Source organism: Schistocerca nitens, chromosome 2, assembly GCF_023898315.1.
Source record: "Schistocerca nitens isolate TAMUIC-IGC-003100 chromosome 2, iqSchNite1.1, whole genome shotgun sequence".
NCBI classification, from domain to species: Eukaryota; Metazoa; Arthropoda; class Insecta; order Orthoptera; family Acrididae; genus Schistocerca; species Schistocerca nitens.
The window spans coordinates 242,367,873-242,656,230 of NC_064615.1; the positions used below are offsets into that span (position 1 = coordinate 242,367,873).

Here is a 288,358-nt window from a genome sequence, read left to right on the forward strand (position 1 = left end):
CGGCACGCAAACACTATGGTACGCCTGTGAGACCTCTCAAGGCTAATAATTACGAAACAAAGAGCAGCAACAATGCAAGAATGCTGGCACGTGTAGCTTGATAGCCAATAGGAAGGTACATGGAAGAGTCCATTTGACTTTGCAGGGGTGTGAGAAATATCTCGACACAAAAATTAGTAGCAGTCTGAGAGACGGTCGATAGTAGTTAAGGGTTAATAGGGAACAAACAATGTATTTACCTTAATGGTCATAATATATATAGCAGTTCATGACATCCATTCTTACAAATGTACTGTTTCTTATGGACACACCTCCAGATTATCCATTCTCAAAAATCCGCCATCTCACTTCCCCACATCCACCACTGCTGGCGGCTCACCTCCAACTGCGCTACGCAACTCGCTGTTAACAGCCAACAGCCCAACACTACAATAGCGAATATTACAACAATGCCACCCAGCCACAGACTGCACACAGCACAGCCAGTGATTTTCATACAGATCGCTACGTGGCGTTACCAATATAAAAACCTAAACAGCCTACTTACAAACGATATAACTTAACCACTGAGTCAATGAACTGCGATGCAAGTCAGCGAATATGTACGCCTAGGATAATGAGAGCGGCGTAGCATTATCATCTGTATTTTGTTCTGTATAAGAATGAGCGATCGTTTTTCCTTTCTCTTCTTTAGTCGCGCGCCTTTCCGACAGCATCTTACGCTATCAGACTCTTATTTCCTTCCATTTTGTTCAAATGAATTGAAATTGTATTCCTGTTAGGAATTTGTTTAATTGTGCCATTATTATCGCCAATGGCGATTATTGATGTGACTTTATTATGAATACTTTTTTCTTTCGTTCCAGAGTTGGGCTAAGGTTATGGTAATTTCTACGTATTTCGCCTGAATACGGCAAAAATTCTTTGTTATGTTCAAAACTGTGAGATGAATGCACGAGATGTCAGATGTCTGTATAAAAAGCTTCTTTCGTTAAATAATTATTGTTTGATTTGGCATTTCTGCTCTCATTTCATAATAACGATCATCAATCCCCAATTTATAAATGTTACAGATTTTGCTTTACTACATTTCTTCTTACGTTGCCAACGCGATACCCACGAAATTAAATTAAACTTTTCTGAATTTTCTCGCGAGGTGAGAAGACTGTAATTTCCCTGGGATTATAGAAACCCAAATTAAACGTTTTTCAGCACGCCAAGAATCTATCGACCTTCACTGTAAACAATAAAAAAAGTTAAAAAAGAGTAGAATTAACTAAGGAGTGAAGTGATATTTTTTACGTAGTTGATAATATTGTGTGCATTTTCTGACAAAAAATAATTTTCTTCCTTTTAATTAATTATTAATTATCACCATTTATTATTATTATAGTTGCAAAGCGACTTGAAACGAGTATGCAAGGATTGTGGTAGGGCCGGCCGAAGTGGCCGTGCGGTTAAAGGCGCTGCAGTCTGGAACCGCAAGACCGCTACGGTCGCAGGTTCGAATCCTGCCTCGGGCATGGATGTTTGTGATGTCCTTAGGTTAGTTAGGTTTAACTAGTTCTAAGTTCTAGGGGACTAATGACCTCAGCAGTTGAGTCCCATAGTGCTCAGAGCCATTTGAACCATTTGATTGTGGTAGGGAAGGCGAATGGTCGACTTCGGTTTATTGAGAGAGATATATATGAGAGTGTGCTTCATCTTTAAAGGACCGGTATAGAACACTAGTGAGACCCGTTTTTGGATAGTGATCGAATGTTTGGGATCCGCACCAGGTCGGATTAAAGGAAGACATCGAAGCAATTCAGAGGCGTGCTGCTAGATATGTTACCAGTAGGTTCGAACAATATGCAGGTAGGTATTACGGAAATGTTCCTGGAACTCAAATGGGACGCCCCGGATTGGGGGGGGGGGGAGGGGGGGGAAGGCAACGTTCTTTTCGAGAAACACTACCTAGAAAAGTGGGATGACCGGCATTTAAAGGTGACTGCAAAACTATTCTACTGTCGCCAAATTACATATAGCGTAAGGACCACGAAGGTAAGAGAAATTGGTACTCATACGGAGGCATGCAGACCGTTTTTCCTTCGTTGTACTTGCGAGTGGAACAGGAAAGGAAATGTAGTGCTACTACTTTACTTTACAATCGACACACTTCCAGCAGAAAATATCCACGCGTAACTTTCGGGCATCTCTTAGTCGTCTCTCGATGCCCACGAAGGTGGAACGATATGGAGCGGTACATCTTTTTGGAAAACGGTCAGCGTACGAAAGGGGGGGGGGGACCCAAAAGTAACGGGAATTGGGCTGCGGTGGGGAGAGAGAGTGGGGAACCCATTGTTCGATCAGGTGTCCCTTACGGTCACGCTGAGTAAGTGTGCAAAGTTGTGTCGCTGTAAGTGCATCGGTTCACCCGTGAGAATCTTTTTAGTGAAACAACGTTTTCCATTTCGATGAAAACGTGATGGCAGATTGTCGAGAGCAACGCGTAGCTGTGAAATTTTGTTCCCAGCTGCGAAAATCGGCAGGGAAAACTAATGTAATGCTTAAGACTGCTTATGGGGGTGCTGCGCTAAGTAAAACCAGAGTCTAAGAGTGGTTTTCACGTTTTAAAAATGGAGAAATGTCAATTGAAGACCAACCCCGTTCAGGACGGCCGTCAATATCAAGAAGTGACGAAAACGTCGACAAAATCAATGCCCTTGACCATCGTCGAACCATTGATCAACTCTGTGAGATGTCTGGAGTATCATGGAGTTCAATTCAAAGGATTTTATCCGAAGATTTTCACATGAGAATGGTTGCAGCCAAATTTGTCCCTCGCTTTCTCACAGACGAGCGAAGGCAGCGTCGAACTCAAGCGTGTTTTGAGCTTCAAAATGTGCTCAAAGAGGACCCCGAATTCTTTTCCAAGGTGATTACTAGTGATGAATCGTTGTGCTACGGATACGACCCAGAAACAAAGCAGCAATCAAGCCAGTGGAAGGCAAGTGGCTCTCCTCGTCCTAAAAAAGCTCGCCACGTGACGTCAAACATCAAAACTATGCTCGATGTGACTACGTAGGCTTTCCCGGAGTAATAAGTCTTGAAAGTGTCTTTGGGTTTTGCTGCCGGATTCTAAAATCAACTTGACTCGATATTTCGGCAATCCAACTGGTCGCCATCTTCAGGAGAATGCTGCTTCTGCTGATTCCGTGTCAATGTGGGAAGGCTTACATTGGCCGTTCGATTCGCACAGTTCATGACAGGCGTGTGGAACATCACCGTCATACGAGGCTACAACAGCCGGAAAATTCGGCAGTAGCAGAACACTGCTTAAGTGAGGGACACAGCATGAAATTTGATGAAACTGTGGTAGTTGCCAACATTTCCGGTTTTTGGAACAGTGTCTGTCAAGAGGCGATTGAAATTAGGTTGCAGCGCGGGATTAGCCTAGCGGTCTAGGTCGCTGTGGCTGGTCCCGGCGGAGGTTCGAGTCCTCCCTCGGGCGTGTGTGTGTGTTTTTGTCCTTAGGATAATTTAGGTTAAGTAGTGTGTAAGCTTAGGGACTGATGACCTTAGCAGTTAAGTCCCATAAGATTTCACACACGTTTGAACATTTTTGAAATTAGGTTGGCAGATAATTTAATCAACAGCCGCAATGGGTTTCCTCTTAGCAAGATGTGGAATGCTGTATTATCTCGCATCAAAACTGAACGTTCTTCGGTGCGACCCTGAGTGCGATATATCGTTGCCAGCAGTGTTCTACTAAGGGCGGCGCCACCTCCTTGTCTCGGAAGGCAGCAATCGTGATGGGCGGCGCATGCGCCGTGTACTGAACAGTGGCCTATATAGGGTTTCGATCTGAAGCCTGGCGTCAGTTCTCAGCGGGACTCATCAGCAGAAGCAGCATTCTCCTGAAGATGGCGAGCAGTTGGATCGCCGAAATATCGAGTCAAGTTGATTTTAGGATCAGGCAGCAAACCGGAAGAGACTTTCAAGACTATGCTCATTTGTTTCTTCGATTGCAGAGGTGTTGTGCACACGGAGTTCGTTTTCCCGGGTTGAACTGTCAGTCAGGAGTTCTACTTGGAGGTTTTGAAAAGATTCAGGGAGAGTATCCGGAAGAAAATGGCAGATCTTTGGCGCACAGGCGACTGGTTACTCCATCATGACAACGCGCTGGTCCACATCGCCCTCTCTGTAAGGCAGTTTTAGACCAAAAGCAGCATGAGACGATTTTCCACCTCCCCTACTCACCGGGTCTACTCCCCTGTGGTTTCCTTTTGTTCCTCAGACTCAAAAGGGACACGAAAGGAAAGCGTTTTGCCACTGTGGAGGAGGTAAAACAAAAATTACTGCAAGGCATAAAGAATATCCCGATAAGTGAATTTAAAAACTATTTTGAACAATGGAAGGATCGTTTAAAGAAATTCGTTGTGGTCAATGAAGATCACTTTGAAGGTGATCAGAATTTGGTGAAAAAATATTACGAAATAAAGACATTATGACGACTTTCCCGTTTTTTCTTTGGGTCGCCCTCTGTACAACCTTACAGCAGCTCTCCCACTGTGGTACACTTTACCGTGTACAAGCACCATGTCGCCCATTACACAAGCTGTGTGTGGTACATGTCGTACTGCTGTCAACAACGTTATTGCGCTGGCAGACTACACGAGGTCCGCAGTAAGACGCGCACAGGTCCGTGCAGAGGAACGTGGCCCATGCAGCGAAATGTATTGCATGCGCAGGAACATTATTGGGCTCAGTTCGTCCATACACAGTAGTCAGATGACTAAAGGGTTGCATACCTTCCGTTTTCAGACACCAAAACGAATCTGAACAAACCGTCACAACCGTTCGTTCTCAGACATTGACGATGTGTTGCGCGAAGGCTTTGCTCTTCCGGATATGGGTTCCTTCTCGAAAACCGATCAATTTTTCCTCCTGCACATACTAAGCGTTGTCGGCGGGGAAGCCTCAGGTCGTTGTAACGTTCATCAGATGTTCGTCGGTCTGTGGCCACATGATGTCGGTTGTGTCAAAGCAAAAAATTAGGCTGACAAGTCTGTAACTCCGTGTCTCAAACTGGTTAGTACTTCTGGCCCTGTGCTACCCGTAGAGAGCCAGAAGGCCTGTATCTCGCAGGAGGGGGGAGGTGCCGTGTGGTGCGCCAGACACTGTAGGTCCATTAGAGGCTGCCACGTCGCGTTGTGACGCTTGCTTGGTTCACGCCACATGGTACCAACGGAACCGCGCTGCCCCGTTCGTCCCTGCTGTGTGTAAGTGCGTTCATAGCTGTCGACTCGACGGTACGCGGCAAGCCGTGAACGGGGCGTACAGGCAGGGCGAGGGCGTGTCCGCGAGGGAAAAGCAATCTGTCAAGTGTCGGCAGGGCAAAGTGTGGGGCCCGCGCGCTGAACGCGAACCAGTTTACTTGCTAGGAATGCCGACATCTCTCTGCTGTACGGGCAAATTATATAACCCAGTACTGCAAGGGAGTAATTCGGTATTGATTACTGGTCTAGAGTATCGGTTCAGATTCTTAGAAGAGATTGCCGACTTAAATGAAATCGAAGGAGAAATTACTCCCGTAATTTATGGAGGACATTTTGATAGCAGAGCGTTTTCTTTTATTGGCAATGACTGCAATACTAAATTGGCTATAAAGCTTTCGTCTCGTGGGCTACACGGGGGCAGGTGTGGCAGAAAAATGGACGTTTTCTATTGGAGTGTAACGAATGTTCCCTTTAATTAAAGAAACGCAAAAGGCAGATCAATTGTAATTTGTAACGTACAAATCGATATTATTTCCACTCGCTGACAGTCATGTTACTGTGGAATAAAGCTACTGTGCTTCTCTTTCGGTCACATTGTGTAACGCCACAGTTCTAAAAAAAAGCTGAGGAATTGTGTGTCTATTTTTCGACGAATGTTAACCGTAATCAAGTGCTTGTATTAAGTCCTCGTGACGTGAGAAATATACCAGGTTATATCCTAAATGCCGAACATCTTATTGCCAGAATGTGCAAATGAGTAATCACTAAAGATCACCGACATTTCGTGACGACAGTTTCACTAAGAATTTATCTACCATATTAACGTAACAAATTCGACGAGTATCTAAAAAGGCAGAATGAACGGCCTTGAGATATATACCGAAGAGGCTAAGAAACTGGTTCACCTGCCAAATATCGTGTAGAGCTCGCGCGAGCGCAGAAGTGCCGCAACACAACGTGGCATGGACTCGACTAATGTCTGGAGTAGTGCAGGAGGGAACTGACACGGAGAATCCAGCAGGGCTGTCCATAAATCCGTAAGAGTACGATGGGGTGGGGATCTCTTCTGAACAGCACGTTGCAAGGTATCCCAGATATGCTCAATAATGTTCATGTCTGGGGAGTATTGTGGCCAGCGGAAGTGTTTAAACTCAGAAGAGTGTTCCTGGAGCCACTCTGTAGCAATTTTGGACGTGGGTGATGTCTCACTGTCCTGCTAGAATTTACCAAGTCCGTCGGAATGGACAGAAGACATGAATGGATGCAAGTGATCGGACAGGATGCTTGTACATATCACCTGTCAGAGTCGTATCTAGAAATATCAGGGATCCCATTCACTCCAAGTGCACACGCCCCACACCATCACAGAGCCTCCACCAGCCTGAAAATTCCTTGCCGACATGCAGGGTCCATGGGTTCATGAGATTGTCTCCATACCTGTTCTAGTCCATCCGCTCGATACAATTTGAAATGGGACTCCTTCGATCAGGCAGCATGCTTCCAGTCTTCAACAGCAAAATATCGGTGTTGAAGGGCCCAGGCGAGGCATAAAGCTTTGCGTCGTGCAGTCATCAAGGGTACACGAGTGGGCCTTCGGCTCCAAAAGACCATATCGATGATGTTTCACTGAATGGTTCGCACGCTGACACTTACTGATGGCCCAGCATTGAAACCGCAGCACTTTGCGGAAGGGTTGCACATATGTCACGTTGAACGATTCTCTTGAGTCGTCGTTGGTCCCGTTCTTGCAGGATCTTTTCTCGGCCGCAACGATGTCGGAGATTTGAAGTTTTACCGGAATCCTGGTATTCACGCTACACTCTTGAAATGGTCGTATTGGAAAATCCCCACTTCATTGCTACCTCGTGTCCCATCGCTCGTGTGCCGACTGTAACAATACTTTCCAATTCACTTAAATTGTAGCAGCAGTAACCGATCTAACAACCGCGCCAGACACTTGTCTTATATAGGCGTTGCCGACCGCAGCGCCATATTCTACTCGTTTACGTATCTCTGTATTTGAATGCGCATGCCTATACCAGTGTCTTTGGGCTTCAGTGTAATTCGATTGAATTTTCCACTCTTTTCGTAAATCGAAAATCGATTACTAGCAGTCGATATCTCCTGATTGAGTGCATCACATGGAAGACTCTTAGTTTGTCGTAACATAATTTTGGGCCTAATAAAAGTTGTCTCTGACTAACACAACAGACGCTTTCAGCAACTACCGTTCACACTTTCTCCGTTATTGTAAGGCGCCTGACATAGAGAGATTGTGTGGGTCAATACGAGCTAGGTGGCTTTGAGTGAATGAGTGAGTGAGTGATTCATCTGTGGGTTTACCCCTCACTGTGTGACTACTTTCATAGCCATTTCATACACATTCCTTTCTTTTAACCTTTGTAAGGGCGCTGATAACCTCGCCACTGAGCGCCCCGTCAAGTCCTAACAAACAAACAAACACACACACACACACACACACACACACACACACACACACACACACACACACACACACAAACAAACACGAAACTGCATGAAATTATCCGCCACATTCCAAAACGATCTACTTACTTGTACATACTTTATGTTTTTCGTGTGCATGGCCTAAAAACAAAGCATTTCTGGACAGTTATTTATGACAAATTACTTCTGTTTCTTGTTATCAGGAACCCAATCGACATTTGAACCAAAACCTTTTCGTATGGAGAATACGATAGTTAATAGGGTAACTTAGGAGCGAGTTTAGTAATGAATAAGAAAAGAGGAATGCGAGTAAGCTACCATGAGAAACATAGTGAGCGTATTATTGTAGCCAAGATAGACACTAAGGTCACAACCCCCACAGTAATAGAAGTTTATGTGCCAACTTGCTCCGCAGATGATGAAGAGACTGAAGAAATATATGACGAGATAAAAAACCAAAACTATTCAGCTGTTTAAGGGAAATGAAAATTTAATAGTGATGGGGGATTAGTATTCAATAATAGGAAAAGGAAGAGAAGAAAAAGTAATAGATGAATGTGGACTGGAGGAAAGGAATGAAAGAGGAAGCCGCCTGGTAGACCATATTTAATCATCGCTGATATTTGGTTTAAGCATCATAAAAGTAGGTTTATGTGGAAGAGACCTGGAGGCACCGGAAGGTTCCAGATTGATTATTTAATAGCAAGACAGATTAGAACCAGGTTTTAAATTGTAAAACATTTCCTTGGGGAGATGTGGACTCTGACCACAATATGTTGCTCATGAAGAAATTGGAAAAGGTAGGAAATTAAGGAGACGTGACCTGGAGGAACAGTAAGAACCAGAGGTTGTTGGGAGTTTCCGAGGAAGCATTAGGGAATGATCGACAAGAACAGGAGAAAGGAATACGGCAGATGAAGAATCGGTAGCTTTGAGAGATGAAATAGTGAAGGCAGCAGGGGATCACGTAGGTATGAAGACTAGTGCTAGTATAAAATCTTGGGTAACACAAGAGATATTGAACTTAACTGATGAAAGGGCACAATATAAAAATGCAGTAAATTCAGCAGGCGAAATGGAACACAAACGTCTAAGAAACGAGATCGACAGGAAGTGCAAAACGTCTCAGCAGGAATGCCTAGAGGACAAATTTAAGGGTGCAGAAGCATATATCACTAGGGGTAAGATAGATTCCGCGTACAGGAAAATTAATGAGACCTTTGAAGAAAGGAGAACCACCTGTATGAATATTAAAAGCTCAGACGGAAATCCAGTCCTAAGAAAAGGGAAAGCAGTAAGTATGTAAAAGGTCTTTACAAGGGAGGTGTATTTTGAGGGCAATATTATGGAAAAGGAAGATGACGGTGATGAAGATGAGATAGGAGATGTGATACTTCGTGAAGAAAGACCTAAGTCGAAACAAGGTCCCGGGAGTAGACGACATTCCGTCAGAACTACAGATAGCCTTGGGAGAGCCAGCTATGACAAAGCTCTAATTCGATGTGGAAAGTATATGGGGCAGTCGAAATACCCTCAGACTTCGAGAAGAATGCAATTATTCGGATTCTAAAGAAACCAGTTGCTGACATATGTGAAAAGTATCAAACTATCAGTTTAATAAGTCATGGTTGAAAAATACTAGCACGAATTCTTTACAGAAGATTGGAAAAACTGGAAGAGCCGACCTCGGGGAAAAATGTAGAAACACACGCGGAAATACTGACTCTATTACTTATCATAGAAGAGCGGTTAAGGAAAGGCCAACCTACGCTTACAGCATTTGTAGACTTAGAGAAAGCTTTTGATAATGTTGACTGGAATACTCTCTTTGAAATGCTGAACGTAGCAGGGTTAAAATATAGGGAGTGAAAGGCTGTTTACAACTTGCACAGAAAGCAAACGGAAGTAATAAGAGTCGAGGGGCATGAAAGAGAAATTGTTCAAATGGCTCTGAGCACTATGGGACTGAACATCTATGGTCATCAGTCCCCTAGAACTTAGAACTACTTAAACCTAACTAACCTAAGGACATCACACAACACCCAGTCATCACGAGGCAGAGAAAATCCCTGACCGGACCGGGAATCGAACCCGGGAACCCGGGCGCGGGAAGCGAGAACGCTACCACACGACCACGAGCTGCGGACGTGAAAGAGAAGCAGTGGCTCAGAAAGGACAGAGAGAGGGTTTTAGCCTATCCCAAATGTTATTCAATCCGTACATTAACAAGCAGTAAAGGAAATCAAAGAAAAAATTGTAGTAGGAATTGAAGCTGAGGGGAAAAGAAGCTTTGAGGTTAGCCTGTGATACTGTAATCCTGTTAGGAACAGCAAAGGACTTGGGAGGTCAGTTGAACGGAATGCAAGATATAAGATGAACATCAGCAAAAGCTTAGTGGAAGTGCAACATGAACGATAAACAGTTCAGTCAAGATGAGAAGCTTTTGAAATGCGGTGTTACAGAAGAATGTTGAAGATTAGATGGGTAGACCACGAAAATAACGAGGAGTACTGATTAGAAGTGGGGAGAGGAGAGATTTGTTTCACAGGCTGACCAGAAGAAGGGATCGGTTGACAAGACTCATTCTGAGATATCAAGTTGGATCACCAATTTAGTATTGGAGCGAGTGTGGGGGTTAAAAAACCGAGAGGGAGATCAGGAGCTGAATACAATAAGCAGATTAAGGTTGCATTAGTTTCTCAGAGATGAAGAGGCTCGCACAGAATAGAGTTGCATCAAACCACTCTTCAGATAGAAGACCATGACAACAACATATCGTTGTTCCGTATTTATTGTTTATTCAGTGAAGGACTAAGCAAAATGCACAGTCACATGCAGCTCAATAAATGTAGTAATATTCTTAGTGTGATAGCAGCCTTCTTAGTTTCTGCTGTACGGCTTGCGAGCAAATTAAAACTGCATATCTGTGTCGGAACTTGCAACAGCCAGCAACGCAAACAACTAAGCTACAGAGTCGCTCATCACAGGCTCATTCTTTCTCAAATATTAAAACAAAGGTTGCTTGGTGTGGGGGGTAAAGGGACCAATCTACGCGGCCATCAGTCCCTTAAAACTAAGCACTGTGTGGCGAAACAAGCGCTGAATCACTGGAGAAATACAGAGGCGAGCGAGTGTGCCGGGACTTAAACCAGTTCACTGCTAGTAGCGCCACGTCACCACAAAGCGCCTGTGCGTAGCACACAATTATTGCACCAAAATTTAAGAATGGAATTAAAAGTTAAAGTTGCTTTTCCAGACTTTGTTAGCATGTACTTTGATATGTTAATGTGTAAACTGTCAAATCTCAGAATTATCAGGTCAATACTTTACCTTAAATATATCATTTAAGACAAAAAATCGGCGGTAAATAATAAAGCTAGAAACCCAAAAATTGGTTATAATGTGCAGATGTATGTCAACATTAACTGGTACAAGTCTCAACTTGATTAAATTAATATTTTGATCAGAATCCGCATTTTTAAGAAAAATGGAAGGCGCTAAATTTTAGGCTCAAAACCATGAAAATTTGTTTGAAGCATCAGTTCAACATAAAAACAACTTTGTAACCCCCAACGAGCTACCTATAATAGTCTTCGAGTAATTTGCAGAAAACTCAATTTGGAACTAAAATGTCCCTACTTTTAGTAGATTAAGTACCTGTTATATTAATGCTAGAAAGTTTTGGTTACATCACGTGATGAAACCTATTCAATAATAGAACTATAACAAGTTTCAAGGCTTGGGTATAAGTAATAACAAATACAAGGTTTCTTAAAGTTGTGGTTCAGATGTAAGGTTCTACTGTCAGTTCCGTTCTGAAAATTCTAGACAGCAGGGTTTAAATGGAGGCGAGCTATAACGTTTTCTGTGATTTTAACAACTTAACTACATGCATACAAACATTATGAAGATTCCAAATTAATACACAACCGAGTTATAAAATATTAGGTGTCCGAGAAAGCGGCCGTGTAGAGACTGCTACCGTGGGCATAGAGAGGATGACAGCAAGTGTTCCCTCGAACGTCGGCTACGCCACATATATAAATATAGCCAGAAGGGCGAGACTAGGCTTCACTTCGCACCCAGCCACTGTAAGATTTGCGTCAGTCAAACGCTAGAGTGCGCGCTGCCTCGGATGACGTCAGAGACAGGCTGTTACTAAATGTATATTTTCAGTAATAACAAAAAGTGAACTCGCGAGGACTGTACATCGTCCTGGATCGCTTAGATTTCACAGAAGTAACTGTTAGTGTTCTGCCTATAATGTTAACTAATCTGCGTGGCAAGTGGTGACCATTTCCTGCTTTTGTGCCGAGCATGTATTTTGGTTATTAGCAGTCAGGGTGAAAGGCAATTTCATAGGAACTTACCGTAAAAGTCGCCTCTGAACTGCTAATAGCGCTGTTTAGGACAGAGAGATTTACTGTCAGTAGTAACGTAATGGAGCTAACAATGTTGTGTGTGCGAAACTTTACCAAATATATCTATCAATTAGAACTCAAAATCTTCATTTATAATCATAGTCCTGATCCTGCTGACGAATTAGAGAGTAGAAACATTTCTTTCAGTCGACCAGAACGTGGACTTGGAGACTGGGAACTATGGTCAGTATGTTCTCCATCGCTTTCCGGCTGACCACAGAAATCGTTTGCAGGCTCTCGTAAAAGACGGCGAACAATATTCCAATATTTCCAACTTATGATTCCTACTGCCTATGACTGAATGCATTATATTATTATTATTATTATTATTATTATTTCTTTCCTTTCTCAGACGTTATGTCTGGTTAAAAATGGAAGTGACGCGAACCTTGATCAAGCGTGACTTCCTTCTAAATGTACGGTATATGTTACATTGCATTTAGGAACTTTCGGGTAATTGCACATGTATCAATAATTACAGATTTCTGTAGTTGTATATATACACGTAGATGTAGCTGTATCGCGTTGGTGTACTGGTGGATATTGTGTGGTATGACTCCTGTAGTTGATAGTATAATTGGTATGATGTCAACTTTATCCTGATGCCACATCTCCTTGACTTCCTCAGCCAGTTGGATGTATTTTTCAATTTCTTCTCCTGTTTTCTTCTGTATATTCGTTGTATTGGGTATGGATATTTCGATTAGTTGTGTTAATTTCTTCTTTTTACTGGTGAGTATGATGTCAGGTTTGTTATGTGGTGTTGATTTATCTGTTATAATGATTGTGTTCCAGTATAATTTGTATTCATCAATCTCCAGTACTTTTTGTGGTGCATACTTGTATGTGGGAACGTGTTTTATTAATTTATGTTGTATGGCAAGTTGGTGATGTATTATTTTTGGTACACTGTCATGTCTTCTGCTGTATTCTGTATTTGCTAGTATTGTACATCCGCTTGTGATGTGATCTACTGTTTCTATTTGTTGTTTGCAAAGTCTGCATTTATCTGTTGTGGTATTGGGATCTTTAATAATATGCTTGCAGTAATATCTGGTGTTTATTATTTCATCCTGTATTGCAATCATGAACCCTTCCGTCTCACTGTATATATTGACTTTTCTTAGCCATGTGTTGGATGCGTCTTGATCGATGTGTGGCTGTGTTAGATGATACAGGTGCTTGTCATCTAGTGTTTTCTTTTTCCACTTTGCTTTCTTCGTATCTGTTGATGTTATGTGATCTAAAGAGTTGTAGAAGTGGTTATGAAATTGCAATGGTGTAGCCGATGTATTTACATGACTAATTGCTTTGTGTATTTTCCTAGTTTCTGCTCGTTCTATAAAGAATTTTCTTAAATTGTCTACCTGTCCATAATGTAGGCTTTTGATGTCGATAAATCCCCTTCCTTTCTGCTTAATGTGAATCTTTCTGTTGCTGAATGTATGTGATGTATTCTATATTGGTGGCATTGTGATCGTGTAAGTGTATTGAGTGCTTCTAGGTCTGTGTTACTCCATTTCACTGCTCCAAATGAGTAGGTCAATATTGGTATAGCAGAAGTATTTATAACTTTTGTCTTGTTTCTTGCTGTCAGTTCTGTTTTCAGTATTTTTGTTATTCTTTGTCTATATTTTTCTTTTAGTTCTTCTTTAACATTTGTATTATCTATTCCCATTATTTGTCTGTATCCTAGATATTTAAAGACATCTGTTTTTTCCATCGCTTCTATGCAGTCGCTGTGGTTATCCAATATGTAATTTTCTTGTTTAGTGTGTTTTCCCTTGACTGTGCTATTTTTCTTACATTTGTTTGTTCCAGAAGCCATATTTATATCATTGCTGAATACTTCTGTTATCTTTAGTAATTTGTTGAGTTGCTGATTTGTTGCTGCCAATAGTTTTAGATCATCCATACATAGCAAATGTGTAATTTTGTGTTGGTATGTTCCAGCAATATTATATCCATAATTTGTATTATTTAGCATGTGGGTTAGTGGGTTCAGAGCAAGGCAGAACCAGAGAGGACTTAATGAGTCTCCGCGGTATATTCCACGCTTAATCTGTATTGGCTATGATGTGATGATATTTGAATTTGTTTGGATATTAAGTGTGGTTTTCCAATTTTTCATTGCTATGTTCAGGAACTGTATCAATTTAGGATCTACCTTGTATGTTTCCAATATTTGTAGTAATCATGGGTGGGGTACACTATCAAAAGCTTTTTGGTAATCAATGTATGCGTAGTGTTGCGACCTTTGTTTAATTTTAGCTTGATGTGTCAACTCTGCATCTATTATCAGTTGCTCTTTACATCCTCGTGCTCCTTTGCAGCAGCTTTTTGTTCTTCAAATTTTGTTCTGTGTTGTATGTGTCATTAATTTCTGTGTAATGACTGAAGTTAATATTTTGTATGTTGTTGGTAGGCATGTTATGGGGCGATATTTTGCTGGGTTTGCTGTGTCTGCTTGATCCTAAGGCTTCAGATAAGTTATTCCTTGTGTAAGTGTATCAGGGACTGTGTATGGATCTGCAATGTAACTGTTAAATAATTTAGTTAGATGTAAATGTGTTGAGGTGAACTTCTTTAGCCAGAAATTTGCTATTTTGTCTTTTCCAGGGGCTTTCCAATTGTGTGTAGAATTAATTGTTCAGGTGACTTCATGTTGCAAAATTATCACTTCAGGCATTTGTGATATCGTCTTGTATGTGTGTTTCTGCTTATATCCACCGTGCATGTCTGTTATGTTGTACCAGGTTTGACCATATGTTGCTCCAGAAGTGTTCCATGTCTGGTATGTTTGGTGGATTGTCTATTTTAATGTGTGTGTTATAAAAGGGAGAGAAGGAAACATAGTAGGTGAATATGGATTGGGGGGAAGAAATGAAAGAGGAAGCCGCCTTGTAGAATTTTGCACAGAGCATAACTTAATCATAGCTAACACTTGGTTCAAGAATCATAAAAGAAGGTTGTATACATGGAAGAATCCTGGAGATACTAACAGGTATCAGATAGATTATATAATGGTAAGACAGAGATTTAGGAACCAGGTTTTAAATTGTAAGACATTTCCAGGGGCAGATGTGGATTCTGACCACAGTCTATTGGTTATGAACTGCAGATTGAAGCTGAAGAAACTGCAAAAAGGTGGGAATTTAAGGAGATGGGACCTGGATAAACTGACTAAACCAGAGGTTGTACAGAGTTTCAGGCAGAGCATAAGGGAACAATTGACAGGAATGGGGGAAAGAAATACAGTAGAACAAGAATGGGTAGCTTTGAGGGATGAAGTAGTGAAGGCAGCAGAGGATCAAGTAGGTAAAAAGACGAGGGATAATAGAAATCCTTGGGTAACAGAAGAAATATTGAATTTAATTGATGAAAGGAGAAAATATAAAAATGCAGTAAATGAAGCAGGCAAAAGGGAATACAAACGTCTCAAAAATGAGATCGACAGGAAGTGCAAAATGGCTAAGCAGGGATGGCTAGAGGACAAATGTAAGGATGTAGAGGCTTGTCTCATTAGGGGTAAGATAGATACTGCCTACAGGAAAATTAAAGAGACCTTTGGAGAGAAGAGAACCACTTGTATGAATATCAAGAGCTCAGATGGAAACCCAGTTCTAAGCAAAGAAGGGAAGGCAGAAAGGTGGAAGGAGTATATAGAGGGTTTATACAAGGGCGATGTACTTGAGGACAGTATTATGGAAATGGAAGAGGATGTAGATGAAGATGAAATGGGAGATAAGATACTGCGTGAAGAGTTTGACAGAGCACTGAAAGACCTGAGTCGAAACAAGGCCCCGGGAGTAGACAACATTCCATTACAACTACTGATGGCCTTGGGAGAGCCAGTCATGACAAAACTCTACCATCTGGTGAGCAAGATGTATGAGACAGGCGAAATACCCACAGACTTCAAGAAGAATATAATAATTCCAATACCAAAGAAAGCAGGTGTTGACAGATGTGAAAATTACCGAACTATCAGTTTAATAAGTCACAGCTGCAAACTACTAACGCGAATTCTTTACAGACGAATGGAAAAACTGGTAGAAGCGGACCTCGGGGAAGATCAGTTTGGATTCCGTAGAAATGTTGGAACACGTGAGGCAATACTAACCTTACGACTTATCTTAGAAGAAAGATTAAGAAAAGGCAAACCTACGTTTCTAGCATTTGTAGACTTAGAGAAAGCTTTTGACAACGTTAACTGGAATACTCTCTTTCAAATTCTGAAGGTGGCAGGGGTAAAATACAGGGAGCGAAAGGCTATTTACAATTTGTACAGAAACCAGATGGCAGTTATAAGAATCGAGGGGCATGAAAGGGAAGCAGTAGTTGGGAAAGGAGTGAGACAAGGTTGTAGCCTCTCCCCGATGTTATTCAATCTGTATATTGAGCAAGCAGTAAAGGAAACAAAAGAAAAATTCGGAGTAGGTATTAAAATTCATGGAGAAGAAGTAAAAACTTTGAGGTTCGCCGATGACATTGTAATTCTGTCAGAGACAGCAAAGGACTTGGAAGAGCAGTTGAACGGAATGGACAGTGTCTTGAAAGGAGGATATAAGATGAACATCAACAAAAGCAAAACGAGGATAATGGAATGTAGTCAAATTAAATCGGGTGATGCTGAGGGGATTAGATTAGGAAGTGAGACACTTAAAGTAGTAAAGGAGTTTTGCTATTTAGGGAGTAAAATAACTGATGTTGGTCGAAGTAGAGAGGATATAAAATGTAGACTGGCAATGGCAAGGAAATCGTTTCTCAAGAAGAGAAATTTGTTAACATCAAGTATAGATTTAAGTGTCAGAAAGACGTTTCTGAAAGTATTTGTATGGAGTGTAGCCATGTATGGAAGTGAAACATGGACGATAACCAGTTTGGACAAGAAGAGAATAGAAGCTTTCGAAATGTGGTGCTACAGAAGAATGCTGAAGATAAGGTGGGTAGATCACGTAACTAATGAGGAGGTATTGAATAGGATTGGGGAGAAGAGAAGTTTGTGGCACAACTTGACTAGAAGAAGGGATCGGTTGGTAGGACATGTTTTGAGGCATCAAGGGATCACAAATTTAGCATTGGAGGGCAGCGTGGAGGGTAAAAATCGTAGAGGGAGACCAAGAGATCAATACACTAAGCAGATTCAGAAGGATGTAGGTTGCAGTAGGTACTGGGAGATGAAGAAGCTTGCACAGGATAGAGTAGCATGGAGAGCTGCATCTAACCAGTCTCAGGACTGAAGACCACAACAACAACAACAACATCTATTGTCTGGTAAAATTTCTTTTGGTTTGTGTTGAATGTTTGGTTTTTTCCTTCTACTTTCACTTTTTTGTATCTTCTAAGTCGTTTGGCCGATGCTTGTAATTTCTGCTTCTTTTCAGCTAATTTCTCTATCGCTTCTTGTTATGAGAATTTACCTAAACTTTTTCATTTTTTGTCTGATATTTCTTTTCTTATAAATTGTGTTAGCTGTCCGATGTCTTTTCTCAGTTTTTCTATTCTGATCTGTAGCCTGTTCAAAATGGCTCAAATGGCTCTGAGCACTATGGGACTCAACTGCTGAGGTCATTAGTCCCCTAGAACTTAGAACTAGTTAAACCTAACTAACCTAAGGACATCACAAACATCCATGCCCGAGGCAGGATTCGAACCTGCGACCGTAGCGGTCTTGCGGTTCCAGACTGCAGCGCCTTTAACCGCACGGCCACTTCGGCCGGCATCTGTAGCCTGTGTTGCCGTGCTGGTTTTGTGGGTTTCTTCTGTGTGTTGGTTGGTTCTCATCTCTGTCTGGTGTGTATATTTAGTGTAGTGAGTGATCCTATATAAACTGGTCGTTGTAACTCTTCCATAGTTGCATTTTCATTTATTTTGTTGTGTGTGATTGTGTTGATAGTTGTTATTGTTGTTTCGACTTTTGGGGTATTTGGTGGTCTATGCAAGAGTGGCCTAATGTCTGTATTTGTGTCTTTGTATTCTATATATGTTAGCTGAAATTTTTCTTCTATGTCTAACATGTGTGTCACTTCGTGTTCTATTTGTGCTTGTTCTGGTGGCTGTCTTAAGATTTCGTTTTCCTCTGATTGTTTAATTGATGCGTGTTGTTCTTTGTTTGTTTGCTCTGGGATGTTTGAGTCCATTACTGTATTTTCTTCTTCTTCTGATTGCACATTATTTTGTTCCAGTATTTGTAATACTTGTTGTTTGATGTTTTCCAATTCTGACTTGGGTATCCTGTTATTTTTGATTATTACACGGATCTGATCAGCTAGTCGTTGTTCTGTTAAAAATTTTAATTCTGGGTGTCTGGTAATAAATGTTGTGTATACTTGCGATCTGTATCCAGTTGTGTTGGTAATAACAGAACATGAGGTGTCATTTAACTTCATCTGACCATCTCATCCTCTGTCTTTGTTTTCCTTCTGGAGTGGTTGCAGGAAGCATATCCTGCAAAACACCTCTATTTGGATTTAAATCATTTTCCGTGTGGCTAGCAGTGTCGTTACCATTGTGGACGGGCATAGGGTTCAAGCGTCGTCCCCGACCATGACAGCGCTTGTCCGAGGCCTCATTAGTTCTGTCCTGAACCAACTAATCACACTAAAAAGGGGGGGGGGGTAGCCCTATTAGTGGTTTGTTCTGGCAGAAAATACCGGAGGCCTATTCTTTTCCCAGGCCTCCACGGGGTTATTATTATTATTATTGTTATTATTACTATCAACCCGCCGCCCTACAACTGCTAGTGTGTTGCTGCTTGTCAGTACTGAAGAATAATGAAAAAAGTATTCTAGACATCGAAGCATATGCATTACAAAAGAAGAATAGCCACATCAGACAAAAAAAAATAAAGAAAACATGAAATATGGAGGAAGAATGGACTGATCGACTGAGAGGTAAGGTGGATTAGACTACTGTAACATTACAGGTCTCGTTGGAAACGGGAAGGTGAAGAATTCTTTAACAAGCAGTGTAACTAAGTGTCGCTATCAGGTTCGTTAAATGAAGCCTTGCAGTATATGTCAGTTTCTTAACAAATAACTTCAATAACAAAACTATGAACCTAAATACATCAGAAGATCTAAGTTCTATCAAAAAATCTCCAAAAATTGAATATTTCTGCTGTGATGAAGTATCAACAAAGTTAATGAAATGTTGTTCTTAGTTTTGCAACAATAAAGTCATTCTGTGAACTATCAAAGGGTGTAAATTCAACTAAATACTTAGAGACTACAATTACGATAAACATCAATTGGGGCAATGACTTACATGAAGCTGAGGGTAAAGGAAACCAAAGACTGCGATTTATTGGCAAAACACTTAGAAAATGCAACAGGTCAACCAAAGAGAATGTTTACGCTACGCTTGACGATCCTCTTCTGGAGTATTGCTGTAAGGTGTAGGTTCCGCTTAAGACAGGATCGAAGGAGGCCATCGGGAAAGTTCAGAGAAGGGTAGCTTGTTTTGTTCTATCGCCAAAATAGGGAGAGAGTGGCACGGATATGATACGTGAATTGGAGTTACAAACGTTACAACAGAAGCGATTTTTTTTGCGACAGGATCTTCTCATGAAATTTCAATCACCGAGTTTCTCCTCAAGTGTGAAAATGTTTTGCTGGAGTCCACCTACACAACTTGGAATTATCATCGTAACAAAATAAATCAGAGCTCGCACGGAAAGACTTTTTTATGGCATGCTGTTCGAGACAGACGGTAGAACAGTATCTTGAAGGAGGCTTGATGTGCCGTCTTCCAGCCACAACTGAATTGTAGAGTAATCACGTAGATGTAGACGTAGATAAGCAGTTCACAACTGCAGGAGGTATTCGGCCAGCAAACATGTAATGAGGAGACTAATGAAGTACAATTCTTGAGATTACGAGTTGGTAATAAATTAAGTGCAGAGGGCACACCACAGTACTTTTGGGATAGCTAAATCTTTCTGCGACGCACATGCTGTAAAATATGGCTGATGGAGCAAAAGTGTAATGAGGAGATTGATGAAGTATAATTTTTGAGGTTACAAGCTGGCAATAATTTCAGTTTTGAAGGACACACCACAATACGTTTGAGATAAGTAAATCCTCTTCTTCGACCCAAATGTTGTAAAATATGGCTGATACAGAAATGATATGTTGGAATACTTTCATTCAATAATGTTACGGAGCAATATTTTGGGGTAACGCATCCAGCAAAGATTATGTTTTCCGACTATAAAAGTGTGTGATATGAATTATTTATGGGTTGAATGCGAGAACCTGCTATAGAGCCACCTTCAAGGAACTGGACATACTGCTTTTCAGTGTATTTATTAATACTTTTTTGTCGTAAATAATGTGTCTCTCTTTCAAGCCAAATACTCAGTTCATAGAATCAGTATTAGGAATAAGAACAATCTACGTAAAAACTTCGTAATGTACTTTGGTATAGGAAAGTATTCATTTTCTGAGAACACACTTCTGGAATAGCTTGTCAGATACAAGAAACGTTTTGCTGCGAGCAAAAAACCATTTAAAAGGACGAATTTCTTTAAAGATATATCATGTACCATCAGTGGCATGTAATATTTTTCTTCCAGACAACCTCAATACATTAACATGATCTTTGGAAGTAAACATTTCTTTTTACAGGGCATAGCAGTATAAACGTTGGGATTATCGCTTGTATTTTATTATGTGTCACTAAATATTCTTTTGGAAGGTGTACCTTTTGATCTACTCATAGCAGTAGCCGCGAATTGCTTCTAAATAAAGAAACATTAAGCGATGTAGCAAGTTTTATTCACAAAAATTCCCATTTCTCGCTGACTCATTCAGGATATTTATTTCTTTTATTAGTAACTGTACTGAGACTGTAAAAAAGCCCTTGAATTATACCCAAGGCTTATTTGTGCTTGCCAGATGTTTGATTTTATGTCTGCTGAGCATTAATAAGAGAAATCAAATATTTTTTAATGACTTACATCTTATAGCTGCACATTTTGCATAGAACAGAACGACAGAATTAAGGCATTGCTACAGGAGCTTGTGTTTGGATATAACTTACAGTTTCTTCACTGATGCTAGATTGTGGTGTTATTTAAGAGGCGTTTGTTAATCTCTAGATAAAAAGTAATCAAATCAATGTGCCATTTTTATTTCACTATTGTCACAGGCAGTAGCAACAAGATCTGTATACATAAAACATCACGTTAATATTAGTACTATATAGCTTCATGTGGTCCTGCATCAAGCATTGAAGTTCTCATATTCCTGTGCCGGTAGTGCGTTTCCTTTGCGTCAACAGATACGTTCAGATTATACGACTGTGGAACAACTGAGCATTTCTTACAGCTAAGTCCACAACTGTCACAATGCAGCGCTATTTGTTGTCTTTTCAGACACTACAACTGCACACGTCACTTCATATCAACCACTGAACAAAAAAAGACAGAAGGGATAGAGGGACAGTCGAAGTAAGCGCGAAGAGACATGGTCTCTGCTTAAGAAAATCACGTTTCCACAGGAGGAAGAAGTCTGCAACTGTTTGATTAAAATGGAACATTGTTCAACAGTTGAAAATATCGTATGCTGGTACCTGTAGTTATTTTCACTGCGAAACAGTTCATTGTATTCACGTTAATAACAAGGCAGCAATGAGACGCACGACACCATCTGGAAACTCTGCTTTCTCCTCACTCCTAGTTATTATTATCTGCACTATAAACACATAGTTTGTTATTTTATGTTCTCTTTCAAACGATGAACTTCTTTTTCCACAGGAGAATGATCAGCAGAGCTTAGGCCCCAAAAGTGAGTTTGGGAGTGAAAGGTGGGGGTCGGGAAGTTACTTTGGTATGAGTTAAGGAACACCAGTTCTACCACTCGTCTCGACGCACCATCACGGAAGCAACGCCGAGGTCGGACCAGGCAGGCGACAGTCAATAGCTGTGTCGTGACACTTTGGATGCAGCCAGCAGCCTCCCTTCGCGATGCTCGCCTTCAGACAATCCGCAGGGACGAAAGCGCCATCAGTCCCAGGACTTCTCGCAGTTTACTGCAGCCAACCGGGACCGGCGACGTTCTCGCAGCTGCTGAGCGAATCCGTCCACCACCAGGTGGCAGTACGTGATGGAGCCTATGGCCAGAGGAAGACGGAGTTAGTGAATGAGTGAGTGAGTGAGTAAGTGAGTTACATGTTCCGTAGAGCATTTGAACGATTCTTTTATCAAAACGATGTGGAATGAGTCAGTTTACAGGAGATGTACAGATCATTAGTGTTAATATTAATGAACACATAATTTATCATCTACATCTACTTGGATACTCTGAAAATCACATTTAAATGCCTGGCAGAAGGTTCATCGAACCACTTTCATAGTAATTCTCTGTTATTCCAACCTCGTAGTACTGCTCACGGAAAAAACGAACACTGATGTACTTCTGTGCGAGTTCTGATTTCCCTTATTTTACTATGATGATCGTTTCTTCCTATGTAGGTCAAAGTCAACAAAATATTTTCGCATTCGGGGCAGAAATTTGGCGTTTGAAATTTGGTGAGAAGAAAAACGTCTGTTTTAATGATGTCCACTCCAGCTCCTGTATCATTTCAGTGATAACCTTTCCCCTATTTCGAGATGATACAAAACGTGCTGCCTTCTTTGAACTTTCTCGATGTACTTCGTTAATCCTATCTGCTAAGGATCCCAAACCACGTAGCAGTATTCTACAGGAGGACGGACAAGTGTAGTCTACGCAGTCTCTTTAGTAGCTCTGTTACATTTTCTAAGTCTCCTGGTAATAAAACGCGGTCTTTGGTTAGCCCTTTCCACAACATTTCCCATGTGGTCCTTCCGATTTAAGTTGTTCGTAATTGTAATTCGTATTTGTTTTTAGTCCTACTCGAGCAGCTACACTTTATTTTGTTTACTGGCTACCTGTTTTCAAGGTATAAATTCGTCAATGGAGTAGGAGGAGTCGTCCAGGAGAAATTATTTTCAATTAGATTTAAAACTTGCTATTCTACCTGTCAGACATTTTACACTATTGGACAAATAATCAAAAATTTTTAACATTACCTATTGAACTCCTTTCTGAGCCACTGACAGCTTTAACAGTGGGTAACAAAGGTCATGTTTCCCTCTACTTTTGTAGGTATAGAAATCACTGTTCTCAAATTCTGATGGATTGTCTATGACTAATTTGATTATCGGGTACATGTATTGCCACGGCGCAGTTAAAATGACTAGCTCCTTGAAGATGTACCTACACGAAGTCCGTGAGGGAACATCACATATTATTCTCACTGCTCGCAATCAGTACTTTCTTTCTAAGTGATGTGTTATCCCAGAAAACTATTTCTGTATGACAATACAGATTGGAAATATGCGAAATATGTCAGGAAGATGATTCATTTGTTTCCAAGTTTAGCAACTGTACGAAGAGCAAAAGCAGCTGAACTTAACTGTTTTTTAAAGCTCAGTAATATCCTCCTTTAAGTTCAAGTTTTTATCAATAAGTACACCCAAACATATGGAGTATTCTGTCCTATTTATTGACTCTTGCTCATGTGCTACATCATTTGTTGGTATGACTATTTTTTGTACAGAACTGAACTTGGTGCTTTTTTTTAGGAACAGTCCACTTTTCAGAGAAACATTCAATACATTCAATAATTCTTTGGAAAATGTCATCTATTAACTCTTCTATTGCTTTCTCTCTAATAGGATTTATTATAAGACTAGTATTGTTTACTAAAATTACCAGTTTTTCTCGTTGAATTTTAACCGTAAGGTCATTCACATATATAAGGAATATGAGTGGACCCGTAGTTAAACCCATTGCGACTCCCTATCTGATTTCCTCCCAAACACTATAATTTTCTACCTTTCCGACACTGTCTCAATTATTAAGCACAACTTTCTGCATTCTGTTTGTTAAGTATGTTCAAACCAGCTCTGCGTAAAGTATCAGTTCCATGAAACTTGAGTTTTTCTAGGAGAGTATCATGATCTACGTAATCAAACGTCTTGGAGAGATCGCAAAAAATACTAGCTGGCGATGTATTATTTAAAGCTTGAGTATATTTATAAATAGCATTCTCAGTTGAGCAACTCTTCTGGAATCCAAACTGTGATATGCTAAGTAATCTGTTTCCTCTTACGTGTGTAACTACTTTCAGTACATAATTTTTCGAATATTTTGGGGAAGCTGTAGGTAAGGAAACGGGATGGCACTTGTTTAAGTCTGTCTTGTCTTGCCACCACTGCCCCCGACTACATATAACTTTTATTCAAATTTTAGTACTTGCCGTAACTGGTTATTCTCGGCAAAACCGAGAAAGTGAATCTAACGGAAACGCAAATATACGGGTCGTTTAGTCTCTTTTCAGTAACATTTTAACTTTATCGATTAGGCTGCTGCTCATTAATACCTGAACGCCATGAAGAAGGCATGCATCAAACTTCACATTGGAACGCTTCGGTATGCAAATGGCTAGCGTTTCAGCGCAACCGGAAAAAGCAGGCAGGAGTAGCGTCACATACAGTTTGTGCGTTAGGGACGATTGCACAGAAGGTTTCTCATTCAGAAATCGCATTTCGATGCTGTACGTTATCTGATACAAAGTATTCATATACCTACTGGAGGACATCAGCGTGACGTGTGAGGTGTGAGATTTATGGCGGCTAGACGTGTGCTGGGAACACTTTGAGGTTTAAAAGTATACACATTATGAGAAATGAAAAGGTATATCGTGATAAATCAGTTCTTCAGCATTTTTGCCACTACATACATCTTTGCATGTCTGAATACAGGAGTGACATATTCCTTGGTACCAGAAGTTTTATTACTTGAGAGAGAGAGAGAGAGAGAGAGAGAGAGAGAGAGAGAGAGAGAGAGAGAGACTATTGTGTCAGTGCTGTGTGAGTTGCTTGGATGGCGAATCTGCTCCACGGAGATTTGTATCTTAGATGATCAGTGATGTTTAATTCGAGTATAAAAATGGTTTGTGGTGATTTAGTAAAGAGATAGCTCATTTTGAAAAAGGTAATCTGCATAAAGCTTTATATGCCGCAAGCGCTAGTTATTAATTATTGTAGTATAAAAATTTTATTGTGTATAACAGTATCTATGTGCTCGTATCCAGAGCGCATTATCACCTCATGTGTTCAGCATTCTAATTATCCTACTAACGCTACTGCCTGTCAAAAATACTTCATTATCAAAGCAAATAGCCAACTGTAATGTCAGGTTTTAATTGCGTTTAATAATGTCTACGTGTTCCACTCGGAGGATTGTCAGTCTTGAGTTCAGCATTTTAATTAATTTCCTCCCTCAATTGGTAATTAACGAATTTCATCAAAAAGGCGAAGTGTGAACGTGATGTAATTCAAAGATCGTGTACAAAGGTAAAATTTATGATATGTGGGAATGTTAAGGAGAAGTCGTAATTTACGTTAGTACGAATTATTTCTGTGTCATGAAAAGGATTCCATATAATTTCAAAATACTTCCTAGTCATTCTATAAATATTTCATGAAACTTCTCGCCATTATTAAATGAAAGGAAGATACGATAAAACCTGCTCTATCACGCCTTGCGCTACTGCGTATACAACGAATAATATTTTCAGAAAGGGAAGAGGAGTTTAATTAATGAAAACAGCGTAAAATAAAATAAATTAAGAAGTCAAACTGCCGCGCAGTGGTTATTTTCAGGTCATCAGCTGAGCAGCTGAGCATGTCAAGGCAAGAATATATTGTAGGGCCTAAATGAACATGTTACGAGGATAATAGAAAGTTTTGATCAACAAAATTTTATTTCAATCCAACAAATGCGTTTTCCATAACAGAGCACATTTACGTTACGTAACAGTCATTGCGTCTAAGTAGTTCATGACAAAGTCGTTCTGAGTATATTCTTTTATGCCGTTATTCATATATAGGCTCATTTACTGATAAATGCGTTTTAGATTAATCACACGTTTTAGATTAATTTGCACTGACCTGTCAGTGTTCAAAAGAAGGGTCGCAAAGGCGATTCTAGGTCAGATATTATAGTCTTAATTTTAAAGTAATTGTCTTCGCTAATATGTAACGAAGGCGGTTCAAAGGTTCAAAGTGATCATAGAAGTGCTAAATATAGTGGACAGAGAGGGAAAAAAATCCATTCTTCCTTAGGATCCCAAACCAGATAAGATAGTGAAGTGGGATGTGAACGTTCTGACTCGTACCAAAGGTGTTCCTCTGGATTCAGGTCGGGCCTCTGGAATGGCGAATCAATTTCAGGAATTGATTGTCTACAAACCATTGCCTCACGGAGACTGCTTTATGACAGGATGCATTGTCATACTGGTGAAAAATCCAAAATCATGTTAAAACTGTTCTATACTGCACACAATACATGATGCGGTAAAATACACTGAAGAGCTAAAGATGATAATGATTGTGATGATGATAATGATTGTGATGATGATAATGATTGTGATGATGATAATGATTGTGATGATGATAATGATTGTGATGATGATAATGATTGTGATGATTTGGGTTGAGAAGGCGCTCATCAGGGTCATTAGCGCGCTGACGAAAAGTCAACATTCAAATCTCATGGGTGGGGATGTAGGCTGTCCCCACATGCGGAGCAGTTTATAACGTATTAAAGTCTGCCGCCCTTCCCTACCAGAAGAGCTAAAGAAACTGGTACACCTGCCTAATACTGTGTAGTGCCGCAATACGATGAGGCATGGACTCAACTGATGTCTGAAGTAGTTCTGGAGGGAACTGAAACCATGAATCCTGCACGGCTATCCATATATCCGTAAGAGTACGAGGGGTTGAGATTTCTTCTGAATATCACGTTGCAAGGCGTCCCAGACATGCTCAATAAAGTTCATGTCCGGAGAGTTTGGTGGCCAGCAGATGTTTAAACTCAGAAGCGTATTCCTGGAGCCACTCTGTAGCAATTCTGGATGAGTGGGATATCGCATTGCCCTGCTGGAATTACCCAAACCAGTCGGAATGCACAATGTACATAATGGATGCAGGTGATCAGACTGGATCCTTATGTACATATCACCTGTCAGAATCGTATCTAGACGTATCAGGGGTCCCGTATCACTCCATCTGCACAAGCTCCACACCATTATAGAGCCTCCACCAACTTTAACAGTCCCCTGCTGACATGCAGGATCCATGGATTCATGAGGTTGTCTCCATACCCGTACACGTCTACGTCCATCCGCTTGATAAAACTTGAAACGAGACTCGTCCGACCAGGAAACATGTTTCGCGTCATCAACAACCCAATATCGGTGTCGATGGGCCTAGGCGAGGCGTAAAGCTTTGTGCTGTGCAATCAAAGGTAAACGAGTGGGCCTTCGGCTCCGAAAGCCCATGTCGATGATGTTTCGTTGAATGGTTCGCACGCTGACACTTGTTGATGATCCAGAATTGAAATCTGCAGCAATTTGCGGAAGGGTTGCACTTCTGTCACGCTGAACGACCCACTTCAGTCGTCGTTAGTTCCGTTTTCGCAGGATCCTTTTCTGGCCGCAGCTATGTCGGAGATTTGATGTTTTTCCAGATTCCTGGTACTCACGCTACACCCGTGAAATGGTCGTATGGAAAAATCCCCACAACATCGCTATCTCTGAGATGTTGTGTCCCACCGCTCGTGCACCGACTGTAACAAACTCACTTAAATCTTGATAACCTGCCATTGTAGCAGCACTAACAGATCTAATAACTACGCCAAACACTTGTTGTCTTACGTAGGCGTTACCGACCTCAGCCCAGTGTTCTGACTACTCACTGTCGGCATGGCGACCACAGTTGCGACTTCCGTTGATGGGGATGCAGAGGCGGCTAACAGCGACGCGGCCATCGACGAAACGGTTCTGTGCACAGCTTCACGTTGGACGTATCCTTTGGTGAAGGCAAACGAGGAGAACGAACGTTTCCATATTTCATTCGTCGTCGCCATACAGATCAAGCCCCTGGCTTTATGTTGAAGGATACCGTTTTGTACACAAGAAGGACACCTCTGTTTCGCAAATCCGGTAAACTGGACAGCGGCCATTACATTTCTGATCTGTTAATGCCTGTGATGCTGTCTTTCAACATGACAAGGCAAGGCCGTATGAAATTGCTTGTGCTGACCTCCATACACAGGTAAATGAGATGTACTGGCAGTTGCGTATATGGACAACCATCAGCTTTATTGAAAATTTGTGCTGGACTGAGTCCTGATCCCTATTTCCCGCTTCACGCGAGAGGTCGCCTTACCGTTACGCTGTCTGAGTACACATCACGGCCAGGTCCAAATTTCCGTACGTCGGCAACCAAGTGTCTACAACCTACCCTCGTACATTCATTACGTACTGTATATTCCTGTAAATCGGATACATTTTAATTGAAATCCGCTTACCCGTCATTGGCGAACAAATACGATACGGCAGTGTCTCTGTCGCTCACAAATACGATGCAATGTTCCTTCGGACAAGCAGGCATGTTCGAAGAACTTGGGCAATGCACTTCTGAATAACACAGGCACTGCGGTATCGTACTTTACCCACAGGGATGTTCGCCTGCTGCCTCGGGCAGCACATTTTCTCGATCCATCAGAATTAGGTACGCCACCACTCGCGAACCATTACGACTCTGACTTGTAGTAGTAGTAGTAGTAGTAGTAGTAGCAGCAGCGCGTGCGCGACATTGATGCTCAGTTCGTCTTGATGCCCAACTGGGTTAGATCTGCTACAGACGTGGTTCAAATATCGTGGGAAAGTGATTTCATCCACCCTTTTCCGCACTTGGAACTTTGACAGCAAACACCTGAAACGTCTGTATAGAACCATTTTATACTCTATGTGACCAGTTTTCTTTGGTTCCCACCTCATTTTCTGAACCGCTAGTCCGCGGTGTACTACTTCAGACACACCCAGAAGAACTGAACAGTGGCACTGATATAAATTCAGTAATAATCTGTCTTTTAGATACAAACAACTTATGCTTTACATTAGATTTTTCATGAACTATACAATTCAGTTGCGTATCCTATGTAATCCACATCCGTATTTATGTAATGGCAGCCTATATTACCATGTTTCCTCCTTTGCCTTGCCACTTGTGTGAAAGAATGATATAGTATGTGTGTCTTTTCGGGTTTACTAAGCGTGTGGCAGACTAGTTGCTTTTCGTCTTGTGGGGAACAGATTAACCAATGTGGTATTTCTTCAGCCGGGCAAAGAGGTTTGTCCTCACTGTTCGTCTCTTGTCTGCTCTTTATGTTCGTGGCGCAAACGACACCTCTGTTCTTTCCGTTTTACCCAAGTGGTTCTCGCTTGGGAGGCACTTTGCCGCTGGTTGTTGGTGCAAACTGTTCCTTGTTCTTAAATGTGGTCTTGCTACAGTAAAGTAGCTATGTATGCGTAAGTTCTTCAGCCTAACTGAAGCATTTTCTCTCTTTTTTCAAGATGTATTCACTTAAAATCATAATGCTTTATTAATATTAGGGGCTGTTCGAGGTTTCGATTTAGTGAGTATTCTGGGTTTGCTCCGTTCCTTTGGAACATTGCCATGGCGTTGTTCTGCACAGCATAGTGATTAGGCCAAGTTACAGCGATCTTTACCCTGTGCGAATGTGAGATAAAGTGTGTCTTCGTGTACGTGTGCGTCTTTCTAATATGATTTATGGGTCTTTAAATGCCTCTCATTAATATGAGCTTATATGTACCGATTTTCATGTACGCTTAGTTACACATATTTCCACGTCTTCCTCGTTCAGTGAGCCTTCAGCTCTAGTTTCTGTATTTGAACTCTGATCCTTGTTACACTCAATCATCTTACGTGATTTTCGTGGTTTTTAGGGGATTTTAGGTAACCTGTTTTGTTTGTGGGGACCTTCAGCTTTCCTAGTCTCTTTAATCTGCTGCCCATTCTCGATGTGTTAATCTAACCGTTGTAGTCGTGTACACTATTCGGTAATTTCGTGATTTTTCTCTCTATCAACAAGGTGCTGCACGATCAGTGATTCCTTCGCCCACATGTTCTTCCCCTTTCCTCACATGCAACAGTTACCCAGGAAGTAATGCACCGCATTCTTTTCTCCAACAATTCTTTATTGCACATAAGGAGAATTACACGCACGAAAGAATGGTGTTTTATCTACACACCCTATTTTACCACGTAATTTCCATCCGTTCTATCGCCTTCCTCCAGCGTGTATGCCCTGTCAGTACTAATCCTGTTCTGGTGGTGGAGCCAGTGTTTCACTGTGTCAATCATCCGCTCATCGTCCTCAAAATGCCTTCCATGAATGGCATCCTTTAATGGCGAATAACATCACAACCTCGCTGCGACATGATAGGTGTGACAGCCGTGGATGGTCTCCCGGATCGCTGCAAGTCGTGGAGCTCCGCCGAACCGGCTCCTGATGGCCTCACCCTCCGTGCCCAGTGACTACCTGTACCTTTGTCGACAACAGAAGCTCCATACACTTTGCGCAAGCATTTGTCAATATTCCCCACTGTTGCTTTCTCTGCAGTGAGCAATTCAATGACGGCACGGTTCAAATGGCTCTGAGCACTATGGGACTTAACATCTGTGGTCATCAGTCCCCTAGAACTTAGAACTACTTAAACCTAACCTGAGGACATCACACACATCCATGCCCGAAGCAGGATTCAAACCTGCGACCGTAGCGGTCACGCTGTTCCAGACTGAAGCGGCTAGAACCGCACGGCCACACCGGCCGGCCCAATGACGGCACGTTTACATCACTTACAGACGCCATTTTGAAACTGTCCTCCAGCTACACTATCTGTCGGAAGTGACGGTAACTTGACGCGCTCACTAGGGAGACTTTAAATAATACATAAGTAAAGTTTCGCATTCGTAGCATTGTTTTCGGCCGAGAAAAATAAATGCGGCGCATTACTTTCTGGGCAACCCTCGTAAACTGTGAGCGCGGATTCCCGCGTCTTGTATTAGAAAATTTGTTTCAATCGGTATAAATCTCTTTGCCGTTATTTCATGCTTTGATGATGGTTTATGTCTCTCCGAATTTCTGTGAATGCAGTTTGATTGTATTAAGCTGAGAGTTGCTTTTCCTCTGCTTTCATCTCCAGTACGATCAATTTAAATGCAAAAGTTGCGTTTCTTAACGTGACCTGGTAATGTGTGTCATTTTCTGACACCAGCCAGCTACTGTGTCACCATGTTTCACCGTATTTATCGTACGTGAATTTAAGAAAAAATGTGCTAGTAGGAAACCAATACCGTATGTCACGTATGTAGTTTATAGTCTGATTACGTAATTTTATTTTGCTTAACATGAGTGAATTAATGTAGGTCCTTTTAATTCTGATTATGCAGTCACAGAAAATTTTCCATTTCGGTCTGATCTTTTGTATGTAAAGAACTGATTCGGCTGGTAGCGACCTTTTAATTTATAGCCGTTCATACCTTACGTAAGTTGCTTCAACACCGATAACGCATGTGCACTTTGTAAGGGGTCAACCGCCCCTTACGTATTGAGTACGATATATCTTTGCCTCACGCAGGTCGCAGTAGGTACTATAGATAGTCAACCGCCAGTGCGGCCAAGAAGTCAGTGTTGAGACTCCGAGTAAGTAAGTTGTTGGCTGCTAAGCGAGCAGGCCGGATTTCGGCGGGACGGCTGACCGCATTTACAAGTGTTTAACGGCTGTGTGCGTCACCCAACGCCGTGGGCCTGACCTCCAGCAAATACGTAAATGGCATTAACTGAGTGATTTGTTGACGTGCGTAAGTGTTCATTTTGCACCGTGATTACGCGACAACCGAGTCGGGCACCGACGATTTGTATTGCAGTGAGGATTGTGCATTCAGTGCTACATGAAGAATATTGGCGTGTGACGATATTAATAGGCGACCTGTGATGATTAACCATTATTATTTTGTCACACGAAGGGAGTAACTGCGTCATTCATGCTGTTTAGACTATATATATAGAATCTTAACAACAAAGTATGTACCGATTATTGCTACCTGACATCCTAATTAGGTTTGCTAGATCTGATACGAAACAACTCCAGCGGAAATATTAACCGATCAGCCTGTATCAGTTGCACACGGTCAAACTATTCTAAACTGTTAGGCTATTATTCACTAGTCAATAATGGTGGTTCAATAAGGTAGTGTTTCAACTTCCATCCATGGCAATGGGTATATTACACACCCTCTCTTCTTCCTATAGACATAGGTAATTTATATCCGCCTCTATTCCACTTCTGCAATCACGTATACATTTACCCTGTGTTCATTCAATCCCTTCCAACCCTCCCACCTACCCTGCCGTTAGCGTGTACCCTTTCCCCATGGCCGCGCTGGGTAGCCGCGCGGCCTAGGGGGGCCTTGCCAAGGTTCGCGGCCACCCCCTGCCCCCCTCCCCCCCCGGTCTCCCCGACGGAGGTTCGAGTCCTCCCTCGGGCATGTGTGCGTGTGTGTTGTCCTTGGCGTTAAGTGAGACTGAGTAGTGTGTAAGCCTAGGGACCGAAGCCCTCAGCAGTTTGGTCCCATAGGAACTTACCACCACCATGCCCCCATCCTCCCCAACCATCAAAGCCTCTAGACTTCCCCTTTGCAGCTACTGTAACACCAGTTTACATCACACGTCTACCAGCACTGCTGACGCTACATGAGCTTCACCGTGACGTCAGCATAAGCTGCATTCACACGGGATACATCGGTACCAGCCTGATCAGCGCCAGCCACAAGTTTAACAACTTCATGTCTTTGGACTAAAAAATTTGATCCCAACATGTCCCATTCCACTGACCAATCATCTTAAATAACTTAATCTGGAAAACATTCTCACAAATTTATTAGCAGCGACCTTCCCTTCCACAAAATCTCAATACAATCACGAATCCAAATGGTTAAAATGGCTCTGAGCGCTATGGGACTTACCATCTGAGATCATCAGTCCCCCTAGAACTTAGAACCATTTCAACCTAACTAACCTAAGAAAATCACACACATCCATGCCCGAGATTGGATTCGAACCTGTGACCGTATCGGTCGCGCAGTTCCAGACTGAAGCGCCTAGAACCGCTCGACCATAGCGGCCCGCTCACGAATCCACCCCAGTGATGTATTCTACCTCGTTAACTCGCCGAACTTCTTTCGTGACACCTCATTTGTGTAACCCCGACCTGATCCAAAGTTTCTCACGCAACAGGCGCTTTTATTTGAAGAAAACTATACCGTTTACCTAATTATATTCCTGTCAGAGTAAGGATTTCAAAATAACCTAATCCTGAAATTCTGACTGACACTCCCTTCCACTGTCCCAACTCTTATTTTTATCACCTTATTCCAGTTCCTCGCTCCTCGGTTGAGAACCCTCGACCCCGTAAGTTCCCCCTACAATCGCAACACCTCCACTCCCACTATCCCACCCTGTGACCACGGTGGAAAACACTGAATCATTCATTCCTTGCCCTCCTCCTACCCGTAAATGTAACTGCAAGAAATCTTAGTACACCGGGTGAACCATTATTGGCACATTCGCACGCCACAGCATGATCCTTGGCATACTAATAGTTCATAAATGTCCGTACGAAAGTTTTGGTAGAGAATGGTCGTCGAGGAAACGCAATTTGGTAACCGTCCACTCATGTCCTACAAGTATCTTTATCAATAGTTTGCACCTGTGCTGTTAACGTGGCGCTGTGGGTAGAGTTTTGCGTCATAACACCGGAGTATATGATTAAGATATCAGGTCAAGGTCTAATTTTATTTTCTAATGTTACACTGACTGATATGGAATCTGGCTACATAATCGTTTTACAGCATTTACAGCAGATCTCATACAAAACAGGTGAATTATTTAACACCAATACGTATATGAGAGCACAATTGTTTTTATTATTTCACTTCTAAAGACGACATTTCCCTTTGCTTTTATGTGTTTACTCTGTTTTCTGCCACGCACTGCGCCCTTTCCGGTTAATTAACAATTTTGGTTCCCTTTTCTTCAGTTACACCCCTTAACCCAAAGTACAATGAAAACAGACTCTCCCCTCTCCTCCTTGACCTATCACTGCTGCTTTTATCCTAGGTAGCACCGCTGCAACTATGAAAATTACTTTTCCTGCAACTATGAAAATTACTTTTCCACATCGTCAGAGTTCACTGTTCATCACTACTTCATCAGCTGCATTCGAACCCAGTTTCCAGCGTACCTCCCTGCTATTTGTTCCATCGATTACGTCTTGGCCCATAAATGAATGCGCAGACTCTGATACTCAAAACAAAAATTCTGCCCAGTACGCTAACTTGGTCTTGCCGTGCACGTAATTACATCGATGCCAAATTACCGTCCTTTGACGTCCGTTTTATACCAAAAATATGCACAGAACGAGTTTTAATTGAGACTTTCTGTATTGTTAGCATGAAAAGAATCGCGCTATGACGTCATAGTGCGAGAATTTTGATTGGCCTTGTACAGTACAATAAAAAACCCTTTGCCACGCACTACACAGCAGGAAAACTAATGTTACCGGAATCACTGAAGACAAATAATTTAAATGACTGATTTTTTGGCTTATTCGTTTTGAAGGCAATATTTAATCTCACTGTTGGTCGCCTTTTCAATAGTCCTAGCTTTTTTCGCGTATTTGTGAGCACTTTTAAGCGAATGTGACACTGAATTTTCTGACAGTTTTTAGATACCTGGAAAAAGTTAACTCCGAGAACTAAAGGGCCGAGTTTTGGGGAAGTATTTTGTCTGTACTGTCCTCGGCGACAAGATCTCATTATGCAATAGTTTACGATACGCCCTGTGAGAGGTATTTTACGAAGGTGGTTTGAGAAGTTTGGTAAAGAGGCAAGAAAACTTTTTGTTTCGTAAACGACTCAACTTGTTTCTCGACACAATCTCCTTTAAGGAATGTACACTTGACCTACCCATCCTATAACTTTTTCATCCCAAGGGAGAAATAGGTTCTGTGAACCTCTGCAGAATAATCTTTGACTGCACCTATCACTTTCTCATTTGACGAAAATTCGTTCCCAGCAAGTCAAGACTTCAAGTTAGGAAACAGGAAGAAGTCACTTGGAGCTAATTCTGGTGAATAAGGTGGATCAGGAACCATTTCGAAGACAAGTTCATGCACTTTCGCCATTGTTATCGCTGATGTGCGGTATGATGCGTTATCCTCGTTGACGAGTAGATTTTCGCCTGCAAGTCTCTGCCATCTTTCAGACAACCCAAGTTTCAAACGATCCAGCATCCAAGCATAATAGGGCCCAATTATGGTTCTACCTTTCTCCGAGTAATCTATGAGGATTACTCCTTGGGAATCCCAAAAAACAATGTCCATTTCCCTGCCAGCTGACGAAATGCTCTTTGCCTCCTTCAGTGCACTTTCACCAGCCTTTGTCCATTGTTTTGACTCCCGTTTTGACCCTGGTGTGTAATGATTGTTACGGCGTAAAGCCAAGCGCCGGCACGCTAGTCGACAACGAGAGCAGAGAAGGCTATGAGATGAAGTCAGCCAATCGCACGCTGATCATACCTACCTCCAGGACGACAACGCGACAGCAGTGGCCCCTATGTGAAGAGGACATAAGCGCCGCGACCGAATGGTGACGGCACATCCAATAGCAGCTTCAAGATTAGCAACTTCTATGGCAGCTTCAACGCTCGTACTCTTTACGTAACAGACTTGGGATTGTCTATGGTGAAGAAGACTGGTTATTTTGTATGTCGCCCTCTAAATGGCTCTAAGCACTATGGGACTTAACATCTGAGGTCATCAGTCCCCTAGACATAGAACTACTTAAACCTAACTAACCTAAGGACATCACACACATTCATGCTCGAGGCAGGATTCGAACCTGCGACTGCGGCAGCCACGTGGTTCCGGACTGAAGCGCCTAGAACCGCTCGGCCACAGCGGCCGGCTGTCACCCTCTCCTTGCGACACATCTGTGTAATTGCCAGCGTTAAGTATATGAATTTTCTTATTCTAATAAAACTCATTAGTTGATTTATTTCATTGTTGTCTAGTGGAACAAGTATGCAGGCTTCCTAGACACTACAATGATGGGTCAACGTTTCAACAACAGTCACAAATCGGAGCAAGAAGTCTTGTGGAGTATGATTAAACAACGCCAGACATTGTGTTGAAATGTAGTGCCGGAAGCGCTTTTGGGAGACTGAGCAATCTGGATGCCCACGCCGCACGTATCTTCTTCGTAGCCAGTTCTCCATGCAGGATATTAAGCAGTCGTTCAGTTGAGATGCCTACAGTCTCAGCAATCTCTCAAATTTTTAATCGGCGGTCTTGCATTGCCATATCACGGACTTTGTGAATGTTTCCTTTGTGGTGACCTCAATTGGACGGCTAGAGCGAATTTCGTCTCCGATGCTTGTCCAACCACATTTAAAATCATTAAACGAACAGTAAATGGTGTTCAATGACGGTGCACAGACCGCTTGAACTTCATGCAAGTCTGTTTTGTAACAGCTCGAAACTGAATTTTCTCCATCATTACTCGCAGTCGACACACACCAATTCAGATGGCTGTTATCAATGGACTGTAGGCTGTACATTGTTGAATTCCTTATACGATCCTTGGAATAATCAAGCGCACCAACCATGAAAGCACAACAAAAGTGTTACAGACTAATCAAACTATCCTCGTAGCGTGTGTGTGTGTGTGTGTGTGTGTGTGTGTGTGTGTGTGTGTGTGTAGAGCAGAGTTGTCAGCAACCAACACGGGTTAAGTGCCCTGATGGGTGGTCAGGACTGCGTGACGAAACAGCAGCGCCCTCTACGGCTGGCCACAGGTGGGAGTTGTGCAACGTGTGACGTGAAGTGTCGTGTTGTAGCGCTACGTGACTGGACTCCGCCCATCCGCGGCCCCGCGCCGTGTGAATGGTCCGCGTCCCCAGCGCTCGCCCGAGCGCGCTCAGCCGGAACGCGGCGGCTGACGGCTGGAATACGAGGCGGCCACAGCCGCGCACAACCCGTCCACCAGTAGCGCTGGTCGTGGAACCATTCTCACGAAGGCGGGCATTTAGCGGAACTTCAGTCAGTCTCCCGCTTCCTCCGGGATGGGCTCAAATTCCCGACCAGCCATCCAGATACACGTTTTTGCGTCATTTTCCAAAGGCTCTTAACATTAATTCCGTAACTGATCGTTTGAATCGGTACCGCCGACTTCCTTACCCAGCGCTTCGTCAATTCAGTCCTGTGCTCCGTTCCTAATGATCAACGGGTCGTAAGCCCTTTCCTGATCCTGTACGATATGAAGGGCAGGAAGATCAATAGGTCGATTGAACTGGCCGCTTTCTGTGACATCCCAGATTTCTTCTTTTCTTTTTTTTCTTGAGTCATCAGTCTTATCAATAGTTTGATGCGGCCCACCACGATTTCCTCTCCTGTGCCAACCTCTTCATCACACAGTAGCACTTGCAACCTACGTCCTCAACTATTTGCTGGATGTATTCCAGCCTCTGTCTTCCTCTACAGTTTCTGCCCTCTACAGCTCACTCTCGTACCATGGAAGTCAGTCCCTGATTTATTAAGAGATATCCTGTCATTCTTTCCCTTCTTCTTGCCGGTGTTTTCCACATATTCTTTTCCTCTCCGAATCTGCGCAGAACTTCCTCATTCTTTACCTTATCAGTCCACCTAATTTTCAACATTCGCTGTAGCACCACATCTAAAAAAATGGTTCAAATGACTAAGCACTATGGGACTAAACATCTGAGGTCATCAGTCCCATAGACTTAGAACTACTTAAACCTAACTAACCTATGGACATCACACACATCCATGCCCGAGGCACGATTCGAAACTGCGACCGTAGCAGCAGTGTGGTTCCGGACTGAAGCGCCTAGAACCGCTCGGCCACTGAGGCCGGCGCACCACATCTCAAATACTTCCATTTTCTTCTGTTTCGGTTTTTCCACAGTCCATGTTTCACTACCATACAATACTGTACTCCACACTTACGTTCTCAGAAATTCCTTCCTCAAATAAAGGCCGATATTTGATAGTAGTTGATTTCTCTTGGCCAGGAATGCCCTTTTTGCCGGTGCTAGTCTGCTTTTGATGTGTTCCTTGCTCCGTCCGTCATTGGTTATTTTACTGCCTAGGTAGCAGTATTCCTTAACTTCATCTACTTCGTGACCATCAATCCTGACGTTAAGTTTCTCGCTGTTCTCATTTGTAATACTTCTTATCACCTTCGTCTTTCTTCGATTTACTCTCAACTCATACTCTGTACTCATTTAGATTGTTTGTTCCGTTCAGCAGATCATGTAATTCTTATTCACTTTTACTCAGGATAGCAGTGTCATTAGCCAATCGTATCATTGATATCCTTTCACCTTGAATTTTAATTCCACTCCTGAACCTTCCTTTTATTTCTATCATTCCTTCCTCCATGTACAGATTGAACAGTAGGGGCGAAAGGCTACATCCTTGTCTTACACGCTTTTTACTCTTAATACGAGGACTTCGTTCTATGTCGTCCACTCTTATGAATCCCTCTTCCTATAGCTTACCCCTATTTTTCTCAGCATTTCGAACATATTGCACCATTTTATATTGTCGAACGCTTTTTCCTGATCGACAAATCCAATGCACAATTCTTGATTTTTCTTTACTCTTGCTTCCATTACCAACCGCAACGTCGCGCGGGATTAACCGAGCGGTCTGAGGCGCTGCAGTCATGGACTGTGCGGCTGATCCCGGTGGAGGTTCGAGTCCTCCCTCGGGCATGGGTGTATGTGTTTGTCCTTAGGATAATTTAGGGTAAGAGGGTAAGCTTAGGGACTGATGACCTTAGCGGTTAAGTCCCATAAGATTTCACACACATTTGAACATTTTTGAACCAACCGCAACGTGAGAAATGCCCTTCTGGTGCCTTTACCTTACTAAAGCCAAACTTATCTTCATGTAACATACTCTCAGTTTTCTATCCCATTCTTCTGCTTATTATTCTTGTCAGCAACTTGGATCCATGATCTGTTAAGCTTGTTCTGCGATAATTCCCGCATTTGTCAGCTCTTGCAGTATTCGGAATTGTGAGGATGATGTTTCTCCGAAAGTCAGATGGTATGTCGCCACACTCACACATTCTGCACACCAAAGTGAACAGCATTTTGTTGCCACTTAATCCTATGGTTTTAGAAATTCTGATGGAAAGTTGTCTATTCCTTCTGCCTTGTTTGATCTTAGATCCTCCAAAGCTCTCAAATTCTGGTTCTAATACTGGATTACCTACCTCCTCTAAATCGATTCCTGTTTCTTTCTTCCATCACAGACAAATCTTCCTCCCCTTAGATGCCTTCAATGGACTCTCTTCACCTGTCCCAGATTTTATCAGCGTGATTAATTAATGCTTTGTAGAACTGCTGTTTCCATTTTACACACAGTATTTCTGCGTCCAACCCAGCCGCCTTCTTTAGTGCTCTGAGTTTTGCTGTTATGTGTATTCGCCGCTTGGACTTCAACCAGACTGAACTACTACTGTTCTCAGACCACTAGTTATTGCCGAGTTAAATTTCTGAGCCTGGCTACGCCCTTTGATGGTTTTCTATTTTTCAGATCCCGCACCGATATGCCGTGAAATGCATAGCAAATGGCTTACGTGGGAGAAGAGATATAAGGAGCATCAACGATACACCCGACTAAAACAACCAACCAAATTAAATGTCGCCGAGCACTGCCTCGAATATAATCAGAACATGAAATACGATGAGGCCAGTATCGCAATGCAAATGCTAAATTTCTGCGACAGTATAATTAAGGAGTCTGTCGTAACAAAGGTGTCAAAAATCGCAAACAGGGCCGGAGGTTTCAAATCTATTAAGATCTCGTCGGCCATAACGTCCACCAGTACTGTGAACGCAGGGAGAAGTTGCGTTTTACGGAATACCAGTGCTGGTTCCGAATGACAAAGGAGCATCGAAGTGCATTGTCAGGAATCGAACTCAGCTGTAAGTGGCGGCGCGGGAGCAACAGTAGTCTGCCGTCTAGTTGGAGTCTAGGCAGCGACAACGCTTAACACCAAAGCTTACAGAGTAGAAGTGTAGAGAAGCAGAGAAGAAATTGAAATTCACTCGTACCTTTTGGACTCATGGGAATGATAAGTGCGGATAAATAACAGTAAATTCTGCGTAAACTACATTTGTGTTTGGAGAGATAAAAGGATTTTCTCATGTAAGACAATGACAATTTGTTTAACTGTAATTAATTTTGGTCTCGAGAACAGATAAAAAACGCTACAGGAGCAGGCAGGAACGGTATAAGAGTAAGAAATTAGTGTCTTTCTTCGTAACAGGGGAAAAGTTATTGCTTCCGAGCAATTACAGAAAAAAGTGTTACTGTCATAAAAATCGAAATGTCATAAATAACTGTATAGAAAAACATAAGCGTCGAGGCCACTTAATTCGTAATCGTTTCGACAGTTTTCCCGATCTTCATCAAATTCATTAATTACTGAGAAAAAAGGCTTTGTTTAACGTCTAGAAATGTAGCTCCGGTGACTCATGGACATGGGCCAGTTCGCATGGTAGAGAACACAGCCTCTCAGTCATGCACTTCAACCAAAAATAAATAAATAAATAAATAAATAATACTGTCACAAAAGTCATCTCCTTTTTGACATAATTACAATTACTGATGCAGTAGTGTTCTCAGAGAACATACTCCTCTACACTACCTGATGAAAACTATCCTGCACCTATTAGTTGACACTGATATGGGGTGTGTACACAGATCTCCATCGTCAAGGCTTTAACTCCGCTGAAGACCCTTTAAATGTCTGTGGAAGAATGGCAGCCAATCTTCTTCAAGAGCCAAAACAAGAGAAGGCAGTGATCGTGGACGCTGCGCTCTGCAGCAAAGACGACGTTCTAACTCATCGCAAAGGTCATCCGCAGGGCTGAGAGAGGGATTCCGGGCAGATCAGTCAATTTGATGAATATTATCGCCCACTATCCATTACCTCATGCATGCTGCTTTATGACAGGGTGCACTGCCATGCTGATACGGTCATCGCCTTCGAATTGTTCCTATCTTGTAAGAAGCACAAAATGCTGTAAAACAATAGCCCTTCGCATGCAGCGGTTTCTTAAGCCCGATTAAGGGATCACACCCTAACAATGAAAACACTCCCACACCGTAACACAAGCTCATACTTACTTCATTGCTGGTACTACGCATGATGGCAGGTAAGTTCTCCAAGAAAATCTTTCCACTGATTTGGCACAGGGTATTGCGTGATTGCTGCGCGCGGTAGCCGCGCGATCAGAGGCATCTCGTCGTGGTCCGTACGGCTCCCCCCGTCGGAGGTTCGAGTCCTCCCTCGGGCATGTGTGTGTGTGTGTCGTCCTTAGCGTAAGTTAATTTAAGATAGATTAAGTAGCGTGTAAGCTTAGGAACCGATGACCTCAGCAGTTTGGTCCCATAAGACCTTACCACAAATTTCCAAAATTGCGTGTTCTCAATCCGAATCTGTTTTTCCAGTCATACACGCTAAAATTGCGTCACTCTCTACATCATCTCAAACCTCGCTTAGCAAGGACGACAGAAATGTGTGCGTTATCAGGAGCTGTTGGACCACTTTACCCCATTCTTTCTAGGTTCGCAGCCGCGCGGGATTAGCCGAGCGGTCTCAGGCGCTGCAGTCAAGGACTGTGCGGCTGGTCCCTGCGGAGGTTCGAGTACTCCCTCGGGCATGGGTGTGTGTGTCCTTAGGATAATTTAGGGTAAGTAGTGTGTAAACTTAGGGACTGATGACCTTAGCAGTTAAGTCCCATAAGATTTGATACACATTTGAACTTTTTTTTCTACGTTCGCACGCACAGTCACTGTGCTAACTGGACTGCCAATAAAACTTTGGAACTCACGACTGATTCATCCCGCCGATTTTATGCGACTTCTTACAGCCACACTCCGCAAGGCTCGAAGACTCCTGTCCGTCAGTTCTGCCTGGTCTTCGCTTAAGTGAGGTTGCCTCTTCGCTTTTTCACTTCACCAACAGTGGACGTGGGCAGATTTGAAATGTCCCTGATGGATCGTTTACTCAAGTGACGTACGTTGACAAGTCTTCGTTCGATATCAGGGAGCTCTCCTGACCGACCTGCTCTGCTGTTACTGTTTCTCTACTGACAGCACAGTACTTCCCGCATCCGTTTATACCGGCCTTCCGCCTGTCGTGTATCTACTGGCAAATTTCTTATTACGTAGGCGTGTCAGGATACAATTCCAGTGTTGGTGATGTCCACCTTTGTAATCAACGCAACGTACGCTGCTACAGTAGCACTTCATTTGGAAGTAGCAGGTTTGAATCTTCGCGGCGGCAGTAACTTTCACAGCCAGTATCTGGCTGACATGGTGAGGAGAGGTGGCGGCGCGCTGGTCGCGGTCACCAGACCGAGACAAAGCCATGGGCCAAATTCGTAACCTAAACACAGTGTACCACGAAGCATATGATAATGTTCTTGATTGTGGTCGGTAAGTCGAACGAGAACGTAAAGTTCATTGGCCCCCTTGGTGCTATTCGTGAGGAGCATGCTGTATGAGGGGTGTTGAATTTCACTTTCTTCCTTCGTTCTCTGGTCATCAATAACCAAAAATATCTCTGCACGCGCCCATGATCGCCTACAGTCGAATGACACTTTCAAGTTACAATACTCACAGTTTTCAAAAGGAAGTGCCAGCTTACTCGAGAAAGGAAAGCCTCCTTATAAAGGTGGGCGACTGAATAAAACCTCGCGGGCCTCTGAACGAAATATACTCTTGAACTTTTCCTTCTTACTCGCCTAATTTTTGCGCAGCATCAGAATTACAGCAGAAACCCCCTCCAACTACCGCCTCCCCAATCTCCTCCCTACCCGACCGGGGGTAATTCTGGAGGTTGATTAAACTTTTGGTACCCGTATTTCGCCAGCAAGCAGAGGAGAGGTAGTGTTGGCGTAAAGCAGGGCTTAACAACTGGCCGGTTTTGAGCGCGAGTACTCGCGTGTGCTCAGGGACGTGCTCGCGAGCAGCTGCAAGGAAGCGGTGTACGGAGGGAGGGGAGGGAGGGGAAATGCGCGCGCACGTTTGAATAGGGCCGCAGCGTGCCTATTGAATTCGCGCCGACTGTGTAACGTTTAAAGTACTGCGATCGGCTCTTAACAGTCACTTCGCTGGTTAAGAATCATGTGAAGTCGCCGTTGTGTAACCCCAACCATGCTTTCGCAGTTCAACCCCCATTGGGAGGAATTGTATCTGTTTACTGAAAAAGATGGTGTTGCAAAATGTTTAGTATGTCACAAAACGCTGAATTCTTTTACGAAGTTTAATTTGCAGCGACATTATATATCGTACCACGCGAAAGACTACGGACGTGGAAAATGTGATTGAGCAGATCGTGCACAGGAAGTTATTAAACTTAAAAGGAAGCTATCCGAAGAAGATCTGGACGACGAAGAAAAATCAACTGAGGCAGCTCTCAGAGTGTGTTACAAAATTGCTTTGCTTTTAGCAAAATCCCTGCGCCCCTTAACTGATGGCGATTTAATAAAAGAATGTTTGGTAGTTGCAGCGGAACATTTGTGTCCATCTCAAGTTGAACAGTTTCGGATTGTGCCATTATCTAACATGACCATTATGCGTCGCATACAGGACATGGCAGACGACGTCCAGAGCCAGCTTGCAAATATATGTTAAGATTTTATGGCGTATTCTCTAGCTCTGGACGAAAGTGTTGGAATCACTGGAACAGCGCAGCTTGCCATATTTATTAGAGGTGTTAACAGAGATCTTCAGGTGAGGGAGGAGCTCCTCGATGTAGTAGCCATGAAGAACAGTACAACCGGAGGTGATATTTTAAGTAGTGTTGAAGAAAGTGTTAAAAATATAGGATTGTCGTGGAATTCTTAAGTTTCAGTGTCTACAGATGGTAGAGGCATACACTAAGCTAATAAAATTATGTGGCACGTGTACATTCTCCTTTATTTGTTTCATTTGTCGCAGTAACAATTCGTGAGTGATATCCCTGCAGGTGGCCGCGGATTTACATTGACTGGCGGCAGCTTTTGTGTACCCCACGTGACTCTCCCCACTCTCCGCTCTGGTCTGGTAGTGGGGGTAGCGTGCTCGCGCTGCTTCGTGCTCGCGCCTTGCTGCTCACAGCTTGCTCCGCGAGCACGTATGTTGTGAAGCCCTGGCGTAAAGCTCCTGATCAACAGTCTTTGCGCCAGTGTTCCAGACTAAATTCCAGGCCTCTGTGCAGTGTTCCATGGAGTGAGGGCATCTAACACTGTTGATGGTGTAGATTATGTGTTGCCACTGGATTCCACCCTTTCGTTTCTCTCATCACTCCCCGTACGACAGGAATAACAACACACTATACGTGCATCCATTACATGCACCTCCATTCTAAAACTACACATACGACAGCTCACACGTATCAGAGTGAAAGAGGCAACCGTGCGCGCGGAAAAAAACCCTCTCTGACTTGGCGGCCGAACTCTCCCTCTCGGGGTGTCCCGCACATTCATGCCACATTACTTTACATTTTCTTAGTAAATAATTAATAAATTATTACATCACGCCTGATGTTGAAGATTTACTTCATGAACAGCGAAAATGTGTTAAGCGATGAACTTTATCCTATCGTTTACTTGTTGTTTTGTGCAGAGGTGTCAGCGAGAAACGTTTCTAAACGGTTTGGAATTACTTGTAAAGTGTTTTGGAAGTCACTAAGTTGTCTCATTATCAAATACTTGATGAATGTAGTCTGGCTAATTTCCGCGCCGGATGTTACTCTGCCTCAACAAACACGCTGTTACTCAAGAACAGTGTTCAGTAGCAGTGGGGTACAATACGTGCATACTGAGAGGCTGAAGTGTTAGTGATTAATTTGTCACGGTCATCGGCGATAATATGGCGCTCTAAAAAAATCAAATGGCTCTGAGGACTATGGGACTTAACATGTGAGGTCATCAGTCCCCCTAGAACGTAGAACTACTTAAACCTTCCAGAATGAGATTTTCACTCTGCAGCGGAGAGGCGTCACACACATCCATGCCCGAGGCAGGATTCGAATCTGCGACTGTAGCAGCAGCGCGGTTACAGACTGAAGCGCCTAGAAGCGCTCTGTCACAGTAGCCGGCCTATGGCGCTCTGGAAGCCTGTATATGCACTCTGTTTTGACTGTATAAGCAGTAACTAAGCTGAAATCAGAGGCGAGCAGTGTTTGCAGTATTCATTCTAGGGTTTACCCATGCCCCATAGAAGTGTACGTAAGCCTGTTGATTACCTTCAGCTATGAATTACCTTGAACAACATTATGAATTACCTCGAAGTAAACGATTTATTGACACATAGCAAGGATTCAGGGAATATCCTTCTTGTGAAAGGCAAACAGCTCTTTATACTCATGAAGTAATGAGTGTTATCGACAGGGGATGTCAAATTGATGCCGTATTCTTAGATTTCCAGAAGGCTTTCGAGACCGTTCCTCACAAGCATCTTCTAACCAAACTGCTTGCCTGTCGCCTCAGTTGTGCGACTGGATTCTTGATTTCCTGTCAGAAAGGTCACAGTTCGTAGTAATAGACGGGAAGTCATCGAGTAAAACAAAAGTAATATGCAGCATCACCCAAGGAATTGTTATTGGCCCTCTACATTTCATTATCTGTATTAACGACACACGAGACAATCTGAGTAGCCCTCTTAGATTGTTTGCAGATGATGCTTTCATTTACCATCTTGTAAAGGCATCAGATAACAAAAACGAATTGAAAAATGATTTAGATAAGACATCTGTTTGGTGCGAAAAGTGGAAATTGACCCTGAATAAAGAGAAATGTGAAGTTATTCACTTCACTGCTAAAAGAAATGCGCTAAATTTCGATAACGCGGTAAGTCACACAAAACTGGAAGCTGTAAATTCAACTAAATAATTAGGGATTACCATTACAAATAACCTAAATTGGATCATCACTTAGATAATGTTGTGGGTACAGCAAACCAAAGACTGCGATTCATTGGCAGAACACTTAGAAGGTGTAACAGGTTTACCAAAGAGACTGCTTACAGCACGCTTGTCGGCCCTATTCTGGAGTACTGCTGTGCGGTGTGGTGGGATCCGCATCAGGTGAGACTGACGGATGACGTCCAAAAAGTTAAAAAAAGGACCGCTCGTTTTGTACTATCGCGAAATAGGGGAGACAGTGGCACAGACATTGGAGTGGCAATCATTAAAACAAATGAATTTTTCGTTACGACAGGATTTTCTCATGAATTTTCGATCACCAGTTTTCTCCTCCGATTGAGGAAACATTCTGTTCGCACCCACCTACATTGGGAGAAATGATCATCAAGATAAGATAAGAGATATGAGGACTCGCACAGAAAACTTTGCCGGCCGAAGTGGCCGTGCGGTTAAAGGCGCTGCAGTCTGGAACCGCAAGACCGCTACGGTCGCAGGTTCGAATCCTGCCTCGGGCATGGATGTTTGTGATGTCCTTAGGTTAGTTAGGTTTAACTAGTTCTAAGTTCTAGGGGACTAATGACCTCAGCAGTTGAGTCCCATAGTGCTCAGAGCCATTTGAACCATTTGAACCAGAAAACTTTGAGTGCTCGTTTTTCCCGCGTTACAGAGATAGATTGAAGGTGGTCCATTGAACCCTATTCCAGACACTTTATTGTGAATAGCAGAGCAATGACGTAGATGTAGATGTGTAGATGTATTTAAGAGGCGTCGCATTGTGGGTGTCGGGTTGCCAGATCGATGCTAGACATGTGTCGGTGGCGTGTTGGTGCTTTCAGTTGTGATCTGTCGAGCAGTCCCACACCTGTAGACTAGGTTGTGTAAGGGCGTATTACACACTCACGTCAAGATCGATTCATTGTGCCAACAGCGGTGGCCGACCAACATTATCCAGGGATGAAATACAGGGTGTTTCAAAAAGGACTTTCCAAAAGTTTGAAAATTCATATAAATTAATTCATGGTACCTACAGAGGTGACTGTAGTGTCAATTGCACGGGATTACATCAAGTTTTGTCTCGCATAGTTCGCTAGTGCCGAACCGCACGGTAAGGAGCGCGAGCGGCAGTTGCTTAAAGATGGCTGCCTTCACTGTGCTAGAGCGTGCTAGCTGTGTGTTTTGGTTTGAAGAATCGAAGTCGGCGACAACAGTTCAGCGTAATTTCCCTATCAAGTACGGTAAAGATCCTCCTAGAAGGCCTACAGTTTATGAGTGGTATAAATGTTTTGTAGAAAGAGGGTGCTTGGTACGACATAGGAATCATGTGATCGTCCAAGCTCATCTGACGACGTCGTTGAGTGAGAGAGTGACGAGTGAAACAACGTTTTGTAGACAGCCCTACGAAATCGACACGGTGTGCATCTTGCGATCTGCAAATCCCACATAAATCTGTTTGGCGTACGTTGAGAAGCCGTTTGCATTTGAAACTGTACAGATTGACGACAGTACAAGCAATAAAAGACACTGATAAGATTGTTCGCAAGAACTTCTGTATGGATATGTTTAATCGATTTCATGAGGATGAACATTTCTTGGACAAATTCATCTTTTCTGACGAGTCGACTTTTCACTAAGTAGCAAGGTTAACATATGTACCTTTAGAATTTGGGGCAGTGAAAATCCACATCAAATGTTACAAGTTCGTGATAGCCCTAGACTGAACGTTTTTTGTGGATTGAGCAAGAGTACGCCCCATTTTCCTCCGTGAGAGAGCCATCAACGGGATAGTGTGCCTGGTTATGTTACAACAATTTTGATAACATCGATGAGGATGACCAAAGACGAAATGTTTACTTCATGGAAGATGATGCACCGTCCCAGTAAATGGCCGACGTCCGGGATATCCTTAGTGACCACTTTCCAGGTCGATTGGTTGGCCGTCTTGCGCCAATTGCATTGCCCCCACGTTCCTCAGAGCTGACATCAGTATTTCTTTTTTAACGGGGATTCCTCAAAGATATCGTGTTTGTACTTCCTGTGCCGGCTTCTCTACCTGAACTTAGAGCAAGAATTTACGCCACCACTGAGCAAGCTACACCTGCAATGCTACAGCGAGTTTTGGAAGAAACTGACTTCCGATGGAATGTGTGCAGGATAACCAGCGGAAGACATACAACATCTTTAGTTTAAGGTAAAAACAGTTCGTGTGTTTCCCTACAAAATAACACTAAATCCAGCTCTATATCTTCTTTCTATAAATTTATATGAATTTTAAAGTTGTAAGCCCCTTTTTGAAACACCCTGTAAGGCTACATGTTGTACCTGCTGCGTGATCAGGGAGCACTGGGAACTGTGCTTGCAGCAGGGTAAGAACACGCGTGAGTTTGACCAGGGTACCGCTGATACCTTGGCATCTTCAATCATGGCTACTCTGGTGTTGTAAAAGAGTTGACTGGAGAGTGCAATGTCATACTGTTCTCTTCAGTGACGGGGGTAGGTTGTTTCTATATGCAAGTGATGGACTTACACTTGTATGGTGAAGACTGGTGAGCTTGGTGAGCTGCCTATTCCAGAGCACACTCGCCTACGGGAGACGGGTCCTTGCCTGGGCTTCATAGCTGTGGAAGGGGGGGGGGGAGCATCAGTTACACAGTTACGACACGCGGTCACATTTGGTGTTTCTGCCAGATGAACTGCCCGCTACATTGCACAGGACTGTCATTTCTGTGCTGCTGCCATTTCTTCGACATGGACATTAAGTGCTTTTTCAGCAGGACAGTGCACGAGTGCATGTCTGCATACGGCTACTATGACGCTACGCACTCTTTGTGGTGCAGAATTACTACCCTGGCCAACAAGATCACCAGATATGTTGATAATTGAACGCATTTCGGTGATTTATTCGTTCTCCAGGGGCGTCCAGAACCATTTATGAATTGCAACAAAAGGCGTAAGATGCTTGGTACGGTATCACAGGATGCCATTCAGCACCTTTCTGATCGTCTGTTTGCAAGAGTACTCGCCTGGGTTGCCCCTAGAGAGGGACACTGTGTAATAATACGACTGTGCGGACACCCTTTTCTCAGACATTTGTGATCTATTTGATCTAAATTTGTTATCATGTACTCCTATAATGATGAGACACCTGTCACCTCACTCTTCAATAAAATGGCCTTGTCCCTGAGGCTACTGCATTTTTTTCCAGCTGTGTGGGTACAGCGGTGCAAGTTAGCTTTGTCCAGTGGTGGAGTAATTTTACTTACTGAGGGCTGGAATGGCGACGACGGCGATGACGAAGCCGGTGCCCGAGCAGCTGGAGAGGAAGGCTAGTGTGGCGGCGCCACTGTGGGCCACCAGCACCACGGCCAGCCAGCAGTAGTCCACCACCAGCCAGCACAGCAGCGCCGCTCGACGCTCCTGTAACAACACGACGTGATGGCCATATGAGAGTCCACCAGTACGTCTCAACAATAGCGCCCATTTGTGACACGATAATGTAATTTAAGGAGTTTGTTCAAATCTAAAATTATAGTGTCAAGGTAGAACAGTAAAAAGTAGGATACTTCGAAAATCAGATAACTTAAACTACCAGGTGTAGAAGTATGAAACCTGAATTTGGTTGCAATAGTTACATGTCTGTTTGAAACTGATAAACAATACTTTAATCAAAATAATCTCTATTGCTATTTAACATTAGTCTTAACTCTCCGGCAGGCTATGAATGCCACGCCAAGAAAGCAGTAGTTCTTTTGAAGTGAACCAGTCGGCAAGCCATTTTCGTAAAATTTCATACGAATTGAAGCGTTGTTCAGCGAGAGCGTCTCCCCCTCTTGCAAATAGATGATAATCGGACCTAGCCAAATCTGGAGAGTAAGCCACATGTCTTAGTATTGCCCAACTGAGAGCCTCGATCGTTTCTCTGAACCGTTTTGCTGTGTGTGAGGGGGCGTTATAATGCAGCAATATGACTACGTTGCCTTTTTCCACATTGCGGTCGTTTTTCACGTAATGCTCGATTTATATCATTTACTGTAACACGACCGGTTTCGGACTGTTATAAGCCCATCCTCAGGTGTCGTAGCTGTGCTGTGGTCCTCGAGCACCGCTTGTACCAGCTGCAGTGTGCTGCCTATGAGCGCAGAACAGGGAGTACACCGCACCTGGTAGCACAGCTACGACACCTGAGGATGGGCTTATAACCGTCCGAAACCGGTCGTATGAAAATAAAGTAATTTACAACTGAAGCGGTATTTCAAACCTCTGCTATAATGCTGAGTTGCAGATGTTCTTCCAACAAGACTGTTTGCTATCATTTGCTGTTGGTAGCGATCAGTGTTAACGGTTTCACCACGTTTTAGCAACTCATGTTAGATGACATTCCTGATCCCCATCAAGCACAGAACACTGTCTTCCTTCCAAAGCGATTTGGTCTCGCAGTGGATTTCGATGGTTTGCCTGGATTCATCGATGAATTACGACGCTTAGGATTCTCAAAACGTATTAGTTTTTCGTCATCTTTCACTATTCGACGGAGAAACGACTTTCTTTTGTGTCTGGGGAGCAGCATTTCACAAGTGGTGTTTTGATTTGCTTGCTGTCTTTCATTCAGTTCATGCGGAACCCATTTTTCCAACTTTCTGCATCTTTCCTATAGCATTCAACCGAAGAGAAAAGGCTTTCTGCGACACATTCAATTGTTGCGCCTGCGCCTGTTCCTGTTGATTTTCAGAATTATCTTCATCCAATAAAGCTTGCATCTCGTTGTCTTAGAACTTTCTCGGTGGTTTCCCGCGCTAGTCGTTTCTCACGTCAAATTAACCAATTAAGTTTTTTGAACCACTCGAAATACACTGTTGTCTCCAGAGCATGTTTGCCGAAAGCTTCGACAAGCATTCGATGCGATGCTGTAGCAGTTTTCTTCAAATTATAACAGAAAACCAATGCTATCCATAAATCGTTGTTCGTAGGCACAAAACTCTAGATGTTTAAGTGTTTGAAACAGATACCGATGTATGGAACTCAGGTTATTGTGTGTTGATATTCGTAGTCAACCGTTACAGGAAGCAGATGTCGCTGCAGACACGGTCTCACGGGCCATACACTGACGGCTAGAGAAATTCCGGTTTCCTACTTCTACATCTGGTAGGTAATGCTCTCTTAAAGAAACAGTAAATTAATGTCCCCTTCTGAGGTGAACAATTCTAGTCTTAATGCCTCAAATGTCCAACTTAATGATTTTCTTTGGTACAAACCGTTATTATCAAGAATTCCGAAACAGACACACGAGGAATTTCAAGAAAAATCACCACAGTTCTGGTATTAATTCTCCTCTTATCTTTGTCAATTTACGAGTTCTGTACCAAAAAAATCATTTGATTCTCCTTCCTCGGTCGTCACAACCGTAAGACCAGGTGCCATAATTCTAAAATTAATATCAGTGCTGAACGTTTCAAAACTATTTATTAGATTAAGAAGTGGTCATCGATATAGAAGGAACTTCCAAAAGAACTTTCCAGGGCGGCATGAAAACGTGGAAACACCAGCCGACCATGTTGTTGTTAGAAAAGGGCGTTGCTTCGAACGAGACAAGGAGTTAATACGTGTAAACTGAATGAAAATATAATCATTGTAACAGACTTTATTTACAGCGGGATGAACACTGTTGAACAACTGAGCCCACCATATCACTATAAACTCAGGTTACCTGTCCAGTATGGTACAGCAATTTCGGCTGCGAAATGATGAGCATATCTTTGGAACATAGAGGGTTGACTGAAAAGTAATGCCTCCACCTTCGTAACTCTTCAGCAGTTGGCAGCATTGATATGCGGCAGGTACTGGCTTGTTCCGTACTCTCTTCTCTACAGCTCCAATTGGAGGGAAGCTTTAGCATTGAACGGTTGTGTTGTTACAGTGTTAAATATAGAACCCTGCTCAGACGGTCGGTCAATGCGATTTAAGAAACGTGCAGTCATTTAATTCTAATGACAGCACAAGGTGTCACTCCAAGGATATTGATCAGAGAATGAAAGCAGTTTATGGTGACTGTGTTGATGTGAGTACTGTGCGTCGTTAGGCGAGTAAGTTTAAAGATGTTGAGGCGGGAACATCTGACCTGCGTGATAAACAAAGCGTTGGACGTCCTGTGACAGCAACCAGCGAATTACACAAGAAAAATATTGACAGATTGAGTCAGGACGATCGTCGTATTACTCAGAGAGAAATTGCAAGCACAATCGGCATTTCACAGGAACATGTGGGTCACATTATTGCTTTGCTTGGCTATCGGAAAATCTGTGCATGATGGGTACCCCGGATGCTGACTCCTGAAATGAAAGCACACAGACTTGACATTTGCCAGCAATTCCTCTCGCGTTACGAGAATGAAGATGACGCCTTCCTCCAATTGTGACAGGAGACGAAACGTGAGCACACCATTACGACCCGGAGTCGAAACGTCAGTCTGTGGAATATCGACACAAAGACTCGCCCCAGAGAAATAAATTTAAGACGCAGCCCTCAGCTGGAAAAATCATGGCCACAGTGTTTTGGGACGCAGGTGGTGTTATCCATGTTGATTTCCTTGATCGTGGAACAACAATAAATTCAGAGCGTTACATCACAACGCTGCGAACTCAGACGACGGATAAGAAGACATCTAAAGGAAAAGAGAAATGTTTGCCTGCGGCATGACAATGCCAAACCACGCACTTCACGTGCCCCCACAGCAGAACTTCAGAGAATCTCACCATGCTACGGCATCCTCCATACAGCCCAGATTTAGCAACTTACATCTGTTCCCGATAAAAGACGATCTGCGGGGACATCATTACGCTTCTGATGAAGACGTTGACAGGACTGTGAGACTATGGTTGCAGAAACGGAGTGTCGACTTCTATGGTGACGTCTTCAGGAAACTTGTTCATCGTTGGCAGAAATGTATACAACTGTGGGTGATTATGTGGAAAAGTGAATATTGGTAATTAAAGACCACATTCTAAGGTTTATTTCTGCGTTTGATTTATTAAAATATTCCCATCCAAACCCAAGTAACTAAGGTGGAGGCATTACTTTTCATTCAACCCTCGTAGAAGACCATCAGATTACCAAAGACATATCATGAACTTAGAAAATAATAGCGTACCTCTTTACAAAGATTTATGTGTCATGGTATCACGTTGATTTTACTAGGAAGACGATCGTACTTCATTTTCATAAGGTTTTACAATATTAAGTTCGTCTGATGAAGTGATAAAAAAAAAAAGAAGATCCATTGTATCTTTACACGTAGAGCATTGACAAGAGAGAGCAGTTGAACATAGGGGTAACAATTCTACATTTACTTCTGTACTTCGGCGGCTACCTTGCCATGTGTGGTAGATAGTACTTCATGTAGCCGTAGCCTAGCAACTCCCCCCATCCCCGGACACCGCCCTACTCCCCCCCCCCCCCTTCCGATCCACTATCCTCTTTCCTTGCCATTCACGAATGAGCCGCTGGAGGAACGACTGTTGGTAAGCTTGTTCGAATCTTTCTGATTTTACCCTCATGGTCTTTGCCAAGATATATGTCGGAGAACGCAAAATGTTGTTTGATTCACCTATGGGAGCATGGTCTCGGAATTCTGAAAGTAAACTTCACAGTGATTGAAACGAGTCTCATTGTGTCCGCTACTGGACTTGTTCGGGTCTTTTCGTGGCACTTTCTTGCTTAATGAACGAACCCGTAACGAAACGCGCTGCTCTTCTTTGTACGTTCTGCGTTTCCTCTACAAATCCTACGTGATACGATACTAACACCACCACACAAACATGCAATTCTCATTGGCTCGGGGTGACAGGATGGCTTGAAATGCAGCTTCTGGTACGGCGAGATGTCTATTCTCGCTTAATGGTATAAGCATGTGTACCAGTTCTGTTCTGCAGCACAACTGAAACATTAGTGAACCACTTGTGTACTTACGTTGCAGGATCCCAGGATGAGCACTATGTTGAAGATGACCAGCAGCGCTCCAACCGTGGTCAGGATGATGCTGGATAGCATGATCACTGCAACAAAAGTCACTCATCACTGATCATTGAACTACAAAGAAATGCTTTTCGTAGCAATGTTCCCGCAACAGCGAGAGCAACAATGGCCTATCAATGAAATTTTAAAAAAGAAACCGTTCCAGCTCTTAAGACTGCAGTTTGTCAACATTCAAGACACGAGGCACGCGAAATATCCTCCGACTTCAGAAAAAAGTAATAATCCCATTTCCAAGGAAGGCACGTGCTGACATATGTGAATACAGTTTAACAGGCCTTGGTTACCTAATATTGGCACGAATTACTTACAGAAGAAAAAAACTGGTGGAAACTGACCTCAGCGAAGATCAGTTTAGGTTTGGGAGAAATGTAGGAACGCGTTAGGCAATGTTAAATCTACAACTTATTCTGGAAGATAGTTTGAACAAAGGGGAATCTCCGTTCATAGCATTTGTAGATTAAGCAAAGCTGGTCTACACTCTCTAATTCTGAAGGTGGTAGTGATGAACGACAGGGATTGAAAGGATATTCACAACTTGTATAAAAATCAGAAAGTAATTTTAAGTGTCTATGGACATGAAACGGAATCAGTGGTTCAGAAGTGAGTGAGACAAGGTTGTAGCCTGTCCCTGATGTTATTCAATCTCTACAGTGGTTAAGCAGTGTAGGAAACCAAGGAGAAATTTGGAGAAGGAATTAAAGTTCCTGCAGGACATATCAAAACTTTGAGTTTCCCGACGATGTATTTTGTCAGAAACGGCTAAATATTTGAAAGTACGGTTGAATGGAACGGATAGTGTCTATAAAATACGAAAATGCGTATAAGGTGAGCATCAGCAAGACTAAAAGAAGGGCAACTGAGTGTAATCGAATTAAATGAAATGCTGATCGAGTTAGATTAGGCAATGAAACAGTAATAGATGAGTTAGTATTTGACCAGCAAAATAAATGATGATAGCCGGAGAACAAAAGGGGGTACAAAATGCAGACGGGCAATAGCAAGAAAATAATTTCTGAAAGAGGAATACATTAACACCTAATACAGGGTGACAATCATTGAACTCTGAAAAAAACCTGTAGTAGTTACAAACTACAGCGTGCACCCACTTTATTCAACATGTGAACGTCACTACAGTTATTCGGGTTTAGGTTATGACATATGCGATATGCGTGCCATCATTGGGTGTGATGTGGCGCAGACGAATAGCGAAATTCTGCATGAACCGCTGAAGCATCGCTAACATCGATGCTGTCGACGACCTACTGAATAGCTGTTTTCAGTTTAGAAATGGTTTTGGTGTTATTTCTGTACAACTTGTCTTTAATGCAACTCCACAAAAAGGAGTCGCATGTGTTCAGATCCAGAGAACATGGCCGCCAATCAACGCCCATACCAGTGGCCTCTGAGTACACTAGAGCCTCAATGCGGTCCCCGAAGTGCTCCTCCAGGCTATCAAACATGCTCCTGCCTCGATGGTGCTGAGCTCCGTCTTGCAACAATCAGGGTCACTTTGGATCACGGGAATGAAATCATCTTCCAAAACGTTCACGAACCGTTCGGTAGTTAACGTGCCATGAAGGAAATTCGCACCAATTATTCAGTGACTGGACATTGCACACCAGAGTCACCCGCTGAGGGTATTCACCATAAATACCGAGAAAGACACAGTTACATTTGCATTTAAATTACATCAGGTAATTCACAAAATAAGGTGCAGTAGTAATTAAAGTTCTTCTACGGTGTAGCGAATCTACCGCATCCAGACAGAAAGTACAAGTTATTTTACAGCGAACTGCTGACACTATTTCAACTAAAGTGATTTTTATAATTTTATGTTATTTACTTTGCAAATATCTCTTGTGTTGTTGATTTTCGTAAGACTATCGTCACCGAAGTGCTAGCTGTTAGTTAGCAAAGACACTACGAACTTTCCTGAGACATATTTATTATGGAACAGTGATTTGTGATGAGCATTTGTTTCACTGAACCTGACAACAGATAGCATCACAGTGAGTAACGTAATTCAGTGCATCTCACGTGACGTGTTAACAGTAACAATTACAGGTTTTTATCGTTGCAAGTAATTTCAGAGCATTACCAGTGAGTTTAATACTGCTCACGTTGTACGTGGCTTTACAATTAAACTCGTGCTTGTGCAATTTTTTCCCACTACTGACTTCTTTTACACGTACCATTACGTAATTTCATTGTCAGTTCACTCATTAACCAATTATATCTTGTGCTTATTTTTCGACTGGCGACTGTAATTAATTATCTGCAATCTAATTTCATACTGTTTCGCCAATCAATTCAAAACCGTTGCTGGTTACAGTTATTTATTTAACCAGTTACAGAATTACCTTTTCGATCGTTGTTGCGCTCGACAAATATCTGTCACATAGCAATCAGGTTATAATTATCTGCATTGTTTCGGTTATCAGAAATCTTCGGAATCGATGTCTTTCCCTGAGAAACATTAGGTACACGGGTCATTTACGTCTGTCATATACCAGATAATGTAGGTACGTTATGAACACATCAACTATAACAACAACAACAAGTCAACGCAGCTCATCGTCGATATTTTTGATTGCTGTAGCCCTGTGCTGTTCGATTGGTGACATTTTGTCTATTCAGGAGACCTAACAGAAGTCCCATCGTGCGAAATTCGACAGCAACAGAAGGAGAGCTACAGTTTCCAGTCACTAAACTGCCTCCCACGAACATAAGCTGAATTTCGGGCTTCTGAAGGGGAAAATTTTTTTGAGTTTTTCGATCATAATAACTTTAACCTTACTTTCGTGACGCTGGAAAGAAAACGATCTGCTACATGGCGCTACAATCTCTCTCTCTCTCTCTCTCTCTCTCTCTCTCCACCGTTATATATATATATATATATATATATATATATATATATATATATATATATATATATTCCTTCCACTTCAATCTGCATGAACATAAGCACGGGTTGGCCACATGGCAAGGTAGTTAATGGCAAATCATTTCCACTGAAACGTTACTAAGACAACAGTCTGTGGTGCCTGTGTTTTCCCAAAGCAGCTAACTGTTACCAATAGTTGCACATTTTTTTAGAAAAGGAAATAGATTTCGTGAGTGAGTCTGCAGTCATTGTGATTTTTTCGTGAATGAAGCGGTCTATATCATTTGGTATTATTTATAATGAAGTTTAAGGTACTGCCATCGCCAGATCGAAACGTATAACTTACAAAACGAAGTTGCAATAAAATCTGTGCCTAAGCGGGGCGTAAACTGATTTACAGCTATACAAGCTCCAAGGTTTGATCTGATCACGGAAATAACCAAAACATCTCTAAATAGCAGACTATGACAAGTTTTCCCCCTGCTTTGAGCCCAACCCACCCGTAACAAAAATTAAATTGTTCGTCACAGTTTTGTGGTTCCACTTGAAAAATAATTATCCAAAAGGGAGAAAGTCAGCTTATGTGCCAGAAAAAATATTAGGAGCAATCGAGAAAGCTATCTGAAACTTATTTCTATTAAAATACAGGTCACAAAGTAAATAGTACTTTTCTAAGTTTACCCTAGACCTCCTGGAAAGCATCGTTTGTCTCTGTGTCTCACTGTGGACATTGTCATCTCCAGAGACTGAGTCACTGTGAACTTTATCATCTCTGGAAACTATGTGCCATTTCAGTACCCAGTTTCTTCCGTGCAGCCCTTGCCAAGAATTTGGACACCAGCTGACGTTGGAGCTAAATCCCTAAGTAGCAACAACGCCTACCGTCTTCTCTTTGTTAATGCACATTACTTTAAGTAAATTTCATTGAGGTTTTCTGTGTTCATTGTGCCGTTTTGACATCTTCTGTGTGTTGAACGAGAGCCAGAAGCGAGTTTTTTTTTATAATAAAATGTAGTAAAATTAAAAGTGTTTATCCTGTAGGCCTACGAAAATTCAAAAAGTTCTTTGTGGGCTAAATCCGTAAACCGGACACTTTTGGCCTGACTGCAGGTGGAGTGCAGGCTTTCGTTCGCTGAGGGACTAGGAGGAAGAGGGTGGTGCCCTGGCCGCCTTTTACCCCAGAAAAGGATCCCCAGTACTCACTTGACAGCAGGCTGATAGGAGCTGTGGCCATCCTGGAGAGAATGGAACGACGAAAAATGCTTCATTCCAAGTTCGGACTGAACCTGGGACCTCCAAGGTAGGAGTCTTGTAGTCTGCCCCTTAGATCACAACGCTCAGTATCTTACGCATAATTTAAATTATTTTTTACATATTTGCAACCCAACTATTATCCTCGTAACGTTATTAGTTTGTCCCGTGATGGCAGAGTCAGACGGCTCTTAAAGAAAGTCGCCTGTACTACAGGGCTGCCAACACAAAAGGCGTCCAAGTCACTGTCTCTGCCACAGTATACTGTCTGAATACATTTGTAGCCTATATTTACGATAGTGAGAATACTGTCTTTAAAAACATGCTAAAATAATAAAACGTTTAGTGTTAGGGTAAATCAATTATATTTCTCTAATAAATATCTATTACAATATTTTGCTTCGAATTAAAAAAAATACACTTATACAAAATGTGAAATAAGGTGATAGTTGCATAACGTTCTTAAGATAGTGAAAGTAACAAAAATCGCATATCAAAAAATATCAAATTATTGGAGTGTTTTCTATTAGTTTTTCCGAATCAGCACTGAAAAAACAAAGCCTCTTTGAATAACACAATAGAAATAAAATCCATACAATTATGAAGAGATTAACATACATTTCTTCTTTCAATGTGGCCTTAATGTCAATATGTATTTGAGGGTTTCTGTGTGCGTTTCCATGGTAAACAGAACTGTAAAACTATGTTTTGCTGTTGATAAAACTTCATTCCGAATAAATTACAGTACCAGCACTTGCTTATGCACCTATATACATTTACGATGATTATCATGTTAAATATTAACTGTTACTGAAAACATGGGGTTGTCGGGTTCAGTTGGTGCTAACATGGAATATATCAGACCAAGTAACTACAATGATATGAGCATGGCCCTCACAACACCAGTAGAAATAAAGTCCACCACAAAATCCTTAAAATCAAAAAAATTCTTGTGCCTATGATAATATATCAACAAAGTTTATTAAACAGTGTTCCTCTGTTTTTAATGAAATTTTAAATTATTTGTTTAACCAGTTTTTTATCAATGAAAACTTTCCTAAACTGTTGAAATATACTGCACTTAAGCCTTTGTATAAGGAAGAAGATGAAGAAATACCATCAAACTTCAATCAAATTTCACTTTTGCTCACATTCTCAAAAATTTTAGGGAAGGTAGTATTCAGTCGTCGTCTTAACTATCTCAACGCAACTGAAATATTACCTAAGTCACAATTAGGATTTCTGAAGTTTACAATATTGAGAAGGCTATCTACACATACAGTGAGAATGTACTTGCATTAGTAAATTACAGGCTACTGGTATATTTTGAGCTCTGTCAAAGGCATTTCATTGTGTAAATCACAGTATTCTTTTGTGCAGATCTGAAAACTACTGTGTAACAGAAATGCTGCAAAATGGTTCAAATCCTCCATATCTAATACAAAACAAAGGGTGTCAATAGGAAAGAGACATGTGCAGCTATGAGGTATCATGCAACTGGCAATTAATAACATGTCGTGTCCCCCAAGTTCCCGTCTTAGGGCCCTCAGGTTTTCTTGTGAATATTAATGACCTTTCGTCAGTAACACTACCAGATGCCAAATTTGTTTTACTTGCAAATGATACAAACATTGCAGTAAATAGTAAATCAAGCACAGCCTTAGAAAGGTCGGCTAATGAAATTTTCATGGACATTAATAAAAGGTTCTTAGCCAATTCTCTGTCACTAAACCTTCAAAACCATACTATATGCAGTTCAGAACTTGTAAAAGTCTCCTGCGAATATACACTCAAAATATGACAAGCAGAGAGAAGAACTTGACAGTGTTACACTCCTGGGATTATAGCGTGATAATAAACTTAACTGGGAGGAGCATACCACAAAACCACAGAAGCGCCTAAACAAATTTCTGTTTGCTATATGAACGTTGTCAGACATAGGTGACATAGAAATTAAAAAAAGCTTCTGTAATATGCTTGCTTTCGTTCCATTATGTCATACGGGATTATTTTCTGAGATAATTCAGCAAGGCAAGCTTGTATTCAGAGAACAAAAACGTACAAGAAGAATTATTTGTGGTGTTAACTGAATAACTTCCTGAACAGAGCTGTTTAAGGAACTGGGAACACAAAATATTGATTCCCAATATATTTAGTCCTTAATGAAGCTGGTCACTAAAATATGTATTTTTCTGTCAGATCAATAGCTCAGTTCTTGTAATCAATATTAGAAATAATAATATTCACCAACATTTAAAGTCACTTAGTTTGGTTCAGAAAGGTGTCCACTATTCATCAGTATACATTTTCAGTAACACGCCAGCAGCCATAAAGAGTTTAACTAATAATGAAGTTCCGTTTGATAATAGTCTAAAGGATTTATTGGTGATCAACTCCTTCTACTCCATTTATGAATTTCTTACAGAACCACTCGATGTCTATATTTCATTAATAATGTCGCATTACGTGAATAATGAGTACAGTCTGACATATGTAAAAATCTTTTGTGGCAATGAGATCGTCGTATATAAGTGCTGTAAAATGTTTATTTTGTATTTTCTGCAATAGCTTAAGAATTATCATACGCTTATAAGTGTGCTAAACACCTAATATTCGGTGATAATTTTTATATCCTTTGAAACGTAAGTATGCTTACTCTGGAAGGTACATTGGCGTATCTTATTTTGTAAATATTTATTGCACATTCTTCTTATGTGACATGTTCCACATCCCAGAGGATCTCCTCACTATGGATCAATTAGAAGGGAAAGTATATCTTATCTAATTTAATCTAATCCATATCAGTATACTATTTCACTGAAAATGTTAGTCTTCTGAAGGTTCCCTTCAAATAGAGTCTAACACGTCAGTTAGTATGAAGATTTACACTCTCTCAGGCCGAGAACTATTGTGATATAGTTTTATTGAGAAGTCTGGGAGATTATTTCACCTGAATTCATTTTACATGAAATGTTTCTGTTTAAGTCATATGTAAGCAGAGCAACACCAAGCTGGATGCCAATATGGCTGTTCTAAAGACTTTCCACCACAAAGATATAATGTATTAATCTTGTTATGGCAGTGTAGGCATACCAGGTATTTGCCCAGCAATATGTTTTCCGAAATCTGTAATTACATTATAAGTTATTGTTGCAGAAGATACATACAGTCATTCTTACTGATGTTCCCGCTCATGCATGGGACCCAGTCGTAAACTGATGATTCGCGTGCTGAAACAAAACAGAATTTTTTCTTTTAATTGTCACAAATTGTAAATAGTAATAATACACTAGGTTCATCAATGAAACACACTGCAATATTTATGTAATCATAGAAACTCCTGATCGCTATGGCTAACAGTATACAATCATCACACAATGTCGAAACTTCTGGTACAAAAGTAAATGAATTTCTATTTTATTTTTAGTCTACTGATTCATAAACCGAGGACTGAATAACTGGTGTTAATTAGGTTAGTAATATAAAACTTGAAGTTTGTTGACTTAAGCTTTGCTCTGAGTATTATGTATTGCCCAAACGATAATGACAGTAGATTATATCTTTGCTGCAGACACATTCTTAGTTGTTAAAGAACCCCAACATTTAGGTATATAACATACTCCAACGCTGATATTCGAGAAATAATACGATTCGTTTTTGAACTAAAATTAGATATCCCAAATACACTGTGCAAAAGAACTAAACAGTCACTTTTGGAATCCCGTTGTTTTCCCCAATTGCGACGCTGAAGTGTGAAGGTACATACGACCTTCCTTTATAACGGTGCAAAAGTTTGACCTCCGTCGACGCTTCAAACAGAAAAGTGTCAACACACGTGAAAAGAGGGGCCAGAGCTCAGAATCTCATGTGACGTGAGTTAACGATGTCACATTGGTACCAAATTTCCCCAAAAATTTGTCCAACGCCTCCACGGATGTGATGGTGAGGTCGTCATCCCCCCTTTTCCCTTCTCTTGACGCTCTGTGATGGAGGTAAGAACCGCTATGCCCAACGTTGAAATCATGCAGGTTTCTTATGAATGGCTGTGGAATACAGTATTACTAGTGTCATGATTGACAGTAAAGTTGTTTAAATATCTGGGCGTAACGTTGCAAAACGATATGAAATGGTACGAGCATGTCAGAACTGTGGTAGGGAAGGGGAATGGTCGACTTCTTATTGGGAGAATTTTATGAAAGAGTGGTTCACTTGTAACTGAGACCGCATATAGGACGCTGGTGCTACCTATTCTTAAGTACTGCTCGAATGTTTGGGATCCGTACCAGCACGGATTGAAGGAAGACATCGAAGCAATTCAGAGGTGGGCTGCTACTTTTGTTACTGGAAGGTTCGAACAACATGTAGCTGTTAACGGAGATGCTTCGGGAACTCAAATGGGAATCTCTGGAGGGAAGGCGACGTTCATTTAGAGAAACAGTACGCAGAATATTTAAAGAACCGGTAAATGAAGCTGACTCCCTAACGATTCTACTGCCGCCAAAATACATTTCGTGTAAGGACCACATTAAGGCTCACACGGAGGCAAGGAGGCAGTCGTCTTTCCTTCGATTTGCGATTGGAACAGGAAAGGAAATGACTGGTAATTGTACAGGGTATACCGTACGCCGGCTTGCCGAGTATCTATGTAGATGTAGATAACATTTAAGACACACCGCAGCTCGGAATCGACACGGAGAGGACTGAGGACATTTCGTGAAGAGCGCCCACGAAACCATCCCTTTCTTTGGGGCGTTTATTTACTCACATTCCCCAGTCGAAAAGACAATTTGAACTGATGCCAGTCGTGAAGGAAGTGTCTGGTCAGCAGCACTATTTCGACAAAATAGTCAGTTCGTAGTAAGAACAAGGACGCAGAAGCAGCCGAGTGGCACAGTCACTGAAGTGTAGTGGTTAAGATAATAAACTGTGGCATGGACCGTTGTGAGTTCAAAATGTGGTGTCACCGCCAGACACCACACTTGCTAGGTGGTAGCCTTTAAATCGGCCGCGGTCCGTTAGTATACGTCGGACCCGCGTGTCGCCACTGTCAGTGATTGTAGACCGAGCGCCGCCACACGGCAGGTCTAGGGAGACTTCCTAGCACTCGCCCCAGTTGTACAGCCGACTTTGCTAGCGATGGTTCACTGACAAATTATGCTCTCATTAGCCGAGACGATAGTTAGCATAGCCTTCAGCTACGTCATTTGCTACGACCTAGCAAGGCGCCATTATCATTTGCTTGTACCGTCAGACCGATGTTCACCAATTATGGATTAAAGTTAAGTATTCCAGAAGCTACGTACTATTTTTGCTACTATAACAACCGTGTCCTGTTCCAGACCTCACGCCAGCCTGCGTGAGCTAAACGCGTGCCTTTTCGACTACCGTCCATTGTGGATTGGCTGTCTTGCCAGTCCACAACACAAAACTCACCTGAAAGGTAAAGTTTTAATTTCTATATTCGGTTCGAGTACGTTCTAGAAGTATCCACAAATGTCAAGAATCATTGTACTGGATTTTTTATATATATACTGTATGTGTTCTGGCCGGAGGCAGTTCGCTCCGCGCTCTTGTATGTGCAAGTGCTGAATAAATTTTCGTCAAGTGAATTTAGTGTTGGTCATTCATCTAATTACACCTTCTTCTACGTGACATTTCTGTTACGGATGTGTCAGATACATGTACAGTATTTAATAATCACTTTCTGTACATTGCTGGTGAATTAAATAAAAATAGTTTCTACAGGGAATCAAATAGCTCTCATGGAAAATGCCTTTCCGAGATTGAAGTCTGAAATATTCTTCTGTGGTAGTGACATGGGTGAGATTCAGTCAATAATTAAATCACTTAAGAGTGGATTCTCATGGATATGATGGCGTGCCCACCTGATTATTAAAGTACTATGCTGCAAATTTACACCATAGTTAGCCACATTTGTAATTCTTCCTTAAAGAATGATCAGCTTCCATAAGTTTAAAGACTCAGTTGTGAATCCGCTTTATAAAATGGAGAAAGGAGTAATGTAGACAGTTTTAGACCTATTTCTGTGCCATCAGTGTTTGCTGAAGTTATTGAAAAGGTTGTGGATGTAAGGATAATTGATCATTTTATTTCAATTAATTTGCTGTCAAATGTACTATTCGGTCTTTGAAGTAGTTTAACAACTGAAAATACTATATATTCTCTTCCCTCTGTGAGGTACTGGATGGATTAAACAACAGGTTTCGAACTCTAGGCATATTTTTTTTAACTAAGGCGTTTGATCACAAAATACTGCTCCAGGAGTTGGATCATTGCGGAATACAGGGAATATCTCAGATTCGTTAACATCTTACTTGATAGACAGCAAAAGGTCATTATCTTTTTTTGTCATCAGTCTACTGACTGGTTTGATGCGGCCCGCCACGAATTCCTTTCCTGTGCTAACCTCTTCATCTCAGAGTAGCACTTGCAACCTACGTCCTCAATTATTTACTTGACGTATTCCAATCTCTGTCTTCCTCTACAGTTTTTGCCCTCTACAGCTCCCTCTAGTACCATGGAAGTCATTCCCTCATGTCTTAGCAGATGTCCTATTATCCTGTCCCTTCTCCGTATCAGTGTTTTCCACATATTCCTTTCCTCTCCGATTCTGCGTAGAACCTCCTCATTCCTTACCTTATCAGTCCACCTAATTTTAAACATTCGTCTACAGCACCACATCTCAAATGCTTCGATTGTCTTCTGTTCCGGTTTTCCCACAGTCCATGTTTCACTACCATACACTGCTGTACTCCAGACGTACATCCTCAGAAATTTCTTCCTCAAATTAAGGCCGGTATCTGATATTAGTAGACCTCTCTTGGCCAGAAATGCCTTTTTTGCCATGGCGAGTCTGCTTTTGATGTCCTCCTTGCTCCGTCCGTCATTGGTTATTTTACTGCCTAGGTAGCAGAATTCCTTAACTTCATTGACTTCATGACCATCAATCCTGATGTTAAGTTTCTCGCAGTTCTCATTTCTACTACTTCTCATTACCTTCGTCTTTCTCGATTTACTCTCAAACCATACTGTGTACTCATTAGACCAGGGGCGGGCAAACGTTGCACGCGGCTCATGCTGCTCGCGTGCAATCGTCGAACGGAGCAGTGGCGACAGCCGGCAGGTTGCCGCAGTGTAGTACCAGGCTAAGCTGCGGACGTTGAAGCGAAGCGACCACTACGTAGTGAATTTCAGTAACCGGAAAATGCAGAGTGAATCAAGGAAACGGAGAATTGGAGATTTGCTATCTTTTAAAAAGGAATGGGAGAATCATTTTTTCTCTCTGCAAAAACGTGAAAATTGGAAATGTATAATATGTGACAGTATTCTCGCTGGTCAGCGGAAGTTTGATATTGAACGCCATTATAATAAATTTCAGTATGTTGCCGTTCTTAGTGCAATAAAAGAGGAATTTCTCAAGCGATTTGGGGATATGTCTTACTTATCCCAAGGTTTTGAATAGTTCTCGAGAAAATCTGCTGTTTCTGTAGATGATATTCATCCCAGTTTGATAATTGGAATAAATAGGTCTACAGCGTAATTCTCGTCTGAGAGACAGGTTCCTTTTGGCAGGACGTGTGATAGATTTTTATCACGGCTTTCCACAGCAAGTTTCCTCGTCTCCATCGTGAAGCCGCGAAGATAATGACAATGTTTGGCTCGACATACGTTTGTGAGAGATTTGTTTCTGTTATGAAAATTAATAAGTCTCGGTTAAGAGCAAACATCAGTAATGAAAATTTGCGTAACTGCGTTTGTCTGTATGTAGAAATTTTATTCCAGATATTAAACGTATTGTAAACTCCACCTGTGATAATTAAATAAAACGTATCGTAGGTAATAGGTACTCTTTCAAACGATGATTACTTTCAAGCACTCTTACTACCCTTATTCCTTCATTCAATAAAGCAGGCCAGGAAACAAAACGCATTACAGAGGAAGAAGGGGGGAGACGGTATGGTGGGGAGGGGAGAGAAGCGGGTGGGCAGCTTGCCCCTGTGTGCACGCAGAACACCTGGTAACTACACAGGTGCATGTGCACCGCACACGTGCATAATTCCTGCCCGCCCCTGCATTAGACTGTTCATTCCGTTCAGCAGATCATTTAATTCTTCTTCACTTTCACTCAGGATAGCAATGTCATCAGCGAATCGTATCATTGATATCCTTTCACCTTGTATTTTAATTCCACTCCTGAACCTTTCTTTTATTTCCATCATTGCTTCCTCGATGTACAGATTGAAGAGTAGGGGCGAAAGGCTACAGCCTTGTCTTACACCCTTCTTAATACGAGCACTTCGTTCTTGATCGTCCACTCTTATTATTCCCTCTTGGTTGTTGTACATATTGTATATGACCCGTCTCCCTATAGCTTACCCCTACTTTTTTCAGAATCTCGAACAGCTTGCACTATTTTATATTGTCGAAGGCTTTTTCCAGGTCGACAAATCCTATGAAAGTGTCTTGATTTTTCTTTAGCCTTGCTTCCATCATTAGCCGTAACGTCAGAATTGCCTCTCTCGTCCCTTTACTTTTCGTAAAGCCAAACTGATCGTCACCTAGCGCATTCTCAATTTTCTTTTCCATTCTTCTGTATATTATTCTTGTAAGCAGCTTCGATGCATGAGCTGTTAAGCTGATTGTGCGATAATTCTCGCACTTGTCAGTTCTTGCCGTCATCGGAATTGTGTGGATGATGCTTTTCCGAAGGTCAGATGGTATGTCGCCAGACTCATATTCTACACACCAACGTGAATAGTCGTTTTGTTGCCACTTCCCCCAATGATTTTAGAAATTCTGATGGAATGTTATCTATCCCTTCTGCCTTATTTGACCGTAAGTCCTCCAAAGCTCTTTTAAATTCCGATTCTAATACTGGATCCCCTATCTCTTCTAAATTGACTCCTGTTTCTTCTTCTATCACATCAGACAAATCTTCACCCTCATAGAGGCTTTCAATGTATTCTTTCCACCTATCTGCTCTCTCCTCTGCATTTAACAGTTGAATTCCCATTGCACTCTTAATGTTACCACCGTTGCTTTTAATCTCACCAAAGGTTGTTTTGACTTTCCTGTATGCTGAGTCTGTCCTTCCGACAATCATATCTTTTTCGATGTCTTCACATTTTTCCTGCAGCCATTGCGTCTTAGCTTCCCTGCACTTCCTATTTATTTCATTCCTCAGCGACTTTTATTTCTGCATTCCTGATTTTCCCGGAACATGTTTGTACTTCCTCCTTTCATCAATCAACTGAAGTATTTCTTCTGTTACCCATGGTTTCTTCGCAGCTACCTTCTTTGTACCTATGTTTTCCTTCCCAACTTCTGTGTAAGCCCTTTTTAGAGATGTCCATTCCTCTTCAACTGTACTGCCTACTGCGCTATTCCTTATTGCTGTATCTATAGCGTTAGAGAACTTCAAACGTATCTCGTCATTCCTTAGTACTTCCGTATCCCACTTCTTTGCGTATTGATTCTTCCTGACTAATGTCTTGAACTTCAGCCTACTCTTCAAAAATGGTTCAAATGGCTCTGAGCACTATGGGACTCAACTGCTGAGGTTATTAGTCCCCTAGAACTTAGAACTAGTTAAACCTAACTAACCTAAGGACATCACAAACATCCATGCCCGAGGCAGGATTCGAACCTGCGACCGTAGCGGTCTTGCGGTTCCAGACTGCAGCGCCTTTAACCGCACGGCCACTTCGGCCGGCCCCACTCTTCATCACTACTATATTGTGATCTGAGTCTTTATCTGCTCCTGGGTACGCCTTACAATACAGTATCTGATTTCGGAATCCCTGTCTGACCATGATGTAATCTAATTGAAATCTTCCCGTATCTCCCGGCCTTTTCCAAGTATACCTCCTCCTCTAGTGATTCTTGAACAGGGTATTCGCTATTACTAGCTGAAACTTGTTACAGAACTCAATTAGTCTTTCTCCTCTTTCATTCCTCGTTCCAAGCCCATATTCTCCTGTAACCTTTTCTTCTACTCCTTCCCCTACAACTGCATTCCAGTCGCCCATGACTATTAGATTTTCGTCCCCCTTTACATACTGCATTACCCTTTCAATATCCTCATACACTTTCTCTATCTGTTCATCTTCAGCTTGCGACGTCGGCATGTATACCTGAACTATCGTTGTCGGTGTTTGTCTGCTGTCGATTCTGATTAGAACAACCCGGTCACTGAACTGTTCACAGTAACACACCCTCTGCCCTACCTTCCTATTCATAACGAATCCTACACCTGTTATACCATTTTCTGCTGCTGTTGATATTACCCGATACTCATCTGACCAGAAAGCCTTGTCTTCCTTCCACTTCACTTCACTGACCCCTACTATATCTAGATTGAGCCTTTGCATTTCCCTTTTTAGATTTTCTAGTTTCCCTACCACGTTCAAGCTTCTGACATTCCACGCCCCGACTCGTAGAACGTAGTGCTGAAAATGACTATGATGTGGAGTCTGAGTGAGGCGCGGTCAAATCGGGGGGGGGGGGGGGGGGGGTACCCCAGGGATCATTGCTGGGGCCAATCCTGTTCCTTACTTATACTGGATTGGATTGGATTGTTTTTGGGGGGAGGAGACCAGACAGCGAGGTCATCAGTCTCATAGGATTAGGGAAGGACGGGGAAGGAAGCAGGCCGTGCCCTTTCAAAGGAACCATTCCGGCATTTGCCTGGAGCGATTTAGGGAAATCACGGAAAACCTAAAGCAGGATGGCCGGACGCGGGATTGAAACGTCGTCCTCCCGAATGCGAGTCCAGTGTGCTAGGCACTGCGCCGCCTCGCTCGGTTACTTATACTGTATAAATGGTACACCTAGTATTACAGGTGATTCTAATACATTTTGTTTGCTGATGTCACTAGCTTGGTGGTAAAGAAAGTTGTGTGCAACATTGGCCACTGTTTCAAATAGTGCAGTTCATAAGTTCGTGGCTTGTAGAAAGCAAATTACCGCTAAATCACAGTAAGACTCAATTTTTACAGTTTCTAACACACAATTCAACAAAATCCGACGTTTTAATTTCACAGAACTGGCATATGATTCATGAAACTGAACAGTTCAAATTTCTAGGTGTTCAGATACGTAGTAATCTGTCGTGGAAAGCCTACGTTCAGGATATTGTTCAAAGACTTAATGCTGCCAGTTTTATTATTCGAGCAGTATCTAAGCAAGTGCTGCCAGTTTTATTATTCGAGCGGTATCTAAGCAAGTGACACGAAAAGTAGTGTACTTCGCTTATTTTCATTCGCTTATGACGTATGGTGTTACGTCTTGGGGTATCTCTTCCCATTCTCAAAGCATATTTTAGGCTCAGAAACGGGCGGTTCGGACAACAAGTGGTAAGTTCACGCACCTCTTGTCGACCCCTGTTCAATAGTCGGGGTATTCTGAGATTGCCTCTCATATACATTTTTAATGTCGTTTCTTGTTAAAAATATCAGCTTATTCCCAAAAATTAGCAGCTTTCACTCAGTTAATACTAGGCAGAAATCTAATGTGCATCTGGATCGCACTTACTTGACTGTCGAGCAGAAAGGTGTGCAATATACTGCTGCATCCATTTTCGGTAAGCTACCACAACAACTCAAAAATCTTAGCAGTAATCCACTCGCTTTCAAATCGAAAGTGAAGAGTTTCCTCATGGCTCACTCCTTCCTGTTCTGTCGAGGAGTGCCTTGAAAAATTAAGCTGATTCCTGTGTTGTAGTGATGATTGTATTTACATTAACTTATGGCTTCTTTTTTTGGGTTCATAAATATTATATTTTACTTGTTATTACTTTTATGCTGTAATTTCATGTACTTACACGTTCCATGACCTTGGGGATTTGCTCCTCGATTTGGACCTACGGCCCCATCGCCAGTCTACATTTTATATCCTGTTTGCATCGACGATCATCAGTTATTTTCCTGCGCAAATAGTAAAACTCATCTACTACTTTAAGTGTCATTTCCTAATCTAATTCCCTCAACATAACCTGATTTAATTGGACTACATCCCATTATCCTTGTTTTAATTTTGTTGATGTTCGTATTATATCCTCCTTTCAAGACGATGTCCTTCCCGTTCAACTGCTTTTCCTTTGCCCGTCTCTGACAGAATTACAATTTTATCGGCAAACCTCAAGATTTTTATTTCTTCTCCCTGGATTTTAATTCCTACTCCAACTTTTTCTTGTTTCCTTTACTGCTTGCTCAATATACGGATTGAATAACGTCGGGAATAGGCTACAATCCTGTCTCACTTCGTTACATTACTGCTTCCCTTTCATGCCCCTCGACTCATAACTGCCACGTGCCTTCTACAGAAATTATAAACAGCCTTTCGCTCCCTGCTATCTTTAGAATTTGAAAGAGAGTATTCCAGTCAATATTGTCAAAGGCTTCCTCTGTGCCTACAAGTGCTATAAATGTATTTGTCTTTCCTTAATCTCTCTTCGCAGCTTGTGGTCTCGCAGTAGCGTTCTCGCTTCCCGAGCACGGGGTCCGGGGTTCGATTCCCGGCGGGGTCACGGATTTTCACCTACCTCGAGATGACTGGGTGTTATCATCATCATCAAACGCTCTGTCAAGGAGTATGGGACATCATCATGTAAGATAAGTCGTAGGGTTCATATTGCCTCTCGTGTTCCTCAAGGAGTATGGGACATCATCATGTAAGATAAGTCGTAGGGTTCATATTGCCTCCTACATTTCTACGGAATCTAAACTGATCTCCCCCGAGGCCGACTTCTACCAGTTTTTCAATTTGTCTGTATAGAATTCGTGTTAGTATTTTGCAGTCGTGGTTTTCAGTGGTGATTAGAGGTTACATGGAAAACAAAACACTGCGAATAACGTGCTGCGAGGCCTATGGAAACTGAAAAAGTGCTTTCCTTGGGAAACGTCGTATAAGACTCTCATACTGAATGAAATGACGGAAGTGCCCAGAAAGTCGTGAGGATCAGCCACCACTGTGTGATGCCGTGCCTGCTGAATGGGGGCCGCCAGGTAGGTGAATTCGTTCAGAGAGATAAGGGCAGCTCAGAAGGAAGCTGTTGCACAGCCTTGCTAACACTGAAGAAGCCACCCGCGACAAGACAATAGATAGGACGAGCAAGGGTGAACGTAAATAGACCACATACAGTTTTACATAGGGACGTATTTCAGAAAGCGCAGGTTTCAATGTTATCATAAGAAATAGAAAACCGCTGCTCCATTTTAGGTAAGACCAAGGTTTCATTTACCGTCTGCAATAAATCGTTATATCCCCTGACATTAATTCACGAGAATCTCTTGCAACTGTACGCTTTGACCTTCATATTTCTCCTTGTATGAAGGGTTAGTGCTTGTCTACGGAAACAACCCCCTAAGAAAATACAGTACTTGAGAAACGCCTTTAGTCCAAAATTCTTGCAACCTACAATATCTCGTCTTCAAAGCTTCCTGTACTACAAAATCAGCCCATGATCCAGCTACAATTGCTACTACCATCCATTACTACCAGAAAAAGTAGTACCCATTTAAGTCAAAGAAACATCCTCTGAACAATTAGGACCTCCAATAATTTGTTTCTTAGGAAAACCACCGGTAACCTCAAGAATAACTTGACGTAAGCACCTATTATACACTGAAATGTATCTGGGACGACGATATCTACGTTCTGACGTGTCGCTAGATATGTGCATTATAGCGGCTGAATGAAATACGCAGTGACACGAACTACTTACCTGAGAAACAAAATTCTCTGAAGTAATTAACTCCCGTGCCAAGACATATTTGTTACGCATTTAACTTCACAAACTTCTCTACATGACAATCAACACGTTTGTTACACTGACTGCAATTGCATGTTAAGTACTGATACACTCCCACGGAAACATCTGGTTTATACCAAATAATTTCTGCCACAAGGTCTATCCATGCCTTGCATGTACGGTTGCATCGTAAAGAATATTTCTCGTGCAGTCACTCCAAATCCGCAACAGGAATGAACGGGAATCAAATCCTCCACTTATTTATTCGAAACCTGCTTCGATATGACGTCTGAGGAGAACTCAAAACTGCTGGTGCCTCACTGTGCTGAAACTTCATATGTGACCGTCTTCTGTAAGTATTCAACTTTGGGTGCATAGTATTAGCGCCGGTACTATCAACAAGCGTTTTTGTAAAATGTTACTGACATGCAGAGGCATTTCCCTCCACTCAACCTCCTTGCATATTCGACCTCACTGCACGCACGTTTTCTTATTCTCACAGTCCCCAAACCAATGGAGACCCAAAATATTTGCTTTTATTTTATGGAGACTCAGTGAAGGTAAATCCAAAGTACGTTGCTACCCCCGGCATCGTCATTAGAACAAGTGCATAAATGGTGGGACATCATCTTTCTTTTACCGAAAAGTGCAAAATTTATATTTCTAGAATAGTTCTGTAATACTGAGAAGGGGCGTTCGAATGCACACGTCAGATGTGGCTGAAGGAAAGTAATCTTTGAAAAATTTCTTTTCAATCATTCTGAACTTAATGTTACCCAGAGTTTTGTTCAAATTATTCAAATGGCTCTGAACACTATGGGACTTAACTTCTGAGGTCATCGGTCCCCTAGAACTTAGAACTAATTAAGTAACCGAAGGACATCACACACATCCATGCCCGAAGCAGGATTCGAACCTGCGACCGTAGCAGTCGCGCTGTTCCGGACTGCAGCGCCTAGAACCGCTCGGCCTCACGGCCAGTCCCGAGTTTTGTCAGAGATTTATTATGGAGTACGTAGATTACATTGACAGTAGGATTGAAGGTAGTATCACGTATAATTGCGAATAGGTTTTGAGTACGTTATTAAAAACTAGAAACCCGCCTCTATTGCGAAAAAAGCACTTAATGTTAACCTAGGTTTCGGCGTAGATAACTACACCTTCTTCAGAACAATAAAACCCACTAGTGCCTAATAAGACTTTTGTCAATGATTAAAAGAACGCCATAACTATACATTTATAAACGAAAAAAAGGAAAACACAAACAGTGCATATGTACAAAGTCTAAACCACTACTTAACTTAATGGTGTAACCTCCACCTCACACCGGCCTATGTTCGATGGGCCATGACCCGCCATAAACTGCAGCTACAGTACGTACCTTGGTATTTGTAGATAGAAAACGCTTCATCCTCTGGCAGAGCATCTAGAACTAGAGGACCAGCACCGAGGATCACCATCAGCGATCCCAACAGCTGCAACAAAACACAGAAATGAGATACGTTTATTTATTAACGAAGATGGATTAATTTAATATCGCATATGAAATGAAATATCTGCTATTGATGTAGAAACTTCTGCTGACATTCCAGGTAATTTGAAACTTTACGATTTATCTTTAATATAGGACGTATTAAAAGGAGAATGATAGAACTGTATCAAAACGCCGTCAGAAACTGAGGCCAACACCGATTAATACCTGCCCGATGTTTCCTGTGTTGTAGGAGATTGAACATACGCCACTGTCTGTACTATCAGTGCTACAGAAAAGGTGATTACTATGTTTATGCAATTATAAGAGCAAATTTATTTAAAAAATTAGATTCTTTCACGTGCCTACCGATGAAATTGTCATTCTGAATGAAATCAAAGGCCGTACAGGCCTTCAACGGCAGGTCAAATTTGAGACACCTTTATTTTGTACAGGTAAAGCCCCGCAGCTCGTAAATATAGCGTGTCACTGCAATAATCTACACATGTTATATATATATATATATATATATATATATATATATATATATATATATATATATATATATATGTGTGTGTGTGTGTGTGTGTGTGTGTGTATGTATGTATCTCCTCCTGAAACACTGGACCGATTTCAACCTAACATGGCACACACATCCCTTACTGTCAAGTAACAATCGCTGTGGGGGTTAAAACCACCTACTTATCATAGGTCGTGGATATGATGTGATAAACTGCTGCATCGCTCATGACGTTTAAATGTGCTACCAACTCTATTCGCAGTAAATTTCCCGGACAGTATCCATACTTGCTGCGAAATGCACCTACAGAATTATATCGTGGTAAGAAACACACATGAGGAAATATTACGTCACAACAATGAGATCCGTGAAAAACTGCCGCATTGTACGTGGCGTCTAAATTTATTACTTCTTTCCTACTAAATCAATGCGCAAGACATTTTGCAGACGTTAGCCTCACATGTCGCTTAATGTTCCTAAAAATTATACCACTTATTACGCATAGGTCAGGAGATATGACGTCATAAACACTGGTTGGGTTGTTTTGGCGAAGGAGACCAGACAGCGAGGTCATCGGTCTCATCGGATTAGGGAAGGACGGGGAAGGAAGTCGGCCGTGCCCTTTGAAATGAACCATCCCGGCATTTGCCTGGAGCGATTTAGGGAAATCACGGAAAACCTAAATCAGGATGGCCGGACGCGGGATTGAACCATCGTCCTCCCGAATGCGAGTCCAGTGTTTAACCACTGCGCCACCTCGCTCGGTTAACATAAACACTGGCGTGAGGTTTAAATTTATAACTTCGTTGTTACTAACTATTCGCAACATATTTCATAGACAGTATCCACATATGTAGCAGAATGTAGCTACAGAAATATATCATTATACGACACACAGTTCAAGAGATATATCGTAAACACTGAGATTCGCGAAAAACTGCCGCTGGACATGCAACTGGAAATGATGTTTAAAATCAAGTTCTGAGTTAAAGGAACATAACAGAATTGTATTTTGCATACTGTGTTTCTTGCCAACGGCCTTGTCACGGTGGTATCATCTGTTCCCATAAGATCACCGAAGTTTAGCGCTGTTGGGCTTAACTAGCACTTGGATTAGTAAATATCTTCAATATTTCGCGGCCCTGTCAGCAACTGTATAAATATCAATTTTGACTTTAATAATGAGCAGTCTCAGTAGCACCATTTACCTATAAATTTACCTAGGTTTCAGTCGGGATACCCAAACTTCTTCAGAATAACAGTCTCTCTCGTTTGTCCATAGTGGGCATCGTCAAGCTGAAACTACAAATCCATTAATTATCGTCAGAATGTAAAACTTATCTTGCAATGCCTCGGAACACTTCGCGACCGCGTTGCGGCAGCCACGAGTGCTGTACTGGAACTGTTCCAGTTCGTTATTAAAATTAAAATTAATACTTGGCTTAGTGACCGTTCGGGTCTGCGGAGCGCTGTTGCCAAGTGGGGTACTCTCAGCCCTTGTGAGGAAAATACTGGAGCCACTTGATCGAGAAGTAGCAGCTCCGTCAACGAAAATTGACAGCGGTCCACATGTCCCTCGTTTCCGCATCCAGTGACGCCTATTGGCTCAGAATGACACGGCGATGGGTCGGTACCGTTGAGCCTTCCGAGGCCTGTTCGGACGGTTTTCCTATACTACGTTTCTTTATCTGTGTACTGTAGTTATACATTTCTACATCACGCATATTTCTTTGCATGACTGTTTCATAATTGCAAATGTATTTTCACGAACACATGGAAATGAAATATTTTTGATATTACATTACAGACACAGCTTATTTTATACCGTTTTTCGTTTCTAATAGAAAACTGGCAAACTGTATAGCCGGCCAATGTTGGGTTCTGTCAGCTAGTAGTTACTATTTTAGGAGGTGGTTGAACAGACTAACAGGGATAAGACATTCAACTTATCATGTGTCCAGTATTTGCTACAGAGATAGAACTGGAGACAGAGGCAAGTTTTCATTTGGAATTTGGTATTCTGTTACTACAGGTTTGTTTATGGATCGTCTGTGTCGTTCTGAAGTTCAACTTGTGGAGCTGTGCTAGAGTTCCCTTAACTGAATTTTCCAACTGTGATAGTAATCGTGTTTTCTTGGCCAATTTTGCTGTATTGTTTAAGCATGCTGCAAGTATTAACAAATACTGAGTATGCCGATAATATATTTCTGCACGAATTTTGTAATGGAAAGGCTGCTGCTGCTGCTTATAGAGAAGACGGTAGTCGAGTTGCTAACTGCAGAGTACCAAGATGTATAGTGCTCAGCAGTCAAGTCTTACCAACAAATCTAAAGCGTGTGAATCAAGTAGAAGTCTTTATATGTAGAAAGTATTCCTTCAACAAGGAACCCATGTTATCTACATGTATCGTCGTTCCACATGCAAAATTATCGTTGCTATTACGTATCCTTATCTAGGGTTTAACGTCAACATTGAGGTCATCTGAGACGAGCATAAGCTCGGATTGTGCCAAGGATGGCGAAGGAACTCTGCTGTGTCCTGTGCAAGCAGAAGATGAGATAAAGAAAGTATAGAGGATACTGAAGAGATAATTCAGCACCTGAAGGGAGATGCAAACCTAATATTCATAGGGGATTGGAATGCCGTTGTGGGGGAAGGAGTAGAAGAAACCGTTGCCCTACGAATATGGGCTTCAAGAATCACATGAGAAGGTTTACTTGAAAAAGACCGGAGATAGGGAAATTTTCAGTTGGATTTTGTCATCGTCAGGCACCAGTTCCAAAATCAGATACTGGATTGTAAGGCGTATCCCGGAACAGATGTAGACAATTTAGTAACAGTGTGCAAATGTGTGGGATACGGAAATAATAAGAGATGAAGAGAGTCCGCAGCTCGTGGTCGTGCGGTAGCGTTCTCGCTTCCCACGCCCGGGTTCGATTCCCGGCGGGGTCAGGGATTTTCTCTGCCTCGTGGTGACTGGGTGTTGTGTAATGTCCTTAGGTTAGTTAAGTTTAAGTAGTTCTAAGTTCTAGGGGACTGATGACCATAGATGTTAAGTTCCATAGTGCTCTGAGCCATTTGAACCATTTTTAGATGAAGAGAAACACTAAGTTCTCTGAAGCTCTAGACACTAGGATAATGAATAGCTCAGTAGGTAGTTCACATGAAGAGGAATTGGCATCTCTGAAAAGGGGCAAGCACAGAAGTTAAAGAGAATACAAGGTAACTCCGAAGAAACAATAAGTAAGCAATACTTCAGCTGATCGACGAAAGAAGGGAGTTCATAAATGTTCAGGGAAATTCAGAAATGCGTAAATACATATCAGGAATGGAATAAGTAGGAAGTGGAGGAAATCTAAGGCAAAATGACTGCACGAAAAATGTGACGAAACCGAAAAGAAATTATTGTCGGAAGAACTGGCTCAGTATATAGTAAAGTCAAAGCAGCCTTCGATGAAAGTAAAAGCAAGGGCGGTAACATTAAGAGCGTTGTGTAAATTCCACTGTTAAATGCAGAGGAGAAAGCGGATAGGTGGAAAAAGTAAATTGAATGCCTTTGAGGGAGAGGATTAGTCTGATTATGTGATGGAAGAAGAGACAGGAGTTAACAGGAAACAGGAGGAGGATAGTGTTAGTGTCAGAATTTGAAAAGGCTATGGAAAATTTAAGATCAAATAAGACAGAATGCATAGATAACATTCCATCGGAATTTCTAAAATCATTGGGCAAAGTGATAACAAAATGACTACTCACATTGATGTGTAGAATATTCGAGACTGGCGATATACCATCAGAATTTCGGAAAATTGTCATCCACACAAATCCAATGATAGCAAGACCCGACAAGTGCAAGAATTATTATGCAACCAGTTTAACAGCTCATGCGTCTAAGTTGCTAACAAGAATAATATACAGAAGAATGGGAAAAGAAAATTGAGGACCTGCTAGATGATGATCAGTTTGGCTTTAGAAATGGTAAAGGCACTAGAGAGGCAGTTCTGACGTTGCGGTTGATAACAGAAGCAAGACTGAAGAAAAATCAAGACACAATCATAGGATCTGTCGACCTGGAAAAAGCATTCGACAATGTAAAATGGTGCAAGATATTCGGAATCCTAAAGAAAAAAGAAATGGGGGTAAGCTATATGGAAAGATGGGTAATATGTAATAAGTGTAAGAACCAAAGGGGAACAAAAAGAGTGGAAGACCTAGAAAGAAATGTAAGGATTAAAAAGGCTGTAAGACGAGATCAAGCCTTTCTCTCCTCCTATTCAATCTATACGCCGAAAATCAATGATGGAAATGAAAAAAAATTCAAGTGTGGAATGAAATTAAAGGTGAAAGGACATTAAATTGAAGATTTGCTGGTGGCATTTCTATCCTCAGTAAAAGTGGAGAGGAATTACAGGAAATCGAAGCATTTGAGATGTGGTTCCGTTCTACAGAAGAATGTTGAAAATTAGATGAACTGATAAGAAATGGGGAGATTCTCCTCAGAATCGGCGAGGAAATGACTAAATGGAAAACATTGACAAGAAGGGACAGGAGGTTAGGATATTTGTTAAGACATCAGGGAATAACTTCCAGGGTACTAGAGGGAAATGTAGAGGGCAAAAATAGTAGAGGGAGAAAGAGATTTGAACACATCGAACAATTACACTGAAGCGCCAAAGAAACTAGCATTGGCATGTGTATTCAAATACAGGCAAAATTCGGCGCTGCGGTCGGCAACGCCTACACAGGGTGTTACAAAAAGGTACCGCCAAACTTTCATAAAACATTCCTCACACACAAATAAAGAAAAGATGTTATGTGGACATGTGTCGGAAACGCTTAATTTCCATGTTAGAGCTCATTTTAGTTTGTTCTTCCACCTACGCTCAATGGAGCACGTTATCATGATTTCATATGGGATACTCTACCTGTGCTCCTAGAAAATGTGCCTTCACAAGTACGACACAACATGTGGTTCATGCACGATGGAGCTCCTGCACATTTCTGTCGAAGTGTTCGTACGCTTCTCAGCAACAGATTCGGTGACCGATGGATTGGTAGAGGCGGACCAATTCCATGGCCTCCACGCTCTCCTGACCTCAACCCTCTTGACTTTCATTTATGGGGGCATTTGAAAGCTCTTGTCTACGCAACCCCCGTACCAAACGTAGAGACTCTTCGTGCTCGTATTGTGGACGGCCGTGATACAATACGCCATTCTCCAGGGCTGCATCAGCGCATCAGGGATTCCATGCGACGGAGGGTGGGTGCATGTATCATCGCTAACGGAGGACATTTTGAACATTTCCTGTAACAAAGTGTTTGAAGTCACGCTGGTACGTTCTGTTGCTGTGTGTTTCCATTCCATGATTAATGTGATTTGAAGAAAAGTAATAAAATGAGCTCTAACATGGAAAGTAAGCGTTTCCGGACACATGTCCACATAACATATTTTCTTTCTTTGTGTGTGAGGAATGTTTGGCCGTACCTTTTTGTAACACCCTGTATAAGACAAGTGTCTGACGGAGATGTTAGATCGGCTACTTCTGCTACAAAGGCAGGTTATTAGGATTTAAGTGAGTTTGAACGTTGTGTTGTATCCGGCGCACGAGCGATGACACACAGCTTCTCCGAGGCAGCGATTAACAGGGGATTTGGCAATACGACCGTTTCACGACTGTACCGTGAGTATGAGGAATCCGACATCGCTGCGGCCGGAGAAACATCCTGCAAGAACGGGACACACGACGACTAAAGAAAATTGTTCAAAGTAACAGAAGTGCAACCCTTCCGCAAATTTCTGCGCATTTCAATGCTGGGCCATCAACAAGTGCCAGCGTGCGAATCATTCAAAGAAACAATCTATATTGGCTTTCCGAGACGATGGCCCACTCATGTACCCTTGGTGCCTGCATTCGACAAAGCTGTACGCCTCGCCTGGACCCGCCAACACCAACATTGGACTGTTAACGACTGGAAACGTGTTGCCTGGTCGGACGCGTCTCGTTTCAGATTGTATCGAAGGCATGGACGTGTACGGATATGGAGACAGCCTCATGAATCTAATGACCCTGCAAGTCAGCAGGGGCCGTTCAAGCTGGTGGAGGCCCTGTAATGGTGTGGGACGCGTGCAGTTTGAGTGATATGGGACCTCATATATCTAGATACGACTCTGGTAAGTGACACGTTCGTAAGTAGCCTGTCTGATCACGTGCATCAGTTCATGACCATTGTGCATTCCGATGGGCAGTTCCAGCAGAAAAATGCAACACCCCACACGTCCAGAATTGCTACAGAGTGGCTCCAGGAATACTCTACTGAGTGTAAGACTTCCGCTAGCCACCAATCACGATATTAGGCAGGTGTACAAGTTCCTTTGGTGTACAAGTTGTGGACGTAGCTTGCGAGTACTACTCTGGAATGAAAAAGTTGGCACAGGACTGGAGTTCAAGACGGGCCGCATCAAACCAGTCAGAAGACTGATCTGATGGCTACTAGACTGATTGAGCATGAGCCACAGGTGGAGATTAGGCCACTTTCGCTAATATGTAACGAAGGCGGTTCAAAGGTTCAAAGTGATCATAGAAGTGCTAAATATAGTGGACAGAGAGGGAAAAAAGCGCTTGAGGTAACTAACCATTTTTCTCAATACCCCCCACCTGGTTCTAAGTCAGTTACAGCTGAGAATACCGCTGCCCTTGTTGTCATTATCATTGTTGTTGTTGTGGTCTTCAGTCCAATCTCTACAGGCGAATCCACCCTGTGCAAGCCTCTTCATTTCTCGGTAACTATTACAACTTACATCTAGTGCTTGGCAGAGGGTTCAATCAACCACCTTCAGGCTGTCTCTCTACCGTTCCACTCTCTAACGGCACGCGGGAAAAACGAGCACTTAAATTTTTCTGTGCGAGCCCTGATTTATTTTATCGTGCTGATCATTTCTCCCCATGTAGGTGGGTGCCAACAGAATGTTTTCGCAATCGGAGGAGAAAACTGGTGATTGAAATTTCATGAGGAGATCTCGTCACAACGAAAAACGCCTTTGTTTTAATGACTGCCACTCCAATTCACGTATCATGTCTGTGACACTATCTCCCCTATTTCGCGATAATACAAAACGAGCTCAATCTGTATATTGAGCAAGCAGTAAAGGAAACAAAAGAAAAATTTGGAGTAGGTATTAAAATTCATGGAGAAGTAAAAACTTTGAGGTTCGCCGATGACATTGTAATTCTGTCAGAGACAGCAAAGGACTTGGAAGAGCAGTTGAACGGAATGGACAGTGTCTTGAAAGGAGGATATAAGATGAACATCAACAAAAGCAAAACGAGGATAATGGAATGTAGTCAAATTAAGTCGGGTGATGCTGAGGGAATTAGATTAGGAAATGAGACACTTAAAGTAGTAAAGGAGTTTTGCTATTTAGGGAGTAAAATATCCGATGATGGTCGAAGTAGAGAGGATATAAAATGTAGACTGGCAATGGCAAGGAAAGCGTTTCTCAAGAAGAGAAATTTGTTAACATCTAGTATAGATTTAGGTGTCAGGAAGTCGTTTCTGAAAGTATTTGTATGGAGTGTAGCCATGTATGGAAGTGAGACATGGACGATAACTAGTTTGGATAAGAAGAGAATAGAAGCTTTCGAAATGTGGTGCTACAGAAGAATGCTGAAGATAAGGTGGGTAGATCACGTAACTAATGAGGAGGTATTGAATAGGATTGGGGAGAAGAGAAGTTTGTGGCACAACTTGACAAGAAGAAGGGATCGGTTGGTAGGACATGTTTTGAGGCATCAAGGGATCACAAATTTAGCATTGGAGGGCAGCGTGGAGGGTAAAAATCGTAGAGGGAGACCAAGAGATGAATACACTAAGCAGATTCAGAAGGATGTAGGTTGCAGTAGGTACTGGGAGATGAAGAAGCTTGCACAGGATAGAGTAGCATGGAGAGCTGCATCAAACCAGTCCCAGGACTGAAGACCACAACAACAACAACAAAACGAGCTGCCCTTCTTTGTACTTTTTCGACGTCATCCGTCAGCCCCACCTGATGTGGATCCCACACCGCACAGCAATACTCCAGAATAGGGCGGAGAAGCGTGGTGGAAGCTGTCTCTGTAGTAGACCTATTGCACCTTCTTAGTGTTCTACCAATGAATCGCTGTATTTGGTTTGCTCTACCCGCAATATTATCTATGTGATCGCTCGAATTTAGGTTATTTGTAATTGTAATCCGTAAGTATTTAGCTGAATTTACAACCTTCAGATTTTTGTGACTCATCGCGTAATCGAAATTTAGCGTTGATCATCTGATGACTTTACAAGACGGTAAATGACAGCATCATCTGCAAACAGTCTGAGACGGCTACTCAGATTGTCTCCTATGTCGTTAACATAGATCAGGAACAATAGAGAGCCTATAACACTTTCTTGGGGAACGCCGGATGTTATTTCTTTTTTACTCGATGACTTTCCTTCTATTACTACGAACTGTGACCTTTCTGACAGGAAATCACGAATTAGTCGCACAACTGAGGCGATACTCCTTAGGCACGCAGTCTGCTTAGAAGACACTTGTGAGGAACGGTGTCGAAAGCCTTCCGGAAATCTAAAAATATGGAATAAATTTGACATCCCCTGTCGATAGCAGTCATTACTACTTTGACTATAAAGAGCTAGTTATGTTTCACAAGAATGATATTTTCTGAATCCGTGCTGGCTATGTCAATAAATCGTTTTCTTCGAGGTACTTCATAATGTTCGAATACAGCGCATGTTCCGAAACCCTACCGCAAATCGACGTTAGTGATACAGGCCTTTGGGTATTGGTGTGACGAGCAATTTTCCAGTCTTTAGTTACGGATCTTTCTGTGAGCGAGTGGTTGTATATAATTACTAAATATGGAGCTATTTTGTCAGCATACTCTAAGAGGAACCTGACTGGTATACTATCTGGACCGGAGGCCTTGTCTTTATTAAGTGATTTAAGCTGCTTTGTTACACCGAGGATATCTACTTCTATGTTTCTCATCTTGGCAGTTGTTCTTGATTGGAATTCAGAAAAATTTACTTCGTCTTCTTTGGTGAAGGAGTTTCGGAAAACTGTGTTTATTAACTCTGCTTTAGTGGCACTGTCATCTGTGACTTCACTACATTTATGTCTTGGTCTCCCTCTGCAATTTTTATGTCCTACGCTTCTCTTCGATACCAAACTGACAATTTCTAGATGTCTCAGAACGTTTCGTATCAACCGATCCGTTCTTTTACGAAAGTTGTGCCATAAATTACTTTTCTCCCCTGCTGGATTCAGTATCTTCTTGTTAGTTACGGGATCTACCTGTCTTCTTCAACACCACATTTCAAAAGCTTCTATTCTCTTCTTTTCTGAACTACTAATCGTACACGTTTCACTTCCATACAAAGCTACATTTCAGACAAACATCTTCAGAAAAGGCTTTGTAACACATAAACTGATATTTTTGGAAAACGCTTTTCTTGATGTGTCAAGTCTCCGTTTCATATCCTCTCTACTTCGGCCATCAGTTATTTTACCGTGAAAATTGCAAGAGTCATTTACAGCTTTTAGTTCGTCACTCTCTAATTTCCTCAGAATCACCGAATTTATTTCGACTACATTCAATTGCCCTCGTTTTACGTTTATTGATGTTCGTCACGTAATTCTTTTCAAGACATTATCCGTTCTGTGCTGTTCTTCCAAGTGCCTAACCGTGCAAACCGCAAAATTTTTATTCCTTGTCACTGAAGTTTAATTCCTTTCCCAAATTTCTTCTTTGTTTCTTTTCCGGTTAGCTAAATGCATAGACTGAATAACAGTGGTGACGGGTTACTACCCTGTCCCATTCCCTCCTCAACTATGTGTTCCCTTTCGTGTCGACTGTTACTGTAGTCCGCTTTCTGTACAAATTGTAAATAACCTTTCGGTGTTTATCCCTCCGACCTTCAAAATTTGACGGAGTGTAGTCCACTCAATGTGTCAGAACTTCCTCTAAATCTAAAACTGCGATGATCGTAGATTTGTCTTTCTTCATCCTATCTTCTAAGGTAAGTCTTAGGGTCAGTATTTCCGTACGTGTTCCTGTATTTTTACAAGGCCATAGTGGCATTCCTTACGGTCGTTCCATACAACTTTCTCCGTTCTTCTGTAAATAATTCGTGTCAATATTTTGCAACCATCACTTGTTAAACTGATAGCTTCTTAGTATTCACACTTGTCAGTATATGTCTTGCCTGGAAATCGAATTATTACATTCTTCCTGACGTCTGAGGGCAATTCACCTACCTCACCTCTTATGACTTTGTAAGAAGTCTTGCCTAAAAGCCATACTTTTCTGTAGTTCGTCGCTCGTTGAATACTACGCTTGTCGACTCAGTGTGTACCCGTGACCTAAACTTACTGCCCTAATGGTGAACGACAGAGCCTTGCGTGTTGCTAGGAGCGTTTGATTACCTGCGTCAGAAGCGTGCGTCTGCACTCCTCTCGCAGTGCTGTGATGATGAAAGACGACACGTGCTGCCGTAAGACGCAGCCCGTAAACTTTACTTGATACTCTCTGTTGCAGCCACATAGCTGTGAAACTCGCCAAAGGCACTGCCACACGCCTAGGTGACCTGTTCCATAGCCCATGGTAAAAGCTAAGGAATATGACAGGTCCGTTAGCATAAGATGTAGGTCGGATTTTGAGAATACCCTCTGGTAACCGTTATGCCAGACATCACAGGCCTTCAGATTAATAAGTTACAAAAAATGAACTGGAAAAATCACAATTCACACAATCCACAACATACCTCGTTCACAAGCGTACCAAATAATTCCAAGCATGTAATAAAACAGATAATGAAATCTACACGAAATTCTTATTAAACTTATTTTAATGATAACAGGGTGTTCAAATATTCAGTGAAACTATATGTTGCAAATCTTTAGGCATGAAGGTATACGAAACAAATTTTTGGATGTTTAATTTAGAAACAGAGCACTGCACTTTTCACCTTTAGAATACTTTCCAATGCATCTAACAATTAAGTGCAAGAGCTTGTTGACTTATTTTCATACTGGATTACAGTGACATCAAATTCTCGATTAACTCAGTTTATTCCGAAATGGTACTTATTCAAGAAACTATCCGAGGAATCAATTCATCAACTTGTTTAGACAACTGTGAGACCCTTTAAGAATACCAACTCTGCGAACCGTACTCGTGTTTTTGTGATTAATGGTACACTCGTAACCTCATTCAAACGCAACTATAGTATTCAGTCAGTGAACCTTACAAAAAAGAATTAAATCTGGATAAAACTTCATCTGCACGTACTGAAAGAGATGCCTTACTACACTGGCTCAAGCGAAGCGGAAGACGAAAAGCACGCGTTCATTGACGTCGTTATTTTACAAGTTCTGATGAGGAAGGAATCGAAGTTTTATCACATAGACTTGGAGAAGGTTTTTTGACAATGTTGACTGGAATACTCTTTCAAATTTTGAAGGTCGCAGGGGTAAAATATAGGGAGCGAAAGGCTATTTACAATTTTTACAGAAACCAGATGGCAGTTATAAGAGTCGAGGGACATGAAAGGGAAGCAGTGGTTGGGAAGGGAGTGAGACAGGCTTGTAGCCTCTCCCCGATGTTATTCAATCTGTATATTGAGCAAGTAGTAAAGGAAACAAAAGAAAAATTCGGAGTAGGTATTAAAATCCATGGAGAAGAAGTAAAAACTTTGAGGTTCGCCGATGACATTGTAATTCTGTCAGAGACAGCAAAGGACTTGGAAGAGCAGTTGAACGGAATGGATAGTGTCTTGAAAGGAGGATATAAGATGAACATCAACAAAAGAAAAACGAGGATTATGGAATGTAGTCGAATTAAGTAGGGTGATGCTGAGGGAATTAGATTAGGAAATTAGACACTTAAAGTAGTAAAGGAGTTTTGCTATTTGGGGAGCAAAATAACTGATGATGGTCGAAGTAGAGACGATATAAAATGTAGACTGGCAATGGCAAGGAAGAAACGAAGTTTTTTAACATCGAGTGTGGATTTAAGAGTCAGGAAGTCGTTTCTGAAAGTATTTGGATGGACTGTAGCCATTTACGGAAGTGAAACATGCACGATAAACATTTTGGACCAGAAGAGAATAGAAGCTTTCGAAATGTGGTGCTACAGAAGAATGCTGAAGATTAGATGGGTAGATCACATAACTAATGAGCATATATTGAATAGAATTGGGGAGAAGAGGAGTTTGTGGCACAACTGGACAAGAAGGGACCGGTTGCTAGGACATCATCTGAGGCATCAAGGCATCACAAATTTAGCATTGGACATCAGCGTGGAGGGTAAAAATCGTAGAGGGAGACCAAGAGATGAATACACTAAGCAGATTCAGAAGGATGTAGGTTGCAGCAGGTACTGAGAGATAAAGAAGCTTGCACAGGATAGAGTAGCATGGAGAGCTGCATCAAACATCAAACCAGTCACAGGCCTGAAGACAACAGTATATATATATATATATATATATATATATATATATATATATATATATATATATATATATATATATGAGAGACGATTACTCACATCTGCGTCTCGTATACATTAAAGAAAATAAAGAAAAAAATAAGTTTATGTCAGATGGGGAACATGACAGTTCACACGGTATCCACGTAACTCCATTTCATACGTGCCGTTCTAAGAACATGTTATTTATATCTTTATAAAGGCTGCAGGATACCGTTAATAAAAATGTTTATACATGTACTACATGTCTTCTTTTATGTTTGAATCATCAGTCTTCTTACTGGTCTGATGCTGCCCGCCACGAGTTGTTCTGTGACTATCTTTTCATCTGAGAGTAGCAACTGCAACCTACGACGCCGATTATTTGCTGTATGTATTCCAATCTCTGTCTTCCTCGAGAGTTTTTACTCTCTACAGCTCTCTCTAGTACCATGGAAGCTATTCCCTGATGTCCCTTCTCCTTGTCAATCTTTTCCATATGTTCCTTCCCTCGCCAGTTCTACGAAGACCCTCTTTATTCCTTGCCTTATCAGTCCACCTAATTTTCAACATTCGTCTGCAGCACCATATCTCAAAGGCTTCGAATCTCTTCTGTTCCAGTTTTCCCACAGTCCACGTCTCACTACCATACAAATCTGCGCTCCAGACGTACGTCCACAGAAATTTCTTCCCCAGATTAATACCTACGGTTGAGCCTAGCGGACCTCTCTTCGCCAGGAACGCACTTTTTGCCAGTGCTAGAGTTTGCTTCTTATGTCCTCCTTGCTCCATCCCCAGTAGGTTACAGTGTTCCTCATGTGTACAATTCCACAACTTCGTCTACTTTGTTATCTTCTGTTTTGATGTTACGTTCCTCGTTGTTCTCATTTCTACATCTACATCTACATTCATACTCCGCAAGCCACCCAACGGTGTGTGGCGGAGGGCACTTTACGTGCCACTGTCATTACCTCCCTTTCCTGTTCCAGTCGCGTATGGTTCGCGGGAAGAACGACTGTCTGAAAGCCTCCGTGCGCGCTCTAATCTCTCTAATTTTACATTCGTGATCTCCTCGGGAGGTATAAGTAGGGGGAAGCAATATACTCGATACCTCATCCAGAAACGCACCCTCTCGAAACCTGGCGAGCAAGCTACACCGCGATGCAGAGCGCCTCTCTTGCAGAGTCTGCCACTTGAGTTTATTAAACATCTCCGTAACGCTATCACGGTTACCAAATAACCCTGTGACGAAACGCGCCGCTCTTCTTTGGATCTTCTCTATCTCCTCCGTCAACCCGATCTGGTACGGATCCCACACTGATGAGCAATACTCAAGTATAGGTCGAACGAGTGTTTTGTAAGCCACCTCCTTTGTTGCTGGACTACATTTTCTAAGCACTCTCCCAATGAATCTCAACCTGGTACCCGCCTTACCAACAATTAATTTTATATGATCATTCCACTTCAAATCGTTCCGCACGCATACTCCCAGATATTTTACAGAAGTAACTGCTACCAGTGTTTGTTCCGCTATCATATAATCATACAATAAAGGATCCTTCTTTCTATGTATTCGCAATACATTACATTTGTCTATGTTAAGGGACAGTTGCCACTCCCTGCACCAAGTGCCTATCCGCTGCAGATCTTCCTGCATTTCGCTACAATTTTCTAATGCTGCAACTTCTCTGTATACTACAGCATCATCCGCGAAAAGCCGCATGGAACTTCCGACACTATCTACTAGGTCATTTATATATATTGTGAAAAGCAATGGTCCCATAACACTCCCCTGTGGCACGCCAGAGGTTACCTTAACGTCTGTAGACGTCTCTCCATTGATAACAACATGCTGTGTTCTGTTTGCTAAAAAATCTTCAATCCAGCCACACAGCTGGTCTGATATTCCGTAGGCTCTTACTTTGTTTATCAGGCGACAGTGCGGAACTGTATCGAACGCCTTCCGGAAGTCAAGAAAAATAGCATCCACCTGGGAGCCTGTATCTAATATTTTCTGGGTCTCATGAACAAATAACGCGAGTTGGGTCTCACACGATCGCTGTTTCCGGAATCCATGTTGATTCCTACATAGTAGATTCTGGGTTTCCAAAAACGACATGATACTCGAGCAAAAAACATGTTCTAAAATTCTACAACAGATCGACGTCAGAGATATAGGTCTATAGTTTTGCGCATCTGCTCGACGACCCTTCTTGAAGACTGGGACTACCTGTGCTCTTTTCCAATCATTTGGAACCCTCCGTTCCTCTAGAGACTTGCGGTACACGGCTGTTAGAAGGGGGGCAAGTTCCTTCGCGTACTCTGTGTAGAATCGAATTGGTATCCCGTCAGGTCCAGTGGACTTTCCTCTGTTGAGTGATTCCAGTTGCTTTTCTATTCCTTGGACACTTATTTCGATGTCAGCAATTTTTTCGTTTGTGCGAGGATTTAGAGAAGGAACTGCAGTGCGGTCTTCCTCTGTGAAACAGCTTTGGAAAAAGGTGTTTAGTATTTCAGCTTTACGCGTGTCATCCTCTGTTTCAATGCCATCATCATCCCGGAGTGTCGTTTTCAGTAATGTTATCAGGCACGGTGACGTGTGTATAGAGTAAAGAGCGTTAGATATTGAGTGATCACTGAAGGACACGTAGGTACGTACTCGTTAAGCTGCTACTTCTCATTAAATTCGTCTTCAATTTATTGTGAAACCATATTCTGCATTCATTAGACTATTCATTCTTCTTAGCTTTCACTGCTTGTAATGTCATCAGCAATTCTTAACATTGATATGCTTTAACCTTGAATTTTAAATCCACTCCTGTATCTTTATTTTATTTCCGTAATTGTTTTTTCGACATATAGATTGAACAGCAGGGTAGAAAACCTAAATCACTGTATTGCACTCTTTATTCTGCATTCGCTCTTGTCTTCTAGTCTTATTGTTCCCCCTCGTCGGAGGTTCGACTCCTCCCTCAGGCATCGGTGTGTGTGTCGGTGTTAGCGTAAGTTAATTTGCGTTAGACTAAGTAGTGAGTAAGCTTAGGGACCGATGACATCAGCAGTTTGGTCCCATAAGACCTTACCACAAATTTCTGTATTTCCCGTCTTTCCTTATAGTTTACACCCACATTTTTCTGGGTATCTAATATCTTGCACCATTTTACATTGTCGAATGCTTTTTCCAGGTCGACAAATCCTATGAACGTGACTTTCTTTAGTCTTATTTCCATTATCAATCGAAACCTAAGAACTGCATCCCCGATGCCTTTACCTTTACTAAAGCCAAACTGATCGTCATCTAACAGACTCTCAATGTTTTTCATTCTTCTGTATACTATTATTGTCATTAAGCAGGTTGCATGAGCTGCTATGCTGATTGTGCGATAATTCTCGCACTTGTTGTCTCTTGCAATCTTCGGAATTGTGTGCATAATGGTTTTTCGAAAATCAGATGGTATATCGATTGTCTCTTACATTTTACACACCGACACAAGCAGTCGATTTGCTGCTCCTTCCCCCAATGATTTTAGAAATCCCCAATGGAATTTTATCTATTCTACCTGCGTTGTATGATCTTCCAAAGTTCTTTTAAATTCTGATTCTAAAACTACATCATCTCTATCCTGAGAATCCCTGTTTCTTCTTCTATCACACGTCTTCCTCCTCGAAGAGACCTTCAGCGTAATCATTCCACCTGTCCGCTGTCTCCTCTACATTTAACAATGGAATTTCCATTGCACTACATGTTTACGGATAAGAAAACAGGTTGTATGCGAAATCCAGCGTCTAATTTTCGGAGCTTATGCGCGGAAATTCAGCGTATTTTGGAATAAGGGACTCGTGGTGTCTGGTGGCTTGTTACAGGGTAGTAATGTAATTTTTCCGGCGTAGGAATATCTTGAGTAGTACTCGGGTATTAAGCCGTATGGCGTCGTCTAAAAGACGCCTACTTGTTCCGACCTTGAGGCGTTTTGGATGACTGAATGATATCTGCTGGATGCCGCCTTATATCCTCCCTTCCCCCCCCCCCCCTACCCCCATTCCGGCCTCTTCCAGCCGGCGCCTCAGGACGCGGACCTGGTGCGGTGTGGGAGAAGCGCGGCGTCGGGCGTCGATCCAGGGTCTTCAGGATTGCCGCGGCCGGCACCGCACGCGGATCTCTGCTGGCGTGTCGACAATGCTATTTCGTCCTATTGTGTTCTGGTCGTGCTCAAGGCTGGGTGGAAGCGCTGTTCTGTTTATTAATCCCTTATGCAGTCGGATCTCTATAGCTTCTTTGAGAATACAGTCCCAGAAGATGTCGGATTGATGCAACAGCTTGGTGTCGTCATAATTCATGGCATGTACATGTGGGATGCACTGCTCTGACACCCTGCTCTTTGTCGGCTGTACATTGTGTGTCATTTATACTCTGTGCATCTCTCCTGTACTGTGCGGGTAATCTGCCCTGTATACATTTTACCACACTGGTACGGGGTGCTGTAGACTCACGGTTTCCAGAGTCCTAGGTCATCTTTGACATCCTTATACAGATTTCGTCTTGGCTGGTGAGCTGAATAAGCACTTGAGTCAGTGTTTCCGGAGTATTCCTCCGATTTTTCCCATTGTATTCTTGCCGAAATGTCGTGCCTTTTAGACAATCCAAATGGCTGAATTCCCACGGACTATTCAAATCAATAACGACTTAGTCGATTTCTTAACCAAATCAACTTCGTTTCTGTGAAAATACGTTCACAACAGTGAAAAAGCCTGAAGTATGCAATTACCAAAACGTGCAACACAAAACAGAGAGACGAGCCTCAAACGCAAAAGTACTGTGATGTGGTTGTCGTCAATGCGGCAACAGCTCAGCATTCAGAGAAGCCATACACGAGCTGCAATCGGCCAATTCTTCATCAGCAAATCTATCCACACTGCTATATATCACTGTCAACATATTACTAACAGTGTCAGAAAAAGAAAAAAACTCGAGGCAGAACAGAACTGTATTGATTCAAGCTTGATGGGAGAAGCGTAAGGTGGAGATTACTGTTGTCATTCGTAAGCCCCGTGAGTGAATTCAACAGGCTTCCTTTTAAACAAGACAGACGGCGCGTACCGCGGACATTTGCACTGTTGTACAGATTTTTTCAGTACAATGTAAACTGTCCGACAAAAAAGATGAAGCAGTCAGAAGACATGGCCAGATGTCAATGTAACTTCACACATATACACACCACGAATTGGTATGTGCACGATTTTAGAGTTGCAGTTCTCTGAGACAGGTGGAACAGCCACCACAATGTATAAGTGCTTTTCGTTTTCAATAATGTTATCAGGCACGGTGACGTGTGTACAGAGTAAAGAGCGTTAGATATTGAGTGATCACTGAAGGACACGTAGGTACGTACTCGTTAAGCTAGCGTTATCAGTACCTGACAGAGCTTGAAAAGAGGCCTCAGTGTGGGTCTCTATTTCCCCGGGTGGTCGAATCGTCCAATATCCCGATTTATGGGGCATTCGAATGTGACTGGCCTGACGTTAGTTTGGGTGAGAACAGACATGCTCTTCATCAATGTTCTGATCGATCACGCCAGACAACCGAAAGGGAGGATTGTCGTTATGTGCACCAAGTACATCGTAATCCCTTGATTTCGGCACCGGAGATGATGCTAGCAGTACTACAGTGACCAAACTATAGTGACATGGTGTTCATCGACTTTTGTGCCTCGATCTGTTAGATATTTATGGTGGATGAAGCCTTTGATGTCGGAAAAGGTGATAACAGTGTCTTCATCTTGCCAACCGACTTTTTTTGGGAAGGAGGGGGAGAGAAGGCGGAGAAAACGGTTGACTGTCGCTTGGTTCCCGGATCGTATTGGTAGCAACTGATCTCATCTCATGTAATGAACTGGATATCCAACAGCTTATGACCGCGGTGCATCGAGCGTCTCCACAAAATGCCTTCGTTGAGAGATTGCAACTATTTTACAAGAGATGCAAGGAGTGTGTGATTACTGTTCCAAAGCCCAGGCTTTATGGATTCGGTATCACTTTTACCTGTTACTGTAATTTGTATCAATGGAGTGGTTTTGGAATTTGAGCTCGCCCTGCAATGTCTTGCTTGTTTTGTTACGGTGCTGACAGGATTCGCGAGTGTCATGTTCGGTTCTGCAGTGCCATTGACAGCTGTGGTCCCGTTATTTTCGTCACCGACATTTTCAATGACGTTCTGTCACGGTCCGTCAAAACACATTTTCGTCCTTATTGTGACATAGCAGGCGAAGTTTTTCCGCTTTCCCTGTATGCGCTATCAACCTTCGCTGCAGTGCCTCTTGAAACATCGAATACTTAGTCTCCCTTGGCCACGGAAGCACCGACCATACGAGCACCATTAATTTGCCTCCGAATTCACGACTGACGCATGCAACATGTTGCGCAGGAGCTGTTCGTAGTCAGTTACAACCTCACAGCTTGCACGCTTGTCTATCATCTGCTTTTAGGTTCAGACATGCATTTATTGTAGTTTGACCACATTTTTGCCCAACCCCTGTATGTCAGAAAGCGGTATTCCCTCCTTTTATCCAATATTCTATTTATTGTCTGTATATTACCTGAGCAGGGTTTTCCTTTCCTATATCTGTTTGGAACTTCAGATAACGAAATTAGCATATATTATTTATCTTGTGTTGTACTGTATTTCCTGGGGTGGTCATGAATTCGAAATCTGTAAGTGCCATGTGGTGGCAGTTAATGTATGAATTGCTGGCGCGGTGTACCAAAGAATAATCAAATTCATTGTGTTGCAATATATTCCATGGACATTCAAGATTCTGTGTCTTAGCAAAAGGATAGTCCTCTTCTTCTGGTATTGGACTTTAAGATAAAAGAACGATTGTCTGAAGTTCATCTTGCTGTAATAGTCTATGTAAGTTGAAAACGAAGAAAAAATATAGTTGTTCATGACTTAAAATTTGTGTACGGTATTCAATAATGTATATTCTTCAGCCTTACTTGTCCTGAGTAGACGTGGCCTTAACGGAATATTTACCATTGCTAAGCGCCATACTAGAAAATAATTAGTAATTTTCTTTCAGCTCATCTTCGAGACGTGGCGCCGGTTAGGACACTACATTTTCTTTCAGATTCTACGAGGTATGTGGCCGCTAAGAATAATTTAATATTTTTCACTTTCAGATTTTCTCAAGGTTGCGAGATAATATCCCAGGCAGAAAGGCCTGGTCACATGATTCTATTTCTAATATAAGATGTCTGCTGCAAAAGACTGCATGTTATCTCATACTGGTATTCTAGACGAAACCACGATATGTGGGTTACGGGTTTTATTACTTCAAATTGAACTGGCGTACGAATTATTATCTGGTGCTATAAGCACATGAGTTTTAACTATACTTTTGATTTTATATATATGTTTGAGAATATCTGTGAGCATTCAGGAAAGAGAGAATTATTTATGGACCCGTAACCACCCTGAGTGCTGGGCTAGTTTGCTGATTGCTAATCTGCTTCGGGCTAAATTAAATTACATAACACCGTTCATAGTATTATTAGGGTTATTTCTCTTTTGTTTTGACGTCACTTTATTAATAGCTATCAAAGCAGATATAATAAATTAAAAATTTTATTAAATTACATAACGATGTTCAAGATACTTATTCCTCTGTAATTTTATGTGCTGCATCTATCTCCTTTCTTGAAGACTGATACTATGTTTGCGGTCTCCGTCTGCTTCGGTATACTGTTTCCAAGCCAGCGTACTCATACGTATCAAATGCAGGAAGCAAGATTCAGTGCCATTCTTCCATGTTTCGGTAGTTCTGCAGTAATTCCTTCAGAACGAGGGCCTGTTTGTTTTTTCCCTCAGTTTCTTCCAACTGTTAAATATACACTGCTGGCCACCGTAAATGCAACACCAAGAAAGACAAGAGGTAGCACAACAAAATTTATTTTGTAGATAACATGTTGACCAAGTATCAAATGATTACGTTTACAGACGTCTGTGACATGTGGTTCCTGCCTGAATCAGTAGCCAGAGTAGCCGCCATTGTTGGAGATCACCGCTGCCACACGTCTCGGCATTGAGTCAAAGAGACGTTGGATGTGTTCCTGGGGTACAGCAGCCCAAGCAGCTTCCACACGTTGCCAAAGATCATCTGGTGTGGCAGCTGGGGATGTAATCTGGGTTACTCGTTGAGCAACCATGACCACATGTTTTCTATCGGCGAAAGATCCGGAGAGCGAGCCGGCCAGGGAAGCAATTCAATCTGGTTATTGACGAAGAACCTTTGGACAATGCGTGCCACGTGTGGTCGCGCATTATCCTGTTGAAATATGGCTGTGGCCGAGCCCTGAAGGTAAGGAAGGACAACTGGCTCCAGCACCTCGGATATGTAGCGCCGGCTATTTAAAGTACCGGCAATGCGTACTAGAGGCGTGCGAGAGTAATATCCAATACCGCCCCATACCATAATACCCGGTGCAAGACCAGTGTGGCGGTGCATAATGCAGCTGTCCAGCTTCCTCTCTCCACGGTGTCTCCACACACTAATCCGACCATCGTGGAGCTGCAGACAGAAGCGTGCCTCGTCAGTAAAGACAACGTCATTCCATTCTGCCGTCCACATCCGTCTGTCATCACACCATTGGCGACGGAGACGTCTGTGGTTCTGCGTCAATGGTAGACGAAGCAATGGACGTCTTGCGGACAGACCACTCTGCTGTAAACGGCGTCGAATGGTACGCGCAGACACTGGATGATGCGTTACAGACGCAATGTGCTGTGCTATGGTTCGGGATGTCACTGAGCGATCCGTCACTGCCATGCGCCCAATTTGCCTATCAGCACGTGCAGTGGTGCACCGAGGTGAATGCGATCGACCACGTCGGTCCGTCGTACCCTCCTGCATCCAACGGTCACATATCCGCATTACAGTTGTTTGGTTTCGTCCAACACGACTAGAGATTTCTCTGTATGATAATCCACAATCTCGATAAGCCACTATCCTTCCTCTGTCGAACTCGGATACTTGATCAAACGATGTTCGCTGTTGTCTACGAGGCATAACTGATCGTCTTGTGAAACAACCACAAGGTAAACACACGTGCCGAACGTACACTCGTCGAAATCGCCAAGCCTTAAATGGCGCTATGAGGTGGCGCCACAGGCGCGCGTGATGTGCGTCTGCGCTGAAATTCTAATCAGTTGCATATCTCATCGCTGCAAACCCATGGTGTAAATTTCACTTGATTCGGATGCTTCCTTCAGGGTGTTGCATTTACGGTGGCCAGCAGTTTAGTTATGGGACCTAAACCTTTTGTTTGAGTCATATCCACTCCTATCACTTGATTATTATCGCACCAAAGATTTTTATAGTGTTTCACCTCGTTCAGAATTTATGTTATATTCATCTTCACAGTATTTCTCTCAGCTGTATTGCATCCCATACCTTGAGAAGATCCCAATCTCTGGAGAGGACACCTTTTCGACCTTGAAATTTCACTATTTTCTTCCTCTTCACTATCGTAGACAACGGTATTAAATTTTTTGGATTGATGGATTTAGCTCCCAAGATTAAGTATAAACGTACACACCTTCAGTATAGCGTAGCAATGTTCTTCATGGAGCTCTACGATAGTTCTGTCGTGTAAAAGTGAATGTGAATCCAGCAAGCCTTTGCGAGTCTTCTTACAAACGGCTGACTACTGTTGGAATTCCGTTGTACAGCTAAGGGTGCTGGCGTCCTTGTGGGAACTGGTGGTACGGATGGCGGGCACGTGTACTCCAGACGTGATTATGTTATTCTGCGTACTGACTTAGGTGTCTGCAGTTCGGTAAGGGCTATATGAGGTAATGACAAAAGAAGATTGCGGACACTGTTTCGGCACAGTTCTGTAAAAATCGTGCATAGGAATCGGCTTTATTTCACGTGAACAGTGTTACATCCAAGAAAAATGCCCATGACACAGTGCGAACCTGAACTTCAACGACAAACTTTCAGAGGTTGTTAAGGGATACATTCGGATTCTTTCAGTGTAAGGGATCCTAACGCTGATTGGTATGTATGCCGGCACCTAGTCACGCTGAGAACTCATAAGCTGACGAATTCTTGGCGGCAGATCCTCTAGGAACTGTGGGAGGACATGTTGAAGGAAAGCTTGTAACCTCCCTACTATAGGTTACTATTTGAAATTTAGCCTCGAATTACCTCCCATTCTATAAAAAAATCTACGCATTACCAAAACTATGTACCAATGAACTGTTATCGAACTTGAACTCGTATGCTAACCTTTGACTAAACAAACCTAATTCTAATTGAACTGTAGCTGGTCTGGATACAACTTGACTTTATATTAAATGCGCAGCCTCGCGTTTTGATAGCATTGTTGCAGATTTTTAGAAAGCAAAACAGCAAACAGCAAGCACGCAGTGGCTAAGCTAGATTTCTGTTTCTAAATACAGGGTGATCGAAAAGTCAGTATAAATTTGAAAACTGAATAAATCACGGAATAATGTAGATAGAGGGGTACAAATTGACAAACATGCTTGGAATGACATGGGGTTTTATTAGAACAAAAAAAAATACAAAAGTTCAAAAAATTTCCGACAGATGGCGCTTCATCTCATCAGAATAGCAGTAATTAGCATAACAAAGTAAGACAAAGCAAAGATGATGTTCTTTAAAGGAAATACTCAATATGTCCACATCATTCCTCAACAATAACTGTAGTCGAGGAATAATGTAGTGAACAGCACTGTAAAGCATGTCCGGAGTTATGGTGAGGCATTGGCATCGGATGTTGTCTTTCAGCATCCCTTGAGATGTCGGTCGATCACGATACACTTGCGACTTCAGGTAACCCCAAAGCAAATAATCGCACGGACCGAGGTCTAGGGACCTCGGAGGCCTAGCATGACGGAAGTGGCGGCTGAGCACACGATCACCACCAAACGACGCGCGCAAGATAGCTTTCACGCGTCTAGCAATATGGGGTGGAGCGCCATCCTGCATAAACATCGTACGTTCCAGCAGGTGTTTATCAGCCAGGCTGGGGATGATGCGATTCTGTAACATATCGGCGTACCTCTCACCCGTCACGGTATCAGTTTTGCTGTCCAGCTCCATCTGTCGGACATTTTGTGAACTTTGTTTTTCTTTCGTTCTAATAAAACCCCAGGTCATTCCAAGCATGTGTGCAATTTTTACCTCTCTATCTACATTATTTCGTGGATTATTAAGTTTTCAAATTTATACTGACTTATTGATCACCCGATATATAATCAAACTGTTGCAGACCACATGGTACGCAGTAGTAATGTGTGATGATAAATATTCTTTAAAATGTGCGATGGGGAGAGTAACTACTCTTATGAAATCACATTCCAAGACAACGTTTTAGAATGAAATATATATTCCTAAAGACAGATTAAAATTTTACGTGATCTTCACACATAAAATTGCGTCTGAACAATGCTTTGCTCAACGAAGTTAACAATGATTTGAAAACGGGACAATGTTAACAGAATGTCTATGAAAATCAGACAGCTTAGTAAGTTGATATCTTAATGCAGGATTCAGGGAATTGGGTATGTCTCTCAGCTCTGATCAAGTTAACTAGCTGACAATAATTATTCTAAAAAATTACCTGCGCAGTGCTGCATTCTTATCTCAAACTACTTCTCTTCAGAAACAATAATGTTATTCGAAACTTACATTGTCTTCGCTTTCCAATGCGTACATCATATTCAACCTTGCTAGTGTTTACAAACAATCGTTCTTCAGCTAACATATACAAAGCGCTACTGAATACATCTACTATACTTCAACTAAGAATGTATCAGACTGCGCAGAGGCGAAGACTGTACCACGATAAGACCGAAGATTGTTGAACAGAAACATAACAGGCACTCTCTGACTTGCACATCGATAACATACAAAAATCTAAATGATATGTCCGTCTTACAAGTTTTATACACGACGCCATTCAGTGTATCAGGAAGTAGGTCAGGTGCAATCGCGAAATCGTTGACAAACCTGCCCCCACACATTCACCGCAAACTTCTGTTGATAGGATCTTCACTCTATTGAGAGTGTGGATTTTCGTCATGACATACTTGGCTACTCATATCAATGCACGTGCCCTCTCTTGTGAACGTGGCCTCGTCCGTAAAAACAAAAGCAAGGAAAATTAGGCTCAAATGGCTCTGAGCACAATGGGACTTAACTTCTGAGGTCATCAGTCCCATAGAACTTAGAACTACTTAAACCTAACTAACCTAAGGACATCACATACATCCATGCCCGAGGCAGTATTCGAACCTGCGACCGTAGCGGTCGCGCGGTTCCGGACTGAAGCGCCTAGAACCGCTCGGTCACAGTGGCCGTTGGAAAATTATGGTTTCTTTGCTTTGCTATAGAAACCAATGAGCAAACGCCAGTCGAAATGCGATGTCTGCTGGCTGCAATGACTTCACGTTCTGAAGATGATACGGGTTCAATTCATGTTCAAGTATGACTCACAAAACAGTTGATTGGCTAGTGTTCAGAGCTCGGGCAACGCCTTGACTACTAGAGGCAGGATTGTCACCAGTCGCGTGTAACTCATTCTCTTCCATATCTGATATTCTAACATACCTCACACAGCCACTATCCTCCGTTCTAACATGACAGCATCCAGTTTCTTGTACGCGCCTATGCACAGATGTGAAAGTACTGTGTTGTAGTTGCCGTCTGTGCGCGGGCAGCTTACAAGGGAAATTCCCCATCGCACCCCGCTAAGATTTAGTGGTAACGTTGCCCAGTGGATAGCCCGTCAAAAAACAGAACACAGATCAAGCCTTAAACCAGGAAGAAGGTGTACTGAACTGTGAAAAAAGAAGCAAAATAGAAACAGTGAACGGTCCAAGATCAAGATACGCAACATCGAACGAACTGCAAGAACCACGGCGTCGTGATTGTGGTAACAGTTGGATTGCAAAGCAGCAGATCCGTATTCCAATCTTCCTCCTGCCCCCCCCCCCCCTTATTTGACAAAACTTCCCGTCCGGTCATTGACATGTCTGTTCTCCTTCTGCAGTCTTGACGTTTGTCATGCTCTACATTGGTTATAGAATATGAGTCATGTGGTAAAAATATATTACCATCGCAACTATACTTTATCAATAGTGAGGGCAGGCGAGATGCTGCAAAGACCTGTCACAGAAATGAAAACGACAAACGGGTGTGAACTATATTACAACAAAGAAATTCAAAAGTCAAAGGTTGCAAAACGGAACGCAAGAGCCATAAAATGTGGTACTTATGTAGAACTAATAGGAGGTACGTACATCTAGAGGTCCCTTCCTTACACTTCGCTGTTGCAAATGATCGTTACACCACGACACAGACACAAATTTGAATAAAACGAACAGACACGTCAACGGAAAGAAAAAAAAAACTACATAAAAAGGGGCACCGTGAGCACATAACCACAACGCCATTGCGAAGCAAAGATGCTCAATGATGCGCATCTTAAGCTTAGACCGTTCACTGTTTCTATTTTGCTTCTTTTTCTCACAGTTCAGTACATCATCTTCGTGTTTTCATGCTTGATCTGTGTTCAGTTTTTGACAAGCTATCCAATAGGCCATCTTACCAGCAAACCTGATGAGGGTGGGGTGGAGATTTTCCCTTTATAGCATAGCGCCGTTGTGCCGCTCTTGCATTGGATTCAGTGAACCCGTACACGGCGTGCATATCGACAAACAGAAACCTATCCACAGTACTGCTGTGTATCACTATTAACGCACAACTTACACTGCCGGAAAGCAAAACCCTAGAGAGAACCGCGCATTACTGGATGCAATCTCTTGGGCAACAAGATAAGGAGGGCATTACTGTTTTAACAACTGGTACTGTGGACAAATGGAAACGAGACACACTACGCATACCGCCGACATTTGTACCGTCGTGCACTATTTTCTGGGGACAAGAAACCAAACGACATGCCATAACTCTGTACTGATCCGCCAGAGACCGTGGGTCCCATATACCAAAATACTCGGAAAGTATCCTTGTATAACCTGCGAAAGTTCGTCGGTGAAGACTGTGAGGGTACGGTACCATCTCTCGGTAAGATATTTGACATCATTTATTAATTTAAATTGAGAGTTGGCAATACTCTCTTAGGATGTAAAGTTTGGCTACAGCGCGCATACACAAGCCTTGGATTCTAAGATATTGTTGTCGCGCCTCGCAGCACACGGATTAACTGGTGGCAGTTTTGAAGCCAGTGTAGGAGCCCGCCTGCTGTGGTGCGCACGTGTGTTGGGGGAGGGGTCGTCGCCGAGCTGCCGTACTGCCGTGTCCGCCAGCAGCGACACAGGATTTGGTATTGAGTTGATATTTTTTATAATTTGCAGCGCGCTTATTAATTTAAAGAAAAGGGTTTATGTATGTGCGTAGCAGCAGACGTTAAGTTTGATAACGATAGGAGTTGAATTCTTAAGGAAAACCATTGTTAGGCGAATAGATTAAGTATTGATTTTTTCATTGATTTCTTTAGTAATTGTCAGGGAATTGTTTCACTATGTATTTAATTGAGAAGTATTTCAGTCTGTCTCAAGAGTTTGATTAATTTGCAATATTGCTTTAATGCCACTGCAGGCAGATTTACATACGAAGCGATTGTTCAAAGAGTTTCTAGCGGTTTGAATTGAATGAGAAAGAATCGCTTTCAGAATATAGTTTTGGAAAAAAAGGAATTGTGTGTTTTGGTTATCATTTATCGAGTTTAGATTTGACCAAACCCTTTCTCTTGAATTATATGTAGTCGTAGTAAGCAGCAGCAGCCGCAGCAACGGCAGGAGCCGCCATACAGAACATGCATTGCACTCAGCATGAATAATACGTTTTTTATGTTTTTGTTAAATAATGGAATGCAGCAGATCAAGCAGTGGCAGCAGAAAGACCATGTAAGATATTTGTTGCGCACAGGACCAATAAAAAAAATAAGGTTTTGGCGATATCTGTAATAGTGAAGTTAACAAGAGTACAAGCACGAGATTTTGAGTAGAAAACACGAGAAAAGAAGATAGAGCTCGCAACTTTCAAAATGGCAAAATAAAACCTCTTAACAATCATTGTTCTCATTCGATAGTGTGGTCATCCGCTTCACTTAATGAGCAGCACTAGCAGTCAGTTTATTATTATATTAATGGAGGAAGGTTAGCAAAAAGTTGCTATACAAAAGCCCACATACGTTGTAAGTTTTGGTTCGCGCTGTATATAGTCACTGCTAGTGTCACATTATTTCCCGTCGGGCTCAGCAGTACTGAACATGCAGTTTAGTTGAATCACTGGTAACCATCACAAGAACTGTGTGGTAACTCTAATGAATGAAAAGGCTGACCCAGGAGGGGAGTAATAAACCTGATACAAATCTGACGTTTACTGCATGCCGTCTTCAGGGTGCTGCAGTTTCAACGGCCAGGCGAGTACTTTGCTTAAGTAGGCCTGCATCTGGAAACAGAATAGACCTTTGGTGGTAATCCACTTGTTGCGCCACAGTGGGTTCTCGTGTTGCCCGTCCTCTCGGCTCTAAGTGCGGTAATTAGGAAGTGCGCCTCGGCTTGGCCCGAGTAAGGCAGTTTGCGAGCGCAGAGGTAGGCAGGCAGGCAGGCCCGGCTCAGCTCAGCTGCGCCTCCGCCGCCCACGTCACGGCTAGGTAGGCAGCGCGGCTCGGCTTACACTTACCACGTACACAATGGCCACTATCACGCAGCCGCTCTTCAGGGAGCAGCAGCAGCAGAACGACTCCATCCTGGCACCCATCGCCTGCTCACTCTGCAACAGCACCAAAGCCGCAGGTCACCGCTGCGTCCCTAACAGAGGAAACATCACAGTACAATCACAAGGACAATAGCTAATAAACATGATGCATGTGGTTATACACTCCTGGAAATTGAAATAAGAACACCGTGAATTCATTGTCCCAGGATGGGGAAACTTTATTGACACATTCCTGGGGTCAGATACATCACATGATCACACTGACAGAACCACAGGCACATAGACACAGGCAACAGAGCATGCACAATGTCGGCACTAGTACAGTGTATATCCACCTTTCGCAGCAATGCAGGCTGCTATTCTCCCATGGAGACGATCGTAGAGATGCTGGATGTAGTCCTGTGGAACGGCTTGCCATGCCATTTCCACCTGGCGCCTCAGTTGGACCAGCGTTCGTGCTGGACGTGCAGACCGCGTGAGACGACGCTTCATCCAGTCCCAAACATGCTCAATGGGGGACAGATCCGGAGATCTTGCTGGCCAGGGTAGTTGACTTACACCTTCTAGAGCACGTTGGGTGGCACGGGATACATGCGGACGTGCATTGTCCTGTTGGAACAGCAAGTTCCCTTGCCGGTCTAGGAATGGTAGAACGATGGGTTCGATGACGGTTTGGATGTACCGTGCACTATTCAGTGTCCCCTCGACGATCACCAGTGGTGTACGGCCAGTGTAGGAGATCGCTCCCCACACCATGATGCCGGGTGTTGGCCCTGTGTGCCTCGGTCGTATGCAGTCCTGATTGTGGCGCTCACCTGCACGGCGCCAAACACGCATACGACCATCATTGGCACCAAGGCAGAAGCGACTCTCATCGCTGAAGACGACACGTCTCCATTCGTCCCTCCATTCACGCCTGTCGCGACACCACTGGAGGCGGGCTGCACGATGTTGGGGCGCGAGCGGAAGACGGCCTAACGGTGTGCGGGACCGTAGCCCAGCTTCATGGAGACGGTTGCGAATGGTCCTCGCCGATACCCCAGGAGCAACAGTGTCCCTAATTTGCTGGGAAGTGGCGGTGCGGTCCCCTACGGCACTGCGTAGGATCCTACGGTCTTGGCGTGCATCCGTGCGTCGCTGCGGTCCGGTCCCAGGTCGACGGGCACGTGCACCTTCCGCCGACCACTGGCGACAACATCGATGTACTGTGGAGACCTCACGCCCCACGTGTTGAGCAATTTGGCGGTACGTCCACCCGGCCTCCCGCATGCCCACTATACGCCCTCGCTCAAAGTCCGTCAACTGCACATACGGTTCACGTCCACGCTGTCGCGGCATGCTACCAGTGTTAAAGACTGCGATGGAGCTCCGTATGCCACGGCAAACTGGCTGACACTGACGGCGGCGGTGCACAAATGCTGCGCAGCTAGCGCCATTCGACGGCCAACACCGCGGTTCCTGGTGTGTCCGCTGTGCCATGCGTGTGATCATTGCTTGTACAGCCCTCTCGCAGTGTCCGGAGCAAGTATGGTGGGTCTGACACACCGGTGTCAATGTGTTCTTTTTTCCATTTCCAGGAGTGTAAATACGAACAGTTCAGAATCTTTATTTAAGAACGGCGTCCGATAAGCAGTGCAACACATTCGTTTCTTGGCCATTTTTGGTGAAAAAATGCGGAATATGTTGTGGGGTATCGTGGAATATTCCCGCTTCATCCAATGAAGTTCCGATACGTGGCAGCGCTATACGTAGTCTTCAAAGTGTCGTCTGTAACGGTGGTGCGTTCCAAGCAGAAAGCTGTGACAGTTTTTCTTTTGACGGAACTAGAGCAACGCAGATATTCACAGGCGCTCGAAGAATGTCTACGGAGACTTGTCAGCGAACGAAAGCACGATGAGCCGTCGGGCGAGGCTTCTGTCATTACCGAAACAAGGTCGTCCACACCTGTCCGATCTCCCGCGTACTAACTTCAGGAAATTGAAGGAACGACTCCCCCCCGTGTTCGTCGCCACAAAAAGGCAAACGGACTTCTCCATGTCAACGCAAGGCCTCACCTCCATGTCAACGCAAGGCCTCACACAAGTCTGCACACCCGAGACGAGCTCACAAAACTTTTCTTCCTCGTCCACCCTACAAACCGGATCTCGACAGTCCGACTTCCATTTCTTTGACACAATGGAACACGCACTCAGCGTGAAACAGTGCGTGGATGATGGGGGAGGTTATTGATGCAGCACGATGTTGGCTCCGGTGTCGATCAGAAGACTGTAGCGTGCCTGCATTCAGGACCTCTCCGTAAGGTGGCATAAGGTCGCCGCATCGGACGCATATTATTTTTAAAAAAGGAAAATTTGGAAATTTGTGGTAAGCTATGTGACAAACTGCTGAGGTCATCAGTCCCTAGACTTACACACTACTTTAACTTACGCTAGGGATAACACGCACACCCACGCCCGAGGGAGAACTCTTAACCTCCTACGGGGGCAACCGCACGAGCCCTGATAAAGACTCCCTAGACAGCGCGGGTCCTCAGAGCGGCTGAAAATAGGCATTTTGTAGCCAAAAGAATGGGGAATAAGATGATGTATTGGAATCCAGAATGAAACCAACCTGCTTTTAGAAATAAATGTATTGCATTACTTATTGAATGCCCCTCCTACTTGATGGTTTCAATGTACTGCACAGTTACGTGAGGTTTCTATCAAACTGGAAAGGGAAGCAAATTTAGTTTGTTTATGTTACGCCGGATGAGTACTATTAACCATAACGATGTATAAAGAGTCATTTTACATTCATATTTCACATTCACATGTAAATGTGGCATACGATGACCGCGTAGAAGCTTTTTTTTTTTTTTTAATGCACATGACAGTAGTTCGGAACCATCAATCTGTTTAGATATTACACAAAAACTTTTCTGTGGAATATAAGGAGTTGATAACGAGAAATCTTTCTATTTGATTTTAAATTTGTCTTGCTGTCTCATTTTTACGGCGGCGTTTTGCACCACTTTTTATGCAAAAGACAACGTTAATGTGCAATAAGAAATGTACTTTTTATTTATGCCACTGTAATTTTACAGCAATCTTCATAAGGGAATAACTATACTGTGAAGCAGTAGTAAAAATCCCTGACTCATTAAACAGATATTCACAAGATGATCATTGGTAAGCGCTCTCATTCTTACAGCAAGTTTTTGAACAATCAAAATTTTCTTTCTTTAAGATGTGATTGTATACGGATGACGTAACTCTGATTACGGAGAATGAAGGTGACATTCAGATGGGGGGGGGTTCTATAAGTTGCAGCTGATAGCCTCAAATTACAACCTAACATTGTCGGTAGATAAACCGAAAGTGATGGCGTTTCAAGGCAGACAACCAGTAACATCTATAGTCGTCTTGAATAATAAAATCTTGGAGAAAGTAAAAATTTTAAACGCCTAGGAATTCAGTATGGTGTTGGCCCACCCTTAGCCTTGATGACAGCTTCCACTCTTCCATCAGATGCTGAAAGGTTTCTTGGGGAATAACAGCGCACTGTCGGTCGGTGAGGCCTGGCACGAAGTCGGCGTTCCAAAACACCCCGAAGGTGTTCTATAGGGTTCAGGTTAGGATTCTGCGGAGGGCAGTCCATTACAGGGATAATATTGTCGTGTGACCACTCCGCCACAGGCCGTGCATTATGAACAAGTGCTCGATCGTTTTGAAAAATTGCTCTTCAACAGTGGGAAGCAATAAGGTGCTTAAAACATCAACGTAGTCCTGTGCTGTGATAGTGCCACGCAAAACAACAAGGGGTGCAAGCCCGCTCCACGAAAAACACGACCACACCGTAACACCACCGCCTCCGAAGTTTACTGTTGGCACTACACACGCTGGCAGATGATGTTCACTGGGCATTCGGCATACCCACACCCTGCTATCCGATCGCTACATTGTGTACCGCGATTCATCACTCCACACAACGTTTTTCTACTGTTCAATCGTCCAATGTTTACGCTCCTTATACTAAGCGAGGCGTCGTTTGGCAGTTATCGGCGTGATGTGTGGCTCATGAGCAGCCGCTCGACCATGAAGTCGAAATTTTCTCACCTTCCGCCTAACTGTCATAGTAGTTGCAGTGCATCCTGATGCAGTTTGGAATTCCTGTGTGATGGTCTGGATAGATGTCTGCCTATTACGCATTACGACCCTCTTCAACTGTCGTCCGTCTTTGTCAGTCAACAGAAGAGGTCGGCCTGTACCCTTTTGTGCTGCCCGTGTGCCTTCACGTTTCCGCTTCTCTATCACATCGGAAATAGTGGCTCTAGGGATGTTTATTAGTGTGGGAATCTGGCATACAGACGTATGACAAGCGACACCCAATCACCTGGCCAAGTTCGAAGTCTGTGAGTTACGCGGAGCGCCCCATTCTGCTCTCTCACCATGTCTGATGACTACTGAGGTCGCTAAAATGGAGTACCTGGCAGTAAGTGGCAGCACGCTGCACCTAATATGAAAAATGTATGTTTTTGGAGGGTACTTTTGATCACATAGAGTACTTCCGTAAGTGGATCCATCACAAAAAGGTTGCAGAATAAGGCCAGGAATGAAATCCAGCTGAAGTAGTATAAAAAAAGTAGTACCGATCATTACTTGTTGGAAGCGAAGCATGCCCAACAAAATAAGGCACCAAGAAAGTGCAATACAGGCTCAAGGAACGAGATTTCTAAAAAGAGTTGAAGGATGTACAAAGAAAGATCGAAAAAGAAATGAAGATATCAGGAAAGATTTGGCTATAAAGGGCATAACTGATCTTGGGAACGATTGTTTCCTTGCAATGTTTTTAGTGTTGTCGGCATGTTCCTTCGCCATGATATTTGACAAGTGCGCACCCTGAAGAGCTTTAGGATCCTTTCTTTTTCAGATTGATCAAAGTTCTTAATTTGTCCCAGTTGGATGTCATATAAACCAGCCGATCTCCTTCATACCCTTGCTGTGTTTCGACATCTGATACGGATTAATGAGACAGTTCAATTCCTCTCTATCATAATGGTGTAATTTAGTTGGTTTGTGGTTCACTTTACCGTTCACGAGTAGCTTTGAGACGTGTGGCCAGCAGTGATATGATTTATACTAGACCTTACAGCTTCGTTATTTAATGCCGCTGGTTAGACCCACTTCTAATCCAAGTACTCATTTTCGATGCTCTCAGTATTGCCAACTTCCACCGCTGCTTCACTTGTGACGGGTGGTGGGCTTCAGTTTACAGAGCACAAAACTATCTGGAAAATATTGTCGAACGCAAATCCGCCACGGCAAGCATTTCATTATTACATCTATATTGTACGTACATATTCTGCAAGTTACCGTATGATGTATGGCGCGGAGGGTGCCACATACCACTACCAGTCATTTGCTTTCCTGTTCCTCTCGCATACAGAGCGAGGGAAAAGCGAGAGTTTATTTGGCTCCGTACGAGCCCTAATTTCTCTCATCTTTTCCTCGTGGTTCTTACGTGAAATGTACGTTGGCGGCAGTGAAATCGCTGTGACGTCAGCCTCGAATGTCAGTTTTCTATATTTCCGCAATAGTGCCTCTTAGAGAAGAGCGTCGTCTTCCCTGCGGGGATTCCCATTTGAGTTTCCGAAGCTTCTCCGTAACAAAGCTAGCAGCCCGCCTCTGAATTGCTTCGATGTCTTCCTTTAATGGGACCTGGTGGGGTACACTAACAGTACACAAGAATCGATCGCACTAGCGTTTAATACACCGTCTCCTCTGTGGAGGACCTAACTTCCCAAAAAAATCTGCCAATGAAACGAAGTCGGCCTTCGCTACTACGAACCTGACGTGCTTGTTCCCTTTCCTATCGCTTCCCAACGCAACGCGTAGGTATTTAGGCATTGTGACTGTATCAAGCAGCGCACTACGAATGCTGTATTCGAACGTTAAATGTTTGTTTTTCCTACTCATTCGCATTAACTTACATTTTTCTACATTTAAGCTAGCTGCCATTCATCACACCAACTAGAAAGTCTTTAAGTTCAAGCAGTTTCCTTTGTTTTGTACCAGTGGTCTGATTCCCTTGAAATAATGTTGTGCCTCACATACAATGTCCTTCAGTTGAGATAGGACGCGTCCGTGTGTGATTAAGTGCAGCAAAAACTGGAACTGGCTGATGCTTCTTCCTGGTGCAGAGCTGCTGATTAGAAGAACGAGCCGCAATTACTCTCTCGCTGGAACTGGAATGCTTGCCTGCTGCCGGCCGACTGGAGCCTGACACCAGCAGGCAGATATTCGCACTCTGCCAGTGGCTGTTACAGTAAGTCAAGTAAGAAGTGGAAATCTGAAGAGCTTCATTGTATCCAGCGTAAGTACTGATATAATCCCATTTATCAGTTGACTTAAAAGCATGAAGTATCGACTGCATTTAAAAGACCGATAGTTGACCAATTTCTATAGATTGGAACGCCGTTGTCTCATAACCTACATTCAGGAAATATTTCGTGTACGTGAAGATTGTGCGTAACACACATTTCTAACATAAACTTGGCTTACAGTTTGCTGAATTAACTGATATTAGACAAATTCGTTCACTCATGTGGATGTTGCGATTGACTCCAGTACACACTTCTAGCTCTCTGCCGTCTACGCACCCGTAATGGTATTAACGTTTACTGAGTGGCAACAGTATCACAATAGAAAGTGACGTAACAGGACTACACTAAGGGACCACGTGACACGTGTTTCGTGACACTTATCTGAAGTCTTTTACATACTTTGAATTGCAAAAATGGTTCAAATGGTTCTGAGCACTATGGGACTTAACATCTGAGGTCATCAGTCCCCTAGAACTTAGAACTACCTAAACCTAACTAACCTAAGGACATCACATACATCCATGCCCGAAACAGGATTCGAACCTGCGACCGTAGCGGCCGCGCGGTTCCAGACAAGTGCCTAGAACCGCCCGGCCAAAACGGCCGGCCTTTGAGTTGCATCACTAATTGCATCACAGCAGTTATGGTATTACAGACAGAACAGTGCCCTAACCAAGATAGCAGAATTAAATAATTATTTTAATGAACACTTTGTTAATAGTCACATTAACCATTAACATTCATCACGTCGAATGCAAGAACCATCTGCAGAGCTTTGAGGCTTGGTGCGGAAATTAGCGACCGTAAACACAAATTTACGACTCATTATTCGCCTACGCGATCACCTGTCAACACCTGGAAACAGCAACAACTGCTAAACTTAAGACTGCAAGAAGGAAGGACGTATAATTGAGACACAACATTTTTGAGACACTAGTGACACTATTGTGCAACGCAAATGTCTTCCTCGCCCCCACTGATAATGAGGCAGTCTAATACACTATGGATAACTTGAACACATTGGGTGATAATTCAGATAGACTAATATGTTGGTACACAATCTCCATTACTCTTTTTGAGAAAACTATCACATATTTACATGAAGTGATTAAGAACAAATACTTAATCTACCTAAACGTACATCGGAGGAAGACAGAGGCTAATTCGAGTAGCACAGTCATTTGCCCTCTTTATTGTCGCATTCAAGAACGGTGGTCATAAAGAACGGCAGCCGGTTAGGTTTCGTCAATTCGCATTTCTCTGATTTTCAGTCGAGGTCTGTTCGCGAGATGTATATGAAAGGAAATAATATATTTCTTGATTCCTCATGGAATGTGAGTTCTCGTAAAAAGTAAAACTCTCCATCACGCATATCGCCCCACTTATAGCGTCAGACACTAGATTTGAATAAGTGTCGCCAGAACGCACGAGCGATTACTAAAAGCCCCTGATGCAAAGTGCCGCTTCAGGTGCCTATGCGTACAGTCCTGGAGCAATTTAAAGAGAACGAACATTTAAAAGTAGTCATGAGGTAAGTTGCCAGACTGAGGAATAATGGAAGAATCTTAGGGAAGTATAATTCATCCACAAAATAGGTAGCTCATACATAGAGCCGTTGGATTGATTCTTGGGTACTGTTCGTTAGTGTGGGACGTTTATATTGTAGGTCAGCCGGAGTGGAGAGGAGATCCAAAGCAGAGTGGTACATTTCATCAAAGGTTTTTAGTAGCAGAGAGTGCGTCATGGAGAAGCATCTCCAGTGGCAGGCGCAGTAAGAGAGGCGTTAAGCGACATGGTCAGGTTTACTATTTAAGTTTCCACAACTCACGTCCCAGTAAGTAGTAAGTAACTTATTCCTTCCTCTCATACACGTCTCACGGAATGACATAGACAATAAGGATAGTCGTTCTTGCTGCACACTGTTCGTGAAAGCGACGAGGAAGAACGGAATGACAACGGTAGCTGAATTACGCTCCGCCTCACAGCAGTGCACATTAGGTAGATTAGGTGCTTCCTCTTAAACACTACCTGTAATGGATATTCGAAAGAGAACAGACATTATCTGCTAATATTTTCGCTCATCTGAACTGTCACTAAGTTTCCTCGTTATCCGTAAGATTTGCCCTGTCTCAGAGAAGGAGAATGAATAAGAGCCGAGGAAGACAAATTGGCTTGTAGAATAGTTGACTCACAAATGCAGCCTCTGAATTACATGTTCTTTCATCTTGCAACCGTAATTTTTGCCATACTATGCTAGTACACGTCACAAATGGTTCTTCAGTTTCTCCTGGCATATTTTTTGACAACCCACTGGTGCTCTTATCACTGCTAGTATAAAATGGGTACAACATTTCAGAGACAGATACGATAAGCATTATCGTGTGCGCTGAAGAACATTTCATAATCATCTTTTCAATAGCATGTTGGACAGTTTCGTAAGTCCATCTTATATTTGCTTTGAGAAAATAATTTACTGTCCCAGTATCCTCGTACCAAACACTGGTCTGATCATCAAAGTCTAGCTACTTACTATTTGCTTTCAACTTACGTTAAAAATGAAAGCCATCGGAAAAGCAGTTGTTTCTTCACCTCACTCATAAAATATTTCGAAACGAAATTTCTTCAGGCCCATTTGTGTCTCAGAGGCACACATATTGCGAATGGCTCTCCGAACCTTACAGGAGTACAACAAGTTCACGTTTAATATGGTAAACAAACATCTGTGTGTGGGCTTTTGGCGTGCAGTGGCACCCAGGATTCAGCGAATGACAAATGAAAAGGACGCTCGTTGCAGAACGGAAGTTCTCGACAATTGTCTCCGGGTTGTTAGTTCAATTAGCATTCGCCTGCCAAATCTCAACAGTCCATTCAACTTCTTCGTTACTGAGCGTGGGATGACAAGAGCACAGAGGGGGCGAGACATGAAACGACACAAAGAAAACAGTTAGACTACAACTGTTCTTATACCACGTATAATACCCAGATATACAGATATTTAGCTTTCTGTGTTTCTGTGACGTATCCCACATTTACAATTGAACTTCACGGATCTCCATTAAGTACATGGTGTGGAATATTTCTCCACCTATGGATGGAACATGAGAACAAAGATTTTCTTGTGCGTATGTGACGTTTTAATGTACAAGCATTTCCACGATCTTAAGGGCAGAGAAGCCGAAATTCTTCTCTGTGGAGAAATATGTTGAAATTTTGCGAATACGTTCTCGTGTGGTTTCCGATGTGTGCTTCAACATCAGACAATTTTACACACATTTCTGCTTGTTTTGTTGTATCACTAATTGGCGGTAATTACTTCGAGCCGTGGAGGCGAAACAAATTTTTGCCTCCGTAATTCTCACGATGCGAGGACACTTTCCAGTATCACCAAACTGTGCACCAACATCCTTAGATTGGAATGATATTCACAGTGTTTTATGGTGGAAGGGTAACGTGTCTTCATAGTACTTGTCATAATGCTAGAATCAAACTCATACAAATACCTGGGGGGTAACAACTGGTTGTGAAGCGAAATAGAACGAACACATAGGCCCGGTCGTGGGTAAATAAGGCAGCAGATTTCGGTGTACTGGTACAGTACTAGGGAAAGACAATCTGTCTACATAGAAGATAGCTTACAAACCACTCGTGCGATCCGTCCTCGAATATTGATTTAGTCTGTGGGAACCATGCGGGGCATATTGAGCGTATACAGAGAAGGGCAGCACGAATGGCCACTGGTTTGTTTGGTCCGTGGGAGAGTGTCACACAGATTCTGAAATAACTGAACAAGAAGAGCGTGTAAGATAGACAAGCTATCCAGAGAAAGTCTACTAACAAAGTTTCAAGAAGCGGCTTTAAATGATGACTCTACAGCCCCTTACATATCGCTCCTGTAAGGATCGTGAGAACAAGATTAGGTTAATTACGGCACGCACAGAGGAATTTAAACAATCATTCTTCCCACGCTCCATACGTGAATGGAACGGGAAAAAGTGCTAGTAAGTAGTACAGTGGGACGTACCCTCTGCCATGCACTTCACAATAGTTCGCAGATCTAGATTGAATGTTTTGGCTGATCACTGTTGGTTTGGTGACTCGGGTTGCACACATTCAGAACTTCGCTGTGAAGAGTAACGTTCTCCAACAATGGGCTGTTTGGATGTAAGCGTGGTCAACTTTATAGCAACACAAGAAGTCATAGCGTACATACGACAGATGACTGCTGCATCCTTTTTATTCTGTGCAGGTGACCTTGCCGTCGAAGAGGTAATCACTGCGGGTAATGGTTACAGCAGAAATGGACCATAATTTTGTTCAGGAAATCTCGTACCGGCATTCCAAGGCGACAAGAATAGCCCCTGAAGGTTTGTAAGGCTATTTTCAAAACTTGCACCGGGATTCGAAGTCGGCAAGATGTAAATATAACGATGACTTCGCGATTATAGATCAGTGCGTGGTTTGTTTGTTTGCTTTCAGCGATAACAGTCGTTTGCTTAATGTCACTCGCAAACAGTCTCAAGTGAACCTTATACTGGCTGCACTTTAATTTGCACGTACGTGCCTCATGGTCCGCTACATGAGCTGGGAATCTCTCCATTCAACGTCGTAGTCCTTGAGTCCCTCCAAGCAGTTTAAGGGCCCGCACTGCAACTGTGTGCTGTCCATACAGAGCGTGTGTTGAAACATGTATTTCTTTTATTGGTTTTCCGTTACTCGCGCGGTCGCACGTATACACCCGGTGAATGACATGGTTCTACTGCCGTGTAAAAACTGTTTGCCGCGGCGTTTCCTTCATTCTCACTGAACGTGTAACTGGACGTTTTACTTACAGCAAATGCAGGGAGATTACACAGTGGGAATGCGATAGCGAGTCACTGACAAGGGAACCTCCCCATCGCACCCCCCTCAGATTTAGTTGTAAGTTGGCACAGTGGATAGGCCTTGAAAAACTGAACACAGATCAATTGAGAAAACAGGAAGAAGTTGTGTGGGACTGTGAAAAAATAAGCAAAATATACAAACTGAGTAGTTCATGGGAAGATAGGCAACATCAAGGATACTGAGAACGCAGGAGCGCCGTGGTCTCGTGGTAACGTTTGCGGCTGTGGAGCGAAAGGTCCTTGGTTCCCCTAAATCGGGCAAGGTAGAAGAATCTTTTTACCCATTCGCGAAGTGTACAAGTTAGGTGGGTCGACAACATATTCCTGTCATGTGACGCACATGCCGTCACCAGTGTCGTATAGAATATATCAGATGTGTTTTCCTGTGGAGGAATCGGTTGAACTATGACCTTGCGATCAAATGTTTTCGGTTCCCATTGGAGAGGCACGTCCTTTCGCCTACTAATCGCACGGTTTTGCGATGCGGTCGCAAAACACAGACACTAAACTTATTACAGTGAACAGAGACGTCAATGAACGAACGGACAGATAATAACTATGCAAAAATAAAGAAAGTAAAATTTTTACTCGAGGGAAGACTTCAACCTAGAACCTCTCAGTTAGCAGCTGCTCACGCTACCACGGGACCACGGCGCTCCTGAATTCATATTGTCCATGATGTTGCTTATGTGGCCCATAGACTACTCAGTTTGTATATTTTGCTTATTTTTTCACAGTTCTACACAACTTCTTCCTGTTTTCTCAATTGATCTGTGTTCAGTTTATCAAGGCCTATACACTGTGCCAACTTATAACTAAATCTGAGGGGGGTGCGATGGGGAGGTTTCCTTGTGAGTACGCAACGTGCAGTAGGCAACAAAATGTAAACATTGAACTGCGAGTCAAGGCTAAGAGGATATTAACATGTTCCTCTTCCCAAGCGTTAATTCTGTTGTACGGGGTCTGCTGTTTTCACGATATGGCAAATCTGATTCTAACTTCGTGACCAGATGATACTGACGCCACAGTCGTTAACGTAATGGAGGCATCGGGACGCAATCTGCCTCTGAGTTGTACAAACTTAGTAATTACGATAATACGTAAAACATAGTTCAGCTTGTATGGATCATTTGAACGTTTAATCGTAATGATGCGGAGCGAGTCATTTTACATTCATGTTTCACTTTTGTGTTCTGAAACGCATTTAATGTCTTAATGAGTGTCTTTTTTTCTTCTGGTATTGTAATTACGTACGTACATCATTGTTCTTTTTGACCTGTAGAGGGTTATTTACGACAAACTTCATAAGAGAATAAGTACACTGGGAAGCAGTTCTCAATACATGCATGCGTAACCCCTTATACATTTGTCTACAAGTAGATCGTTGGTGAGCACCACACATTTTACACGTTTCTGAGCAACCAATATTCTCTTAATATTGAGTCAGCTCAGAATATTACTGAATGAAATATTATTGAATGAAAGTAGGCGAAATTTGTCTCTCCCAAGATTTGCTATAATTCTAAGTGCAAATGTGGCTTAAACAAGTCGTTTTAGGTGTTCCAAATATGTTTCTACCAGTTTAAAATCTCATCAATCTGTACACCTGAAGTTATTGTAGTTTCCATACAAGCTGTTATTTCTTTACCATGTGTTACACTTACTACTTGTACACGAGGCCAAGTGAGCTATCTTCTCCCACTAACATTCGTACCAGTCGGGCACTATTTCACTGCCGTGTGTTACTGACCTCGGCAACAGAGATCAGCGTACTGTGGCGTACGAAGTATCATGCAACTAATCATGTGATGAGTTTATGAGTTTGTTACTATACTAATGTCGCCAATGATGGAATAAACAGAAAACATTAACAGAATCTTCCGTCGGTTCTTGGTAGAACAACATTATAATAATTGAGAAACACCAGTTTGTTGAAGTTGTCTTTGTATTCCACATAGACTGTAGTTTCAATAGTTAAGGCTTTCTTTTAACTGGTAATTTTATTACTGTCCATGTTTAACACCCCTTGTAGTTGTCTCATCAAATACTGTTCATAGTTTACTTTGCTCATTTATTTAATGAAAATTGGTACACAGTCACTGCTTTGATTATAATGTTAATGTTAAAATGCAGTACCACCACACTCTCAAACTGTAGGTTCCCTCAAACACCTCCATTTTCCTGCATTTTTTAATTTCTGTTTATCTTACTGATATTGCTTAAGTTCCTTATGTATTCTGTATTTAAATTGATAACTGCCTCTTCTTTCAATTGGTTGTGTATCACACTCCATGTTTCATACATCCTGATGCAGCCTTGTCTAGAACTAATTTTATTTTATTAGTTTTGTTTATTAATAGAAACTGTTATGCAGGAATGCTACTCCTATTTTGTGCTAAAGGTTTTCTTGTCTACTCCATTGTTATTTATGTACTGTATGTTTCTACTTCAGTCTAGATGTGTTACTTCTCTTCCAATGTTGTCTGCTAACATTTAACGTCTTTGGTGATAATACTCAGTAAATGTCTGAAGATGGCCTTGTAAGCCGAAAACCGGTTAACAATAAAAGTAATATTGTAGAACAAAAGCAAACTGGTGCTTTTCAGTTATCAACAGAAAACAGTGAAAGTTAACATCGCATGAGTGTGCTTAATTGTTAGAGATTAGATAAGTAAACAGAATAGTGATTGGTTGCTATAGTTATCGTAGTTATAACTCAGTGGTCAAATCGACCGCGCACAACGCAAATAAAAGTTTATGATATAACTTCTACTGTACCTACACACGATTTCATTTTATTTCATTTCACGACAAATTGTTTCAGTGATATCAAAGAGCAAAAGAGGTTTAATTAAAGGATTTCAGGAGGTCACGAAGAGTTAAAACTGATACACCAATAAAAATTTCGTAAAAAATGAATATGCATACCCAAATTCATGATATATCCGTTAATTTTCGACGAGATTCCTACAAAAATAGTACGAGGTTGTAAATGAAGAAACGGAATGACCAAAAAAGGCTAGTAGGTAAACAACTTCCCAGTAGCAACATCAAACAATATTTAGGCCTAATTTTTAGTCAACACCGTTATTTTCAGATATGCAGTGAACGCAAGTACTCTCTGATGATATCACAGGGGCTAATCTAAGGAAACCGCTAAGAATTTGTTTGATTCGGAAACAGGTGGAACTGAATCCCATAAGTCTTTCTATAAATGATGACACTTCAGATCCCAGCAAACAGAAAGATTATCAAGAAACGGACCGCTTTTAAATTTTAGATGAAGGCATCTCCTGTAATGAACTATTGCATTTCTCCCCCGCCGCTACCCGACACTGACAACGGTGTGTTAAAAGAATAAGGATGTTACCAGTCGAATAGAGCGCGATAAAAAACAGTAAATTGAAGCCGCTAACTTTACGAATTAAATTCTCAAGTTCGATCATCAATAACAGATCAATAACAAATCTTATGTATTCTCCATTCCTAGATGCACAATTTTTAAAATACATAACATCTTGTGGTATCTCTAGAACATTTTCAGAGCTGTGTAGTTGCGGAGTGGCTCTGAGCACTATGAGACTTAACATCTGAGGTCATCAGTCCCCTAGACTTAGAACTACTTAAACCTAACTAACCTAAGGAATTCACACGCATCCATGCGCGAGGCAGGATTCGAACCTGCGACCGTGGCAGCAGCGCCGTTCCGGACTGAAGCGTCTAGAAACGCTCGGCCACAGCGGCCGGCCCAGTCAGGACTGAGGACTCAAAAATGAGGAAGACTGCAGCTGCGAAAGACTTATCACAAGAAAGCAGCAGCAGAGATGAGGTGTCCAGAGCTAGCTTAATGTTGACAACAGCTTTCCTACGGTTTTGAACCAAGTACAGTTACCCCCGAGACTTGCGGAAATACGTAGGTCCGTGAGAAAGGTTTACGACAGGGACGTCGCAGCGCTGCGTCCGGAATGCCCTGGACGCCTGTTGCAGTTCACATGGCAGTGTTAACCTCAATAGCCGCAGACACACGGGCCGCGGACGTGACGGGGTCACCTCACCTCTCACTCGCCGCACCACCGTCACGTCAAGCAACAACGATCAGTTCCCTTACTCTCCGGTCTAATGCTGCGCGACACGAAAATGACGGTCGGTTAACTGTAGTAGCCTTGAATTATCCTCTTGCGTGTTTTCAAACAGCTTTCATATATTACTGGTTCATTTCGTTCTACATCTACATCTACATTTATACTCCGCAAGCCACCCAACGGTGTGTGGCAGAGGGCACTTTACGTGCCACTGTCATTACCTCCCTTTCCTGTTCCAGTCGCGTATGGTTCGCGGGAAGAACGACTGTCTGAAAGCCTCCGTGCGCGCTCTAATCTCTCTAATTTTACATTCGTGATCTCCTCGGGAGGTATAAATAGGGGGAAGCAATATATTCGATACCTCATCCAGAAACGCACCCTCTCGAAACCTGGCGAGCAAGCTACACCGCGATGCAGAGCGCCTCTCTTGCAGAGTCTGCCACTTGAGTTTGCTAAACATCTCCGTAACGCTATCACGGTTACCAAATAACCCTGTGACGAAACGCGCCGCTCTTCTTTGGATCTTCTCTACCTCCTCCGTCAACCCGATCTGGTACGGATCCCACACTGATGAGCAATACTCAAGTATAGGTCGAACGAGTGTTTTGTAAGTCGCCTCCTTTGTTGATGGACTACATTTTCTAAGCACTCTCCCAATGAATCTCAACCTGGTACCCGCCTTACCAACAATTAATTTTATATGATCATTCCACTTCAAATCGTTCCGCACGCATACTCCCAGATATTTTACAGAAGTAACTGCTACCAGTGTTTGTTCCGCTATCATATAATCATACAATAAAGGATCCTTCTTTCTATGTATTCGCAGTACATTACATTTGTCTATGTTAAGGGACAGTTGCCACTCCCTGCACCAAGTGCCTATCCGCTGCAGATCTTCCTGCATTTCGCTACAATTTTCTAATGCTGCTACTTCTCTGTATACTACAGCATCATCCGCGAAAAGCCGCATGGAACTTCCGACACTATCTACTAGGTCATTTATATATATTGTGAAAAGCAATGGTCCCATAACACTCCCCTGTGGCACACCGGAGGTTTCTTTAACGTCTGTAGACGTCTCACCATTGATAACAACATGCTGTGTTCTGTTTGCTAAAAACTCTTCAATCCAGCCACACAGCTGGTCTGATATTCCGTAGGCTCTTACTTTGTTTATCAGGCGACAGTGCGGAACTGTATCGAACGCCTTCCGGAAGTCAAGAAAAATAGCATCTACCTGGGAGCCTGTATCTAATATTTTCTGGGTCTCATGAACAAATAAAGCGAGTTGGGTCTCACACGATCGCTGTTTCCGGAATCCATGTTGATTCCCACGTAGTAGATTCTGGGTTTCCAAAAACGACATGATACCGAGCAAAAAACATGTTCTAAAATTCTACAACAGATCGACGTCAGAGATATACGTCTATGGTTTTGCGCATCTGCTCGACGACCCTTCTTGAAGACTGGGACTACCTGTGCTCTTTTCCAATCATTTGGAACCCTCCGTTCCTCTAGAGACTTGCGGTACACGGCTGTTAGAAGGGGGGCAAGTTCTTTCGCGTACTCTGTGTAGAATCGAATTGGTGTCCCGTCAGGTCCAGTGGACTTTCCTCTGTTGAGTGATTCCAGTTGCTTTTCTTAGTGATACAACGTAACGGCTCTAGTTGTAACTTATTTACATGTTCGTATGGCATCTATGGGACTTCCTCTGTAATCGTTTTAGCTAAAATCACCATTCTATCTAGGCACGTGTACGTCTTATTCCTCTCGTCGTGATGTACCTTTTTTTTTAAAAAAATCGGATGTACATGCCATCAGTATAAAAGTAATACCGTAAGTTTCATTGACACGCCTACGCGCTCCTTATCTGTCATTTGAGCACTGCCCCACATCTGTCTGCTACCCAGCTTTGAGTTTTCAGTGGTCGGGTAGTACCTTCAATCCGTGTTCTAGTTTGTGTTGCCAGGTGTTCGGTTTTCTACCGAACTGTTCGGTATTTCAGCCCTGAGCCAGAGCGCTGGTCGATCGTCAGCGATCGGCTTGTGATCTTTGGCGCGTTCCCAGGCATGAAGCGGGACGGTGAGAGTCAGTCGGTTTGGGGCGGCCGGTGAGACTGGCGGAGTTGTGGCTCGAGCGTAAGCACATGGGTGATGTCTGTTACACTGGGGCTGTTTGGTAATCGTGAAACTCCTGCGGCAGTTACTGGTTGCCTGGAAGGCAATTCATATAAACTGTGCCAAGCCTCGCAGTGAGTGGGGAGTCCGGAGTTGGTGTTGGCCTAGATGTTTGTACAAATTGAGGTGCCTGTGTGAGAAGCACGGCGTGCGCCTGGTGGTTGCTTCGTCCTTCTGGCAGCCACCGCAAGCGGATGTTCGGCCGGAATAGCTACAGTTTGTGGTGAGCATAGTGTGAACAAGTTCTCGTGGGATGTGCTACCAGCCTGACTCTTAGAGTGTGTTATTTTTGGGTGCCGACCCCTTGTCTGTTACTGCTTCCGGGTGTCCTGTAAGATTTCACAGCAAAACAGTGTTTTTGTGGCATTCTGTGTTTCTGGCTCAGCCTCCGCCTAGAAAGGGGAAAGATTTGTGCCTCAACTGTAAGGGGGGGGGGGGTGTTTCGATTGGACATCTTTTAAATTCCTTAATGCTGTAATTTAAACATATAAAAAATTGTTCTTCCAGAATAAGCGCCTGTTTCTTTGGGACACTGCAGTTCAAACAGGAGTGGCGTAATGTTAATGAGTATTTGTTATTCGTCAAATGAAGTGTATTTAATGTCTTGCAGTTTTATGGGGCACGCAGCTGTGTTATTGAACTCATTTTGAAGTGTTCTGTCGGGTGAATGACTGCTCCCCACTTCAGTGTATCCTTTTGAGTAGTATTGTAAGATTTTGGTGAATATTTGTCAGTGGGGTGTATTGATTCAATTTTGTTTTTCTCTTCCTTTTGAATTACGGAGAACTGTTTAGTTTATCTGGTTACTGGCTTAACTCGCGCTTCACGCACTGAATCAGCTGATATTGAAATCGGTTTTTTTTTATTCCTGTTTAATGCCAGACAGATTCAAATGTAACTTCATTTATGTTATTTGAAATAAATGTGGTGGATTGACTAATGAATTATGTGCAATCGAAGTAATGGACCCAGTCCTTCATTAGTGCTTAACAGTGGCGTGTGGTTCGGGTTGTGAGCCTCGTGCTCGGACCAAGCCGCGTGATCGGTACCGAAGTTTGAGTGGTTCGGTATATTTAGAATTCCATTCAATGTCACAAATTTATTTACTGATTTGCAAAATCAAGTCAATAAACGTTTAGTGCTCTGTTGTCAGCCGGCGCATTCTGCATTTGAAATAATTCCAAGTCAAGCTTCCACGTCCTCAAACTCATTTTCGTGGAAAACGTTTCTAAAAAGAGAACGCCAAACACTAAAAAAAAAATTATCAAACCCATAATGCTTATGTGGAAAGAGTCTTCAGTCACATGAATCATTTATAGTCTGACGCTAGAAAGAAATTTAGTGTCGGGAAAGTAAAAGCAGAATTTCGTTGGAATTTGAAGTCTGCAACATGCACCGACTTAACAAAAAATTAAAGGTAGCAAAATACGTTGAGAATTGTAAATAGCAAAAATACATATAATTTTTAATTTTTACTAATCGTTTTATTGTTTACACTCAGCCCTCAGATCAGCAAATCCTTTCAGGAGGTATTATTCAGTAATTTTGTCAGTTTAATCTAGCAGCCCTAGTTCTAGTTCAATAAGTAAAGTTATTACTTCATTCTCTCTTACAAACATGCCTAATTGTCTTATTTTATTGCTTTCATTTCAAAAGGTTCGCTGTGGCCATACCTTCGTGTTAATCTTCTATTGCGGTTGGTTGATTTATTTGGGGGAGGGCATCAAACAGCAAGGTCATCGGTTTCATCGTATTAGGGAAGGATGGAGAAGGAAATCGGCCGTGCTCTTTCAAAGGACCCATCTCGGAGTTTGCCTAAAGCGATTTAGGGAAATCACCCTCTATCGTCTTTTGGTAATTATATGAACTAACACTGACAACAATACCGTATGTTGGCGACACTGACTATTAGTGCATACAGATAATATTTGTTTTTGCAGTCACATACAAGCACCACTTGACCATGAGCAACTGTCAAACCGAAACCTGTTGTTGGCACAAATAAATCACTTACAAATAATTCCCCGCGTGTTATTAATAACTGATTCAGCTGACCAACTCTTCATGATTTTACATTGAAGTATAAAATCTAGTAGAGACAGTGACAGAAAAGGTGAGTACACCGCAAGAGAATAGGCATTTCTGATGAACAGAGTGAGTGATTATTTAGATTTTACTGTTAGAAGAAAAAAATGAAATGCACTGTCTCGCAAGCGCATTATACTTCCCTTACTCAACCGGCAGACAGCAACATATGGCGAAACAGAAAACTGTTACAGTAAAATTTCTGTGTGTACGAGTTACATATTTTTGTAGTGCCATTTTTGCCTGATCGTGTCGTATCTCGAAACATATCACACTACTGAAATAAGATAAACATCTGTGTCTGGTAGCGGCATGCATAAAACTGTTATGAATCTGAACAAACATCACCGTCCAATAACAGCCAATACGGCTACAATTTTTTTCATTAAGTTGAACTAGCATGAAAGCTGAATTGTAAATAGCTTTTGATCCGTCTGTTAGTCGATTTCAAAGTACCAGTTAATTTGATTTTCCCGAATCTTCTGGTGTATGACTGAAAATATCATCGTCTCTCTTACGTCCTACAAATTTAGTTTTTGCTCACAGAAATCATGCAGTCTACTCTTCACGTCCGTGCAAGGCTACGTCTCCAACAAGTAATTCCAGAAATATTTCTATTCCCTATATCATGGTTCATTTCGCTTTTGTTGTCGAAAGAGAAGAGCTCCAGTTCTAAGTTGTTATTTTCCCCACATGACATCGCTGCGCCGTTGACTGTAATCGTGTTAAACACAACCTCCCTGTCCCGTCATAATGTATATGGAGTTCCTTTCCCCGTGACTATCCGTTACTTGTTTTAAAATTAATTTCACGTATCAAACTGCACTCAACAGCTTACATTTCACTCGAGGACCTATAGGTTCCTTGCCTCTCATTGAAGGACTGATCTGCTATTCTCCGCTAAGGGATTGCGTTATAGGTTAAAGCGACGTCCCACTACATTAGACGTATTTAAATGCAAATCTGTATATTCACACCATTGCTAAATCATCTGTTCCTCCTGTTGCGGTCTTACAACTATAAACACTTTACAATTATGAGCAAACGGGTTGTTTACAAGCTTCCATCAGATATTTAAACACTTCACTGTTGCGGCTAACTGCGGCGTATTTATGGTGTGTTGCATATTGATTATCATGTCACGTTAAGGACGTGGTAACGATAAACATGGGGATTATGAGTAGATGACTATCCACTGCAATGTGTTTGTTCAAACAAGCAGTCGCTGTTAACGTCAGTCTATCATTTAGTGGATTCCTTTTAAGCGAGATAGCTTTCGTGTCGATGACCTTCCACTATGACTTTTTCTGATACTTATTTCATTCGCTATGGTTTTGGAATGTAATCCTTTTCTACTTGTGTATTAAGTTTGGAATACCTCGTTCGTAGCTACTAATGCGTCGTTTGTAGGTACTAGCTTCTTTTCGCTCCTAGAAATTAGCGATGGGTGTTTAAGAGGATCATGTTAGTACTGTGTGTTCATTTTTCGTATTAGGCTTCCGAATTAGAGTCCACCGATTGTGTTCAACCAAACGTTCAGTGTGGATATTTTTATGCTTGTTGTAAGAGGTCCATGATTAAGGAATTTGTTGCTAGCGCACTCTAGCAGATGTAATTTCGATGCATTGCTCATGCGCTGCCTGCGGTATGTAAGCTATAAGAGAATCTCAGACTAGATAGCAGTGTTGTATGCAGTGTCTGTAGCAGTAGGAGTTTGTAGTAGCTAAGAGTCGTGTGTACGAAGTTGGCTGGGCCGGTCGTGGGGAGCGATGGCGGAGCCTGAGAGATATAATATAATGTAAAAGCAGCCTCGCGCATATGTAGTATTGTTATATTAAGTCCCATGTAAATGTTTAAAAATCTGTAATTTTTTTATCAAAGTTAACTTTTGACAATCATTCATCTCAATTTAAAGAAGTTACTAATTTCTCCAATCCATGGGCATCCCGGTTATTGTAAAGAAAAATCAGTTGTTTCCTTTTATATATGACAAATCTACCGGCCAGCATTGTACTGGGCTGTGCCAGAACAATTTATTATAAGAGCAGATATATATGCGTTATCCGGCGACTTCATTGAGGTAAAAATTTTCAATTTATTCAGTATGATCTTTCAGGGCCATGACGCAGCACTGCTGACGTTCAAAATTTACCAGTTTAAATTCACAGTCCATTATTGAAAGGTTATCTATGAGTCACATTTTTTTTTATTAGGAGATTAGTCACATTTTATTGTTCCAAGGTTACAGAATTTATCTGTGCTAGGTTACGCTGAATGTAAATTATAAATAATTATATTTTTACTGTTGGGGGGTTTCGGAATTTTTCTGTTGGGAGGTTACACTAAATGTGAATGCAATATACATTATTTATCTGTCAGTAGGTTACGCAGAATGATATATTTTTTACTGTTGGGATGTTACACTAAATCTGAATGATATATAATATTATTTATCTGAGGGGAGGTTACATTGTGAATGGTTCGGAACTTTTTGTCTAGTGAAATATGATACATTTCGCCATTATAATTCACAAAAAAGTAATAATTGCTGTAATAATGACTAGTACAAAGGCAATACAGGCAACTACAATGTTATGGAGGATGAAGTAAGTCTGTTTTTAATAAGATGTAAAAAAAAATATGGATTGAGAGTAGATCTAAGAAAGACGAAAGTAATGAGAAATACAGAAATAAGAACAGTGAGAAACGTATCAGGATTGATGGTCACGAAGTAGATTAAGTTAACGAATTCTGATACCTAGGCAGTAAAATAACCAATGACGGGCGGAGTCAGGAGGACATCAAAAGCAGACTAGCAACGGCAAAGAGGGCATTACTGGCCAATAGAAGTCTACTAGTATCAAAATAGGCCTTAATATGAGGAAGAAATTTCTGAGGATGTACGTCTGGAGTACAGCATTGTATGGTAGTGAAACATGGACTGTGCGAAAAGCGGAACAGAAGAGAATCGAAGCATTTGAGATGTGGTGCTACAGACGAATGTTGAAAATTAGGTGGACTGATAAGGTAAGACATGAGGAGGTTCTGCGCAGAATCGGAGAGTAAAGAAATATGTGGAAAACACTGATAAGGAGAACGGACAGGATGATAGGATATCTGTTAAGACAAGAAGGAATGACTTCCATGGTACTAGAGGGAGCTGTAGAGGGGAAAAAACTGGAGAGGTAGAGAGAGTTTGGAATACATCCAGCAAATAACTAAGGACGTACATTGCAAGTGCTACTCTGAGATGAAGAGGTTAGCACAGGAAAGGAATTCGTGGCGGGCCGCATCAAACCAGTCGGAAGACTGAAGATCGAAAAAAAAGGCTAAATGTGAAGAAACAGTTCAATAACATTCCTGCACTGGTTTGATTTACCTTGCGATCGTTTTTTAACTGTAAACTTATGTTAGTAGTCCACGAGAAACTCTGAATGGATCTCATAAGTAGGAGGTAAATATTCCCGGAATGTTCAGCTCTTAGTTCAACGTCCTCAAGAGCATTACTGACAATCTGTCGGAATCAGTATTGACTTCTTGTAACACAACGTTTGAGAAATACATACACTGGAGTACCTCAAGCGTAGAAGAGACCCACATTCCTCTAATACAGTAAACAGCCTGCCGCTGATCGGGCCCTGCGAGAAGCCGCCTGGGAAGTCGCGCAGCGCGGAAAACGGCCGGCTCCAGATGCGTCTTTTCGTTTATTGTCTGAGCCTAACGGTAATCGGCGCAGCATGTGCTGATTACAATACAAAGCTGTGTCTCTCGTCTATTGTCCCGAGCAGCACGTGGAGATGAGGGTGGAGCGGCTGCGCTGTCTTCCGTACCCGCAATTGTCAACAGGCTGAGAACAATGCGGATTGGAAACAAAGGGGCCTTCGGTCGCATAGTCATTCGGTAATGCCGCTCCCCATATGTAATTTTTACCGAGTTTCTTTCTAACTAGCGCTTTATTTCGTTTGATATGCTGAACAACAATATTTATATATGGCCACGTTGAAACCCTCATATTTACGCAGCATTTCTAAAAATTTTCCATTTGTCATGTTCAAGCTAAGGCGACTTCTCAGCGACACGTAAGAATCAGGTTTCGCTGGTGGAGTTACTCAAAGGCATAAAATCTATGAAGAACCGCTGCAGGAGCCTCGAAGACGTTGCCTGAACGACTGAATGTTAAACTGGATTGCGCCGGACTGTGGAGTGTTAACTGACGCAAATATTCAAGGCTGCCTCGGAAAGGGAAACAACAACTCCTAACAAACAACAGTCCTTTCGCTTTCCACTGTAGGTGTAAGTTTAAAAACACTTGAACGGGATGGCTCGGTGTAAACCTATGTGCTACAGGAAACATTTTGATAATGGAATCAGTCACAGCTGATATCTCAGGTAAAAAAATCTGGAAGTAACAATGAACAAGGGTGTGGATAAAGAAAGCGGAACCACCTGGATTTTAAAATAACGATTGTCAATTTGAAATGTTTTGTAAAGAATACATGCATCACGTTACGTCATCACAGGTTACTTCAGTCATATACCTTAACTGAAGAATAAACAACTTTGCCTTTATTCCGATTATTCATAAAAAACTTTCTCTACACAAATAGTCCTATTTAAACATTCAGAGACTCCGAATTTTATCAGCATTGTACGTCAAATTGTCGGCTACTGTAACATTTCGAGCTCCTTTATAGCGCTGTTAGTGCTAACCTAATAAATATCATGGATAAAAATACTTTTCATCGCAAGTATAATATGATTCTGTGTTGCCGACGAATTGTCTACAGTCTATTTTCCTTACGCTTATTAAATGAGAATAACACCCCTGAGATAGGGTCAAATGGCTCTGAGCACTATGGGACTTCAGAGGTCATCAGTCCCCTAGAATTTAGAACTACTTAAACCTAACTAACCTAAGGACATCACCCACATCCATGGCCGAGGCAGGATTCGAACCTGCGACCGTAGCGGTCGCGCGGTTCCATTCGGTAGTACCTAGAACCGCATGGCTACCCCGGCCAGCTCTTGAGATTTCAAGATCTCTGTTTTTGTAGCACTGCTGTAAAAGTCATGGTATGTTGTCAAATAGCTTCTAGAATTCTCTTACTATGGAAAAATTACTACAGATTTCATGAGAATTTTTACACTTTCATGTTTCTGTAATTTTCTGTAACTGTAATAATGCTAAGTTATACTTCGCAAAATAATTACATATTGTCTGACAGATACGTTATGTCCTTCTAAAGTACTCATAAACCGCGGTGTGGCACTTAAGTAAAGCACTTCACGTGTAGATAATTTGTGTTATCCATTTATACAATAAAATACAATTTTATTTATTACTATTCATCATCAAAGAATGACAGTACAGTTTATACGTTACTGTCACTCCCAATTTACTTACATACAATTGTCTGATACTTTGGAAACTCATTTCAGTTATACGTAGTTTCATACATCATTCATTCGTTCAAATTGTTCTTACTTACACTGGCACAGTTTGTTTTCCGTTGAGCGGTTGCTGCTATGATCAACACCTGGTAGAATTTACTTTCTTGTAAGCCCGGACACATTCCATCAGTTATTCTTCTGCCTGCTACGATTCCAGCACCTCCGTGTTTACAGACAGTGTGTGTCATGAGGAACCTATGATGTTTACGTTCAAATGTGGGGGTTGCGTAGTCGTAGACACATACAGTGAATACGAGGGTTTCATGTAACAGTCTCTAGAACAGTACAGAGTCTCATTGATGCTCTTAATATGCACATGTGGAGGATATTAATTTCTGTTATTATACATGGCACGCAAAGACCTAGCAAACTTGAGTGAGAATTGTAGTCTCAATTTTTTTGTGGTGGTTTTATGCAGTATATTATGTATACCGTCATGATTTAAATACACTCCTGGAAATGGAAAAAAGAACACATTGACACCGGTGTGTCAGACCCACCATACTTGCTCCGGACACTGCGAGAGGGCTGTACAAGCAATGATCACACGCACGGCACAGCGGACACACCAGGAACCGCGGTGTTGGCCGTCGAATGGCGCTAGCTGCGCAGCATTTGTGCACCGCCGCCGTCAGTGCCAGCCAGTTTGCCGTGGCATACGGAGCTCCATCGCAGTCTTTAACACTGGTAGCATGCCGCGACAGCGTGGACGTGAACCGTATGTGCAGTTGACGGACTTTGAGCGAGGGCGTATAGTGGGCATGCGGGAGGCTGGGTGGACGTACCGCCGAATTGCTCAACACGTGGGGCGTGAGGTCTCCACAGTACATCGATGTTGTCGCCAGTGGTCGGCGGAAGGTGCACGTGCCCGTCGACCTGGGACCGGACCGCAGCGACGCACGGATGCACGCCAAGACCGTAGGATCCTACGCAGTGCCGTAGGGGACCGCACCGCCACTTCCCAGCAAATTAGGGACACTGTTGCTCCTGGGGTATCGGCGAGGACCATTCGCAACCGTCTCCATGAAGCTGGGCTACGGTCCCGCACACCGTTAGGCCGTCTTCCGCTCACGCCCCAACATCGTGCAGCCCGCCTCCAGTGGTGTCGCGACAGGCGTGAATGGAGGGACGAATGGAGACGTGTCGTCTTCAGCGATGAGAGTCGCTTCTGCCTTGGTGCCAATGATGGTCGTATGCGTGTTTGGCGCCGTGCAGGTGAGCGCCACAATCAGGACTGCATACGACCGAGGCACACAGGGCCAACACCCGGCATCATGGTGTGGGGAGCGATCTCCTACACTGGCCGTACACCACTGGTGATCGTCGAGGGGACACTGAATAGTGCACGGTACATCCAAACCGTCATCGAACCCATCGTTCTACCATTCCTAGACCGGCAAGGGAACTTGCTGTTCCAACAGGACAATGCACGTCCGCATGTATCCCGTGCCACCCAACGTGCTCTAGAAGGTGTAAGTCAACTACCCTGGCCAGCAAGATCTCCGGATCTGTCCCCCATTGAGCATGTTTGGGACTGGATGAAGCGTCGTCTCACGCGGTCTGCACGTCCAGCACGAACGCTGGTCCAACTGAGGCGCCAGGTGGAAATGGCATGGCAAGCCGTTCCACAGGACTACATCCAGCATCTCTACGATCGTCTCCATGGGAGAATAACAGCCTGCATTGCTGCGAAAGGTGGATATACACTGTACTAGTGCCGACATTGTGCATGCTCTGTTGCCTGTGTCTATGTGCCTGTGGTTCTGTCAGTGTGATCATGTGATGTATCTGACCCCAGGAATGTGTCAATAAAGTTTCCCCTTCCTGGGACAATGAATTCACGGTGTTCTTATTTCAATTTCCAGGAGTGTATGTCTTACAGATAATTTTAGTTCATTGCTCCGTCAGGTTGCATAATAAGCAATGCAGGTTGAACAAAATTTTGAGGATGTGTCCCACCATTTGGTGATGTACGCTAAACAAAAAAACTGAGGTATGTACTTTGTGATAGAAATATTTTATATTTAATTAGATGCAATTTTGAAGGCATTGCAGAACTTAAAATGGCTAGTTAATGTTTCCGAAGTAATCAATAAAAAATTACGCTTGCGATCTTGACTAATTAAGGATTCTCTCCGAATCCACAACTTTCAATAAACATATAGCTTTTTGTATAAAAATCGTTACATTTAACATTCACATTTTAATATTTAACTTTATTTTTCATCTGTTGTTAGATGTAACGATATCCACTGAAAAACTCGGTTCTATTTTTATACATTGTTGACATGGTCAGTGAGGGTATGGTAAATGAACAAAATTATGTGCCAAGATAGCTAAAACGACATTTCTACTGAATGAATTGTTTCAACATAGCTATGCTGTCAACATCGGATCTGCAAGAGTGTGAACAGAGGTTTATATGAAAGTACTTTATAAAAAACCGGTCATCCAATAAAACGCTTTTTCAGCGATCTTGGCTTGTGATGTTTTCTTCAGTTACCATACTTCCCATTTTTAATTGAGTGTAACTGTTTCTGCATGACACACAAACATAACGTTTCCCTTTGTAAAAAGTCTCTCTGCGATCATTTCGTATTTTTTTTTTTTTTTTTTTTTTTGTATTTTCCGTATAACTTTCGCCATATCTTTGGGAGGGCGATATTGAACCGAATACTGGGACACGTAGATCTGACTCATTAAACAACAAGCGGGATTTCGACTAGAAAATCATGCTGTGTCCAGATGTTTAACGTGATTGAGCTTACAAGGGAAGGTTACGAGACAGGCGACATCTCGGGTGTGGCACTGGTCGATCTAACGGCACCGTTTGACAGTCAAACAGAACAGATTCCTAACAAAGCTCTATAACTTTTTTTGTTCCATGGCGTTAGCTTAATGCAGTTCATCCACTGTCTACTACAAAATAGGGGATTCTTTATCATCCTAGAAATTCGACAGAAGAATGAAGATGACCTTATGAACAAAAGGGAGTGCATGTATTTCAACTACCCCAGAACGTCTCAGAGTTCTAAACCGTAACTGCGTCTAGACAGTGCCCTTGTAACACCAACCGACGTTTTGAAGTACTTCGCCTTCGTACTAACATTTACAAATCTCACGGAGAAAGAAACTAAAAACCAAATAAAAAAATGAACTGTTGAAACAGAGGATATTAACAGAAGTCATCGACGCAAAAATGCTTATCGAAGTCAAAGCAAAAATATAAAAACGGTCGATAACAGCAGTACCAGTTCCAACGTACGGTTCAGGATGTTGGGCCACGCGCAAATCAAACTGAAGCTCCGGGATCAAAGATAAGGGTAGTGCACTGGTCTGTAAAAAAGAATAAGAAGCGACCACATCCGAGATTCATTTACGGAAGCAAATAGCTTCAAGAGAATCGCCAATGCTGGTATTCCATGCGCTGTAAATCTAACCGTATGGCAAGGACAATGCTTATCGTAAAAGAAACAATTCAAGACATTGGGCACTAAACGAATACGTGGATGAAGACACTAAAAACCGACCTGGAAACGATGAGAGTACGTTCTGAAATAAAGCAAATACATTAATATTGGCGTAGCAAGACTAGGAAAGTTATGAGACAGGAAAAAAAAATTCTGAAGTACAGACAGTGAGTCTGTCTCGCCGCAATACAGCATGTACGAGGGGCGTTCGCTGTTCCGCTTCAGCCTCTATATTTTCATGAAGTCCTGTAAGTGGCAGCGTTGTACGTAGCCTTCAAACTGGTGTCTGTAGCAGAGGTGAGTTTCTAAGCGGAGAGATGTCACTGAATTTCTTATGGTGGAAACTACAGCTTCGAAGATGTTCGTGGGCACTTGCAGAATGTCTGCAGAGACATGGCAGCGAACAAATGCATGGTGAGTCGTTGGGCGAGGCATCTGTCATTATCGCAACAAGTTCGAGCAAACGTGTCCGATCTCCCGCGTGCTGGCCGGACACACACAGCTGTGACTCCTGCAATGTTGGAACGTGCGGACACCCTCATTAGAGGTGATCGACGGATCACACTAACACTTTGCTGCGCAACTGGAGAGATACTCAAAGGAGTGTACCTGCTGGGTTCCTCGCCTCCTAACAGATCATAAAGAGCAATGAAGGACGATCTGTGTGGAATTTCTTGCGCGTTACCCGGCTGATAGTGGCAATTTTTTGTCGATGAAACATGGGTTCATCTCCTTGAACCGGAAACGAAATGGCAATCCATGGAGTGGCGCCACACCACCTCTCTTTCAAAGGAGAAGTTTCGAGCCGCATCGTCAGCTGGTAAAGTCATGGCGATGGTCTTCTGCGACTTTGAATAGGTTAATCTGTTTGATGTCCTTTCCAGTAATACGACGATCTACTTTGAAACGTATTGTGCTACCTTCATAAAACTGAAGAAACGACTTGAGTGTGTTCGCCGCCACAAAAATACAAACTAACTTCTCCTTCTCCATGACAGCGCCAGGCCTCACACAAGACGGGCACCTGAGAGGAACTAACAGACCTTCATTAGACTGTTCTTCCTCATCCATCCTACAACCCGTATCTCGCACCTTAGACTTCTATCCATTTGGCCCAACGAAGGATGCACTCTGCAGAAACCAGTACATGGATGATGGGGAGGTTATTGATGCTGCAAGACGTTGGCTCCGACGTCGGCCAGTAGAGTGGTACCGTGCAGGCATACAGGCCTTCCCAGTAAGATGGTGTAAGGCTGTTAAAAAGAAGGTTTTGTGGCCAGAAGTATGGGGAGTAGTATGGTGTCTTGGAATCCTGAATAAAGCCAATCTGATTTCAGAAAAAATGTCTTGCATTGCTTATTGAATACTCCTCATACAACAGACACCAGTTTGTTGGAACAAACGCAGGAGCTTAGGTCTATGCCGTTGACACATCAGCTGCACCTCAAGAAAATATATTTGAGAAGGCAAAAATGCAAGTGACTACTGCCCTTCTAGACCTGGCAGACTAGTAACGAGGGAAGTATACACAAAACGAGTCACCGATGTTGGTCGTCTTCAACACGATTGTAGTACATGTTTTGGCTCAAATGGCTCTAAGCACTACGGGACTTAACGTCTGAGGTCATCAGTCCCCTGGACTTAGAACTACTTAAACCTAACTAACCTAAGGACATCATGCCCGAGGCAGGATTCGAACCTGCGACCGTAGCAGCAGCGCGGTTCCAGACTGAAGCGCCTAGAAGCACTCAGCCACAGTGGCCGGCTACATGTTTTGACGAAGTACTGCTCTAGTACTATGTGCTTCTCAGTACTTCTTAGAAATGGAGCTCCAAGGTTTTACGAGGCTGCCGAACGCCATACGGAAGCTCCAGCCGTGGAGATGCGATGTAAGAGCAACAGCCTGTTGCCTAGGAGTTGTCCCTATTGCGTTCAATGTTCATTTTAATTATTTTCTTCAAGTTAATATGAATTTTAGGTATCACAGAGAGCTTTGGACCGCTACGGTCGCAGGTTCGAATCCTGCCTCGGGCATGGATGTTTGTGATGTCCTTAGGTTAGTTAGGTTTAACTAGTTCTAAGTTCTAGGGGACTAATGATCTCAGCAGTTGAGTCCCATAGTGCTCAGAGCCATTTGAACCATTTTGAGAGCTTTGGAAGTGGCTTCAAATCCGTTACAACTATTGGCTGAATAAGTCATTGCTTGTACAAAATATCACTGGATCGTTCATTAGTGTCATTAACGGTTACCACCATGGACGATATGTTAGCTCATCGGGTGCGCACAGCGAAACTCGTGTAACATATCCCTCGTCAGGTGTTCTCAATGTGACTAGGTCTCTATTTGCGTAATGGGGAACGCCGCTGCAAATTATACCCGCACTGATCTTCTCCGCGTGTTAACAATGCAAATCATTTGCTAATTGCGTTCTTCGATTTGCCAAACTTAACCAGAGCCTCAGAGGCCGTATAAATGCTAGTAACGAATTTCAGGATTGCGAAACTGATGTGAAAAGTAAACTCTGTCTGAATTATGGAAGGCTGCGGAGTCTATAAGACTACTTCAAATCCACGTCCACTTTCTCCGCAGTACCTAGCGTCTGCCATCACATACTAAGTTCACCGCAACAGCGACACAACAGCCTATCCTTCTGGTCTATCTCAGTATCACCTCATAATACCATAAAATAAATCTTACAGCGCTGCGTTCCGGACTGTGTGTAAAAAATAGGACTATACAACATTTAACCATTTTCTGCAGTGATGTGGGCGATTTTCTCGTCAGTAATAGCACAATGACTTCTTCAGCAAAGTGATCTTTAGTTTTCCTCTTTTCTCATGTCCTTCCTATACTTCCACTTCATTTAAGTTCTTCACTGACTTACCCCTCCATGCTTCCTTTTTATTCTACGTATTATTTTCTCGTCGTTTAATCCATCTACTCCTGTTTGCGTAACTGTCATTCCTCATGAAATTTCTTTATTCGTGTCTTGCCAAGGACCCTTACAGTTGAGACTGTATATTAACGTATTAGTGACCTGGCAGACATTATTAACAGTAACCACACATATTTTTAAGACGGTGCAGCAATCTGTAATGAAGTACTGTATAAATCATTTGCAGAAATACGAGGTGCATTCAAGTTCTAAGGCCTCCGATTTTTTTTCTCTGGACTGGAAAGAGATAGAAACATGCACATTGTTTTAAAATGAGGCCGCGTTCATTGTCAATACGTCCCAGAGATGGCAGCACCGTACGGCAGATGGAATTTTACCGCCAGTGGCGAGAATGAGAACTGTTTTAAATACTTAAAATGGCAACGTTTTCCTTACTTGAACAGCGTGCAATCATTCGTTTTCTGAATTTGCGTGGTGTGAAACCAATTTAAATTCATCGACAGTTGAAGGAGACATGTGGTGATGGAGTTATGGATGTGTCGAAAGTGCATTCGTGGGTGCAACAGTTTAATGAAGGCAGAACATTGTGTGACAACAAACCGAAACAACCTCAGGCTCGCACAAGCTGGTCTGACGACATGATCGAGAAAGTAGAGAGAATTGTTTTGGGGGATCGCCGAATGACTGTTGAATAGATCGCCTCCAGAGTTGGCATTTCTGTGGGTTCTGTACACACAATCCTGCATGACGACCTGAAAATGCGAAAAGTGTCATCCAGGTGGGTGCCAAGAATGCTGACGGACGACCACATAGCTGCCCGTGTGGCATGTTGCCAAGCAATCTTGACGCGCAACGACAGCATGAATGGGACTTTCTTTTCGTTGGTTGTGACAATGGATGAGACGTGGATGCCATTTTTCAATCCAGAAACAAAGCACCAGTCAGCTCAATGGAAGCACACAGATTCACCGCCACCAAAAAACTTTCGGGTAACCGCCAGTGCTGAAAAAATGATGGTGTCCATGTTCTGGGACAGCGAGGGCGTAATCCTTACCCATTGCGTTCCAAAGGACACTACGGTAACAGGTGCATCCTACGAAAATGTTTTGAAGAACAAATTCCTTCCTGCACTGCAACAAAAACGTCCGGGAAGGGCTGCACGTGTGCTGTTTCACCAAGACAACGCACCCGCACATCGAGCTAACGTTACGCAACAGTTTCGTCGTGATAACTTTGAAGTGATTCCTCATGCTCCCTACTCACCTGACCTGGCTCCTAGTGACTTTTGGCTTTTTCCAACAATGAAAGACACTCTCCGTGGCCGCACATTCACCAGCCGTGCTGCTATTGCCTCAGCGATTTTCCAGTGGTCAAAACAGACTCCTAAAGAAGCCTTCGCCGCTGCCATGGAATCATGGCGTCAGCGTTGTGAAAAATGTGTACGTCTGCAGGGCGATTACGCCGAGAAGTAACGCCAGTTTCATCGATTTCGGGTGCGTAGTTAATTAGAAAAAAAGTCGGAGGCCTTAGAACTTTAATGCACCTCGTACTCACACCGTCATAGAACTTCAATATGGTGCAAGAGTTGACAATTTTCTTTAAAAATTCAGAAATGTATAACTGGGAATTGAAAAAAACGCAAAAACTTAGTATCCTTTGACTACAATACTAATGTGTTACAACTTGAATCCGAAATACCTGGGTGTGACATTTTGTAGGGATGTGAAGTGGAATTAACACAGTTCTAGATTTAGCAAGTAGCAGACTTCGATTCATTGGTAGGATAGTGGCAGAGTGCAATCGGTCTACGAAGGAGACTACTTGCTCAAGTGTTCGGCATCCATACCAAATATGACAGGCAATTTTGAATATAACAAACAAGGGCAGCACGATTGGTCACAGATTGGATTGATCCATAGGAGAGCGTCAAGTGGGAGCTAAAATCTGAAATGGCAGGTAGTCGCCAACTATCGCACGAAAGCTTACAAAATTTCATAAACCAGTATTAAGTGAGAAACGCTTAATGTATTAAAATCCCTCTACGTATCATTCACGTAGAAAAATGTCTCACAAAGACTAGTAACGCAAATAAGTGCGGCGAATATAGTACAATCACGGTAACAGCTCACGCATCTAAGCTGCTGACAATACAGAAGAATGGAAAAGAAAATTGAGGATCCGTTACATGACGCTCAGTTTGGCTTTCTGAAACGTATAGGCACTAAACATACCTTTCTGATTGCGCTTGATAGTGGAAGCAAGACTTTAAAAAATCAGTACACGTTTTAGGATATGACTAACTAGAATGTAAAATTGTATAAGATGTCGAAATTCTCACGAAAGATTATCTTAGCTATAGGATAGACGGTAAGACATTACATTGAAAAAAGTAAATAAAAAATTGAAAATGGTAAACCAGGAACGATGCGCTCTGATTAAAAAGAGTGTAAAAGTAAGGGATACAGACTTCCTTACCTGCTGTTCACTCTATACACAGGAGAAAATAAATGAAAGGTTCAGAAGAGGGATTAAAAAACACGGTGGAAAGGTTGAGTGATAATATCCGCTGATGTCATTGTTATCGTCAGTGAAAGTGAAGAAGAATCATAGGATTTGCTGAATGGAATGATCAGTCTGCTGGTCGCAGAATACAAATTGAGAATAAACCGAAGGAAGACTAAAGTAACGAGGAGGAGCAGAAGTCATATCAGTCAAACTCACCATAAACAGATGATACCGTGAAACATAATCAGTTACAGAATTCTGCCGCACTAGAAGAAAAAGGACTCTTGACGGATCAAGCTAGGAGAAGGTAAAAATCGGGCTAATACGGCGAGGAGGACAACCCTAGACAGAAGAAGTTTCCTAGCGTCAAACATCAGCCCTAATATGAGTAATTTCTGAGAACGTCCGACTGAAGCAGAGCAACGTATGGTAGTGAATCGTGGACTGTGTGGTGAAAACCGCAAAAAGGGGAGAATCGAAGCATTTGAGATGTGTGGTGCTACAGAAGGATACTGAAAATAGGATGGACTGGGAAATGTCAAATCTAAACACCTTCAGCCATTTAAATTTATAATTATATTTTATTTGTGGAAGCAGTTTCAGCGCTACACAACACCAGCTTCAGACTCCCGTATAAAGGCAACAATGACAATAGTGTATAACACATAACAAAAGGGGCAATTTAAGCATTATGCAGGGTGTTACAAAAAGGTATAGCCAAACTCTCAGGAAACATTCCTCACACACAAATAAAGAAAATATATTATGTGGACATGTGTCGGAATCGCTTAATTTCCATGTTAGAGCTCATTTTAGTTTCTTCCACCTACGCTCAATGCAGCACGTTATCATGATTTCATACGGGATACTCTACCTGTGCAGCTAGAACATGTGCCTTTACAAGTACGACACAACATGTGGTTCATGCACGATGGAGCTCCTGCACATTTCAGTCGAAGTGTTCGTACGCTTCTCAACAACAGATTCGGTGACCGATGGATTGGTAGAGGCGGACCAATTTCATGGCCTCCACGCTCTCCTGACCTCAACCCTCTTGACTTTCATTTATGGGAGCATTTGAAAGCTCTTGTCTACGCAACCCCGGTACCACATGTAGAGACTCTTCGTGCTCGTGTTGTGGATGGCTGTGATACAATACGCCATTCTCCAGGGCTGCATCAGCGCATCAGGGATTCCATGCGACGGAGGGTGGATGCATGTATCCTCGCTAACGGAGGACATTTTGAACATTTCCTGTAACAAAGTGTTTGAAGTCACGCTGGTACGTTCTGTTACTGTGTGTTTCCATTCCATGATTAATGTGATTTGAAGAGAAGTAATAAAATTAGCTCTAACATGGAAAGTAAGAGTTTCCGGACACGTGTCCACATAACATATTTTCTTTCTTTGTGTGTGAGGAATGTTTCCTGAAAGTTTGGCCGTACCTTTTTGTAACAGCCTGTATACAGTGGTAATATGTAGTAACACAACAATACCGAACTACACAGGGAGTAACATCAAAGTTAAAGCTAAATTAAGCAATAAAATGAGAGAACAGTTGCACATTCTATTAATAATCGTAAAAAAGAACCCATTAGACGGATGTTAATATTTCATGTTATGCATAGGTAACCACTGTGAGATGCTAATGTCAGCACCCGTTAAATATCTGGAGCAAAACAATCAGTTATATAGTGATGAGTGCGAACTGAAGGTAAAATACTTATTTATGTGTTTTCATACACTAGTAACACACAAAAACACACACTGGACTTCAGCCCCACGTTAATTGTCTGTATCATCAAGCTCCATGTACAAATAACTAGTGCAACGTTCACAGAACGAGCACTTTCTCGCAAAATGCAAACTTCCCGAGTTCGAGTTTCGGTCCGGCACAGTTTTAATCTACCAGGAAGTTTCAGTAAAACGTTGTTACATGTTACTACATACTACCACTGTATGTAATAATTACACCGCCCCTTTTGTTACTATTTCACACTGTTATTGTTTTTGTACAGGGGCTGGAGATGGCGTAATGTAGCGCTGAAACTTGTTGCACAAACAAAATATAACTGGAAATAGTTGAACGTATTTCGATTTGACATTGAATATTGAACAGCCAATTTCACGCAACCATCTTGTATAAAGATGGACTTACAGAGAAGAAATAGAGACGTTCCCCGCAATTCGGTTAAGAAAGAAACACGCGGTAAACACTGACAAGAGGAACAGAGAGTGATATGACATGTGTTCAGACGTCACTGAATATCTTGCATGTACTGTTGGGAGCTGTATAGGGCCAAAGCTGCTGTGAAAGGCAGCGATGTTGACACTTCAAACCAATAAAGTAGTATATAAATGCTAAAAAAATTAAGAACAAAAGGTAAGAACTATAGACTAATTACTATTCTTCCCTCGCGCCATACGTTATGAAACGGGAAGAGACCCTAATACTTTGAACAATGAGACGTACCCTCCGCCAAGCATATCACGGTGCTTTGCGGCGTACAGATGAAGTGCAGATGTACAGCGACTAGTCGGCCGGAGGGCACGTCTGTATTATTTTCAAAAGTGCCAGCATATCGGAACCATACCCAACAGGTTATCGCAACCACAGAGTGTAAAGCTCTCGGCGGGAATAACCTCCAGCAGTTCTGGCAGAGTGTCAGCGTCAAACGCACTGCCCATTTCGGAGAGGAAGCACATCCTTATTCCGTCATACTGAGGGCTGGCAACGTACGGGCTTGGCCTGGCGTCGTTGATATGATCACTGCGGGCGAGGTTTATCCTACGTAGGACTTAGAAACCTGGAAGTACTTGGTTCGCAGGAGCGTCAAAGAGAGGATACGCGACAATTATGAAAAAGAATTGTCACTGGTAGTGGTAACTGCTTAAAAAAACTGTCGCCTGTCACGAATGATCAAACTGATCGGCGCAAAATCTGTTTCTCTTTTGTGCTTAATCGTTTTCAGTTTTTATAGGCTCAGTTATTTTCGGCTACGCTTATACAGGGTCAATGAGCTAAAATTGCACCACAAATCTTGCGGAAATTGAGAGTGTTACTGGTGCGGTTTTCACATAATGGAATGGTAGCCAGGGGCTCGGATTATTAGCCGATCAACAAATTGTAATAATACTTAGGAATTCTATTTTTTTGTGCAAAATACAATTTTTAAATGGAGCGAAGCGTCTTGACGGTACCAAACTAAAAGTAGGGTATACATGCAGCAGTCCTCAGCACTTAGGAAGCCTATATGAGTTGAAAATTCTAACAGAAACAAGAAGGTTCTATTGCCAGGTTGTTCGCGTGGCGGAGAAGTGGGTTAGCAGTTGATGGAGCGCCTAGCAGAATATTGAATTAATGTGCTGCATATGTTAGCCCTGTACTTAGCCATATTTGTAATTTTTTTCCTTTAGGAATGGTCAGTTTCCTGAACGATTAAAGTACTCTGTATAAAATGAGTGACGTAGAAAATTTTAGACCTATTTCTATGCCATCAGTGTTTGCTAAAGTTATGCGAAAGGCTGTGTATGTAAGATTAACTGATCATTTCATTAAACGTAATTTGCTATCAAATGCACAGTTCGGCTTTAGAAGTCCTTTAACAACTGAAAATGCTATATATTCTTTTCGCTGTGAGGTACGGGATGCGTTAAACAAAAGGTTTTGAACGCTAGGCATATTTTTTGATTTAACTAAGGCGTTTATCACAATATTGCTCCATAAGTTGGACCATTAAGGAATACTGGGAGTAGCTCACAATTGGTTCACCTCTTACCTTACCCACAGACAGCAAAAGGTCATTATTCACAGTGCTGAGAATGGCTGTGATGTGGAGTCTGAGTTGGGTGCAGTCCTGTGGCGGGGAGGGGGGGGGGGGGTCAGGGATCAGTGCTGAGCCACTCCTGTTCCTTATTTATATAAATGATATGTCCTCTAGTATTACAGGTAATTCTAAAATATTTGTTTGCTGATGACACTAGCTTGGCAGTAAGGGATGTTATTTCCAACATTGGCTCTGTCTGAAATAGTGCAGTTCATTATATAAGTTCATAGCTTGTAGAAAATAAACTATCGCTAAATCACAGTAAACTCAGTTTTTACAGTTTCTAACATACAATTCGAAAAAATCCGACGTTTTAATTTCACAGAATGGGAATATGAGTAATGAAACTGAACAGTTCATATTTCTAGGTTTTTTTATACATAGTAAACTGCCGTGGAAATCCGATGTTCATGATCTCCTTCGAATACTTAACACTGTAATTTTTGCTATTCGAACGGTATCAGAAGTAAGTGATCGTTCAACAGGAAAAGAAGTCTACTTTGCTTATTTTCATTCGCTTATGTCGTACGGTATTATATTTTGGGGCAACTCTTCCCATTCTAAAAGGGAATTTTGGCTCAGAAAGGGTAATAGGTGATTTAAGTACGCGAACCTCTTGTCGACTTCTGTTCACTAGTGTTGGTATTCTGATATTGGCCTCTCAACGTATATATATATTCGACATGAAAGTTTGCTGGGTTGGTACCGCGTCATGTTGTATAAAACTACTGCTGGAGAAAACCAACGTTTCGGCCACGGTTGCAGCGGCCTTCTTCTGGGTCTACTAGTGCGTTCTAGCTTGCAGTGTCTCTCAACGGGGTTTCCCCTATAGCCGCTGGCAGCCGTCATACTCATGGAAGCCTTTGAAGCAACGGCCCTTGGTTCAGCTCCTTTACTGCAACATTGCTGGTTCAGATACGTGGACGACACGTTCGCTGTATGACCTCATGGTGAAACGGAGCTACACAATTTTCACGAATATTTGAACAACATGCACAGGGAGATACAGTTCATGCTCGAAGTAGAGAAGAATGGTGCAATTCAATTTCTAGACGTCTAAGTATACAGGACAACGGAGGACACACTGGGGCACAGAGTGTATCGCAAGCCTACACATATAGACAGGTATTGAACGCTCAATCCTACCACCACCCAGCGCAGAACAACTCTGTCATCCGTTCTTTGGCAATCCGTGCGTAGCGCGTAAGTGATGGCTCACAACATAACATTCAGTTTAAAAGGCTACGCACAAAGTTTCTAGCCAACGGCTCCAGCTATAAGTCGATCCACACAGCCTTGTCGCCGCAGGATAAAGAAGAAACAGGCAAACAGCAGCCAGCAGCGAGCTTACCTAATGTGAAAAATGTTACTGACCGAAGAGGCAAACATCTCTGCCGGGTTGGGGTGCAGCCTGTCTTCTATAGTGGTCGCAGTGTCCAGGACGTGCTAGGCTCCACTAAGGACAAGGACACTGCAGGCGTGTACAAGGTGGAATGCAAATGTGTGGAGGCATATATCGGCGAGAGTGGCAGGCCAGCAGTATTCGGCAACACGAGCGCTATATTCGTCTGGGCCAACACAACAAATCTGCAGTGGCAGAACATCAGCAAGAGTGCGGAAAAGAAATAAAATTCAGCGAAGCCTGTGTGTTGGCCAAGCAGCCGGTTAGGACGAAACGCAAAAGTAGAGGGGCCATCTAAATACTTAAACACCCTAAGAAAATGAATAGAGAGGATGGACTCAGGTTTGCCCCATCTCGGCTGCCGGCAATCACAGACCAACAGATCGCACTGTCAACACGAGGCGCGAGCACTACCAGCGAGTAACTGCCGCCGCGCGGCCGACGTCCAGCACTTTGTAAACAGGAACCAATTTCTCATTCGTCCGTGACCACCAAACATGGCACGTAATATAGCCAATAGGCAACAGAAGTTACACTCTCGCTCCACTGCAGTAACCTAACCTGTTAAAATAAAGTTTCCTTTCCTTCTTCCGTAAGTGCCCACTGAAATGACCTATCTTTTTAAAGTTATGAGGTGATGGACAGTAACAAAATCTAAGGGACACTGCATAGCAAGAATGCACCAGTAGCCCCCGCAGAAGGCCGCTGCAATCGTGGCCAAAACGTTGATTTTCCCCAGCAGTAGTTTTATACACTATCATGCGGTACCACACCCAGAAAACTTACGTCTAATGACTCTGGCCGCGGAAGCCTACGTAATTATATATATATATATATATATATATATATATATATATATATATATATATACTTTCTTCACTGTCGTTTCTTGTTAAAAATATCAGCTTATTCACAAGAATTAGCAGCTTTCACTCATTTAACACTAGGCAGAAGTCCAATCTTGCACATGAATCGCACTTCCTTGACTCTTTTTCAGAAAGGTGTACAATATACTGCTGCATCCATTTTCAGTAAGCTACCACAAGAATTCAAATATCTTAGTAGTAATCCACGCCCTTTCAAATCGAAACTGAAGAGTTTCATGTATCACTCCTACTCTGTCGAAGAGTTTCTTGAAAGATTAAGCTGATTTCTATGTTATATTGTTGATTGCGTTTGCTTAACCTTATGGCTTGTCTTTTTTTGGGTTCATAAACACTATTTTATCTACACACATCAAACACTATTTCCATCACCCCGGTTCCCAGAACTAGGGAAGACAGACATTGACTGTCGATGTCGAATCAGACAGTCCCTTTGACTGTTTGGATATGTCACTAAACCCGCCCAAAGATGTTAACACATGCGTGAGCAGTGCCTATTAGACGCATGGTGTCCGACAGCCGATCAGTTCCAGTCATTCCACTAGCAAGGAGGTACACGGCTCTTGGCTGTAGCTCAACCGTGCCTAGACGGTCAATACCGCGGTTCGATCGCGTCCGCATTGTTACTTTGTGCCAGTAAAAGCTCTCAACAAGGGAAGTGTCCAGGCGTCTCTGAGTGAACCAAAGCGATGTTGTTCGGACATGGAAATACGGAGAGACAGGAACTGTCGACTACATGCCTCGCTCAGGCCGCCCAAGGGCTACTACTGCAGTGGATGACCGCTTCCTACGGACTATGGCTCGGAGGAACCCTGGCAGCAACGCCACCGTGTTGAATAATGCTTTTCGTGCAGCCACAGTAAGTCGTGTTACGACAAACTGTGCGCAATAGGCTGCATGATGCGCAACTTCACTCCCGACGTCCATGGCAAGGTCCATCTTTGCAACCACGACAGCATGCAGCGCGTTACAGATGCGCCCAACAACATGTCGAAGGGACCGCTCAGGATTGGCATCACGTTTTCTTTACCGATGAGCATGCCTGGGATGGATTGAAAAGAGCTGTTTATGGACGACTTGACCCACCAACCACTGAGGCATTTACACCGAATCGAAGTTGAGGAGTGGGACAATCTGGACAAACAATGCCTTAATGAATTTGTGGATAGTATGTCACAACGAATACAGCCATGCATCAATGGAAGAGGACTAGCTACTGGGTATTAGAAGTACCGGTGTGTACAGCAATCTGGACCACCACCTCTAAAGGTCTGGTACAACATGCAATTTGTGGTTTGTGGTTTTCATGAGCAATAAAAAGGACGGAAATGATGTTGATCACGATTCCAATTTTCTGTACAGGTTCCGGAACTCTCGGAACCGAGGTGATGCAAGATCTTTCTTGATGTGTGTATTATTACCTTTACGTTGTAATTTCATGTACTGACATCTGAGATCTCCTCAGTTTGGTCCTACGGAACTAGACGCGTACAATAAAAAAAGTAGAATGTCAGTGGTGTTTGTTGCAGAATTTTAGTGGAGGTGGTTTACGAGATATCGCGTTTTGAAAAGTTCCCACACCGGCACTTGCACAATACCTGTGGTAGCACGCAGCAGAGAACAACGCAAGTTCATACACCAGTTGGATTCTGAGCTGTAACGAAACAATTGACTGTCCTAGGTTGTGTTCAAAATGACCACTGGCAGCGGTAACACACGGTTCCAGTCTGGGCTGGAACGACAGTTGCATATACGTTAGCGAATATGTCCGAGTAGGCTGCAGTAAGTCGTTGCAGATATCGGGTGTAGTTGGTATGTCCTTGTACACAGCGTCTTTCAGCTTTCCCCACAGAAAGAAGTACACAGACGTCAAATCAGGGGAACGGATCAGCCAAGGTACAGGTCTTCTGCGTCCAAACCAACGATCGGGAAATAGCTCGTGAAGTCATACTGCATTACTTCAAGCACTACGGGCTGGACAGCCATCATGTTGGTACCACAGCTTCCTCCTAATTTGCAGAGGAAAGTCTTCTGGCATTCGTGGAAGACGATCTGTTAGGAGGCCGCGATACTTGCGCACGTTCAGTGTTTTGTCTATGAAAAACGGGCCTGTGAGCCAATGGTTCACTATACCACGCCACATTTTTCCACTTCATGGTCGCTGTCGGTCCACCTGTCTAAGTCAATGGGAATTGTCTACAGACCAACAGTGCACGTTTCGGAGATTTACCTGGCCAAGACTGGTAAATGTTGCTTCATCACTAAACACGATAAATGATACAACTGGTGTATCCTGTCTTAATGCCTACGTACTAAGATTAACACGGCCATCATAATCGTTTCCATGCAGCTCTTGACAGAGATGTGAGACAGATGGAACCTGTGTCGATGGAGAATGCCGTCACTTCCTCGTGCGATTGTGTGGGAGCTAACTTGCGGATGAACTGCAACAGTAAAAAAAGCAAATTTCTGCTTCTTCTATAGTCACTTGTTTCGTTTTGTTACGATGTCTAGGTGTTACACTACCACTTTCACGTAACTCTTTGAAGAGATTTGTAACTGGCGAGATGGTTGACGTCTATTGAGGTATCTTGCCTCATACTGCATTCATTCTACACTCCCCATACACTATAAGCACGTCGGATTTTCCTGCTTTGGTAAATTGCATCGTCCACTCACGACCTACTGCTTGGACTGTAACTCATTAACTGGGTAGGAAGTCGCAATGCACTCAATGAACACTCCAGAACGCTGAAAGCTAACGTAACAACATCGTACCTAGCCGCTACACTGGTTGAATGGCACAAACAAGTGTCGGTGTGGTAGCTTATCAAAGTAGGTATCTCGTAAACGACTTGCACTGCCCGCCCCCGGTAGCTGAGTGACGCCGGCACGGTAGCCCAGCGTCGTGTCAGAGGGCTGCGTGCTCTCTGTAATAAAAACACTGAGTCAAGGAATCAACAACCAACTTCAACGGATGTCTTCTGGCGTCGATTCCCGGCTGGGTCGGAGATTTTCTCCGCTCAGGGACGTGGTGTTGTGTTATCCTAATCATCAACATTTTATCCCCATCGATGCGCAAGTCGCCGAAGTGGCTTCAAATCTAAAGACTTGCTCCCGGCGAACGGTCTACCCGACGGGAGGCACTAGTCACACGACATTTACATTTTTAACGACTTGCACTAGAGTGCTGCAACAAACACCACTGAAACTCTAATTTAACCTACTTTTAGTCTGTTAGCGACAACAGGCATTTTTCCATATAAAAAAGTTAGCACAAAAAATATACTTTATAAGTATTGTTACAGTCTGTTTATTGGGTAACAATACGAGCTCTTACTACCAATCCATTTTTTTGAGAACCGCACATGAGCAGCACTTTCCATATCCACAATATTGTGCTGCAAGTTTTAGGTCAATCACCCTGTATACAGCCAGCTCAACTTCCAAGAGTTGTCAATTGTACAGAATACCCTAAACAATTATTCAAACCAACAAACTGCCAGCCTCCAAAACAACTTTTCAAAGGGTTCAATGTTTTTTTGGTATCTTCTGAGCTATGTATAGTACGATGATATAACTTTTGCGATACAGTGAATAGTGTATGTTGAAAGTAACAGAGGTGAAATACAGGGAGTGCAAGGCAATTTCCAACTTGTTCAGAAACCAGATGGAAGTTATAAGAGTCAAAGGATGTGAAAGGAAAGCACTGGTAGAAAGGGGAGTGAGGCAGATTTATAGACTATCCCCAATATTTCTCGATCTCTACATTGAGCGAGCAGCAAAGGAAACTAAACAACTTAGATAAACAAAGTTCAGTCAGAAGAAATAAAAACTTTTAGATTTGCTGATGACATTATGTCAGAGATGGCAAAGGAGTTGGAGTAGTTGAACGGAATGGACAGCTTCTTGAAAAAGAGGATGTAAGGTAAACAACAAAAGCAAAACAAGGATAATGGAACGTAATCGTATTAAATGAGGCGATACTGAGGGAATTATATTAGGAAACGGGACACTAGAACCGATAAATGAATTTTTCTATGAGGAGCAAAATAACTGATGATAGCCGAAGCAGAGAGGATAAAAGCAGATTTGTAATAGCAAGAAAATGGTCTTTGACGGAGAAATTTGTTAACATCGAATAGAGATTTAAGTGTTAGGAAGTCTTTCCTAAAGATATGTGCGTAAAGATTACTCAACAAATCCAGGAAGGGCAGATTAATGTCATCGACGAAGAACTGTGCTCTGCTACCATTAGAAACAACACAGAGGGGGAGGGAGGGAATGTAGCTGCTGACGAATTGCCAATAGAATCTGGCCTGATCAAAGAACAACAGTGGTGAGTGACAGCCATTCTGCGTAAATTCTTGAATGCTTTCAAATCCAAATTGGAGTAAAGACAGACTAAGCTTTTCGAGCAAAACACCGAATAGACACTGGGGGTCATCCACTAATTGCCCAACGCGCATATAGAGTGTCGCCAGCTGAATGACGTGGAGTAGATGCTGTAAATGACATCACTGAACCTTCAAGGAGTCCTTAGTCCTCTTCTGCAGTCCTTATGAAGGACGGCGTATCATTTTGGAATATTCTATTTCTGTGTAACTAGCAGAACTCTTCGTCCAGGAGTTCAGTCGTGTCATGGCTGTACGTTGGTGGCGCTAATAAATGTGCTTTCAGTCTCTAAGCGTTGTACATCACATACTACTCTGATTCCAAATTCGGACTTTTTGTGGTTTTGAGCTAACAATTTTTAGGATAAACTATTTTACAGTTATTACTGATTCAGACAAAAATTTCGCTTCTTGCCTACTACATAAGTCCTTTTCAAATCTGGCAAGGTCATATGGTACGTTTCACTAAGCTGAAGCGAAATGCTTGCAGAGAAAACGTGAAAAAACCGAGAAAGAAATGGTCGTCCGAAGGACAGATTCGGCGTGTTGAAAACTCTAAATACCTTTCGGTGAAATTAAAGCTTTTCCTCCGCATTAAAAGTGCGACAGAAATTGAGTTAAATGCAGTTAAGAGACCGAATAGGCGGTAAGAATACATTCAAGGCCTCCAAGAGGAAGAGGAACTGTGATGATTTGCTACCACATGAAATTATAGTCCATTTGGAAGAGGTAGCAAATGCGGCATTACAGTTTGCCAGGGTTTTGGAGGAAGTATGATCAAATAAGACAGAAAGAATAGATAAAACTCCTTCGGAATTTCTAGAAATCATTGAGGATGCGTCAACTAAACGACTATTCAGGTGGATGTAGAATCTATGTGACCTGTGGTATACCATCAGAGTTTCGGAAAAATATGATCTACACGCAATATCGAAGATAGGAAAGGCAGATTAAGTGCAAGAACTACCGGACAGTCGGCTTAACATCTTATGCATACAGGTTTCTGGTAAGAATAACCTACAGAATGATGGTAAGAAAAGTGAGAATCTCTTAGAAGAAGATGACTGTGAATGGTAAAAGCACCAGAGAGAATTCTGACGTTGCGCTTGATAATTGAAGCAAGAGTATAGATACGTTCATTGGATTTTCCGACCCAGAAAAAGCGTTCGACAACACAAAACAGTGCAAGTTGTCGGGAATTCTCGTAAGAACTGGGTGTAATGGAGTTATAGGAAAAAAGAGACAGTGCAATATGTGCTAGAACAAAGACGGAACAATAGGAATGGACGTTCACTATCGTCCAAGAAGTAACTGCTCGGATTGAAACAGGTGTAAGACATGGATATGGTCTTTCACCCGTACTGTCCAGTCTATACATCGAAGAAGCAAAATAACGGCAATAAAAGGCTTAACGGTAGTATTAAAACTCAGTGCGAAAGGAAATAATTTGCAAGTTTCGATGACTTCTGTAGTCAGTGAAAGTGATGAATAATGGATTGAGAGTAAAACAAAAGAAGACTAAAGTAATGGGGAATAGGAGAATTGGGATTAGAGAGAAACTTGGTGTTCTCTTACCTTGGAAGCAAAGTAACGCAAGGCGACGAAACCTAGTGGACACAATGAAGCCAGCGGAAACAAAGGTGACATTCCTGTCCAAAAGAAAGTATTAATGTCAAACATCAGGATGCAGCCTTGGAAGGTAAACAGGAAAGCTTGTATTCGGGAAGTTTTCGGCACGTGCAGCTTCCTGAAACATTGTAGCAGTAGGAAGACGGAAGGACACTTCCTCTACTGCACATTTATGTCACGATTTCGAAACACTTCGTGGAAAACAAAATAACAAGGAAAAATGTGACGGAACTTCCTTTTACAATGACGTCGGTAGCCGACTGCAGGTATGATAGGGAAACAGAATCGGAGGTTTTGTCAGCCTGACTCTAAAAAAAAAAATTGTTCTCACATTCTCACCAGCAAGGACTGCTTAGTCCTAATATGGCTAGACTACACGGGAGCTCTCTGAGCTCTTTCAAATTTTTTGAGTCTATTTTGCATCTTTGATTCCTTACTTACGGGAGCAGGGTAGACTGTTGTAGAAGTCCTTTTTTTTCAGCCAAACATACCCCATTAGGTGGCCGTGGTGGTCTATCAAATAGAGAACTAAGACTAGAACCATAGATGTGCCGGGTTCAATGCGGATATGAGCGTGAACTCATGCTAGTTCCAATCTCTGCAGGAATGTCCCAGGGCCACCCAGCCTGCTAACAAATGAGTAGCGGGGAACCTTCCTGGGGAGAGGGGAGGAAAAGATCGCTGGGGTGCAGGGCGATCCACCCGCCCCCTCCCAGTGCCGTGGCGGAATGTTCTGCCTACAGCCAGACAAATAGCTCGTTCTCGGACCTCGTTCGCGGACTTGTGCCACATCATTTTATTTAATTTTATTTTTTACATTCCATTAGGCTTGGAACTGGGCACAAAGTTGCCACCAAACTCCGCGGTAACGCAAATGGTGACACAGGCGAAGATGTGACACAGGATACGATGCCGCACTCATGTCTGGGAAGAACAAAGGAAGGATAGAAGATTAGGATTTAACGTCCCGTCGACAGCGAGGTCATTAGAGACGGAACACAAATGCGTTCTCGCCAATCGGATGGGGAAGGAAATTGGTCGTGCCCTTGTCAAAGGAACCATCCCGCCGTTTGCCTGGAGCGATTTAGGGAAGTTGTGCCGCTAGGTTATGATCGAGCCGTCATTCGGCTGTTGTTAGACATGAACTATGCCGTGCGCATATACACTGACGGAAGAAAAATCGCAACACCAAAAAATAATTAATGTAGAGTAGTGAAATTTCGGGAATACATTTGTCTAGGTAACATATTTAAGTGATTGTAAGTGTGAAATGCTGGTATATTAATAACCTTTGTAACCGTCAGAATGTTGAATTCAAGCATGCAAACGTGCATGAATTGTGTTGTACAGGTGTCGGATGGAAGTTTGTGGGATGGAGTTCCATGCCTGCTGCTGCTGGTTGGTCAATACAGTGGTGGTTAATGCTGGATGTGGAGAGGTCTCTGGAGTTGTCGACCGATGACGTCCCATAGTGCTTGATTGGAAACAAATCTGATGATCGAGTAGGCCAAGGCAACATGCCGACACTCTGTAGACCGTGTTGGGTTACAACATTGGTGTATGGGCAAGCGTTATCCTATTGGAAAACATCCCCTGGTATTCACGGTAAGTGATGACAGCCAAAACAGTTGCAGGATAAAGATTTATTAAAATTCTTGACCATGAAGGTATATTTATACAGGGTGAGTCACCTAACGTTACCGATGGATATATTTCGTAAACCACATCAAATACTGACGAACCGATTCTACAGACCGAACGAGAGGAGAGGGGCTAGTGTAATTGTTTAATACAAACCATACAAAAATGCACGGAAGTATTTTTTTTAAAAAAACAAACCTACGTTTTTTTTTAAATGGAACCCCGTTAGTTTTGTTAGCACATCTGAACATATAAACAAATACGTAATCAGTGCCGTTTGTTGCACTGTAAAATGTTAATTATATCCGGAGATATTGTAACCTAAAGTTGACGCTTGAGTACCACTCCTCCGCTGTTCGATCGTGTGTATCGGAGAGCACCGAATTACGAACGGATCCAAAGGGAACGGTGATGGACCTTAGGTACAGAAGATACTGGAACAGCACATTAATTCCACATGCTAACACCTTTTTATTGGTCTTTTTCACTGACGCACATGTACATTACCATGAGGGGTGAGGTACACGTAGACACGTGGTTTCCGTTTTCAATTACGGAGTGGAATAGAGTGTGTGCCGGCCGCGGTGGCCGTGCGGTTCTGGCGCTGCAGTCCGGAACCGCGGGACTGCTACGGTCGCAGGTTCGAATCCTGCCTCGGGCATGGCTGTGTGTGATGTCCTTAGGTTAGTTAGGTTTAAGTAGTTCTAAGTTCTAGGGGACTTATGACCTAAGATGTTGAGTCCCATAGTGCTCAGAGCCGTTTGAACCAATAGAGTGTGTCCCGACATGTCAGGCCAATAGATGTTCAATGTGGTGGCTATCATTTGCTGCACACAATTGCAATCTCTGGCGTAATGAATGTCGTACACGCCGCAGTACATCTGGTGTAATGTCGCCGCAGGGTTGTAGGCACATCACGGTACACATTCTCCTTTAACGTACCCCACAGAAAGAAGTCCAGAGGTGTAAGATCAGGAGAACGGGCTGGCCAATTTATGCGTCCTCCACATCCTATGAAATGCCCGTCGAACATCCTGTCAAGGGTCAGGCTAGTGTTAATTGCGGAATGTGCAGGTGCACCATCATGCTGATACCACATACATCGACGCGTTTCCAGTGGGACATTTTCGAGCAACGTTGGCAGATCATTCTGTAGAAACGCGATGTATGTTGCAGTGCTCTCCGATACACACGATCGAACAGCGTAGGAGTGGTACTCAAGCGTCAACTTTAGGTTACAATATCTCCGGATGTAATTAACATTTTACAATGCAACAAACGACACTCATTACGTATTTGTTTATATGTTCAGATTTACTAACAAAACTAACGGGGTTCCATTTAAAAAAAACGTAGGTTTGTGTTAAAAACATACTTCCGTGCATTTTTGTATGGTTTGTATTAAACAGTTACACTAGCCCCTCTCCTCACGTTCGGTCTGTGGAATCGGTTCGTCAGTATTTGATGTGGTTTACGAAATATATCCAGCGGTAACGTTAGGTGACTCACCCTTTATATACCGAAACCGTGGTCAAGAATCTTAATAAATCTTTATCCTGCAACTGTTTTAGCTGTCATTTACCGTGAAGAATTTCAACAGTTGCTGTTTCAGCGATGTTTAAAATCTTTAAATCCCCTGGTATGTTGTTCATGAATGGCAGCATGGCAAGTCGAATTTTCATTCACGGTGCGTGGGACAAGGGACAACCACGAGAGTGATCCTGCTGTCATACGAAATCACATCCCACAACATAACTTCAGGTGTAGGGCCGGTGCGTCTAGCATGTGAACAGGTTGGTTGCACAACCCTAACTGGGTTCCCGCTAACCAACACACGGCCATGGCTGGTACAGACCCAGAAAGATTACATCATAAAACACAACAGACCTCCACCCCGCCCTTGAATGAGCTTTCACTGAAGTCACAATTGGCGGTGGTTTGGTGCCAGTGGAATGCACGTTACAGGGCGCCTGGCTAGGAGCTGTTCTTGAAGTAACCTATTCGTAATATGTTTCCTTCAATTTACGTCTATGGTCACAATCTTTTTTGTTTGATTACCGGTTTCGGTCTTTAATGACCATCATCAGATCTGTTTCATAAAAACAGCCACTATGGCTGCAGTACATTAGGACTTTGTTTTTATATGAAACAGATCTGGTGATGGTCACTAAAGACCGAAAGCGGTAATCGAACAAAAAAGATTGTGACCATAGACGTAAATTAAAGGAAACTTATTACATATACGGGTCACTGTTTTTGCCGACGATGTCGCAGCTTGTGATATTCGTAATATCTCGCTGGGTCTACGTGGAGCCAGCTGCTACTCAAACTGTTGCTGCAGATGCAGTACGATGCGCCAGAGCCATACGCCGAACACGATGGTCTTGCCTCTCGGCAGTGTCACGTGGCCGTCCAGAGCCAGGTCCTCTTGCGCCGTGCGTTCTCGTGACACAGCTGCCAGTGGTACAGTGGCTACATTCCTGCCAAATCTTTCTGCAGTACTGCAGAAGGAACACCGAGCTTCTCGTAATCTATTACACGACCAAGCTCAAACACTGTAGGTGATCAAGGCGTCTTCATCAAAGGCGTTCTTGACTACAATCAGCTCACTACGTCCAATCTTAAACTAACGCTCATGGCCGTTACAGCGTTTACTTAAAGCAAACTTTATTTGCATCCTTATAGTGGCCACTCTTATGCGACTGGTTTGAACTCTGAATTGACATCTTTGATATGTAGAAACGCGCCTACAAACTTCCTTTTATGTACTGGTTTCTTCTGTGTTGTTAAGCAGTTTTGGTTGCTTTTGACGATTTATTATCCCGTATGTGTGGTTTACCCTTAAGCTACAGGTGTGGTGGTGTATCTGGTACGTTGAAGAATATAGCAATTACATTCCATAGAGATTTCCTACGTTCCAAATTCACTCATTTGCTCTAAGTGTAGCGAATAAAACTACACTTTTTTGGTTGGATGCACGACGTATTTCTGTAAAATGCCAAGTCTTTCGGAGTTTATTAGCACTGTTTTGATATTAAACAAAAGTGAGATTATTCAGTAAATATCTGGGCACTACAGGAGAATCGTAAATAAACTGTCCTGTAATGTGCTGTTTCACGCTTCCCAGAGAGCTTGGGAAACTAAAGGAAGAGAAATGTGCCTTTCTTAGTTGACGATTTTTATACAGTCCCTATCGTAAAAACTACGTTGCAAATAAATATAAAAGTTAGTATTTTCACTCAGCCGGTATCGTTTTTCGAATTGTCGCTTGCGGGCCGCTTGGTGCGTTGCTATCGCTGTGGGTAAAAAAACAAGACCGAGTGTCGAGACTGTTGCGTTACACTGTGATATTAATGTTTTTAGCCCTGTATCGTTCTTTCCCAATGACGAATAAAATTACTGACGGTTATGTCTGCAGTTTGTGTGTCCAGCAGAAACATACAGCATGAAGTGCAGATGCTCTTCCTTCCCTAGAATGTTTTCTTCCAATATTAGAAAGTCACGTATCATGTTTTCTAGGCCGGTTCGGTTTGATTTGAAAAATTGTGTATATTCACAAGAACATGTGGTGGATTATGTGGGCACGGACGAGTGTGTTTGCCTCGCAAACTGAAAGTCCTTGCTTCGATTCTAGGCACAGATAAGTGCTTATTTAAGACGACCCGTACTGTGGATGTGTCTATTTTCATTAGATTATAATTCATAGACTGCAGTAGACTCGCACTTCAATATCTGTGATCTCATGCTATATAAAGCAAGCCGAATTACAGGGTACTTCATAACAAGTGCTGTGTCGTGCGAACGACACACAACCACGGCAAAAGCACCACACGCGCATAGATACGAGCTTAGTGCCAGTGCCATAGAGACTCGCCACTTGCGCGAGTTCCACCAGCGCCACGGGTGGCGCTGAAGATGAAGATATCGACTTCGCCTCGGCCAACTGCCGGGCAAGCACAACCCGCCAACGACTGGACGATAACGGATAGAAGCCTAGTTGGAAGATAGAAGAGCAGCTCTCGTCCACTTATAGATCATCGCCCAGGGCTGACACACAGGAAATGTCGTTCAGTGAACAGACAGCTGTAAATTGCATTTGCTGTGTACTGTGAAGTTTGTTGTTGTGGTCTTCAGTCCTGAGACTGGTTTGATGCAGCTCTCTATGCTATTCTATCATGCGCAAGCATCATCTCCCAGTACCTACTGCAACCTACATCCTTCTGAATCTGCTTAGTGTATTCATCTCTGTCTCCCTCTACGATTTTTACCCTCCACGCTGCCCTCCAATACTAAATTGGTGATACCTTGATGCCTCAGAATAAGTCCTACCAACCGATCCCTTCTTCTAGTCAAGTTGTGCCACAAATTTCTCTTCTCCCCAATTCTATTCAATACCTCCTCATTAGTTATGTGATCTACCCATCTAATCTTCAGCATTCTTCTCTAGCATCACATTCATTTCTTAACCCCATTCCACATTCACCTACTACGTTTCCTTCTCTTCCTTTTCCTATTATCGGATTCCAGTCACCCATGACTTAAATTTTCGTCTGCCTTCACTATCTGAATAATTTCTTTTACCTCATCATACATTTCATCAATCTCTTCGTCATCTGCGGAGTTAGTTGGCATTTAAACTTGTACTACTGTGGTAGGCCTGGGATTCGTGTATCTTGGCCACAATAATGCGTTCACTATGTTGTTTGTCGTAACTTACCCGCTCTCCTATTTTTTTATTCATTATTAAAACTAATCTTGCATTACCCCTATTTGATTTTGTATTTATAACCCTGTATTCACCTGACCAAAGTCTTGTTCCTCCTGCCAACGAACTTCACTAATTCCCACTATATGTAACTTTAACCTATCCATTTCCCTTATTAAATGTTCCAACCTGTCTGCCCGATTAAGGGATCGGGCATTCCACGCTCCGATCCGTCAAACGACAGTTTTCTTTCTCCTGGTAACGATGTTCAAATGGTTCAAATGGCTCTGAGCACTATGGGACTCAACTGCTGTGGTCATAAGTCCCCTAGAACTTAGGACTACTTAAACCTAACTAACCTAAGGATATCACACACATCCATGCCCGAGGCAGGATTCGAACCTGCGACCGTAGCGGTCGTGCGGTTCCAGACTGTAGCGCCTTTAACCGCTCGGCCACTCCGGCCGGCTAGGTAACGATGTCCTCCTGAGTAGTCCCCGCCCGGAGATCCGAATGGGAGACTATTTTACCTCCGGAATATTTCACCCAAGACGACGTCATCATCATTTCACCATACAGTAAAGATGCATGCCCTCGGGAAAAATTACCTACAATTATTTGCAATAGCCATTGAGAGCCTTTTACTGTGTTATATTACAAGCAGTGTTCCTTATTCATCTGGTCACAAAGATAAGTAAACCTTTTTAACTCATTTGTGTGACTTTGTTACTGACCTGTTGGAGTGTTGTAGAACCTTCGTTCTCCTATCCTGTTACCCAACACTGGGGCACAGCTGTGTAATACTGGTTGGAGGAAATTGTCTTAGCGGTGTACTGCACCAGAAGCTGTTTCACAAATTCACACACTCATCCTATCGTAACAGTGACAATTCCGTCTCCACAGCAGTAGCGACGATGCCTTTAGAAAACTGGTGACGAGGGTATTTGATGTTAGTAAGTCTAAAATTCAGTACGCATCCACAAAACACTGAAGGACCATGAAGAATAACTTGCGCACCTCTTCTTAGTAATAGCAACGAGGGTATTTGTTCTTATCCATTCGTGTACTGAGCGTAGAACGTAACTTCGCAGTGCCATCAGTAATACTTTGCCTTAGTTTGACTAAGTAGGATACAGACTCCAGTGTAACTGTTCCAATAGCTGTATTAAATTGTAACATTAACCTTAATTTTGTCACGTGATGTGTACCTCTGGAATCTCTTCCTATCCCGATCGAGTTCCAATTCAGAATAGTCTTTAACGAGAGAGGAACATGAACTTAACTGCGAAAGCACACGAAGGTTGTGCTTTACGGTGAAGTCAGTTCGCGTGATAGTTGAGATTTCCCTTGAAAGTTACTTGCGACCTCCTCTATACTGGTGTGAGGGGCCTATGGCCGCAGCTAAGTGTGCTTTCTAGAGATGCCAGCAGGCGCCTGAAAGGTCGTCCGCTCATAGCCACATGCTGTGTATCGGGGGCTGTGATCATCCCCTTTTTTACAAAATGCTATTCTAATATTTTGGGCAGGATGTTTATCACTGGCGAATGGCCATGATAATCGAGTCGATCCAACTGCCACCTCCAGTGTCCGCCTGCCGGCCTTTGTTTCTGTCAATTGGTATGTGCCTCTGTAACACAATATTGAAGCCTTTTAACTGTCGATAGCGATCATGTTGCAAACACACGCGCACTGTTTGCAGTATGCGACAATACAGTATGGATCCCTTCAGGAATTCCCATTTGAGTTCGTGAAGCATCTCCACAACACTTGCGTGTTGTTCGAACCTACTGGTAACAAATCTAGCAGCCTGCCTCAACTCCCTCGATGTTTTCCCGTAACTCCACAGATCCCAAACACTAGAGCTGTACTCAAGAACAGATCGAACTACTGTCTTGTATATGGTCTCCCTTACATAAAAACGGCTCTTTCCCAAAATTCTCCCAATAAACCGAAGTCGACCATTCGCCTTCCCTACCGCAGTTCTCACATGCTCTTCCCATCACATATCGCTTTGCAACGTTACGTCATATCGCTTTGCAGCGTTACACCCAGATATTTAAACGACTTGACTGAGTCACGCAGGACAGTAGTAATATTGTATCAAAATATCACAGGTTTGTTCTTCCTACTTATCCGCGTTAACTTACATTTTTCCACATTTAGGGCTAGCTGCCATTCATTATACCAACAGGAAATTCTCTAAATCGTCTTTTGTCTTCCTACAGTCACTCAACTTCGACACCTCATCGCACGCGACGGCATCATCAGCAAACAACCGCAGATTGCTTCCCACGCTGTCCGCCAAATCATTTATGCATATAGATAACAACAAGGGGTCCTATCACACTTCCCTGGGCACCCCTGACTATACCCTTGCCTCCGATTAACACTCACCGTCGAGGAAAACATACTGTGTCCTGTCACTTAACAAGTCTTCGAGTCGAATTCATACCGAATAAAATTCACAGACCTAGCAAGACTAATTTATTAAATAAGATATTAATTAAGATATTAAGCGAAATTAATCATCTGACAGTGAAACAAAAATTAATATAGAATAACACTAGGTCGCCACCAGCGGAAGTCAGACAATATCAAAATGTTAGTCACTAATAAAATGACACTACATTTAAGTTTATAAATTGACAATGGAGTAAAAAAAAGAAAACAGAGCACAAAATCCACGATTACAGTGTTTGAGAACAGGACATCTACATCTACATGCCTACTCTGCAATTCACATTTAAGTGCTTGGCAGAAGGTTCGTCGAACCACAATCATACTATCTCTCTACCATTCCACTCCCGAACAGCGCGCGGGAAAAACGAACACCTAAACCTTTCTGTTCGAGCTCTGATTTCTCTTATTTTATTTTGATGATCATTCCTACCTATGTAGGTTGGGCTCAACAAAATATTTTCGCATTCGGAAGAAAAAGTTGGTGACTGAAATTTCGTAAATAGATCTCGCCGCGACGAAAAACGTCTTTGCTGTAATGACTTCCATCCCAATTCGCGTATCATATCTGCCACACTCTCTCCCCTACTACGTGATAATACAAAACGAGCTGCCCTTTTTTGCACCCTTTCGATGTCCTCCGTCAATCCCACCTGGTAAAGATCCCACACCGCGCAGCAATATTCTAACAGAGGACGAACGAGTGTAGTGTAAGCTGTCTCTTTAGTGGACTTGTTGCATCTTCTAAGTGTCCTGCAATGAAACGCAACCTTTGGCTCGCCTTCCACACAATATTATCTATGTGGTCTTTCCAACTGAAGTTGTTCGTAATTTTAACACCCAGGTACTTAGTTGAATTGACAGCCTTGAGAATTGTACTATTTATCGAGTAATCGAATTCCAACGGATTTCTTTTGGAACTCATGTGGATCACCTCACACTTTTCGTTATTTAGCGTCAACTGCCACCTGCCACACCATACAGCAATCTTTCTAAATCGCTTTGCAACTGATACTGGTCTTCGGATGACCTTACTAGACGGTAAATTACAGCATCATCTGCGAACATGCATTTAGCATCAGTAATTTCGCAGGTATCTCCGCCCATAAAAAACTAAACTAAAACTAATCTCCTCCCGCACAGGCCATGAAAGCCCAACGATTCCGACCAGCCGCCGTGTCATCCTCAGTTCACAGGCGTCACCGGACGCGGACATGGCGGGGCGTGTGGTCAGCACACCGCTCTCCCGGCCGTACGGCGCTTTACGAGACCAGAGCCACTACTTTTCAATCAAGTAGGTCCTCAGTTTGCCTTACAAGGGCTGAATGCACCCCGCTTGCCCAACAGCGCTCGGCAGGCCGGATGGTCACCCACCCACGTGCTAGCCCAGCCCGACAGCGGTTAACTTCGGTGATCTGAAGGGAACAGGTGTTCCCACTGCGGTAAGGCCGTTGACGCCCTTGATAACATGAGTGATTAAACGACCTGTAACCCTCGCAAGAAGAGAGGGAATAAGAAAGCTCCCTCTGCGCTCCTGAACTTGCCCACTAGTAGATACTTGAAAATCCCATGGGGATTTAGACATTCTAATAAAAAGATCCCTCACCAAAATATTCCCCACTTCTGCGTCAATATCTCGAATTGTAATACCATCTTACCACTATTGGATCGCGGGTGTGATGCCCTACGCTGCGGCTGTGAGCGGCGGTGCTCGCAGACTCCGCACTCCGTCGTAGCAGATGCGGATCCGAATACTCAAAACCCGAAGGTCCAAGTCACTCTCCGTCGGGGAATAACACTGCCCAATCCGCGCCACTTTGACTTGCCATATAAACTTTGAGCTGCACCCACGTCTCTGCCTTGCGGCCAATCGCAGGGCAGCAACTTCTGCACGAAGCTGCGGTCGGCTGACCCGATTCCCACATACTATGGCGGTCATTCGTCATGCTCGTAAAATTTTTGGGAACAGGATCGGGAAATTTTAGGGCTCCGGATTCCATGGGTGACTGAGTATTCTCCAAAGTATTCTAGAGACGAGTAAGGCTATCACAACCAAGTGCAAATGTTTTCAAATCGTCTACTGCGCATGCGCAGTTTCATCGTAGTTTCGACCGTCAGAACTGTTTGTGTTTACTCGAAAGCATATTTCGCGTGTTCGTTGTCTGGCCATCCGTAGCGCTAGTTGCCACTTCTGCTCTCTTCATGTTGGTCAAATGTTTCTGAGTCAAATAATTTAACAATGCACCGGGTACATTTAGCACTAAGCGTTTCGAGAATTTATTCTCATTTTCAAGTGAAAATATTTACGTAGATAAGTATTTTGTGTGCTGATTGTATGTGTGTTGTGCCCTCCTGCACTGTACTGTGTCGTCTTTTTGCGGTCAAGATACAGTAATGTGCTGCCTACATTACGCAGAAAAACTAACACTGAAATTTCACAAAGAGTATGATTGATGTTTGCGTGTGTCTGGTTTCCTGCATAATGGAGAAGGCACAGTATCTTATAACCTCAAAAAGATGGCTACAGTGCAAGGCAGGCAACACAACACAACACAACACAAAAATACTAATGTAAATATTTGATCATTACGATGAGAAATTCTCGGAATGCGTCGTGCGAACCATGAAAATAAAAGTAACGTATGCAGTGTTTCATTATCAAATTTATAGAATGAGTGACAGTTGCAACCTTTTCAAAAACATCGATTGTTATGAATGAAATCGAGTCAAACGTTTCTGCTTCCCACTTGTGGCCGGCACTTGTTGGAGAACCAGAAATATAGAATGTTAACTGAAAACTTTATTAATTATTCACGACAAAACACTTTCCTCAGCAACATCCTGTTTTCTTTGACATTATTTGAGTATATGCATATGATGAAAACATTTGTTCAACTTGTCTCATTCATTGTGGTAACAAAAATTCAGTTGCTGATTGCAGATAATTGGTACCAATGTGAATAAACTATGTATAAAACAATGTATAAAATTTATAAAACAATGTATAAAATGACCAAACATTACAAACACCGGAAATTATTCAGTGTGGAGACAAATTATCGTTGTCTAGTTGGCAGGGAGTGGCCGCAATGTTTCCAGTGTTTAAGAGGTGGTATGATGCTTAACTTCACTGGCAAATGTGTAACAGCAAAGCATGCCTATTTCTGACTGTGCCACCTCCCTTGCAAAGTGAGCAAATTAATGTGAGCATGTCATTTATAGCAATGAGTGTAGTATGTGACCCCCAATCACCGGCCCTTGTGATCGGATCCTTATATGGAAGACAGGATATTTTTTTTTATTTATTCATTTAGGAAATGACGTTAACGGAGGGTACTTAGATTCTTTTGCTTGTGGTACACCAGGCTTTATACATGCAACACATTTTAGCAGAAAAATTCCTCAAGGAAATGAAATTACACTACGATGTATTAAATTTTCACAAGGTTGAGACACACAGCTAAACGCAAAAAACTTTGCGCAAGTGCGCGTTGATCGCCGGCCGCGGTGGTCTCGCGGTTCTAGGCGCGCAGTCCGGAACCGTGTGACTGCTACGGTCGCAGGTTCGAATCCTGCCTCAGGCATGGATGTGTGTGATGTCCTTAGGTTAGTTAGGTTTAAGTAGTTCTACGTTCTAGGAGACTGATGACCACAGCAGTTGAGTCCCGTAGTGCTCAGAGCCATTTGAACCATTTTGTGCGTTGATCTCTTTCGAGCAGGTTTACTAAAGTCTCTGGAGCCAGTCAGAAGAATTTCCTCAGATCAGTCTAAGCTAGTTGCAACCGTCCATCGGCCGCCAAGTGGGAGGATACCTGTGTCGAACGTATTCGCGTGGTTGCAACGCTTACAAACGTACCTCGAACGGACCTATTGTTCTGACTGGGGAGTGGTGTCCCGCTGCCTTCCAGCAGTGTGTTTGTCTCCTCTTCGGGTCAGCTGTCACCCACTCCATTATTGCTCTGGCTAACGGGGATGCTTGCCCTCGCCCTGCCCTCCTGCTAGCGTCCAGTATTGTGTGGACCGCGTTCCGCCGAAACTGGGACCACAGGTCCACTTTTGTTTCCGTTCTAAGCGGCTTAGCCGTGGTCAGCTGAGCGCCTGACTCATCAGGAGGTCGCCTGCTGAAAAGATGTTACGAAGGCCCACTTTCTCAGACCTGTGAGAAACGCGAGTTGAGAGGCCCCCCCACACGTAGCTCCGGAAACCGTTACCATTTGCAGAAATATTAGATACAAAAATATGGTAAGGAGAATAGGTTAAAGAAGATCGTTATCAGGATAAAACTAACTACAGCACCCATCGCATCTCGTAACCACTCATGTTTCATGTTCTTACTAAGACTGGAATGCAAGATTGAATTATTCACACGTGATGCGATTCTACGTTGTTTTAAAAATTTGGGTAGATGACCAAGCTGAGCCCGACGCTTCAGATGGTTTCACATTCATCTGAGGAAATCATCTGCAGATGCTACAATTTTCAAACTTAAAATCGTTATGTAAACGTTCTGTCGTAGTTTCGGCTTACCAAACGTGACGTCTTCAAAGCCTGTAATGACGATACTCGTACTTTAATATGAAACGTTTCCGCTATGGCGGTTCTAGGCGCTTCAGTCCGGAACCCCGCTGCTGCTACGGTCCCAGGTTCGAATCCTGCCTCAGACATGGATGTGTGATGTCCTTAGGTTAGTTAGGTTCAAGTAGTTCTAAGTCTAGGGGACTGATGACCTCAGATGTTAAGTCCCATAGTGCTTAGAGCCATTTGAACCATTTAATATGACACGTTGGGCGCAGAAACATGCCTTTGACCACGGCATAATGCTCGTAATACGACGTCATCTCAAACATCTATTTCTGTATCTATATGATTCCTCTGCGAATCACACTTAAATGCCTGGCAGAGCGCTCATCGAAACACCTTCAGACTATTTCTCCACCGTTCCGCTCTCGAACAGCGCGCGGCAAAAACGAGCACTTACATCCTTCCGCGCGAACTCTAATTTCTCTTATTGTATTACAATGATCATTTCTCCCTATGTAGGTTGGAGTCAACAAAATATTTTCGTATTCGGAGGAGAAAGCCGGAATTCGAAATTTCAAGAAAACATCTCCGTGCAACGAAAAATGCCCTTTTTTTAATGGTTGCCACCCATGTTGCATGTCGTATCTGTGACAGTCATCTAGTTGGCGATAATACGAAACGACCTGCCCTTCTTTGAACTTTTTGATATCCTCCGTCAATCCTAGATGACGAGGATGATTTCACACTTCATTATTTGGGGTCAGTTTCCACTTTTCGCAGAACACAAATATTTTGGGTACATCGTTTTGCATTTACAACTGATCTTATGGTGACTTTACTAGACAGTAGATGACAGGATCATCTGCAAACTAAAATGGCTGTTCAGATTGTCTCCTGAAGCATTTATATATATTAGAAAAAGTAGGGAGCCTATAACAGCTCCTTTGGCAGCGCTAGATATCACTTCAGTTTTACTCGATGACTTTCCGTCAAATGCTATGAACTGTGAGCTTTCTGACAAGAAATAGCGAGTCGAGTCGCACAACTGAGATGACTCTCCAAGGCGCGCAACTTGATTAAAAGCCGCCTTTGACGAACGAGACAAATACAAGCAGTGAGAACCTGCATTTTAAGACTGCTAGCAGTTTCGAAAACTCCAGATAAAATGGAGCAGAACAAAGTCGACATGTAGGGCTGAGCAAAGAGTGTGGGGGGTATGGTTGATGGACAAAATCAGGCCTGGAATAGGATTGCTTCTGAGTATATTTATTTAAAAGCAAGTGAGGACGTATTCATCTCAAGGTCTTTCTTAGAGATTCACCCTTCGACGTTTGTGTGTGAAGTGGATCATGTGACTGTGCAACTTTCCAGTAAATAAAAGCTGTGTGTCGGACAAGGACTCTAACGAGGAGCCTTGCTTTAAGTAGACAATGTTCTAACTAACTGAGCTATCCAGGTACGACTCCGCGACCCGCCGTCACAGCTTTACATCCGCCACTGACTCATCTACTTTTCAAACTTTACAGAAGTTCCCCTACAACAGTGGCGGGATTGATACCTCACTCCTGGACGAAAGGGTACGGCTGAAAAACGGCTTAGCCACAGCCTCAGGGATTGTTTCTAGAACGGAACACACACACTACAGGTGAGTGTGCGATGTTTTTGAAACTTTCTAACTTAAGTGCAGTAGATCAGGCGTCGCGAGCCGTGCCTGGATAGCCCACTGGGGAAGAACGTTACCCCTGAAAATCGAGCTTCCGTGCTCGATTCCTGGACCAAACAATAATTTTATACCTGAAAATAAGTTTCAGAACAGGTCTCACTTCGTTGCAGAGTGGAACTTCCATTATGGCAAAAGTCACGTTTACGAGGAAACATCGACGCAGCTTCCAAACGGAACGCGAATTTAAATAACTTTCAAGGCTATTTGCTTCTACTCAGTACGCTGCACTGAAACCTCGGAGACTACATTTTTCGAGTGAAACTACTTTTATATTTCATTTATTTTTTTATCATTTTGCGCTAATAGCTAACTGACACCAATATTAATATTAATGATGCACTTACTGCTCGCCTTGCTTATGCCAGGCGATCGGTGGGATATTTATACGATTGCCAGTTTCAGATACTGCCTCTAACGTTACACAAGACAACTAGACCTCTTACATAACTCAGCTACCTGATGTTAAAACGAACGAAACTGGTAGTGACGCAATAAACATGTATCAGTAGAGCAGTTGTGATTCTCATTAGTCATTAAAACTTTTCAGGACAGAAAAAGTCATTATCGGTCGTAATGTCATCTGTCTTTCTTACTGCACTCAATACCGATTGCATCATCTTCCTCACTTCACATGTGGCTTTATTTTCTACCACGTGATCTTTGTACATGTTATCTCCCAAATCAGTTTGGCTGTCATATCTCTGGTTCCTCTTGGTGTTGCATTTTGGATGGCCAGCAGTGCAATTGAAACGACACGTATTCCAATTTAATTCAGGCATAAACAAGCATTAGTCGGACCAATGGTTGCATATGCCGGAGTTACATTGGAATATGTATCCTTACAATTACGTTTTGTCTACATGACTACTTTCTACATGACTGCTTACAACGCTCTGATGATAGCTGCAGTGTTAGTTGAAAGTTAATAAATGAATAAAAATAATTATTCATTCGTAAAGAGAAACAATGGCCAACAAGTAATTATACCAACACTTTTCGTCTTTTTAAATATGTTGTTCAGCTGACACGTTCCAAATAAATGTTTATCGTGGAAATGGAAAGTGGAAATGTCTAACGTTTTATGCCATATTTTCACAAAACGCATTTTCAGTGCTGTTGTGTTCTCGGTATTCAATTGCATGTCTCAAACTTGTTCCAACCGAAGCATTGAGAAAATGTTACAAACATTCATAAAGGTAAAAGAAAAATAAGCAAGGCCTTTGTTCCGCAAGATTTACACAAGATTGTCGAGTTAGCTAACGCTACGAAATCATTCCATGTAATTCCAGTCCACCCAGCTGCTGCTCAAAGACTTGTCAATGCTGGTACGTAACATGTCCAAGTGCAGTATGAGCAAAGTGTCTCACACTCATCCGTCTCAAGTAGTAATTAAAAACAGTAACAGAAGAAAAGTGTCAAATCTTCAAAAGAGAAATGATCACAGCTGATGTTTGCCAAATCGTACTTAATCGGAAAGACTAACCTTAGTTATCGACGGAAAGACTGGTTGATGACATTGCGATTTGCAACATATGATTCAGAGTCAACAAAACAAGTCAGTACTGAGAGGTTCTTTTTCTTGAATTTAATTTTGAATTTTAATTTTGTTGTTCTCTTGGTAAAATTAAAAGACATAGTAAATGTTTACTGTTGACTACTACAGTTCTACTGGTTACAACATTACTGCCGTATTCTGTAAATGTGTTATCACAAATAAAGCTTACTGAGTCGCTATTAATGGCTCTTGGTTACCTTGCGATAGGAATATGGATGTACTCAACGACTGTGATACGACTTTCAAAATGATGGAGATCGGCAATCAGTCGTCCTTTCCTTTCAGGTTTTATTAAGCAATTCTAGATTTCGGCTAGTGCCAAGCCGATATCAATGCACTATTTCATTGTCTCAGAGCATGTCCTAGTACGAACTGTGACAGAATCCCGAGCAACAGTGGTATGACGAACAAGGAAATCCACTGAAACTATGGAATAGTGCGTTGATAGTGGATAGGCAGTAGCCGAAATCTAGATTTACTTAATATAGCCTGAAAGAAAAGGTCGACCGATCGCTGTGCTCGATCATTTTGAAAAACTTTGCTATGATTGCTTAGAATCAGTGAGCTCTCGGGTATGGCTTATACAACGTTCTTGATACATTATTTGTTTTCAATTTTGTCTCCGCCATTTTTGCAGTGATAAGTAGTATAATTCTGTGACATGATAATACCTCAATTTTTGGGGATGGAAGTAAGTTGTGTACAAAAAGAAATACTTTTTTATTCAATTGAATGGAAAACAGTCCTCAGTCACTATTTGTAACGGATTAACCGGGTTTCAACACTGCTAGAAGTGTCTTCCTCAGAATTTAAATCAAAGAACGGTCTATATTCTATAACGTTCTTTGATTTAAATTCTGAGAAAGACACTCCTAGCAGTGTTGAAACCCGGTTAATTCGTTGAAAGTAGTGACCGAGGGCTGTTTTTCTTTCAATTGTAACTATTCACGGTCTCTGAACGTGCAGGCATGTACAAGATGTTGCATTTTTTTTTTTCTTTCTCCTGACGAATGTGAATTCTGGCACTTAGAATGTTTGACAACCTAACTGTCCATACGATCAAAGGAACATGTAACTAATTTAAATCGGTTATTAGCCCCAGGCTGTCGGCCCCGATAGCTGAGTGGACAGTGCGACAGGCTGTCGTGCCAGGCGTCCCGGGTTCGATTCCCGGCTGGGTCGGAGATTTTCTCCGCTCGGGAACAGTGTGTTTGTGTTGTCTTCAAAGAGGTGGTGACAGGAAGAGCATCCGGTCCCTCTTAAATCAACCATGCCAAATCCGGCCTTACCCGTGCCGACCCTGCGACAATGGTGGACAAAGGCACAAGAAAAAAGATTAGCCCCAGGCTGCAAGGTAGGCGTCAGCCACAGCCGACAGTCAGTCTATATGAACCGAGCCAGACTGGCGTAACTAGTCGTGATTTGGGATGCAACCCGTCCGGGGGGAGTCCCGCTTTGCGCCAACGAGGCGTAATGTTGCGCAACGTTCCAGAAACTTGTAGGCGTTGCTCACACAGAACTTACCAGCCATCCCGTGTGACGCCCGGCGAGACGAAACGGGGAGGTCGGCGGAAGTGTCGGCCGTTTGGCTGTCTGCAGAGCGGGGGGTCGCGCCGTCCAGACGACACCAGCGGCGCAGCGAAACTGAGCGCCCGGAGCGAGGACGCGCGACTGCGGTGCGGCCACTGTGTGACGTCGCAGCGCGCCCGCTGACGAAACAGCTGAGGCGCACATGGCGGACAGCGGCAAGTGGCCGCCAGGGGGCGAAGCGGGGCCGTGGCCTGCTTCGCGAGGCTCGCACAATTAGTACAGCACAGGTCTGCTGCACCTCACAGGCTGCAGCGATACTTTTTTTGAGTCATCAGTCTTCTGACTGGTTTGATGCAGCCCGCCTCGAATAACTCTTCTGCGCCAACCGTTATTCATCTTAGAGTAGCACTTGCAACTTACGTGCTCAACTATTTGCTGGATATACTCCAATCCCTGTCTTCCTGTACAGTTTTTGCCCCCTAAAGCTTCCTCTAGTACCACAGAAGTCATTCCCTGATGTGTTAACAGATGTAGCCCAGCGGTGTAAGGCGCTTCAGTCATGCACTGCGCGGCTGGTCCCGGCGGAGGTTCGAGTGCTCCCTCGGTCATGGGTGTGTGTGTTTGTCCTTAGGATAATTTAGGTTAAGTAGTGTGTAAGCTTAGGGACTGATGACCTTAGCAGTTAAGTCCCATAAGATTTCACACACATTTGAACATTTTTGATAGTATCCGTACACCCCCCAAAACGTACGTTTTCATATTAGGTGCATTGTGCTGCCACCTACTGCCAGGTACTCCATAACAGTGCGGATGCACACGATTTGCCTGAACTCTTACGGGAATCGGTGGACTGTCTACCCCGAGTAATGGGTATAATGGCAGGGACACTAAGAATGTAGTGTGTGGACTATAAGTTGAGAATGTGGGTCTCACTGGGAGCGTGCCAGCGATAAGTCCCTGCAGTCGCGATATTCTCTGTGCCCTCGGTGATTCAGATGGATAGAGCGTCTGCCATGTAAGCAGGAGATCCCGGGTTCGAGTCAAGGTCGAGGCAAACATATTCAACTGTCCCAGTTGATATACAGGGTGGTGTATTGACCGTGACCGGCCCAAATATCTCACGAAATAAGCGTCAAACGAAAAAACTACGAAGAACGAAACTTATCCAGCTTGAAGGGGGAAACCAGATGGCGCTATGGTAGGCCCGCTAGATGGTGCTGCCATAGGTCAAATGGATATCAACTGCCTCTTTTTAAATATGAACCCCCATTTTTATTACATATTCGTGTAGTACGTAAAGAAATGTGAATGTTTCAGTTGGACAACATTTTTCGCTTTGTGATAGATGGCGCTGTAATATTCACAAACATATGGCTCGCAATTTTAGACGAACAGTTGGTGACAGGTAGATTTCTTAAATTAAAATACAGAACGTAGGTACGTTTGAACATTTCATTTCGGTTGTTTCAATGTGAAACATGTACCTCTGTGTACTTATCATTTCTGAGAACGCATGAGCCGGCCGAAGTGGCCGTGTGGTTAAAGGCGCTGCAGTCTGGAACCGCAAGACCGCTACGGTCGCAGGTTCGAATCCTGCCTCGGGCATGGATGTTTGTGATGTCCTTAGGTTAGTTAGGTTTAACTAGTTCTAAGTTCTAGGGGACTAATGACCTCAGCAGTTGAGTCCCATAGTGCTCAGAGCCATTTGAACCATTTTTGAGAACGCATGCCGTTACAGTGTGATTACCAGTAAATAACACATTAATGAAATGAATGCTCAAAATGATGTCTGTCAACCTCAGTGCATTTGGCAATACGTGTAACGACATTCCTCACAACAGCGAGTAGTTCGCCTTCCGTAATGTTCGCACATGCATTGACAATGCGGTGACGCGTGTTGTCAGGCGTTGTCGGTGGGTCACGATGGCAAGTATCCTTCAACTTTCCCCACAGAAAGAAACCCGGGGACGTCAGATCCGGTGTACGTGCGGGCCATGGTATGGTGCTTCGACGACCAATCCACCTGTCATGAAATATGCTATTCAATACCGCTTCAACCGCACGCGAGCTATGTGCCGGACATCCATCATGTTGGAAGTACATCGCCATTCTGTCGTGCAGTGAAACATCTTGTAGTAACATCGGTAGAACATTACGTAGGAAATCAGCATACAATGCACCATTTAGATTGGCATCGATAAAATGGGGGCCAATTATCCTTCCTCCCATAAAGCCGCACCATACATTAACACGGCAAGGTCGCTGATGTTCCACTTGTCGCAGCCATTGTGGATTTTCCGTTGCCCAATAGTGCATATTATGCCGGTTTACGTTACCGCTGTTGGTGAATGACGCTTCGTCGCTAAATACACTCCTGGAAATGGAAAAAAGAACACATTGACACCGGTGTGTCAGACCCACCATACTTGCTCCGGACACTGCGAGAGGGCTGTACAAGCAATGATCACACGCACGGCACAGCGGACACACCAGGAACCGCGGTGTTGGCCGTCGAATGGCGCTAGCTGCGCAGCATTTGTGCACCGCCGCCGTCAGTGTCAGCCAGTTTGCCGTGGCATACGGAGCTCCATCGCAGTCTTTAATACTGGTAGCATGCCGCGACAGCGTGGACGTGAACCGTATGTGCAGTTGACGGACTTTGAGCGAGGGCGTATAGTGGGCATGCGGGAGGCCGGGTGGACGTACCGCCGAATTGCTCAACACGTGGGGCGTGAGGTCTCCACAGTACATCGATGTTGTCGCCAGTGGTCGGCGGAAGGTGCACGTACCCGTCGACCTGGGACCGGACCGCAGCGACGCACGGATGCACGCCAAGACCGTAGGATCCTACGCAGTGCCGTAGGGGACCGCACCGCCACTTCCCAGCAAATTAGGGACACTGTTGCTCCTGGGGTATCGGCGAGGACCATTCGCAACCGTCTCCATGAAGCTGGGCTACGGTCCCGCACACCGTTAGGCCGTCTTCCGCTCACGCCCCAACATCGTGCAGCCCGCCTCCAGTGGTGTCGCGACAGGCGTGAATGGAGGGACGAATGGAGACGTGTCGTCTTCAGCGATGAGAGTCGCTTCTGCCTTGGTGCCAATGATGGTCGTATGCGTGTTTGGCGCCGTGCAGGTGAGCGCCACAATCAGGACTGCATACGACCGAGGCACACAGGGCCAACACCCGGCATCATGGTCTGGGGAGCGATCTCCTACACTGGCCGTACACCACTGGTGATCGTCGAGGGGACACTGAACAGTGCACGGTACATCCAAACCGTCATCGAACCCATCGTTCTACCATTCCTAGACCGGCAGGGGAACTTGCTGTTCCAACAGGACAATGCACGTCCGCATGTATCCCGTGCCACCCAACGTGCTCTAGAAGTTATAAGTCAACTACCCTGGCCAGCAAGATCTCCGGATCTGTCCCCCATTGAGCATGTTTGGGACTGGATGAAGCGTCGTCTCACGCGGTCTGCACGTCCAGCACGAACGCTGGTCCAACTGAGGCGCCAGGTGGAAATGGCATGGCAAGCCGTTCCACAGGACTACATCCAGCATCTCTACGATCGTCTCCATGGGAGAATAGCAGCCTGCATTGCTGCGAAAGGTGGATATACACTGTACTAGTGCCGACATTGTGCATGCTCTGTTGCCTGTGTCTATGTGCCTGTGGTTCTGTCAGTGTGATCATGTGATGTATCTGACCCCAGGAATGTGTCAATAAAGTTTCCCCTTCCTGGGACAATGAATTCACGGTGTTCTTATTTCAATTTCCAGGAGTGTAGAACGCGTGCAAAAAATCTGCAATCATCCCATAATTGCCCTTGGGCCCAGTGGCAGAACTGTACACGACGATCAAAATCGTCACCATGCAATTCCTGGTGCATAGAAATATGGTACGGGTGCAGTCAATGTTGATGTAGCATTCTCAACATCGACGTTTTTGAGATTCCCGATTCTCGAGCAATTTGTCTGCTACTGATGTGCGGATTAGCCGCGACAGCAGCTAAAACACCTACTTGAGCATCATCATTTGTTGCAGGTCGTGGTTGACATTTCACATGTTGCTGAACACTTCCTGTTTCCTTAAGTAACATAACTATCCGGCGAACGGTCCGGACACTTGGATGATGTCGTCCAGAATACCGAGCAGCATACACAGCACACGCCCGTTGTACATTTTGATCACAACAGCCACACATCAACACGATATCGACCTTTTCCGCAGTTGGTAAACGGTCCATTTTAACACGGGTAATGTATCACGAAGCAAATACCGTCCGCACTGGCGGAATGTTACGTGATACCACGTACTTATACGTTTGTGACTATTACAGCGCCATCTATCACAAAGCGAAAAAAGTGGTCCAACTAAACCATTCATATTTCTTTACATACTACACGAATATGTAATAACAAATGGGGTTTCTTATTTTAAAAAACGCAGTTGATATCTGTTTGACCTATGGCAGCGCCATCTAGCGGGCCAACCATTGCGCCATCTGGTTTCCCCCTTCAACCTCGACAAGTTTCGTTCTTTGTAGTTTTTTCGTTTGATGCTTATTTCATGAGATACTTGGCCCGGTCACTATCAATGGACCACCCTGTATATCAATGCCCGTCTGCAGCTAATGGTATTAATTTAATTGTAATTTCATTCTAGAGAGCTGCACGGTCACCGATGGCATCTGTTCTTTCAGACATGTCCGGAAGAACAGATGCCATCTTCATATCATTTCATGCCATTAGGTCTAGTGCCAACAGCGGGGAAGGGGGCGGGGTGTTGTTATATTATGAGGTGTATTTAGATGTCATTGTGTTCAAGAAAACACATTGCACAGCGTTGTGTATTGCGTACTGTGTAGCAACAGGTCACAGAAAATGATTCTCTCAAAATGACTCTACACACTGTTATAAAGCAGCGTCTGTGAGGCGATGGTTTGTGGGTAAACACGTTCCTAAAATGCGCTGGCATGCACTAGAGTCCCGACCTGAACTCTATGGGATGAGTTCGAGCGTTGACTTCCCTCCAGACCTCAGCGTCCAACATCACTACATTGTCTGGTTTCGGTACTTCCTCAGACATACAAAATCAGTGAAAAAACAGTCTAGATCGCGAAGGTTATTTTATTAAAACGACCTGTTTCGGCCTAGTCTTAGACGATCTTCAGACTAGCACCTTCATATGAAGTTGATGATGTCTGCAGAGCAGTTTCAGCGACTGAGGTCAACTGATGAAACCTCCCCTTAGAAAAATTTCTGAATTACTGTGCTGATAAACCTCTTACATTATTTGATTTTCAAACAGCTGAGCAGAACTGAACGTACTTAGACATTTCGCTCTTTACCTATTCTGATCAACACTAAACTGACAAACAATATTTTTAGCGCAATGCAATCAGACTTTCAATAATCTCTACAAAAGAATGGCCCCGATTGACAATAACCTATACCTTTCATGAATCACTTACCTCAAAAATCTTCGTTACTCGAACTACTGCAATACAGCGAGCGCCAATACTGCCAGCTAAATAAAAGATTCTAACTATTGAAGGCACTAACTACTGATAGGCATACTTAGCAAATGAAAGATTTTGATAGAGAGCAAACTATGTACTTACCTTAATAGTGTTCAAAAGTCATTATACATATATACATATACATATACATATGTTCATGACATCCAGTCTTACAAATTTACTGTCTCTGATGGACACACGTCCAGATCACCCGCTCTCAAAACTCCGCCATCTCTCTCCCCACATCCACCACTGCTGGCGGCTCACCTCCAACTGCGCAACGCTACGCGCTGTTCACATCCAACTACCCAACACTACAATAGCGAATATTACAACAATGCCAACCAGCCACAGACTGCACACAGCACAGTCAGTGATTTTCATACAGAGCGCTACGTGGCGTTACCAACATAAAAAACCTAAACAGCCTACTTACACTGACTGTTGCGTTAATTTTCAACGAGACAGCATCGTAGTCGCATATTTCAACAGAAAACACAGCACAAGCCTCTACGAACTGTCTATGTGATGTTGAGGTTCTCCTGTGGTCAGAAAAATCTCCAGATCTGTCCCCGATAAAACATGTTTGGTACCAGCTGCACTATTCGACCATCCGACCAAAAGGTAACCTAAAAGAAGCCCCATTCACACTCTATCAGGTGCTGATAATGCTGTCTCCTCCCTGTGTCCTTCATAGTGATCAGTCATCATCTGACGCTGTTCACGACCCTTGTAAACCCGACAAGGCGTAGTAAAAACATTAAACACGAACCCACTACGAAGGCCGTTCTACCCTCACAGAGAGTTGGAACTCCAATCATCTTTATATCCAACTATGGTGTGTACGCGTACACGTGTACGAAGCGGCATGACATCAGACCATGTGTTCCAGGTGTGTCATTTGTTTTATCAAGCGGTGTCTTGGAAATTCATCAGAAGCACGCACCTACCGTGGGTCGAGACTGGCTGAAAATAACTTACAAGTTCGTGGCGCCCTCCATCGGTAATGCTGGAATCCAATACGGTGTTGGCCCACCCTTAGCCTCGATGACAGCTCCCATACTCGCAGACATACGTTCAATCAGGCTCTGGAAGGTTTCTTGGGGAATGGCAGCTCATTCTTCACGAAGTGCTGCACTGAGAAGAGATATCGATGTCGGTCGGTCAGGCCTGGCACGAAGTCGGCGTTCCAAAACATCTCAAAGCTGTTCTATATGATTCAGGTCAGGACTCTTTGCAGGCCAGTCCATTACAAGGATATTATTGTCGTGTAACCACTCCGCCACAGGCCGTGCATTATGAACATGTGTTCGATCTTGTTGAAAGACTTCATCGCCATCCTCTAATTGCTCTTCAACAGTGGCAAGCAAGAAGGTGCTTAAAACATCAGTGTAGGCCTGTGCTGTACTAGTGTCACGCAAAACAACAAGGGGTGCAGGCCCCCTCCATGGAAAAACACGACCACACCATAACAACACCGCCTCCGAATTTTACTGTTGGCACTACACATACTGGCAGATGATGTTCACTGCGCATTCGCCATACCCACACCCTGCCTTCGGATCGCCACATTGTGTACCATGATTTGTCACTCCACACAACGTTTTTCCACTGTTCAATCGTCCAATGTTTACGCTCCTTAAACCAAGCGAGGCGTCGTTTGGAATTTACTGGCGTGATGTGTCACTTATGAGCAGCCCCTAGACCATGAAATCCAAGTTTTCTCACTTCCCGCCTAATTGTCATAGTACCTGCAGTGGATCCTGATGCAGTTAGGAATTCCTGCGTGATGTTCTGGATAGATGTCTGCTCACTACACATTACAACCCTCTTCAACTGTCGGCGGTATCTGTCAGTCAACAGACGAGGGCGGCCTGTACGCTTTTGTGCTGTACGTGTCCCTTCACGTTTCCACTTCGCTGTCACATCGAAAACAGTGGACCTAGGGATGTTTAAGAGTGTGGAAATCTCGGGTATGACACAAGTGACACCCAGTCACCTGACCACGTTCGAAGTCCGTGAGTTCGGCGGAGCGTCCCATTCTGTGCTCTCACGATGTCTAATGAGTACTGAGGTCGCTGTTATGGAGTACCTGGCAGTAGGTGGCAGCACAATGCACCTAATATGAAAAGCGTACGTTTTGGGGGATGTACGGATACTATCAAAAATGTTCAAATGTGTGTGAAATCTTATGACACTTAACTGTCACGGTCATCAGTCCCTAAGCTTACACACTACTTAACCTAAATTATCCTAAGGACAAACACATGCCCGAGGGGGGGACTCGAACCTTCGCCGGGACCAACCGCACAGCCCATGACTGCAGCACCCTAGACCGCTCGGCTAATCCCGCACGGCAACGGATACTATCGATAGAAAGTGTACTTTAAGTAAATTATGATTATTAATAATAATAAAGACTAGAATAATAATAATAATTAATAATAATAATTAAGACTGGAACAGTTACTTGTTTCGCTTAAAGTGAAAATGAAATACCTAAGCCAGTACAGCCACTGACACATTTAAGGAGTGGGCTTAACTCACCGCTCGTAATAAGAATTTGAAATATGCCTACTTGAGGCACGGGTAGCTCCTTAATGTTAATTAGTTTAAACTCTATCTAACTGTAAAAGTTGGTAGTGGATAAATGCGGAAGTTTCTTTTCTTACAATTTATTCTTCTTAGTGATTTAACTTAGAATTACCTCAGAAAATATTATTTGATGATATAGTGGTATTCTGAAAGGAATGATTAAGAGGTAACCTATAAATGCAAATACTGAGACCGAGGTTAGTTTGGAAACCGAAGCTGTATAATGTAGGAGTTGAAGCTTCAATTACTTGCTTTCATATGAAACATTGTCCACTCTTTACCATACACTGGTGTCCAAAATTAAAGCAACAAACCGCTGTTTCCCCGTGCTGTGTCTAAGTCACGTTATCATATATACTGCCAACAATGCGCGTACGATCGTTTTCTGCACGGAAGATGTTATTCCGTTCAACAGACAACCACGCCGTCGATGACGTCAGGTCACCCATCAAACGAAGTAGTCCCACATCCACAATCTCCGTGTGCACAGTCGCGGACGGTGCGGGGTACGGCACAGAGAAGACACCTACCAATCTCTCTGCAATGGAGAGGCGTAGAAAGGAAGGAAGCAGGACAGTCACAAGCTGATGTGGCCCGTAAAGTGAATCATTCCGTTGTTTCTAGAGAGACCGAAACTGTATCCCGAAGACCAACGCAGGGCCGACCACGTGTGACGTCAGAGAGAGAAGACCGTTATTTGGCTGTAAGGGCACGACGGTACCGCCTTAGTACTGCACAGTAACTTGCATCTCACCTCGCAGCATCCATTGAACGGTGTACTGAAGGTTTCGGCAGAGTGGCCTTTATTTTCGCAGACCGGCTGTATGTGTGCCTCTGACTCGTCTTCACAGAAGGGAACGTGTAGAGTGGAACCGTCAACACTCCACCTGGACGGTCGAACAATGGGCCAATGTTCTTTTGCAGATGAGTAGCTATTTGGCCTGAAGAGTGAGTTTCGAAGGATTCGCATTTGGAGGGAACGTGGAACACGATTTCGGAATCCAAACTTTGTGGAAGAGGAGGGTCCCTGATGGTGTGCGCCGGGATAACATTGACCACTGGAACAGCCCTTCATGAAATTGTACGCGTGAATCGACAACATTTAACTGTTGTCGGGTATCGTAATGAAATCTTGAGACCTCATTTGCGGTTGCTGCGAGGTTCTGTGGGTCCGGACTTCGTATTGATGGACAATAATGCTCGTCCTCATAGAGCACGAGTGGTTGATGTTTTCTTGAAAACGGAATATATTGCACGCATGGCGTAACCGGCTCGCTCTTACAATTTGAATCCCATAGAGCATGTCTGGGATGCAGTAGAGAGACGCGTTGCATCACGTTGCGATCTACCAATTACTCCCCGACACTTGCTCTGCAGGAGGAACGGGTGTTATTGACTCAACGAGATTGATGACATCATTTACAGCATGCCCCGTCGTTGTCAGGTCTGTGTTGCTGCAACAGGTGGTCACACCCCATACTGAGCACATTATTAGTTGTTGGAATGGGTGTGTGCAATTTCGCTGTGTTGGAAAAAAAATGAAGAACATTTTTCTCTACCGTTGCGCATGCTCAAGTTGCTTACATTCTGTATTCTTTATATTTTTGCTACTTTACTATCAACTGTTTATGCTGTTTTGTGGCAAATAAAGGCAACCTTGCTAAACTTCCGCTTTTTCCTTTAATTTTGGACACCTGTGTAGTTGTGGACATGATGCACAAACTGTGAAGCTCTCAGTGGTAGTGTGGTTTGCATTCAATCATCTGACAAAGAAGAAGTTGATAGAATGGGAACACATACGTTGAAGGAGGCTGAAGTAAGCATCATCCATGCCCTGTCTTTTAATATGTCTTTCGTCGTTTCAAAACACAGCTGAATTGCCTCTGAAACTATAGTTATAGCAATTTTACAAATTAATAATAAGCTGGATGTTTTCACAAATACAACTAACAATATTATTATTATAAAACCAAATTTACTGTCGCAAATAATCACTGCCCATTTCGTGTCTGTTGTTTTTGTGGCGTCAGTTTGATGAAGGTCTCCATAGTAGTCTTTTCAGTGCAATGGTTTCAACGACTCTGAGGCTCCTTTATTGTAGTACAGTCTACCTTCAGTAACCAGGTATATGATTCCATGATGCGTCAAGATGTGACCGATCAACCGATGCTATCTTTTAGTAAACCGATGGTTAATGAAACACTTTCAAGAACTGGAACGCAACTAAAAATTGCAAAATGGCATTTAGTTCAGAATATTCTCAGAAATGTGTGTGAAATATTATGGGACTTAACTGCTAAGGTCATCAGTCCCTAAGTTTATACTCTACTTAACCTAAATTATCCTCAGGACAAACACACACACCCAAGCCCGAGGGAGGACTCGAACCTTCGCCGGTATCAGCCGCACAGTCCATGCATGACTGCAGCACCCAAGACCGCTCGGCTAATCCCGAGCGGCTCAGAATATTCTAATTGAAACGTTCAGAAGATGGATTACAATTTAGGGTGGAAGGAAGTCAAAGACAAGATTGGTGACACTGAAATCCTCAGTGAAAGTGAGAAAGAATTACCCGGGTTGAATAAAAAGGTAAGAGGCTCTAATATCGTCCCTGCTCCTGATTTCGTCCCTCTAGGAATTTCCGGTTTCCACAGTTGGTAACACGCGAGCATGCGTGACCTCAGTCCATTGTTTTCTAGGCTTTCCCGAGAATGTCTGTCGTGTTGTAGTTTCTGGCTTGTAAGCGCTATACTTTGGGGTTTGGCCTATGTTGCTGTAGCGGCCTTTATAATGATTCTGGGGATGTTCGTGATTTTGTCCCCCGTGCAGTTCCCCCAGAACGAAATTTGGAGCTGTTATTAACAATTAATTTTATTTGCAGTTTTGTACATGGTTTTTACTCAGCAACCTTATACCAGTTTCAGCATAGTATTATACAGCCAACCGGTTGCAACAAACTGATCTGGACACTGACCTAGGTTTCGACACCTACTAAGGGTGTCTTCATCAGAATGAAATTTTGATAAACCCTATAAAATAACACAGAGAAAATTAAGTATGACAAAAAACACTTTAACCAAGATGACGATTATCATTTCGTGCAAAGGTTACTTACGTAAAACTACGTTGCGAGAGAGCAATAGTCAGAATTTAGAGCATCTATGCTCAAGTCAAAAATAAAACAAAGCGTTCTAGCCTTTGCCACTTGTGCCTAGCTAGGAACATCAGACTGATCGGCCCAGTGGCTTACATTGCTACCGCGGAAACAATACGTCTATCGGGCGCGGACTGTGACATGTGCCCATTTAAAATGTTACAACAGAAACAATTGAAAAAAAAACAGTTAATTTTAAAAACAAAATATAAAAGAAGAGAACTTAATGTATTTTTGAAAATACGCGGTAATAAAGCAGATTATGTATAACTAAGAGCCAATTTAGAAGCTTTAAAGAAATTACTATTACTTAAAGAACAGAATAATATAGAATAATTTTACAAACAGCTATACAATCCAGAAAATATTTGCATGAAGGTAACATTAGTAGCACATATCTATGAGATTCGAAGAAAACGATGAGGCAGGAAAAAATAGGGAAATCAAAATTCCGCTAGCTGCGGACTGAAACCATTGAAAAAATTTTTGTTGCGTAGCTGTAACTGTTCACTGAGGATGAGGCCATCATTCTTAGAAATATGTTTGAAAATCTTCAGCTCTTCGAGTACATAGAGCCTATGACCTTTTTCTTCTCTATGAAAAATCGAAATTTCTTCGACGTATTTCGGTTTGTGTGCGGAAATTAGCAGATGATTAGCAAAGGTGGAACAGTGTATATTAGTGCCTCTTTCGCCCAATAAATGTTTCTTGTACCTGATACTTTTATTTGTTATTTGTAAATATTACTTTACTTTTTCAATATGGGGAACTGCAACCGGAGAGAAATGTATTCGTTGCAGAAATGCTTGTTTCATTATCACTAAAAATACTCTTGATGTACACAGACACACAAATTCATATGCGATACACTTTTATAAGGCTGAAAATACATCGAAAACTTTGTTCATTGGTGACCTTCATGTGATTTATAATAGTGAAAGTGCTTCGCAATGTTAGAATGGAAACATACATTGAAATTAATTGCACTTTTGAGAAATTTTATGGGAGACTTTTTTGTATTTCTGTTTTTGCAACGTTGTTTATATCAAATAATGGCTTTATTGTGTTGTAACAATTTGGTTGTAACTTCCCTACAAGTGGACGATAAATTGAGGAATATATTTTATGATGTGTTGCCTTTTTCACAGCCTTTCAGAGCTTATACGGGTCCTAACGTAGGAACCCTACCTTATGAACAGCCTACTGAACGCAAAACCCAGACTGAGATTAAACCAAAGTACGACGAAACTAATGAGCAGTAGCAGAAATGAGATTAGCGAAAACATTAACATCCAAATCGGAGACCGCAAAGTAGTTGAAGTTGAGGTATTCCACGACTTCTGCAGCAGAATAATACATAACGCACGAAATAAGGACATAAAAAAGCAGATAAACAGTCGCGAAGAGGGCATTCGTGGCCAAGAGAAATCTGCTAATATGAAACTTCGGCTGCAATGTAAAGAAGAAAATTCCAGGTCTGTATTGGAGCACAGCATTGTCTGCTTGCCGCGATGTCTCGGGCGCCATGCCACGGTTTCGCGGCTCTCCCCGTTGGAGGTTCGAGTCCTCCCTCGGGCATGGGTGTGTGTGTTGTCCTTAGCGTAAGTTAGATTAACTAGTGTGTAAGCCTAGGGACCGATGACCTCAGCAGTTTAGTCCCATAGTCGTATGGGACCAAACTGCTGTGATCATTGGTCCCTAGGCTTACACACTACTTAATCTAACTTAAACTTTAAACTAACTTACGCTAAAGGACAACACACACACCCATGCCCGAGAGATTTCCAAATTTCCATTGTATGATAATAAGTTATGGACTGTGAGAAAACCGGAAAAAGAATCGAAGTGTTCGAGATGTGGTGTTACAAAAGGATGATGGACGTAAGTGGATTGATGAAATAAGAAATGAACAAATTCTCCACAGAATCGGCGAGGAAAGAAACATGTGGGCATGATACGACGTGTATTAAGACGTCAAGGAATAACTTTCGTGGTAGTAAAGAAAGCTGTAGGTATCGGAAACTCTAGAGGAAGAAGAGAAATTGTAAGTTCTTGGAAGTAGGAACTCTTAACATACGGTGGAAAGCAACTTCGCCGCACTGTCTCTGGAGGAAAGTTCTCAGAGACCCCTCACAAACACACACCACGTTCTTGCCTCACCGCACAGATTACTTCCTGCTCCCACTAGGGAACGCAAGTTCTTTCTTCACGTACGCACTCTGGTTCGCGTCAACGCAGCCGGTTTCTGTTCGTGTCGCCACACTCAGAGTTACAGTTCCCTCAGGAAACACCGCTTCTGATCTCAACTAGTCCAACAACAACAATTCTCCCGGAATTTGGAACGCTGTCTCTTCCGGTAAAGAGAGTCTTCGGTTGTTACTACAGACAGGCTAACATATTCACATTCCAAATTACTATCACGTTCGTGGTACCAATATTTTCCGTTTACCTTTATTAACTGTACTGATGCAGTTACGTAAAATATAGTTCGCCGACTGAGCCCCTCATTCATTTCCCTCCGTGGGTAGCACTAAGATGGTGAAAATCTTGTTTTCAATTAATAATGAAACTCAGCAACAACCTTTTCCGCTTTGTGTTTTGGTTCTTCACTATGGTCCCTTATTCCTCAATATCATTCATTTAACGCTATAGATTTACTTTTCCGGCAAAGTCTTGGTTTTATATTATTTTCTCAAAACACCAGTACCGTGCGATTTTTTAAAGTCGTCTCTAGCCTAGAAGATCCGATGGCGTCTTCCACACTACAAACTGAACTAAATTCCGCCCGCAACGATATCAACCGGCCGCCGTGTCATCCTTATCCCACAGGCGTCACTGGATGCGGATATGGCATGGCATTTGGTCAGCACACCGCTCTCCCGGCCCTACGTCAGTTTACGAGCCCGGAGCCCTACTTCGCATTCAAGTAACTTCCTCACATCATAAAACACATATTTAGGGCGTCCCAGAAGGAAATAGTAGACCTAAGACATTAACAGGTCTCAGACCCTCATAGGCATAACCGAATCATGAAAAGTCGTGATGACCAATGGTATTACGCTTGATGTGTTGGAGCCCACGCAGTTTATAAGCCAATTTCTCAAAATTTGCCAGATATCGGCTATTTTGAAGCTGCTGTTTCGTTATTTCTGTTTATTATTACATTTACTTGAATACACTGACAAAAACTACATTCTGCAAGAACAGAGGTTTATTTACAATAATCATCGCTAATTATCGTGCTGATATCTTCCATTGCAGGAATGAAACAGATAGCTTTCAGCAAATGTGGTATACACTCCTGGAAATTGAAATAAGAACACCGTGAATTCATTGTTCCAGGAAGGGGAAACTTTATTGACACATTCCTGGGGTCAGATACATCACATGATCACACTGACAGAACCACAGGCACATAGACACAGGCAACAGAGCATGCATAATGTCGGCACTAGTACAGTGTATATCCACCTTTCGCAGCAATGCAGGCTGCTATTCTCCCATGGAGACGATCGTAGAGATGCTGGATGTAGTCCTGTGGAACGGCTTGCCATGCCATTTCCACCTGGCGCCTCAGTTGGACCAGCGTTCGTGCTGGACGTGCAGACCGCGTGAGACGACGCTTCATCCAGTCCCAAACATGCTCAATGGGGGACAGATCCGGAGATCTTGCTGGCCAGGGTAGTTGACTTACACCTTGTAGAGCACGTTGGGTGGCACGGGATACATGCGGACGTGCATTGTCCTGTTGGCACAGCAAGTTCCCTTGCCGGTCTAGGAATGGTAGAACGATGGGTTCGATGACGGTTTGGATGTACCGTGCACTATTCAGTGTCCCCTCGACGATCACCAGTGGTGTACGGCCAGTGTAGGAGATCGCTCCCCACACCATAATGCCGGGTGTTGGCCCTGTGTGCCTCGGTCGTATGCAGTCCTGATTGTGGCGCTCACCTGCACGGCGCCAAACACGCATACGACCATCATTGGCACCAAGGCAGAAGCGACTCTCATCGCTGAAGACGACACGTCTCCATTCGTCCCTCCATTCACGCCTGTCGCGACACCACTGGAGGCGGGCTGCACGATGTTGGGGCGTGAGCGGAAGACGGCCTAACGGTGTGCGAGACCGTAGCCCAGCTTCATGGAGACGGTTGCGAATGGTCCTCGCCGATACCCCAGGAGCAACAGTGTCCCTAATTTGCTGGGAAGTGGCGGTGCGGTCCCCTACGGCACTGCGTAGGATCCTACGGTCTTGGCGTGCATCCGTGCGTCGCTGCGGTCCGGTCCCAGGTCGACGGGCACGTGCACCTTCCGCCGACCACTGGCGACAACATCGATGTACTGTGGAGACCTCACGCCCCACGTGTTGAGCAATTCGTCGGTACGTCCACCCGGCCTCCCGCATGCGCACTATACGCCCTCGCTCAAAGTCCGTCAACTGCACATACGGTTCACGTCCACGCTGTCGCGGCATGCTACCAGTGTTAAAGACTGCGATGGAGCTCCGTATGCCACGGCAAACTGGCTGACACTGACGGCGGCGGTGCACAAATGCTGCGCAGCTAGCGCCATTCGACGGCCAACACCGCGGTTCCTGGTGTGTCCGCTGTGCCGTGCGTGTGATCATTGCTTGTACAGCCCTCTCGCAGTGTCCGGAGCAAGTATGATGGGTCTGACACACCGGTGTCAATGTGTTCTTTTTTCCATTTCCAGGAGTGTATATTATGTCTTTTTATTTTATTTTCTTGGAGCATGTATATTTTTATGTCTTCAGGTAACGAGGTAAATACCTTTGCACCAGAATACTCTGGACGCTATCTAAGGAGCCAGGCTCTACATAGAAATTATTTTTGTGTCTTTTGCTGTGCTTATATCTTTGCTAGTCCACCTGAAACAGATTTTTATTATTATATTCAAACAGCATTAATCAGAAAATGTGCTGCTAACTGAGTCAGAATTCCAAGATATTTAAAGTTATCTCTGCGAGACAAGAGTTTATCTACGTCACATATCTGCTTCGTTTCTGAGAAACAAATACTTCACTTATGAGCACTTCAACTGCATTATGTCTGAAAATAACTTCATGAGACAACTGTACATAAAAGTATTTAAGCTACAACAGCACCCCGTCGTTAAGTCTCACAATAAGAGCTAGTTATGAGTCAAAGATATAATTTAATCGTATGTCTTTCAACTTTATTGTAGCTTCTCATTCGTATGGACACCAAATATGCCTGGACTAAAATATTGTGTTCTGAAGTAATTTCTTCCTTACAACCTAGAGGAATTTACACTTAAAACTCTTCTTTGTTTCTCTAACCTCTCATTCATTATCGAAAGAAACGCTAAGAAAGATTAGTATTATAAATATAATATTATAGCTGTTATAAATATTTTGATTTTTCCGAAGTATAAGGTTTTGTATTCTTCGGGATATTAAATGGCGGATATTGGCAGAGAAGTAAAACGATGGTGGGTGGAGGAAGGAATGGAAGTGAGGAATGAGTCGCTAAAAAATGAAAATAAATCAAGTGGTACAGGGGTTGACGCAGTGGACTGTGACTTAGCAGTACTATATCATTTATTAAGAGGCATTGATGACTGCCCCTGAATAAGCTGTAGGCTCACCAGCTCCCATCCACATAAGGATTCCATCTGCCTTGTTACAATGAAAGCAGCTCAAATAGAGCACTGCCTCATTCCCATCTGGCAACAGAAACAAACATTTTAGTCCTCAGAATGGATATGAGCTGTTTTGAAGCTTCAAACTTGTTAGCACGCTCATTTTCAACAAAAAGAGCCACTAACACTTCCGAACTGAGCATCGATTTACTTTATGCCCCTTGGCAGGTCCCATACCTGTGGTGTCCTGCTCCTCCTCGCTCACATTAACACATGAATCACACTGTACATTTATAGTAACTACTCCTCATTCAGATTCGTCTCTAAATTGTTGTCTAAGATCTACTGTGTGGTCAGGGGGTTCAACCAAACACTCTTCCTGAACAGCTGTGACTTTCTCCGAATCACCCAAGCTGGCTGATGCTGTGCCACATGGGTTTCACTCAGCAATAACAGTCAGATGCGTTACTGCACCCGTAGGTTTACCAATCCTTGTGGTATATTTTGGCATCTCCACTTTTCTTCCTGAAACCCATTTTTCTGTATTTATCTCGAGTGCCTCTATTCCCTGCTCAACATTTGGCAACAGTGTTGCATGATTATTTGCTCTTGAATCTGCCTCACAACTACTGACAACTCTGTCCTATCTTTTATATGTACCCCTATCAATGCTCTCAGATTTCTTTGCAATGATTTTTTTCTGATGTTGCACAAATTTCCTCAATTTAACCTCGCTTTGCCTATAGAAAACCTTTTCTCCACAGAAGGGCTTCCATGACCAAATTCAGACTAACTTTGGACTTATCTGCCTAGTGATTACATTAAACCTGATTGAAATGTACTCCTCAGTAGATTTACATAAAGCTTTTACATTTTGGATTTATTCCTCTAATTCTCGTTTACTAGCCCTTTTTACCTCCTGGGCCTTATTTTAGTTATTTTCCACATTTACTAACCGTTATTTTAATCCTTTACTGCGGACCACTTGCTGATCTTTTAGTTTGTTTGTACCAGTCTCTAAATGTGCCCTTTTGCTCGCCTCTAGACGTATACCTAAATTCTCATTTTGTTCTCCTGCGTCACCTTGTGTTCCTCTCTGTGTGTCACTTTGTTCCTTTATAAATCTTATTAATAATGAGCAGCCGTCTTAGGTTGTTTGCAGATGACGCTGTCGTTTATCGACTAATAAAGTCATCAGAAGATCAAAACAAATTGCAAAACGACTTAGAAAAGATATCTGAATAGTGCGAAAATGGGCAATTGACCCTAAATAACGAAAAGTGTGAGGTCATCCACATGAGTGCTAAAAGGAATTCGTTAAACCTCGGTTACACGGTAAATCAGACAAATCTAAAGGCCGTAAATTCAACTAAATACCTAGGAATTACAATTACGAACAACTTAAATTGCAAGAAACACATAGAAATTGTTGTGGGGAAGACTAACCAAAGACTGCATTTTATTGGCAGGACACAGAAAATGTAAGAAATCTGCTAAGGAGACTACTTACACTACCCTTATCTGTCTTTTTTAGAATACTGCTGCGCGATGTGGGTTCCTTACCAGACAGGACTGACGTAATACATCGAAAAAGTTCAAAGAAGGGCAGCACGGCTTATATTATCGCAGAATATGGGAGAGAGTTTCACTGAAATGATACAGGATTTGGGCTGGACATCATTAAAAGAAAGGCGTTTTTCGCTGCGACGGAATCCTCACACGAAATTCCAATGACCAACTTCCTCCTCCAAATGCGAAAACATTTTCTTGACACCGAACTACATAGAGAGAAACGATCACCACTATAAAATAAGGGAAATCAGATCTCCTACGGAAAGATATAGGTGTTCGTTCTTTTCGTTCGCTACAAGAGATTGGAATAATAGAATATTTTGAAGGTGTTTCGATGAAACATCTGCCAATCACTTAAATGTGATTTGCAGAGTATCCATGTAGATGTAGAAGTAGATGAACTATGTCCTGATTTTGATTACATGCACGAGTTTGACCAATATTTTGCTGTCCACCTTGAACACAACTCTCAACAATGGAACAGAAATTGTTTCCGGCACGGTTTCATATTTACTATTTACTATGGGTGTCAATTGGAATTACCAATTCAGAGTAAACTGCGCCTCCGGTCGCATTGATACAACTCGTTTACTGACTCACAACATCACCACTAACTAATGTCAGCAGTCTTATTTGACTGTCGAACACCCTACTATAACCACCAAACAAAATATTCTCGTTATCTTGACTGGCAAAGGAAAACAGTGTGAGTAGAATCATTTCGTGCCACAGACATAGGTTTCTCATTCCTGTCTACACTTTCCCTCAAACATCTACTCCTTATCCACCTCCGATCTTTGCCCCATTTTGTAATGAATATTGAGAAAGGCAAAATAAACGCAAACTTCCTTAATAATATCACACTGAATAACGCAAAAATGCAATAATTTCGACTCAAACAACTGAGAGTAAGAAAAACGCAGTACCACCAAAATCTCTGTACAGAACCACAAAAACGAAACAAAGCAACAGTATCGAATATTGCTCCTCAAGAAACAGCACCGTTTTCAAGAACCAAGAATGAATCCAGATAAACTTCGAAAAAATCAAATTTGCCGACAGACACACATAAAGAGTAAAATAATAAATCAGCAAAAATAAGTATTAAATATATACGATGTAGACAATACCTGTAGCATGAGATCTTCTAGTCAAAATCCACAGCAGCTCATAGCGCAGCAGACTTTAAAAACTTTCGAAGTTTAGCATGCACTTTCCATAAATAAATAAATAAAACCATTTCAAAAAGCTATTAATAATTATTTTAACACCCTTAAGATGTTCAAAAATGACTAGACACTTCAATGCAGAAGATTTACAGTTAAGACCGACGTGGGGAATTGAGGTGGTATGGGTTAGATCACTTTCTGACACTGCCAAAAACCACAGTTTCTCACTACTGCTAAATTGTGAAGCTGAAACTCCGTGGCAGATTGAAACTGTTTGCCAGACTGAGAGTCGAGCTCGGGGCCTTTACCTTTCACGAGCAAGTGCTCTACGGACCGCTACCCAGCACTACTCACGGCCCCTCCTCACAGTTTTAATTCCGCCAGTATCTCATCTCCTACCTTCCAAAATTCACAGACGTTCTTCTGGAAGTTTCATGCCAGCGCACACTCCACTACACGGTGAAAAATTCATTCTAGAACTGTGAAACTGACACTCAAACTTTCCTCTACCGTTTCAGTTTTGGAATAAGCTACAAGTGCTCCAGCAACGAACTCCACCAAAGATATTCAAACCACTAAACTGGTAACAGATTTACTCCATAACCACATAAATATTCCGTAACACAGAGACAATGGTTCAAATGGCTCTGAGCACTATGGGACTTAACTTCTGAGGTCATCAGTCCCCTAGAACTTAGAACTACTTAAACCTAACTAACCTAAGTACATCACATACATCCATGCCCGAGGCAGGATTCGAACCTGCGACCGTAGCGGTCGCGCGGTTCCAGACTGTAGCGCCTAGAACCGCTCGGCCACTCCGGCCGGCCAACACAGAGACAATTCCACCTAATTAGCAATAAAATTCTCAGGACAAGGTACTACACAAGGATATACGTTCAATTTACGTATGTCTATACTACTATATAAAGGCAAGTCGATGTTTAACGCTGTTACCAAAAATCTTGAAAAGTTCTTCACTGATTTACTTCAGATTTTTACATGATATTCTAACAAATATTTGTACAGTCATAGGCTAGACCTTTTTTAAACATACGGGGCGTAGCAGAAATGTTGTGACTACTTCCATGGGAGGTGGGGCACATCATAAGAACAGAGGTCTGTGCAGCAACCCATGGGCGCAAACGTCAGGGGTAGGTGGTAGCAAAGACTGGAAAGGAAAGAAGAGAGTGATTCATTTGAAACATTTATTGGACTAAAGCGTACACGCGGTATACGACACGAACACAGCACTAATGTTACAGCAAATTCTCGAAGTTCGCACCGACAGAACATTGTCACGAAACCTACGCTCGAGAAATCCGGTGAGCTTGGGGGCCAGGGTACCGGTCCACCACGCCCAAACCATTGACGCGGTAATAACCTGTTCAGATGCCTATAAGCAGCCAGTCGAAAATGAGCAGGTGCCCCATCATGTTGGAACCACATGCTGCCTGTCACATGTGCTGGAACATCTTCAGGCAAGTACGGAAGAACCTGTTCCAGAAAAGTGTGATAATTCGCGGCAGTCAAGAAGGATGGTAAAACATACGACCCAGCTAAGCAGTCGCCAACAAAACCTGCCCACGCGTTTGTGAAGCGGTGTTGTGCAACATGGTACCGTACATCGAGGGGGTTTTCCTGTGCCCACAAATGCTCATGAATACGCTAACCCTAGTGAAAGTGGCATCATCTGTGAACAACACTTAAGCTGCTGCAGAAACCACTCTGTCAAATTCACATGTGGTTATCAGAGGGCAATAACTCCACCCTTTGGAGATGAAAGGCATATAAGAACTCGGAGTTCAAAACCACCTTGAACACTGTTGCGATAGATTCTTAAGTGTGAGGCAACGATTAGTCTCCACGGCATCCAACACACCTTCGTCCCTAAACATCGAACGCTCCATTCGTGTTCTGCCCTCATTATCCCTGCCACTTTGTAATGACCCGTATTTACACAGATTTCGATGCAGACGTGCAGACAAACTACGGTGCGGTTGATGATTGTCTGCGAAGCGTTCTCGATAAATGCTACCAGCGGCTCATCCATTGCACTCAGGTATTCCACACATTAAGTGCATGTCTGCAAGCTCACTGTTCCTATACCGCTCCAGCCTCCTTATATGCTAGGTAGCACCCGAATCAGGAAATCCTTGCGTTCCCTCCAATTCTCTCGTCTACAGCAGCACCTAGCGGCATTCCCCTCCAGGAGAACGTTCAAGATTGAAATTTCATGGAAAGATCATGCCACAACGAAAAATGCCTATGTTTTAATGATTGCCACTGCAACGTACGAGGGTCTATTGTATAATTATCGATATACTGAAAAATATCTATTGGTAGTCTTAGTCGACCATGAGTTGCTAACTGACTTAAGTTGGCTCTGTTTAAACACGCGGTTATGCCCCCAGTAACATTTGCATCGAAATTACCATTACACTCTAATTATTAAACAAAAATATGGTGATTGCTAGCTACGAAATCAATAATGCGGTTATTAGCATATGATACCAAATTAAGATTTATTGCCCGCATCTCGTGGTCGTGCGGTAGCGTTCTCGCTTCCCACGCCCGGGTTCGATTCCCGGCAGGGTCAGGGATTTTCTCTGCCTCGTGATGGCTGGGTGTTGTGTGCTGTCCTTAGGTTAGTTAGGTTTAAGTAGTTCTAAGTTCTAGGGGACTTATGACCACAGCAGTTGAGTCCCATAGTGCTCAGAGCCATTTGAACCATTTGAACCATTAAGATTTATTCAGAAAACAGGATGAGCAATATTTCTAGCATAACATGACAATACAATACACTCGCTAACCTAACTAGCCTATGACTGGCACAATGTATCCTCTTTTCCTAACTACTTAAGTCAACACTGAACCCGCAAGTGACTCTATTGCGCCGGCCGCGGTGGTCTAGCGGTTCTGGCGCTGCAGTCCGGAACCGCGGGACTGCTACGGTCGCAGGTTCGAATCCTGCCTCGGGCATGGGTGTGTGTGATGTCCTTAGGTTAGTTAGGTTTAAGTAGTTCTAAGTTCTAGGGGACTTATGACCTAAGATGTTGAGTCCCATAGTGCTCAGAGCCATTTGAACCATTTGACTCTATTGCAGTTGTGCCTGAACGGACATAGGCTCAGGGAGCGCCAGTCAAAGAGCTAGCGGAATACGAACTCATTTAGAATTGCAATACCCTACTTCGGCTGATGATTGCTAATATCACCGTAATTCTCCGTGTTGATTGCGACGGTCGGCCCAGCCAACGTCGTGATGCCGTCTTTCCCGTGAGCGAGCTTGGCTTTAATCTCCAACGTGGACGTGGTTTGAGTCCGTAAACTCCTGTACGCAAGTGTTCAATTGCGGAGTCCGTCAATAGTCAATACTCAAGCTACTTGCACATATGCCAAAGGTAGTTGGTCGACTCAAGTGCGCGGCAGCAAAGGTACACTTCAGATTGCAAATGAACCACTGGACTCAATGCCGGTAACTTCTCCAACCTACTTCTCTCCACGCTCTCCAGGCAGGGCAGGCAGACACCGCGACTGCTCTCCTCTACAGCCGACCCCAGAGACCTCCTTCAGAGTTTTTGCAAACCTGGCCGTTCTTCGCCGCATGGATCCGTGCGCGTTGGTAGCCAATCACGACACAGACTTCCATGTATCCGTGCGCGTTTGTACCCAAGCACGATACAGAATTCTTCCGCGGTTACTGTTGCCGCCAAACTTTTAACACGTATCTCTACGCGCTCTGCGCCAATCCCGCCACAGTCTTCCGCAAATTTTCCATTGTGCCGCGAAATCGTCATTCTCTCGTTCGCATATAGCTGCTTCTCGCTTCTTGTTGTGATGGCCCAGCCTCTCCGAACGTCTTTGGTGGTCTGAAGTGCCAGCCGACAAAGGGGTCCGGCCGCGGCCATCCCGTTAGTTTGACATGACATAAACACCTTCCTTAGGGGTTCCAGCCTCTGAGCCCATCTCGTTAGTCTGTAATGACACACACAACTTCCTTTGCTGTGTCCATTCTCTCCTACCGGTGGGCCAATTATCAATTATTATTCGGTGTATTAGTACTGATTTAGCATCGTGTAAGGTGCAAAATCTGCTACCTTACACCACCACAGTTCACGTATCATACTCGTGACACGATTTCCCCTATTTCGAGATAATAGAAAACGAGCTGCTCTTCTTTGAAATTTTTCGATGTCTTCCGTCAATCCTGTCTGGTTAGAATGCCATACTACACAGCAATACCATAGTAGGGGAACGGTATGTGTAGTATAGGCAGTTCTTTAGTACACCCGTTGCCTCTTCTAAGGGTCTTTGGTTTGCCTTCTCCACATTATCTACGTGATCTTTCCAATTTAATTTGTTCGTAATTGTAATTTCTAGGTATTTAGCTGAATTGATTTGGGTTGGGTTGTTGGGTTGTTGAAACCAGACAGCGTGGTCATCGGTCTCATCGGATTATGGAAGGACGGGGAAGGAAGTCGGCCGTGCCCTTTCACAGGAACCATCCCGGCATTTGCATGGAGCGATTTAGGGAAATCACCTGAATTTATTTGTGTGGTTTACTGCGTAATCGAAATTCAACGGATTCCCTATTACTACTCATCAAGATGATTCCCACTTGTAATTATTTAGGATCAATTGTCAATTGTCGCCAGATTTTGCAAATTTGTGTCGGACTGGGACTCAAACCCAGATTTCCCGTTTACCGCGAGTGGTCGCCTACCATTTGGCTATCCGCGCACGACTGACGGCCAGGCTCAAACTTCCATACGTGGACGCACGGTTGACATCTTCGCAGGTCTTCAGATCTCTCCCGAATTGAGAAAGTTTGGAGCAATATGAGCAGGGCCTTCGAACAAGATTGAGATTTTGACGATCTAACGCGCCAGTTGGACAGAATTTGGCACAATATCCCTCAGAAGGACCTCGAACCAAGGCCAAACCGAATAACTACTTGCGTAAGGGGCAAACGTAGACCAACACATTATTCACTTACTCAGTTTGTGAAGCTTTCTCTCCTGAATAAGTCCTTCAGTTTTTCTGAAACTGTCATCATTTGTTTGTCAGTATATGTACATCACATTTACCGATTTCCGTCCCATTCGGATAACTACAACGTGGTGTGTCGTTTCTTTGTCGTCTTAGCATGTATATAAAAAGTCTTAAAAATCTAAAATGTAGGCAATGCAATGTAACAGGAAACAATAGGACTGAGTTGAACGCTCTGCGCTATAGGAAGCAGTAATGATGCGGAAAAAGGCAAAATAATAAAAGAATGAGAGTTTGGGAAAATAGGCCTGTACCTCATAGACCTGTAAATATCTGATGTATTTGGCAACAAGGCAATGCTACGTAAGTGAAGTGACTGAACAGGGGATAAAATACAGCAAGAAACAGTGATAACAAGTAATGGTAACGTAAGCTATACCAATAAAATCGTCGTCATATATGTAGTACACATTACTAGCTCAAGTTATGTAAAATGAAGTATACAGCCATCATAAAAATCTGAAAAGTAAGTGTAGCAATGTTAGCCCCTAATTAAGAGAAAAAGGTGAACGGGATGAACCTCCCGCATTATGTAACTTATTACTCATGTGAATAGATTATTAAGAGGCGAAACAGATAAACGAGTGGGAGTTAAGAAAAATGGGCTTTAACCTGTGACATATTATATAAGAAATAGTTGTTCAACAGAACCGTATGTTTCGACTTGGTTTAGTCACTTAGCGCATATCTAATGTATTAGGTAATTAAATTTTCGTAAATTTTCCATTTCTTCCGTTAAATCAAGGACTCAGCCCTTCCGATGCAGCTGTAGCATACTTACTTCTTTGAACTGTTCAGAAACTGTATCATCTGACGAACTTCCAGCTTGCTGTATCTGTTCGTTTGCACATTTTTGACATGTTTTTGCATTTTCGGAAATACCTTTTTTCACTACGTTACGATGACCTGATAATCGGTCCTGGCCCGAAACTAGTCATCGAATGAATAAAGAAAGTGAAAATTTTGGACTGGTTTTTCGTTGTACTGTATCATCTGATGCCGGAGATAGATAAAAGGAACCAGTTACTAATTTATTACGATTTTGAAGTATAGCTTCTACCGATACTAACTCGCAGGTACTACACTATGTGATAAAAAGTATCCATACACCCCCCAAAACATACGTTTTTCATATTAGGTGCATTGTGCTGCCACCTACTGCCAGGTACTCCATATCACTGACCTCAGTAGTCATTAGACATCGTGAGAGAGCAGAAGGGGCGCTCCGCGGAACTCACGGACTTTGAACGTGGTCGGGTGATTGGGTGTCATTTGTGTCATACGTCCATACGCGAGATTTCCACAATTCTAAATATCCCTAGTCCACTGTTTCCGATGTGATAGTGAAGTGGAAACGTGAAGGAACACGTACAGGACAAAAGCGTACAGGCCAACCTCGTCTGTTGACTGACAGAAACCGCCGAGAGTTGAAAAGGGTCGTAATGTGTAATGGGCAGATATCTATCCACACCATCACACAGGAATTCTAAACTACATTATGATCCACTAGAAGTACTATGACAGTTAGGCGGGAAGTGATAAAACTTGGATTTCATGGTCGAACGGCTGCTCATAAGCCACACATCACGCCAGTAAATGCCAAACGACGGCTCGCTTGGTATAAGGAGCGTAAACATTGGACGATTGAATAGTGGAAAAACGTTGTGTGGAGTGACGAATCACGATACGCAAAGTGGCGATCCGATGCCAGGGTGTGGGTATGGCGAATGCCCGGCGAACATCACCTGTAACATGTGTAGTGCCAACAGTAAAATTCGGAGACGGTGGTATTATGGTGTGGTAGTGTTTTTCATGGAGGGGGCCTGCACTCCTTGTTGTTTTGCGTGACACTAGTACAGCACAGGCCCACATTGATGTTTTAAGCACCTTCTTGCCTCCCACTACTGAAGAGCAATTCGGGGCTGGTGATTGTGTCTTTGAACACCATCGAGCACCTGTTCATAATGCACGACCTGTGGCGGAATGGTTACACGACAATAACTTCCCTGTAATGGACTAGCCGGCACAGAGTCTTGACCTGAATCCTGCAGAACACCTTTGGGATGTTTTGGAAGGCCGACTTCGTGCCAGGCCTCACCGACCGACATCGATACCTCTCGTCAGTGGAGCACTCCGTGAAGAATGTTCTGCCATTCCCCAAGAAACCGTCCAGCACCTGATTGAACATATGCCTGCGTGGGTGGAAGCTGTCATCAAGGCTAAGGGTAGATCAACACCATATTGAATTCCAGCATTACCGAAGGTTGGTATGGCGTTCCACTGGTAGGGCGTTCAGTTTCCCCACCAGCGCGATGACAACTGCTGGATGGTCGCTCGTGCATGTGGACGTGCTGTAGTACGTCTCCCACCCACATCACACCAGTGCTCTACGATGTTTAATTCGGAGAAAATGTCAAACCAACATTCGCTGAATATCATCTTATTAAAGAGCTGCTCTACCTGCCGAAAGAACGATTGCAAAGGAGTACATGGGAATAACGTTGACCATCGAGTGTAGGGCCTGCCGTGTTCAAAGATTTGGAAGTCAGTACTACCATGCAACATTGTGCCTCCCCATACCATAACACCTGGGCCAGCAAAACGATAATGTTCGACAATGTTCTTGTGTGCATTACGTCTTGCTCTATGAGGTAACTGGTTTTGGTGGTCCTGGCGTTAAGGCGTGGGGGACCATACGTTGCATGCACTTACTAATATGCAAAGCTTTGAGCAACGTACCCTCACCCGTCAAGGTTATTCTGACGCTTTACTGCTTTCCCACGTGCGTCTTTTCAGCGGTGCATTCAGTCCTAACTTCATTTTTTTGTGTAAGACAGTGCGTGACCACATCGAACAGCGCTGGTAGAGCAGCTCTTGGAACGAGAGCAATCCGGCGTGTGTACTGGCTTTCCCGTTTCCACGAATTACAATCTAATCTTCTTCATTCGCCTACAGTACCATATTCCCTTCTTGTCTCCACTGTGGACCATCGGCGTACCACTTCCATACAAGGTTATGGTCCATATAAATGCCTTGAGAAAAGACCTCACATCACTTAGATTTATATTAGACGTTAACGAATTTATGTTTTTCTTAAACGGTTTTCTTGCTGTAGGTAGTCTGCATTTTATGTTCCTCTCAATTTCGGCGTAACTCACTTATTTTGCTACCCAAATAGAGAAACTCATGTACTACTTTTAGGTTCTCTTTTCCTAATCCAGTAATACCAGCATCACCGGTTCAGTTCGACTGTACTCCATCACTCTTGATTTACTTTCGTTGATATTCATCTCGTAACATACCGAGCGTGGTGGCGCAGTTCAATCCCACGTCCAGCCATCCTGATTTAGGTTTTCCGTGATTTCCCTAAATCGCTCCAAGCAAATGCCGGGATGGTTCCTTTGAAAGGGCACGGCCGACTTCCTTTCCCGTCCTTCCCTAATCCGATGAGACTGATGGCCTCGCAGTTTGGTCTCTTCCCCCCAAAAACAACCCTAACCCAACAACATCTCGTAACCGCTGTTCAAGCTCTTGCCTATTTTTTTCAACCGCTCTTCATAATCACTTTCTGTCTCCGGCAAAATTGCAATGTTGTCAGCAAACAGAAGTTTTTTTTATTTTTTTCCGTGAACTCCATTCACGTTTCCAAGGTCTTCGTTTACTGGTCGCTGAATATGGAGTTTGAAAAACGTCTGGGTCATACTACAACGCTTCTGACTCCTTTATGAATCACCAGCTCCCTTTTATGTCCCTCGAGCCATGTAACTGCAGTCTGGTTTCTGTACAAGTTGCAGACAGACTTTATGTACAAGTTGCAGACAAACCTTTATTCACTGTATTTTACCCGTGCTATCTTCAGATCGTCAAAGAGTGTAGTACAACGAAGATCGTCAAAAGCTTTATCGAGGTCCACAAACGGTATAAGTTTAGATGTGCCTACATTTCTCCGAAACTCAAACTGATCCTTCCCCAAGGACGATTCCTACCAGTTCCTCCACTCTTCCGTACATAATGCGTTTCAGTATTTTGCAACAGTCATTTATTAAACTGACAGCTCGGCAATATTTACGTTTATAAGCACTTGCTTCTTTGGAAGATGATTTATTACAGTGTTGCTACAGTCTGAGCGTATTTCACCTGTCCCACATATCTTGCACACCGGACGCAGAGTTTTGTCACGACCAGCTTTCCCATGAGTTTGAACAGTTGTGAGGGGATGTCATCTACCCACAGGGCTTTGTTTCAGCTTAGGTCTTTCACTGCTCTGTCAAATTTTTGCGAATCCTTTCAGCCATCTCATCTTCATCTTCCATAATACTGCCTACACGTTTGTTTCCCTTGTAAAGAACCCCTGTACATTCCTCACACCTTTTAGACTTCCATCATTTGCTTGATTCTAAGCACGGAAACAAAACCGAAAGCCGGCCGGGATGGCCGTGCGTTTCTAGGCGCTACAGTCTGGAACCGCGTGACCGCTACGGTCGCAGGTTCGAATCCTGCCTCGGGCATGGATGTGTGTGATGTCCTTAGGTTAGTTAGGTTTAAGTAGTTCTAAGTTCTAGGGGACTGATGACCTTAGAAGTTAAGTCCCATAGTGCTCAGAGCCATTTGAACCATTTTTGAACAAAACCGAAAAATAACTTCTCGGCACATCTGTTGCAATCTTAGACTCGCAAAGGGACTCAGACAGTGTGACGGGCCTTAGCTGTGATTGTGTAACCCGGCCAGCCGTACAGACAGATATGGAGTCCGTCCTTAGTTCGGGACGTGACCGCCGGCGGCGACCTCGCGACCTGCCATTGCGACCGCTGCGACGTGACTCACATGCTCAGGGGCTCCCTGTGACGTCACGCCACGGCAGCTGGCGTGCCACGTACAGTAACTCGTATGTACGGAAATCTAGTCAAATCAGAAAGGTAAATCTTGCGGAAAAGTTGTAAAAGCACTCATGACGTACCACCCACACACATAAAGACTGCGGCACACACAGGGACACAGCGACAACCTAAAACATCTGAAAACTTTTTTTTTTTTCTTTTGTCATCAGCCTTCTGACAAATGGCCCTGTGCGGGTAATACTCGCACACTGAGAGTTCCGTACAAACTTAATTGTCTAGGTAGACAGTTCATCGATTCTGCGAATCTAAAACACCAACGATTTTTTCCAGTTACTGACACAGATTGATACTGGCAAGATTTAATTCCAGGGATTCCAAAATTGTCAAAAATCTTTTAATTCCAATAACAGAAATGTGATATAAAGTCATGCAGAAAGCTGGCGACAGTAATTATGTTAACCAGTAGTTCTGCATTCCACCTGAATACCGTGCGAGGTGCCGCAGTGGTTTGCACATTGGACTCGTATTCGGAAGTACGACGGTTCAAACCCGCGTCCGGTCATCGAGATTAAGTTTTTTCCGTAATTTCCCTAAATCGCCCCAGGCAAACGCCGAGGTGATTCCATACAAAGAGCATGGGCGATTTCCTTCCCCATCCTTCCTTAATCAGAGCCTGTGCTCCGTCTCTAAAGACCTTCCTGTCGAGAGGACGTTAAACACTACTCTCCTCCTTTAAGTCTGAATGGGTCGCAACGGTAAAAGTCGAGCATCAGTTAAGGAATGAGTGTATTGCTCAAATAACGCATTTCGGAATTTTTCCATCATGAGATATCCAGGAGCGGTTACTGCACGTAGCTAAAAAAAATGGTTCAAATGGCTCTGAGCACTATGGGACTTAACTTCTGTGGTCATCAGTCCCCTAGAACTTAGAACTACTTAAACCTAACTAACCTAAGGACATCACACACATCCATGCCCGAAGCAGGATTCGAACCTGCGACCGTAGGGATCACGCGGTTCCAGACTGAAGCGCCTTTAACCGCACGGCCACACCGGCCGGCTACTGCACGTAGCGAGGGCGTTTCTAGTTATATGTGAAACAAACTTAGAAGGCAAAAAGAGCATGCATGTCGAGAGGAACTTTGCACCGTAATCAGAATAACACAGGCACTGCAATACTTTATTTATCTGCCGATACCGGGCAAGCGGCTTTCAAGTACATCATCTGACCTGTACGTGAATATACATAATGGATGTTCGAGTACAGGTCGTAGACAGACTGTTGACGACATATGGATGTTTGGGTCTGGCCTTTAGCCGTGCACCGACAGCCGAATAGTAAGTCGACCGCTCGCGATAAGCGGGATTCCCGATTCGACTCCCGATCCGGCACAAATTTTCATTGTTGTCATTCCTTCCTACAGCTTACGGTAGTCCTTATTCGCAATTGCGTATTCATTTGATGAAGTCTGCGAAAGGTTCACTCTACCTGAAGTCAGGCAACAGCCCGCTCTCGGTCTTGCGCCACAGACATTAGGTACACGAAGAAATTACCTATTCAGAAATTCATGGAGTCGACATTATCAAGCGGAAATAATTTCAATTTTCCCCAAAAAATTGTATTGTCTACCAGCACCTTCTGTTCACAAAATGGTTTATATGTATTGTTTTGTTTATATGTATTGTTTTGCATATTCTAGTATTTCTGAACAGGAGCATGACCAAGTTGTGCATAGTTAAGACTATTCTTGTTCCTAGTGTTACCTTCATAGTTTTTTCGAACTGTCATTGTTTCTTTATAACAATGTATTGTGGCGCTGTGTTTAATACATGAGTCACCTACCTGGGGTTAAGTGATGGTCACTAGACAGTGGCCTTACAGCACGTTTCTGTGTGATGAATACTTACTTTCTATGTGTGCTTTTGCACCAGAAAATACTTTTTAACCGCTTCACTTTAAGACAAGTAGATGCGTGTTTTAAAATTTTTTTATCGTGTGCAGAGGACCCTCATCAACACCACTGTTTTTGTTTGCACCAGTCAAAAGGATACAGTCTTTTAATTTAAGAGGAGAAAATAAAAGTTTGGTTTTTAGTATAGAGGGTGTAAATTTTTAGTTGACAAACCAGAATAACTCGAAAAATAGAACCCCCATTTTTTATTGCAGAATCAGATTCTACATAAAAAACTATGTACATTTTGTCTTAGACATTTGTTTTGACTCTTGGTAGTTGGCGCTGTAATTCAAAAAAATTCATGTTCTCATTTTTGCGTGGAAATGGATACGGATAAATAAAAAATACTTATTTAGTTCATTAATTTTGATTCGCTAAAACTAAAACTCTCCCCATAGGATGGAGTTTGAGAGAGAGGGATTAGAGTTTTACAAATGTTGACCCAAGTATTTTTTATTAATCCATAACTATTTTCCACTAAAAAATGATAACATGGACATTCTTGAATTACAGCGCCAACTACCAAGAATCAAAACAAATGTTTAAGACAAAATGTACGTAGTTTTCTATGTAGAATATGATTCTGCAATAAAAAATGGGGGTTCCCATTTGAAATTTTAAAGTTGCCTCCCGCCCCACCCGCAGGGGACTGAGGTGGCGGGCTAATTTTAGCACCAACAGATGTCATGTCCCTCTCGAAAATAATCAACTTTGGATTCTACACATTTTTTCGCCTGAAGCTTATTTTTCGAGTTATTCTGGTTTGTCAACTTAAAATTTACACCCTCTGTATATATATATTCCTTCGGTAACTGTAAAAATTCATTAGGCATATGCGATCACGGTCAGTTGTATCTCAGTCCAGTAGGCCGATTAGGAAGGGGGAGGATGCAGGTTGACTTATAAAATTGAAGTAACGTTGTTTTTATTTTAACCTCTTCAATTACTTAACGACTATTCAACATCACCTAATCAAAACATTAAAATAATTTATACAAAAACAGTTCACTTCAACTTATATAGAAGGGGATGTGGCACCACAGGCAACTGAAACTGCTAAGTGTAGCAAATCTTATGGACAGTTTGAAAAAGGCTTTACTGTCAAAATACTGATACACCTGTGCACAAGAAGAAAAGAATTGTTTAATCCTAAACTATACAATAGTAAAAAAGCAATCTATGTAAGTATTTGGAACGGTATCTATTCAAAACCTTGTACTGAGATGAATCAACCTCATACTACGATATACACTCCTGGAAATGGAAAAAAGAACACATTGACACCATTGTGTCAGACCCACCATACTTGCTCCGGACACTGCGAGAGGGCTGTACAAGCAATGATCGCACGCACGGCACAGCGGACACACCAGGAACCGCGGTGTTGGCCGTCGAATGGCGCTAGCTGCGCAGCATTTGTGCACCGCCGCCGTCAGTGTCAGCCAGTTTGCCGTGGCATACGGAGCTTCATCGCAGTCTTTAACACTGGTAGCATGCCGCGACAGCGTGGACGTGAACCGTATGTGCAGTTGACGGACTTTGAGCGAGGGCGTATAGTGGGCATGCGGGAGGCCGGGTGGACGTACCGCCGAATTGCTCAACACGTGGGGCGTGAGATCTCCACAGTACATCGATGTTGTCGCCAGTGGTCTGCGGAAGGTGCACGTGCCCGTCGACCTGGGACCGGACCGCAGCGACGCACGGATGCACGCCAAGACCGTAGGATCCTACGCAGTGCCGTAGGGGACCGCACCGCCACTTCCCAGCAAATTAGGGACACTGTTGCTCCTGGGGTATCGGCGAGGACCATTCGCAACCGTCTCCATGAAGCTGGGCTACGGTCCCGCACACCGTTAGGCCGTCTTCCGCTCACGCCCCAACATCGTGCAGCCCGCCTCCAGTGGTGTCGCGACAGGCGTGAATGGAGGGACGAATGGAGACGTGTCGTCTTCAGCGATGAGAGTCGCTTCTGCCTTGGTGCCAATGATGGTCGTATGCGTGTTTGGCGCCGTGCAGGTGAGCGCCACAATCAGGACTGCATACGACCGAGGCACACAGGGCCAACACCCGGCATCATGGTGTGGGGAGCGATCTCCTACACTGGCCGTACACCACTGGTGATCGTCGAGGGGACACTGAATAGTGCACGGTACATCCAAACCGTCATCGAACCCATCGTTCTACCATTCCTAGACCGGCAAGGGAACTTGCTGTTCCAACAGGACAATGCACGTCCGCATGTATCCCGTGCCACCCAACGTGCTCTACAAGGTGTAAGTCAACTACCCTGGCCAGCAAGATCTCCGGATCTGTCCCCCATTGAGCATGTTTGGGACTGGATGAAGCGTCGTCTCATGCGGTCTGCACGTCCAGCACGAACGCTGGTCCAACTGAGGCGCCAGGTGGAAATGGCATGGCAAGCCGTTCCACAGGACTACATCCAGCATCTCTACGATCGTCTCCATGGGAGAATAGCAGCCTGCATTGCTGCGAAAGGTGGATATACACTGTACTAGTGCCGACATTGTGCATGCTCTGTTGCCTGTGTCTATGTGCCTGTGGTTCTGTCAGTGTGGTCATGTGATGTATCTGACCCCAGGAATGTGTCAATAAAGTTTCCCCTTCCTGGGACAATGAATTCACGGTGTTCTTATTTCAATTTCCAGGAGTGTATTAAGCTTTCTCAAAGCCAAAACTAATGCATGTCCCAGAACTTAATTTGGAACATTTTATGTCCATTTTAGGTTCAAACGAATTACTAGATGAAGACTCAAAAGTGAGTAATGGAAATGGTGTCGGCCAGTCCGGTCCATCCGGCAACCACTACAATATCAGAAAAGGAACGATAACTGTCATATGAACTGTGTGCCACTGCCAGTAGAACATCTGATAAACAACCGTGCACAGGGCGGCCATAGTTGGTTGCACTTCAATAAAGATAATTAACATGATAGTCCCTACAATCCTGTGCATCTTGCTAATAATACCAATCCATGGCTCAACAACCATCAAAATCGATGGAATCCTAATCTAGAAAATTCCACACAACCAAACGTGAATATTGTTACCCAGGGCAATGAACAAATACAGCAATGTACTGCCGAAATGAACTGGCATATGTAAAACCCAGAGTAGTTAAGGTAGTGGAGGACGGCGGCCCAGACATGTCGAGATCAAAAACTAAAAGCGCCTTTATTTATTATTATTCCACTGGCAGTGGTATACTGTTGATGTGACAGTTATTGTTCTATTTCTGATACGTTAATGGGATATAGAGAGGGCAACGAAAACGATCTGATCAACGTGTTGCGATATAATGATGATATGGTTATCACAAACAAGTTATATATATATATATATATATATATATATATATATATATATATATATACTCCTGGAAATGGAAAAAAGAACACATTGACACCGGTGTGTCAGACCCACCATACTTGCTCCGGACACTGCGAGAGGGCTGTACAAGCAATGATCACACGCACGGCACAGCGGACACACCAGGAACCGCGGTATTGGCCGTCGAATGGCGCTAGCTGCGCAGCATTTGTGCACCGCCGCCGTCAGTGTCAGCCAGTTTGCCGTGGCATACGGAGCTCCATCGCAGTCTTTAACACTGGTAGCATGCCGCGACAGCGTGGACGTGAACCGTATGTGCAGTTGACGGACTTTGAGCGAGGGCGTATAGTGGGCATGCGGGAGGCCGGGTGGACGTACCGCCGAATTGCTCAACACGTGGGGCGTGAGGTCTCCACAGAACATCGATGTTGTCGCCAGTGGTCGGCGGAAGGTGCACGTGCCCGTCGACCTGGGACCGGACCGCAGCGACGCACGGATGCACGCCAAGACCGTAGGATCCTACGCAGTGCCGTAGGGGACCGCACCGCCACTTCCCAGCAAATTAGGGACACTGTTGCTCCTGGGGTATCGGCGAGGACCATTCGCAACCGTCTCCATGAAGCTGGGCTACGGTACCGCACACCGTTAGGCCGTCTTCCGCTCACGCCCCAACATCGTACAGCCAGCCTCCAGTGGTGTCGCGACAGGCGTGAATGGAGGGACGAATGGAGACGTGTCGTCTTCAGCGATGAGAGTCGCTTCTGCCTTGGTGCCAATGATGGTCGTATGCGTGTTTGGCGCCGTGCAGGTGAGCGCCACAATCAGGACTGCATACGACTGAGGCACACAGGGGCAACACCCGGCATCATGGTGTGGGGAGCGATCTCCTACACTGGCCGTACACCACTGGTGATCGTCGAGGGGACACTGAATAGTGCACGGTACATCCAAACCGTCATCGAACCCATCGTTCTACCATTCCTAGACCGGCAAGGGAACTTGCTGTTCCAACAGGACAATGCACGTCCGCATGTATCCCGTGCCACCCAACGTGCTCTAGAAGGTGTACGTGAACTACCCTGGCCAGCAAGATCTCCGGATCTGTCCCCCATTGAGCATGTTTGGGACTGGATGAAGCGTCGTCTCACGCTGTCTGCACGTCCAGCACGAACGCTGGTCCAACTGAGGCGCCAGGTGGAAATGGCATGGCAAGCCGTTCCACAGGACTACATCCAGCATCTCTACGATCGTCTCCATGGGAGAATAGCAGCCTGCATTGCTGCGAAAGGTGGATATACACTGTACTAGTGCCGACATTGTGCATGCTCTGTTGCCTGTGTCTATGTGCCTGTGGTTCTGTCAGTGTGATCATGTGATGTATCTGACCCCAGGAATGTGTCAATAAAGTTTCCCCTTCCTGGGACAATGAATTCACGGTGTTCTTATTTCAATTTCCAGGAGTATATATATATATATATATATATATATATATATATATATATATATATATATATATATTGCTCTACCAATTTATTAAATTTCATTTTGGTTTGTTTCCTCTAGCTGTATGTGATGTGTCCATGATTGCAATGTACATCAAATATATAATTACCAGTGTGGAAGAAAGTGGGCTTGGAGCACAGCATACCAGCATCCAGCACCCAGAAACGTATGCTCTCCGTGTAATTGATTTTGGTAACGAAAATATCAAAAGCTTTTCTGACTTTGTACATCTACAGGGTGTTACAAAAAGGTACAGCCAAACTTTCAGGAAACATTCCTCACACACAAAGAAAGAAAATATGTTTGGAATATGGTTGGAATGACATGGGGATATTAGAACCAAAAAAAAAAAAAAATACAAGAGTTCAAAAAATGTCCGACAGATGGCGCTTCATCTGATCAGAATAGCAATAATTTGCATAACAAAGTAAGACAAAGCAGAGATGATGTTCTTTACAGGAAGTGCTCAATATGTCCACCATCATTCCTAAACAATAGCTGTAGTCGAGGAATAATGTTGTGAACAGCACTGTAAAACATGTCCGGAATTATGCTGAGGCATTGGCGTCGGATGTTGTCTTTCAGCATCCCTAGAGATGTCGGTCGATCACTATACACCTGCGACTTCAGGTAACCCCAAAGCCAATAATCGCACGAACTGAGGTCTGGGGAACTGGGAGGCCAAGCATCACGAAAGTGGCGGCTGAGCACACGATCATCACCAAACGACGCGCGCAAGAGATCTTTCACACGTCTAACAATATGAGATGGAGCGCCATCCTGCATAAACATCGTACGTTCCAGCAAGGGTTTATCAGCCAGGCTTGGGATGATGCGATTCTGTAACATATCGGCGTACCTCTCACCCGTCACGGTAGCAGTTACAAAACCAGAATCACGCATTTCCTCGAAGAAAAAAGGCTCGATAACGGCAGATGTGGTAAATCTCACCCATACCGTGACTTTCTCGTCGTGCAATGGAGTTTCCACGACAGTTCTAGGATTTTCGGTAGCCCAAATTCTGCAGTTGTGGGCGTTGACAGACCCTCGGAGCGTGAAATGAACTTCGTCGGTCCACAACACGTTACTCAACTAATCGTCATCTTCCGCCATCTTTTGAAACGCCCACACCGCAAATGCCCTCCGCTTCACTAAATCGCCAGGTAACAGTTCATGATGCCGATGGATTTTGATCGGATAGCATCGGAGGGTATGCCCAAGTGCCAACCAAACAGTAGTGTATGGAATGCCGGTGCGACGTGCGACTGCACGAGCGCTGACTTCCCCCTGCATAGACGAACCCACTACGGCCTCCATTTCTTCGTGAAATGTCTCAGCAGCATTACGCCTTGTCCTCGCTCGGCCACTACGGGGCCTATCGTCTAAACAACCCGTGGCTTCGAACTTCGAAATCATTCTCGCCACAGCTGTATTTGTCAATGGACCTTTACCTGTTCGAATCCCCTTCCTATGGCGATAGGGTCGTAACGCTGAACTAGCACATTCCTCATTCTGATAATACAGCTTCACCAAAAGCGCCTTTTCATGCTGCGACTGCTGGCGCATCTGATTCTCTCTCTCCTTTTTTTTTTTTTTTTTCTTTATTGGTATTTGACACCTTACAATAAGGTGGGCTGGCAGCAGCACACTACGCTGCTCTTCAGCCACAAGTTTTACAGAAAAAATACAATGGAGACACAGAATATACAGAAAAAAGTGGAGGGCAGAAAACAGTAGACACAGAAACAAATAGCACGTAGCCGTTCACACGCAAAGACACCGAAAGAAACTGTTGGCACTGCACCCGGACACTGATGACGGAGACGACACGTGAACGATGGAGCGTGGGCGGCGAAAAACACTGAGGCACAAACACGACGGCACACACACTAAAACGATGGCGATGATCTCCGGCGCGCGATGTCCACTTTATGTGACGGAAGGTGGTGGGGGAGGGAGAGGGGAGAGCAAAGATGCCAAGGGCAGAGGAGATGGGGGGAGGAATGAAGGTATGTGGGTAGGGGAAGCCCGGGGAGGAGGGGGGAGGAGGGAGGGAAGGGGGAGAGAAGGGAGAGGGGGTGCCCAGAGGAACAAACACAGGAAGAGGTAGGGAGTAGCAAAAATGGTAGGAGGGGTAGATGGAGGGGAGGAGGGCATCATTAGGGAGGGGGAGCTGGCGGAAGCCACCTTGGGAGAGGGTATGGAGAGTGGAGAGATGGAGAGCAGGTGGGACGTGGAAATTCAGGCCCGGCAGCGGACGGGGGCAGGAGAGGATGGGAGAGACAAGCGTGTGAGGAGGATCGAGTTTACGGGAGGTGTAGAGGATCCGTATCCGTTCGAGGAAAAGGAGGAGGTGGGGGAATGGAATAAGGTCGTACAGGATCCACGTGGGGGAGGGGAGATAGATGCGATAGGCGAGGCGAAGAGCATGTAGTTCTAGGATCTGAAGGGATTTGTAAAAGGTAGGGGGCGTGGAGATCCAGGCAGGATCAAAGGATAGGGCGGATGAGGGATTTATAGGTATGGAGGCTGGTGGAGGGGTCCAGACCCCATGTACGGCCAGAAAGGAGCTTGAGGAGGCGGAGTCGGGAGTGTGCCTTGGTTTGGATTGTCCGGAGGTGGGAGGTCCAGGAGAAGCGACGGTCAAGGGTGACGCCAAGGTACTTAAGGGTAGGGGTGAGGGCGATAGGACGGCCACAGACAGTGACATAGAAATCGAGGAGGCGGAAGGAAGGGGTGGTTTTGCCTACTATGATCGCCTGGATTACAGCTCCTTTTATACACGATTGTCATGCGCAGTCACTGACGTTTTGCTGTTCAGCGCCATCTGTCGGACATATTGTAAACTTTGTTTTTTTTTTGTTCTAATAAAACCCCATGTCATGCCAAGCATGTGTGTCAATTTTTAGCTCTCTATCTACATTATTCCGTGGTTTATTAAGTTTTCAAATTTATACTGACTTTTTGATCACGCGGTATATACGAGAGAGAATTGTCAGAGCATGTGCTACGATAAGTGCCTATGTGATAATAAATACCACTCAATCGACGATAAGAAGATTGCAGCACTGCATTGATACCAATGGTCATCACTTCGAACACCTTCCGTAAATTGACGTTCATGCCACGTTTGTGACCTTCGTTGACTTGAAAGACCTTACTGTTACACATCATCGGATTCGTCTCGACAGCCGCTATCAGAAAATAAGTACCGAATTATAGCATCCCATTAAAAAAAAAGTTGACTTTCATTTTTCTGAAGCGACGCCAACTAGCAACAAAAATCTAACGTCATATTATGTCCCGCCTTCTCCCATGCAGTTTTTGTCCCACAAACCAAACATTTGAGCTCCTATCATATTTTCGGAGTTATTTTTGGTGGCAAAAGTTAGTGACTCACCCTCTATATACAGGATGTAAATTTTAAGTTGACAAACCGGAATAACTCGAAAAATAAGCTTCACATGAAAAAGTGTGTAGAATCCAAAGTTGATTTTTTCGAGGGGGACATCTGCTGGTGTTAAAATTAGCCCGCCACCCCAGCCCCTGGGGGTGGGGCGAGAGGCAACTTTAAAATTTCAAATTGGAGCTCTCATTTTTCATTGCAGAATCAGTTTCTACATGAAAAAACTATGTACATTTTATCTTAAACATTTGTTTTGATTCTTGGTAGTTGGTGCTTTAATTCAAGAAAATCCATGTTCTCATTTTTGCTTGGAAAATGGTTACTGATAAATAAAAAATACTTATTTACTTCGTAAATTTTGATTCACCAAAACTAAAACTCTCCCTCCCTCCCCATAGGTTCGGGTTGAGAAAGAGGAATTAGAGTTTTGCAAATGTTGACCCAAATATTTGGGTCAACTCTTTTGGAGTGTAATGAGGTTTATTTGCTGGGTGTGCCTGTGAGGTTGTGTACAGGAATTTATCCCTTTACAGAGCAATTTATTTCAGTGTGTTCCGTAAGTGAGCTGTATCATACAGATCACCTCGATGGTATCTTCAAACAAATTTTTTACTGAATAGCTATTTTTCTGGCACACGGAAGATAAGAAAAAAGCCAACGTGTTTAATCGATGTTTGTTATCTGTTATGTCAAGTGGTACCATGTGCTGTTATATTTACAATGAGTCTTCATGATTTGGATATAATACACTGAAGACAGCTACGCAGTAGCTGAAATCCATTCGCAGTAAACATTAAAAATTTACGATCGATGCTGCGCCTTCTCCCATTGTGAAACTCATCAATATCGTCGTCAAGCACGTTTTTCCTGATAGAAACAAACCTGAATGTTTGCACAAGTGACTGTAAAAGCTCCTGATAATGGCAGCATGCTGCCGAAACGCATCATCATCATCATCATCATTTAAGACTGATTATGCCTTTCAGCGTTCAGTCTGGAGCATAGTCCCCCTTATAAAACTCCTCCATGATCCCATATTCGGTGATAACATTGGTGCCTCTTCTGATGTTAAGCCTATTACTTCAAAATCATTCTTAACCGAATCCAGGTACCTTTTCCTTGGTCTGCCACGACTCCTCCCATCCTCTACTGCTGAAACCATGATTCTCTTGGGTAACCTTGCTTCTCCCATGCGTGTAACATGTCCCCACCTGACTGCTACTTCTATAGAGTTCATTCCAAGTTTTTCTTTGAATTCCTCATCGTGGACACCCTCCTGCTATTGTTCCCATCTACTAGTACCTGCAATCATCCTAACTACTTTCATATCCGTAACCTCAACCTTATTGATAAGGTAACCTGAATCCACCCAGCTTTCGCTCCCATACAACAAAGTTGGTCGAAAGATTGAACGGTGCACAGATAACTTAGTCTTGGTACTGACTTCCTTCTTGCAGAAGAGGGTAGATCGTAGCTGAGCACTCACTGCATTAGCTTTGCTACACCTCGCTTCCAGTTCTTTCACTATGTTGCCATCCTGTGAGAATATGCATCCTAAGTACTTGAAACCGTCCACCTGTTCTAACTTTGTTCCTCCTATTTGGCACTCAATCCGTTTATATCTCTTTCCCATTGACATTAGTTTCGTTTTGGAGATGCTAATCTTCATACCATAGTCCTTACATTTCTGATCTAGCTCTGAAATATTACTTTGCAAACTTTCACTCGAATCTGCCATCACAACTAAGTCATTAGCATATGCAAGACTGCTTATTTTGTGTTCACATATCTTAATCTCACCCAGCCAGTCTATTGTTTTCAACATATAATCCACAAATAATATGAACAGCAGTGGAGACAGGTTGCAGCCTTGTCTCACCCCTGAAACTACTCTGAACCATGAACTCAATTTACCGTCAACTCTAAATGCTGCCTGATTATCCATGTAAAGACCTTTAATTGCTTGCAAAAGTTTGCCTCCTATTCCATAATCTCGTAGAACAGATAATAACTTCCTCCTAGGAACCCGGTCATATGCCTTTTCTAGATCTATAAAGCATAGATACAATTCCTTGTTCCACTCATAACACTTCTAAGAGGCCTAAACCCACACTGATCTTCATCCAATTGGTCCTCAATTAATACTCGCACTTTCCTTTCAACAATACCTGAGAAGATTTTACCCACTACGCTGATTAAAGAGATACCTCTGCAGTTGTTACAATCTTTTATGTTTCCATGTTTAAAGATTGGTGTGATTACTGCTTTTGTCCAGTCTGATGGACTCCCAGGCCATTTCAGTTATCCTGTGTAGCCATTTAAGACCTGACATTCGACTGTATTTGATGAGTTCCGACTTAATTTCATCCACCCCAGCTGCTTTATTGCACTGCAGTCTATTGACCATTTTCCCCACTTCCTCAAATGTGATCCTATTTCCGTCATCATTCCTATCCCATTGTACATCGAAATCTGAAACATTACTGATCGTATTTTCATCTACATTGAGCAACTCTTCAAAATATTCCCTCCATATGCCCAAGAAATCCACAGGATTCACCAGCAGCTTTCCTGACCTGTCCAAAATACTTGTCATTTCCTTCTTGCCTCCCTTTCGGAGACTGCTAATTACACTCCAGAATGGTTTTCCAGCAGCTTGATCCAAAGTCTCCAACCTGTTTCCAAAGTCTTCCCAAGATTTCTTCTTGGATGCTGCAATTATCTTTTTGGCTTTGTTTCTTTCTTCAACGTAACTTTCTCTGTCTACCTGAGTTCTAGTATGTAGCCATTTTTGATACGCCTTCTTTTTCCTTTTACAGGCTGCCTTGACTGTGTCATTCCACCAAGCTGTTTGCTTCATCCTACCTTTACACACTACTGTTCCAAGACATTCTTTAGCCACTTCTAGTACTGTGTCCCTGTACCTTGTCCATTCTTTTTCCAATGACTGTAATTGACTACATTCAACTAACTGGTACCTTTCTGAGATCACTGTTATGTACTTGTGCCTGATTTCCTTATCCTGAAGTTTATCCACTCTTATCCTCCTACATATGGACCTGACCTCCTGCACTTTCGGCCTCACAATACCAATTTCACTGCAGATTAAATAATGATCAGTGTCATCAAAGAATCCCCTGAATACACGTGTGTCCCTCAAAGCCTTCCTGAAATCCTGATCTGTTATTTTGTAGTCATTGACAGATCTGGTTCCCCTGCCTTCCCAAGTATACCGGTGAATGTTCTTATGTTTAAAAAAAGAGGTCTGTGATTACTAAGCCCATACTGGCACAGAAATCCAAGAGTTGTTTCCCGTTTCTGTTGGCCTCCATATCCTCTCCAAATTTACCCATAACCTTTTCATACCCTTCTGTTCGATTTCCAATCCCGGCGTTAAAATCACCCATGAGCAGAACACTGTCCTTGTCCTTTACTCTAACAACTCCCCATCACTGAGTGAATCATAAAAACTATCCATCTTATCTTGATCTATCCCTTCACAATGCCAATATACTGACACAATCCTAATTTTCTTGCTAGACACTGTCAAATCTATCCACATCAGCCGTTCGTTTACATACCTTATTGCAACTACGCTGGGTTCCATTTCTTTCCTGATGTAAAGCCCTACACGCCATTGTGCTATTCCTGCTTTGACTCCTGACAGGTAGACCTTGTATTCTCCCACTTCCTCTTCTTTCTCACCCCTTACCCGAATGCCACTAACAGCTAAAACGTCCTGCCCCATCTTACTTGCAGCCTCAGCCAGCACTACCTTCTTCCCAGAGTAGCCCACATTGATATTAATAGCTCCCCATCTCATTACCATTTGTTTGTCAAGTCGTATCTTAGGAGTCCCTGGTTTTTCAGTTAGAGGGGGACTCCGTCACCTCCAAAGGTCCGAGGCATTTTGCTCTGATTGTTGCCAGCATCGTACAAATAAATAATAGTAAAAAGTGACAGAGAAAAATTACTTTAAAAATAAATAACTAAATAAAATATTTAAACGTGTTCTTTAAGTCCTAGTCGTGGACGGGGTCTGAGAATGCTTCCCATTAGAAAGCACCTTCTTGTGACAGTGCTGACATCTTTCTCCGGGTTGTGCTGGTTCATTTGAGAGTTACGCCGTACTGCGTCTCGATGAGAGGTAGGTCAGCATTGTTTGTCTTTCTGCCGGCGTCTCCAAACTTGTTTCTGTGCGTTTGCCGCATTACTGCGACGGAGCTTCGTTATCTTTAGGAAAAGCATCCTACGCGCAGGAACTGCGGAATCAGTCCCGTTATTCAGCGATCGGAACTCTGTTCCTGTAACATCGGCCACATGCAAGATTTATCGCGCGGTGCGACGTGCTCTGGTTTTCACAAGAACGTCGGCACCAGTAAACTTGATTCAAGTTTCTCCGACTCTGTTTTACCGTAAAGGGGAGCCTGGTCGGTTCACTTCTTTGAGTTGTCGTTCAAGTACTACTTATTTTTGAAATGTCTGCATGTGTCTGAAGAAGAGACACAAGGTACAGTAAAAACAGTAACAGCTATCCAAACAATAAACCATGTTTTTACTATGCACACACTGGTATTGCAAATTAATTAGTGAGTCTTGTGATCTTCAGTTTCTGCAGAGCTGCCCTGGTGCACAAGCAGCATTTTCAGGTTTCCCTTTTTGAAACATATATGGTTGTCGCGGAGGATAGTCTTGCACCTATAAAAGCTCCTCGCCATATCACAGGACGTCACAGGAGCGTTTTAAAAGGCACAAAGGTCGCTGAGGGCCAACTTCGGTTCATTGTCTTCAAATGTTGTGGCATGACCAGAAAGATGGTCTCTAATTTTGCGCAGTGCGCAGTGTAGAATATCCAGCATTTCGCTAGATCACACTTTTCCATTTATGGTTCAATTTGTCAATCACATGACTCCGAGTTAGAACCAATTGACTCTGCACATGTTGCACAATATCCAGGGAGTCACACAGTAGAGTACCAGGAGCTTCCAGTAGTCTGATGACTTTCGATTCGACTGAAAAGTTGGTGTTGATGTATGCTAAGTTTCCAGACAACGTATCTGTGTGTGTATTGGGTGTGTTGGAACCGGCGACCTAAAAACGGAGAGCCTTCGTCCCGCCATGGCCCTCAGTGGTTCACAACCCCACAACAGGCCGCAGCAGTCAACCCACCCCACCGCCGCCCCACACCAAACCCAGGGTTACTTGTGCGGTTCGGTCTCCAGTGCCGCCCCCCCCCCAGCCCCCCCCCCCCCCCCGGGGAACGTCTCATATCAGACGAGTGTAATATCCCCAGATGTTTGCGTGGTAGAGTAATGGTGGTGTACGGGTACCTGGAGACAGTGTTTGCGCAGCAATCGCCGACATAGTATAACTGAGGCGGAATAAGGGGAACCAGCCCGCATTCGCCGAGGCAGACGGAAAACCGCCTTAAAAACCATCGACAGGCTGGACAACACACCGGACTTCGACACTAATCCGCAGCCGGCCTGTGTGGCCGAGCGGTTCTAGGGGCTACAGTCTGGAACCGCGCGGCCGCTACGGTCGCAGGTTCGAATCCTGCCTCGGGCATAGATGTGTGTGATGTCCTTAGGTTAGTTAGGTTTAAGTGGTTCTAAGTTCTAGGGGACTGATGACCTCAGAAGTTAAGTCCCATAGTGCTCAGAGCCATTTGAACCAAGTAATCCACAGGGCGGATTCGTGCCGGGGACTGGGACGCCTTCCCGCTCGGGAAGCAGAGTGTTAGACCGCGCAGCTAGCCGGGCGGTCCCAGTGTCTGTGAAGACCTCTTTCACAATTTTGACAGCACTCAATTCATCGCTATTAAACTCGAAAAAGATAGTCTTTATTTTAGCGTAATTGATGCATTACGCAAAGAACTCCATCGTGTGAGAATATACTGAGGGGAGAGGGGCAGTGAAGGTGCTTGCTCCACGATTTCCGGACGCGTAGTGGAGCTTTCAAACAGGTTTTCTAGCTACTGGAAATTAATTTGTTCTTATAAGGGTAATTTGTTCGCACCTCTTCTGCAACTATTTGGAAGGTACGTGCAAGGCAAGAGACGTACTCTGGGATAGAAAACTGAAGCTCCTTGACTGCTTTAGCCACGTACGATGTAACATCTGTTACTAGCAGCAAAACGTTGTCTCTGTCCACACCATCTGGCGACAGTAGCTTCATAGAGCTGTGAAACAAAATGGCAACTGTGGAGTCGTTCACTATGTCTCAGTATTTCCTGGTCTGTGTATTGGAAGGACAGGTCCTGTTCCATGGCCTGCGAGGTCACCTGAACTGAATCCTACTGATTATTTCCGATGGGAATATCTAGTCACTTGTGTGTGAGACCCCATTGGATACGGAGGTGGAATTAGTTGCCAGAATTGCAGCTGCCTGTGATGTGATTCGAAATACACCAGGGATATTTTTCAGGGTGCCTCAGAATCTTGTACGCCGATGTCAGCTTGCAATGAGGTTGGCGGCCGTCAGTTCCAGCACGTTTTGTAAGATACAGTACAAATGGTACGTTCATTGTGACAATGAAGGTATCTAAATTAAAAAGGACAAAGTAATATGATTTTATTCGTGTTATCTCCTTAAACTGGCTTCTCCGACCCCATGTTCCCTACCTCAAATTTTCAGTCGAGTCTATGTCCTGTCAAATATTTGCAAGCTCTCACAGAAACACACTGTATGAAACAGTGAAAATCAAATTTTTTGTTGCCCCTAGAACCATGGACCTTGCCGTTGCTGGGGAGGCTTGCGTGCCTCAGCGATACAGATGGCCGTACCGTAGGTGCAACCACAACGGAGGGGTATCTGTTGAGAGGCCAGACAAACGTGTGGTTCCTGAAGCGGGGCAGAAGCCTTTTCAGTAGTTGCGGGGACAACAGTCTGGATGATTGACTGATCCGGCCTTTCAACACTAACCAAAACGGCCTTGCTGTGCTGGTACTGCGAGCGGCTGAAAGCAAGGGGAAACTACAGCCGTAATTTTTCCCGAGGGCATGTAGCTTTAGTGTATGATTAAATGATGATGGCGTCCTCTTGGGTAAAATATTCCGGAGGTAAAATAGTCCCCCATTCGGATCTCCGGGCGGGGACTACTCAAGAGGACGTCGTTATCAGGAGAAAGAAAACTGGCGTTCTACGGATCGGAGCGTGGAATGTCAGATCCCTTAATCGAGCAGGTAGGTTAGAAAATTTAAAAAGGGAATTGGATAGGTTAAAGTTAGATATTGTAGGAATTAGTGAAGTTCGTTGGAAGGAGGAACAAGACTTTTGGTCAGGCGAATACAGGGTTATAAATTCAAAATCAAATAGGGGTAATGCAGGAGTAGGTTTAATAATGAATAAAAAAATAGGACTACCGGTAAGCTACTACAAACAGCATAGTGAACGCATTATTGTGGCCAAGATAGATACGAAGCCCATGCCTACTACAGTAGTACAAGTTTATATGCCAACTAGCTCTGAAGATGACGAAGAAATAGAAGAAATGTATGATGAAATAAAAGAAATTATTCAGATAGTGAAGGGAGACGAAAATTTAAGTCATGGGTGACTGGAATTCGGTAGTACGAAAAGGGAGAGAAGCAATCGTAATAGGTGAATATGGATTGGGGCTAAGAAATGAAATAAGAAGCCGCCTGGTAGAATTTTGCACAGAGCACAACTTAATTATGGCTAACACTTGGTTCAAGAATCATAAAAGAAGGTTGTATGTATGGAAGAAGCCTGGAGATACTGACAGGTTTCAGATAGATTATATAATGGTAACACAGAGATTTAGGAACCAGGTTTTAAATTGTAAGACATTTCCAGGGGAAGATGTGGACTCTGACCACAATCTAATGGTTATGAACTGTAGATTAAAACTGAAGAAACTGCAAAAAGGTGGCAATTTAAGGAGATGGGGCCTGGATAAACTGACTAAACCAGAGGTTGTACAGAGTTTCAGGGAGAGCATAAGGGCAATTGACAAGAATGGGGGAAAGAAATACAGTAGAAGAAGAATGGGTAGCTTTGAGGGATGAAGTAGTGAAGGCAGCAGAGGATCAAGTAGGTAAAAAGAAAAGGGCTAGTAGAAATCCTTGGGTGACAGAAGAAATATTGAACTTAATTGACGAAAGGAGAAAATATAAAAATGCAGTAAATGAAGCAGGCAAGAAGGAATACAAACGTCTCAAAAACGAGATCGACAGGAAGTGCAAAATGGTTAAGCAGGGATGGCTAGAGGACAAATGTGAGGATGTAGAGGCTTATCTCACTAGGGGTAAGATAGATACTGCCTACAGGAAAATTAGAGAGACCTTTGGAGAAAAGAGAACCACTTGCATGAATATCAAGAGCTCAGATGGAAACCCAGTTCTAAGCAAAGAAGGGAAAGCAGAAAGGTGGAAGAAGAATATAGAGGGTCTATACAAGGCAGATGCACTTGAGGGCAATGTTATAGAAATAGAAGAGGATGTAGATGAAGATGAAATGGGAGATATGATACTGCGTGAAGAGTTTGACAGAGCACTGAAAGACCTGAGTCGAAACAAGGCCCCGGGAGTAGATAACATTCCATTAGAACTACTGTCGGCCTTGGGAGAGCCAGTCCTGACAAAATTCTACCATCTGGTGAGCAAGATGTATGAGACAAGCGAAATAGCCTCAGACTTCAAGAAGAATATAATAATTCCAATCCCAAAGAAAGCAGGTGCTGACACGTGTGAAAATTACCGACTAATCAGTTTAATAAGTCACGGATGCAAAATACTAACGCGAATTCTTTACAGGCGAATGGAAAAACTGGTAGAAGCCGACCTCGGGGAAGATCAGTTTGGATTTCGTAGAAATATTGGAACACGTGAGGCAATACTGACCTTACGACTTATCTTAGAAGAAAGATTAAGAAAAGGTAAACCTCCGTTTCTAGCATTTGTAGACTTAGAGAAAGCTTTTGACAATGTTGACTGGAATACTCTCTTTCACATTCTAAAGGTGGCAGGGGTACAATACAGGGAGCGAAAGGCTATTTACAATTTGTACAGAAACCAGATGGCAGTTATAAGAGTCGAGGGACATGAAAGTGAAGCAATGGTTGGGAAGGGAGTGAGACAGGGTTGTAGCCTCTCCCCGGTGTTATTCAATCTGTATATTGGGCAAGCAGTAAAGGAAACAAAAGAAAAATTCGGAGTAGGTATTAAAATCCATGGAGAAGAAATAAAAACTTTGAGGTTCGCCGATGACATTGTAATTCTGTCAGAGACAGCAAAGGACTTGGAAGAGCAGTTGAATAGATTGGATAGTGTCTTGAAAGGAGGATATAAGATGAACATCAACAAAAGCAAAACGAGGATAATGGAATGTAGTCGAATTAAGTCGGGTGACGCGGAGGGAATTAGATTAGGAAATGAGACACTTAAAGTAGTAAAGGAGTTTTGCTATTTGGGGAGTAAAATAACTTATGATGGTTGAAGTAGAGAGGGTATAAAATGTAGACTGGCAATGGCAAGGAAAGCGTTTCTGAAGAAGAGAAATTTGTTAACATCGAGTATAGATTTAAGTGTCAGGAAGTCGTTTCTGAAAGAATATGCATGGAGTGTAGCCATGTATGGTAGTGAAACATGGACGATAACTAGTTTGGACAAGAAGAGAATAGAAGCTTTCGAAATGTGGTGCTACAGAAGAATGCTGAAGATTAGATGGATAGATCATATAACTAATGAGGAGGTATGGAATAGGATTGGGGAGAAGAGAAGTTTGTGGCAAAACTTGACTAGAAGAAGGGATCGGTTGGTAGGACATGTTCTGAGGCATCAAGGGATCACCAATTTGGTATTGGAGGGAAACGTAGAGGGTAAAAATCGTAGAGGGAGACCAAAATATGAATACACTAAACAGATTCAGAAGGATGTAGGTTGCAGTAGGTACTGGGAGATGAAGAGGCTTGCACAGGATAGAGTAGCATGGAGAGCTGCATCAAACCAGTCTCAGGACTGAAGACCACAACAACAACAGAAGCGATCAGATAGGCAACCTGCAACTGGCACTGGGTGATCAGTTGACTGCGTGATCATTTTAGCCGTGTAGTAATATAAATGTCTGATTATAGTTCTAGAACAGACCTCATAAATAAATTACATTTTTTTCAGTCACACAGGCGGTATCAGTTCCACTTCCGAATTCTTAGCTTGTCATAATTCTTGTTAACTGTTCTCTGAAACTTGAGCATATTCTGCACTGTCACTAATGTGTCAGTGACGTCGTCACATCATCCGACGGTGACTTGGAACGAAGTCGAAACCGGTAATGATGCTACATGTGTGACTACTGTTCGTGAAGATTGCAACACGTACAAGGAGACGTGTGGTTACAATGGAATTTAATAGGATCACAACAATACACAATTGATTACAATTTGAGAACTACTCACTAACTTTGACCTTGAGAATCCATTACTGTGTAAAACCGCCACCTGGGCAATCAGAGCCTCTAGACGTCGTTACATGAAATCCAAGGGCCTGGATGTGCTGCAGGGGTAGCCACGTGCCTTGTAAGTGTGTCCACAAGTCATGTGTAGTGACTGCAGGAGGACCAGAATAACAAGTTTCCGATGTTTAACAATGAAATTCGACAAACAGCCGTGCAATTGAGATGTTACTTTATTTTATTTTCGCTGCCAGTTTTGGCAGTTCACTATGCCATCATCAGGGCTCATAAGCACCACTGAAAAATAATCAATGTCAGCTACTGGGACCATATGTCCGGATGTCGTGAATTCGTGGCTAAGTGCTTCCTTCGAAGAATTGACTTAAACTGTGGCCATATGTTTCTGGATGTCGTGAATTCGCAGCTCAAGTTCACCCTTCCAAGACTTGACTGCAACTCCAATTGAGAAAGTACATTGAGCTACGAATTAACGACATCCAGAAACATATGGCCACAGTATGCCATTGTCGTTTATTTTTGAGTGGTGCATATGGAGCCTGAAGATGGTATAACAAATTGCCGAAACTGGCAGCGAAAATAAAATGAAATAACATCTCAATTTCACAGCTGTTTGGCGAATTTCATTGTTAAATATTTGACCAGGAGCTGTCCCATCACCACAATGAATCAACAGAGTTGCCAATTTTTCCAGACATGTTCGGCGAACGTGTAGGCGAGGGAAGCGGGGATAGCTAGTGATCTTGGATGAAGGGTTGCACGTACCTCGTTACATATGCCCGAGAATTATCCTGCAGAAACATGGCATGTGGAACTGGCTACTAGAGGAGCAGTTTCTTGGACTCTAAAACTTCCTTGGTGTAGCGGTTGCAGTTCACATTGCCGTCAGTATGTAGAAGTTGAGCTAGAATGTTGATAGCCAATGGCGCCCGGAATCATTAGACTTGGCATATGTCTGCTATGCTGTTCAAAAATAATTTCTGCCCAATTGCCTTCATCGGGGTAGCGTCTAACACTTGAGTGGCCATCACTGTAGGACAAATTGTAGAGGCCACATCCGACGCAGTGTGCCAACATGGGGACAACACTGTGGACGAAGCTGTTCTGTCATCTACGGCCTTAAGGAAAAAGATGGCGGTCATCCCGCGCTGTGGTTTCATTGCATGGTTCAGTAACCGCCCGTCGGGAACTCAAATGGGAAACCCTGTTGAAAAAAATTTAGAGAACCGGCATCTGAAACTGACTGCTGAACAGTTCTATTGTCGCCAACATATATTGCGCGCAAGGACGACGAAGTTAAGTTACGAGAAATTAGGGCTCATACAGGAACATGTAGACAGTCGTTTTTCCCTCGCTCTGTTTGGAAAAGGAAAGGAAGTAGTCGTACTAGTTGGGCTGTCGATGAAACAATGATACATCAATTTTTCCAAAGAAATCGATAGGTATCGTCCCTATTTCTTCCCCCGATATATCGATATCATAAGGGAAATAACCAGTGGTGATATTTTTTTCACAATTTTCGGTAATATTTGAAGTTGTTCCTTTGAAATTAATAGAACATAATCTTACTTACACTGTGTGAAAGAGTCTTACTACTTTTTGAGCATTTAACAGACCCAGTCTTTCTCTTTGAGGCACAAAACAAGAGCTCCTATTGCACTGCGGGGAGGGGGGGGGGTAATGGAAAAACAAAATTTCTGATGTGAAGAAATGGCATAACAGGTGCGTTAAAAACCAATTTTTAACGCAACGAGTGTGCTATTTCTTCACATCGGCATTCTTCGAAAACCGTTGCGAAAATCATGAACAAAATTCAAAATGACAAGACTGGGCTGAGCGGTTCTAGGCGCTTCAGTCTGGAACCGCGCCACCGCTGCGGTCGCAGGTTCGAATCCTGCCTCGGGCGTGGATGTGTGTGACATCCTTAGGTTAGTTAGGTTTAAGTAGTTCTAAGTTCTAGGGGCTGATGACCTCAGATGTTAAGTTTCATAGTGCTCAGAGCCATTTGAACCATTTGACAAGACTGGTCTTTGCGGTGGACGCAGACGTTTGAGGGGAATTGCTGCCATAATCGGCGCTCGGCCCTACAAACAGAAACTGCAACGTTTGGTTTTACCACGCAATTTTGATACTACAACTGCTAGGTTTCTGGCGTTGGCAAAAATGAAATAAAAAAAAAAACAGGGAAGTCGACATACAGTGTTCCGGACAAATGCGATGTGTGGCTAAACTGAACGACGGACCTATCGCATACCTTATATTGTGCCTCTTACATGCAGTTGTGTTAGCAAAGTCGTTTTCGCCAGGCATGAACGTGCATCGTTTTCCTTTCAGATCTTGTTCTAACGGGGGTAGTTAAGCTGCTAGCTTGTTGACGTACACACAATCTGATAATAAATCAATACTTAATACAGCTTTTAAACCGGCAGTTTGTTTACATTGTGCAGGCGATATTTTTATAGGCTGGTAAGCCGATAATTTTGCCGTCGATTTATCGGTATATCCAGACATATCGAGAACGGCTGATGATATTCTTTAAATATCGATGTATCAGATTCCCGATATTTTTGAAAATATCTGCGGTCCTAGTACAGAGTGCCCTCCTCCACGCACTGTACGGTGGCTTGCGGAATGTCTATGTAGATATACATGCACTACCCACTTATATCAACTGGTTTCTCAAACGCATTATTATGCAGCAGCGTGCCCGTGTACGAGCCGAAATGTCACGGTACGACAAACCCGTTTCCCGGAGACCAGTCATTCTGTCACGATCGCGCTCACTCCCATGCTGATATTGCACTCGTTGACATCGACTCGGCATTCCGGCACTTACTCGCTCGTTTCCACTTCGTTACGCGGCACTGCACCGACTGCGTTGCGTAACAGTGATCTGCACGGCCACATTATAGAGGGCGCTGATGAGTCTACACGCACACTGTGTGTCTGCGCATCCTCAGAGCTTGGAGTGAATGAGACTGTTCCCCCTGGGTGTAGCAATTTTCACATACAATAGCGCACAGTAACACGTTATACGGTGCCTGCTGTGTCTCACTGTTTTCCTTAGGCAGTATCCTTTCCGACCCGAACTTTTCTGGCGGACGGAAAGTTTTCTTTATGTGGTAGTGCTGTTAGGCAATTTTTTAATAATTTTAGGTGCAAGATTTATTCAAGAATATGTACCCGTTTTGAAAACGTACTTTGTATACTTGGCTTCATTTTATGGACTAAAATAACGAGTTACGAAATATTCTCTATTGTAATAAATAGTAAAATGACATAACAGTATTCAATTCTACAGTGAAATATAGCGCACCAATAATGTAGTGAAACAACCATATCCATGTATTCTGATGGTTTTGAGCTGCTGCGCACTGCTACAGTGACTTGCTGATATTTTCAAAGTGATGTCCATCAGATGGCAGCGCTCGAGCGTGATGAAAAGGTTGACCATTCACAATCGTGTACCTCAGGTTACCATTGAGGTCTGAAAGGATTTAAAAAGAAAATGTTTTGACGACCGCTTCACAATTACAGGTTGACTAACATAAGCTGCTCACCGCAAACATTTCGGGAACCGTTTAAGAAGTGTGTTTTCACCCGGACGAATTATATAAAGGTCCTCACTAAATGGCATATAGTATCGTTTCACAGATGCATGAATTACAGATATATCAGTATCAATTTCATTTGTTTCAAATGGGACAACAGTAATTTCCGCTGCTAATATAGTTGGTCTTAAAGAGAAAAAATCAACGGTGTTTCATTCTTCAGGATTAGATTCCTAGTTTAGGATTAATTACAATATTTAGATACAGGTTGACAGTTATAAAACTATATGAAAAAAAAGAGAAAAACGTAAATTAGTTTAAAACTACGACGTCACTAAAGATATTGGGGTTTAGGTTATGACATGTTCGATATGCCTGCCATCATTGGCGCTGATGTGGCACAGAGACGAATAGCGAAATTCTGCATAGCCCGCTAAAGTGTCGGAACATCGATGCTGTCGATGACCTCCTGAAATGGCTGTTTTCAGCTCGCCAATGGTTTTGGGGTTATTATTGTACACCTTGTCTTTAATATAGCCCCACAAAAAGCAGTCGCAAGTGTTCAAATCCAGAAGCCCATGCCAGAGGCCTCTGGGTACCCCAGAACCAGAATGCGGTCCCCAAAGTGCTCCTCCAGGACATCAAACACTCTCCTACTTCGATGGACTCGAGCTCCGTCATGCATAAAGCACATCTTGTCGACGTCAAGTCATTTTGGATAATGAAGGTGAAATCATGTTCCAAAACCTTCATGTACTGTACAGTAGTCACAGCGCCACCAAAGAATACCACATCGATTATTCCGTGATTGCACACTGTGATAAACCTTTTGCATTTCCTTTATGTTTTCGTCTTCTTTAAAGGCAAAGAGACAAGATGAAGCGGTAGCCCATCATAGAGCCTATGCCTACCGTCATGTATTTTTTGACTTTCAGTTGTTAATAAACAGAGGATTTTTTCTGGTACCAGAAGGAGTAAGGAGAGAGTCGCGCTCAGCTAGTGAACGAGTGAGAAGCACGCCATTTTTTAGCGAGTAATTGTAGACCGCCATTTTGGGGTCGCTATGAATAAGTGAGGAGTATGTATTTCATATGTGCACCGTTTAGAAAAATACAGTATTGTTTTATTAACAGAAAGGTCGTGTGAGTTGTTATTTCAAATAGTACAATAATTACAATAACTGAAGCCCACCTGTGTACTTTGGAAAATTACGAAGATCCGATAAGCTTAATAGGAACACGGTCAAGACTTCAAAGGTGAACGCGGCGACCAAACGTAGCATTATAAAGAATGGTAAGCACAAATCTACAGCGGAGAAAGAAACGACTTCTCCCTGCAAAATAATATGAACTAATACGAACTTATTTCCAGGCATAGCTCAGCTTATTGTGCTTGTCATTCACGTCGAAAAATTAATCTCATTAATTCAATACATTTAAAAAGCCACACATTTTATTATCATCTATTCCATTATTTTATTATAATATAAAGTGGCGACAGGTGACAGGCACGATACGCAGTGGGCAAAACTGTGAGTACTAGTATTGTTAGGAAAATGAATATACATGTATGTTAACGATTTCTTTATGTTCCATGTACGCTGATGATGTGACGGAGACGATGATGTGGTACTGAAGAAGTACTATAAAAAAGGAAATAATAAATAAATTAGAAGGAAAAAGGCGACAATACCAAGAGCACACAACAAAGCACAACAGAGGAAGTACGATTTACAAGACAACAATCAGGTAGGACCGCGCAATGCATATAGAGAATGCGTTCCCAGTAGACCTATTAGAAAATCCATCAACCTATTTCCTAAATTCCAGAACCTAAAGCTTCAGATATTAACGCTATTGTAGTCAAGTGAAGATAATGACATTTCTTTATTAGTATAGAAAATATATTGACTAAAGAACAGCTGAGACTACAATTACATACAACTGTATATGCATTTTTTCGCGTGAGAAGTAGCGCGGAAGTAAAATCTTAAAAAAGAAAATTTTTATTTTGATAACTGCAGTGGTATAAGGATTCCTATAATGGAGGGTCAAAACAATAAGGAAATGTCATTCGAAAATCAGAATGCCAATGTAGTGGATGTTCATTTGCAAAATGCAACAATGAGTGGTTTGGAACCGTTTAGCGGTGATTATTTGGATGCTGGGCGCGACACGCCATTGTTGCATTCGACGCCCGTGAATACAGAACATTTAATTACAAGCAATACGTTAATTACAGTAGACGTAACTAATGGAACCTCGAGGCCAGAGAATATTTTAAATGAGAGCAGTACGCGTAGTACGGACACAGATACTGACAGGCGTAGGCCGGAAGTGAATACGGAAGATATGCAAGCCTTATTTCGAGCCTTAACAGAATCCATACAAACAAGCATGAATGCAATGAAAGCAGACATAAATTCAAAAATGTCGGGCTTAGAGACTAAAATGTCAAGTTTACAAACGATACAAGCAGACATGACTAATATGAAAGCAGACATGACCACAGTAAAGTCCGAGATCGAGAAGGTTAATACAAACATGACACACATTTCAGACGACGTAAAAAATTTGCGCACAGAACTCAATAGTCTGGACACGAAGTTCACACAGCAGATTTCACAAATCTCCACGGAGGTCGATAGTAAAATTAATGAACAAGTACAAATTTCGGTTCACGATATGAGTGAGAAATTAAAAGGCATAGTGGGCGAAAAATTTGAAACACTAACACACACGTATCGACAGGAGCTATCCGGAATTAGAGAAACCCAAGAGAATTTACAGGCAATGCAAAAGAATACACAGGTCAACTTAGACAATGTACAATCAGATGTAGCGAAACTACATTCTTTCTGTAACGACTTGCCAGAAAATGTAGAAAAAATCACATTGGAGGTAGGATTACTCAAGTTAGAACACAAGAGGATCAATTCAGACATTGTGCACCTTTATGAATCGGTAAAGAGCAATGCAAAGGACGACAATACAACGTTCGCAGAAAAATGCGTACGTGAACAGCGTACCTATGTGGAAGCGGTAAAGGAAGTAATGGGGGACAAGGAAGAAGATATCTTAAAACGCGTAGAACATGATATGAGGCAGTTAGAACAACGGTTAAGAGACGAAATAGGTAACAAACAAAGTACGGTAATATCATCGCCTGGGGCGGTAAGCGGAGCGATAAACAGCCATCCGCCAGTGGGAGGAATCAGTGGCGCGGACAACAATGCCCAACCCACGCCGCGCGACCGCATGTCGACGCGCGACGCGAGCAGCGGGCAAAACTTTGCTGAAACAAATATACCATCACCGCAGGGAAATGCTGTTCCGCCGTGCTGGACACCGTTGTTAATGGATGAGAGCTTAATAAAACATCGACAGTTTCCCGTATTCTCAAATGAGAAAAAGCGAACGCACCCAGTAGTGTTTGTCCGAGCCTTTAGAAACGTACTGCCCAGGACTTGGACAGAAGCTCAAAAAATTAAATATGTAGTAGGACACACCGAGGGTGATGCCCTTTTGTGGGCTACGGAGATGTCAGAACTTTGCGAGACATATGAGCAGTTTGAGAATGCATTTTTAGATAAATACTGGTCAACAGCTATCCAGGAGAGGTTAAGACGAGAGGTATTTAACCCAGTACCATATCATTCAAAATTCGGGGGGCTAAGAAGCTATTTTGAAAAATATCTAAACAAGACCCGTTACTGGAATAATCCGATATCTCATGTCGATGTACTGAAAATCTTAAAGAACAAGTTACCTGCAAATGTTAGGGAAAAATTAATAACTGTTCCCGAATATGATCTCGAGTATTTTCTTTCAGTGCTCGACTCAATAGATCTGATTCATGAGGATGGGCAAGCCACGCCTAGTTATTGTAACGGTAATGAACACAACCCAAACGGGAAGAACTACGGTAACGGCAACGGCTTTGGAAATTATAACGGTCGTGTGCGTATGAATGAATGGCATCCGTATGTACCGCCGCGCCACAACGGAAATCCGTACAATCGGTCTACCTACCAGCCACAGAGTGGCCGAGGGTCGTACGAAACTAAATATCAGCCCCATAGGTACGGTAATGGCAGAGACAATAGAAATTCGAGGGAAAACTTCGACAATGGGCGACAAGGAAATGCAAATTACCAGGAACGGAATATGCAACACAGGGATCCGAGAGATAACAGGCAGCCCGTACAGTCAAATCGAAACAACCGGGACACGAACTGGCGAGCACGCGAACATACAGTAAACATAGTAGAAGTGACGGCAGAAAATGAAACAATACCTTTACCGGCCCCAGGAAATAATAATCTAGCGTGACTAGAGGAAGAGGGTAATGAACTGTCAGTGTGCCACAGTACTAATATGAGCGACTTCAACACTAAAGCGAACAGGAACGGAAAGGAGGAAGCAGACACTGAAACAAACCTACACATACAGCATATCCGGAATCTATTTTTAAGGTATGATAAGGGCGCAGAAATGAAAGAAGACTTGTTTATCGAAGAGAAAGAAACAACACGCAAGGTAAGTGAAATTATTCAAGCAATAATAAAGGTAAAGGTGGGAAACATAGATGTACTAGTTGTTTTGGATACTGGCGCGTCGACAAGCCTGATGTCTACTAGCTTGTTCAAAGAGATAGCGAGGGAAGTAAATGTTCCCACACTACCTGTAGAGAACTGTAAGATCGTAACGGCGACGGGAAGTAAATCTAAAGTTATAAAATTACAGGCCAGCATACCCATTAGCATCTGTGGTGTAATTTTGCAGTGTACTTTCTTGTTGGTAGACAAACTTATAGTGAACCGTTCATTATTATTTTACTGCACACTTGGTATGAAGGTGTCAAGAAGGTAGAAGATTTGTCGCTCTTTGACGAATAAACCGACTGGCGCTCGGTTCCTCTCCAGCTAGGGGGTACAATATTTATATTTCCGGTGCCCTCTCCCTCTTCTACTATCCTGTTTAGCCAATAAGTAATGTTCAATTTTCGTCTACTATCTAACATGCAGAGAGTGAGATGCAGCCTAGTGAAAAGAAATTTTCCTTGTGTTTTGATATTGTACTTTCTTAAGATTTAATTCACTGCGCGCGAGCTTTAGGCGAGAGGCATGAGCGATGAAGTGTACTGAGCCGTGCTGCCGCGCTTTAAGCGGAGCGTACTTCAACAATTATATACGAAGCGGCTCACAGCTGATCGTAGGGGCCAAGTAGGCAAAAAGCAAGGTTGAGTTCAGTGTCCCCTGTACGATGCGCAAAGACACTCTGCGCACCGCGACGGAAACCATTCTAGAATTTAAGCGAATCGGCATCAACACCGCCTAACCAGCTGGTCAAAATAGGAGCAATAGGAAATAGAGTACCTATCAGCTAGTTACTCTGACGTAGATGAGCAACACAAACTAAACGAACAGACATTTATTCCTAAGTCGGTGACTATACTGTAAAGAGCATTAATGTTAAGAGTAAATCATTAGTTTAAGCATATGCAGCTTTAAGAAAATGAGCGCATGGACGCAAGTGAGCTATAAGGGGAGTAGAATACGCTAAATTTGTGAACTCAACATATTCTATTGAATGTACATAGCTAGAAATAAGTATAAGTATTAGAAGTAGAAGAGAATATATACAGGAAATGACCTATCCGACTATATACAACAGGACTAAGGCAAGTTGAAAAAGGAAGTAACAACATGTACACTTGAAAGAACGCGATTAGCACATAACTTAAGAACTAAGCGACTTACATACAACACATACGCGAGCGACGATGTGAAAGGTAGAATGAGACATAAACATAGAAAAATGCGTGTGACTGAGACGTGCGTGTGACTGAGACATAAACTATAAAATAACATATCATAGAACCACACTTCTTTACAGACAACATTAGAAGTAGTGAGCTTAATGTACAGGGAGAATACATATCCACAAATTTGTTATTACAGAGCTCACCTATGTTAGTTGCTATTAATTACACGATACCTTATAGTATAAGCAGCAAAATAAAGCTGTAAACATGAATTGAACAACACGCGGGAGATAAGCTAAGTAAATACAAACACCAACCAATACGCACACAACGTAATTGCATGAACTTAAAACAAAAGAACTGAGGTAAGTACTGTATGTTTACAAAAGCGATATGGAGAAATAAATGAAATTTCACTGCCGGATAATATTTTGAAGTAGAGAGAGTGAAAGGTTTTATTAGATTCGATTGAAGGTATTAATTGGTTAATCTACGTTTGTGGTGACGTACCGTGCATGGAGTGAATCTAGGAAGAGAATGAAAGTGTATTAGAGTAATACGAGTTTATTTATATTTGTGGGAAGAAATAAATAGTGCGGTGGTTCTAGTGTGAGGGCCCTGTAGGTAGTACACGAGTATAAATGGCGATTTATGTGGAACATTTTAATGAATAATTATATGGGTATACGGCGATGAATATGAAGATTAATGTTACAAAGGTACCTAGGAAAGGGCCACGAAGCTGACGTAAGAAAGAATACACTATATAGTTTTAAGTCTTAGAATGAATGGTTGTATGAGTGTGGAAAGCAAAGTATGATGATGCACGTACGGTAAGTAATTATGAAAACGAACATCACGAAGAAGCAGTGAGTAGTATAAAAGAAACAGTGAAGTCGATAGCAACAATGGTACATGATAAACATTTAAAACACACCACGGCACAGTGATTTGCTACACAGACATCAGAATGTAAAACAAACTAGTATGAAAAATATTGCCTTAGCGACTAACTGTTACAGCTCGAGAAACTATAAGGTTAATATAAATGAAAATGTGATACACGATTCGTATGAGGAATGAACAAAAAAAAATGCAGTGAAACAATATTTTCTACACTGAGTTCTTGCACGCAGAAGCGAAAGCATCATTTTAACACATGCGCGTTCTTATCTATCGGTAATGAATTATGAGTGGAGCAACACATGACAAAAATACGGTAAAATTATCGGTCACACGTCACAAAGGTAAACATGTACATGTCGTCGAATCAATAAGGCAGAAATATGGCTTGAAATATGTGTTCACGAATGTGGAATATTACGACGATTAACAAGCAGTGATGATAGTCAGGTTTGTCAAGGGATAAAACATCCCCCACACTCGCTCACAAACGAGCATTGGTAAATATTATACATAGTATGAAGATTTATCAAATGCCAAGGATAGAATAAGTACACTAACGACGCACTACAAATAGCAATCCTAGAAGCAGCTTGATCTCTGAAGCAGACCTTAGCAAATCCTGTTTTCCATGTAGTGAGTAGTGCTGGAACGTATTTTCTATGTGTATTTGTGATGCTAAAAAGACGCAGGAGGTTGAACCTGCAAGCCAAGAGAAAAACAAAAATTCAGAACAAATGAGAGATTCCTTCTAATTTACTTATTAGTGTGTAAGATGGATGATGCCTAACATGGAACCCATATAGGAAATATGAATGTGACTTGAACATTTATGTGTCAACTTTACTATTGCCAATGTCGATGTCTATGAAAATATGTATGTAGTATTTTCTATTGTAGTTGTGGATGTAAAAACGCGCAGGAGGTCGGTCCTGCAAGACAATAACAAGAAAGAGCAAACATTCAGAACAAGTGCAAGATTCCTTCTAATATACTTATTGCTGTGTCAGATGCTGCTTAACATAAGAGTCCATATACGAAATGTGAATGTGAATTGGACATTTATTTGCCAACTATATAATTGTTAATGTCGATGTCCATATAAAATGTATGTATGTACTCTTTTCTTCTTTTCTATGTGTATTTGTGGACGTAAAAACGCGCAGGAGGTCGGTCCGGCAAGACAAGAATAGAAAATGGGAATGTTCAGAATAAATGAAAGATACTTCCTGATTTACGTATTAGTGTGTAAGAGGGTGCATGTCATGGAGTCTGTATATGAAATGTGGATGTGAATTTTAAATTTATGTGTCAACTCTATTATTGTCAATGTTTATGTCTATGTATGTACTATTACCAATTTTATGTGAGATTTTATACTTGAAGAAGAACAACTTATGTATGTATGTGAAGTGCAACGTGACGGACGAGTAAAATACTCGCACGTGTGAAGTGATATAAAAATATTAAGGCGTAATAATATTGAAAATAACGGCTCAGCCGTAATATGAGTAAACGCTACAATCTAGCAAAGTGAATACAGAGAGTGTGATGCGTGTGCGACGGAGATATCAGAGGAAATCCGTATAACCACGAGTTGAGGTGTAAGACCCACTGAACTATAATGCACGACGGAAGATAATGCCGTATCCTGCAGTGCGGCTCTTACCTTCAATGTCACTGGCCGAAAACCTCGCCCAGGCGCGAGATGAGGTATTGGTGTTCTTCGGGTTGAGCGTTGGAGCTGAATCCGTCGTATCCAGTCTCCGGACTGGAGGGCAAATACAACACCGACTTCACGAGCCTGGAGCGACATTACAGTGTGGGCGCGGGCAGTGCTGCTGCTCACGTGGCGCTTGCGTCACTGAGTCGGGCGCGTTAAACAATGAGCTGCTGCTGGCCATAAGTGCAGCGAACAATGAGATAACGTGTGCCGAAAGGACAGCTTATCAGAATGGCTAATGAACCAAACACCAAGGAGAAAAACAATTATTAAAATATGGTGAAAGGACAATGTAAGAAATGTAACATTTTCCTCCTGATAATACTGCTTAACAAATGTAAGGAGAAATAAGAGACTACGACGTTAGCACGCCATGGACGTGCGATATGTAATATGAATATATGTGAATGTAATTACGTGATATAAGTATATGTGAATGTATTTATATGTATGAATTTGTAATGGCCAAGAAAATGAGCTTTTAGATATATTTGTAGTAACATAAGGGTATTAAAACTCCATTGACGTGCACCAAGTGACTGAACTATGAGCCCCAAGGTTAATAAGACTACTGTATACTGTCTCCCTAAATAAAGAGACTTATTTCCGACAGTATACAGTAGGGGGGCATTTGTGATAAACCTTTTGCATTTCCTTTATGTTTTCGTCTTCTTTAAAGGCAAAGAGACAAGATGAAGCGGTAGCCCATCATAGAGCCTATGCCTACCGTCATGTATTTTTTGACTTTCAGTTGTTAATAAACAGAGGATTTTTTCTGGTACCAGAAGGAGTAAGGAGAGAGTCGCGCTCAGCTAGTGAACGAGTGAGAAGCACGCCATTTTTTAGCGAGTAATTGTAGACCGCCATTTTGGGGTCGCTATGAATAAGTGAGGAGTATGTATTTCATATGTGCACCGTTTAGAAAAATACAGTATTGTTTTATTAACAGAAAGGTCGTGTGAGTTGTTATTTCAAATAGTACAATAATTACAATAACTGAAGCCCACCTGTGTACTTTGGAAAATTACGAAGATCCGATAAGCTTAATAGGAACACGGTCAAGACTTCAAAGGTGAACGCGGCGACCAAACGTAGCATTATAAAGAATGGTAAGCACAAATCTACAGCGGAGAAAGAAACGACTTCTCCCTGCAAAATAATATGAACTAATACGAACTTATTTCCAGGCATAGCTCAGCTTATTGTGCTTGTCATTCACGTCGAAAAATTAATCTCATTAATTCAATACATTTAAAAAGCCACACATTTTATTATCATCTATTCCATTATTTTATTATAATATAACACCGCGCAGTCACTCGTTGGGGATGAAGAGACTTCTCGATCGCGAAATGCGGATTCTCAATCTCTCAAAAGTGCCAATTTTGCTTATTGACGAATCCATTCGAATGAAAGTGGGCTTCGTTGCTAAACCAAACCGTACATGCGCATACTACTTTCATCGTGCCCCGCGGCCAACCGTGCAGTTTGAACGTCCTAACGCAAACCGTTCAGACGTTTTTATTTCATACAGTTCAAGAATTGTCACCCTGTATTAGTATTTATTGCTATCTCATGTGGAAGTTCGTGGTTCCATGCCCAAATTACGTAATGCAGCACGTCGAGTTAGAAGAAAACAGAATGTTGCAGCACCGCGATACAGATAAAAACGGGGCATAGAGGAATTTTAGCTTCAGTTTTGTCTGTGTCGTTCACATGTGTTGAGTTTAAAAAAACAAACGTCTTCGTCTAGCGAAGAGAAAATATATGGTCTCATTTTTTAACGAAGAATGTAAAAATGCAAAGACAACAGTTGAGATGAACGCACTAAGGTATCCCCACAGTAGGTGTCCAAGAAGATGTCAGCTTGGCAAATATGCGACAAATTATTATTAGAAGAACACTGGAATACTACGCAGAAGGTAACGAACAAGCCGGGAAAGAGGGGAGCGAATGAAATTGTGTTCTGAGACCTGTTGCTCATAATATAGAATATAAATATCTCTGGAGTGACCATTCAGACGCGGAGAGTTGATTGTCGATTGTCAACACAGAATGCCAACGTGGACACGTGCTGGCATACGTTTGTCCGTAATGCGTCGTATAAATTTTGAATGTCATCATTTGTGTAGTACGGACAGAGTCCCTTCGCAGGTGCTGTTGATTTGGTACAGCCATTTTGTAAACACCGTAACTCCACGTCACGGCATCATCATGACAGCGTGTAACAACACCTCTTGTCACGTCAATTCGCTTGGCCCACGTCGGGCTATAGTATCGGAATTGAGGAAATAACGACACCGATTATTACCAGCCAAAGCAAACTACATAACTTATCTGTTTGATCAGCTTTGTTTAGCAAAATGTTGAGAAGTGAACAACGTTTCAAAACATCGACATTCTTTTGCTAGGAGAAACACGTGAACAATAGCTGTCATGGAATAAAAGGAGCTTGTTAATCTTATCCATTGTTTTCTTCTTACGTAACTAATAACGTAATAGGCAACTGCAGCTTTTGCCTTCATTAAAGCTGACTTTGCCACTTAAAATATTATGTAACGGGAATATCATCGTCAACTTATCTTCCTATTTATATATGTTGTGGGCATCAGCTCTCTTCTGTTATTGTGAACCCAAATAATTCTTCGCTTTCAGATGTCTGATATCGTTTGTGTAACAGCACTCAGTGAATAAGTATGCAAGTCCTCATGGAGAATTTGCCATTTGACAAGAAAACAAAGCATAATAATAATAATAATAATGATAAAAAGAATAATCATAATCTTACTGATTACGTAGACCAAAAAATACAATACCCACTACTATAACACGAGTGAGCGCCGCGAAAATAGGTTAACTTAACGATTTTACCAACCGCCAATACCGTAAAAACTTTCTTCCCGAGAAACCTTACGTGACGATCCCTTGATGACCTGCGTGACTTCTGTCATTTGAAATGCACTGAGGAATGTTTTGACGTGACGTAATGTGACATGACTGCCAATGTGAACTACCCTTTAGAAAAAGCAGCATCGTCCCGAGATCGCTAGAGGATTGGTTCAAATGGCTCTGAGCACTATGAGACTTGACATCTGAGGTCATTAGTCCCCTAGAACTTAGAACTACTTAAACCTAACAAACCTAAACACATCACACACATCCATGCCCGAGGCAGGATTCGAACCTGCGACTATAGCGGTCGCGCGGTGCCAGACTGAAGCGCCTGGAACCGCTCGGCCATACCGGCCGGCTGCTAGAGGATTCCAGAGTAATGTTGGCAACATGGGCAGAAGGCACTACTCACTGCAGATATATCTCTACTCTATGGCTCATAATCGATATGTTGGCTCCAAAGAAATTACGGTGCCTCTGGAATAAGTAAGCCCATTCTGTTCGCATTTTTGGGGCAAACAGCCTCGTCGATCTGCGTAATGTGTCTCTTTCTTTCCGGATCGTCTGTCTTCTGACTGGTTTGAGGCAGTCCGCCACGAATTCCTCTCCTGCGCCAACCTTTTCATCTCGGAGTAGCACTTGCAACATACGTCCTCAGTTATTTGCTGGATGCATTCCAATATCTGTCATCCTCTACAGTTTCTTGCCCTTTACAGCTCTCTCTAGTACCATGGAAGTCATTCCCTCACGTCTTAACAGATAGCCTATCATTCTGTCCCTTCTCCTTATCAGTGTTTCCCAAATATTCCTTTTCCCTCCGATTCTGCGCAAAACCTCATCATTCATTACCTTATGACTCCACCTTATTTTCAGCTTCGTCTGTAGTACCACATCTAAAATGCTTTTATTCTCTTCTGTTCCGGTTTTCGCACAGTCCATGTTTCACTACCATACAGTGCCATTCCCCAGACGTACATCCTCAGAAATTTCTTCCTCAAATTAAGGATTATGTGTGATACTAGTAGACTTCTCTTGGCCAGGAATGCCCTTTTTGCCAATGCTAGTTTGCTTTTGATATTTCCCTTGCTCCGTCCGTCATTGGTTATTTGTCTTTCTAGGTAGTAGAATACCTTGACTTCATATACTTCGTGACCATCAATACTTTTCTGAAGTTTCTGGCTCTTCTCATTTCTACTGCTTCTCATTACCTTCGATTTACTCTCAATCCATATTCTGTACTTATTAGATTGTTCATTCCATTCATCAGATCATGTAGTTATTCTTCACTTTCACTCAGGATAGCAATGTCATCAGCGAAACGTATCATCGATATCCTTGCACCTTGAATTTTAATTCCACTCCTGAATCTTTCTTTTATTTCCATCATTGCTTCTTCGACGCATAGCTTGAACAGCAGGGACGAAAGACTACATCCCTGTCCTACACCCATTTCAATCAGGAAACTTCGTTCGTGGTCGTCCACTATTATTAACCCCTCTTCGCTCTTGTACGTAATGTATGTTACCTGTCACTCCCTGTAGCTAGCTCCTAGTTTTCTCAAAGTTTCGAACATCTTGCACAATTTGCATTGTCGAACGCTTTTTCCAGGTCGACAAATCCTATGAGCATGTCTTAATTTTTCTTTAGTCTTTGTTCCTTTATCAACTGCAACGTCAGAATTGCCTCTCTCGTGCTTTTACCTTTCCTAAAGCCAGACTGATGGCCATCTAGCACATCCTCAATTTTCTTTTCCATTCTTGTGTGTATTATTTTTGTCAGCAACTTAGATGCATGAGCTGTTATGCTGACTGTGTGACAATGCTCGCACTTGTGAGCTCTTGCAGTCTTCGGAGTTGTGAAGATGACATTTTTCCGAAAGTCAGATGGTATGTCGCCAGACTCATACATTCTACACACCAACGTGAATAGTCGTTTAGTTGCCACTTAACCCTATGATTTTAGAAATACTGATAGAATGTTATCTATCCCATCTGCTTTATTGGGCCTTAAGTTTTCTAAAGCGCTCTTAAATTCTGATTCTAATACAGGATCCCCTATCTCTTCTAAATCGACTCCTGTTTCTTCTTCTGCCACAGAAAACAAATCTTCCCTGTAATAGAGCCCTTCAATGCACTCTTTCCACCTATCCGTTCTCTCCTCTTCATTTAACAACTTAATTCCCGTTGCACTCTTAATGTTACTACCCTGGCTTTTAATTTCACCTAAGTTTGTTTTGACTTTCCTATACGCTGAGCCAGTCCTTCCGACAATCATTTCTTCTTAAGATTTATTCACATTCTTCATGCAGCCATTTGGTCTTAGTTTCCCTATACTTCCTCTCTATTTCGTTCTCCAGCGACTTGTATTTCTACATTCCTGAATTTCGCTGAACATTTTTGTACGTCCTTCTTTCATGGATCAGCTGAAGTATTTCTTCTGTTACGCATGGTTTCCCCGCAGTTATTTTCTTTGTTCCTATGTTTTTCTTTCCAGCTTCTGTGACTGCCCTTTCTCGAGATGTCCATTCATCTTCAACTGTACTGCCTACTAGCTATTCCTTATTGAAGTATCTATATCCTTAGAGAACTTCAAGCGTATCTCTTCATTTCTTGGTACTTCCGTATCCCACTATTTGCATACTGATTCTTCCTGACTAACCTCTCAGACTTCAGCCTATCCTTCATCATTGTTACATTGTGATCTGAGTCTATATCTGCTCCTAAGTACGCCTTAGAATCCAGGATCTGATTTCGGCATCTCTGTCTGAAGATGATGTAATTTAACTGAAATCCTCCTTGCCTCCCCGCCTTTTACAAGTATATCTCTTCCTCTTGTGATTAGTGAACAGCCTAGTTGAAGTTTGTTACAGAACTCAATTAGTCTTTCTGCTGTCACATTCCTGGCACCAAGCCCACATTCTCCTGCAACCTTTTCTTCTACCCATTCCCCTACAACCGCATTCTAGTCCCCCATTACTACTAGATTTTTATCTCCCGTCACGTACTGAATTACCCGCTCATTACCCTCATATACTTTCTCTATCTCTTCATCTTCAGCTTGCGACGTCGGCATGTATACCTGAACTATCGTTGTCGGTGTTGCTGGTTTTCTGTCGATTCTGATGCGAACAACCTATCGCTGCACTGTTCACAGTAACACTCTTTCCTCCATACCTCACTATTCATAACGAATCCCACTCTCGTTATGCGATTTTCTGCTGCTGTTGATATTACCCTACACCCGTCTGAGCAGAAATCTTTGGCTTATTTCCATTTCACTTTACTGGCCCGCACTTATTGTGCCTTTGCATTTTCCTTTTCAAATTTTATACTTCCCTACCACATTCAGATTTCTAGCATTCCACGTCCCGATTCGTAGCCCGTTATCGTTTCGTTTGTTATTCAGTCTTTTTCTCGTCGTCACCTGCCCCTTGGCAGTCCCCTCCCGGAGATCCACATGGGGGACTAATCTGGGTCTTTTGCCAATGGAGCGATTATCATGACACTTTTCAATGGCAGGCCACATTTCCTGTGGATATTATGTGTCTTTAATGATGGTTTCCATTGCCTTCAGCATCCTCATGCCGTTGATCATTGCAGATTCTTCCGCCTTGAGGGGCAGTTTCCCAACCCTAAGAGCAAGAGCGTGCCCCAAATGTCTGTCTGCTCCTCCGCCCGTTTTGTCAAGGCCGTTGGCTGAACGAGGATGAATTCTTATGGCGCAAGTTGTAACGCCGGAAATGCATATCCTCCTATTTCCATCTATTGTACTATAATTTTTTCCTTGTTTTGCTACCTCAAGATATGACATTTCTGTGTCTTTGTATATTGTAATTGTTTTACTATTTGTATATATATATGCATTTATGTCGATGTATAATTGGTTTGTTTTGTGAATATTATTTGTATTTATACGCTGGGCCTGGCCTAGGGAAAACTATACTATCGAACGAATACATCGATAGGTCGTGTGGAGAACGAAAGTGTTAAGGATCTTTGGTATAGTGTTAACTCCGTCGCGTGGAGCGTCGGCAGAGAGAGTCTGGCTGGGGTAGTGCAGTGGAGCAGGTGTGTTGTGTGACGCTCCCGCGAGTTGCCGCGCTTTCGGGGTTTGGCAGCATGTAATTGCGCTCGACTTGCTGTGATAGTTTCTGACACGGTGTCGCGGACAGGAAGCATTAGCTGGCGCACATCAAGAGCCCGTTTCGTCTGGTGACCGTGTCGAGAAGAAGGCGCGCCAACATCCAGCTTCTGCAACAGCGACGGCCGACAATGAGTGACTGTCGCCACCTCCTCGATCGACGGCTTCAAACCTTCAATCAACCAACAAGGAAGACTGGAAGCACGTAAAGTTTTAGAACTGTATGGCAGACCTCAGCTTTTAAAACTGTTCAAATCACAAAATTACAGCAACGTAGCATGAACCTTTGTTGCTCATTGTCCCAATTGCATTACCAAGCAGGATCCCTGCTTTTTCCGGAATGAACCCGAGTGTCGTTGAAATTCAAACGCTAGCATTAAAGCAATAATATTCTATTTCACTGCTTTAATTTCAAAGTTCAGTTAAAGTATTCATAGCTGGCTACAATATTTAGATTACACAAGCACAAATTATGAGTGCGAGTTTTGTTACCATATTTTAGCTTACCCGTGACTACAGCTCAGCTTGGTACGTACTAAATTTTACTGTTGTTAATTGTTCAGAATCATTTAATTCAAGTTCAAAGTTAAATCTCTTATTTCTAAATTGCGTGGATTGAAGTAGCTTTTGAAATGATTGTAGAGGTAGCCCAAGACTAACCGTATTTTACTGAATTTCGATGTGCTTCAGAAAGAAAGCTCACTATTAATTTCAGTCACTAAATTAACTTTCAATTTTCCGGTTTTATTAATTCTTTTGCTAAATTAAGTCAGAGTGTAGCGAAATTTATTACTTTTGACGAACTTTTAGTTTTCACACTACACGTGTCAACCTTCAGTTGCCACGCTTCTAGTGCTAATTATATGTGTAATAACCTTTCTTTTTCAGTTACTGTAGTAATTGTCCATAGGACTGGCGACCGTAATTTCCCCCAAATCTCAAATATCTAATTACCGCTAGTTAATTATTAATGTAACGGCCGCACATTTACTTTCTTTATTAACTTTACCCCTTTTCAAAATTAATTTCCACCAGTTTCATTTGCATTTTTCCTTTCATTTAGATGTAACCCTTTCCTCCCTCTTTACCGACAGATTAACTTCGGTGACGATTGCTTTTCCCAAATTTCCATTAGGTACACTGTCATTAAGGTCGATAAGTGAGGGGGAGGTTACAGTCTTCGGCTGTCATTCCTGATGATTTTTATTCAGAATTTAACAGTTGCTGAATTTTAACCCGAAACCGAAGAGGTTTTGAATACTAATCAAAGACCCTACCCCTAGCCCATTTACCAGTAGATAAACCAGCGGGATTTCTGAAGCGTGGATTCTGTCGCTCCGTTCTTACATGACATCTGGACAACAAACTCTCTCTTCAAAGAATTCTCTTTACGAATGAAGCTACATTATTGGACCACTGAGAACCTGCGGTGACGGAGTCAAGTTGGACATCAGAGGCAGTGGAGTGTGAACATCTGGTGCGGAATTATTGGTCCTTTCTGGTGCGAAATTATTGGTCCTTATTTCATTGAAGAAATCTTAACAGGTAAAAGATACGCACGATTTCCTTACGAAGTACTGCCAACTTTCATAGACGAAACACCACTAGTAATACGTAAAGATGCATGTGGTACCAGCTCGAATCGTGCCAAGCTCACGATGAACGTGCTCCCAGAAAAGCCCTCACGAAGCTCTTTCCTGGTCGCTGAACAGAACGTGAAGGTGTTGTCAGTTAGCCTGGACGTTCGCCTGGTTTGGTGCCGTTGGATGTTTTTCAAACATGAACTATACAGGGTGTTACAAAAAGGTACGGCCAAAATTTCAGGAAACATTCCTCACACACAAATAAAGAAAAGATGTTATGTGGAAATGTGTCCGGAAACGCATAACTTCCATGTTAGAGCTCATTTTAGTTTCGTCGTCCACCTATGCTCAATGGAGCACGTTATCATGATTTCATACGGGATACTCTACCTGTGCTGCTAGAACATGTGCCTTTACAAGTACGACACAACATGTGGTTCATACACGAGGGAGCTCCTGCATATTTCAGTCGAAGTGTTCGTACGGTTTTTACTAACAGATTCGGTGACCCATGGATTGCTAGAGGCGGACCAATTCCATGGCCTCCACGCTCTCCTGACCTCAACCCTCTTGACTTTCATTTATGGGGGCATTTGAAAGCTCTTGTCTACGCAACCCCGGTACCAAATTTAGAGACTCTTCGTGCTCGTATTGTGGACGGCCGTGATACAATACGCCATTGTCTAGGGCTGCATCAGCGCATCAGGGATTCCATGCGACGGAGGGTGGATGCATGTATCCTCGCTAACGGAGGACATTTTGAACATTTCCTGTAACAAAGTGTTTGAAGTCACGCTGGTACGTTCTGTTGCTGTGTGTTTCCATTCCATGATTAATGTGATCTGAAGAGAAGTAATAAAATGAGCTCTAACATGGAAAGTAAGCGTTTCCGGACACATGTCCACATAACATATTTTCTTTCTTTGTGTGTGAGGAATGTTTCCCGAAAGTTTGGCCGTACCTTTTTGTGACAGCCTTTATACTCAAGCTCGACGACCTAAGACAATTTGACACATACCATTGTTCCAGCAAGAACAAAGATATCGAAGGAATCTCTTGAGTCTGTCCAGAAGTCTTTGCACCAACGACTGCAAACTTGTATTCCAATTGATGGCGCGTATTTCGAACACTTTATGACCTAAATGGAGTATTAAAGGAGTGTTCGTGATTTCCTTTCCTTTTTTGCTGACATTAAACTCGTGACGCAAAGATATTATTTGTTGTTGTTGTTGTTGTGGTCTTCAGTCCTGAGACTGGTTTTATGCAGCTCTCCATGCTACTCTATCCTGTGCAAGCTTCTTCATCTCCCAGTACCTACTGCAACCTACATCCTTCTGAATCTGCTTAGTGTATTCATCTCTTGGACTCCCTCTACGTTTTTTACCCTCCACGCTGCCCTCCAATGCTAAATTTGTGATCCCTTGATGCCTCAAAACATGTCCTACCAACCGATCCCTTCTTCTAGTCAAGTTGTACCACAAACTTCTCTTCTCCCCAATCCTATTCAATGCCTCCTCATTAGTTACGTGATCTACCCATCTAATCTTCAGCATTCTTCTGTAGCACCACATTTCGAAAGCTTCTATTCTCTTCTTGTCCAAACTAGTTATCGTCCATGTCTCACTTCCATACATGGCTACACTCCATACAAATACTTTCAGAAACGACTTCCTGACACCTAAATCTATACTCGATGTTAACAAATTTCTCTTCTTGAGAAACGCTTTCCTTGCCATTGCCAGTCTACATTTTATATCCTCTCGACTTCGACCATCATCGGTTATTTTACTCCCTAAATAGCAAAACTCCTTTACTACTTTAAGTGTCTCATTTCCTAATCTAATTCCCTCAGCATCACCCGACTTAATTCGACCACATTCCATTATCCTTGTTTTGCTTTTGTTGATGTTCATCTTATATCCTCCTTTCAAGACACTGTCCATTCCGTTCAACTGCTCTTCCAAGCCCTTTGCTGTCTCTGACAGAATTACAATGTCATCGGCGAACCTCAAAGTTTTTACTTCTTCTCCATGAATTTTAATACCTACTCCGAATTTTTCTTTTGTTTCCTTTACTGCTTGCTCAATATACAGATTGAATAACATCGGGGAGAGGCTACAACCCTGTCTCACTCCTTTCCCAACCACTGCTTCCCTTTCATGCCCCTCGACTCTTGTAACTGCCATCTGGTTTCTGTACAAATTGTAAATAGCCTTTCGCTCCCTGTATTTTACCCCTGCCACCTTCAGAATTTGAAAGAGAGTATTCCAGTCAACATTGTCAAAAGCTTTCTCTAAGTGTACAAATGCTAGAAACGTAGGTTTGCCTTTTCTTAATCTTTCTTCCAAGATAAGTCGTAAGGTCAGTATTGCCTCACGTGTTCCAACATTTCTACGGAATCCAAACTGATCTTCCCCGAGGTCGGCTTCTACCAGTTTTTCCATTCGTCTGTAAAGAATTCGCGTTAGTATTTTGCATCCGTGACTTATTAAACTGATTAGTCGGTAATTTTCACATGTGTCAACACCTGCTTTCTTTGGGATTGGAATTATTATATTCTTCTTGAAGTCTGTGGGTATTTCGCCTGTCTCATACATCTTGCTCACCACATGGTACAGTTTTGTCAGGACTGGCTCTCCCAAGGCCGTCAGTAGTTCTAATGGAATGTTGTCTACTCCCGGGGCCTTGTTTCGACTCAGGTCTTTCAGTGCTCTGTCAAACTCTTCACGCAGTATCATATCTCCCATTTCGTCTTCATCTACATCCTCTTCCATTTCCATAATATTGTCCTCAAGTACATCGCCCTTGTATAAACCCTCTATATACTCCTTCCACCTTTCTGCCTTCCCTTCTTTGCTTAGAACTGGGTTGCCATCTGAGCTCTTGATATTCATACAAGTGGTTCTCTTCTCTCCAAAGGTCTCTTTAATTTTCCTGTAGGCAGTATCTATCTTACCCCTAGTGAGACAAGCCTCTACATCCTTACATTTGTCCTCTAGCCATCCCTGCTTAGCCATTTTGCACTTCCTGTCGATTTCATTTTTGAGACGTTTGTATTCCTTTTTGCCTGCTTCATTTACTGCATTTTTATATTTTCTCCTTTCATCAATTAAATTCAATATTTCTTCTGTTACCCAAGGATTTCTATTAGCCCTCGTCTTTTTACCTACTTGATCGTCTGCTGCCTTCACCACTTCATCCCTCAGAGCTACCCATTCTTCTTCTACTGTATTTCTTTCCCACATTGCTGTCAATTGTTCCCTTATGCTCTCCTTGAAACTCTGTACAACCTCTGGTTCTTTCAGTTTATCCAGGTCCCATCTCCTTAAATTCCCACCTTTTTGCAGTTTCTTCAGTTTCAATCTGCAGTTCATAACCAATAGATTGTGGTCAGAATCCACATCTGCCCCTGGAAATGTCTTACAATTTAAAACCTGGTTCCTATATCTCTGTCTTAACATTATATAATCTATCTGAAACCTGTCAGTATCTCCAGGCTTCTTCCATGTATACAGCCTCCTTTCATGATTCTTGAACCAAGTGTTAGCTATGATTAAGTTATGCTCTGTGCAAAATTCTACAAGGCGGCCTCCTCTTTCATTCCTTCCCCCCAATCCATATTCACCTACTATGTTTCCTTCTCTCCCTTTTCCTACTGACGAACTCCAGTCACCCATGACTATTAAATTTTCGACTCCCTTCACTACCTGAATAATTTCTTTTATCTCGTCATACATTTCATCAATTTCTTCATCATCTGCAGAGCCAGTTGGCATATAAACTTGTACTACTGTAGTAGGCATGGGCTTTGTGTCTATCTTGGCCACAATAATGCGTTCACTATGCTGTTTGTAGTAGCTAACCCGCACTCCTATTTTTTTATTCATTATTAAACCTACTCCTGCATTACCCCTATTTGATTTTGTATTTATAGCCCTGTAATCACCTGACCAAAAGTCTTGTTCCTCCTGCCACCGAACTTCACTAATTCCCACTATAAATTTAACCTATTCATTTCCCTTTTCAAATTTTCTAACCTACCTGCCCGATTAAGTGATCCGACATTCCACGCTCCGATCCGTAGAACGCCAGTTTTCTTTCTCCTGATAACGACGTCCTCTTGAGTAGTCCCCACCCGGAGATCCGAATGGAGGACTATTTTACCTCCGGAATATTTTACCCAAGAGGACGCCATCATCATTTAATCATACAGTAGAGCTGCATGTCCTCGGGAAAAATTACGGCTGTAGTTTCCCCTTGCTTTCAGCCGTTCGCAGTACCAGCACAGCAAGGCCGTTTTGGTTAATGTTACAAGGCCAGATCAGTCAATCATCCAGACTGTTGCCCCTGCAACTACTGAAAAGGCTGCTGTCCCTCTTCAGGAACCACATGTTTGTCTGGCCTCTCAAACAGATACCCCTCCGTTGTGGTTGCACCTACGGTACGGCCATCTGTATCGCTGAGGCACGCAAGCCTCCCCACCAACGGCAAGGTCCATGGTTCATGGGGGGGAGATATTATTTAACAGCTTTTATTCCTGAATTTCCCGTTTTACAAATAAAAGTACACAGCTTGACGGTTGCTAAGGAACAGAGACATTGTTGAGCAGGAATCGTAACAGGCAATGTTGAATCAGAATACATACATAATAGAAATGGAGTGGCATATTCACAACTAAAAACGGTGCAGATTTCACCACATGGGAAAGCAGGATAACAGACATAAATAACTTTCATGTCTGACACAGGTCAGACTCCCTACATAAAGACCAATATCGGACTCTCAGTAAGGAAAATGCCCTCCTCGGGCACTAGTGCACTTTTTGCACCCGTTATTCATGCTGACCACAGAAGTATTGAGCAGTCCTTGGGAGATATTGTCCCATTACTCTCTCAAGATGGTTTTCAAGACGGTTTTCATATCTTCCACGGTTCGTGGAAGGTGTGCTCGTTTGGGAACATTCTGCAAAGAGTATCCCATGCATTCTCTGTAGGGCTTACTTAGGTCCGGGAAGTACGTAGCTCATTCCATACGTTCAATATCTTTACTTTCCAGTGTGTACGACGGCTCACCAGTCCTGTGTGGGCGGTCATTATCATCCATAAACAGAAAGCCGGGACCTACCTCACCACTATACAGACACACATGATCCTATATGATCTCCCCGTAGTACCGCTGTGCTGTAACAGTGGTACCTCACGCAAAGGTGTTCGGCCATTGTGTGCAATGCCAGCCCACACCATAGCGTCTAGGCCACACCGATGACGTTCATGAACATTCTGTGGCGTGTAACGTGTTCCCCTCTCTCTCCACGATAACTGGTGGCCAGAATCACTTGCTATAGTGAAGCGGGATTCGTCGGAGAACATCACTCTGGACCACTGTTGCTGACACCAACCAACGTGCTCCCTACAGCAACGAACTCTTCCTCGACGATGACGTCGTTGAAGTGGGATGCATTTAACAGGCTTCCGAGCGTGTAAACCAGCTCGATTTAATCGCGGCGAAATGGTTCCGGCAGATACAGGTGTACCGATAGCGGTTGCAAGATCTCCAACAATCTGCCTAGGAGTGAGATGGCCCTTTTCACCACTAGGGCTACTATCGACCCTCTTGCGATGTGGTGGTCCATCTACGACCACCAGCATGCTTTTGCATAGCATTTCCAGCTCAGTGGCCTTCTTTAATTGCGAAATGCAGTTTTGGATGCACCCATTACTGTGGCCAGAGTAGTGACACTTTGATCGGCATCAAGCCGATCAAATGCTGGTCCACGATTGTAAGCTCTTAAATAATGTCATGCAGACACATTGCTGTACCACACGGAATGTCGCACTATTTGCGTCCACAACAGCCTTCGTCAAGCACCGTACTGCATGGACTGTCGAACGCATACGGTGTGTTCGTGCACAGGCTTCGCTGCACTTATCAAGGTCCGCCCTCTACATTTCCTTTTCTATCAATGGTCGTATGATCAGTAGCAATTGTCGATGGGTCCACAGTTATTGGCTGTTGTTCCTAAGCAAGTGCCAGTTGTTACTTGGCAATTGCCAAACAGTGTATTGAGGTACACAAATCTGCAGCAGTTGGAGCAGAACTCCTACCGTTGTTAACTAGTGAATAATTCTAAGACGCCTCACTTTTTGTCTTCCTGTTGGTGTGTCGGTCCAACAACACGTAGCCAGGTGCGATTAGTACCAATTTTAAATTAATCTGTTCTCTGCTATTTCGCTCTTGTTTGTAGACTCTCTTAATAGTGCATCTACCTCTGCACCTCTACATGGATACTCTGCAAATCATATTTAAGTGCCTGGCAGAGGGTTCATCGAACCACATTCACACTAATTCTCTGTTATTCCAGTCCCGTAAAGGGGGCGGAAAAACCGAACACCTACATCTGCCCGTGCGCGCTCTGATTTCCCTCGTTTTATTATGATGATCGTTTCTTGCTATGGAGGTCGGCGTCAACAAAATATTTTCGCATTCGGAGCAAGAATATTTCGTGAGAAGATTCCGCCACAACGTAAAACGCCGATGTTTTAATGATGTCCACCCCAAATCCTGTATCATCTCAGTGACACTATCTCCCCTACTTCGCGATAATAAAAAACGTGCTGCCCTTCTTTGAACTTTCTCGATTCCGTCAGTCGTATGTGGTAAGGATCCCATACCGCGCAGCAGTATCCTTAAAGAGGACGGCAAGCGTAGTGTAAGCAGTCTCTTTAGTACATCTATTAGATTTCATGTGTTGTGCCAGTAAAACGCAACCTTTTGTTTGTCTAGCCCATAACATTTTGTATGTGTTCCTTCCAATTTAAGTTGCTCAAAATACGAGGGCCGTTCAGAAAGTAACCTCCGGTTGATTTAAAAAAATACACCAAGTTAAATAAAAATATTTTAATATATACATCTTACAACTACATCTTTGCACTATTTTTCTACATAGTCTCCATAGCGATTGAGGCACTTATCGTATCTCTTCACAAGCTTTGAAATTCCTTCTGCATAAAAATCACCCGCTTGTGCCTGGAGTCAGCCTGTGACCGCATCTTTGAGCTCTTCGTCGTCATCAAACCGCTCAAGAGAGTCTTAGAAATCTGTGGAAAACCAGTAGACAACTCCGACATTGAGAAACGTCGATTTTCACGAACTTTTGCATCAACTGTCTGAACGAGTTCGTCGGTCACCAATGATGGTCTACCACTCCTCTCTTCATCATGAACGTTTTCTCGTCCACTTTAAATAAACGTACCCATTCACGGACAACTCCTTCACTCATAACTCTTGGTCCGTACACGGCACAAAGCTCACGATGAATAGCTGCTGCAGAATATCCTTTGGCTGTAAAGAACCTTATGACAGCACGCACTTCACATTTGGCGGGGTTTTCTATTGCAGCACACATTTCAAACTGCCACAAAAACTAAACTAGCGCAGGTACGACGTTCACTCGACCACGGCTTGATGCCGACTGACCTGTTGAGTGCGTGAACGCACAGATGGCGTCGCTACTCCCTCCACAACCCGCACTGTGACCAATCGGAGGTTACTTTCTGAACCGCCCTCGTAGTAATTACTAGCTATTTAGTTGAATTTACGGCCTTCGGATTTGACTGGTTTATCGTGTAATCGAAATTTAAGACATTACTGTTGGCACTCATGTGGGAGAAAGTTAATTTGAATCTGGTTTTTTCTCATAAATCTGAAACGTTACCACTATGGAATGAAAATGCAGTGTGTTATTTCAGTGTCATACTATTGCATTTGTGATGTGTGTATGTGTGTTAGTCAAACTCGAACTCTTGTGAGATGCCACTTAGACTCTTGTTGTCTTTGGGAACATTTTTTGTGCCGAATTAGTTAAAGGTTTAGGTGATGATTGCAGTTAACAGGGGTAAAGTCTCTTTTTACATTTCTGTCATTGCTAACCAACGCTGTTGATAATTACTGCTACCCACTGTGTTGTAGGTGTTCATTGCACTTTACTAAGAAAGAATTTATGAAAGTCCCTTTTGCCAGAGTATATATAAATCCATTGAGAATAAGGTTTTCACCTTATTATGCCTAAATAGGCCAGCGACCGTTTAATATTTCGTTTAAGGGAACTTTATTGCTTTCATTTCTTACACAATTAAAGCCTTTCTACTTTCTGCTAATTGCTATAGTACGAAACTCAGGTTCGATACCCTCTGTCCGTTAGGTTAACGCACGGTCAAACTTTTCAGAATTCCTCCCAGAGGATAACGCTTACTGCATGTTAAGGTTAAATTTGGCATTTTACATTGCGCGGTAGTGTTATACTTGGCTTTCCTGTGACAGGACTAGAAGTTGTGTTATTAGGAAACAGGTAGCGCGCAACGCCAGAAGCGTTATACAGTGTCAAAGGCCGTCTGGAAATCTAGAAATACGGAATCGATATTGAAATCCCGTGTCAATAGGACTCATTACTTCGTGTGAGTAAAGAGCTAGTTGTGTTTCACAAGAACGATATTTTCTAAATCCGTGTTGACTGTGTGTCAATCGACCGTTCTCTTTGAGGTAACGCATAATGTTCGAATACAATATATGTTCCAAAATCCTGCTGCAAATCGACGTTAATGAATTTAGTGGCGTACTCCTACTATTTTTCTTGAATATTGGTGTGGTCTGTTAAACTTTCAGGTCTTTGGATAAAGATCTTTGGTCGAACGAACGGTTGTATATGATCGTTAAGTATGGAGCTGTATCAGCATTCTCTGAAAGGAACCTAATTGGTACAAAGTCTGGACCAGAAGACTTGCTTTTGTTAAATGATTTAAATTGCTTCACTACTCCGAGGATATTTGGCATGCTTTTTTCGTTGTTTTTGCCACAGTGCTCTGACCCGTTTTGAGTAGCAAGGAGGATCAGCTCCGTCTTTTGCTAACTTATTTGGTATAAATGTCTCAATTCCTGACGATTCTCTTTCTCTGAATGCAAGCCATATCCGATCTACACTTATACACTCCTGGAAATGGAAAAAAGAACACATTGACACCGGTGTGTCAGACCCACCATACTTGCTCCGGACACTGCGAGAGGGCTGTACAAGCAATGATCACACGCACGGCACAGCGGACACATCAGGAACCGCGGTGTTGGCCGTCGAATGGCGCTAGCTGCGCAGCATTTGTGCACCGCCGCCGTCAGTGTCAGCCAGTTTGCCGTGGCATACGGAGCTCCATCGCAGTCTTTAACACTGGTAGCATGCCGCGACAGCGTGGACGTGAACCGTATGTGCAGTTGACGGACTTTGAGCGAGGGCGTATAGTGGGCATGCGGGAGGCCGGGTGGACGTACCGCCGAATTGCTCAACACGTGGGGCGTGAGGTCTCCACAGTACACCGATGTTGTCGCCAGTGGTCGGCGGAAGGTGCACGTGCCCGTCGACCTGGGACCGGACCGCAGCGACGCACGGATGCACGCCAAGACCGTAGGATCCTACGCAGTGCCGTAGGGGACCGCACCGCCACTTCCCAGCAAATTAGGGACACTGTTGCTCCTGGGGTATCGGCGAGGACCATTCGCAACCGTCTCCATGAAGCTGGGCTACGGTCCCGCACACCGTTAGGCCGTCTTCCGCTCACGCCCCAACATCGTGCAGCCCGCCTCCAGTGGTGTCGCGACAGGCGTGAATGGAGGGACGAATGGAGACGTGTCGTCTTCAGCGATGAGAGTCGCTTCTGCCTTGGTGCCAATGATGGTCGTATGCGTGTTTGGCGCCGTGCAGGTGAGCGCCACAATCAGGACTGCATACGACCGAGGCACACAGGGCCAACACCCGGCATCATGGTGTGGAGAGCGATCTCCTACACTGGCCGTACACCACTGGTGATCGTCGAGGGGACACTGAATAGTGCACGGTACATCCAAACCGTCATCGAACCCATCGTTCTACCATTCCTAGACCGGCAAGGGAACTTGCTGTTCCAACAGGACAATGCACGTCCGCATGTATCCCGTGCCACCCAACGTGCTCCAGAAGGTGTAAGTCAACTACCCTGGCCAGCAAGATCTCCGGATCTGTCCCCCATTGAGCATGTTTGGGACTGGATGAAGCGTCGTCTCACGCGGTCTGCACGTCCAGCACGAACGCTGGTCCAACTGAGGCGCCAGGTGGAAATGGCATGGCAAGCCGTTCCACAGGACTACATCCAGCATCTCTACGATCGTCTCCATGGGAGAATAGCAGCCTGCATTGCTGCGAAAGGTGGATATACACTGTACTAGTGCCGACATTGTGCATGCTCTGTTGCCTGTGTCTATGTGCCTGTGGTTCTGTCAGTGTGATCATGTGATGTATCTGACCCCAGGAATGTGTCAATAAAGTTTCCCCTTCCTGGGACAATGAATTCACGGTGTTCTTATTTCAATTTCCAGGAGTGTATTATTAATCTGGAAGGAGTGGAGATTGTCTCTCAATAAGGCTTAAAGTGAATTTTTATCGTTTTTTTAATAGGTATACTTTTATTTTTAAAGGATTTGAGGATTACAATATTCAGTCTCTCTACCTCGTGTTCACTAATCCCCGTATCTGTTTCCATGTTTGTTATTAACTCAGGATTATTTGTTGCTAAGAGATGAAGTATGTTTGCACAATCGTTTACTATTCTCGTGGGCTCATGAACTAACTGTTCGAAATAATTTTCAGAGAATGCATTTAGCACAATTTCGGATGATCTTTTATGCATACTACCGGATTTAAACATGTATTTTCGCCAACACACTGAGAGTAAATTAAAGTCACCACGAACTATAAGTGTATGAGTCAGGTACAAGTTTGAAATTAAACCCAAGTTTTCTTTGAACCTTTCAGCAGTTGTATCATCTGAATTGGGAGGTCGGTAAAAGGATTCAGATACTATTTTTTCCGGTTGCCAATAATGACTTCTGCCCATACTAACTCACAGGAATTATCTACTTCAATTTTGCGACAAGATAAACTACTTCTAACAGCAATAGACACGCTACTGCCAATTGTGTTTAGTTTATCGTTTCGGAACACCGTTAGGTTCTATAGTGCCTATAAGATTTGAGCACCAGTGTTTCCTATTAGCGCTTGGAGCTCTGGTACTTTCCCACCACAGCTAAGACAATTTACAGCTGTTATACCGACAGTTCCTGTATATACTTTCTTCCTGCGTTCGGCCTGCACCATTTGAGACTGAAGCCCTTTTTGTGTTTTCGCGAGACCCTCTGACCTAAAACGCCGCCCAATCCACGCCACACAGCCCCTGCTACCCGTGTAGCCGCCTCCTGCGTATAGTGGGCACCTGACCTATTCAGCGGAACCCGAAACTCAACCACCCCTTGGCGCAAGTCGAGGGATCTGCAGCCTACACGGTCGCAGAACCGTCTTAGCCTCTGATTCAGACCCTCGACTCGGGCTCTGTACCAGAGGTCCGCAGTCGGGCCTGCTGGAGCGCGTCATCAGCCTGACGTAACAGTTCCATATAACAGTGACAATTATACGTTAGACAGCAATAGGTTTCATGTTCAAAACATAGTAATTTCTAAATACTGTAAACTGTCCGAAATTACTAATCGGATTACCAAGAGTAAAGCACCGTTAAATTTGTTTAGAACACAATACTAGCACCAGAAATTACTATAGCTCCATGTGTAAAAGCGAACTGTATCTAATGTAACTAATGTAGCTACGGACAGAGACTATTCATTTAGTGTGAACTTTATTACAGTTCATCTGCGTGGAAACACAATTATGGCACCTTAAACGATTGAGAAGCTATGCAATGTGAACAGCTTAGCTGAATCACACTGTATGCTTATTCACATATGTCCTTTATCGTCACTGATGCACCTCTTTAATCAAAACATAGTGAGTAGCATGAACATGGCACTAGGGCCAAAACCAACTGCTTCAAATAGTTAACTCTAGCATGGAAAGGTGTACATGGGTATGGAACGAGCTTTTATTAAAAGCTCTTGGAACGTTTTACATAAATAAAAGCGTCTTCGAAAGCCTGCTTTCTGATTCCCGCAACTCCCGAAGATTATAGGTACTCCGCTGCTTTGCTAGCGCTCATGCACGCTGTCAAAATTCTGGATGCAACATTGCATCACGTATTTCTCCCACATCAACTTCCTCCTGGTCCTCTTCTATCACCCTTGACAGTTCACCTCTGTCGCAGAGGGATTCTGTGTACTCCTGCCATATATCTTTACTCTGTTCCTAGTTTGTTAACACTTTTACATTCAACTTTTCCGAAGTCGTATCTCCCTGTACAATGTGTCATTTTTTCCTACAGTCAAATATTTGTAGATACATTTACCTATTTCCGTCATCCGTTTGGTCTAGGCTGACTGCATCTCCTGAGAGTTTTCTTTCTGAGCAAATTACACTACTGCCACCCAATCTAATTTGTGAGTGTTTCGTATCGAGCAACGTAACCTCTTACCCGTGTTTACGTTCCGCGCTGACCAGTTGCAGCTGTAGCGGCGCATCGAAAGCTAAGTACTAATTAATTGTTTGTGTATAGTGGTTTATTTAGGAACTTTAGTAGTGTTCACCCGGAGTTTTTTGTGCTTTCTGGTGAAATAATTTCAGAAGAACTTTTTGGGAACTGTTTTCAGCTTCGTTACTGTGTCATTAGACGTTTGATTTCCTTTCTGTATTAGTCTTTTGTTATATTCACATTTGTTGTTTATTAGTACTGTTAATAATAGTAGTTACTTCCCTTGTAGAGTAAGTCTGTGATTATTGTAGTCAGGTTTTCAACATCTTCTTATTGTAGTAGCGGAACTTAGAAAAAGTAAAATTTTACCATGAGTGAGAAGTGTGGGCTTTGCCGTAGGTTCGTTAGTAGTGGATTGCGGTGTGAGGCTTGTTCGAAGTATTTTCACTGGGGGAAATGCAGTGGGGAAGCCAGTGGGCATTCTGGTGAGATCCTCTCCTGGAACTGCAGGTTATGTAGCAAGAGTAAGTTGATAGAGGAGCAGGAGCGTAAGATCCGTGCCCTTCAGGTGCAGTTGAAAAACGCACAGGATGAGCTAGATAGGATGAGGAGGGAGAAGGGGGTTGGGGAATGGGAGCTGGCTGTTGGCAAGAGATCTGCTAGGAGAAGAAGATTTTCAGATAGTTTTACTATTGGTGTTTACAATAGATATGATCAACTGTCAGCGTCTAGTGGAGAGGAATCTCTAGTAGCTGTAGATGTAGGAAGTATGCAGCAGACCTCAGTAGTTACGGTGGCTAGGACAGTTGCAAAGTCGAAGAGGAAGAAGAGGGTTCTGCTGTTAGGTAGTTCTCATGGCAGAGGTGTAGGCCAGCAGTTGCAGGAAGTGCTGGGGAGTGAGTACCAAGTCACCAGCATTGTGAAGCCTAACGCAGGATTGGCTCAGGGGGGTTATGTAGGGATTTTACTAAAGAGGATCAGGTAGTGGTTGTGGGTGGGGCTGGTAATAGTATTGATAGGGATGGGGAGTATGACATAGATGGTGCCCTGGAAAAGATAGCCACTCAGACTGGCAACACGAATGTGCATTTCGTGGAACTGTTTCAGCGTCACGATCGGCCTCATCTTAATACAGCCATCAGGCGTAATAACATGAGACTTGGTGGTGCGCTGATGACAGAAAGCATGGGTCACATTTCAGTGGTGTCGGTGGAGTCTATGAGCAGGACGGGTTTCACTAGACATGGCCTGCACCTCAACAGGTATGGGAAGGGGAGGCTGGCAAAGCTTATAGGTGACAGCATAGGTGGGGTTGGTGGGATCACTCATGGGAAAATTCCTGCAGTAGTGGGTGTTATAGTCCAGTGAAACTGTCAGAAAAAAAGCCTGTACCTTGCAAAAGGTGGAGTAGAAGATTTTATTTTTTTAACTCGTTCATATTGTTGGAGAGGTTAGAAAACCAAGTTTTGCCAACAAAATTTCTCTTGGGAAAACTTTCTGCAGTCAAAAACCTTCGAAAATTTCGGAATTTTTTCAGTTTTTTCAAAATATCTCAGTTTCATTTGCTCCTATCGCTTCGACGTCTATTTTCTTTTTTAAAGAGCACAAAATTCTCTACAAATTTGATTCTTACCATTTTTTCTACTCCCAGTATCTAAGGCGCTACAGCGCGTCAAAAAATACCAATTTTTCAAATTTCGAGCAAAGAATAGTTGGTGACAATTTCCACGATGTAAAGTTCCGTAGAAAAGATAAAGTTGTGACTCTCCTTTCTGCACTCAATTCTGTAAAAGCTGGGAGCACTAAAATTACTCCTGTTGATCCTTTAACTCTTTTCCAAAGGATTTGTTTAATGAAACAAAGTGAAGAAGAGTTAAAAGCCTTTCTGAAATATGAACTTGCTCCTTACCCAATGTCCCTATTCTCAGAATAAGGCATGCGAAAAGGAACAAAATCTTCATTCTACAATGCCTTCGTTCCAGTGGAAGATGTGAAGTCAGGTGGACCGAGTAAATTTTTTGTCATTGATGGAGGGTACCTTATCCACAAAGTGACTAGGACTCGAAATGTTTACTTCAAGTCAATAGCCCAAAGCTATGTTTCTTACCTGAAACGTCATTTTTTATCTCAATTTGCTATTGTATTTGATGGGTATCCATGTGAGGGAGACAAATGTAGCACAAAGTGTGCTGAGATGATTCGTAGGTCCAAAGACATTCTTCGGTTGACGTTGTGGTTGAATCAGAGATGGTGAACCAAGTCCCTCAGGACAAGTTCTTGTACAACGAACGAAACAAGATGCGTTTGATCACACTTCTTAAAATGGAATTTCTGGAGTGTAGCATTGAAGTGCACCAGGCACAAGAAGATGCTGACGTTATAATTGTAACATCTGGCATTTCAAGAACCAAAGATTTTGGAAGTGTTGTCATTGTAGGAGAAGATGTTGACCTGCTTGTGCTCATGACCGGTTTGGGGCAAGGCATTGAAAACTTATTTTTCTTAAAGCCAGGAAGAGGAAATGCAGAAGACAAGTGGTTTTCCACTGCATCTTACAAGTTTGACAGTGAATATATTCCGTTCACTCACGCCTTTAGCGGATGTGATACAACATCTGCTTTTCTTGGTCAAGGAAAAATTAAGTGCTGCAATATTGTTGCGAAAAATGAACACCTAACCTCAGTGCTTTGCACTTTCAATTAACCACATGCTACCCGTGAAGAAATAATAACAGCAACAGAACAGGTTACTATCGCATTGTATAGTGAAGGTGTCAGCAGTTCCCACACACTAGACCATTTGCGGTACCAGCTATTCGCCAAGTCTGCCACAAAAAGAAAACTGCATCTTGCACGGTTGCCACCTACACAAGACGCTGCACAACATCATTCGTTGCAGACTTACCAACAAGTCCAAAGTTGGATGGGAAACTGGTAACCTCCTGAGAAATGGGACTGGAATCACAGTGGCCACGGTCCAATACCCGTTATAATGAGCCAAGATCCAGCACCTGAAGCACTTCTTCACATTGTTTCATGCTCATGCAAGCTGAACTGTGGCGGAGCGTGCTCCTGCAGAAAAGTGGGTTGGAAATGTTCTTCAATTTGCAAGAAATGTATTTGGGTCAACTGTGAAAACGTGCCAAAATTTTTATATGAAGACAGTGAAGAAGATGTTATGGAGGATGTTGAGGAAACCGCTGACGAAACCAGCGAACTTGCTGAGGCTGACTCGCTGTTTAAAGAAGAGGTCAATCTGGGATCAACTCTATGTACAGACCCTGAATCCGTAACTCAAGGTATTTCTGGTGACACTGAGGAACCTGGCCCATCAAAACGTTGGAAGTGATGCTCATATGTCTCAAGTGCGCTTAAGTGCAATATTACAAGTATTACACACCCAGAACTGTCAACATTTTTTAGTAACTGACAATAGATTTTAATTGTAATAAAGCTACTTATTTTTAATGTCAACAGTGTGGATTTTATACACAAGAATAATTACCTACCTAATTAGGTTGCCTATTGCAGCTAATAATAGTTCAGTTTCCCGAGTCAATTTATTTTGTTTGTTTGTTTGTGTGTGTGTGTGTGTGTGTGTGTGTGTGTGTGTGTGCGTGTGTGTTTATGTCTCTTAATGATGTATTTTTATATTTATAGTTTTACAAATACCAGGGCTGAGGTGGCCCATAGTGAACTTCAGGTAGTGATGTAAGAATCAGAATAGTTGGGTGCCCAGCAATCCTCGTGTTGCATACAGAGAAATTGAATACCTGAAAGTGAGGTGGTAAATTCCAAATTATAGCATGATGTATAATGTATTTATACTACACAAACAGAAACTGAAAAAATAGTGTTCAAAAAAAAGGTATCTTGCCACTATGCTCAAAATTTGAAAAATTGGTATTTTTTGAGGCGCTGTGTCGCCTTAGGTATTGGGAGTAGAAAAAAATGGCAGAATCAAATTTGTAGAGAATTTTGTGCTCTTTAAAAAAGAAACTAGACGCTAAAGCGATAGGAGCTAATGAAACTGAGATATTTTGAAAAAACTGAAAAAAGTCCGAAATTTTCGAAGTTTTTTGACTGCAGAAAGTTTTCCCAAGCGAAATTTTGTTGGCAAAACTAGGTTTTCTAATCTTTCCAACCATATGAACGAGTTGAAAAAATAAAACTTCTACCCCACCTTTTGCGAGGTATATCTACTATCTGACTGGACTATTAGAGCTGCACCTTTTTTAGATTGAAGTCAGTTGATAGGTATTCCTGCTTAAGGGAAGTCTCTATAACAAAGGAACCACTTTTGACAAACCTTAGGTATCCGAGTAATGAGGAAATTAGTATATTTCATCAAAATATACAAGGCATTAGAGATAAAGTTAGTGAACTGCTTATAGATGTTGACTCTGAAATTATTGGTATATCTGAACACTTCTTAAATAAGGAGATAATTCAGAGGCTTCCTTTACCAGGATACAGGTTGGCTGGCAGCTTTTCGAGGAGCTCTTTGCGGTGTGGCGGAGTAGCCATGTATGTGAAAAACGGCATCCCGTTTGAGTCAATTGGTGTTTCAAAGTACTGCACTGAAAAGGTGTTTGAATGTTGTGCAGGCGTGGTTAAATTTAACGGAGCTAAACTTCTAACTGTTGTTATTTATAGATCCCCAGACTCCGATTTCACAACATTTTTGCTAAAGCTAGAGGAGGTTCTTGGTTCACTTTATAGGAAATACAAAAAGTTAGTTATATGTGGTGACTTCAATATTAATTGTATAAGTAATTGTGCAAGGAAGAGGATGCTGGTAGACCTCCTTAATTCATATAATCTTATGCAAATCGTATTCTTTCCAACGAGAGTGCAAGGGAACAGCAGAACAACCATAGACAACATTTTTGTTCATTCCTCATTACTAGAAGGGCATTCTGTTAGCAAAAAGGTGAATTGCCTTTCAGATCATGATGCACAAATTTTAACTCTAAAAGATTTTTGTGCTGCAACACGTGTTAAATATAGTCATCAGCTGTTTTGGAAAGCTGATCCAGTTGCTGTAGAGACCTTTGTAAACCTTATCAAGGAACAAGAGTGGCAAGATGTTTATAACGCTGATACAGTAGACGTTAAATATAATGCTTTTCTCAAGACTTTTCTCGTGCTCTTTGAAAGTTGCTTTCCGTTAGAACGTTCAAAACAGGGTACTAGCACAAACAGGCAGCCTGGGTGGCTGACTAGAAGGATAAGAATATCTTGTAGAACAAAGTGGCAATTATATCAAAACGTTAGAATCAGTCAAAATCTAAATGCAGCAGCCCATTACAAACAGTATCGTAAGGTGCTTAAAAATGTTACTAGGAAGGCAAAAAGTATGTGGTATGCAGATAGAATAGCTGTCTCAGGATAAAGTTAAAACGATAAAACCATGATACTGACAAGAGGGAGATTGAGTTAATAATTAAATCACTAAAGACCAAGAACTCTCATGGATACGATGGGGCATCTAGCAGAATACTGAAGTATTGTTCTATGTATGTTAGCCCAGTACTTAGCCATATCTGTAACTTTTCCTTTAGGAGTGGTCGGTTTCCTGACCAATTAAAGTACTCGGTAGTGAAGCCACTTTATAAAAACGGAGACATTGATAATGTTGACAATTTTAGACCTATTTCTATGCCATCGGTGTTTGCTAAAGTTATCGAGAAAGTTGTATATACAAGGTTACTGGAGCATTTAAATTCACATAATTTGCTATCAAATGTTCAGTTTGGTTTTAGAAATGGTTTAACAACTGAAAATGCTATATTCTCTTTTCTCTGTGAGGTTTTGGACGGATTGAATAAAAGGTTGAGAAGGTGTTTTCTTTGATTTAACGAAGGCTTTTGACTGTGTTGACCACAAAATATTACTGCAGAAGTTGGACCATTGTGGAGTAAGGGTAGTAGCTTACAATTGGTTCGCCTCTTACTTTAAGAACAGAAAGCAGAAAGTAATTCTCCGCAATATTGAGAGTGGTAGTGATGTTCAGTCCCAATGGGGCACTGTTAAGTGGGGCGTTCCTCAAGGGTCGGTGCTGGGGCCACTGCTGTTTCTTATTTATATAAATGATATGCCTTCTGGTATTACAGATGATTCAAAAATATTTCTGTTTGCTGATGACACCAGCTTGATAGTGAAGGATCTTGTGTGTAATATTGAAACAGTATCAAATAGTGTAGTTCATGAAATAAGTTCGTCGATTGTGGAAAATAATTTGATGCTAAATCACAGTAAGACTCAGTTTTTACAGTTTCTAACTCACAATTCAACAAGAACCGATATTTTGATCAGACAGAATGGGCATATTATAAGCGAGACGGAAGAGTTCAAGTTCCTAGGCGTTCGGATAGATAGTAAGCTGTTGTGGAAAGCCCATGTCCAGGATCTTGTTCAGAAACTAAATGCTGCTTTATTTACCATTAGAACAGTATCTGAAATAAGTGACACTTCAACACGAAAAGTAGTCTACTTCGCATATTTTCATACGCTTATGTCGTATGGTATTATTTTTTGTGGTAATTCTTCTGATTCAAAAAGGGCATTTTTGGCTCAAAAACGGGCTGTTCGAGCTATATGTGGTGTAAGTTCGAGAACTCTTGTCGACCCCTATTCAATAGTCTGGGAATTCTGACATTGCCCTCACAGTATATATTTTCTTTAATGTCGTTTGTTGTTAGCAATATAAGCCTATTCCCAAGAGTTAGCAGCTTTCACTCAGTTAATACTAGGCAGAAATCCAATCTGCATGTGGAATGCACTTCCTTGACTCTTGTGCAGAAAGGAGTGCAGTATTCTGCTGCATCCATTTTCAATAAGCTACCACAAGAACTCAAAAATCTTAGCAGTAGCCCAAACTCTTTTAAGTCTAAACTGAAGAGTTTCCTCATGGCTCACTCCTTCTATTCTGTCGAGGAGCTCCTGGAAGAGCTGAAAAATTAAGCAAATTTCAGTGTTACATTGTTGATTTTCTTTATTTAAACTTACTTGTCACCTGAATATGTTTTTTTTATATTTCATTTTATCTGTTTCCAATATCGTGTTATAATTTCATGTATTGACTCGTTCCATGACCATGGAGATTTCTCCTTAATTTGGTCCCACGGAACAATAAAAAAATAAATAAGGTTCTTGTATTTTCTTCTTCCACCTACAAGTACACTCCTGGAAATGGAAAAAAGAACACATTGACACCGGTGTGTCAGACCCACCATACTTGCTCCGGACACTGCGAGAGGGCTGTACAAGCAATGATCATACGCACGGCACAGCGGACACACCAGGAACCGCGGTGTTGGCCGTCGAATGGCGCTAGCTGCGCAGCATTTGTGCACCGCCACCGTCAGTGTCAGCCAGTTTGCCGTGGCATACGGAGCTCCATCGCAGTCTTTAACACTGGTAGCATGCCGCGACAGCGTGGACGTGAACCGTATGTGCATTTGACGGACTTTGAGCGAGGGCGTATAGTGGGCATGCGGGAGGCCGGGTGGACGTACCGCCGAATTGCTCAACACGTGGGGCGTGAGGTCTCCACAGTACATCGATGTTGTCGCCAGTGGTCGGCGGAAGGTGCACGTGCCCGTCGACCTGGGACCGGACCGCAGCGACGCACGGATGCACGCCAAGACCGTAGGATCCTACGCAGTGCCGTAGGGGACCGCACCGCCACTTCCCAGCAAATTAGGGACACTGTTGCTCCTGGGGTATCGGCGAGGACCATTCGCAACCGTCTCCATGAAGCTGGGCTACGGTCCCGCACACCGTTAGGCCGTCTTCCGCTCACGCCCCAACATCGTGCAGCCCGCCTCCAGTGGTGTCGCGACAGGCGTGAATGGAGGGACGAATGGAGACGTGTCGTCTTCAGCGATGAGAGTCGCTTCTGCCTTGGTGCCAATGATGGTCGTATGCGTGTTTGGCGCCGTGCAGGTGAGCGCCACAATCAGGACTGCATACGACCGAGACACACAGGGCCAACACCCGGCATCATGGTGTGGGGAGCGATCTCCTACACTGGCCGTACACCACTGGTGATCGTCGAGGGGACACTGAATAGTGCACGGTACATCCAAACAGTCATCGAACCCATCGTTCTACCATTCCTAGACCGGCAAGGGAACTTGCTGTTCCAACAGGACAATGCACGTCCGCATGTATCCCGTGCCACCCAACGTGCTCTAGAAGGTGTAAGTCAACTACCCTGGCCAGCAAGATCTCCGGATCTGTCCCCCATTGAGCATGTTTGGGACTGGATGAAGCGTCGTCTCACGCGGTCTGCACGTCCAGCACGAACGCTGGTCCAACTGAGGCGCCAGGTGGAAATGGCATGGCAAGCCGTTCCACAGGACTACATCCAGCATCTCTACGATCGTCTCCATGGGAGAATAGCAGCCTGCATTGCTGCGAAAGGTGGATATACACTGTACTAGTGCCGACATTGTGCATGCTCTGTTGCCTGTGTCTATGTGCCTGTGGTTCTGTCAGTGTGATCATGTGATGTATCTGACCCCAGGAATGTGTCAATAAAGTTTCCTCTTCCTGGGACAATGAATTCACGGTGTTCTTATTTCAATTTCCAGGAGTGTATTTCCTGCATCGTCCTTGGCTTTTTCGCCTCTTCTTTCACTACATGTATTGTACCCTGTTGCGCTTACTTCCTTTTTGATTTTATTCCATTCCTCCTCTACTAAACCACTCTTGACTCTTTTACGTAGTGCATTTGTAGTGTTTATTCTCACTTTGTCGTAAATTCTGTCTTTAATTTGAATCTTCCAGTACTGTTAAGTTGTTGTCTATGTTCGGAACTGGCTATGCCTCGCAGTTTATAATATGACTTCTAAAACATCTGTCTGCAGTGTTGTGGACCATCTGGTAATTTGCTTAGTCTCTTGATCTTTTCCAAATATAGAATGCAACCTTATGACTGTGGAAGAGGGTACTCATTACAGCCAGTTGTAACCTAAGGGAGAACTAGAGGCCTAATTCCTCATATTCCCCCGGCCCTGTGGCCGAGCGGTTCTAGGCGCTTCAGTCAGGAACCGCGCGCCTGCTGCGGTCGCAGGTTCGAATCCTGCCTCGGACATGGATGTGTGTGATGTCCTTAGGTTAGTTACATTTCAGTAGTTTCTACGTCTAGAAGACTGAAGACCTCAGATGTTAAGACCGATAGTGTTTAGAGCCATTTTTGAACCTCATATTCCTTTCTTTCCTCCAACCCGTATTTTCCAGTGACCCCACTTCCAATATAACACGGTTTCAGCCACCTAGGAACATCAATTTTTCATTCCTTTTCAAATATTTTATCAATCCCTTTGTTTCCTCACGTATTCCCCATCATCACCCTCTGACGTGAGTTTGTAGACTTGTAGAATGGAGGTTAGTGTCGGCTTTGTCTTAATTCTCAGAAAAACAATTCAGTCACAAGTTGCTCATATTATCTCAGTAGGCCGTCTACCTCCTCGTCCATAGCGAAGCAACACATGTTACACCTTTCCGACCAGAAATATATGTCCACATCCTATGTAAGTTTGCGCCATCCATTATGATCAGATTACCGGAAACTTCACTGCTCTTCGAACACTGCCCAGTGGATTTGAGAAAGGACGTACCAAGATTTCTGTTGTCAGTATTAGTTCATATGAAGTGCAGGTTTTAATAAAGAAAATCAACTATATTACAGTGTGCTTTAAGGCATTGACACGAAGGATAGCTTCAAAATTCAGTATAGTAGTATTTGGGCTGCAAGAGTGAAAATATCAGCTTGTAAATTAGTATTTAGGACGTCGTAAAAAAGCATCCAATATGTCACACAAAACTTGAAACAGTACGTTTCAGAACGCGGAATAGGCCTAATCACTGGAAAGCCATTATTTTCTTTTAAATGTCTTGAACATGGAAACTTGTGAATACTGCACAACCTGTTACAAGATCGTCAGTATTTTTTAATCACGAGTTAAAACGTTTTTATCTCATCATTTTGATGAACGTGTTGTTATTTAAATATTTAGAGAATGTGGGGCACCACCTGGAAGAAATGTAACAATATTTCCTTTCACTAGTGCAATTATTAAAGTCGCGCCAATCTTGACGTTTAAGGTGACGCGTTTACGTCAAGCATACGCGACGTCCGAAAATATCTACGGTAGCCCACAGAAAGACGCCCATCCCTCGTCACATTAAGGATTTCGTGTAAACTTCACAGCATTACGTACGTTGTTTTCTTATCCTGCTGCATACCTTAACCAGTCTTCGTTGTTGCCTAAGGCTGCGGTTATAGTGGCGAGTGGCACCGAAATCGGTGGATTCCGCCGACGACCGACATCGTTCGAAAACGGCCGATCTTTTCAAATCAGTACGCCACTAAGTGCGCGGTACCCAATTCCATCGCCCGAAAGTACAGATACGATGAAACTCAGATCAGTTTCTTTTCGGTCATAATGGCCGACACGACACGAAACAACGACTGTGAGGAACTGGTAATTTTACTCAAAGAGTCGTTTGTAGCATCCTGAGGATGAAAAATATAACTGGGATACAATTTGGAATTTGTGGAAAGAAATCGCAGGTTTATTGGAAACCGCTAGTACGCAAAATCTTTATCAGAAATTTTAGATGTAGATTATAACCTCAAATAGTAATTTGTTGAAATGACAAGGATGGTGCATCTTATAATTAAATTGGCTGTAGCGCATCTTTTTGGGTTGTGGTAAGAGGACATTAGCTCTCTACAAATTACCGTTACTGTTTACTGATGTTTTTCTGCCAGTAGGCTAGTTATTCTGTTGCATAAAATAGTTTCTAATGTGCACATAGGTGTTCCCACCTTATAGTGCTTTTGGTGTTCATAGTATCTTATTCCAGACTTTGTGTTTGTATTTCACGTCTATGCTGAATGACAGTCATTGAAGGTTAACTGACATATGTCTGCACAACTTCAAATAAATTCAGCAAAACAGATTTCGAGTGCTTTCCTAGGGGTGTGACTCGAGCTCTATAAAAAATCCGATACTCACATCAAGGGACACTTTGATATTTGACATCTGGCGATTGCATCTTTACAGTCATTAGGCCTATTCCACGTTCTGAAACGTACTATTTCAAGTTTTGTGTGACATATTGGATGCTTTTTTACGACGCCCTAAATAGTAATTTACAAGCTGATATTTTCCCGCTTGCAGCCCTAATACTACTATACTGAATTTTGAAGCTATCATTCGTGCAAGTGCCTTAAAAACACTGTAATACAGTTGAATTTCTTTATTAAAAGCTACACTGAGTATGAACTAATACTCCCAACACAGAACTCTTGTTATGTCCTTTCTCAAATCCACTGGGCAGAGTTCAAAGAGCAGTGAAGTTTCGAGTAATCTGATCATCTGAATACACCTACTGCCTGCATTGCATTAATATTCACTGTTTTTAGAATAAAGTGAACTGCTCTGAAACCACAAATCTACTTTTCATTAATTAAATATTATTTGCTTACTCACACACAAATTTTATCCATTCATCATATAACAGGAATATCTACTTTCAACACGTAAACTGATCATTACGTGCTCATAACCTCATTGGCAAAACCTTCATACACCGAAGTCTCACTTCAGTATAATAAACCGTACTCTGAACAACGTGTTTTGGAGAGATCCTTCGTGCAGTGTATCCACTGAAATTACATATTTTCGTAGCACACAGGTATTTCGTAAAATGTGTCTGGTATATCCAGGAACTGAAGACAGAGTGTAAAGTACCCGAGACGTTCTCTCTGAGGCACATATAGCTCATTCGGCATCTCTTTTAATATCGAACGCCACAACACAGCACTCGTCTCTAAGAATAGAAGCGTCGTGGTATCCATCCCACCACTGGAAGTTGAAATCTAACCTACTTCATACATATACTAGATTCTAACCTAACCTAACCTGCTCGACTCTGTCAAAAAACATCGAATGAGATCGGACGCAACGTGACCAAGCCGTCGCCTGTGTGACGGCGTCTGACTGTGAACGCAGCCTGAAAGGCAACGAATTAACAGACGTAGCCGGGCCACCTGCCTGGTGCTGCCACCTGGCGAGCTAGATTTCAACTCGCTGCTGAAGTGCGCGTGCAGCTCCCGCACGCTCGCAGCCCACAGCACGATCAGCGCTCAGCCAGTGATAGCAAATGTGTGCTTACGAAATATGGAGCGTCCTAAGTGACATTATTAAGGATCCAGTTTCTTTATCTTCATTTCGTATTGGTCTCCTGCGTACCGACCGATACTTCTCTTTTCCTTGCATCTCGGTCTTAACTTTAGCCCAGAATTCCCGCGTTCGTCTCCTGCTTTAGTAAACGTTTTTGTAGTTTTTAGTTTAAGGTTTTCTTGGAAACCAATGTGCTCTTGGACTTTCTTCTCAAGAGGAATGCCTTTATGAACCTCTACTGTTATCGCCATTTCCTGTGCGTCTTCTTCTTCCTCGGTGAAGCACGCCACTTTCGTTTTCCTGTATGTCTTAAAAGGGCGATGTAGCAATAGAAAACAGCCCGTTTCTCTTTCGAATAGTGTCTGCGTTTTCAACAGTTTCGTCTTCTGATTCGATATTTTCTTTGATTTGGCACTATATTTTCCAAGATCTTTCTCTTTTTTCCAATTCATAGCAAGGCATTGCTAGGCAAATAGTGCAGATAACCGTGCAGTAATGACGTACCCTGACATGATAATGATTCATTTTGTAGACACCTTTTGATTAGTTGATACGTTCTTCAATATTTTTCTGATCCGTGAAGCGAAAGTTTCTTTTTCGGAAGTATTTGGCTGTACCCACTCTCTTAATCATTTAAACTTCTCCGTTCGGATTTCCCTTCTCCTGACTTTACTGCCTGGATAGTGGCTTGATGTTTGTAGTAAATTCAGTTTTCTCACAAATTTGCTGTCCCTCCTTAGCCGATACCTTTATTTTTTCTGCAGCTGTATCTAGCGAGTGAGATAAAACAGTGAGGTCATCTTTAAAGCTCAGGTAATCAATTGTCAAATTCGTGTTTCTATAGGAGAGCCGCACTCCATTTTTAATTTTTAATTTTTTTCCCCTCACGTATAGCTGACTGATACGGGATGACGAGAATGTTGAACTTCTAAACAGGCCAGACACCTCACGTAATGCTGAAAGTAAAGTAAACTGCAGACATACAAATAACCACTGGTGGTCCCGTAGAAGACCAGCAGGATAGTCATTAATGAAATTCTTAACCGAAGTAAGTATTTGAAACAGCACGCTTATCATATATTTGAAATAAATTATTAATATCCGGTCACACATCGACAAAATAGCAAGCAGATTACGTGGAAAAATCCAGTCCAGTGATCTTCACACAGATTTATTAGCATTTGACGACACAATTAAAAATGGCTAGTAGATCCAGTCGTACCTGAGAGTAACAGTAGACAGACAGATGAAGTGGTACGCTCACGTAAGCTCACATGTAAGTAGTGCAGGTTTCGATTTATCCGTAGGATAGTTAAAAACTGAAGTTTATATAAAAAATATTTCATACAAAACAGTTGCACGAACGAGAGCCATCTACAATATGTAAAGACAGTGCGTGAGAGAAGCTACAGCCTTTGATACCTCACAGCAAGGCTTGGGATAATTTTAAGAAAAAATACGTCGCAGGTGGACCCATATATTTCGTCATTTTTCATTTCAAGGAATACGCTGTATTGCTTGGCAACAGTTTTTATGATCACAATTTATAAACCTTGCTCACAATAATTTAACGAACAAACAGGATCAATTCATTAATAAAAAACTTTTGAGATTTTTTTACCATTAAGAACGGGGCTTAAAACCAGGAATATATGTAAGTCTCCAAATACAAGTAAGAAGTCACATCAACCAAGTGTGACTGCAAGCTGGTTCAACGAACCGAGTTTTACCCGTAAAATGCATTCCAAATGACTGCCCCTAAAGGTACTAACAATTCCCAAGCGTGGATAACACCTTAACAAATAGACAACGCCCACCGTAAATACAGAAAGTATAAAAAGTCACGCCACTAGTTGTGGCTATAGGAAAGCCCTTAACAATTTATAAACCCTAAAAAATCCCTTAAGTAATAAAACACACCATCTCCAAAAATTCAAGAAAAGCTGGGACGGCATACAATTTAAATGCGACTCCCAGCTGGAACACACCAGCGGAAATATTAATAATAGCCGGCAGATTACGGGCCAATCTGGACGTCGTGCTACGACGGAAGTGTCGCTGCGGGAGAAAGAAAACACGTCTCTGCTCCGGGCCCAGGAAACAGGAACGCGACGTCCGCTGCCAGAACTATCCTGCCAACATACAACCAGAGTGAACAGTAATCTGACCAAATAAGTCTACAAACAAGAATCTTTAGGATGTAGGCAATGTTAAATTATTCCGGAAGTGAATACACGTACAAGTTACGAACTTAACACTCCTTAAAACTGCTTGAAAATTAACAAGGTGAATTACAGCGCCTGCAGATCCAGTTACTAGAGTACACTCATCTATAAATAGTGCCTTGCCTTCGACACAGACTATGTTATAATCTCAATTTGATCAATTCAGTTTACAAGAGAGAATGCTCTTATACTTGCCTGGAATATGGCTTGGAACAAGAAATTATTATCAGTTACATTTGCCAATGACCACCCACACAATCACTCGGTGGTGCCTTAATATGACAGGTCTAATTCCACATTAACACAGACGTGGCCTTACGATAGCAAGTACCCATAAAAAAAAAAAAAAACACAGCTCCACTCAGGTGTGAAGGAGCCGTGACTCCCAGGAGTCCAAGTAGGGTTGTTATTGCCTCCAATTCGTACAAGCGGTCTTCGAAGTGGCGTAAAATTTAAGATCGCAGAGTACACCCGGAACTCGCTGACGAGGCTGCACGCGGCGTCCGCTGCTCTTCCCGCATCTCGCCGCTATCAGTCATTAAGCCAGCTGGCAAAGCTTGCCTCCGACCGATTTAACCACTCGCTTCTCGACTCCCTTACAGTACTGCAGGAGTTTCTCAAAACCAATAACTTGTCAGACACCTGCCCTCCAGCTAACTGTCAGTACCAGGGCCCGGCAAAAACCAACAACACACTCATCGGCCAAAGACCCTAGATCAAGACCGATATCGGCAGCACAAGCAGTTAGTGGCACCAGAGGAGTGCTATGCCCGCCATAATCAAAGCCACAACGGCTCAGACTTTATACACTACAGCGCCAAAGAAACTAGTATAGGCATGCGTATTCAAACACGGCTATGTAAACAGGCAGAATGAATCACTGCGGTCGGCAATGCCTATATAATACAATAAGTGTCTGGCGCAGTTGTTATATCGGTTACTGCTGTTACAATGGCAAGTTATCAAATTTTAGTGAGTCTGAACGTGGTGTTATAGTCGGTGCACGAGCGATGGGTCACAGCATCTCCGAGGCAGCGACGAAGTGTGGATTTTCCCGTACGACCACCTCACGAGTGCGTTGTGAATATCAGGAATCTGGTAAAACATCAAATCTCCGACATCGCTGCGACTGGAAAAAGATTCTGCAAGAACGGGACCAACAGCGACTGAAAATAATCGTTCAACGTGACAGAAGTGCAACCCTTCCGCAAACTGCTGCAGATTTCAATGCTGGGCAATCAACAAGTGTCAGCGTGCGAACAACTCAAACGAAACATCATCGATATGGGATTTCGGAGCTGAAGGCACACTCGTGTACCCTTGAAGACTGCACGACACAAAGCTTTAGGCCTCGCCTGGGCCCGTCACCGACAGTGGATTGTTGATGACTGGAAACATGTTGCCTGGTTGGACGAGTCTTGTTTCAAATTGTATCGAGCGGACGGTCGTGTACTGGTATGGAGACAACCTCATGAATCCATGGATCCTACATTTCAGCAGGGCACTGTTGAAGCTGGTGGAGGGTCTGTAATGCTGTAGGGCGTGTGCAGTTCGAGTGGTATGGGACCCCGGAAACGTCTAGATACGATTCTGACAGATGACACATACATACGCATCCTGTCTGATCACCTGCAACCATTCATGTGAATTGTGCGTTCCGACGGACTTGGGCAATTGCAGCTGTTCAATGCGACACACCACACATCCACAATTGCTACGGAGTGACTCCAGGACATTCTCCTGAGTTTAAACACTTCCGCTGGCCACCAAACTCGCCAGACATGAACATTGTTGAGCATGTCTGGGATGCCTTGCAAAGTGCTGTTCAGAGGAGATCTACACATCCTCGTACTCTTACTGATTTATGGCCAGCCCTGCAGGATTCGTGGTGTCAATTCCCTCCAGCAGACATTAACCGAGTTCATGCACGCTGTGTTGCGGCACTTCTGCGAGTTGGCGGGTGCGCTACACGATATTAAGTAGGAGTAAGAATTTTTTTTTTTTAATCTTATGGGACTTAACTGTTAAGGTCATCAGCCCCTAACCTTACACACTACTTAACCTAAATTATCAGAAGGACAAACACACACACCCATGCCCGTGGGAGGACTCGAACCTCCGCCGGGACCAGCTGCACAGTCCATGACTGCAGCGCCCTAGACCGCTCGGCTAATCCCGCGCTGCAGTACGAGTTTCTTTGGCTCTTCAGCGTAATACTGCATTTATTTTGTTTTTAGAATTACATTCTATATTTAAAGGAAAAAGAAGCTACTTGTCGATGTGTTTTCGATACATATCGCTATTCTCTGTGTAGATGAGTAATTTTGGAACAAGTTAACGTTATCACAGCGTGTTTCAAACATGTGTGACTGTGACAGAGAAGCTTCTTGGTTTGAAGAAGAATGCCATGAGCGCAATGACAGCTCCCTGGGAGCTGGCTGGCGGATAAGACCAGCCACTTAATGGCATCCTCTGGTGTTTCCTTAGAACTTACTTCTAATACGGGCATAGCTTTTCATAGGACAGTCCGATTACAGTGGCAATAGAAATAGTGATTACTCCGACTGACTGGTTTTCTTGTTTTTAATGAGTTCTTAGACAACACGTGGCGTCCACGTAGTCATTGTCCGTCACAGAGGACAGTGGTAAGCGCCGTGCTGGCGAAAGTCGGGCTGTAAGAAATCATGTGCTTATGCTAGTACTTGTAAATTGAAAGGGGAGAGGGGGAAAAAAGGAAAAGTAATGGGAGGGAATCACTGCTGTCAGCTGTACCGGCGATGAGTGAAAACGTGTACCGGACTGGGATTCGAAACGAGGATCTCCTGCTTACGAGGCAGTTACGTTAACCGTTGCGCCATCCGGGATACAGCCGCGCTGACAATGGTAGCATGCCTCAAGGCCGATTCCCATTCCCATCGAACGTCACTTGAAAGCACTCCCTGTCAATTTCCTCCATGTACGCTCCCTGAGATTCCCACATGAAGTCGGATGTATTTGTGCGTCTGCGCTGAAGAAGGTGAATCCATTGCCCACCTAGGCCTGTCAACTTATACGAATGTGTGGTGCCTGTTCTTTCGGACACAGAACGCTAAGTTCCTGACGGGCCAGTGGTTAACGCACCTGCTTGGTAAGCAGGAGCTCCGGGTTCGACGCCCGGTCCGGTACACGTTTTCACTCATCGACACTGATTTCGCGTCATGTCCCAACGCAGCTGACAGTAGTGATGCCCTGCCTTTCCTTTTTTCCCCTCTCCACCTTCAATTTACATATAACGTATGACAGCTGTCCGAAAGACAGACTCCACACATTCATATATGCCAGCAGCTAGAGTTTTCAAAATCGAGCATGACGTTTACCATTCGCGAGACATACGTGATTTATGTGGTTCACGCTATCAGAAGACAACCGCCGGCCGCGGTGTGCATAACAGACGGGCCTAGGCGAACTTGCCAGCTGCTATGAAATACTTACCATTCGAAAGAAAACTATTAGGTGAAAAAAATTGATTTTTGCGCGTCTTATAGTCTGATATTCTCGCTCGATACATGCCCTAGTTACTGCTCTACACGAATTAAGTAAAACATTGCGCGAAATTTTAAAGATTTTTGCAGAGGTAAAAACCAATTGCGTAAACTGTGCGTATGGTTAATTTTAGCTCATACATTCCAGTGGAAGGAATGTAGTAAGAATCATGCCAATCGGTTCAGTAGATTTCAAGTTACCATAAAGCGCGATAAAAAAGGTCATTTCGAGAAGTTTTGACTACATATAAATACAATATTATGCAACTTACGTTCAATCTGCTATTTCGGGTCCATAAAATAGTCCTTCCTCTTCCTCATAGAAGGCGTTCTGCTCGATCTGGGCCATCCTGCGCTGCTCCAGAGCCGCTCGTACGGCTGGTGTCAAACTGTTTTAGGGCTCTTTGAATCCGATGGTCGTCCGAATGCTTGGCGATCTGCGTCGAATAGAGTCCCAGCGTGACGTCCATCGTTGTCATGGTCTTCAGAATTGCTGAATACCCTTCGCTGAAGCTGCTCACTGCCAGGAAAGTCGCAATCTCCACAGTCTTGTTCGCACCAGAATGCAAATGCTTGGGGGCTAACTTCCAAACACACGCGTTCAAACTTTCATTTGAATTTTGTGTGTTTCCTCTCAAGCACCGGTACAATAACTCGTTCTCCGAAAGAAAAATATTGGTGCGTGAAAAAGGCCGATTTCAGGCAGGTGCATTTTTTTGTTCAGCCACGAATAAGACACATTTCCGTTCCGTATTCGAAAAAACCGTTTCAGGGGTGGATTCTAAACACATTTATGGATCCAAAAATGCATTTTTTTTAATCGAGTTTTTTGGACCAAAAGATAGTAAACCTCGCCTTAGCTATGAAAACAAGCATTAACCAAGATGACAATTGTCATGACGTACAAAGGTTGCTGAAGTATAATTACATTGCGAGAAAGCCATGGTCACAACTGAGAAGAGATATACGAGTACTCAGTCTTCAGCTAGGAACAATGTCAGACTGATCAGCCCAGTGGCTTGCATTGCTGCCACGAAAAAGCTTGTAAACAGCCATAACAGTAGACCGAACGGTATCACAGAGAGGAACTTGTTCCTCTCAAAGCTTTCATATTTTCAGACTGAGCCTAACGCCACTCGAAATTATACCATCAGATTGGCTTGGAGAACTGCGCGTAAAAGAGGACACCAACGACTGTTAATCATGCACGCGTGCGCACAAGTAGGGCAAACGAATAATGAATCTAAGGCGAGTGTTTCACTGTTACAGTACAGTCACAATTTAACTAACTTGACAGAAATTGAGCCGGTACAGTTCGTTGGCGGATATCTGTCGGCGATGGTAGGATCGATTGGGTGTTGCGGGCGCCGTCGCGCGGCGGACGGCTCTCTCTCTCTCTCTCTCTCTCACTCTCTCTCTCTGTCTCTCTGTCTCTCTCTCTCTCGTCAGTTGGTCCCCACACAACCTCCTATCGCGTCCGGTAAAACGGAAAGTAGTTGATGTGATTTAAGAGTGCTCGGCCCGAGGCCCGCGCACCTCCTGCCGGCGGAAGTTCGCCGAAATTATGTCTGTGAAAGCAAAGAACGTGAGCGAAATCTGACTCCTCGAGGCACGGTTCAAAGGTTATCCTCAGAGAATGTGGCGGTCAAAGACTTGTCCACACTGTAAAGCGGAGTAGGCGGATTTTTTTGAAGACAAAATACAATGGTGGTGCAGTTGCAAGTGTTTCTGAGAAGGCCGTATGCAGAGCTCGTCCCGGCTCCCTGCGACATCGGCACTCCGCATGACAGAACAGAGATGCGGGATGCCTTCATCTCAGCGAGTGAAACCAAAGCAGATGTTTACAGTACGACCGAGACCGCTGCCGGAGACGAAAAGACAGCCTCGTGTGTCAGCCAGCGGCCGCCAGGGCCCGCTACCCGAGCACCACGGATCGACAGCAGAGCCAGAGGTCGCGATCAACAAGCGGAATATTTTGATACGCCACTCACGTAATTTAAAATAGTCCCAGAAGATCCATCCACCAAGCGGCCCTATAAGCCGGCGCATCGCCGGCCAGAAGGCAGTTCGACACGCCGCCTGAACTTGTACGTATCAGGCATCCCGACCGCAACACCCACGCGCCTCGTATGATGATAGTCCGGGATCGTCAGGAGTGGCAGCTTCAGACTGTTACTCAAGATGGTCGTGTAACGGTAGTCTGGCCATCCTCGACAGCTTTGTAGTAATGCTGTGCCGACCACTCTCTAGTAGTTTTGTTTCCATCTTTTCTTTGGTGGACTTCCTCGAGCGAGAGATTTGAGAGGAAAACATTTCATTTTATTATTCTTCTGTTACAAGACGCAAAGTGGGAGTCATAATTTGTTTGTTACTGAAAACTGTGTTTTGTTTCGGGTAATTTGTCAGCAAGTTCTTGTTTATTGGTTTTTCCCAGTAAAAACAGACTGAGGAATATCGTTCGCGCATTGTCTCTGCTACCGCAGACGCAGCACCTTACAAAGGACATTCTTGAACATGTGACGCCGCAGCAGACGACCACTACGTGTCCCGAAAGACATCGTCATCCACAACTGCAGCGGGCATAGAATCATCGCGGCTGGACAGTAGATCAATGGAAACGTATCGCCTGGTCGGATGAATCACATCTCTTCTTACACAGTGTCGATCGTCGTGTCTGGACACAGCGTCATCCACGCGATCTGCTGCTCGAAACAAACACCACGCCACAGACGGAAACTAGTGGTGACAATTTTATGATATGGGGAACATTCACCTGGGTCTCCATCGGACCTAAGGACTTCGTGAATTTTACTGCTGATAACTTCCACCCCTTCATGCTTGGTCCCGACGTCGTTGACATTTTCCAGCACAATAACTCTCCGTTTCACTAGACCAGAATTATACTACAGCGGTTTCAGAAGGATGATAGTGTACAGTTCCGGATGTCTTAAGCCACCAAATTTGCCTGTTCTGAAAGCGATGGAACACGTCTAGTGCACTATCTGGAGCCAGCTTTGCACCAACAAACCACCGACCCATACCTTACGGGAATTGCATGACCTATCCGTAAACATCTGGTTCTGGGGACTATAAGTAGGCTGTTTATGTTTTTATGTCGGTAACGCCACGTAGCGCTCTGCAAGAAAATCACTGACTGTACTGTGTGCAGTCTGTGGCTGATTTGCATTGTTGGAATATTTGCTATTGTAGTGTTGGGCAGTTGGATGTGAACAGCACCCCAACGCTTCAGGGGCCTGACGGACCTGCATACTCAGCGGAAGAGAAAGCAGAACTAATGGCCCGAACACTCGCAGCGTCATTCACACCGAACCTGGTACCATCAGATCCAGCGTTCACATTTGCTACTGACCAAGAGGTTACACGCATTCTAGCCCAACCATCGCGCGACGACATTCGACATGCTAGCACAGCCGAAGTCTCCTGGGCTATAATGCATTCCGCTGCTAGGAAAGCCCCTGGTCATGATGGCATTCAAAACCGTGTCCTCCAGAGTTCACGGATAAAGCAACTGAGTACCTAACACACATAACGAATGCCATACTAAAACACCAACACTTCCCCGCCTTTTGGAAGACGGCCAAGGTCCTGATGTTCAGGAAGCCGGGGAAAGACCACAGCCTCCCACAAAATTACCGACCCATCAGCCTTCTGAGCTCGCTCAGTAAGGTTGTTGAGAAGGTGATTCTCAAACGCATCACTAGGCACTGCATAACAAATGACATCCTGAGACCGGAGCAATTCGGCTTCAGGAATCACCACTCCACAACACAACAACTCCTACGGGTCGTTGAACATATAACACATGGCTTCAACATAAACAAAGCTACAGGGGCAGTGTGCCTGGACATCGAAAAGGCTTTCGACCGTCTATGGCACAACGGCCTCATCCGCAAACTCAGCGACGCGGGATTCCCCGACTGGCTGCTGCGTCTAATACACTCATACCTCACAGACAGGAGTTTCAACACTGACGTGCAGGGAAAACAATCAACACGACACGGTATACACGCGGGAGTACCCCAGGGAAGCATCCTAGGGCCCCTACTGTTTAACCTCTACATAAACGATCTTCCAACCACACACAACACAATGATGGCAATCTACGCGGATGACACAGCCATCCTTGCGCAAGATTGGAAACCATCAAACATTACGTCACGCCTACAGACTGCACTCAGAGTGGCCGAGCCTTGGTTGGAGAAATGGCGTGTTAGAGTAAACGTCGACAAGTGCGAAGCCGTTCTGTTCACTAAAAGACCGAAGCAACTGCGCAAACACCGCTACTGCAGACCAATAACTCTACATGCACGTCCAATACGTTTCCGCGAGAAAGTCAAATACCTCGGTGTCTGGCTGGACAGGAAACTACTCTGGGGGGACCACATACAACACATGACCAACCGAGCTAGCGCGAGGCTCAAACAGCTCTATCCTATGCTCAACAGGCGTAGCACACTAAACAGAAGGGTGTCGAGGTCCATGTGCATGACACTTATCCGACCCCTGATGACGTACGCAGCTCCCGTCTGGGGATACGCTGCTCCTACACGCCTGCGCCGTCTGCAGCTCATACAAAACAAAGTACTCAAAATCATAAGCAATGCTCCACGATACACACGCATCGCGGACCTTCACCGGGCATACCGACTTGAGACTCTCACGGAGGTAATCCACAAACTCACCACAAGACTATACAGAAACTCCAGACACTCGCAGAACCCGTTTATTCTGAATGGGGAACTACGACCACAACCACAGATGGAAACATAAAAGACCAAAAGACATACTTGCAAGGACATAACATCTATGGCCAAGCATACGCAAACATAACGGCACAGGCGAGCCCCTGTTAATCAGACGCATTTACTGGATTTCCAGCTGAAATACACTGCCGAATAACTGGCACCACACAGGGAAGCCGTACCGTACACTGCATGCAAACAAGCTCCACTCATCCCCCACACAGTGAGATGATCTATGGCCGATCTCCCACTACTGTATAACGATCTTGATTGTTCCAGGAATGTAGCAGCTGCAGCAACTGGGACACATCGCCATCGCTTGTCACGGTAATGATGCATGATACATATACTAACAAATCCAACCTTGCATGAGCTATCGCAGCTAGTAAGCCACTACTGCTCTTACTACCCATCCCACTGTCGCAGAGGTTTTTTTCCCACGGCACGAGCCATGGCACTTTCTTCCCTCTGCTCTTCAAATCGCTACGCTCACTCGCGTTTCGTCCACTATCTATCACCTGATGGACCGTGTTAATGCGTAGCCTTACCCAGACCCACGGACAACATCACAGCCCAGCATCCTGTGATCCACTTACTAGATAACTAACATGTTTAAGGAGGTGACAGTAGAACTTTTGGTTTGGTCACCACGTTGGTGCGGGCGTGGAGGGGCCCCATCTCTATTTTTTAGCGTGTAGCGTTGCGCAGTTGGAGATAAGCCACCAACAGTGGTGGATGTGGGGAGAGAGACAGCAGTGGTGGATTTGGGAGAGAGATGGCAGAATCTTGAGAGCGGACTATCTGGACGTGTGTCCGTCAGAAAAAGGAAATTTGTAAGACTGGACGTCATGAACTATATATATATATATATATATATATATATATATATATATATATATATATAATAACTTTTGAACACTATTAAGGTAAATTGTTTGTTCTGTACCAAAATCTTTCTATCAGTAGTTAGTGCCTTCAGTAGTTAGAATCTTTTATTTAGCTGGCAGTATTGGCGATCGCTGTTTTGCAGTAGTTCGAGTAACGAAGATTTTTGTGAGGTAAGTGATTCATGAAAGGTATAGATTATTGTTAGTCAGGGCAATTCTTTTGTGGGGATCATTGAAAGTCAGACTGCGTTGCGCTAAAAATATTGTGTGTCAGTTTAGTGTTGATCAGAATAAGTAAAGAGAGAAATGTCTGAGTAGTTCAGTTTTGCTCAGCTGTTTGACAAACGAATAACGTAAGAGGTTTTATCAGCATAGTCATTAATAATTTTCCAAAGGGGACATTGCTGTACCACCGGAAAACTACCTAGGGCTTTTCAAATCCATGGCACGCAGAATCGCTGTTGTATTGCTTTCCAGAGGTGTACCTGCACACTATTAACCAAGTGCCTATAATGTTTTGGATCGACATTGTATAAGGTAGTATAAAAGATGCCGTATAGCAAGTACCTCCCTTAACGAATAGGCAAGTGTAAATGTGATTGCAAAAGTTGGGGGGTAGATTGTTAACTATAAATTATTTGTCGGCCGGAGGCATTAAGCTAGCCTATTACCATTGCCATTTTTCAGGCAAATTACCCTCATTCTTTCCATATTTATTCGAAGCACAAGAAGCAGACCGTTATTTGGGCTTAAAAGGCGAGCCTCCACCAGTGCACACTAGTCTAAAACCCTGTTCAGTGTGTGAGACTGATGGTATGTTTCATAGCTATGTCACCCTAGTTAAATAAAAAACCCTATAAGCAGAACGGGAAGTATTATAACGTGACACAATAAAACGTGCAAAAATATAGGGTAATGTGAAGTAGCTCACCTTCAGTGAAAAGTTTCTGTATATCCATCTTTTCAGAGATGAAATCCGCAGATATGTTTGAAGTGGTCGCTCTGTCAAGTAGAAATGTGGTGTCACCGCTAGACACCACACTTGCTAGGTGGTAACTTAAATCGGCCGCGGTCCTGTAGTACATGTCGGACCCGCGTGTCGCCACTGTGGGATCGCAAACCTAGCGCCACCACAAGGCAGGTCTCGAGAGACTGAGGAGACCTCGTCCCCAGTTGTACGGACAACATAGCTAGCGATTGGACGTGCTAAGCCTTGCTCTCATTTGCCGAGAGATAGACAGTAGAATAGCCCTCTGCTAAGTTAACTGGCGACCACCTAGCAAGGCGCCATTTGTATCAGTGCCTATAGCTTACTAATATTCAAGAGAGATGTATTCCAAGGACTAATTAAAAGTTAAGTAACAAGCATCTACGTACTTTTCTTCTTATTCATTTATAAGTCTCATGTTCCAGACTTCACGCCCGTCTGCGTTAGCATTGCGTGCCCTATCGGCTACAGCATTGTGTCTAGGCTGTATGGTCTAGACACAACAAGAAATTTACAGAAGTAGAAATCTACAGATATCAGTCTTTCAATGCTGGCCCCTATTTTGACCGGAACCGAGGGTGGAATATTCCTACACGTCGTTTAAGAGTCCTGAAGATGGCGTAATATGTCGCCGAAACTGGTAGCCCAATAAAATAACAGTTTGAAAATTAGACGACTGAAAGGTGTTTGGTTTGACATTCTTATTTGACATTGCGAGAAAAGTAGTTGGTTACGTAAATTGACAACGTTAATCACTAGCGAAATGGGCGCTGTAACAAGATTTGGTGAGTGACTGTAGTTTACATAACCAAATATGATGGTTGAAATGGCTCTGAGCACTATGGGACTTAACTGCTGTGGTCATCAGTCCCCTAGAAATTAGAACTACTTAAACCTAACTAACCTAAGGACATCACACACATCCGTGCCCGAGGCAGGATTCGAACCTGCGACCGTAGCGGTCGCGCGGTTCCCGACTGTAGCGCCTACAACCACTCCGCCACCCCGGGCGGCACCAACTATGATTTTCACTTCAGGTGAGGCACTTCATATTACTCACCATACATTTCTGCATGCTTTTATTGTGTCACGTTTTAATACTTTCCCGTTGTGCCTATAGGCTTTTTTATTGAAGCAAGACGACTAAAGCCGGCCGGGGTGGCCAAGCGGTTAAAGGCGCTACAGTATGGAACCGCGCGGCCGCTACGGTCGCAGGTTCGAATCCTGCCTCGGGCATGGATGTGTGTGATGTCCTTAGGTTAGTTAGGTTTAAGTAGTTCTAAGTTCTAGGGGACTGATGACCTTAGAAGTTAAGTCCCTTAGTGCTCAGAACCATTTGAACCATTTTTGAAGACGACTAAGCTCTAAAACATATGACGATGTGTAATGAGTCCCACACACTGAACAACATTTTAGACTGGTGTCTATTGCATAAGGGAAATTCAAGTATTGAATGTATTTTTATTGTTCACCTTTTGGACGCAGTTCCTGTATATTTAGGTCTGAATATGGCTCATTAATATTCCGAAACCGGTAATCAGTAAAAAAATTTGCTATCTTGACGTACGAATTATATCCACACATGAATTAAATCAGCAGATCGCCTATCCCCCCATTGACAAAGCCAAAGAATAACGATGATCATTTTGTTTCGGCTCATCAGTGTATCACTGCAGTAATACACAACAGGACATCAATATTAGACGGTTACTCATTCGCGTCATAGCTAAGTCTTGCTGAAGAAAGGTATGTTTCCAAGATGGTTAATGAGTGCGGGTCAAATAAATTCGATTTTATTCCTGTGACCAAATCACAGCAGATATGTCGGGCAGAGGACCTGTTATCCTTTCTCTCTCTCTCTGTCTCTCTCTCTCTCTCTCTCTCTCTCTCTCTCTCTCTCTCTCTCTGTGTGTGTGTGTGTGTGTGTGTGTGTGTGTGTGTGCATGGGTATATGACTGTGTGTTTTGCTCACCTTATCTGCGCCTGGTGGCGGCAGCCTTGTGGACGGCTATGGCGGTGCTCGTTACGCCGCGAGGGCTGTCCTGCCACAGATACTGACCGACGATAGCGGGGCCCGTCCCTGGCGATTAACACGCACCGCTCCGCGGCTCTTTCCGGGACTTTAAGTGTCCGGATTAAGTCCGGATTGCCTCGCCAGTTCCGAGACACCTTGTCGTGTTCGATGCCGTGCCTCGGTACACGTCTGCCGCTGACGTCACCTGTTTGTTCGAGTTAAAATCTAACTTGTTGCTCTACAGCAACGTAACGTCGCAGTTTGAAATTACGGGTACGTGAGAACTGGAATTAGCCAAGACCGGAGCGAGCTGACGAGAGGGTTAATAACACGACTAGCAGCTTCTAGCTAGCAGCGCCACACGGATACCGCTAAGGCTTCACACGGAGACACACACAGACACACAAAAATCTCGCAAAGTTAAACCACTGTCAACAGTTCAATATGCGCAAGAGAATTGCCATGTACATGGCTTCAAGCATTATAATTTTCAATTCATTTAATAACAGCTCTGGAGCAATAACTGGTAAGATATCTGGTGATTCTCTGTTCTAGACGACTAAGTAGACAATGTGCGTTTCTTAATCGCTATTTACTCATGCCTTCTTCTTGTTGTCGCAGCAGCAAAAATCTAACACTTTTAACATCAACGACTGTGGCAAGTTCACTGGCGAAAGTTGAAAAACTCGTTATGTGTTGAGCAGTGCTTATGTGAAAGCAGCTGTAGTCAAAAATTGCAGGGAACAGAGCTAAAGAATATGATCTCGAATTTGTTGTGATTTCCTCGCACGCTGTGTGTATCTTTACTGGATACAGGAGTGAGGAAAAGGAGCCGTCCATGAACAGAATTTGTTGTGCGTCTAATATCAAACAGTAAAAATACACTACTGGCCATTAAATTTCCTACACCAAGAAGAAATGAAGTTGATAAACGGGTATTCATTGGACAAATATATTATACTAGAACTGACATGCGATTACATTTTCGCGCAGTTTGGATATATAGATCCTGAGAAATCAGTACCCAGAACAACCACCTCTGGCAGTAATGACGGCCTTGATACGCCTGGGCATTGAGTCAGAGCTTGGATGGAGTGTACAGGTACAGCTGCCCATACAGCTTCAACACGATATCACAGTTCATCAAGAGTAGTGACTGGCGTATTGTGACGAGCCATTTGCTCGGCCACCATTGACCAGACGTTTCCAGTTTGGGAGAGATCTGGAGAATGTGCTGGTCAGGGCAGCAGCCGAACATTTTCTGTATCCAGAAAGGCCCGTACAGGACCTGCAACATGCAGTCGTGCATTATCCTACTAAAATGTAGGGTTTCGCAGGGATCGAATGAAGGGTAGAGCCACGGGTCGTAACACATCTGAAATGTAACGTCCACAGTTCAAAGTGCCGTCAATGCGAACAAGAGGTGACCGAGACGTGTAACCAATGGCACCCCATACCATCTCGCCTGGTGATACGGCAGTATGGCGATGATGAATACACGCTTCCAATGTGCGTTCACAGCGATGTCGCCAAACACGGATGCGACCATCATGATGCTGTAAACAGAACCTGGATTGATCAGAAAAAATGACGTTTTGCCATTCGTGCACCCAGGTTCGTCGTTGAGTACACAATCGCAGCTGCTCCTGTCTGTGATGCTGCGTCAAGGGTAACCGCAGCCATGGTCTCTGAGCTGATAGTCCATGCTGCTGCAAACTTCGTCGAACTGTTCGTGCAGATGGTTGTTGTCTTGCGAACGTCCCCATCTGTTGACTTAGGGATCGAGACGTGGCTGTACGATCCGTTGCAGCCATGCGAAAAAGATGCCTGTCATCTCAACTGTTAATGATACGAGGCCGTTGGAATCCAGCACGGCGTTCCGTATTACCCTCCTGAAGCCACCGATTCCTTATTCTGCTAACAGTCATTGGATCTCCACCAGCGCGAGCAGCAATGTCGCTATACGATAAACCGCAATCGTGATAGGCTACAATCCGACCTTTATCAAAGTCGGAAACGTGATGGTATGGATTTATCCTCCTTACACGAGGCATCACAGCAACGTTTCACCAAGAAACGCCGGTCAACTGCTGTTTGTGTATGAGAAATCGATTGGAAACTTTCCTCATGGCAACACGTTGTAGGTGTCGCCACCGGCGCCAACCTTGTGCGAATGCTCTGAAAAGCTAATCAGTTGCATATCACAGCATCTTCTTCCTGTCGGTTAAATTTTTGCGTCAGTAGCACGTCACCTTCGTGGTGTAGCAATTTTAATGGCAAGTAGTGTGATACATAACTTTGCAGCGTCAATTGCTAACACTAGCTCTGAATGTTGAAACGAAAGATTTATAAGTCTGTCACTTTTCAGTACGAAGTCTATTCAGACGTCGAGCCTCGACTACTACGAAACTCTGTAAATGATATTCAACTGGCAAACACACAAAAAAGAGTCAGTGCATGAATATTCGAAGTTGAGTACACCCGCCGCTGGAGCTCCGGGGTGGGGATGCTTGCATCTCATTGGGAGCGGCGTATTGGTTCGTGGCAACTCCCTCGTGTCACGGTGGCGGCTGTAGGAAACGCGGCGGCGTAACCGGCGGCGCGCGTATTTAAAAGTGCGGCCGACGGAATGGAGGCCGAAACAACAAAATCATATGATTTTACTGTATACTGCATACCACAGACCGCGTTCTCACGCGGAAACGGAAAATGGTCCTGCTCAGGGTGTAGAAACTTAACTCCAGTTCACAGAAACGACCAAAGCATTTCCCGATTAACATAATGAAGAACCACGATCTTCAAAAACCTGCTGCTCCCATTAAACTAAAAAGTATTTTTTCCTTTTAAACAATTTCTTAAAGAAGTGCCATGTGCGAAAATACGGGAAAGTCATACTAAGCAAAGTGCAATCGTTTTAATAAAGTCACCTGAAAAGTGATCGTGAGTGGTAAGGAAGCACACAAGCTGGAACAAGAACATCTGAAACAATAAAGTAGAACTTCCAACGACAGTATCACACAGCGTCCAGCGTGTGGTGGGATCTAGGCTGACACTCCACCACCAGAAGATTTTCTCAGAGGATTGCAGTGCCTGATTTTGTTAATGAAAGACGCTCATGTTAAGTTATAGTAATTTACACCTCACTAATACTTTTGTTAAATACTATCCAGTAAGAGCTAAATATAAATTTTTAATTAAGTAATATAGTCTTACGCTTGCTGAGAATAAAGAAGTGTGCAACTTTTGTCAGTACTGTCGTCTTGCCCCAGTACTAGGGCAAGGTGATACTTGTGCATTATCTGTGGCAAAATAATTGTGTCTGAACTAAAATAAAAATGTACGCAACCAGGTACAATACAGTAAAAGGCCATTCTGCTAACGCATGCCGACAAAAATAAACAATCTATAAAAATAAACATATTGATAATGTTAGACACTAACACTCTCAACTTGGCCCTGGTTCATCTAATCTGTTCTGCTGTCATACTGTGCGTTTCTTTTTATTTTAGCCGGCCGCTGTGGCCGAGCGGTTCTAGGCGCTCCAGTCCGGAACCGCGCTGCTGCTACGGTCGCAGGCTCGAATCCTGCCTCGGGCATGGATGTGTGTGATGTCCTTAGGTTAGTTACGTTTAAGTAGTTATAAGTTCTAGGGGACTGATGACCTCAGATGTTTAAAGTCCTATAGTGCTTAGAGCCGTTCGAACCATTTTTTTATTTTATTTTATGGATGTGATGGGAACCGTTCTACACAACTGGATCGAATACTTTGAAGCTTTCCTGGCGTGGGCAGTGTGCACAGGCTACCTGACATTGTTCTTACATTGTGCTAAGTTTTGGTGAAATAAAAACCAGTGGCCACTATGTGTTTCACCTTGCCTTGGCAATCCAGCAGGAAGCTAAGTTCCACACAGGAAATGTAATGCTGCTCGTAAAGTCATTCTGAGATGCATCATCGAAATTTTCTTCAAGTAAGTCAGAAATAGTATCTTCGATCGGCGACATTTTTGCTTTCTCTCTCTGTCTGTCTGTCTCTACCTTTCTCTTCTTCTCTCTTTCTTTTCTTTTTGAACATCGTATCGTGTTTTGTATATCTCATTGTCATGTAACCAGCGTTGTTGTGGTTTTCAGTTCCAAGGTTTGTTGATCCGGCTCTCGATGTCAGTTTGACCTCTGCAAACCTCTTCATATCTGCGTAACTACTGCAACCTACAACCATTTGACCTGGTTACTGTACTCAAGCGTTTGTCTTCCTCTATAATTTTTACGCATCACCAAGCGCGTTACCAATCTTAGTACCTGGTGTCCTGTCAACCTATCCACTCTTATGGTCAAGTTGTGCCACGAAGTTTTTTTCCTCCTCGACTCCTTTCAGTACCTCTTCATTGTCTATTCTATCTACCTATCAAATCGTTAGTATTCTGCCACACCATATTCCAAAAGTTTCTATCTTTTTCTCTCTTGTGTATGCTGTTTATTGTCCTCGTTTAACAGACAAATACGCTCAGAAAAGACTTCTAACATTTAAATATTAACACATTTCTTTTCTCAAAAATGCTTTTCTTGCTACTGCCAGACAGTATTTTGTATTATCTCTATTGTTTTGCTACCCAAATAGTATAACTCGTCTACTATCTTTAATATCTCATTTCTCAATCCATATCACACAGCAATACGTCAGTTAATTCGACTAAGCTCGTTCAGGGATTCAGTGAGAGTGTTAGACAACGGTTGACTAGTACAAGGGAAAATAATGCAGTAGAAGTTGAATGGGTAGCTTTAATAGATGAAATAGTGAGTGCAGCAGAGGATGAAATACTGACGAGGTGAAGTAGAAATCCTTGGATGACACAGGAGATACTGAATTTAACCACTGAAAAGACGAAACAAAGAACGCAGCAAATGAAGCAAGCGAAAGGCAGTACAAAAGTCTAAAAATTGAGACTGACAGGAAACGCAAAATGGCTAAGCATGAATGGCTAGAGAACAAATGTAAGGATTTAGAAGCACATTTTACTAGGGAAAAATAGATACCGCCTACAGGAAAAGAGAAGGAGCTCTATGAATATCAAGAGCTCAAACAGTAAACCAGTACTAAGCAAAGAATGGAAAGCTGATAGATGGAAGGTTCAAACGGCTCTGAGCACTATGGGACTTAACATCTGAGGTGATCAGGTCGAGTGGGCGTTGGCGGATAGTTGCTTGCGAGTCTGTCTTTGGCCCATCTCATGATATACGCGCTTGATCCTGCGCCTACTATCGATCTTCTTGCAACCTCTTTGCTGACGGTGTGCTGATGACAGATTTCGCCTGTACAAATCCCGCTATCGCAATTTCAGTTGTGTGGTCATTAAGAAGTGTGAAAATCGTGATGATAACCATATGACCAAATTAAACATAATGACGTAATGGATTTTATGAATAGTTTTACATTGAAAGGTGAGCATAACTGTGAAACACAGCCATGAAAATTATTCCAAGGAAAGTATTCCAGCAATCATTTGCAAACACTTTTACTTTACCTACGAATACTGTAAATGTCTGTTTCCCTCTCTTCAGTCTATGGTCAGCATTGGCTCACGTGTTTCTGCATTTCTCGGGAACGCAAATTGATCCTCCTCTAAGTCAGCTTCTACCAGTCGTCCCATTCTTTTACACGTATTACGCGTTGGTGTTGTGAAACTACCACTTGGTAGACATACCACCATCAGTCAGCGAAGCAACTGGGCGACATATACGGCGCTGTTGTATTGGCCGAGGTGGATGGATTAGCGCCGTCCGTGATGAGTCTTCTTCCATAGCAGATGGACTGGACAGCAATTAGCAGGCGGGCGTGACTTTGATGGTGCGACGCCGGCCGCTGTGACCGAGCAGTTCTACGCGCTTCCGTCCGGAACCGCGCTGCTGCCACGGTCGCCGGTTCGAATCCTGCCTTGGGCATGGATGTGTGTGATGTCCTTAGGTTAGTTAGGTTTTAGTAGTTCTAAGTCTAGGGGACTGATGACCTCAAATGTTAAGTTCAAAATGGTTCAAATGGCTCTGAGCACTATGGGACTCAACATCTTAGGTCATAAGTCCCCTAGAACTTAGAACTACTTAAACCTAACTAACCTAAGGACATCACACACACCCATGCCCGAGGCAGGATTCGAACCTGCGACCGTAGCAGTCCCGCGGTTCCGGACTGCAGCGCCAGAACCGCTAGACCTCAAATGTTAAGTCCCATAGTGCTTAGAGTCATGTGAACCATTTCAACCAAGAACTTGAGGAACTATCGGGTGATCAAAAAGTCAGTATAAATTTGAAAACTTAATAAACCACAGAATAATGTAGATAGAGAGGTAAAAATTGACACACATGCTTGGAATGACATTGGGTTTTATTATAACAAAAAAAAACCATATTGCTAGACGCGTGAAAGATCTCTTGCGCGCGTCTTTTGTTGACGAGCGTGTGCTCAGCCGCCACTTTCGTCATGCTTGGCCTCCCAGGTCCCCAGACCTCAGTCCGTGCGATTATTGGCTTTGGGGTTACTTGAAGTCGCAAGTGTATCGTGATCGACCAACATCTCTACGGATGCTGAAAGACAACATCCGACGCCAATGCCTCACCATAACTCCGAACATGCTTTACAGTGCTGTTCACAAAATTATTCCTCGACTACAGCTATTGTTGAGGAATGATGGTGGACATATTGAGCATTTCCTGTAAAGAACTTCATCTTTGCTTTGTCTTACTTTGTCATGCTAATTATTGCTATTGTGCTCAGATGAAGCGCCATCTGTCGGACATTTTTTGAACGTTTGTATTTTTTTGGCTCTAATAAAACCCCATGTCATTCCAAGCATATCTGTCAATTTGTACCTCTCTATCTACATTGTTGCGTGATTTATTCAGTTTTCAAATTTATACTGACTTTTTGATCTCCCGGTACTTCTTCGGTGTACATCTAGCACTACATTTTTAACGTCATGAGCTCTAACATGGAAATTAAGCGTTTCCGGACACATACCCACATAAGATTTCTTTATTTGTGTGTGAGGAATGTTTCCTGAAAGTTTGCAACACCCTGTAAACGGACAGTGCACAAGTGGAGTTATCATTTGTTCTCAAATTATTCATGCGAATACTTTTCAGAGGTGATTATGGCCATAAGACAGGAATTAACAGACTCTGAACGCGGAATGGTAGATGGAGCAAGACACATGGCACATGCCATTTCGGAAATCGTTAGGGAATTCAGTATTCCGACATCCACAGCGTCAAGAGTATGACGAGATAACCAAATTTCGGGCATTATCTCTTACCACGTACAACGCTGTGGCGGACGGCTTTCACTTAATAACCGAGAACAGCAGCGTTTCCGTGGGGTCGTCAGTGCTAACAGACAAGCAACAGTGCGTGAAATAACGAGAGAAATCAATGTGGGACGTACGGCGAACGTACCCATTAGGAGGAAACGGCGGCAAAATTTGCTGTTCACGGGTTATGGCAGCTGCCTCGGGCATGGATGTGTGTGATGTCCTTAGTTAGGTTTAAGTAGTTCTAAGTTCTAGGGGACTGATGACCACAGATGTTAAGTCCCATAGTGCTCAGAGCCATTTGAACCTTTTTTTTTTTTTTTTTTTTTTCGCGACGCCACGAAGCCATGGACCCAAGTTATCAACAAGGAGAAAACTGGTGGCGTCTTCATAAAGGTGTGGGCTGTGTTTACATGGAAGGGGTTGGGTCCTCTGGTCCAAGTGAGCCGCGCATTGACTGGAAATGGTTATGTTCGTCTACTTAGAGCCCATATGCAGCCATTCATGGACTTCAGGTTACCAAAAAACGATGTCATGCCACCGGGAACAATTGTTCACGACTAGGTTGAATAACATTCTGGACAGTTCGAGCGAATGATTCGGCCACCTATATCGCCCGACATGATTCCCGTCGGACGTATGTAGAAGATAATCCAAAGGTCAGTTCGTGCCCAAAATCCTGCACTGGCAACTATGGACAGCTATAGAGTCAGAATGACTCAGTATTTCTGCAGGGTTCTTCCAAGGACTTGTTGAGTCCACGTGACGTCGAGATGCTGCTGTACGCCGGGCTAAATGGGGTGTGACACAGTATTAGCAGGTATGGTTCAAATGGCTCTGAGCACTATGGGACTTAACATCTATGGTCATCAGTCCCCTAGAACTTAGAACTACTTAAACCTAACTAACCTAAGGACATCACACAACACCCAGCCATCACGAGGCAGAGAAAATCCCTGACCCCGCCGGGAATCGAACCCGGGAACCCGGGCGTGGGAAGCGAGAACGCTACCGCACGACCACGAGATGTGGGCTTAGCAGGTATCTCATGACTTTTGTCACCTCAGTGTATTTACATTAAAAGCGAAGACCTAGTTACACAGAACAGTCCCGCTTAAGCGACGTACGTGCCATACCTCGACTGCACATATCCGTTAATAATGCTAATGCGCACTGACACACTGACAAAAGGAGAATACAACTGGGACACAAAAGAAGCGAGAAGCACTCGGTCATTTATAACGGCTCATTACAAGTGTTTAGGGGTCGCTGGCAGGTGGCGACACTGCGACACTGCGGTACGGCTGTAAGGAGATACCCAGCGACCTGTCGGCGCACTCTCGGAGACTCGTCCCTCTAATGAGACAGCATCCATCACGCCGCTGTAGCGCTCCGATGGCAGATAAGGCGAGCCCATCGTCGCGTAATCGGAACTGCTGCCCGCGCAGACCTACGCCGCAGTCAACTGTCTGGGCGCTACCCCGGCGCGGCGTCCGGTGTCGCTTTCCTCTGCCTACCAGCCACCCTCGAGCGAGAGGGTAATCTCCATCCGTCTTTCGCGGCGACCGCTACGCAGCGCTGCAGTCGCCCGTCTCTCTCTCTCTCTCTCTCTCTCTCAGGCAGCGCCCGGAAACCGTGAAAAATCCCGTCGACGGAGAGATAAGGTGGGCCGAAACCAGTCACAATCAGTTTCCGCCAGCCGCCGGGCGTAAAATAAATTGACTGTGACAAAACGTGCCATTTCGGACGTAATGCGCATAAAATATGGTGATAACGCGACCTCCGTATCGCGGCACGTATCTCTCGGCCGACCTTCCTTTTTTCTCCGGTTCCCGCACAGTACTAAATAAAACTGATGTGCGATGAAGTCGTCGCCGGGGCACACAATCTATTTGTAAACGTCGCTCGTATACTCAAATTTCGTGAGTATTGGACCACTGGTAAGCGAACAACACTGCGACAAAGAGTCGCACTGTTGAGTTAAAACTTCTGTGACGTTCGCTCCTTGCTGAATTTACCTGACAGTAGGGACGGCGGTTATCGCTGAAACAATCGGTTTTCGGTTATACCTATTTTTTCACCTCCAGTTTAACCTGACTGTGAAAACCGTTCAAAATAACCGGTTTATGAAGTAAGGTCAAGGTGCAGCTTATAGTTAAGAGGAGGTCGGCTACAATAGATTTTTATTTATAATTCTGTTGATGAAGGTGGATTTGATAGTAATTTGATTTATTTAATTTAACTGATACTGGCTCTGAGGTGTGTACACATCGCCCGTCGCTCTTATTATTGATTATTCTGTTTCGATTATTTTAAAGTAGCTTCAATTTAGATGAGATAAGTCGTAACATAGTAGATGTACTGGAAAGTGTTATTTTGCTATTATTTCCAACAATACATCGCAAAAAGACTGAAAAATACTACGTCTTCCCCAGACTTCTGCATTACACGTTTCAAGATGCATAGAATCAAAACATCAAATAAAACAGGTAAATAAAAGAAAATTTAGTCCTTCCACCATTCGCTGCTTTTCTCGAAAAGTAGTGAGGAGCTGACTTGTACAAGAAATTCTCCAGTATTCTCCCATTGATACTAATTTTTAAAATATCCGTTAAAAATCACTTTGTAATAGAGCATCATACCCCGATTTTGGCAATACGAATAGTCAATGCTAGAAGGTGCAGCTTACTGTTATGATATATTTTGGTATACGTTACTGTGTGAAGTTGGCTTTCTTTTTGTTCACACTGTACATTAAATTTTACGATGCATCTTTTGTGACTTGATGTTTACTAGCTGGTATATGTTGTTTAGGTTATCTGTTAACATAGCAACATCCTAGCCTAGTAAAATGTCCTAGCTGACTTAGTTTTCGTCAATTACGATGTTTTTCAGTATACAAAATTTCGCCACTATGGCTTTACCTACATCTACATCTACATCCATACTTCGCAAGCCACCAGACGGTGTGTGGCGGAGGGTACCTTGAGTTCCTCTATCGATTCTCCCTTCTATTCCGGTCTCGTATTGTTCGTGGAAAGAAAGATTGTCGGTATGCCTCTGTGTGGGCTCTAATCCCTCTGATTTTATCCTCATGGTCTCTTCGCGAGATATACGCAGGAGGGAGCAATATACTGCTTGACTCCTCGGTGAGGGTATGTTCTCGAAACTTCAACAAATGCCCGTACCGAGCTACTGAGCAACTCTCTTACAGAGTCTTCCACTGGAGTTTATCTATCATCTCCGTAACGCTTTCGCGATTACTAAATGATCCTGTAACTAAGCGCGCTGCTCTCCGTTGGATCTTCTCTATCTCTTCTATCAACCCTATCTGGTACGGATCCCACTCCGGTGAGCAGTATTCAAGCAGTGGGCGAACAAGTCTACTGTAGCCTACTTCCTTTGTTTTCGGACTGCATTTCCTTAGGATTCTTCCAATGAATCTCAGTCTGGCATCTGCTTTACCGACGACTAATTTTATATAGTCATTACATTTTAGTTGACTCCTAATGCCTACTCCCAGAAAATTTATGCAATTAACTGCTTCCAGTTGCTGACCTGCTATATTGTAGCTAAATGATAAAGGATCTTCCTTTCTAAGTATTCGCAGCACATTACACTTGTCTACATTGTGATTCAATTGCCATTCCCTGCACCATGCGTCAATTCGTTGCAGATCCTCATGCATTTCAGTACAATTTTCCATTGTTACAACCTCTCGATGTACTACAGCATCATCCGCAAAAAGCATCAGTGAACTTCTGATGTTATCCACAAGGTCATTTATATATATTGTGAATAGCAACGGTCCTACGACACTCCCCTGCGGCACACCTGAAGTCACTCTTACTTCGGAAGACTTCTCTCCATTGAGAATGACATGCTGCGTTCTGTTATCCAGGAACTCTTCAATCCAGTCACACAATTGGTCTGATAGTCCATATGCTCTTAATTTGTTCATTAAACGACTGTGGGGAACTGTATCAAACGCCTTGCGGATGTCAAGAAACACGGCATCCACCTGGGAACCTGTGTCTGTGGCCCTCTGTGTCTCGTGGGCGAATAGCGCAAGCTGGGTTTCACACGATCGTCTTTTTCGAAACCCATGCTGATTCCTACAGTGTAGATTTCTAGTATCCAGAAAAGTCATTATACTCGAACATAAATACGTGTTCCAAAATTCTACAACTTACCTACGTTAGAGATATAGGTCCAAGTTCTACACATCTGTTCGACGTCCCTTTTTGAAAACGGGGATGACTTGTGCCCTTTTCCAATCTTTTGGAACGCTACGCTCTTCTAGAGACCTACGGTACACCGCTGCAAGAAGGGGGGCAAGTTCCTTCGCGTACCCTGTGTAAAATCGAACTGGTATCCCATCAGGTCCAGCGGCCTTTCTTCTTTTGAGCGATTTTAATTGTTTCTCTATCCCTCTGTCGTCTATTTCGATATCTACCATTTTCTCATCTGTGGGACAATCTAGAGAAGGAACTACAGTGCATTCTTCCTCTGTGAAACGGCTTTGGAAAAAGACATTTAGTATTTCGGCCTCTAGTCTGTCATCCTCTGTATCAGTACCATTTTGGTCACAGAGTGTCAGGACATTAGAACGGAATCTGAACAAGAGCCCATATTTATTTTCACTTACAAAAACCACTGCCTAGTTATAAAACCGCTTCCTTCAAGTCCAAGAAGCCGGCCGAAGTGGCCGTGCGGTTAAAGGCGCTGCAGTCTGGAACCGCAAGACCGCTACGGTCGCAGGTTCGAATCCTGCCTCGGGCATGGATGTTTGTGATGTCCTTAGGT

At 43.1% G+C, this 288,358-nt stretch overlaps 1 protein-coding gene across 1 annotated transcript; it reads right to left on the reverse strand.

The window, feature by feature from the left end:
* Positions 1-21,267: 21,267 nt before the first annotated feature.
* On the reverse strand, positions 21,268-166,696 carry LOC126234948 (uncharacterized). The gene is made up of 7 exons (XM_049943687.1): positions 166,487-166,696; positions 102,278-102,367; positions 73,434-73,527; positions 61,449-61,511; positions 54,081-54,166; positions 49,382-49,535; positions 21,268-22,264 (listed from the first exon to the last, which is right to left on the reverse strand). Exons 1-7 carry the CDS (start codon positions 166,694-166,696, stop codon positions 22,158-22,160), a joined length of 804 nt encoding a protein of 267 aa, XP_049799644.1. The 3' UTR covers positions 21,268-22,157.
* Between the last annotated feature and the right edge of the window lie 121,662 nt (positions 166,697-288,358).

Coding starts and splice junctions, on each gene's coding strand:
- LOC126234948 (XM_049943687.1), bottom strand. CDS start 166,696: ATGTGCGCCTCAGCTGTTTCGTCAGCGGGCGCGCTGCGACGTCACACA. Junction 61,512..73,433: donor TTCTATCTACAAATACCAAG/GTACGTACTGTA, acceptor GTTTTGTTTCAG/CACGCGAATCATCAGTTTAC. Junction 49,536..54,080: donor TCATCCTGGGATCCTGCAAC/GTAAGTACACAA, acceptor GTGTTGTTACAG/GAGCGTCGAGCGGCGCTGCT.